At 55.3% G+C, this 249,055-nt stretch overlaps 18 protein-coding genes, 2 long non-coding RNA genes, 1 other non-coding gene and 1 pseudogene across 97 annotated transcripts; 9 read left to right on the top strand and 13 right to left on the bottom strand.

Annotated features, from left to right (window-relative positions):
- The first annotated feature begins 13,641 nt into the window (after positions 1–13,641).
- On the top strand, positions 13,642–24,155 carry ZSCAN10 (zinc finger and SCAN domain containing 10). Of its 2 annotated transcripts, XM_016929268.4 has the most exons (6): positions 13,642–13,852; positions 20,033–20,495; positions 20,721–20,988; positions 21,209–21,273; positions 21,440–21,497; positions 22,385–24,154. In XM_016929268.4, the coding sequence occupies exons 2-6, from the start codon at positions 20,100–20,102 to the stop codon at positions 23,938–23,940; spliced, it is 2,343 nt and encodes a 780-aa protein (XP_016784757.2). In that variant the 5' UTR covers positions 13,642–13,852; positions 20,033–20,099; the 3' UTR covers positions 23,941–24,154. The 2 variants fall into 2 exon arrangements, with proteins under 2 accessions (XP_016784757.2, XP_054524723.1); XM_054668748.2 differs by lacking the exons at positions 13,642–13,852; positions 20,721–20,988 and having other exon boundaries at positions 20,419–20,495; positions 22,385–24,155.
- Positions 24,156–30,112: 5,957 nt separating this feature from the next.
- Positions 30,113–46,017, top strand: LOC107972294 (uncharacterized). The gene is given in 6 exon segments (XM_063797646.1): positions 30,113–40,087; positions 41,114–41,547; positions 41,549–41,714; positions 41,717–41,964; positions 41,966–42,581; positions 44,167–46,017. Coding segments are annotated over 4 exon segments (915 nt in total). The 5' UTR covers positions 30,113–40,087; positions 41,114–41,295; the 3' UTR covers positions 42,215–42,581; positions 44,167–46,017.
- An 87-nt stretch (positions 46,018–46,104) lies between these two features.
- On the bottom strand, positions 46,105–50,143 carry IL32 (interleukin 32). Of its 17 annotated transcripts, none has more exons than XM_003314946.6 (7): positions 49,983–50,143; positions 49,667–49,709; positions 48,246–48,284; positions 48,048–48,107; positions 47,651–47,677; positions 47,422–47,481; positions 46,105–46,673 (listed from the first exon to the last, which is right to left on the bottom strand). In XM_003314946.6, exons 2-7 carry the CDS (start codon positions 49,679–49,681, stop codon positions 46,308–46,310), a joined length of 567 nt encoding a protein of 188 aa, XP_003314994.1. In that variant the 5' UTR covers positions 49,682–49,709; positions 49,983–50,143; the 3' UTR covers positions 46,105–46,307. The 17 variants fall into 17 exon arrangements, with proteins under 17 accessions (XP_003314994.1, XP_009428428.1, XP_016802137.1 ...); XM_009430153.5 differs by having other exon boundaries at positions 49,667–49,712; positions 49,983–50,137; XM_016946648.4 differs by having other exon boundaries at positions 49,667–49,712; positions 49,802–50,054.
- A 4,639-nt stretch (positions 50,144–54,782) lies between these two features.
- On the bottom strand, positions 54,783–68,426 carry MMP25 (matrix metallopeptidase 25). Its single transcript, XM_001165615.6, has 10 exons — positions 68,328–68,426; positions 67,797–67,929; positions 65,187–65,322; positions 64,785–65,077; positions 58,307–58,483; positions 58,125–58,209; positions 57,907–57,989; positions 57,187–57,339; positions 56,851–57,108; positions 54,783–56,693 (listed from the first exon to the last, which is right to left on the bottom strand). Exons 1-10 carry the CDS (start codon positions 68,424–68,426, stop codon positions 56,422–56,424), a joined length of 1,689 nt encoding a protein of 562 aa, XP_001165615.3. The 3' UTR covers positions 54,783–56,421.
- Positions 58,476–64,234, top strand: LOC134806967 (uncharacterized). The gene is made up of 3 exons (XR_010152548.1): positions 58,476–59,800; positions 60,504–61,903; positions 62,018–64,234. It is a non-coding gene; the product is annotated as an uncharacterized LOC134806967 (long non-coding RNA).
- Positions 68,427–73,599: 5,173 nt separating the features above from the next.
- Positions 73,600–79,809, bottom strand: LOC107966398 (putative uncharacterized protein FLJ46214). The gene has a single exon (XM_009430140.5). The coding sequence runs from the start codon at positions 79,181–79,183 to the stop codon at positions 78,542–78,544; it is 642 nt and encodes a 213-aa protein (XP_009428415.1). The 5' UTR covers positions 79,184–79,809; the 3' UTR covers positions 73,600–78,541.
- Positions 78,318–87,409, top strand: BICDL2 (BICD family like cargo adaptor 2). Of its 2 annotated transcripts, none has more exons than XM_054668761.2 (10): positions 78,318–78,398; positions 79,784–80,095; positions 84,120–84,335; positions 84,458–84,574; positions 84,675–84,821; positions 85,525–85,719; positions 85,835–85,984; positions 86,449–86,579; positions 86,811–86,931; positions 87,006–87,409. In XM_054668761.2, exons 2-10 carry the CDS (start codon positions 79,814–79,816, stop codon positions 87,171–87,173), a joined length of 1,527 nt encoding a protein of 508 aa, XP_054524736.1. In that variant the 5' UTR covers positions 78,318–78,398; positions 79,784–79,813; the 3' UTR covers positions 87,174–87,409. The 2 variants fall into 2 exon arrangements, with proteins under 2 accessions (XP_054524736.1, XP_054524726.1); XM_054668751.2 differs by having other exon boundaries at positions 78,337–78,398; positions 79,800–80,095.
- Positions 87,410–87,528: 119 nt separating this feature from the next.
- THOC6 (THO complex subunit 6) lies at positions 87,529–91,245 on the bottom strand. Of its 5 annotated transcripts, XM_016929231.4 has the most exons (13): positions 90,915–91,245; positions 89,458–89,573; positions 89,293–89,357; positions 89,115–89,218; positions 88,993–89,030; positions 88,868–88,916; positions 88,694–88,765; positions 88,500–88,602; positions 88,365–88,414; positions 88,208–88,270; positions 88,001–88,111; positions 87,781–87,915; positions 87,529–87,704 (listed from the first exon to the last, which is right to left on the bottom strand). In XM_016929231.4, exons 1-13 carry the CDS (start codon positions 90,951–90,953, stop codon positions 87,624–87,626), a joined length of 1,026 nt encoding a protein of 341 aa, XP_016784720.1. In that variant the 5' UTR covers positions 90,954–91,245; the 3' UTR covers positions 87,529–87,623. The 5 variants fall into 5 exon arrangements, with proteins under 5 accessions (XP_016784720.1, XP_054524737.1, XP_016784718.1 ...); XM_054668762.2 differs by having other exon boundaries at positions 88,001–88,270; positions 89,458–89,569; positions 91,012–91,152; XM_016929229.4 differs by having other exon boundaries at positions 88,001–88,270; positions 90,915–91,051.
- A 55-nt stretch (positions 91,246–91,300) lies between these two features.
- Positions 91,301–92,655, top strand: HCFC1R1 (host cell factor C1 regulator 1). Of its 4 annotated transcripts, XM_009430149.4 has the most exons (4): positions 91,302–91,433; positions 91,750–91,806; positions 91,919–92,047; positions 92,282–92,655. In XM_009430149.4, exons 1-4 carry the CDS (start codon positions 91,339–91,341, stop codon positions 92,415–92,417), a joined length of 417 nt encoding a protein of 138 aa, XP_009428424.1. In that variant the 5' UTR covers positions 91,302–91,338; the 3' UTR covers positions 92,418–92,655. The 4 variants fall into 4 exon arrangements, with proteins under 4 accessions (XP_009428425.1, XP_009428424.1, XP_063653718.1 ...); XM_009430150.3 differs by lacking the exon at positions 91,750–91,806 and having other exon boundaries at positions 91,301–91,433; XM_063797648.1 differs by lacking the exon at positions 91,750–91,806 and having other exon boundaries at positions 91,314–91,433; positions 91,868–92,047.
- A 241-nt stretch (positions 92,656–92,896) lies between these two features.
- On the bottom strand, positions 92,897–94,954 carry TNFRSF12A (TNF receptor superfamily member 12A). The gene is made up of 4 exons (XM_001165479.6): positions 94,787–94,954; positions 93,961–94,065; positions 93,591–93,725; positions 92,897–93,509 (listed from the first exon to the last, which is right to left on the bottom strand). The coding sequence occupies exons 1-4, from the start codon at positions 94,878–94,880 to the stop codon at positions 93,454–93,456; spliced, it is 390 nt and encodes a 129-aa protein (XP_001165479.1). The 5' UTR covers positions 94,881–94,954; the 3' UTR covers positions 92,897–93,453.
- Positions 94,955–97,015: 2,061 nt separating this feature from the next.
- On the top strand, positions 97,016–100,574 carry CLDN6 (claudin 6). The gene is made up of 2 exons (XM_523276.6): positions 97,016–97,107; positions 99,244–100,574. Exon 2 carries the CDS (start codon positions 99,265–99,267, stop codon positions 99,925–99,927), a length of 663 nt encoding a protein of 220 aa, XP_523276.1. The 5' UTR covers positions 97,016–97,107; positions 99,244–99,264; the 3' UTR covers positions 99,928–100,574.
- A 206-nt stretch (positions 100,575–100,780) lies between these two features.
- On the bottom strand, positions 100,781–104,654 carry CLDN9 (claudin 9). Its single transcript, XM_003314941.6, has one exon. It carries the CDS (start codon positions 101,914–101,916, stop codon positions 101,263–101,265), a length of 654 nt encoding a protein of 217 aa, XP_003314989.2. The 5' UTR covers positions 101,917–104,654; the 3' UTR covers positions 100,781–101,262.
- A 3,285-nt stretch (positions 104,655–107,939) lies between these two features.
- Positions 107,940–112,189, bottom strand: LOC112205864 (uncharacterized). The gene is made up of 3 exons (XM_054669684.1): positions 112,125–112,189; positions 110,444–111,181; positions 107,940–109,108 (listed from the first exon to the last, which is right to left on the bottom strand). Exons 1-2 carry the CDS (start codon positions 112,187–112,189, stop codon positions 110,464–110,466), a joined length of 783 nt encoding a protein of 260 aa, XP_054525659.1. The 3' UTR covers positions 107,940–109,108; positions 110,444–110,463.
- Positions 112,190–114,166: 1,977 nt separating this feature from the next.
- GREP1 (glycine rich extracellular protein 1) lies at positions 114,167–127,967 on the bottom strand. Its single transcript, XM_054668135.1, has 27 exons — positions 126,971–127,967; positions 126,689–126,721; positions 125,769–125,798; positions 125,315–125,347; positions 125,201–125,236; positions 124,736–124,771; positions 124,207–124,275; positions 123,886–123,945; positions 122,886–122,921; positions 122,521–122,550; positions 122,392–122,424; positions 120,620–120,649; positions 120,509–120,541; positions 120,385–120,420; positions 120,032–120,064; positions 119,694–119,729; positions 119,577–119,609; positions 118,821–118,856; positions 118,647–118,679; positions 118,267–118,299; positions 117,516–117,548; positions 116,963–116,995; positions 116,828–116,857; positions 116,372–116,503; positions 115,414–115,455; positions 115,239–115,271; positions 114,167–114,644 (listed from the first exon to the last, which is right to left on the bottom strand). Exons 1-27 carry the CDS (start codon positions 127,032–127,034, stop codon positions 114,511–114,513), a joined length of 1,200 nt encoding a protein of 399 aa, XP_054524110.1. The 5' UTR covers positions 127,035–127,967; the 3' UTR covers positions 114,167–114,510.
- Positions 127,968–134,730: 6,763 nt separating this feature from the next.
- Positions 134,731–142,493, top strand: PKMYT1 (protein kinase, membrane associated tyrosine/threonine 1). Of its 4 annotated transcripts, none has more exons than XR_010152164.1 (9): positions 134,731–134,997; positions 135,371–135,635; positions 138,252–138,619; positions 139,471–139,964; positions 140,627–140,733; positions 140,866–141,038; positions 141,126–141,283; positions 141,839–142,146; positions 142,220–142,465. XR_010152164.1 is itself a non-coding variant. In XM_063796218.1 (9 exons), exons 2-9 carry the CDS (start codon positions 135,626–135,628, stop codon positions 142,329–142,331), a joined length of 1,500 nt encoding a protein of 499 aa, XP_063652288.1. In that variant the 5' UTR covers positions 134,776–134,997; positions 135,347–135,625; the 3' UTR covers positions 142,332–142,465.
- On the bottom strand, positions 141,800–146,061 carry PAQR4 (progestin and adipoQ receptor family member 4). The gene is made up of 3 exons (XM_001173337.7): positions 145,442–146,061; positions 143,906–144,127; positions 141,800–143,769 (listed from the first exon to the last, which is right to left on the bottom strand). Exons 1-3 carry the CDS (start codon positions 145,605–145,607, stop codon positions 143,336–143,338), a joined length of 822 nt encoding a protein of 273 aa, XP_001173337.2. The 5' UTR covers positions 145,608–146,061; the 3' UTR covers positions 141,800–143,335.
- An 826-nt stretch (positions 146,062–146,887) lies between these two features.
- On the bottom strand, positions 146,888–151,172 carry KREMEN2 (kringle containing transmembrane protein 2). Of its 2 annotated transcripts, XM_016929224.4 has the most exons (9): positions 150,659–151,172; positions 150,240–150,414; positions 149,039–149,130; positions 148,821–148,945; positions 148,475–148,628; positions 148,028–148,360; positions 147,825–147,950; positions 147,666–147,744; positions 146,888–147,460 (listed from the first exon to the last, which is right to left on the bottom strand). In XM_016929224.4, the coding sequence occupies exons 1-9, from the start codon at positions 150,750–150,752 to the stop codon at positions 147,250–147,252; spliced, it is 1,389 nt and encodes a 462-aa protein (XP_016784713.1). In that variant the 5' UTR covers positions 150,753–151,172; the 3' UTR covers positions 146,888–147,249. The 2 variants fall into 2 exon arrangements, with proteins under 2 accessions (XP_016784713.1, XP_016784714.1); XM_016929225.4 differs by lacking the exon at positions 147,666–147,744.
- A 14,471-nt stretch (positions 151,173–165,643) lies between these two features.
- FLYWCH1 (FLYWCH-type zinc finger 1) lies at positions 165,644–231,830 on the bottom strand. 44 transcript variants are annotated; one of them, XR_010152544.1, is made up of 12 exons: positions 203,036–203,365; positions 201,941–202,185; positions 201,409–201,468; positions 200,902–201,015; positions 185,359–185,756; positions 184,480–184,959; positions 181,373–181,825; positions 180,974–181,237; positions 177,615–177,878; positions 176,543–176,815; positions 175,069–175,199; positions 165,644–166,769 (listed from the first exon to the last, which is right to left on the bottom strand). XR_010152544.1 is itself a non-coding variant. In XM_063797633.1 (12 exons), the coding sequence occupies exons 6-12, from the start codon at positions 185,681–185,683 to the stop codon at positions 166,705–166,707; spliced, it is 2,121 nt and encodes a 706-aa protein (XP_063653703.1). In that variant the 5' UTR covers positions 185,684–185,756; positions 186,452–186,545; positions 199,713–200,024; positions 200,902–201,015; positions 201,941–202,185; positions 203,036–203,375; the 3' UTR covers positions 165,644–166,704. The 44 variants fall into 44 exon arrangements, 39 of the variants coding, with proteins under 39 accessions (XP_063653703.1, XP_063653706.1, XP_063653705.1 ...); XR_010152547.1 differs by lacking the exon at positions 201,409–201,468 and adding an exon at positions 186,452–186,545 and having other exon boundaries at positions 184,480–184,956; XM_063797633.1 differs by lacking the exons at positions 175,069–175,199; positions 201,409–201,468 and adding exons at positions 186,452–186,545; positions 199,713–200,024 and having other exon boundaries at positions 184,480–184,956; positions 203,036–203,375.
- Positions 187,636–187,708, bottom strand: TRNAK-CUU (transfer RNA lysine (anticodon CUU)). The gene has a single exon. It is a non-coding gene; the product is annotated as a tRNA-Lys (tRNA).
- On the top strand, positions 192,091–192,750 carry LOC112205863 (large ribosomal subunit protein uL23-like; annotated as a pseudogene).
- FLYWCH2 (FLYWCH family member 2) lies at positions 215,817–231,915 on the bottom strand. 5 transcript variants are annotated; one of them, XM_063797641.1, is made up of 5 exons: positions 231,777–231,905; positions 220,523–220,934; positions 219,846–219,946; positions 218,395–218,814; positions 215,817–216,128 (listed from the first exon to the last, which is right to left on the bottom strand). In XM_063797641.1, exons 4-5 carry the CDS (start codon positions 218,714–218,716, stop codon positions 216,028–216,030), a joined length of 423 nt encoding a protein of 140 aa, XP_063653711.1. In that variant the 5' UTR covers positions 218,717–218,814; positions 219,846–219,946; positions 220,523–220,934; positions 231,777–231,905; the 3' UTR covers positions 215,817–216,027. The 5 variants fall into 5 exon arrangements, with proteins under 5 accessions (XP_063653711.1, XP_054524107.1, XP_510757.6 ...); XM_054668132.1 differs by lacking the exon at positions 220,523–220,934 and adding an exon at positions 231,408–231,582 and having other exon boundaries at positions 231,777–231,866; XM_510757.9 differs by lacking the exon at positions 220,523–220,934 and having other exon boundaries at positions 231,777–231,915.
- Positions 231,916–246,846: 14,931 nt separating this feature from the next.
- Positions 246,847–248,794, top strand: LOC134808781 (uncharacterized). The gene is made up of 3 exons (XR_010152519.1): positions 246,847–247,049; positions 247,616–247,684; positions 248,287–248,794. It is a non-coding gene; the product is annotated as an uncharacterized LOC134808781 (long non-coding RNA).
- The last annotated feature ends 261 nt before the right edge of the window (positions 248,795–249,055 follow it).

Raw genomic sequence — 249,055 nt, 5'->3', positions numbered from 1 at the left:
TTGGAATCGCTATTTCCTGTCATCAGGAGCAGAAAGTTCTGCAGAGATCCTGCAAAACAGGTGCTGGTGGGGCCCCGCCCGTCAAGGCCAGGGTAATCCAGGACCTGCTGTCCCCCGACCCCAGGACATACACCCTGTGTCGCTACCTGACTCCCAGCCCCACCAGGAATTCAGAAATCAACCTGCCCGCTCCCAGCAGCCCCCCTGCAGCTGCAACCACCCGCCCCAGGCCTGGGATGCCCATCCTGCTCTCGGTCCTGGCAGACAATGTCCTTCTCCTTCCCAAACCCGGTCCTGGCCCCCTTCTCTCCTGCCAGCTTGAAGCCTTCCACCTTTGACCCCATCCCCTCCTGCAAGCTGATCATCTGCGCCGGTCTCGGGATCCAGATGCCCTCCCCAGCACCCCCTTCTCACCGGGGTGGGGGCAGAGGGGGCACCTGCGGCAGTGGGGGCCCCCTCCCCCGGAAAGGGAGTCTCCACAGCCTGCACGGGGCGGGCGGGGGAGTTGGGTGGAGACTGGGATTAGGGAAGACAGGAAGTCCCTCCCAGATCCCATTCCCCATGCAGCCGCAGCCCTACAGCGTTCCCGGTTTTGAGGGTTCCGGGTGTGGAGTCTCGAGCCTGGGTTGCACCTGCTCTTGGCCGGGAGGTGACTCCCAGAGCCGCAATGCCAGCTCATGAGGATGGCTTTACCCAGGACGCGTTCATGATGCCAGCAAGGCAGAGCCACCAAAACAGAAAAATGGAAGATGCATTTTGTGGAAAGATTGTGTTATTTGAAATTTCAAAGCGAGCACTGCAGTTGTCCTCACAGGTAGAAAGACGGGCATTTTGCAGGGTGGAGAGGGCAGGACCATTTATTTTAGCACTCGGGGTTTCTGAAGGTTATTGTCTCCTGAGGGACCCTGAATTCATTTAGGGACTCCTAGTCAAGGGCCCTCTGGGTCCCCCCAAGACTGGCACAGAACTCTCTCCCTAAGAGTGAACTTGGGAAACAGGCTGGGAACTCCCCCCAATCCGGATGCCCCACACCTTGGGAAGAAGTTGGTTAATCTGATTCTTCCAGGCCCATTTCAGCTTGGGGATAGAGGGTGTGATCCAGCTATAAATGGGGTTCTAAGTTCTCAAACACGCCTGGCAGCTGCAGATTCTGCCTCTCAGGCACCATTTCCCTTTAGACCCTGAGAAGTAAGGCCTCAAATGGAGAGGACAGAGACTGTGCTTTACTTTCTGGGGGAAGGAACCATTTCTCCTGGGCAGGCATGGGGGCTGGGTGTCAGGAAAAGGGCCAGGGGCCCAGTCCTGGAATCAGATTCCAGGAAGTTTCCCTAGGAAACGTCCCCATGCCGCTGTCTTTGGCTCACCAGAATCCCCTGAGGTGCACAGCTTCACATAGTAAGACGGGCGCAGCTGCCTCTGTACCAGCTCGTGCTATGTTGTGTGGGCTTTTAAGGGTTTGTTTGTTTGTTTATTTATTTATTTGAGACAGGGTCTTGCTCTGTTACCCAGGCTGAAGTGCAGTGGCACGATCATAGCTCACTGTACCCTCAACCTCCTGGACTCAAGCAATTCACCTCAACCTCCCAAGTAGCTGGGGCCACAGGCGCATGCCACCATGCCTGGCTAATTTTTTTAATTTTTTTGTAGAGATGGGGGTCTTGCTTTGTTACCCAGGATGGTTTTGAACTCCTGATCTCAAGCAATCCTCCCACCTCCCAAAGTGCTGGGATTACAGGTGTGAGCCATCATGCCCAGAGAGTTTAATTTTTTTTTTTTTTAAATGAAGTCTTACTCTGTGGCCCAGACTGGAGTGCAATGGCGTGATCTTGGCTCACTGCAACCTCCACCTCCCTGGTTCAAGTGATTCTCCTGCCTCAGCTTCCCAAGTATTTGAGATTACAGGTGCCCATCACCATGCCGGGCTAATTTTTGTATTTTCAGTAGAGACGGGGTTTCACCGTGTTGGCTAGTCTGGTCTCAAACTCCTGACCTTGAGTGATCCACCTGCCTCGGCCTCCCAAAGTGCTGGGATTACAGGCGTGAGCCACCGCGCCCAGCTAATTTTGTTTTTTTTTAACTTAGTTTCTAACATTAAAAAATTGACACTCATAAAACTGATTCTTTTATTTTTTTAGACGGAGTTTCGCTCTTCTTGCCCATGCTGGAGTGCAATGGCGCAATCTCAGCTCACCCCAACCTCCGCCTCCTGGGTTCGAGCGATTCTCCTGCCTCAGCCTCCTGATTACCTGGGATTACAGGCATGTGCCACCACACCTGGCTAATTTTGTGTTTTTAGTAGAGACGGGGTTTCTCCATGTTGGTCAGGCTGGTCTGGAACTCCTGACCTCAGGTGATCCGCCCACCTCAGCCTCCTAAAATGCTGGGATTACAGGCGTGAGCCACCGCGCCCAGCCTATAAAATTGATTCTTTAAAAAAAATTAGAACATTTACCGATGCTGGACCCACCTTCCCCACCTTCAGGGTCCACTTTCTAGGTGGCCACAGTGCCTGCTTGGCCCCTGTAGCATTTGAGTTTGCAACTCTGCTTTTGGAGTTAAACATGTTTTAGGAGTCCTGGGATTCTGATTGATGCTATTGTCAATTTGATGAAAGAGAAATTACTCCTGGGATTTGTGTCTGGTGTTTTCCAGGTGTTCTGGTTTTGGGATTTTGTTGTTGTTTTGTTTTGTTTTTGTTTTTCTGAGACAGAGTCTCGCTCTGTCATCCAGGCTGAAGTGCAATGGCACCATTTCGGCTCATTCCAACCCCCACCTCCTGGGTTCAAACAATTCTTCTGTCTCAGCCTCCCAGGTAGCTGGGATTACAGGAGTGTGCCACCGCGGCCTGCTAATTTTTGTATTTTTAGTAGAGACAGGGTTTCATCATGTTGGCCAGGCTGGTCTCGAACTCCTGGGTTCAAGCAATCCACCCACCTCTGCCCCCCCAAAGTGCTGGGATTATAGGCTGAGCCACTGTGCCTGGCCAGGTGTTCTGTTTTTGTTTTTGATTTTTTAGAGATGTGGTCTCGCTATATCACCCAGGCTGGTCCGGACTCCTGGCTTCAAGCAATTCTCCCGCCTCAGCCGTGTTTTAAGCCTCAAGGCGAAGAGAGACATGCAACTTAACAAGTCAGTACTGTTTTCAAGCCAGAGTGAGCGATGAACTGAAAGCTGAAGTGGGGAGGGGTTCTGGAAATCATGACACTCTTCACTCTGCCAACCAGGAGGAGAGTTGAGTGTCCAGGGTCAGGGAATTCACTCCTGAAAGGGACCCTTTCACCCCACACAGTCCCAGGAGTGCACCAAGCCCCCCAAAAGTGGATGTGTCGAGATGTCCCGACTCTTGGGCAAAAGTTTCTCTACCAGCAAAAGGGGCCACTTCAGGGATACTGGGGGAGTCCAAAGGTTTGGATCCCTCCATAGGATCACCTAAATTAGGTCAAATGAAGTCTGAGCATCTATTTAATTGTTCAAAGAAGATTTATTGGACATCTACTATAAGGCAGACATTAACTTCTTCTTGAGAATGAGAGGTATTCCTTCCAGCGCTGGCTTTTGGATCTAGGCAGGTCTAGGAGAGAGGGTTACCACAGTTGCCATGTGGCAATAGCAACCCCTAAAGAGCTCCGAAAGGCGTCAGGGCAGGGTGAGTCAGTAAGTAGAGCAGACATTAAAAACTTAAACGGGGCTGCGTGCAGTGCCTCGTGCCTGTAATCCCAGCACTTTGGGAGGCCAAGGTGAGCTGATGGCTTGAGCCCAGGAGTTCCAGACCAGCCTCAGCAACATAATGAGACCCCAACTCTATTTATTTATTTATTTGTTTTGAGACGGAGTCTTGCTCTGTCGCCCAGGCTGGAGTGCAGTGGCACAATCTCAGCTCACTGCAAGCTCCGCCTCCCGGATTCACGCCATTCTCCTGGCTCAGCCTCCTGAGTAGCTGGGACTACAGGCGCCCGCCACAACGCCCAGCTAATTTTTGTATTTTTAGTAGAGATGGAGTTTCACTGTGTTGGCCAGGCTGGTCTCAAACTCCTGGTCTCGATCTCTTGACCTTGTGATCCACCCGCCTCGGCCTCCCAAAGTGCTGGGATTACAGGCTTGAGCCACTGCGCCCGGCCCCCAACTCTATTTAAAAACAAAAAACTTAAATGCCTCCAGCCACCAGCTTACACACGGGACCAATGGCTTGGGAGTAAGACGGGAGGGAGAAGGGACTTCAGAGGCCTTTGAGAAATCCTTGAAGAGAAGCCAAAAAACAATTCAATTCCTCTGTGACCTCCTGACTTTTAAATTGATGACAAAGTTTTAAAATTTAAGAATTCCAGCCGGGCGCGGTGGCTCACGCCTGTAATCCCAGCACTTTGGGAGGCGGAGACGGGCGGATCACGAGGTGAGGAGATAGAGACCATCTTGGCTAACACTGTGAAACCCCGTCTCTACTAAAAATACAAAAAAAATTAGCCGGGCGTGGTGGCGGGCGCCTGTAGTCCCAGCTACTCCAGAGGATGAGGCAGGAGAATGGCGTGAACCCGGGAAGGGGAGCTTGCAGTGAGCCGAGATACCGTCACTGCACTCCAGCCTGGGGGACAGAGCCAGACTCCGCCTCAAAAAAAAAAAAAAAAAAAAGAATTCCATACAAGTCAGCAGAACACACCTGCTGTCTGCATTCAACTCACAGGTCATCTGTGTAGGGACGTACTTACCTCTCAATAACTGACTATAGGCCGGGCGCGGTGGCTCATGCCTGTAATCCCAGCACTTTGGGAGGTCAAGGCTGGCGGATCACCTGAGGTAGGGAATTCGAGACCAGCCTGACCAACATGGAGAAACCCCATCTCTACTAAAAATACAAAATTAGCCGGGCGTGGTGTCACATGCCTGTAATCCCAGCTACTAGGGAGGCTGAGGCAGGAGAATCGCTTGAACCTGGGAGGCAGAGGTTGCGGTGAGCCGAGATCACGCCATTGCACTCTAGCCTGGGCAACAAGAGTGAAACTCCATCTCAAAAAAAAAAAAAAAAAAAAGAATTGACTATAATTGGGGCCAGGCACAGTGGCTCACGCCTGTAATCCCAGCACTTTGGGAGGCCGAGGCGGGCGGATCACCTGAGGTCAGGAGTTTGAGACCAGCCTGACCAAAATGGAGAAACCGCGTCTCTACTAAAAATGCAAAAATTAGCCGGGCATGGTGGTGCATGCCTGTAATCCCAGTTACTCGGGAGGCTGAGGCAGGAGAATTGCTTGAACCCAGGAGACGGAGGTTGTGGTGAGCCGAGATGGTGCCATTCATTGCACTCCAGCCTGAACAACAAGAGCTAAACTCCGTCTCAAAAAAAAAGGAAGGAAAGAAAGAATTGACTATAATGCACAAAGCCGCTTAGCAGAGCTTCGAGCATGGTAAATACTCAATAAATGCCAACTCCTGTAGCTGGCGGCTTCACTGACCCTGAGTAAGGAGAGGACTCCTCCTTTAGTAAATAAATCATGATCTGCTCTCAGAGATCGACCTGACAGTTAAGTCAAGACTTAAAGAATAATAAAAACTAGGGAAAAAAAGACCCATCTGAAGTAAGAACAAAATAATTGGTGCTAATTAAGGTGGCTAAGCCAGGTTGGAGACAAGGAGATGTAGCCAGCCTTAGGAAGGAAGGAAGGAGACGACTACAGGGGAAAACAAGGGAACTGAGCAAGGTAAAGAAAAATAAGAATAATAAAGAACAGAGCAGGTCGGCGCGGTGGCTCACACCTGTAATCCCAGCACTTTGGGAGGCCGCGGCGGGCGGATCACGAGGTCAGGAGTTTGAGACCAGCCTGGTCAACACAGTGAAACTCCATCTCTACTAAAAATACAAAAATTAGCTGGGCGTTCTGGCGGGCGCCTGCAATCCTAGCTACTTGGGAGGCTGAGGCAGGAGAATCGCTTGAACCCGGGAGGCGGAGGTTGCAGTGAGCCGAGATCGCGCCACCGCACTCCAGCCAGGGCGACAGTGTGAGACTCCGTCTCAAACAAACAAACAACAAAAAAGAGCAGAGCAAATATTGAACTCTAAAAGAGAAGAAAAAGAAACCAGCACAAGTGTTAGATAGGTAGGACCCAAGGAATACACATTGTTAAAAGAAAAGAATTCCCAGGGCCACCGGACACCAGTGCGTGAGAATCCGGAGGCGGGGAGGCGACCCGGTTCCCGAAACCTACGCGGCTGCGGGAGGCCCAGGAGCCCCACGCGAACCTGTACGCACAGCCCAGCGGCTCGGTTCACAGAACGCAGACGCTGGAGCCTGTCGCCCAAGCAACGGCCCCGCCCCGCCCACGGGAGGCGCCGGTGATTGGCCGCAGCCCCCGTGGCACCGCCCCCGCCCAGCCCCGCCCCGCCGCCCTCACCTGCGCGCTCCCGTTCGCGTCCCCGATCGGCAGCTTACCCTAGCTTGGCCGACCCCGGCCGGTGTCCCCGCGTTTTGCGTCCGGCTGCCCCATTGCAACTTCCGGCTTGCCGGGCCTTTTCGCGGCGCCCCACCTGTCCAGCCCAGGGCGCGGGGGCAATCGCCGTGAGGAGCAGGCGGGGCGAGGGCACCCCACCCTCGAGTCGGCTTTCGCCCGTGGGGAAACTGAGGCTGCCTGGTCGAGGGCCTCCACGGGGAAGCGCCGAGGCCTCCTCCGTGCCTGGGACCCGGGGGTCTTAATGAAGGGAGAGTCCACCCTCCCGGGCGAGGATCCCGATCCATGAGGCGCCAACCCCCGCCCGGGCGCCCGGGTCCAGCCTCCCCGGCCGAGGGTCGGCCTCACACTCCCCTGCTTTGGGTGTTTGGTTTTGTTTAAAAAATGGGACTATACTATATGGTCTACCTGGGTCTTGCCCCCTCTGTGTGGGTGACATATATCTTAGAGATTGTTCAAAATAAAAAACATAGAGAAAAGGAGAAAAGTAGAAAAAAAAATGAAGCGTTGCCTTGCTCTTTTTTTTTTTTTTTTTTAACTAGGTAGCATTCTCTTGTATGGGTCTGTTACAATTTCCTTAACCAGGCTTCTGCTCACCACCCACGTCTTGACACCCTTGCCTTGCAGTAACAGGAACCACCCCAACAGCTACTACCATGGAGCCTTGGTGGCTTTCTAGTGAATGAACAGACATCTGAGCTTGCAAATAGGGCGGGAAGGGAGGCTATCCTCACGCTCCCGCAGGAGTGTCCTCAGCCCCAGGCTCCTGGCCTAAACCTGGCTCACAAATCTCAGCCTGGGCAGCCTGCCTCTCACAGTTGGGAAAAACAGCCTATTCCCGTCTTGAACAAACCCCGGGAGGACAGGAAGAGCATCCCTAGGCAACAACACCAGGTGCTTCTTTTGTTTTGTTTTCTTTTGTTTTGGAGACGGAGTCTTGGTCTGTCGCCCAGGCTGGAGTGTAGTGCCCAATCTTGGCTCACTGCAGCCTCCGCCTCCCGGGTTCAAGCGATTCTCCTGCCTCAGCCTCTTGAGTAGCTGGGACTACAGGCACGCGCCACCACACCCGGATAATTTTTGTATTTTTAGAAGAGATGTGATTTCACCATGTTGGCCAGGATTGTCTCGATCTCCTGACCTCGTGATCTGGCCGCCTTGGCCTCCCAAAATGCTGGGATTACAAGCATGAGCCACCACGTCCGGCCTGTTTGTTTGTTTTGAGACAGGCTGAAGTGCAGTGGCATGATCACAGCTCATGGCAGCCTTGACCTCCCAGGCTCAGGTGATCCTTCTGCCTAAGCCCACCAGTAGCTGGGACTACAGGCAAATGCCAACACGCCTGCTAATTTTTGTATTAGTAGAGATGGGTATTTGTTTGTTTGTTTGTTTTGAGACAGAGTCTCACTCTGTCGCCCAGGCTGGAGAGCAGTGGTGCGAGCTTGGCCTACTGCAACCTCTGCCTCCTGGTTTCAAGTGATTCTTGAGCCTTGGCCTCCCCAGTAGCTGGAACTACAGATGCATGCCTGCAGTTACAGGCGTGAGCCACCACGCCTGGCCTCTCCATTCTTTCCCACGAATCTCTATCACATTCTTCTCACTCTATTGGGTGTGAAAAATGTAGAACTTCCATGCTTCCATCTCGTTCTTTTAAAAATTGTGTTTTTGTGGCCGGGCACGGTGGCTCATGCCTGTAATCCCAGCACTTTGGGAGGCCAAGGCGGGCAGATCATCTAAGTTTAGGAGTTTGAGACCAGCCTGACCAACATGGAGAAACCCCATCTCTACTAAAAAAAAAAAATACAAAATTAGCCAGGCGTCGTGGCGCATGCCTGTAATCCCAGCCACTCCGGAGGATGAGGCAGGAGAATCGCTTGAATCCGGGAGGCAGAGGTTGCAGTGAGCCAAGATCACGCCATTGCACTCCAGCCTGGGCAACAAGAGCAAAACTCCGTCTCTAAATAAATAAAATTCTGTTTTTGTAAACGCTTTATACTTTTTTTTTTTAAGGAAACCAATTAAGGATGAGAACCAGGGCTCCTTCGATAAATGGCCAATTCTAGGACTCTGGTAAGAAATGTGAGAGATGAGCCTGGAGAATCTAGTAGTGCCAGGAAGGACAGGAATGCTGAACAAAACAAAAAAAAAGTTAATGATGGGGCATGTTTTCATTTATTTATTTTTATTTATTTATTTTATTCTTCTTATTATTATTTTGAAATGGAGTCTCACTCTGTCACCCAGGCTGGAGTGCAGTAGTGCAATCTCGGCTCACTGCAACCTCCCAGGTTCAAGTGATTCTACTGCCTCAGCCCCCCAAGTAGCTGGGATTACAGGCACGCACCACCACGCCCAGCTAATTTTTGTATTTTTAGTAGAGATGGGGTTTCACCAGGTTGGCCAGGCTGGTCTTGAACTCCTGACCTCAGGTGATCCACCCGCCTTGGCCTCCCAAACTGCTGGGATTACAGGCGTGAGCCACCGCGCCCGGCCACCCAGCTAATCTTTCAAAAATTTCTGTAGTGACAAGGTCTCACTATGTTGCCCAGGCTGGTCTCAAACTCCTGGGCTCAAGCGATTTTTCCGCCTCTCCAAGTGCTGGGATTACAGGTGTGGGCCACTGTACCCAGCCCTACTTCCTTCTTAATAGTATATTTCTAAGTAATAGCAGAATTGCCCAAATGAGCATCCTACAAGCAGTTGGCGCTGTGGAAACTTTATTATGTCTTGGGGGTGCCCAGTGCCCTGGCTTTCCCTGCAGTACACGATTCTGCACTTGCAAAGGGGAATGCCCCAAACAGGGAACTCTCTGCAGGTCTTGCTGGAATCAATAATATGTAAATACTAAAAACTGATGTATTGCCACTCTTTAAGCAATCACCTTGAAGATTGCTACTGGCAATAGAGCTTTCAGAGAGAATCACAAAGCAGAAAGTTCAAGGTCCTTTGAGAAGGAACTGACCTGCAAATATTTTATGTTGTATGTTTGTTTTTTCTTTTTAGAAACAGAGTCTTGATATGTTGCTCAGTCTGGCCTCCAACTCCTGGGCTCAAGTGAGCCAATGGCTCAGCCTCCCATGGAGCTGGGACTACAGATGTGAGCCATTGCACCTGGCTTATGCTGGGAGTTATTCAGAATCACATGCTTTGGCACCACCTTGCAGTAAGAAAACTAAGATGCATAACCAATTAGAAGGGCCTCACTCCTTATAGGGGTCTCAGAGCAGGGCCAAGACAGTCCTGAACAAGCCATGCTGGGACCACCCCCAGGACAAACGATGGATGTAGGTTCAACACTCTCTCTTTTTTTGTGGCCTGTATAGGGACCAAAATACTTTCCTAGCACTGTTCAGTCTTTGCAGCTGGAACATGGTTCTTTTTTTTGTTTGTTTGTGTGTGTGTGTGTGTGTGTGTGTGTGTGTGTGTGTGTGTGTGTGTTTGAGACAGGGTCTGGCTCTGTCTTCCAGACTGGAGTGCAGTGGTGGGATCATGGCTCACTGCAGCCTCAACCACCTGTGCTCAAGTGATCCTCCTGACTCAGCCTCCTGAGTAGCTGGGACTACAGGCACGCACCACCATGTCCAGCTAATTTTAAAATTTTTTGTAGAGACGGGATCTCACTGTGTTGCTCAGGCTGGTCTCAAACTCCTAGGCTCAAGAGATCTTTCCACCTCAGCCTCCCAAAGTGCTGGGATTAGAGGTGTGAGCCACTGCACTGGCCTGGACTGTGGTTCTAAGTGCTCACCCTCCCAAATCCCAAATCAACAAAAATTCTGCTGACTGGGAGTGACCTACCTTCTGGGCAGATCTTTTTTTTTTTTTTTTTTTTTTGAGACGGAGTCTCGCTCTGTCACCAGGCTGGAGCGCAGTGGTGCGATCTCAGCTCACTGTAATCTCCGCCACCTGCGTTCAAGCAATTCTCCTGCCTCAGCCTCCCGAGTAGCTGAGACTACAGGCGCCCGCAACCACGCCCAGCTAATTTTTGTATTTTTAGTAGAGACAGGGGTTTCACCAAGTTGGCCAGGCTGGTCTTGAACTCCTGGCCTCTGGTCATCCGCCTGCCTTGGCCTCTCAAAGTGCTGGGATTACAAGAGTGAGCCACGGTGCCTGACCTTGCCGGGCCTTTAAAATCATAAATTTGCTGCAAATCAAGCTGCCCCGGCTCCATTTACTCACTTCCCCGGTGTCCCCCGGGGCTCCTTCCTCAGTTCCCATCTCCCCTTCTTCCCTGCAGAGGTTTTAGGCTCCTAATCATTTCAGGAAGCAGCTGTGTTCTCCAGGGGAAAGGCGAGGTCCTAAGGCACCCCAGTGCCCTGCACTCCGCCTATTGTTATTCTTCCTCCGCCCTCCAGCAGCCACAATAGTCTTTCCCCGCAGGAAACACCACAACTCTGAGGTCCCAGAACCGCCCCCAAAGCCACAAAAGGCTATTGAGTGCTTTAAATGGGGCGAGTCGGAGCTCAGACGTGCTCTCGCTGTAAAATGCACACTGGATTTTGAAGACTTTTATGAGAAAAAAGAATGTGCAGCCTCTCATTAGCAATTTTCTGTATTTGTTGAAATAATATTTTGGATATAACGAGTTAACTAAATCGTATTATTAAAATTAATCGCTGGCCGGGCGCGGTGGCTCATGCCTGTAATCCCGGCGCTTTGGGAGGCCGAGGCGGGCGGATCAACTGAGGTTGGGAGTTCGCGACCAGCCTGACCAACATGAAGAAACCCCTTCTCTACTAAAAATACAAAATTAGCTGGGTGTGGTAGTGCACGCCTGTAATCCCAGCTACTCGGGAGGCTGAGGTAGAATTGTTTGAACCCAGGAGGTGGAGGTTGTGGTGAGCCGAGATCGGGCCATTGCACTCCAGCCTGGGCAACAAGAGCGAAACTCCGTCTCAAAAAAAAAAAAAAAAAAAAAAGTTAATCGCATCTGTTTTCTTTTACCTCTTTAATGGTGGCCACCAGAAAATTTTAAATTGCGGCCGTGGGTGGCACCACACTTCTCTTGAAGGACACTACTCCAAAGGTTCCCCGTCCCGCTCCGCACAGTTGACCCCAACCCAGTAGGGAACCACACTCTCTTTAGCGCCCCCTAGCGTCAGGTACGGATTCATACACGTTTATGATCTTTAAGGTCTCAGTGCTTTTGCAAACCTTCTCTTCTACAACCCTCTCCCGCAATACATCTGGGAGGTGGGATCATCGTTCACGCATTACAGAGGAGGCAGTGATGGTTTTCAAATGAAAAGTGACTTCGCCAAGGACACATGCAGCTGGGCTGTGGAGGGCCTAGTCTGTCTCCTTTTTCCATCCCTCGTTTATTTCCAGAGCTGTTCCTACACCTGAAAAGCGCCCCTCCCCCTGCACACCCTGGCAGACAACCGGATTCGATGTCCCTGGCAGCCCGAACGCCAACAAACACCCAGCATCTTTCTGAAGCGACCATAAGCCATTCGAGGAAACACGCACGGGGTCCTGCTTGTCCTGGCCTTGTCCCCATTGCCCAGGGCAGTGAGAGCAGCTCTGCACGGAGGCCAGTCCCTGAGGCTCCCTCGGTGGCCTCAGACCTCGGAGTACACACATGCAGTCCTTACCTCCCAAAGATAAACCTAACCTCCCACTCTGCTCTTCACCTACTTCAGACTGCTGTCCCATATATGGTCACCAGAGACATATGAGAACCACTAGAGATAGCCCCAAACTGAAAACTGCCCACTGGCTACCCATAGCAGAATGAATAACTGATGTAATGAAGAAAATCTTTCAGCAACGAGAGGGAAAGAACGCTCGATGGCATGGAGTCCCAGCTGTAGTCCCAGCTCCTTGGTAGACCGAGGTGGGAGGATCACTTTAACCCAGGAGTTTGAGTCCAGCCTGGGAGATATAGCAAGACCTTGTCTCTAATAAAATGAAATAAGTGGAATTGGGAGAATTACAATTTTAAAAGAAACAAAAATTTTTAGTAGAGATGGGGTTTCACCATGTTGTCCAGGCTAGTCTTGAACTCCTGACCTCAGGTGATTAAAGAGGCTGAGTGCGGTGGCTCATGCCTGTAATCCCAGCACTTTGGGAGGCCAAGGCAGGTGGATCACCTGAGTTCAGGAGTTCAAGACTAGCCTGGCCAAAATGATGAAACCCCATCTCTACAAAAAAAAAAAAAAAAAAAAAAAATGAACCGGGCATGATGAGAGAGGCTCCACGCCTCTCGCTTCCGAGACTGTAATGGCTGCCTGGTCCCGCCAAGGCCACACCCGCTCCGGCGCTACAGCACCCCGCCCCGCCCCGGACACGCCCCCTCCGTCCCTACAGAGCCCCGCCCCGCCCCTTGGCCTTCAGGCCCACTTCCCTGGGGGCGGGGTTTTCTGGCCACGCCTCTGAACAAACTGTGGAGTGGGAGGAGCCTGCGACTGGGAGAGCGAGGCGCGGGACGCGGGGTATGCAGAGCAGACCAAGGAGAAAGACCGTCGTACGAAGGGAGCACTAGACAACTGAAATAGGAACAGGATGAGCTCAGGTGTTAAGTGCAGGAAAACAAAGACCCGTCAGATGAGCCAGTCAGGCGGGTCCTGGCCCCAACGGACCGACGGGTCTAGGCCGGGGGAACGGCCAACACCTGAGAGGTGGTCCTGGCTCCCCGGGGGCTCAGAACGCTCGGGAAGGCACCAGCTGCAGCCAAGGGCACAACCCAAGAAGGCACCTTAAGCACAGGGATGGAATTAGTTTGGGCCCAAACGCTGTTGGTGAGGTCACTTCCCTCCCGGGGAGCCCTTGCTTCGTCATCGGTAAAGTTGGGACAAAAGCCACCTGGCAGGACTTGGGAGGACTTTAGGTGACCGTGTAGATGGAGCAAACTCTGCCCCATCACATCCTCCTCTTCCATTTTTTCCTAGCACCGTCGCTGCTCCTTTGCCCTAGAATGTAAGCCCCTGAGAGCAGGGCCTCATTCCTTCAGTTTCTCTCTGTGTCCTTAGCCCCTGCTTTGTAACCGTGCCTGGTACACAGGAGGCCATTGCAAAGAGTAGTCACGTGAATGAAAAGCCTAGCAAAGAAGTCAGCACACTGTGGGCATTTAAAAATGGCAGCTCTTAGCCCAAAAGAAAGACGGGCAGACCTGCAAGGGGCACCAGGCCAGTCTTGATTTGGGAGGTGGTTACACTCTCACACAGGCTGGGATTGAAATCTGGATTTCTCACTTTGTCTTCATGTCACTGGCCCCGCCCTCTTCCCATCCTGCTCCCAAACTGGGAGCTTAAGGGTTAACTCTAGGAAGCCCCTCATCACCTGGATGGGATGGGACTGGGGCAAGGAACTTCCTGTTCCATTTTCCCAGAGCCCTTCCCCAGGCTGGCGGAGGCTGGCTTTGGCCCTGGAGTCCTCAGAAAACCCCCCAGCATCTCTGCCTGTGTAGTGGGGACTCCGAGTGGTGAGTTGGAGGGAGGTCGGGGTGCAGGCTGCCAGGACGGGTGCTAGGAGCTCGCAGCAGCTTGGAGAGAGCAGGGGAGGCTCCAGGCCTTGGCGCTGGGGTGGGGGCTGGAAGAGTCTTGGGAGGATGTAGAGGGTCTGCTGGGGAGCCTCGTGCCAGCCAGCTTGGTGGACCTGTTGCGATGGGGGCGTTGGGGACAAGGGAGATTGCAGAACTTCCTGTGACATTGAAGAAGGCTGGCTTCACGTGCTCCCAGGTGGACTGATGGGCCTTGTCCACTCAGCCCAGCACGCGCAGGGAGGCCCCTCCAACAAACAACAAATCAGGCAGCTGCCAACTGTGTCCAGGGAGAAAGGGAGTGTTCCCGGCCGAGGACCCCACCTTTGCCGCCTTCCCCAACTCTGGGCTCTCAGGTGACCTGGGTGGGTCTCGTGGCAGCACCTCCACCCCGGGCTCCAAATTAAGCTGGTCAAATGTTGGATGGTGGCGGTAGAGCCTCTGCCTGCCTCCCTACCCAGCCCACCCCCAACAGAGGTGCATATTAACAGAGCTTTTGTCCTGGAGATCTGGGGGGAGGGAGAGATTCTCTGAAGCCAACTTGTCTCGAATTCCACCTCTTTGAAACCTTTTGGAGAGATCTCACCTGGAGATTCCGGCCTCCCTGTGTGGCTCGCCCTGAGAGCTGAAATTTGGAATCCTCATTTTTTTTCTGTTTCATGCTGTGATATTTCGGCTAAGGCTAGGAAAATGGCACAGAGCAGGATGGAGATCAGTTCCTTTTCTGTTTCAGAGCTTTGGCACTGTGTTCTAGACCTACACTCTCAGCCTAAAGCAAATCTTGGCTCCACCTGGTGTGACCCTGAGCACGTCACCAAGTGCAAAGCTTGGTCTTTGCACTTGGCAAAGGGAGAAATGATTGTTTCATGCATGGGCTGGACCGGGATGAAATGAGCCTAATCGCCAGACATTCAGTACCTGCCCGCTGCTCCTGCAGGGCAATGGATGAGCAGTGATAAGTTTTCTTGTTATTTTGTGCATGCTACTAAAAACCAGTGAAACGCAATCCCATTTTCTCCCCCCTCCCCCACCCTTTTTTTTTCTTTTCTTTTCTTTCTTTTTTTTTTTGAGACAGGGTCTTCGCCTTTTATCCAGGCTGGTGTGCAGTGGCGCGAACATGGCTCAATGCAGCTTTGACCCCCCGGGTTCAAGCAATCATTCTGCCTTGGCCACCCAAAATGCTGGGATTATAAGCATGAGCCACTGCATCTGGCCTCACAACACCATTTTTCTGATCATTTATCACAGACTTTTTCTGCCCTAGACGTTGTTACATGCTTTCCTTCGAGATGGCCAGAATCACTGCCATTTCCTAATTTCTGCTAACAGACACTGAAGCAACTTCAAGTGCTGGATGAACACTCATTGAACTAGACACAGCTCCTACTCCCAGGCCAGGCAGAGAAATACACTCATCTGTGATTGAGGCATTACATCGCCCTAGTGGGGAGAGATGGGGTGGGAGGATGGGGGCTGCCTGGAGTGGATGCCAGAGGGCAGGAAAGCGTAGTTCCGGCTCGGGGGTGGTTACACTCTCACACATGCAGGGGTTGAAATCTGGATTTCTCACTTTGTCTTCGCTTATCTGGCCCCACCCTGTCCCCATCCACCTCCCAAACTGGGAGCTTGAGGGTTAACGCTAGGAAGCCCCTCAACACCTGGATGGGATGGGACTGGGGCAGGGAACTTCCCGTTCCATTTTCTCAGAGTCCTTCCCCAGGTGGCTGAGGTTGGGAGATGCAGGGGAGCTGGGGTGGGGGTGAGGGGCTTGGAAGATACTGTGTGTTGCGGGGAGGTTGGGAGAGATGGGTCATGTTCTAGAATCACCTCCCCCTCCTTCTCAGCGGCTAAGCTTAAAATCCCCCATTCTGTACCACAACACCACCCCACCTGAGGAGGTTCAGAGAACCCTCAGGCTCATATTAAGGGGGTACAGCAAACTGTCCAAGGCTCTCAACTAGGCCATCATTACCAGGGAGAGGCTGCCCAAGGCTGAGTTACTTTTTTTTTTTTTTTGAGACAGATTCTCATTCTGTTGCCCAGGCTGGAGTGTAGTGATGCAATCTCAGCTCACTGCAACCTCTGCCTCCTGGGTTCAAGAGATTCTCCTGCCTCAGTCTCCTAAACAGCTGGGACCACACATGCATGCCACCATGCCCGGAATTTTTTTTTTTTTTTTTTTGAGGCAGAGTCTCACTGTGTCGCCCAGGCTGGAGTGCAGTGGCGCGATCTCGTCTCACTGCAACCTCCACCTCCCAGGTTCAAGCAATTCTCCTCTCTCAGCCTCCTGAGTAGCTGGGACTACAGGCGCATGCCACCACGTCCGGCTAATTTTTGTAATTTTAGTAGAGACAAGGGTTTCACCATATTGGTCAGGCTGGTCTTGAACTCCTGACCTCAGGTGATCCACCCACCTCGGCCACCCACAGTGCTGGGATTACAGGCCTGAGCCACTGCACTCGGCCACTGGGTTACCTTTTTGCAGAGTCTTAGTGTCCTCGGCTGTAGAATGGGTCAGTGATGGGCCCAACAGAACTGTGAGTCACTGTTTGCTGCGGTGCTTGGTGTTGTAATCAGCAGCAATGAGAACAGTAATAGCTCGTGCTCATGGATGCCTACTGTGTGCCAGCCACTGCATGCTGGACAGTGCCCTGTGCCATTCAGGTGGGTGGAGTGGTGCTTCAGGCTTTCTTCACATCCCCCTACCTGGGGTGCCAACTGGGAGTGGAGGGTGGGAGGCTCTAGGAGAGGTTCACTTGTAGCCCTGAGGCTAGAGAACAGGAAGAGCAGAAAGCAGAGGGCAGGAGCCTGGATTTCCATGTCTATAAAATGACCCCTGCCTGAAATAAAATGTAAAAGAGCCTCAGAGATCTAACAAAAATATGAGCCTGCTCTGCTCAGAAAAGCTTAAATCATCCAGCCTCAATTAGTTGAGCAGGGCTGAACTGAGTCCCCTGTGGGTGGGGCCGAAATTTTGGAGGTTCCTCATGGGTAGTACTGGGCTACCAGACCAGGAAGGAGAAGCCCCACAGCCCTAGATTGGGAGGAGGTTGGGGGAGGTTGTCAGTGCCCCCTGGTGGCTATAGATGACTTATTTTATATTTTTTATTTTTTGAGACAGGCTGGCACTGTCGCCTAGGCTAGAGTGCAATGTTGCAGTCACAGCTCACTGCACTGCAGCCTCAACCTCCTGGGATCAAGCAATCTTCCCACCTCAGCCTCCCAGGTAGCTAGCACCACAGGTATACACAACCATGACTGGCTAAATTTTTTTTTTTTTTTTTTTTTTGAGATGGAGTCTGGCTCTGTCGCCCAGGCTGGAGTGCAGTGGCGCGATCTTGGCTCATTGCAAGCTCTACCTCCCGGTTTCACGCCATTCTCCTGCCTCAGCCTCCTGAGTAGCTGGGACCACAGGCACCCGCCACTGCGCCCGGCTGATTTTTTGTATTTTTATTAGAGACGGGGTTTCACCGTGTTAACCAGGATGGTCTCGATCTCCTGACCTGGTGATCCACCCTCGGCCTCCCAAAGTGCTGGGATTACAGGCGTGAGCCACTCAGTGCGCCCGGCAACTGGCTAAATTTTTTATTTTTATTTTTATTTTTTTTTTTTTTGAGACGGAGTCTCGCTGTCGCCCAGGCTGGAGTGCAGTGGCATGATCTCGGCTCACTGCAAGCTCCACCTCCGGGGTTCACGCCACTCTCCTGCCTCAGCCTTCCGAGTAGCTGGGACTACAGGTGCCCGCCACCACCCGTGGCTAATTTTTTGTATTTTTAGTAGAGACGGGGCTTCACCATGTTAGCCAGGATGGTCTTGATCTCCTGACCTTGTGATCTGCCTGCGTTGGCCTCCCAAAGTGCTGGGATTACAGGCGTGAGCCACCACACCCTGCCCTACATTTTTAATTTTTTTAGAGACGGGGGTCGTGCCATGTTGCCCAGGGCTGGTCTTGAACTCCTGAGGCTCAAGTGATCCTCCTGCCTCAGCCTCCCAAAGTGCTGGGATAACAGGCGTGAGCCAGCCCCGCTAACCTTTCATTTTGAAAATTTGAAAACATCCAGAGAACTTGAAAGAGCAGTGAAATGAACATTCATATATGTATCTCATATATCAGGCCCCTTCTCCAAACTCTTCAGCGTCTTCTAAGAACGCAGCCATTTCCTATATATTACAAGACTAGACTTTCATCTCAGAAATGGGTAGTCATACTGTTATCATCTAGTATCCCCACCATACTCACCATTTTCCGACTGGCCCCAGGATGTCTTTTAAAGCCTTTAAGAAAAATGAATGAGGATCCAATCTAGGTTCACCCACTTAGTTGTGAGGACTCTTTGGGCTCCTGTCCATCAGCGCCTCCTACAGGCACTTACTTTTTATGACACTGAGTAACTCAGGCCAATTTCTTTGAGAGAGATGGTCTGACTTGTTCCATATTCCCTGCAAGGCCCTAAACATTGGAAGTTGGATCTAAAGGCCACCATTAGGTCGGGCGGGGTGGTTCATGCCTGTAATCCCAGTACTTTGGGAGACCAAAGCGGGCGGATCACCTGAGGTCAAGAGTTCGAGAGCAGCCTGGCCAACATGGTGAAACCCCGTCTCTACTAAAAATACAAAATTAGCGGGATGTGGTGGCGCGTGCTTGTAATCCCAGCTACTCAGGAAGCTGACGGACGAGAATCACTGGAACCCGGAGGCGGAGGTTGCAGTGAGCCGAGATCTTGCCATTGCACTCCATGCTGGGCAACAAGAGTGAAACTCCATCTCAAATAAATAAATAAATAAAGGCCAGTTGGATTGAGATTAGGCATTTTTGGGCTAGGCACAGTGGCTCACGCCTGTAATCCCAGCACTTTGAGAGGCTGAGGCAGGTGGATCACTTGAGCCCAGGAGTTTGAGACCAGCCTGGGCAACATAATGAGACCTCGTCTCTACAAAAAATAAATAAAATTAACCCAGCATGGTGATATGTACCTGTAGTCCCAGCTACTCGGGAGGCTGAGGCAGGAGGATCACTTGAGCCCAGCAGATCAAGGCTGCAGTGAGCCGTGATTGCGCCACTGCACTGCAGCCTGCATGACAGAGTGAGACCCTGTCTCAAAAAAATAAATAAATTACTTAATTAAATTAAAATTTTAAAAAACACGCTTGGTGCAGTGGTTCACGCCTTAATCTCAGCACTTTGGGAGACTGAGGTGGGCTGATCACTTGAGGTCAGGAGTTCAAGACCAGCCCAGCCAACATGGTGAAACTCTCGTGTCTACTAAAAATGCAAAAATTAGCTGGGTGTGCTGCCACAGGCCTGTAATCCCAGCTACTGTAAACCCAGGCTGAGGAATGAGAATCGCTTGAACCTGGGAGGTGGAGGCTGCAGAGAGCTGAGATCATGCCACTGCACTCCAGTCTGGGTGATATAGCAAGACTCCATCTCAAAAAAAAAAAAAAAAAAAAAAGCTTTAAAAAACAAATTTTTGGCCAGGATCCATCTTGATGGTGCCACGTGCTCCCAGTGGCTACATCAGGAAGAAGGGAAGGGCAGGGTGTTTCTCTTTCAGGGATGGTCACTTTAATCACTTGGGAAAAGTGATGCAAATTTCTTTTTTTTTTTTTTTTGATCTGAGTCTCGCTCTGTCACCCAGGCTGGAGTGCAGTGGCGCGATCTCGGCTCACTGCAAGCTCCGCCTCCCAGGTTCACGCCATTCTCATGCCTCAGCCTCCCCAGCAGCTGGGACTAAATTAGCCTGGCTAATTGTTTTGTATTTTTAGTAGAGATGGGGTTTCACCGTGTTAGCCAGGATGGTCTCGATATCCTGACCTCGTGATCCACCCGCCTCGGCCTCCCAAAGTGCTGGGATTACAGGCGTGAGCCACTGCGCCTGGCCAAGTGATGTAAATCTCTAAATGCTTTAAGGAGGGATGATAATACAGAACTGTCCGTTTTCTCTGGCCTTTGCTTTGTTGGTAACCCTGAGACCGGGGGCTGTCCTGCCCTCGTGAGCCATTACCCAGTGAGAAAAGCAATTCCCCTGGGTCTGCGTATTGGGTGTCTTTTAACATGGATGACCCAGGTATGGGGCCAGCTTCCTTGCAGCAGATCCTAACCCAGGGTGTTCACCTTCGCAGGTGTGGGAAGAGAGGAGAGAGACCCAAGAGCGCGGCCAGCGGTAGGGAGGCATCCCCGCAGTGAAGGATGCTTGAAGAATCAGTCCCAGCTGCCCTGGAGCAGGAGCAGCTGGGGGAAGTCAAGCTGGAGGAGGAGGAGGCTGTCAGCCCAGAGGACCCCAGGCGGCCAGAGTCCAGGCTGAGGCCCGAGGTGGCTCACCAGCTGTTCAGATGCTTCCAGTATCAGGAGGACATGGGGCCACGGGCGTCCCTGAGCCGGCTCCGGGAGCTCTGCGGCCACTGGCTGCGGCCAGCTCTGCACACCAAGAAACAGATCCTGGAGCTGCTGGTGCTGGAGCAGTTCCTGAGTGTGCTGCCTCCGCACCTCCTGGGCCGCCTGCAGGGGCAGCCGCTCAGGGACGGGGAGGAGGTGGTGCTGCTGCTTGAGGGCATCCACCGGGAGCCCAGCCACGCGGGGCCGCTGGTGAGAGGGTGGGGCAGCGGGCTGAGCAGCATGCAGATGATGGGGACTTGATCCCCCCAGTGAGGAATCTCTGGAAACTCCACTTTCCCCCACCTGACCATTCCTTCTTCACCTCCTAACTCCTCCCCTGGCTGACTCTAACCTCGTTTCTGTCCCATGTCCCCTCGGAGTCAGGACACAGGTTGCCACCCCGAGAGTCACTTAACTTGAATGTGTTTTGAACAGGATTTTAGTTGTAATGCTGGCAAGAGTTGTCCCCGTGCAGACGTCACCTTGCAGGAAAAGGGGTGTGCTTCCCAGGTCCCCAGCCACAGCCCCAAGAAGGAATTGCCTGCAGAAGAACCTTCAGTGCTGGGCCCATCGGATGAGCCTCCCCGACCCCAGCCAAGGCCTGCCAAGCCTGCTGAGCTGGGACAGTGGAGACTTCCCCCAAGTTCAAAGCAGCCACTGAGCCCGGGACCCCAGAAGACATTCCAGGCCCTGCAAGAAAGCAGTGAGGAGCTTGTGCCCTAGGAGGCCAAGGACTGGGTGTCGGGGAGGGGCCTGGATGTCTGGGGTGGAGTGAGAAGTGGGGCCTCCCCAGGTGACCAGGACAGGAGAGCGCCAAGGTGTCTTCACAGGGCCCGGATGATGCGGTGTGTGTCCTTGCAGCCACATGGCAGGCAGGGCTGCCTTCTAACTGCACTTCCTCCCCTCTTCCCCAATGCCGTCAGGTCCCCAGGGCCCCTCACCATGGCCAGAGGAGAGTTCCCGAGATCAGGAGCTGGCGGCTGTGCTGGTGAGCTGGGCCGCACCCCAGGGTGTCCTCAAGCCCCAGGAACTTCTCTACCCTGTAGTTTTAGCAAATCCATACCTTCCCTGATTCAGTCCTGGGAAGCATTTCATTCCCCACAGGTTCCTAAGGCATGTTCCTCACTCACCAAGGGTTTCTGCTCTTGATACAGGAGTGCCTGACGTTTGAGGATGTGCCAGAGAATAAGGCGTGGCCTGCACACCCCCTGGGTAAGCAACCCTTCCCTGGAGAAGTGACCACTGATGCCTCTTTCTTTTCTTGTCTTTTTTAAAGAGATGGAGTCTCGCTATGTTGCCCAGGCTAGTCTCCACTCCTGGGCTCAAGTGATCCTCCCACCTCAGCCTCCCAAAGTACTAGGATTACAGGCATGAGCCACCGTGACCGGCCAACACCTCTTTCTTTGCCTGAAGCTCCAGACCCTACCTGACTTTTTGGCCTTTTTGTTTTTTGAAACAGGATGTTACTCGCCCAGACTGTGGCACAATCATGGCTCACTGCAGCCGGGACCTCCTGGGCTCAGGTAATCCTCCCACCTCAGCCTCCCGAGTAGCTGGGACTATAGGTGTGTGCCACCACACCCAGCTAACTTTTTGTAGAGAGGTCAAGTAAAGGGGCACCCTTGTTTGACCTCCACCCTCTCTACCCACCTACCAGATTTTTTTGTTTGTTTGTTTGTTTTCAGACAGAGTCTCACTGTGTTGCCTAGGCTGGAGTGCAGTGGAACCATCTCCGCTCACTGCAACCTCCACCTCCAGGGTTCAATCGATTCTCCTGCCTCATCCTCCCGAGTAGCTGGGACCACAGGCACGCGCCACTACACCCAGCTAATTTTTTTTTTTTTTTTTTTTTTTTTTAGAGACGGGGCTTCACCATGTTGGCCAGGGTGGTCTCGAACTCACTCCTGACTTCAAGTGATCCGCCCGCCTTGGGCTCCCAAAGTGCTGAAATTACAGGCGTGAACCACTGTGCCCGGCCTTTTACCTAACAGCTTTGCAGGATCCTGGGTTTCTTTCCACTTCCAGGCCAATCAGGTTCTGGTGATTGATAGGGGCCCTGGGAATAGGCCTGACCGTCCCTGTTTTGTCTTGTTTCCCAGGATTCGGAAGCAGAACCCCAGACAAGGAGGAATTTAAACAGGAAGAGCCCAAAGGGGCTGCCTGGCCCACTCCCATCTTAGCAGAGTCCCAGGCAGATAGTCCTGGGGTGCCGGGAGAGCCTTGCGCCCAGTCGCTCGGACGGGGCGCTGCGGCTGGCGGCCCTGGTGAAGATGGGTCCCTTCTTGGCGGCAGTGAAATTTTGGAGGTCAAAGTGGCTGAGGGCGTCCCCGAGCCCAATCCGGAGTTGCAGTTCATCTGCGCGGACTGCGGGGTGAGCTTCCCGCAGCTGTCTCGCCTGAAGGCGCACCAGCTGCGCTCGCACCCGGCTGGGCGCTCCTTCCTGTGCCTTTGCTGCGGGAAGAGCTTCGGCCGCAGCTCCATTCTCAAGCTGCACATGCGCACTCACACGGACGAGCGGCCGCACGCCTGCCACCTGTGCGGCCACCGCTTCCGCCAGAGCTCGCACCTGAGCAAGCACCTGCTGACCCACTCCTCCGAACCCGCCTTCCTGTGCGCAGAGTGCGGCCGCGGCTTCCAGCGCCGCGCCAGCCTTGTGCAGCACCTGCTGGCGCATGCCCAGGACCAGAAGCCGCCCTGCGCTCCTGAGAGTAAGGCCGAAGCGCCGCCACTGACCGATGTCCTGTGCTCCCACTGCGGCCAGAGCTTCCAGCGCCGCTCCAGCCTCAAGCGCCACCTGCGGATCCACGCCAGGGACAAGGACCGCCGGTCCTCCGAAGGCTCCGGCAGCCGCCGCCGGGACTCGGACCGGAGGCCCTTCGTGTGCAGCGACTGCGGCAAGGCCTTCCGGCGCAGCGAGCACCTGGTGGCCCACCGGAGGGTGCACACGGGCGAGCGGCCCTTCTCCTGCCAGGCTTGCGGCCGCAGCTTCACGCAGAGCTCGCAGCTGGTCAGCCACCAACGGGTGCACACGGGCGAGAAGCCCTACGCCTGTCCGCAGTGCGGGAAGCGCTTTGTGCGCCGGGCCAGCCTTGCCCGCCACCTGCTGACCCACGGTGGCCCTCGGCCCCACCACTGCACCCAGTGCGGGAAGAGTTTCGGCCAGACCCAGGATCTGGCCCGCCACCAGCGCAGCCACACGGGCGAGAAGCCCTGCCGCTGCAGCGAGTGCGGTGAGGGCTTCAGCCAGAGCGCCCACCTGGCGCGCCACCAGCGCATCCACACAGGGGAGAAGCCCCACGCCTGCGACACCTGCGGCCACCGTTTCCGCAATAGCTCCAACCTGGCCCGCCATCGCCGCAGCCACACGGGCGAGCGGCCCTACAGCTGTCAGACGTGCGGTCGCAGCTTCCGGCGCAACGCGCATCTGCGGCGGCACCTGGCTACCCATGCGGAGCCCGGGCAGGAGCAGGCCGAGCCCCCGCAGGAGTGCGTGGAGTGCGGGAAGAGCTTCAGCCGCAGCTGCAATCTGCTGCGACACCTGCTGGTGCACACGGGCGCCAGGCCCTACTCCTGCACGCAATGTGGCCGCAGCTTCAGCCGCAACTCCCACCTGCTGCGCCACCTGCGCACCCACGCCCGCGAGACGCTGTACTAGCTAGGCCCGCCTTCCGCCAGCCGCGCCCTGCGCCACCTACCCGGGGTCCTCCACAGCGGAGGCCTGCAGGAATGTCCCTTCCCACCACACCCCACTTCCCTCTCCTTGCACTTTCACGGCTGTCCTTCCCTGGCCGAGGCATTGCTTTCTGGCCTCAGCTATGTAATTAAAACGCCCGAAGTAAAATGGCCTTCTCCAAAATGGCCCCTCTTTATTTCTTTACAAGCCCACCAAAATTCGAACTGTCAGCTTTCCCTCTGGGGCACAGGGACACAGCTGCACCTTCTGGAGCAGGCTGACTGGGAGCAGGTGGGGGGAGAGTGTCGCCACCCAGAATGAGGGAGAAGGGGGAGATGTCAGCCTTCACAGCCAGCTGTGGGGAGAGCCAAGGAATCTGACCCTGGAATGTTTTCTCCTCTGGAGTCTACCCTTGATCTGTGCTGTGCGGTAAGTACTCACTTGTCACATAAGACTCCTTAAGTTGTCTGGGCATGGTGCCCATGCTCCCAGCACTTTGAGAGGCCTAGGCGGGTGGATCACCTGAGGTCAGGAGTTCAAGACCAGCCTGACCGACATGGTGAAACCCCTGTCTCTACAAAAAATACAAAAATTAGCCGGGCGTGGTGGTGTCTGCCTGTAGTCCCAGCATCCTGGGAGACTGAGACAGGAGAATTGCTTGAACACGGGAGGCAGAGGTTGCAGTGAGCCTAGATCATGCCATTGCACTCCAGCCTGGGCAACAGAGCGAGACTATGTCACCAGATGTTGCAGGAGAAATTCCTCTTGTGGACCCCAGGAAAGGACATTTCAAGGAGGAGGGATCAGTCAACTGAGAGATGGAGGGTGAGGAGTTGGGAGAGGCCACATTTGAAGCACGGGAAGCCCTCCTGATGTATTGAGTGCCTACTGTGTGCCAGGGAAGGTGCTGGGTTATTGAGGGGAATAAGGGGAAGGTGGCCTGGGAAGGATGTGGGAGGGGCGGCCCTGGCAGAGGGAGTATCAGGAAGCCGGGCCTGGGGAAGGGAGGAGCCCCATATGCAGCTGGACAGCATCTGTCCCGGAGGGGGACACAACAGCTCCCAATGACTGGGGTCTGACATGCCAGCCCTGGGCTCATGTGCAGTGGGAGACCTGCAGAGGGCTCAGGCAGGGAGGGATTTCTTTTCTAGTAATAAAATCACTTCAGCTTTGGCTACTGCATGGAAATGGATTGAGAGAGGCAAGGCCAGGGACACCAGCTAGGAGGCGGAGACTGCTGTCCAGGCTGGGGGTGACAGCCCCTGGGGACAGAGTGAAACTCTGTCTCAGAAAAACAAAACAAAACAAAACAAAGAACTTGAGCAGTGGCAGAGGGTAGATCCCAGCATGTGGCCCGGGGTAAGGAGAGGCGGGACCAGGGTCGAGCCATGGGCGGCCCCTCAGAGCTGGGGTCTCAGGCCAGAGACAGTCCTTCCAGGATAAAGGGACATCAGAGGTTTCTGCAGGATGCGAAGGAGGAAAGCCTGTGGGGCTCTTTGAGGCTCTGCAGAGAGAAGTCCGGATCCAGCTGCCTCCTTCCTCAGGAAGGCTGGGGGCAGCAGGGCCCAGAGAGCCTGGCGACACCATTCCTTCCCACTGGTCACCTCCCTCAGTCCTGCAGGAGCTGCTGGGACAGGGGCTGGAAGCAAGCAGGGCCCCTCAGGGTGACCAGGGCCACCAAAGGTGACTGTCAGGGTCGCTGTCCAGCTGCTTCCCCTGCTGGACACTAGGCTGCGCCAAGGAGTGCGTGCTCCAAAACTCAAGAGTGCATCCAATGCTCCAAAAGGGCAGACCAGGGAGGGGCATACTGACCCCCAGCAATATTCCTGGTCCCCAAGCCCCCCACACCCTCGAGCACACCCCAGTGTCCCTCCCAGACCGTGGGCTCAGCCCTAGGAGAGCTGCTCAGGGAGCCTCCCCTGTGGGTGTTTGCTCCTTCCCAGGCCGTGGCCCATTTCCCCTTCCTCCTTCCTGCTCAGCCCAAAGGCAGGAGTCATGGAACCCCAGGAAAAGACGGAACAGAACAGGACAGGGCCCCCAGCCCCATCTTTATCTCACCGGCTGCTGCTGGCTGCCAAGCCTCCCCTGAATGGGGGAGGGTGGTCTGTGTGAGTCAGCGGAGGCATGAAGTGGAGGAAGACGGGAGCCTCTGCCGGGCCCGTTGAGCGTGGCCTCAGAAATGGTGAGAAGTGCCCTCCCAGCTGTTCCTCCTGGCTGCCCTAGGCTCTGCAACTGCAGGGTGCTGAGGCCTCAGGCCCAGAGATTTGACCTCTGCCTTCTTGCCTCTCCCCTGAAACCAGGGCCTAGTGGGGGACTCCTGAGTCCGCTCTGCCCCAGCCCCTGGGGCCCTTGATCTTGGGAGAAAACCAAGGAGATTTTGTGGCCCCAGCCCTGCCCGGGGGATGAGAACAGAAGAGGGAGTCATGACAAGAAAGATGCAGGGCCAAAGTCCCCTCAGGCCGGGGGCCCAGGGGTGGCGATCAGGGAGCGATTCTGTGCTTCGGGTTCTGTAATCAAGGACACACCAGGCTAAAATCCTGTAGTCCTCAACCAACCCACCAGGGCATGGAGACCCATGCACATTATCAATAAGAAAGTCAGGGGCCTGGCCTTGCTCTTCCACATCTGGAATGTGGGTAGGTCCATCAGAGCCACGGTCTCTGCTGTCACTATTGGGCCCCCCGCCTCCCTGTTCCCGCCTGTCAGAGAAGCCTGGAGACAGGCACCTGATTCTATTTAAGCAACTTTTATTTTATTTTATTGTTTTCAGGGGAAAGTATGAATGCAGTCCCCCACTACCATAAATTATGCAGGCGAGTGTCCCACACTTGGGGAAATCACAGGGGTCAGCACATCCGGGGTGCAATTGAGACGGTTTGGCTCTGTTCCACTCAAATCTCATCTGGAATTGTAATCCCCACATGTCAAGGGAAGGACCTGGTAGGAAGTGATTGGATCATGGGGGTGGTTTCCACCATGCTGTTCTGGTGAAACTGAGTGAGTTCTCACGAGATCTGATGTTTTTCTTGTTTGTTTGTTTTGTTTTGTTTTTTTGAGACGGAGTTTCATTCTTGTTGCCCAAGCTAGAGAGCAGTCGCGCAATCTCTGCTCACCACAACCTCCGCCTCCTGGATTCAAGCAATTCCTGCCTCAGCCCCTCTAGTAGCGGGGATTACAGGTGCACGCCACCATGCCCGGTTAATTTTTGTATTTTTAGTAGAGACGGGGCCTCACCATGTTGGCCAAGCTGGTCTCGAACTCCTGACCTCAGGTGTTCCACCCACCTCTGCAGTGGGATAATTAAGGAATCAGAGAGACCGAGGGGTTAAGGTGGAATTATTTAATTATTTAGGTGCACTGACCCAGTGGGATTCACATCCAAAGGACTGAGGCTTGAACAAAGAGTCCGGTTACCTTTTAAGCATTTTGTGGGGTGGGGGGAGATTTGTGCTGGGGGAAGCATATTACAGAAGCGAGAAACAAAGATAATTATTCAGTCAAGACTTGCATTACATTATTTCTTACTTTTTAAGGAGCAACTTGTGTTATGACTTGAGATTATCTGTTTAGTGACCTTGCAGCTGCACAGCTAGAGAAACAGGGTCTTCACGATGCCTGGGAAAGGGAGAGATAAGGCTCACTAGCCACAGAAAAACAGGCAGTCAATTTTTAAAGGACTTTAGCTCTTTTTCTTCCTCAGGGGGAATTGGTTTTTTCTTACATACAACTGAGTTTTTGCTTACACATCTTTAAATTTCTTTTAATTCCTGTGCTACCTTGGCCTCCCAAAGTGCTGGGATTATAGGTGTGAGCCACCACACCCAGCCTGAGATCTAATGTTTTAAAAGTGTTTGGCAGTTCCCTGCTTTCTTTCTCTCTCCCTCTCTCTCTCCCCTGCCGCCATGTAAGACGTGCCTTGCTTTCCCTTCGCCTTTCACCAAGATTGTAAATTTCCTGAGGCCTCCCCAGTTTTTTGGAACTGTGAGTCAATTAATCCTTTTTTCTTTATAAATTACCCAGTCTCAGGTATTTTTTTACAGCAGTGTGAAAACGGACTAATAGAGAAAATTAGTATCAGGCGTGGGGCACTGCTATAAAGATAACCTGAAAATGTGGAAGCAACCTTGGAACTGGGTAACAGGAAGAGGGTAGAACAGTTTGGAGGACTCAGAAGAAGATAGGAAGATATGGGAAAGTCTGGAACTTCCTAGAGACTTGTTGAATGGCTTTCACCAAAATGCTGATAGTGATATGCATAATCAAGTCCAGGCTGAGGTGGTCTCAGATGGAGATAAGAAACTTGCTAGGAATTGGAGTAAAGGAGACCCTTGCTATGCTTTAGCAAAGAGACTGAAGGAATTTTGCCCCTGCCCTGTGGAACTTTGAACTTGAGAGAGATGACTTAGCATGTCCTGCAGTAGAAATTTCTTTTCTTTTTTTTTTTTTTTTTTTGAGAGGGTGTCTCTCTGTGTCACCAGGATGGAGTGAAGTGGCATGATCTTGATTTCGGCTAACTGCAACCTCTGACTCCCTGGTTCAAGTGATTCTCTTGCCTCAGCCTCCTAAGTAGCTGGGATTATAGGACACGCCACCATACCCAGCTAATTTTTATATTTTTAGTAGAGACGGGGTTTCACCATGTTGGCCAGGATGATCTCAATCTCCTGACCTCGTGATCTGACCGCCTCAGCCTCCTAAAGTGCTGGGATTACAGGTGTAAGCCACTGCACCAGGCCAGCAGTAGAAATTTCTAAGCAGCAAAGCATTCAACAGGTGACCTGTCTTTTCCTAAAAGCGTATGGTTATATGCACTCACAAAGAAATGGTTTGAAATTAGAACTTACATTTAAAAGGGAAGCAGAGCATAAAAGATTGGAAAATTTGCAGCCTGACCACGTGGTAGAAAGAAAAATTTTTTTCTGGGGAGAAATTCAAGCTAGGCCCAGGGCCCTGCTGCTCTGTGCAGCCTTGGGACATGGCGCCCTGTGCCCCAGCCACTCCAGCTCCAGCTGTGGCTAAAGAAGGCCGAGGTACAGCTCAGGCCGTCGCTTCCGAAGGTGCAAGTCCCAAGCCTTGGCAGCTTCCACGTGGTATTGGGCCTGCAGGTCTGCAGAAGACAAGAGCTGGGCTTTGGGGGCCTCCGCCTAGATTTCAGGGGATGGATGGAAATGCCTGGATGACCACGCACAGGTCGCCATGGAGAACGGCTACTGGGGCAATGCAGAGAGGAAATGTGGGCTTGGAGCCCCCACACAGACTCTCTACTGGGGCACTGCCTAGTGGAGCTGTGAGAAGAAGACCACTCTCCTCCAGACCCCAGAATGGTAGATCCACCAAGAGTTTGTACGCTGTGCCTGGAAAAGCCGCAGGCACTCAGCACCAGCCCATGAAAGCAGCTGCGGGGGCTGCACCCTGCAGAGCCACAGGGGCGGAGCTGCCCGAGGCCCTGGGAACCCACCCCTTGCATCAGCTAGCCCTGGACGTGAGACATGGAGCCAAAGAGATCACTTGGGAGCTTTAAGATTTAACGACTGCCCTGGTGGATTTGGGTCTTGCCTGAGGCCTGTAGCCCCCTTTTTTGGCCAATTTCTCCATTTTGGAAAGGGAACATTTACCCAATGCCTGTGCCCCCAATGTGTCTTGGAAGTAACTAACTTGCTTTTGAATTTACAGGCTTATAGGCAGAAGAGACTTGCCTTGTCTCAGGTGAGACTTTGGATTGGCCTTTTGGGTTGATGTTGGAATGAGTTTAGACTTTGGGGGACTGTTGGGAAGGCATGATTGAGTTTTGAAATGTGAGAAGGACATGAGGTTTGGGAGGGTCCAGGGGCAGAATGAGGTGGTTTTCTCTGTGTCCTCACCCAAATCATCTCAAACTCTAATCCCCACATGTCAAGGGAGGGGCCCGGTTGGAGGTGACTGGATCATGGGGGCAGTTTCCCCCATGCACTTCTGGTGTGAGTGAGTTCTCACAAGATCTGATGGTTTAAAAGTGTTTGGCAGCCGGGTGTGGTGGTTCATGCCTGTAATCCCAGCACTTTGGGAGGCCGAGGTGGGCGGATCACCTGAGGTCAGGAGTTCAAGACCAGCCTGGCCAACATGGTGAAACCCCATCTGTACTAAAAACACAAAATTAGCCTGGCATGGTGGTGCATGCCTGTAATCTCAGCTACTCAGCAGGCTGAGGCAGGAGAATTGCTTGAACCAGGGAGGCAGAAGTTGCAGTGAGCCAAGATCACTCCATTACACTCCAGCCTGGGCGACAAAAGCACAACTCCATCTCAAAAAAAAAAAAAAAAAAAAAAAAGATGTATAGCAGTTCCCCCAACCTTGCTTCTCCTGCTGCCATGTAGGACGTGCCTTGTTTCTCTTTAGCCTTCCCCCATGATTGCAAGTTTCCTCAGGCCTCCCCAGCCATGTGGAACTTTGAGTCAATTAAATTTCTTTTGTTTATAAATTACCCAGTCTCAGGCAGTCTTTGTTTTTGTTTTTTTGTTTTTTTTTTGATGGAGTCTTGCTGTCTCCCAGGCTGGAGTGCAGTGGCACGATCTCGGCTCACTGCAAGCTCCGCCTCCTGGGTTCACGCCATTCTCCTGCCTCAGCCTCCGGAGTAGCTGGGACTACAGGCTCCCACCACCACGCCCGGCTAATTTTTTGTATTTTTAGTAGAGACAGGGCTTCACCTGTTAGCCAGGATGGTCTCGATCTCCTGACCTCGTAATCCTCCCGCCTTGGCCTCCCAAAGTGCTGGGATCACAAGCGTGAGCCACTGTGCCCAGCCCTTAGGTATTCTTTATAGCTGTGTGAAAATGGACTAATACAGCAACAGATCAGCCTTGCCCTGGGAAACCCACCTCTGCGATCATGGTATTTCCCCTGCCAGGGAAGTATAAGCAGGTTTTATTAAGATGCCAGGGCGACAGCGCCAGGTCAGAGCTGCGGCAGGAACGCCAGGCAGGGGGACTGAGTGTGCGGGAGGGGGGCGGGGCACAGGACAGCTGAGGGAGGGGTCAGGGTGGGTGCACGGTGACGGGGAGGGCAAAGGTGGTGTCAGTATCTTCATTTTGAGGATTGGGGTTCAGAGCACTTCTGGGGTGTCAGCTCCTCCTTGCCCCCCGTGTGGCTCCGTAGGACTGGAAAGAGGACATGAAGAGCTCTGATGAAGAGCTCTGACAAAGAGCAGCAGAAACTCTGGAACTGTTTCCAGAGGGCCTGCACTTCATGGACCAGGGCCACCACCTTCTCCTTCACCCAGGCCAGAACCCTGTGCCACCAGGTCTGCAGCCGCTGCAGCATGGCCTGGAACCATCTCATGACCTCGTCACAAAAGCTCTCCCCAGGCTCCTCGGTTGCGGGATCCTCAACATCCAGGACAGGGGATCTGTTGCCTCGGCACCGTAATCCATCCCTTTCTTTTTCAAGTAGAGGAGTGAGCTCCTGTGGAATGGGAGCACCATTCAGTGTCTGTAGGTGAGGGTGTCAGCCCCAGGCCCTGGCCACACCCCGGCCTGTCAGCCTTTTCCTGAGCCTGGGAGACGAGGCCCACAGGTGTTGGTTTCCTGGCTATAAACAAAGTCTCTGCAGCACAGTGACACGTTCATGATGGCCATGACGCCCACACTGGAAGGTTGTGGGTTTACCGGAATGAGGGCAAGGAACACCTGGCCTACCCAGAATGGAAAACCGCTTAAAGGCGTTCTTAAACCACAAACAATAGCCTGAGCGATCTGTGCCTTAAGGACATGCTCCTGCTGCAGTTCACTAGCCAGACCCACCCCTTTATTTCCACCCGTCCCTTCGCTTCACATAAGGGATACTTTTAGTTAATGGAATATCTATAGAAACAATGCTAATGACTGACTTGCTGTTAATAAATATGTGGGTAAACCTCTGTTGGGGCTCTCAGCTCTGAAGGCTGTGAGACCCCTGATTTCCCACTTCACACCTCTGTACTTCTGTGTGTGTGTCTTTAATTCCTCTAGCGCCGCTGGGTTAGGGTCTCCCCGACCGAGGCTCGAATCCAGGTCGAAGGGTCGCCGGAGCGATGGTTGGAGAACGTGGAAGGAGCTGGAGGACACCCGAGTATTCTTAAAGCAATCCCCATGGTGAGTAAGAAGGGGAGCTCGGAAGCATCAGGGTAACAATGGGATTGGTTTGGGGTCTGGTTCCTTCCACCTTGGAACCTTTTCAAGCTAATGAGGAGGGAGGAGAGTATAACGAAGTAACAGAAGAGGTTACAGAGCAGGTTTATTTGCCAGCTGAAGCTAAAGCGGCAAAGGAGGGAGACGTTCATCCCTACCCTTCTGCACCCCCTACTTATTATTTTGAAGAAAAAGAGCGGCCTGACCCTCCAGATCTTTCTTTTCCGGAGGATACTGGGCGAAAAGTAGTTGCTCCAGTGACTGAGCAGCACCTCGAGCGACCTCTCTTAGTTCTATTCAGGCAGGAACTCAGCAAGCTAGACGAGAGGGTGATTTAGAGGCTTGGCAGTTCACTGTTAGGATACACCCCCCAGATCAACAGGGAAATATTATAGCTACATTTGAGCCTTTCCCTTTTAAATTACTCAAAGAATTTAAACAAGATATTCATACTAAAAAAGAATGTAGAAAATATCAAGGAGTCAGGCCACGAGATAGGGGAAAAAAGAAAACTGCTGAGCCTGAAATATGTCCAAAATGTAAAAAAGGAAAACATTGGGCTAATCAGTGTCACTCTAAGTTTGATAAAGCTGGAAACCCGATTTCGGGAAATGCCATGAGGTGCCCGTCCCGGGCCCGGTTCTAAATCAGGGCATTTCCAGCTCAGGCCTTTCCCTCACCCCCGTACAATGTCTGTCCCCCGCCACAGCCGATAGTGCCGCAGTAGATTTATGCTGCACGAAAGCCGTGAGCTTTCTGCCAGGGGAACACCCGCAAAAGGTCTCAACAGGAGTCTGTGGACCCTTGCCAGCGGGGCAATAGGATTACTTTTAGGAAGGTCTAATTTAAGTTTAAAAGGGGTACAAATACATACAGGAGTCATTGATTCAGATCACAATGGGGAAATTCAAATTGTTATATCTACTTCTGTTCCCTGGAAAGCAGAGCCAGGAGAATATGTATCACAGCTCCTGATTGTGCCGTATGTGGGAATGGGGAAAAGTGGAACTAAACGAACAGGAGGATTTGGAAGCACAAATAAACAAGGCAAAGTGGCTTATTGGGTAAATCAAATTGCTGATAAACGTCCTACCTGTGAAATAACTATTCAGGGAAAGAAATGTAAAGGTTTGGTAGATACAGGAGCAGACATTTCAATCATTTCTCTACAGCACTGGCCATCCGCATGGCCAAGTCAACCCGCTCAATTTAACATAGTTGGAGTTGGTAAAGCCCCTGAAGTATATCAAAGTAGTTATATTCTGCATTGTGAGGGGCCCGATGGACAACCTGGGAATATTCAACCAATTATAACTTCTGTGCCTGTAAATTTATGGAGAAGAGATTTATTACAACAATGGGGAGCACAAGTTCTAATTCCAGAACAATTATATAGCCCTCAAAGTCAACATATCATGCATGAAATGGGGTATGTCCCTGGTACGGGACTAGAAAAAAAATTTGCAAGGTTTGAAAAAACCGCTTCAATTGGAAAGACAAAGTTCCCGCCAAGGTTTAGGATATCATTTTTGATGGCGGCCATTGTTAAGCCTCCAGAACCTACACCTTTAAAACAGTTAACAGAAAAGCCAATTTGGATAGAAAAATGGCCGCTAAGTAAATAGAAACTGGAGGCTTTAGAGAAATTAGTTACTGAACAATTAGAAAATGGGCACATAGCGCCAACATTTTCCCCTTGGAATTCTCCAGTTTTCATAATTAAAAAAAAAATCAGGTAAATGGAGAATGTTAACCGACTTAAGAGCCATTAATTCAGTTACACAACCTATGGGAGCATGACAGCCAGGACTGCCTTCTCCTGCTATAATTCCAAAAAATTGGCCTTTAATAGTCATAGATTTAAAAGACTGTTTCTTTACTATCCCCTTAGCTAAGCAAGACTGTGAATGGTTTGCATTTACAATTCCTGCAGTCAACAACCTGCAGCCTGCTAAGTGTTTTCATTGTTTTACAGATGGGTCTAGTAATGGTAAAGCTTCTTATTCTGGCTCAAAAAGTAGTTTTCCAGATGCCTTATAAAAAGCAAAGTTTGGGATCTTCAGAGAAGGACTGTGTGGTAGATAGAGCTCCCTCTCCCCTCTCCCCTCTCCCCTCTCCCCTCCCCCCTTTCCCCTCTCCCCTCTCCCCTCTTTCCACGGTCTCCCTCTGATGCCGAGCCGAAGCTGGACTGTACTGCTGCCATCTCAGCTCACTGCAACCTCCCTGCCCGATTCTCCTGCCTCAGCCTGCCGAGTGCCTGCGATTGCAGGCGTGCGCCGCCACGCCTGACTGGTTTTCGTATTTTTTTGGTGGAGACGGGGTTTCGATGTGTCGGCTGGGCTGGTCTCCAGCTCCTAACCGCGAGTGATCCGCCAGCCTCGGCCTCCGGAGGTGCCGGGATTGCAGACGGAGTCTCGTTAACTCAGTGCTCAATGGCGCCCAGGCTGGAGTGCAGTGGCGTGATCTCGGCTCGCTACAACCACCTCCCAGCCGCCTGCCTTGGCCTCCCTAAGTGCCGAGATTGCAGCCTCTGCCTGGCAGCCACCCCGTCTGGGAAGTGAGGAGCGTCTCCGCCTGACTGCCCATCGTCTGGGATGTGAGGAGCCCCTCTGCCTGGCTGCCCAGTCTGGAAAGTGAGGAGCGTCTCTGCCCGGCCGCCATCCCATCTAGGAAGTGAGGAGCGCCTCTTCCCGGCCGCCATCACATCTGGGAAGTGAGGAGCGTCTCTGCCCGGCCGCCCATCGTCTGAGATGTGGGGAGCACCTCTGCCCTGCCGCCCCGTCCGGGATGTGAGGAGTGTCTCTGCCCGGCCGCCCTGTCTGAGAAGTGAGGAGACCCTCTGCCTGGCAACCGCCCCGTCTGAGAAGTGAGGAGCCCCTCCGCCCGACAGCCACCCCGTCTGAGAAGTGAGGAGTGTCCTCCCTCCTCGTCTGGAAGGGAGGTGGGGGGGTCAGCCCCCCGCCCGGCCAGCCGCCCCGTCCGGGAGGCGAGGGGTGCCTCTGCCCGGCCGCCCCTACCGGGAAGTGAGGAGCCCCTCTGCCCGGCCAGCCGCCCCATCCGGGAGGGAGGTGGGGGGGTCAGCCCCCCGCCCGGCCAGCCGCCCCGTCCGGGAGGGAGGTGGGGGGATCAGCCCCCCGCCTGGCCAGCCGCCCCATCCGGGAGGGAGGTGGGGGGATCAGCCCCCCGCCTGGCCAGCCGCCCCGTCCGGGAGGGAGGTGGGGGGATCAGCCCCCTGCCCGGCCAGCCGCCCTGTCCAGGAGGTGGGGGGGGGCGCCTCTGCCCGGCCGCCCCTACTGGGAAGTGAGGAGCCCCTCTGCCCGGCCAGCCGCTCTGTCTGGGAGGGAGGTGGGGGGGTCAGCCCCCGGCCCGGCCAGCTGCCCCGTCCGGGAGGGAGGTGGGGGGGTTAGCCCCCCGCCTGGCCAGCCGCCCCATCCGGGAGGTGAGGGGCGCCTCTGCCCGGCCGCCCCTTCTGGGAAGTGAGGAGCCCCTCTGCCCGGCCAGCCGCCCCGTCCGGGAGGGAGGTGGGGGGGGTCAGCCCCCCGCCCGGCCAGCCGCCCCGTCCGGGAGGGAGGTGGGGGGTCAGCCCCCCGCCCGGCCAGCCGCCCCGTCCGGGAGGGAGGTGGGGGGGTCAGCCCCCCGCCCGGCCAGCCGCCCCGTCCTGGAGGGAGGTGGGGGGGTCAGCCCCCTGCCCGGCCAGCCGCCCTGTCCGGGAGGTGAGGGGCGCCTCTGCCCGGCCGCCCCTACCGGGAAGTGAGGAGCCCCTCTGCCCGGCCAGCCGCCCCCTCCGGGAGGGAGGTGGGGGGGTCAGCCCCCCGCCAGGCCAGCCGCCCCGTCGGGGAAGTGAGGGGCACCTCTGCCCGGCCGCCCCTACTGGGAAGTGAGGAGCCCCTCTGCCCGGCCAGCCGCCCTGTCCGGGAGGGAGGTGGGGGGTCAGCCCCCCGCCCGGCCAGCCGCCCCGTCCGGGAGGGAGGTAGGGGGGGTCAGCCCCCCGCCCGGCCAGCCGCCCCATCCGGGAGGTGAGGGGCGCTTCTGCCCGGCCGCCCCTACTGGGAAGTGAGGAGCTCCTCTGCCCGGCCACCACCCCATCTGGGAGGTGTACTCAACAGCTCACTGAGAACGGGCCATGAAGACAATGGCGGTTTTGTGGAATAGAAAGGGGGGAAAGGTGGGGAAAAGATTGAGAAATCGGATGGTTGCTGTGTCTGTGTAGAAAGAGGTAGACATGGGAGACTTTTCATTTTGTTCTGTACTAAGAAAAATTCTTCTGCCTTGGGATCCTGTTGATCTGTGACCTTACCCCCAACCCTGTGCTCTCTGAAACATGTGCTGTATCCACTCAGGGTTGAATGGATTAAGGGCGGTGCAAGATGTGCTTTGTTAAACAGATGCTTGAAGGCGGCATGCTCGTTAAGAGTCATCACCACTCCTTAATCTCAAGTACCCAGGGACACAAACACTGCGGAAGGCCGCAGGGTCCTCTGCCTAGGAAAACCAGAGAACTTTGTTCACTTGTTTATCTGCTGACCTTCCCTCCACTATTGTCCTGTGACCCTGCCAAATCCCCCTCTGCGAGAAACACCCAAGAATGATCAATAAAAAAGAAAAAAAAAAAGACTAAATAAAAAAAAAAAAAGCAAAGTTTGTAGCTGTAATTGAGGTATTGACTGCTTTTGATAGCCTATTAATGTGATTTCTGATTCTTCATATGTGGCTCATTCCACACAGTTAATTAAAAATGCTCAGTTACTATTTCATACAGATAAACAACTGATGACAAAAACAAAAAAGGGGGAGAGATAGGGATTATGGGACAGTCCATACACAATTGAATCTAGCATTATTAACTTTAAATTTTTTGAACCTGCCCAAAGGCCAGATGTCATCAGCAGCTGAACAGCATCTCCAGAAACCAGCTGCAAAGACGGAAGCAGAACAACTGGTTTGGTGGAGAGATCTGATAACAAAAAGTTGGGAAACAGGTAAAATAATAACTTGGGGTAGAAGTTATGCTTGTGTTTCTCCAGGCCAAAATCAACAGCTGGTTTGGATACCATCAAGACACCTGAAATCTTATCATGAGTCAGATGCTGAGGAAGAGACTCCGGGAGGATCCCGAGGACGCCCCAGTTGCAGCCATGTTGAGACTGACACTGAGGAGGACCCCAACTGTCACGAGCAACACCTGTCGAACACAGCCACCCACCTGGGGACAGATCAAGAAGCTGTCACAGATGGCAGAAGAAAACCTGAGGAAAGCGGGACAACCAGTCACAATGAGTAATTTCATGGTAGCTATGATAGCAGTTATCACCAGTGCTGTGAGTATTCCTTCAATAAGGGCTGACACAGAGAACAATTATACTTATTGGGCATATTTATCAACCTTGGCTGGCAATAATGCCTAGATGTAATCACTCTATGACACAGTTACACATGCTTTCTGATCTCAGTATTTACCATAATCTGCTCCTATAATTGAGGCATACCGCCCTTAAAAACCTATTTGTAAACAAAATTGAACCTGGCCAGAAAAAATGAACGTACTTGTTTAGGAAGACTGCATTGCAGAACAGGCAGAGGTGCTGTGCAGAGATTCCTATGGAATAATTATTGACTGGTCCCCTAAGGGGATGTTTAGCTTAAATTGCACCTCTCAGTCTGCGTGCCACGGCCACACTATGTGCAGCTGGTCTGAACAAAATGGTCAGATGGTAGAAACGATAAGAAGTATGGCAAAAGTTCCTGTTATCTGGAACCATGGTGGTATAGTGGCACCTCAACCTCAAATGATATGGCCTGCTCTAGGAGCTAAACATTAAGGATTTGTAGAAACCATTAATAGCTCTTAATAAGATCAAAATTGGGGAAAGAATAAAGCATCTAGAAGGACACTCTACAAGCTTTTTGGATACAGTAAAATTAAAAGAAAAAATATTTAAAGCATCCCAGGCACACCTGACCTTAATACCAGCAACTGGAGTGCTTAAAGGAACTGCAGACAGATTTGCAGCTAGTAACCCATTAAAATGGATAAAAATACTTGGAAGCTCTGTAATTTCAATGATGTTTGTGCTTTTAATCTGTGTTGTTTGTCTTTGTATAGTCTGCAGATGTGGATCCTAACTCCTGCGAGAAGTAACTCACAGTGACAAAGCTACCTTTGCTTTTATTGAGTTGCAAATCAAAGAAGGGGGGACATGTTGGGAACAGGCCCCCCAAGATCTGGCCATAAACTGGCCCCAAAACTGGCTATAAACGAAATCTCTGCAGCACTGTGACACGTTCATGATGGCCGTGACACCCACGCTGGAAGGTTGTGGGTTTACCGGAATGAGGGCAAGGGACACCTGGCCCACCCAGGGCGGAAAACCGCTTAAAGGCGCTCTTAAACCACAAACAATAGCCTGAGTGATCTGTGCCTTAAAGACACACTCCTGCTGCAGGTAACTAACCAGACCCACCCCTTTACTTCGGCCCATCCCTTCATTTCCCATAATGGATAGTTTTAGTTAATCTATTATCTATAGAAACAATGCTAATGACTGACGTACTATTAATAAATCTGTGGGTAAACCTCTGTTCCGGGCTCTCAGCTCTGAAGGCTGTCAGACCCCTGATTTCCCACTTCACACCTCTGTATTTCTGTGTGTGTGTCTTTTAATTCCTCTAGCGCCCCTGGTTTAGGATCTCCCTGACCGAGCTGGTCTTGGCAAGCGGAGGTTGCCCCTGCACCAGGAAAGGGGGGCACAGGAAGGCCCTGCAAGTGCAGGTGCAGCCAACAGGAACAGCAGGACACCTTCCAGAGGTGACCCCAGCCGCCTCTGCCCAGCACCCCCCTGCCCCAATCCTCCATGATCCCTGTCTCCAGTCACCCACTCAGCATGGCTGTGCTGGACACTGGGCCACAGGGCTGAAGCGACCCAGAGAACACATAGAGGAAGGGGCCACCTTACACACAGATGGGGACCCTCCTCTGGGAAGGGAGCACTTTTTGCACAGAAGTTTGAGGGGAAGGAGCTGGGTGTGGTGGCTCACTCCTGTAATCCTAGCACTTTGGGAGGCTCAGGTGGGAGTTTCACTTGAGCCCAGGAGCTCAAGACCAGCCTGGGCAACATAAGGAGAACCCCCTTCTCTACAAAAAAATTAAAAAATAGCCAGGAATGGTGGTGCACGCCTGTGGTCCCAGCTACTCAGGTTCCAAGCTGAGGCAGGGAGGCAGGAGGCTTGCTTGAGCTGGGGAGGTCGAGGCTGCAGTGACGCATGACCATGTCACTGAACTCCAGCCTGGACAACAGAACAAGGCCCCGTCTCAAAAAAAGAAAGAAAAGAAAAAGAAACTTGAACTTGAGGGTGCAGTGGGGCAGGGGCAGGAGCCTATAAGGTGCGTGCCATTCTCTGCTGGCAGCCCCAGCCCCGGCAGCATACCCTTCTCCCAGCTCCAGTCTATGGTCAGCAACCCTCACCCATCTCCCCCATCTGCTGGGGATGTAGGTCCATGTCCTTGACCCAAGACCCTCCCTCATTCCTGCCCCCATCCCTCCTCAAGCCATATCCCTTACATCCCTTGAGTCCTCCATCCCCCCTTCCCCATCTCCCTGTCCACAGCCTCTGCCCCTCCTCTCCCTACCCTGTACCACCCCCACCCCAGGTCTTCCTCCATCTCCTTGGGAACACAGAGCTCCTCTAGCAGGCACTCTCAGAACACAGCCTGCCGGCCCCAGCGCCAGGCCTGGCTCCCAGCCTCTTCCCACCACAGCAGCCTCTTCCCTCCGGATTCAGCTCAGGCGCCAGGACCAGCAGGACCGAGACGCTTCCCACGTCAGCCCTGGCCAAAGCCCAGCTCCTTATCCATCGGTGAGCTGCCTGCCAGCTCCTGCTCCAGCTGCTGAGAGGCCTGAAGAAACCAAGACAGAGACATAGCCCTGCAGCACCACAGGGAGGCCCCAATTACCCCATGCGGATGAGTTTCATGGCCATCTCTAACTAAGGTCAGCACTGTTCAGGGCAGGTTCATAGGTAACGACCTGGTGAACTGAAAAGCAAATTTCTCTCGGTCCCTAAAGCCACTCGCTGAGCGTCTTAAGCATGAATCGTGAGTCCTAAGAGGGGTAGCAAACATGTTTTCATTCACTTCTCACCAAACCTGTCCCCTATGTCCATTTTACAGAGGAGGAAACTGAGGCACAGAGACTTCAAGGTAGATGGCCAGGTACCCTGGCTCTGCCAGCCTGCCTTTCAGCAGGCGCTTCAGTGGTCTTGCTCAAATCACATGTGCGCTGATGAATGTCCTTGTTGACTGTAGGTTCTCTTGTTGCTCTGAGTCCTTTTTCTGAGAAACTGAAAACGTTTGGTGTTTTGATCAGGGCCATATCATTCATCTCTCACCTTCTATCCTGCCTTGCATCTCTTTAACCACACTGAGCTTCCGGGCCCTGCACCCCTTCCTGCACCCTTGTCACACCATGCATCTGGGGGAAGTTACACAACCACAACTGTGCAGACCCAGCCTCACGAGATTCTCAGAGGGCAGTCCACAGGGGCCCCAGCACCTCCTATCATCCTTGCCCCAGGCTTTGGCAGGCAGCTCCTGCACACTCCCCTCAGCCCCATGCCAGGCCCACAGCCCCTCAAGCTTCCATCCAGCCCCAGCCCCCAACTTTCTTTTCTCTTTTTTTTTTTTTTGGAGACGGTGTCTTCCTCTGTCACCCAGGCTGGAGTGCAATGGCATGATCTCAGCTCACTGCAACCTCTGCCTCCTGGGTTCAAGTGATTCTCCTGCCTCAGCCTCCTGAGTAGCTGGGATTACAGGCGCCCTCCCAACACACCCAGCTAATTTTTGTATTTTTAGTAGAGACGGGGTTTCACCATGTTGGCCAGGCTGGTCTCAAACTCCTGACCTCAGGTGATCCCCCCCCGCCTCAGCCTCCCAAAGTGCTGGGATTACAGGTGTCAGCCACCGCGCCCGGCCCTCAGCCCCAACTTTCAAATGACAATTGTGTTTCCTGTTTCATCAGGACAGGACATCGATGTCATCTGTAACTTCCAGTGCACTGGGACACACAGCTGTATCTCCCCATGCTCTCCTCCTGCCCCTCCCGGTGTGAGGACTTAGCCTGGATCACCTCCTCCAGGACAAGAACGACCTACCAGCATCTATCCATCCAATCTCCCCACCCATCCATCACTGCCTCTGTGCATGCATCCTTCCAACCATTCATACACGCCTCTGTGCATGCATCTGTCTGTCTGTCCCTGCCTCTGTGCCTGCATCTGTCCATCCATCCCTGCCTCTGTGCCTGTATCTGTCCATCTATCCCTGCCTATGTGTATGCATCTGTCTGTCCATCCATCCCTGCCTCTATGCCTGCATCTGTCCCTCCGTCCATCCCTGCCTCTGTGCATGCATCCTTCTGTACATCCCTGCCTCTGTGCATTCATCTATCCGTCTATCCATCCCTGCCTCTGTGCATGCATCTACCCATCCATTCATCCTTGCCTCTGCACATGCATCCGTCCATACATCCCTGCCTCTGTGCATGCATCTGTCCATTCATCCATCCCTGCCCCTGTGCATCCATCTATCCATTCATCCCTGCCTCTGTGTAGGCATCTGTCCATCCATCCCTACCTGTTTGCATTCATCTGTCTCTCCATTCCTGCCTCTGTGCATGCATCTGTCCATCCATCCATCCCTGCCTCTATGCATGCATCTGTCCATCTATCCATCCCTCTCTCTGTGCATGCCTCTGTCCATCTATCCATCCCTGCCTCTGTGCATGCATCTGTCATGCTATCCAACCCTGCCTCTGTGCATGCATCTGTCAGTCTATCCATCCTCCATCCCTTTCTTTGTATCAGCTTATCCTGTACTGAGTGCTCACAACTCCTTCATCCTAAGACGCTCATTGGACCTATTCCCTCCCCCGACTCCACGCCGCTCTCTGCCCTCCCTTCCTGGTCAAGTTCTCCAGCCAGTGGTCTCAACTCAATCTTCACTTCCTCCGCTCCTCTCATGCCTAAGCCCACTGCCGCCTAAATTCTTCCGCAACCCACTGGGCCTACAGGCAATAAAAAGGTCACCTTGTCCCTGGAGGACCAAACATAGGCCCATGTAACTTACTGGGCTTGTTTTTGCCCCAGCCGCGGCTGACCACCTCCTCGTTCACTCTTTTTCTTGATCACCTTTGGGCTCAGTCTTTCCCCATCTCTGTTGAGTTCTTCTCCCCTGCCACCTACTCCTTCATGCTGGGGTTCTCTGTAGCTCTGTACCTGACAGTCACGTTCCACCCTTTCCTCCCAGAAGCTCGCCAACCCCCGTGGACTGCTGGCTCTCAAGGCGACCGCTAGCCCAGCTCCGACAGCAGCTGACAATGCACAGTATGCGGCCCGGGGCAGGCCCTGTGCTGAGAGGCATGGGTGAATCGCTCATTTCATCGGCAAGCCCACGCCACCAGCAGGCGCCGTTCTCCTCGCATTTCTCAGGTGAGGAACCTGAGACAATGAGGTTAAGGAAGTTGTTCATTACAAGTGGAAGAACCCTGACTTACTTGAATTCAACTTTGAAGCCCACATTCTCTTTTTGTGTGTGTGTGACAGGGTCTCACTTTGTCACCCAGGCCGCAGTGCAGTGGTGTGAACACAGCTCATTGCAGTCTCAACCTCCCTGACTCAAGCAATCCTCCTGCCTTAGCCTCCTGAGTAGCTGGGACTACAAGCATGTGCCACCACGCCCAGCCGAAGCCCATATGTGAATGTTGAGGCACACAGCCTCCCCAGCCTCTGCCTCACCAAGCCCTCCGCAGGGCCTAGGCACCCTCCCTGGCTGCCCCCTTCCCCCGTCACTCAGGCTCCCCAGCAGCCAATGTAGTTAACATGGGGCTACAAAGAGCTGGGCCTGGCCTCAGGCGGGACCGCCTCCCCGGCATTGCCATCCCTGCTGCAGAGCTCCCATGCGATCAGCCTCCTCTCCAGCTGAGACCACATCCTCACTCAGCTTCTAGGCTGTTCCTGCTCCCCATTCCCCTCAGCACATGGCCCCTGAGAAACTGCTTGCACAAGAGTTTCCCTCTGGAGCCCCACCTCTGGGGAACGTGACCTCAGACAGAGGAGACCAAGCTCTAGGGCAGGATCCTCCACCTCCCTTGCCCCACCCGTGTGGCCAGCCCGGAGCGCTGCAGACTCCCGCCCAGATCTGCACTTGTGCCTGCCTTCTGCCAGCCTGCTCCTCCTCCTCCCACTCTCACACCTGCATTAACAGCACCAGGACGCCATCCTCCAAGGGCCCCAGCCTCATCTCCCCTGTCACCAGGATCCAGCCAGATCTCAATCCTTGCCCATCCTAACTGAACCTCCCTCAGATCCATCCACTTCCCCCTTCCCCGGGACCACACTCCACCATCTCTTGCCTGGACCCTGCGAGAACTTCCTGCCTCCCTGCCTCTATCCTACCCTCTGTCCCCTGCTGAAGCTGATGATAGTTCCGGAATGCAAAACGCCTTAATGATTCCCCCATTGAACAAAGTCTTCCACATGCTTTCAAGGCCCTTGGTGATCCGGGACCTGCCGCCTTCTGCAGTCTCCCTACTGATGCCATAGTTTTGGCTTCTGGCCTCAGATGTCCCGGGTCATTTCTCTGCTCAGTGTCTCCTCGTACCCCTGACTCAGCTGGCTCACTGCTTTCCCATTGGATCTCAAACCTGTGTACCCGGGGAGAGCAGAACCCTGTATGTCTTGTCTTGTGCTAGTAGGCGCTCAGCGTGTTTGTGCATGCATCTGTCCATCCATCCCTGCCTCTGTGCACGCATCTGTCCATCCATCCATAGCAGTGACCTATGATTGCACCACTGCACTGCAGCCTCAGCAACATAGCAAGAACCTGTCCCTTGTTTTTTTTTTTGTTTGTTTGAGATGGAGTCTTGGTCCTTCACCAGGCTGGAGTACAGTGGCGCAATCTTGGCCCACTGTAACCTTGGACTCCCTGGTTGAAGTGGTTCTCCTGCCTCAACCTCCCAAGTAGCTGGGATTACAGGCGTGTGCCACCATGCCTAGCTAATTTTTGCATTTTTAGTCCAGATAGCGTTTCACCATGTTGGCCGGGATGGTCTCGACATCCTGACTTCGTGATCTGCCGGCCTCGGCCTCCCAAAGTGCTGGGATTACAGACATGAGCCACTGCACTCCGCCAGCAGTAGAAATTTCTAAGCACCAAAGCATTCAACAGGTGACCTGTCTATTCTTGAAAGCATACGGTTACATGCACTCACAAAGAGATGCTTTGGAATTAGAACTTATACTTAAAGGGAAGCAGAGCATAAAAGATGGAAAATTTGCAGCCTGACCATGTGGTAGAAAAGAAAACCCATTTCCTGGGGATTAATTCAAGCTAGGCCTAGGGCCCCGCTACTCTGTGCAGCCTCGGGACGTGGCGCCCTGTGCCCCAGCCACTCCAGCTCCAGCTGTGGCTAAAGAAGGCCAAGGTACAGCTCAGGCCGTCGCTTCCGAAGGTGCAAGTCCCAAGCCTTGGCAGCTTCCACGTGGTGTTGGGCCTGCAGGTCTGCAGAAGACAAGAGCTGGGCTTTGGGGGCCTCCGCCTAGATTTCAGGGGATGGATGGAAATGCCTGGATGACCACGCACAGGTCGCCATGGAGAACGGCTACTGGGGCAATGCAGAGAGGAAATGTGGGCTTGGAGCCCCCACACAGACTCTCTACTGGGGCACTGCCTAGTGGAGCTGTGAGAAGAAGACCACTCTCCTCCAGACCCCAGAATGGTAGATCCACCAAGAGTTTGTACGCTGTGCCTGGAAAAGCCGCAGGCACTCAGCACCAGCCCATGAAAGCAGCTGCGGGGGCTGCACCCTGCAGAGCCACAGGGGCGGAGCTGCCCGAGGCCCTGGGAACCCACCCCTTGCATCAGCGAGCCCTGGACGTGAGACATGGAGCCAAAGAGATCACTTGGGAGCTTTAAGATTTAACGACTGCCCTGGTGGATTTGGGTCTTGCCTGAGGCCTGTAGCCCCCTTTTTTGGCCAATTTCTCCAATTTGGAAAGGGAACATTTACCCAATGCCTGTGCCCCCAATGTGTCTTGGAAGTAACTAACTTGCTTTTGAATTTACAGGCTTATAGGCAGAAGGGACTTGCCTTGTCTCAGGTGAGACTTTGGATTGGCCTTTTGGGTTGATGTTGGAATGAGTTTAGACTTTGGGGGACTGTTGGGAAGGCATGATTGAGTTTTGAAATGTGAGAAGGACATGAGGTTTGGGAGGGTCCAGGGGCAGAATGAGATGGTTTTCTCTGTGTCCTTACCCCAATCATCTCAAACTGTAATCCCCACATGTCGAGGGAGGGGCCGGGCTGGAGATGATTGCATCATGGGGGCGGTTTCCCCCATGCACTTCTGGTGTAAGTGAGTGAGTTCTCACAAGATCTGGTGGGTTAAAAGTGTTTGGCAGCCGGGCGCGGTGGCTCATGCCTGTAATCCCAGCACTTTGGGAGGCCGAGGTGGGCAGATCACCTGAGGTCAGGAGTTCAAGACCAGCCTGGCCAACATGGTGAAGCCCCATCTGTACTAAAAATACAAAATTAGCCTGGTATGGTGGCGCATGCCTCTAACCCCAGCTACTCAGCAGGCTGAGGCAGGAGAATCACTTGAACCAGAGAGACAGAGGTTGCAGTGAGCCGAGATCACCCCATTGCACTCCAGCCTGGGCGACGAGAGCGAAACTCCATCTCAAATAAAAAAAACACACAAACACGCAGACAAAAGTGTTTGGTAGTTCCCCCCACCCTGCTTCTCCTGCTGCCATGTAGGACGTGCCTTGCTTCTCTTCCGCCTTCCCCCATGACTGTAAGCTTCCTCAGGCTTCCCCAGCCATGTGGAACTGTGAGTCAGTTAAACTTCTTTTCTTTATACATTACCCAGTCTCAGGCATTCTTTATAGCTGTGTGAAAACGGACTAATACGGCAACAGATCAGCCTTGCCCTGGGAAACCCACCTCCGCGATCATGGTATCTCCCCTGCCAGGGAAGTATAAGCAGGTTTTATTAAGATGCCAGGGCGACAGCGCCACATCAGAGCTGCAGCAGGAACGCCAGGCAGGGGGACTGAGTGTGCGGGGGGGGGGGGGGGGCGGGGCACAGGACAGCTGAGGGAGGGGTCAGGGTGGGTGGGCGGTGACGCGGAGAGCAAAGGTGGTGTCAGTATCTTCATTTTGAGGATTGGGGTTCAGAGCACTTCTGGGGTGTCAGCTCCTCCTTGCCCCCCTGTGGGGCTCCGTAGGACTGGAAAGAGGACTTGAAGAGCTCTGACAGAGAGCAGCAGAAACTCTGGAACTTTTTCCAGAGGGCCTGCACTTCATGGACCAGGGCCACCACCTTCTCCTTCACCCAGGCCAGAACCCCCTGCCACCAGGTCTGCAGCCGCTGCAGCATGGCCTGGAACCATCTCATGACCTTGTCACAAAAGCTCTCCCCAGGCTCCTCGGTTGCGGGATCCTCAATATCCGGGACAGGGGATCTGTTGCCTCGGCACCGTAATCCATCTCTTTCTTTTTCAAGTAGAGGAGTGAGCTCCTGTGGAATGGGAGCACCATTCAGGGTCTGTAGGTGGGGGGTCAGCCCCAGGCCCTGGCCACACCCAGGCCTGTCAGCCTTTTCCTGAGCCTGGGAGACGGAGGCCCACAGGTGTTGGTTCCCCGACCACAGCCCCATGGACAAGAGGGACTTTTCCCAGAGTCCCCCTCCTCTGCATTCACCTCCATGGCAGTGACAGGATGGGTGTGTCTGCTTGGTCACCAGGTCAGGGCCCTCATCGTGCCTTGAGGGCTGTGCCACTGTGTGAGGAGTGAGGCCGTGGGCAGGTCCCAGCTAGGCTGTCACTCCCAGCCCTCCACCCCAAGCTCAGGGGCTGGGCACACCCTGCCCACACCACATCAAGACAGGGCAGGGGTTGGCTGGGCCCGGTGGCTCACGCCTGTCATCCCAGCACTTTGGGAGGCCAAGGCAGACGGAACACAAGGTTAGGAGTTCAAGACCAGCCTGGCAAACATGGTGAAACCTGGTCTCTACTAAAAATACAAAAAAAAAAATCAGCTTGGAGTGGTGGCGGGTGCCTGTAGTCCCAACTACTTGTCAGGCTGAGGCAGGAGAATCACTTAAACCCGAGATTTGGAGGTTGCAGTGAGCCAAGATCATGCCACTGCACTCCAGCCTGGGCGACAGAGCGAGACTCTGTCTCAAAAAAACAAAAAGAAAGAAAGAAAGAAAAGACAGGGCAGAGGTGAAGGAAGGCAAGGTGCCCAGATGGCTGTGTCATACTCACTGGGTGCTGCTCCTCATAATAAGCCGCCACTGTCTCCAGGTAGCCCTCTTTGAAGTCGTCCTGGGGAGAGGAGGGCACAGGGGGTTCATGCTGCTCCTGCCTGCCCCCTTCCCACTGTGGCTCCCACTGGTCCAGGTGATTCCCAAGGGGACCCAGAGCCCAGACCCAGTGTCCTGTGGAGCCTAAGACCCAGGGAGTAAGCTTGATGGAGGGGGAGGCCACGGCTCACCTCCAGCTCTGCCAGGCTCGACATCTCCTGTTAGGAACAAAGCACTCGGTTCCAGGCCCCAGCCTCCTCTGCACTCCACATCAGTCAGTCCTCAAGCCCAGTGAGTCCTCAGCTCCCACACACCCCGAACTAGGTCCAGCCAGGGGCCCGGGCCACGTCTGGCACCCCTGTTGTTTCCTCAAGGAGCCCTGGGGCTTGGATGCCTCCCTCAGTCTCCCCGGGCATCGAGATCCCCCACCCACCGACTCACTGCCACCCAGGTGCAAGCATTTGCCCACGGTAAGGGATGAGGGAGCCTGTGGGTCCCTCTTCATCCTTCTCACCCTGAGCCCCACACAGGGTGGAGCGCCTGGGGGCGGGGACATGTGACCTGGTGCCTGAGGGGAAATCCACCCACCTGTCCACGTCCTGATTCTGCATTTTGCATTTTATCATAAAATCTTTCTATGGCCTGGTGCTGTGAAGAGAGGCAGAGTTGGCACCAAAGGGCCGGATCCTTGTCCCTCCAGGGTCCCAGGTGTCCCACAGTGTCCTCACTGTCACACGCTGAGACCCAGGCCCCCAACCCCTGAGCAGAAGTAGGGAGGAGCATTACCATTCGGGCCTTCAGCTTCTTCATGTCATCAGAGAGGACCTACGGAAATAACGGTGACACTCAGTCTCCATGTGTCACCTTAACCTTTCCCCCAGGATAATTTATACACACACACACACACACACACACACACACACAGACACATGGCAGAGGTACAGGATAAGAGGAGACAGCAGTCCCAGCAGCCCCTCACAGCCTGGAAAGACCGGCCAGGGCTGTCCCGGAAACGACTCAGAAAGCGCTTCTCTCAGGAGCCGGCTCAGCTGGGCAGGCCCAAGAGCAGGGCCAACATGGGCCTAGGTGACCCCTCCTCACAAGAGCAGGGCCTGCGTGGGCCGGGGTGTCCTCCCTGCACACGCACACACACCCATGTACACACACGGGAGGATGGACAGTGTCCTGGAGCAGGCTGGCTCAGCTGGGTTTCCCACAACCACTATGGTCCCAGGTGAGAGTTGGCCAAGGAAAAAATGTTTAGGGACATGACAATTGAGAAGGTAACAGCAGCCATTCCTCTCTGATGAGCTGATTAATATTCGGGGTGCCAGCTAGGTCCACCCTACAACCTGCCACTATTCCCGACTGCCAACATGCAGGCCCACAGGGCCCGGGCCATTCCTGCCTGCAGACACGTGGCTGCATCCACAGAGGCCAGAGGCACCCCACAGAATCCCCGCTGAGCCCCCACGTCAAGGGCCTAGTCTCGGGGGTGACATGCCTGGTTTCCCCCACTATAGAGTGGTGACAGTCACCCACAGAGTGCGCAGGGCCTGGGGACATATTCTGGGCAGGGCAGCTGTCTGCACACTTTCAGGCAGCGATGGTCCCATCCCGCTAGCCTGATTTCCCAGGAACCAGGGTGAAAGCAGCACCTTGCCGACATGCGGGAGCCATGTGTCCTCCAGGTCACTGTCCTGAACCTGGGCCAGGCCACATCATGGAAACCCCTATTGTCACAGGCCGAAGAGCTCCCTGGAGGGTGTGGTGGGCCTCGCATTTGCGGTGGGGCAGTGGTAGAGGATGGGAGGTCAGAGGGAACCCAGGAAAGGAGGAAGAGACACCCGGACGCACACAGGCCCTGCTCTTGGGCCCACCCAGCTGAGCCGGCCTCTGAGAGAAGCATTCTCCGAGTGGTTTCCAGCAGAGCCCTGCCCCACCCCTGCCCCGGGCTTTCCGGGCTGTGAAGGGCTCCTGGGACAGGTGCTCCCTCTCATCCACACCCCTGCTGTTCTCCAGGGCCCCCGATACATATGACCTCCAGCGCCTCCACTGACACTCTCACCCCATCACTATCCTCCTGCCGCTGGGTGCCCCTGACTGAGCCCTGACACACAGGCACCTCGGGAAATACTGAGGGCACCCGCTCCCTTACAGTCTGTTTTCAGACATGCCCACAAAAGCACACGCAGCCTCTCACTCACCTTCGGGAAGCGCATGGTGGCCAAAAGTTCAAGGAGCCAAGGCCTGCTGGCGAGGAACAGGTGTGAGGAAAAGTGTCTCAGAGAAGCACCCTCCTCCCCAGAGGGTCCTCACCTTCGGGGACCCCAACTCCCCACCTGAGATGACCCAGCTCCACTGAGACAGTCACCTTCTGCACCCAGTCTTCCTGGCACAAAGACTCAGCTGGTTTTATGGGGAAAGTGGGGGGTAGTGGGCGGAGCCTCTCTCAGGGCAGGAGGCCTTGCTGAGTGCGTGAAAAACAGACAGAGACAGAGACAGACAGAGATGGAGACTTACCCGAGAGAGACAGAGGTCTGGGGTCCCTGGGAGGAATGAGGGTCCGTCCCTGGCTGGGCCCCTGCTCCCTCTGAGCTGGGGTGGGAGTCTCTGAGCCCAGGAATGGGCTGCTTTCCCCACCCCACCAGCCTGAGAGTGGGGAGGGGCAGAGGGAAAGTCCAGACTCGGGACAGCAGGCTGGGGAAACTCCCTGAGTACAGGAAGGTGACGTCAGCCAAGTGGGATCCAAGGACAAAGGAATTTGGACCCTGTCCTTGCATGAGGTGTGCCCCGGCTCCAGAGGCCAGAGAAACTTCTGGATCAGAAGGAGGCAGGAACTGCCGGACCTAAGAGGGGCGCCATGAGGGCAGGGGCCTGTGCACGTTGGAGGGGTGGCTAGTGGTGATGTAGATCTACCTGTGGGACAAGATAGGACCCTCTGCAGGGTGGAAGGCATCCTGCCGGCTGTCTGAGCTTGGCTGACCAGGTCCTTCTGACCCTTCTGGGCCAAGGCAAGGCCATCTGGGGCCGAAGGTCACTGGTCTCAGCAATCTTGGGGCTCCCCTACGGGCTTTTCTAGCTCCACGGGTTCTGACCCTCCAGCCTGGCTGGGCCTCCCACCTCCTCCTCATGGCCCCCCGCCCCCTTCCCCCAGCTGAGCACAACCACGCCCTTGCCTTTGGGATGGTTTCCTGGGGCCAAACTAAGGAAGTACCACGACAAGGGGCCCTAAGTCGAAGACGTCTCTTCCCTCACGATCTGCAGGCTGGAGGTCCAAGGTCAATGTGGGCAGCGTGGGGTCCTTCTGAGGGCCCAGAGCTGGGATTCTGTTCAGATTTCTCCTGCCCTTGTAGATGGCCATCTTCATCTTCATCACGTTCTGCCTGGGTGTGACTGTCCCCCTTTCCCCTTTCCAAAGGACACCAGTCATATTGAAATAGGGTCCACCCTAGGCCGGGCGCAGTGGGTCACGCCTGTAATCCCAACACTTTGGGAGGCTGAGGCGGGCAGATCACCTAAGGTCAGGAGTTCTAGACCAGCCTGGCCAACATGGTGAAACCTTGTCTCTACTAAAAATACAAAAATTAGCCTTGCGTGGTGGCCGGCACCTGTATTCCCAGCTACTCGGGAGGCTGAGGCAGGAGAATCACTTGAACCCGGGAGGCAAATGTTGCAGTGAGCTGAGATGGTGCCACTGCACTCCAGTCTGGGGGACAACAATGAAAATTCCCCTCGGGGAAAAAAAAAAAAAGAAGAAGTAGGATCCACCCCAGTGACCTCATTGTACCTTAATTACCTCCATAAAGACCCTGTTTCCAAATCAGGGCATATTCTGACGTCCTGGGGCTTAGGAATTCAGCAGGGATGCAATGTATCCCATTATATTCTCAAAGGGGACTCGGAGAGACAGAACCTATAAAACACGCCCCATGGTGAAAGCTTCCCTTGGGTGAAGTAGACAACGGTTGTCACCTGCCTGCCACTTAGGAGTCCATTCCACTGTGCGCAACCGCCTTTCCACATACAGGATGTCCAGATCTTTCCCTGAGTATCCTCTGAATTGTAGTGGGAGACAGAAGGAAGCCACTCCTGCACCAGCTAAAAGTCATGCTCTAGGCTTCAGCTCCAAGAGACTGTCTCTCTACCCCACCAACCCTAGCCCCTCATGACTCTCAAAGGCCACCATCTGAAGACATCTTGGGATCCACCCAGACTGTACCCTGTTTTTATAGCTTTATGGTGATGCAATTTACAGGCAATGCAATTCACTCATTGAGCTGTACAATTCAAAGCACAGAACTGTGCAGCTATCACCACAACCCATTGTAGAACATTTTTATCACCTCTAAGAGAAATTCTGCCCTTCTGAGACATCACTTCCAGTCCTCATTTCCCTGGATAACCACTCATCTACTTTCTCTTTCTTTTTCTTTTTTTTTTCTTAGAGTCTCGCTCTGTTGTCTAGGCTGAAGGGCAGTGGCACGATCTCGGCTCACTGAAACCTCTGCCTCCTGGGTTCAAGCAATTCTCCTGACTCAGCCTCCCGAGTAGCTGGGATTACAGGCACGTGCCACCATACCCAGCTAATTTTTGTATTTTTAGTAGAGACGGGGTTTCACCATGTTGATGAAGGAGTCTCGAACTCCTGACCTCGTGATCTGCCCGCCTTATCCTCCCAAAGTGCTGGGATTACAGGCATGAGCCACTGTGTCTGGCCTCATCTACTTTCTCTCTCAATGGATGCATCTCTCCCAGACATTTCCTATAAGTAGAATTATACACTAGGTGATCTTCTGTGTCTAGCTTCTTTCACTGAACATGCTATTCTTGAGGTTCATCTGTGTTGTAACACGCATCAGTCCTTCATTCCTTTTTCTGGCTGAATAATATTCTACTGTGTGGATAGAACACATTTGGTTTCTCCATTCACCCCTCGAAGGACATTTGGGTTCTTTCCACTTTTTGGCTAATTCCGAATAATGCTGCTATGAACATTCACGTACAAGTTTCTGTGCAGACGTATGTTTTCACTTCATATGTATGAAGCAGAAGAATAGCTGGGTTACATGGTAAATGTGTTTTTATCCTTTTGAGGAACAGCCAGACTATTTTTCAAAATGTCTGTCATTTTACATTCCCAGCAGCAGTGTGCGAGGGTTCCCGTGTCTCTACAACCTCAGCAATACTTGTTATTCTCTGTGTCTTTTCAATTCCAGCCATCCCAATGGGCTGAAATGGTATCACGTGACAATTTTTTTTTTTTTTTTTTTTTTTTTTTTGAGGTGGAGTCTTGTTCTGCCACTCAGCCTGGCCTAATTTCTGTATTTTTAGGAGAGATGGGATTTCACCATGTTGGCCAAGGAGTCTCGAACTCCTGACCTCAAGTGATCTGCCCGCCTTGGCCTCCCAAAATGCTGGGATTACAGGCATGAGCCACTGCGTCTGGGCTCATCTACTTTCTCTCTCAATGGATGCATCTCTCCCAGAGATTTCTTATAAGTAGAATTATACACTATGTGATCTTCTGTGTCTAGCTTCTTTCACGGAACATGCTGTTCTTGAGGTTCATCTGTGTTGTAACACGGATCAGTCCTTCATTCCTTCTTCTGGCTGAATGATATTCTACTATGTGGATAGACCACATTTGGTTTCTCCATTCACCCCTCAAAGGAAGTTGGGGTTCTTTCCCCTTTTTTGCTATTCTGAATAACGCTGCTGTGAACATTCACGCAAAAGTTTCTGTGCAGACTTATGTTTTCACTTCTCTTGGGTACGTATGAAGGAGAAGAATAGCTGGGTTACATGGCAAATGTGTTTTTATCCTTCTGAGGAACAGCCAGACTATGTTTCAAAATGTCTCTCATTTTACATTCCCAGCAGCAGTGCCCGGGGGTTCCTGTTTCTCCACATCCCCAGATACATTTGTTATGCTCTGTGTCTTTTTAATTCTAGCCATCTTAGTGCGCTGAAATGGTACTGTGTGACAATTTTTGTGTTTCTTTTTTTTTTTTTTTTTTTTGATGCAATCTCGCTTGGTCTCCCAGGCTGGTGTGCAGAGGCACGATCTCGGCTCACTGCAACCTCCGACTTCCGGGTTCAAGCGATTTTCCTGTCTCAGCCTCTCAAGTAGCTGGGATTACAGGCGTGCGCCACCATGCCTGGCTAATTTTTGTATTTTTAGTAGAGACAGGGTTTCACCATGTTGGCCAGTTGGTCTAAAACTCTCGACCTCAAGTGACATCTGCCTCTCAAACATCTGCATCAGCCTCCCGAAATGCAGGATTACAGGCATAAGCAACCGTGCCCAGCCAATTTTATTTTTATTTTTATTTTTTTGAGACACACCTGTTGCCCAGGGTGGAGTGCAGTGGCGTGATCACGGCTCATTGTTGCCAAGACTTCCCGGCTTCAGGTGATTCTTTCCTCTTCGCCTTCCAAGTAGCTGGGAATACAGACACGGGTTGCCACCATGCCCGGCAAATTTTTTGATTATTTTGTAGAGACAAGGTCTCACTATGTTGCCCAGGCTGGTCTTGAAACCCTGGGATCAAGCCATCCTCCCACTTTGGCCTCCCAAACTATTCGGATTATAGGCGTGAGCCACTGTGCCCAGCCTCTTTCCAACTTTCTGGATGATGTCCTTTGAAGCACAAAAGTTTTACATTTTGATTATGAGACCATGCCATTTTTAAACGATACCGCTTAAAAAATAAAAATAATCACTTTGACATGACATTTTTGTGTAGCAGTCATAAAATTTTAAAGGCTCTGGAAGTCTACATGGAGCCATGAGGCAGTCTCAATTCCACAGTGGCCGTCCGTCCTCCGGGTGCCCCATAACCAACTTTTCGGTTCCTCTCCGCTTCGTCCCCCCACTTTTCTTTCTTCTTATTATTATTATTTTTATTTTTATTTTTGAGACGGAGTCTTGCTCTTTTGGCCAGGCTGGAGTGCAATCGTGAGATCTTGACTCACTGCAACCTCCCTCTCCCGGGTTCAAGTGATTATCCTGTCCCAGCCTCCTTAGCAGCTGGGATAACAGACATGCACCACCATGCCTGGCTAATCTTTTTTCTATTTTTAGTGGAGATGGGATTTCAGTGTTGGCCAGGCTGGTCTCAAATTCCTGACCTCAAATGATCCGTCTGCCTGGGCCTCCCAAAATGCTGGGATTAAGGCATGAGCCACCACGCCCGGGCCCACTCTTCCTTCTTAGATTCCCCATCAACCATGGATTCCTTCTGCAAAGCAGGGAGATTCAGGTCAGTCCAGTTCCTGCCACCACACTTCTCCCCAGGTCCATCAATGCTCAGAAGAATGGAAGGGCTTTTTGTCCATTCATTTTTATTGTCCTGAGTGGGATGAATAAGTTTCTAATATACAAATTTCCCCCTCCTCATACATGGAAAAGAAACTGACAGAGGCCCAAATCGTTTCCTGGCAGCCCAGAATTCCCAGGTAACTGACCAAAGTCTCCTGCCCTCTGTCCTCATGCTGATCTGTTTGTATAAGCAATTGGGGCAACCCCTCTCCTGGTTGCTGGGACAGCCGCCCACAGCCTCAGCTCCAGGAAGCACTAGGGGGTCACTGAGGCTGGACAGCAACTTAGGAAGTGGCCCCTAAGTGACTCTACCCATGGGGTTCAGGCCATCGGTGTGGCCTGAACATATTGGTCCTGGGGTGGAGGAACACTGCAGAGCCACAGAAATGCCACGAAACAGCCAGCTACTGCCCCCCACAATCCCTGCGACTAGTTAAAATGCAGATTCCTGACCCCACCCTGAGTGAGGATTCAGGGTGAGTGTGGGATCTGCAAACTTAAATTTCCCAGTGATTCTGATGTGGGATAGTCTAGAAGAATAGTTCCAGAGGCAATCATTTAGATCCTAAAACTGTGGGGAGTGGGGACAGGGTCAACGAGGTGCCCCCAGGTTCCACCCACCCCTCACTCTAGAGCTAGGGCCTCCCAGGAGGGAGTGCTGAGGAGGCAATGACCAGGCCTGAGCCAGGGTTCGGTCCCTGTCTTTCCACCAGCGTTGAGTTGATGGGAGTCAAGCTGTTCTCTCCAGGGTGCAAGCAGGGAAGGGGTTCTTGGGGATAGAAGGGTTCCCCATTGAATGGAAGGCAGTTCTGGGCCCAGGGAGGTGCCCAAGTTGGGTGGCCCGGGGAGGAGGAGGTGGGTGGCGGGGGAGCAACGGAAAAGGTTAACAGTCTGGAGAGCAAGGGTCGTCCCTCCAGCCACTGATTCCACCACCCAGGACGTGGCGCATGGGTCCTCAGGGGTGATATCTGGGCTGGTTCCGGGTCTGGGTCCCAGGTCCCCACCAGTGTGGCAGTGACTGTAGGGGGGCCTTGTGGGAGCATGCTGAACGGGGTGAAAAACTGCGGGTGGGAGAGGGGCAAGGCACAGCTTCGCAGTCAGGCCTGTCGTCTAACGACCCAGGAATGCCAGACGCAGTGGCCAGGCGGGGCGGGGCTGCGGAGAGTCCCAGGACTGCGCTCCGAGAAAAGCTGGCTCTTCCTGGAAAAGGACGGTCCTGCGGGGGCAGCGCGCGACCGGGGCTGCTGTCCCTCCGGGTGAGGCCGCAGGCCCGCCCCTTGTCCTCCCCGCCCCTCCCCGGGCTCGGGAGGCAGGGTCCGACCGCCCCCTGGCGGCCGCCGGGAGGGAACGACGGGGGCGACGACCGACGCATGGTCCAAGCGCGCGTGCGCCCCTGAAGGCGGGTTCCGGTGGCAGCGCCGGGGTCTCAGACCCTGAGGAGACTGAGCCCAGCGCCAGGCGACCGGTACCCGCCGCCGCCGCCCCTGCGCGGGAGATCCACCCTGCTTAGTCCGCGCCCGAGCCCCCGTCCGTGGGAACAGACAAGGGGCCTCCGCAGCGCCTCACAACCCCCGACCAGGTCCAGCGGCGGGGGACTCGGCCGTGGAGGGCGCTGTTCGGTCTGCATGGCTCCCCCCATCAGCGGGAGGCTACACCCCCCACCAGCAGGGGCAAGAGGAGCAGCGGGATGGGAGCAGGCCAACGTCCTGCGGCCTGGTTGAGCTCGCACTGACAATCGCAGGTTTCGGACCCGGGGGTCGCTTTGGGGAGCCTGGGGGCGCGGGGACCAGAGCTTGGGGCGGGGCAGTCCAGCCAGTTGGGCCCCATGGGCTGGGGGGCGTCCGGCTCGGTCTTGATGCTGTTCTTGGGGAAGCGCCAGTAGTGGGCGCCCTTGAAGAAGTAGGTGTCACCTGGAGGAGCAGAGCTTGAGTCCCGGTCCCGCCCCGCCCTGCCGCTCCCTGATGCCCAAGGATCCCCATCCCCGCAGGGTGGCCTCCATGTCCCCATTCCCCACATCCCTCTCCCCACCCCCAGGCCCAGTAACCCGCAGGTCACCGCGCTCCCCACCTGCGTTGCTGACGGTGACATCGTCAGGGGAGGGGGGCGCGCCTTCCCAGAGGCTCAGGTCGCGAGGGTAGCCGGGGTCCGGGCGCGCCGCCGCCTCGTCGTAGCGCCAGTACTGCCGGCCGCGGACCAGGTAGGTCTTCCCGTTCTGTGGCCACGAGAACACGGCGTCCACCTCCTCTCCCGGGGGCAGCCCCAGCTCCGTGAGCGGCCGCGCCCCGCCCTCCAGCTGCCGGTCCTGGAACACCCAGAACTGGGGCCCTGCAGGGCGGAGGCCGGGAGGTCAGGGGTGGGCTCCCCGCGCCGGCCCCAGCGCGCCCCGCCGCCGGCCCCACTCACCGCTAAAGAGGAGGATTCGGCCGTCTCGGTGCCGAGCATAGGCGGCCTGCACCACCCTCACCTGGGCGGGCAGCCCCTCCCAGAAGCGGTGCAGCCGTGCGGGCCGCGGGGACACCAGCTGTCCGGAGGGCTGGAGGCGCCAGAACCAGGGGCCTGCAGGGGACAAAGGGGTTCGCAGGAAGGCATGAGACAGCAGGAGGTCTCCTCCCCCAGGGTGTGTGGCTGGGTGGGGAGGGGTCCCATCTGGAAATCAAGGGCGCAATGGATCTAGGGTGACCAGCCCATCCTGGCCCGCCTGAGACTTTTCCCTTTTTAGCACTAAAAGTGCCAGGGCCTTGCCTGGTGGCTCAGACCTGTAATGCCAGCACATTGGGAGGCTGACACCGGAGAATCACCTGAGCCAGGAGATTGAGCCCAGCCTGGGCAATATAGTGAGACTCCATCTCTACGAAATAATAAAATGAATTACTAGCAAGGCGTGGTGGCATGTGCCTGTGGTCCCAGCTACCAGGGAGGCTGAGGTGGGAGGATCGCTTGAGCCCAGTATTTTGAGGCTGCAGTGAGCCATGATCACACCACTGCACTGCGGCCCAGGCAACAGAGCAAGACCCTGTCTCAAAGAAGAAAAAAGTTCCACTTCCAGGGTAAGCCCACAGCCCCAGTGGGTCACTGGAAGTGGGCAGGAAACCAACATATATGAGGCCAAGTGAAATGACTCACCTTTGAAGAAGAAAGTTTCCCCTCGGATGTTGGCGATGGCGTCAAAATTGCCCTCACATCGATCAGGGATGGGGAAGGATGGGCTGGGAGGAAAGGAGAGGTGAGTAGAGAGGGGGGTTTGTTTTCTCCAAGGCAGGGACCCCCACCATCCCCATCTCAGAGGACACTGAGGCTGGGCAGCTGGTCACCCAAGGTCACCGAGTTGGTGGGGGACTCACCTGTGTGTGGGCGAGGCCGGGGGCTGGGGCGGAGGAGCCAGGGGTTTCCTTGTGGGCTTGTCATATGGGGTTTGGGGCGCCTTCCCTGTGAGGAAAGAGGCAGGTGTGCGTCCCCTGGCCCTGCTGCAGAGGACGCTGGATGGGGCAATGACGGTTTCGCCGGCAGGTCCCTCTCCCCCTACCATAGAGTTGCTGCAGGCCATCGCGGTCATCCTGAGACAGGCGGTACTTGTCAGGGTCGCCCACCGGACCCTGGTAGAAGGGCCTCATAATGGAGTTGGGGGCTGAGGAGTGGCCCAGGCCCAGGGCGTGGCCAAACTCATGGACAGCCACGGCAAACAGGTCGGTCCCCTCGCCGTCTGCAGGAGAGAGTGGGTGAGAGCTGCGGCCGCCCCTGCATGGGGAAAGGGGCCACAGGAAGGCCCTGCGAGTGCAGCTGGGGCCAACAGGAACAGCAGGACACCCTCCAGAGGTGGCCCCAGCCTCCTCTGCCCAGCCCTTGCTGAACTCTCCATCATCCCTGTCTCCAGTCACCCAGTCAGCATGGCTGTGATGGACACTGGACCACAGGGCTGAAAAGATCCAGAGAACACACAGAGGAATAGGCCACCTTACACACAGATGGGGCCCCTCCTCTGGGAAGGGAGCACTTTGTGCACAGAAGTTTGAGGGGGAGGAGCTGGGTGTGGTGGCTCATGCCTGTAAACTCAGCACTTTTGGAGTCCCAGGTGGGAGGATCGCTTGAGCCCAAGAGTTCAAGACTGGCCTGGACAACATAAGGAGATCCCCATCTCTACAAAAAAATTTTAAAAATTGGCCAGGAGTGGTGGCGCATGCCTGTGGTCCCAGCTACTCAGGTCCCAGGCTGAGGCAGGGAGGCAGGAGAATCGCTGGAGCCCGGGAGGTGGAGGCTGCAGTGATGCATGACCATGTCACTGCACTCCAGCCTGGAGGACAGAACAAGGCCCCGTCTCAAAAAAAGTAAAAAGAAAAAAAAAAGAAAAAGAAAATAAAAGAAACTTAAGAGGGCGGTGGGGTGAGGGCAGGAGCCTACAAGGTGCGTGCCATTCTCTTCAGGCAGCCCCAGCCCTGGGAGCATCCCCTCCTCCCAGCTACAGTCTATAGTCAGCGACCCCCACCCGTCTCCCCCTTGCCACCCCCATCTGCTGGGGATGTAGGTCCATGTCCTTGACCCAAGACCTTCCCTCATTCCTGCGCCCATCCCTCCTCAAGCCATATCCCTTATATCCCTTGAGTCCTCCATCCCCCCTCCCCCATCTCCCTGTCCACAGCCTCTGCCCCTCCTCTCCCTACCCTGTACCACCCCAACCCCAGGTCTTCCTCCATCTCCTTGGGAACACAGAGCTCCTCTAGCAGGCACTCTCAGAACACAGCCTGCCAGCCCCAGCACCCGGCCTTGCTCCCAGCCTCTTCCCACCACAGCAGCCTCTTCCCTCTGTATTCAGCTCAGGCGCTCAGGACTGCCAGGACCCAGAGGATTCACACGACAGCCCCGGCTGAAGCCCAGCTCCTCATCAACCGGTGAGCCGCCTGCCAGCTCCTGCTCCAGCTGCTGAGAAGCCTGAAGAGACCAAGACAGAGACACAGCCCCGCAGCACCACAGGGAGGCCCCAGTTACCCCATGCGGATGAGTTTCATGGCCATCTCTAACTAAGGTCAGCACTGTTCAGGGCAGGTTCATAGGTAACGACCTGGTGAACTGAAAAGCAAATTTCTCTCGGTCCCTAAAGCCACTCGCTGAGCGTCTAAGCATGAAACGTGAGACCTAAGAGGGGTGGCAAACACGTTTTCATTCACTTCTCACCAAACCTGTCTCCTATGCCCATTTTACAGAGGAGGAAACTGAGGCACAGAGACTTCAAGGTAGATGGCCAGGTACCCTGGCTCTGCCAGCCTGCCTTTCAGCAGGGGCTTCAATGGTCTTGCTCAAATCACATCCGCACTGACGAATTTCCCTGTCGACTGTAGGTTCTCTTGTTGCTCTGAGTCCTTTTTCTGAGAAACTGGGGGTAGTTTGGTGTTTCAATCAGGGCAATATCTTTCATCTCTCACCTTCTTCCCTGCCTTGTCTCTCCTTGGCCATACTGGGCTTCCGGGCCCTGCACCCCTTCCTGCACCCTTGTCACGCCATGCATCTGGGGGAAGTTACACAACCACAGCTGTGCAGACCCAGCCACACAAGATTCCCAGAGGGCAGTCCACAGGGGCCCCGGCAACTCCTATCATCCTTGCTCCAGGCTTTGGCAGGCAGCTCCTGCACGCTCCTCTCAGCCCCATTCCAGGCCCACAGCCCCTCAAGCTTCCACCCAGCCCCAGCCACTAACTCTCAAATGACAAATGTGTTTCCTGTTTCATCAGGACAGGACATCGATGTCATCTGTAACTTCCAGTGCACTGGGGCACACAGCTGCATCTCCCCATGCTCACCTCCTGCCTCTTGCTCTGCCCAGTGTGAGGACTCAGCCTGGATCACCTCCTCCAGGACAAGAACAACCTACCATCATCTGTCCGTCCAATCTACCCACCCATCCATCTCTGCCTCTGGGCATGCATCCGTCCGTCCATCCATCCCCGCCTCTGTGCATGCATCTGTCCATCCATCCCCGCCTCTGTGCATGCATCTGTCCATTCATCCCCGCCTCTGTGCATGCATCTGTCCATTCATCCCCGCCTCTGTGCATGCATCTGTCCATTCATCCCCACCTCTGTGCATGCATCTGTCCGTCCATCCATCCCTGCCTCTGTGCATGCATCTGTCCATCCATCCCCGCCTCTGTGCATGCATCTGTCCATCCATCCATCCCTGCCTCTGTGCATGCATCTGTCCATCCATCCATCCCTGCCTCTGTGCATGCATCTGTCCATTCATCCCTGCCTCTGTGCATGCATCTCTCCATCCATCCATCCCTGCCTCTGTGCATGCATCTGTCCGTCCATCCATCCCTGCCTCTGTGCATGCATCTGTCCGTCCATTCATCCCTGCCTCTGTGCATGCATCTGTCCATTCATCCATCCCTGACTCTGTGCATGCATCTGTCCATCCATCCATCCTTGCCTCTATGCATGCATCTGTCCGTGCATCCATACCTGCCTCTGTGCATGCATCTGTCAGTCTATCAATCCCCGATCCCTTCTTTGTAATGGTGTTGAGTGCTCACAACTCCCTCATCCTAAGACGCTCGTTGGATCCATTCCCTCCCGTCACCCCATGCTGCTCTCTGCCCTCCCTTCCCGGTCAAGTTCTCCAGCCAGTGGTCTCAACTCAATCTTCACTTCCCCCGCTCCTCTCACACCTATCCCCACTGCATTCTAAATTCTTCCCCAACGCGCTGGGCCTACAGGCACTAAAAAGGTCACTTTGTCCCTGGATGACCAAACACAGGCCAATGTAACTTACTGGGCTTGTTTTGCCCCAGCCACAGCTGACCACTTCCTCCTTCACTCTTGTTGTTGATCACCTTTGGGCTTAGTCTTTCTCCATCTCTGTTGAGTCCTTCTCCCCTGCCACCTACTCCTTCATGCTGGGGTTCTCTGTAGCTCTGTACCTGACAGTCACGTTCCACCCTTTCCTCCCAGAAGCTCGCCAACCCCCGTGGACTGCTGGCTCTCAAGGCGACCGCTAGCCCAGCTCCGACAGCAGCTGACAATGCACAGTATGCGGCCCGGGACAGGCCCTGTGCTGAGAGGCATGGGTGAATCGCTCATTTCATCGGCAAGCCCACGCCACCAGCAGGCGCCGTTCTCCTCGCATTTCTCAGGTGAGGAACCTGAGACAATGAGGTTAAGGAAGTTGTTCATTACAAGTGGAAGAACCCTGACTTACTTGAATTCAACTTTGAAGCCCACATTCTCTTTTTGTGTGTGTGTGACAGGGTCTCACTTTGTCACCCAGGCCGCAGTGCAGTGGTGTGAACACAGCTCATTGCAGTCTCAACCTCCCTGACTCAAGCAATCCTCCTGCCTTAGCCTCCTGAGTAGCTGGGACTACAAGCATGTGCCACCACGCCCAGCCGAAGCCCATATGTGAATGTTGAGGCACACAGCCTCCCCAGCCTCTGCCTCACCAAGCCCTCCGCAGGGCCTAGGCACCCTCCCTGGCTGCCCCCTTCCCCTGTCACTCAGGCTCCCCAGCAGCCAATGTAGTTAACATGGGGCTACAAAGAGCTGGGCCTGGCCTCAGGTGGGACCGCCTCCCCGGCATTGCCATCCCTGCTGCAGAGCTCCCATGCGATCAGCCTCCTCTCCAGCTGAGACCACATCCTCACTCAGCTTCTAGGCTGTTCCTGCTCCCCATTCCCCTCAGCACATGGCCCCTGAGAAACTCCTTGCACAAGAATTTCCCTCTGGAGCCCCACCTCTGGGGAACCTGACCTCAGACAGAGGAGACCAAGCTCTAGGGCAGGATCCTCCACCTCCCTTGCCCCACCCGTGTGGCCAGCCCGGAGCGCTGCAGACTCCCGCCCAGATCTGCACTTGTGCCTGCCTTCTGCCAGCCTGCTCCTCCTCCTCCCACTCTCACACCTGCATTAACAGCACCAGGACGCCATCCTCCAAGGGCCCCAGCCTCATCTCCCCTGTCACCAGGATCCAGCCAGATCTCAATCCTAACTGAACCTCCCTCAGATCCGTCCACTTCCCCCTTCCCCAGGACCACACTCCATCATCTCTTGCCTGGACCCTGCGAGAACTTCCTGCCTCCCTGCCTCTATCCTACCCCCTGCCCCCCGCTGAAGCTGATGATAGTTCCGGAATGCAAAACCCCTTAATGATTCCCCCATTGATCAAAGTCTTCCACATGCTTTCAAGGTCCTTGGTGATCCGGGACCTGCCGCCTTCTGCAGTCTCCCTACTGATGCCATAGTTTTGGCTTCTGGCCTCATATGTCCTGGGTCATTTCTCTGGTCACTGGCTCCTCGTTCCCCTGACTCAGCTGGCTCACTGCTTTCCCATTGGATCTCAAACCCTGTGTACCTGGGGAGAGCGGAACTCTGTATGTCTTGTCTTGTGCTAGTAGGCACTCAGTGTGTATGTGTGGATATTCATATATATATATATTTGAGATGGAGTTTTGCTCTTGTTGCCCAGGCTGGAGTGCAGTGGCACGATCTCGGCTCACTGCAACCTCTGCCTCCAGGATTCAATTGATTCTCCTGCCTCAGCCTCTCCAGTAGCTGGGATTACAGGCGTGCACCACCACACCCGGCTAATTTTTTGTATTTTTAGTAGAGACGGGGTTTCAACATGTTGGTCAGGCTGGTCTCAAACTCCTGACCTCAGGTGATCCACCCACCTGTGCTTCCCGAAGTGCTAGGATTACAGATGAAAGCAATCACGCCCGGCCTATATTCATATATATATTGAGGGAATGAAGTCACCTCTTCTAGGAAGCCTCCCCTTGCCCAAGAGCTTTGGGCCAACATCTCTGAGCCCCTGCAGGCTTGAGGACTTCCTCTGCTGGGATTCTGTGGAGCTGTGTCACCGTGGGTGTTGTCATTGCCAGTCACTCTTCTGACTCAGCTGCCAGGTAAAGATTTGTTTTCGTCTCTGCAAGCCCCCAGCTCTGGCTTGGAGCTAGGCACCTGCTAGGCCTCTGTGATGGTTCATTGTGTGTGTCAGTTTGGCCCGGCTGTCGTACCCAGCTGGTTGGTGAAACACCAGTCTAGATGCCATGGTGAAGGTCTTTGTAGATGCAATTAACATCTACAATCAGTTGACCTTAAGTCAAGTAGATCATGCTCCATAGTGTGGCTGGGGGTGGGGTGGGGGCAGAGCCAATCAGTTCAAGGCCTTGAGAGCTAAAGCTAAGGTTTCCTGGAGAGGAAGGAATTCTGCCTCCAGACTGTCACTGAAATCCTGAGTTGCCAGCCTGCCGTACAAATTTTGGACTTGCTAGCCCCTACAATCCCGTGAGCCAATTCCTTAAAATAAATCTCTTTACACACACGCACACACACACCCCCCCACACACACACCCCCCCCCACACATCCCACACACATGTGCACACACACACACACATCCTGTTGGTTTTGTTTCTCTGGAGACCTCCCAGCTGATAAAGCCTCCGTCAATAAATATACTTTAAACCTAATTATTGGCCAGGAGTGGTGGCTCATGCTTATAATCCCAATGGTTTGAGAGACCAAGATGGGAGGATCACTTGAGCCCAGGAGTTCAAGACCAGCCCTGGTGACATAGTGAAGCCCCATCTCTACAAAAAGTTTTAAAACTAGCCAGGTGTGGTGGTGCACATCTGTGGTCCTGGCTACGTGGTGGCCGAGGAGGCAGGATCACTTGAGCCCAGGAGGTGAAGGCTGCAGTGAGCTGTGATCGTGCAACTGCACTCCAGCCTGAGCAAGATAATGAGACCCTGTTTCTACAAAAAGTAAAAAAAACAAACAAAAAAAAATAGCCAGGTATGGTGGTGTGCACCAGTGATCCCAACTACTCTGGAGTCTGAGATGGGAGGATTGCTTGAGCCAGAAGTTCATGGTTGCAGTTAGCTGTGATTGCACCACTGCACTCTAGCCTGAGCAACAGAGTGAGACCTTGTTTCTTACACAAAACAAAACACACAACAGAAAACTTATTCTTAAGACCAGACCTGGCAAGAGGATCTCTCATAAGAGAGGAGATTTTACCTTTTGACCCAAAAGTCCAGGTCTCCTCATCGTCAAAGTGAGTGTCCCCGGAGATGGGGTGCTCCCCAGGGAAGAAGGCATGGGCTAGGGTGCCCCCCAACCCGTCGAAGGGGTAGCTGTCCTGGTGGAAGGCGCGGGCAAAGTCGATGAGGATGTCGGGCTCCTGGCCCTGGGGGGAATCCACCTCATGAAATGTGAGGCCTGACTCCATGCCCCAGGCCATCAGGGCATAGCTCATGAGGACCCGCACGGTCTCCTGGCTCAGCTGGGAGCTCTGGGGGAAGGAACGTACCCTGGGGAGAGGGGAGTGAGGTGTAAGGGTGGCCGTGGAGGGAGCAGGCAGCCATTCAAAGCCGGAGCCCAGCAGGCAGGGCCAGGGTGCGGGTGGGCCCCAGGACATACCTCCATGTCAGGGTTCGCTTCTTCCACATGCTGCCGCTCAGAGCGTACCGGCGACGCCGCCTGACCAGACCCGCCACCCCCAGCACGTCAGGCAGGGAGCAGCGGGGCTTACGCATGGTGGCCACTGTCCCTGGGTCTGCGGGAGACATTTGGCGGTGGGGGCGTGGGTCCACAATAGGAGAGCCTGCCTTAATCATAGCACCAGTCAACTTTCTACATGGGAAAACTGAGGCTCAGAGGGCTCAAGAAATGTGCCCTCGAAGGCCCCACAGCCCAGATTTGAACCCAGGCAGTCTGTCTCTGGAAGCCAGCTCCTACCAAGCCATTCCTACTGCCCTTTGGAGTGGCGTCACCTGGCCTGGGACAAACTGGCTGCATGCAGGTGATGCTCAGAGGCTCAGGCCAGGATTTTGCATCCAGCTTCCCTGGGCCCTGGTGGGCGGACTCTGGAGAAAGGAGCCCTGGGTATGCAGTGAGGACCCTTTGAGGCTGGAACCCCCTGGGAGCTGTGCAGGCCTCACACCATCACTGCCAAGTTCTCCTCAAACCCAGATTAGGTCCAAAGTGCCCAGGCCGGCTGGGTCTGTGGCCTCCTGTGGCAAGCCACCCCCTCCTGGGTTAGGTCTCTCTGGGGTCCCCTTTCCCAGCTGGGCTCCATCCCCAGTAGCCTCATCTCCAAATTAAGGTCAAACTGCGCCTCATTTGTTGAGGCGGCAAATAGTGATGAAGGACATATAGATGCCAGACACTGTTCTAGGCTGTTTGTGAGTCACCAGGACAGACACAGGGCCTACCTTTCCTTGTAGTGAGCCAGATCCTTCAAATTCCCTCTTCCTGCCCACTTAACCCCACAGAAGAGTTCCTCGGCCCTGCCTCCAAAATATACACCCCGAATCCAACTACTTCTGGCCACATATGCCACCCATCCTTCTGCCACCATCCCTCGTGTGGACTCCGCAGCCGTCTTCTGCCTGGTCTCAGGGCTCCTGCCTTCCATTCTCCATCAGGACCCAGAGGAAGCTTAAAACTGCAAGTCAAAGCCGGGCACGGTGGCTCATGCCTGTAATCCCAGCACTGTGGGAGGCCAAGGTGGGCTGATCGCTTGAGGCTAAGAGTTCGAGACCTGCTTGGCCAACATGGCAAAACCCTGTCTCTACTAAACATACAAAAAAATTAGCTGGGCATGGTGGCGGATGCCTGTAGTCCCAGCTACTCAGGAGGCTGAGGCAGGAGAATCACTTGAACCCGGGAGGCAGAGATTGCAATGAGCCGAGATTGCGCCACTGTACTGCAGCCTGGGCCACAGAGTGAGACTCTGTCTAAAAAAAAAAAAAAAAAAAAAAAAAATTGCAAGTCATACCAAGTTCTGAGTTGCTTCCCTTCTGAGAACACTTAGGTGGTTGCTAATCACCCTTGGAATCAACCCTAATCACCTTTCAGGGCCCTTGGCTGAGGCCTCTCGCCGGAGCTCTTCAGTGCTCCTTTTGCTCCAGGCACACAAGCTTCTGCGTGCCGTGGGGTCTGTGCACTTGCCCGGGACACTTTTCTTCCACATCTTCCCATGGCTGGTTCCTCCTCTTTGTGGTCTCAGCTCATATGACACTTTTCAGAGGGACCTGCCCTAACCAGACCAGCCCCTCAATGCCAATGGCATTTTATTTTTTTCTAAACACTCACCGCCATCTGAAATTATCTTTCATATTTATGTTCTTGATCTGTCTCTCTCTCTCTCCCTCGAGAAAGTTAGCTCCATGACAGCAGGAACCTTACCTACTTTATTTATCACTATACCATTGGAGCTGAAAGGGTGTGGCATCTAAGAGATGCTCAAAGTATATTTGGTTAGAGACTGGGTCTCCATCTGTTGCCCAGGTTGGAGTGCAACGGTGCAATCATAGCTCACTGCAGCCTTGAACTTCTGGGCTTAAGCAATTTTCCCATCTCAGCGTTCGGAGTAGCTGGGACCACCGGCCTATGCCACTACACTCAGCTAAGTTTAAAAAAATCCTTAGAGGACTGGGCACGGTGGCTCACACCTGTAATCCCAGGACTTTGGGAGGCCAAGGCCGGCGGGTTACCTGAGGCCAGGAGTTCGAAACCAGCCTGATCAGCATGGAGAAACCCCGTCTCTACTCAAAATACAAAATTAGCCTGGTGTGGTGGTGCGTGCCTGTAATCCCAGCTACTCAGGAGGCTGAGGCAGGAGAATCACTTGAACCTGGGAGGCAGAGGTTGCGGTGAGCCGAGATGGTACCATTGCACTCCAGCCTGGGCAAAAAGAGGGATACTCCGTCTCAAAAAAAAAAAAAAAAAAAAAAATCCTTGGAGAGTGGGGGGGTCTCACTTTGTTGGCCAAGCTGGTCTCAAACTCCTGGCCTGAAGCAATCCTTGAGTCTCCGCCTCCCAAAACCCTGGGATTACCGGCATGAGCCACCAGGTTCTTGATAAATGCTTATGGAAAGATGAACGCCTGAGGCCCTCTGGGTTTGGGGCCTGAGATCAGCATCTTCACAGCTCCGTGTTCCAGGAGCACACTGAGGTCTAAAGGCTGTTGGGCAGTGGTCAGGCTGGGTGCAGAGGTAGGGCTGGGGAGGGGTGGGGGCCACCTACCCATGCGGCCGGTCTCCGGCAGCCCCGCGAACCTCTGCATGACTTTGATGGCATCGCGCAACTTCTCAGGGCTCTGCAGCTGGGCCTGGGCAGGGTGGGGTGGCGGCAGGTAACCATAGCGAGTCAGCCAGTCCTAGGGCATCGGAGGGGACAGGTGAAGCGGGCTGGGTGAAAAGTATGGGCTCTCTCTGCCCACCACCATCCTGGCAGCCCTGCCCCTCCCAGACACCCAGAGCCCAGGGCCCCAGTCCCGGATGCCTGCCTGCTCCCCTCCATAGGTCCCCGCTTCAGTCCCGGGTTTGCCAGTCTTGTCTGGACTTCAGCTCCGCACCTCAGCTCCTTTCCAGAGCTCCAAATCCCAGCCCCAAACTTCCCGACAGACCCAAGAAGCCGGGAGCACAGACCCCATCCTCAGTCACTCTTTGGATATTGGAATCTGGCCCCTGCCTCCTCCGGACCCAGGAGTCCGGGCCCGGCTTCCCTCTCCCAATCTCTCTGCCGACCCCAGGAGCCTGCGGATCCTGCGCTCACCACGCCCAGGCTCACGTCCTGCGCCGAGGGCTTCGGGGCGCGCGCGGGCGGTGGCAGCAGCAGAAGCAGCAGCGCCAGAAGCCGGAGCCGCAGCCGCATGGTGCGCCCCAGCCCGGGCCGCCGGCGGGGTTCGAAGGGGGCCTGGCTGGGGCCGCCCCGGGGACCTGGGGGAGGAGATCCGGGCCTGGAGAGGGCCGGGGGCACCCGGCACCGAGTAGGGAGGGATCGGCCGGAGGGCTGGGATGTGTGTGGGGGTCCCGGGAAGTGCGCGGTGGAGTCAGCGGAGGGTCCCGGAGGGCCAGGGTCGCGCCGCTGGGTCGGGTGGGCCCGGGAATCCCAGGATGGTTGAGAGGGTGCGGGAGCGGCGGAGGTCTGATGTGCCGCGGCGGCCTCTCGGGGTCCCGGGGCGCTGCGCCAGCGGCCCCTCCTCTCCGGGCGCGAGCGGAGGACTGGGTGGGGCGGGCCGGGCCGGGCGCACCCCGATATGCGGTAAGGGCGCGGCAAGGGAAATGGCCCAATCTTCGGACGTCCAGCGACAAGGGGCGGGCCAAGAGGTGGCCCCTGCCCGACCCAGAGACCCTCCTCCGACGCAGGACGCCCGGGCGGGGGCCGGGGGTCCACGGCTCTAACTCCCTCGTCCGCAAGTTTCTCTTCCCAGATCCCCGCTCCTGTGGGACTCCCCGGGGCAGGGCTCGCTTCTGCTTTCTCGAAGCCGCGCGGCCTGGGGGAGGGCGGCCCGGGCCTTCGGCTCAGCCAGCCCTCCCCATCCCTGTATCCCGCCCCTCTCCTTCCCCCCAGGACCCCGTGGGGCAGGTTGTCTGAGAGCCGGGGGGATTTCCGGGCAGCAGGAGGCTGGGAAGGAAGCCTCCTTCCCCGCGGGGTCTCGGCCCGCCCTCCGCCCCGCCAGCTCCGGCTGTGCGCGGTTGCAGCTGCCCGAGGGCCAATACTCAGTCCCTCAGCCCACGTGGGCTGCGCGCGGGGCTCGGCCTGGGCACGCGGGGGTTTGGGCCCCTCTAGATGCCGGGAGCAGCGGCTGCTCCGCGACTGCACCCCTCTCCCTAAGTGCCGGACATTTAAATGCAGCAGGCACTGCGCGGAAGCCACAGCGCCTGCCAGTGCCGGGAGCCGGGGACCGGGGAGTGAGTAGGCGGGGGAGATCCGGGAAGCCGAGACCTGGGGGTCTGCGAGCCGCCCCCTCCCGCGCCGAGAGCACCGGGCTAGGAGGCCGGACAGGTGGGGAAGGAACTGGAGGAAGCGGGCGGGAGGCTTCCTGGGGAGGGCGGCTGGGCGAGTGTGAGTTAAACTGCTCAGTCTCGGAGCAGTTCAGGGGCAGCCGCCGGAGCTGCTCACAAAATAAACAGCGAGCAGGATGCGGAGCTGGAGATGCAAAGGCAAACACTGCGATCCCGCGCCCGCTCGCTGGGGCCGCCAGAACAAAACACCAAGGACTGGGAGGCTCAACCAGAAGTTTACGTTCTCACAGTTCTGGAAACTGGAAGGCCAAGATCAAGGTGCCTGAGGGGCTAGTTTCTCCTGATGCCTCCTCCTGGGCAGGCAGATGGGCGTCCTCTTGCTGTTTCCCGACACGGTCGTCCCCCTGCGCCTGCACACCCCAGAAGTATCGTCCTCTTTTGTTTTGTTTTGTTTTTTGTTTTTTGAGACGAAGTCTCGCTCTGTCGCCCAGGCTGGAGTGCAGTGGCGCGATCTCGGCTCACTGCAAACTCCGCCTCCCTGGTTCACGCCATTCTCCTGCCTCAGCCTCCCGAGTAGCTGGGACTACAGGCGCCCGCCACCACGCCCGGCTAATTTTTTTGTATTTTAGTAGAGACGGGGTTTCACCGTGTTAGCCAGGATGGTCTCCATCTCCTGACCTCGTGATCTGCCGGCCTCGGCCTCCCAAAGTTCTGGGATTACAGGCGTGAGCCACCGCGCCTGGTCATTGACCTCTTGTAAGAAGTCAATCATCGGGGCCACCCTAAAAGCCTCATTTTAAGTTAGTCACTTTTTTGTCAGCTCTATCTCCAACTATAATCACATTCTGAGGTACTGGGGGTTAGGGCTTTAACATACAAATTCTTCTTCTCTCTCTGGTTTGTTTTTTTGTTTGGTTGGTTGGTTTTGGTTTTTTTGTTTGTTTGTTTGTTTTGAGCCAGGGTCTCGCTCTGTCTCCCAGGCTGGAGTGCAGCAGTAGCATGATCATAGCTCACCGCAGCCTGGAACTCCTAGGCTCAAGCAATCCTCCTGTCTCAGCCTGTCGAGTAGCTGGGACAACTGGCCCAAGCCACCATGCCCATGTTTTTTCTTTTTTTTCTTTTTCTTTTCTTTTGGTAGAGACGGGGCCTCCCTGTGTTGCTCAGGGCTTTCTTGAACTCCTAGGCTCAACCATTTCTCCTGCCTCAGGCTCCCAAAGTGCTAGGATTACAGGCGTGAGCCACCATTCCTGTAATGGTCAACATAAGAATATTGACAGGGCACAATTTACTCCATAACAGATCCCATGTTTGTCATCAGATTGGCAAAATTTTAAAGTCTGACAATGCCAAGTATTGGCCAGGTGTGACCCAGATGAAATTCGTGCTCTAGCCAGGTGTGTGGTGACTCACACCTGTAATCCCAGCACTTTGGGAGGCCAAGGCAGGAGGATCCTTTGAGGCCTGGAATTTGAGGGAGACCCAGCCTGGGCAACATACTGAGACCGCATTTCTACCAAAAACGGAAAGAAAGAAATGGATGCTCTGCAGGGGAGGCAGCATTTGTTCATATAGAAATAAAATAAATAAATAAAAAGAAATTCACCCTCTGCAGATAGAAACATGTTTTGTGATTTACCCTATGTGCCAAATTTGGTTCATATTAGAGACCAATAAGGCCACGAACACACCAAGAGAATAAGAAGAGTTTGATTACTCAACGATAGGCTTTCTGGGAGAGCAGAGTGGGCTCCCAGGCAGCTCTGAGAGTGGTTTAAGAGAGCAAGGAGGGTTTTGTTGTTGTTGTTGTTGTTGTTGTTTTGTGTGTGTGTGTGTGTGTTTAATGGAGTCTCACTCTGTCGCCCAGGCTGGAGTGCAGTGGCACAATCTGGGCTCACTGCAACCTCCACCTCCCGTGTTCAAGTAATTCAAGGAGGGACTTTTATTATGGTTAGGGGATAAAGTGGGATGAGGGTCCCTTCCAACCAGCCAGGACTTTCCTAATTTAAATTTCTCTATAGAGTGAGGGAGAGGGCACCAGGGCCTTCAGATCAGCTTGCCCACATGTGGGCACAAGGAGAAGAGGTAGGCACGGGGCTTTAAAGCTGTCAGCTGTAAAACATCAAAAAGGGAGTCAGGCACTTTATTACCTAGTATAAATTAAAGCCTACGCTTTAGGCCAGGCGTGGTGGTTCATGCCTGTAATCCCAGCACTTTGGGAGGCCAACACAGGCAGATCACTTGAGCCCAGGCGTTCGAAACCAACCTGGACAATATAGTGAGACCCTGTCTCTACAAAAAATACACAAATTAGCTGGGAGTGGTGGTGCACACCTATAGTGCCAGCTACTTGGTAGGCTGAGGCGGGAGGATCACCTGTGCCCGGGACAGTGAGGCAGCAGTGAGCTGGTACTGCACCACTGCATTCCAGCCAAGTGACAGTGTGAGACCCTGTCTTAAAAATACATAAGCTGGCCGGGCGCAGTGGCTCACGCCTGTAATCCCAGCACTTTGGGAGGCCGAGGCGGGCAGATCACGAGGTCAGGAGATCGAGACCAGTCTGGCAAACATGGTGAAACCCCATCTGTACTAAAAATACAAAAATTAGCTGGATGTGGTGGCTCGCACCTGTGGTCCCGGCTACTTGGGAAGCTGAGGCAGGAGAATTGCTTGAACCCGGGAGGCAGAGGTTACTGTGAGCTGAGATCGTGCCACTGCCCTCCAGCCTGGGCGACAGAGCGAGACTCTGTCTCAAAGAAAGAAAAGAAAAAAGAAAAATGGGTCTTTGCAGACATAAGCTAAAGATCTCAAGATGAGATCATCCTAGATTTAGGGTGGGCCCTAAATTCAATGGCTGGCATCTTTATAAAAGAGGGAAATTTCAGTCTTAGACTAAGAAGACCTAGAGGGGCAGGTCACGTGAAAGCAGAGGCAGCGACTGGACTGATGTGGCCACAAGGCACAGAACACCAAGGAGCATCTATAGTCACCATGGCCCAGGGAGAGGCATGGAGTAGATTCACCCTCAGAGCCTCCAGAAGGAACCAACCCTCACTTCAGGCTTCTGGCCTCCAGAACTGTAATACAATAATTTTTCTGTTGTGTAAACCCACTTTGTGGTTTTTTTGGTTCTCTTTTTTTGTTTGAGACAGGGTCTCGCTCTCTCATCCAGGCTGGAGTGCAGTGATGCAATTATGGCTCACTGCAGCCTTGACCTCCTGGGCTCAAGGGATCCTCCCACCTCAGCCTCCCAAGCAGCCGGGACTGCAGGCATGTGCCACTAATTATTCTTTATGTTTGTAGAGATGGGGTCTTGCTCTGTTTCCCGTGCTGGTGGATGTTTTGTTACATACATCAGCCCTAGGAAGCTAATACCTACCTCAATAAAGCTGAATTATTTTTTTTTTTGAGATAGGGCCTTGCTCTGTCACCCAGGCTGGAGTACAGTGGCACAATCTCAGCTCACTGCAGCCTCCACTTCCTGGACTAAAGTGATCCTCCTGCCTTAGCCCTGTGAGTAGCTGGGACTATAGGCACACGCCACTATGGCCTGCTAATTTTTGTATTGTTTGTAGAAACGGGGTTTTGCCATGTTACCCAGGCTGGTCTCAAACTTCTGGCCTCAAGTTATCTGCCCGTCTCAGCCTCCCAAAGTGTTGGGATTACAGGTGTGAGCCACTGTGCTCAGCCAAAGCTGATTTTTTTTTTTTTTCTGAGACAGACTCTTGTTCTGTCACCCAGGCTGGAGTGCAGTGGCACATTCTCAGCACACTGCAACCTCTGTCTCCCAGGTTCAAGCGATTCTCCTGACTCAGCCTCCCAAGTAGCTGGGATTACAGGCATCTGCCACCACGCCCAGCTAATTTTTTGTATTTTTAGTAGAGAGGGCGTTTCACCATCTTGGCCAGGCTGGTCTTGAACTCCTGACCCCATGATCCACCCACCTCCTCGGCCTCCCAAAGTGCTGGGATTACAGGCATGAGCCACCGTGCCTGCCCTGATTTTTTTTTTTTTTTAATAAGTGGGAGAAAACACTTGGAAACATAAGCATACATCAAAAAAACAAGTTGCAGAACAATGAATTCAGTGTGAAATATTTTATATAAAGGTTTTAAATGCTCCAAACAATACTACCTACTGTTCATGGACTTAGCATGCGTCATAAAAGCCTGGAGGCACCTGGGTCTGGACCCAAGTTATTTCTACCAGACTGCTTCTGGGGAAGGGCAAGAGGAGAGTGGGGTTCTGCTGGCCTCTGGATGCCTAGCATAGACTCCCACGGCATTGTGAGATCTGACGAGGCTTCCCCAGGGATGAGACCCCTCCTCAACTCCCAACCAAGACTCAGAACCCCCCAGGGCTCAGCGGGTGGATGGAAAGGCGGGGAGGGCATACCAAACTAAGCACCCTGGAAGCTGGCTTGTTTGGGCTGGAGAGCAGGTGAGGCTGGGTGATCATCCTTCCCTTCTTTTTTTTCTTTTTTGAAATGGAGTCTTGCTCTGTCACCCAGGTTGGAGTGCAGTGGTGCGATCTCAGCTCACTTCAACCTCTGCTGCCCGGGTTCAACTGATTCTCCTGCCTCAGCTTCTCAAGTAGTTGTGATTACAGGCGCGTGCCACCACGCCCGGCTAATTTTTGTATTTTGTTTTGTTTTGTCTTTTGTTTTTGTTTTTGTTTTGAGATGGAGTCTCACTCTGTCTCCCAGGCTGGAGTGCAATGGTGCGGTCTTGGCTCACTGCAACCTCCGTCTCCCAGGTTCAAGCGATTCTCATGCCTCAGCCTCCTGAGTAGCTGGGACTACAGGCGCCCGCCACCACACACGGCTAATTTTTTGTATTTTTAGTAGAGACGGGGTTTCACCATGTTAGCCAGGATGGTCTCAATCTCCTGACCTCGTGATCCACCTGCCTCGGTCTCCCAAAGTGCTGGGATTACAGGCATGAGCCACTGCGCCCAGCCAATTTTTGTATTTTTAGTAGAGATGGGGTTTCAGCATTTTGTCCAGGCTGGTCTTGAGCTCCTGACCTCGTGATCCACCCACCTCGGCCTCCCAAAGTGCTGGGATTACAGGCATGAACCACCGTGCCCGGCCGATCCCTTCCTTCTTAACCAGACATGTCCCAGCCTCCCCGGGCCTTCCCTGAGGTCACTCTGTCCCTCCTATTCATTTTTCTCCTGGGATCAGCAGGGAGCCTGGGGGTGAGGGGAGGGCTGAGGTCCCCTGCACGCTGGGTGGCCAGGACTCTTAGACCCAACAGGGAGATGGAGGCCAGGACTCCTGGTTCCAGAGGAGACTGAGGACCAGATTCAAATATTCAAAGCCAGGCACACTGGCTCATGCCTCAGATCCCAGCGCTTTGGGAGGCCAAGGCAGGAGGATTGCTTGAGGCCAGAAGTCGAGACCAGCCTAGGCAACATAGCAAGACCGCATCTCTACAAAAAATAAAAAAGTTAGGCTGGGCGTGGTGGCTCACGCCTGTAATCCCAGCACTTTGGGAGGCCGAGGCGGGCAGATCATGAGGTTGGGAGATCGAGACCATCCTGCCTAACACGATGAAACCCCATCTCTACTAAAAATACAAAAAATTGGCCGGGCGTGGTGGCAGGCACCTGTAGTCCCAGCTACACGGGAGGCTGAGGCAGGAAAATGGCATGAACCCGGGAGGCGGAGCTTGCAGTGAGCCAAGATCGTGCCACTGCACTCCAGCCTGGACGACAGAGCGAGACTCTGTCTCAAAAAAACAAACAAACAAACAAAAAATAAAAAAGTTAGCAGGGCATGATGGCATCTGCCTGTTGTCCCAGTCACTCAGGAGGCTGAGGCAGGAGGATCGCTTGAGCCCAAGAGTTCGAGGCTGCTGTAAGCTATGATCATGCCACTGTACTTCAACCTGGGTGACAGAGTGAGACCCTATCTCCGAAAAAAACAAAAACAACACAAATTTCCCAAGAGTGATTGAGGCTGAGAGCTAGGCAAGCTGGGATGAAGGCTCTGCTATGTACCCACAGACAAATGACTTAGCCTCTCTGAGCTGGGCTCCTCACCTGTGAATGGCGTGACCTCATAGGGTTGCTCTGAGGATGAAATAGAGTGTGACATGCAGGTGAGTCATCTCTGGTGGCCACGCGGAGATCACCAGCAAGGACTAAGTGCTGGCACTTCACACTCATTTAATCCTCACACCTGGCCAGGCACGGTGGCTCACACCCGTAATCCCAGCACTCTGGGAGGCTGAGGCGGGCAGATCACCTGAGGTCAGTTGAAGACCATCCTGGGCAACACAGTGAAACCCTGTCTCTACTAAAAATACGAAAATTAGCCAGGTGTGGTGGCACACGCCTGTAATCCCAGCTACTTAGGAGGCTGAGGCAGGAGAATCACTTGAAACCGGGAGGCAGAGGTTGCAGTGAGGCGAGATCTCACCAACGCACTCCAGCTTGGGGGAGAGAGCGAGACTCCATCTCAAAAAAAATCCTCACATCCCTATAAGCTAGGAACTATCATCCCCATTTTACAGATGGGGAAACTGAGGGCCGCAGAGGTTAATCAGCTGAAGGGCACAGGCACCCACATCTGGTATGTGGCCAACTGGATCCTGTACCGAAGCCATGTGATGCCAGCACCCATGGGCCAAGCACTTTGCTGTATCGTTTTATTTGTTCATTTCTGGTTTATAGGTCTACGCTCCCTCCCATGGCCCAGGTGGACTGTGAACCTTCTGGGAGTAGGGCTGTAATCACTTCATCCTGGGATGAGCTCAGCCTGGCAGGAGGCGCTCAAGATGTGCTACGTGTGGGTGTGAGTGGGGCCCAGGGTGACTGGCATTTGGAGGGGACATTGAGCTTCTATTTCCAGAGGGTCACATAGCAGCACCCAGGGGAGGCTGGGATGTCTTCAGTCCTCCAGTGGCTACCAGGCTGCTCCCACAGGTGCAGTGGGAGAAAGTGTCAGGCTTGCTGGGCAATGTGGCTGTAAGACAAATCTCTGGCTCCCCTACTCTCTGCTGGCAGAAAACCCTGTCCCAGCCCCAGGACCCAGGAGTCCCAGTTCCTAAGTCACCTCTCCAAGGAGTCCTTGCTCCCCTTTTCCCACAAGCCAGGAGTCCCAGCCCCCACCCTCCTCCTATTTTTCTAGAACCCAAGTAAGTAGCCCCCAGACCCCCAAGACTCAGGAGTCCTGACCCCCAGCCAGAGGTGCACAGACCCAGCTGACACCGGCCAGCCAGAGCTGATGTGCACAGCCCCTTCTACCTCTGCACTCCGTGACGCCAGGTGAGTAGCTGGAAGTCAGCCGAGGAGCGGGTATTGCATCATGGATATTGGCAAATGCAACGAGCGAGGGCTTTTGTTTTAGCCAGGGAGCCTGTTGCTAAACGCTTACCAGCACGCCGCTGCTCCCAGCCTTCCATCTGTCCTGCTCTCCAGGCCAGGAGCCCCTGTCACGAGGCCCAGGGAGCCCTGGAGTCTGGAGATAAATCGTGACAAGACACAAGGCCATGGATGGGGCATCACTGCTGCCCAAGCCACCCTGGGTCCCCAGCCCCGGACCTTCCCATCTCCACACCAAGGCCCCTGTCCCAGACAAGAGCACGGTCCCCAGCTCTGCATAACTCAGGAACTGAGAACCCCAGGTGTGGAGCCACACGGACTTGGGCATGGCTCTGGGCAAGTCACTGTCACTGCCTGGGCTACAGTGTCCTTGTCTGCGGCATGGGAATCAGTAAAGAGCATGACCCTAAAGCCACACTTGTGCTGTTCACCTTCCAGTTCTGACCAGGGGACCCCAAACAAGGTGGAGGACCCCCCTCCGCCCCCGAGCCTCAGCTTCCTCATCTGTAAGATGGGGATGACAGCAGTTCCTCGTCATCAGGTCATCATGAAAGTCAACAAGTTGAGCCGGGGAGGTGGCTCACTCTGTAATCCCAGCACTTTGGGAGGCTGAGGTGGGCGGATCATGAGGTCAGGAGTTTGAGACCAGCCTGGCCAACACATTGAAACACCATTTCTACTAAAAATACAAAATTAGCTGGATGTAGTGGTGCATGCCTATAGTACCCGCTACTCACCAGGCTGAGACAGGAGAATCCCTTGAACCCGGGAGCAGAGGCTGCTGTGAGCTGAGATGGCACCACTGTACTCCAGCCTGGGCAAGAAGAGTAAAATTCCATCTCAAAAAAAAAAAAAAAAAGGTCAACAAGTTATGCCTATAAAAGAGTTTACTTGACCAGAAGCAGAGGCTCATGCCTGTAATCCCAGCACTTTGGGAGGCCGAAGCGGGAGGATTGCTTGAATCCAGAAGTTTGAGACCAGCCTGGGCAACATGGTGAAACCCCACCCCTACAAAAAGTACAAAAATTAGCTGGGCATGGTGGCATGTACCTGCAGTCCCAGCTGCTGGGGAGGCTGTAGTGGGAGGATCGCTTGAGCCTGGGAGGACGAGACTGCAGTGATGGTGCCACTGCACTCCAGCCTGCGTGACAGAGCAAAATCCCATCTCTAAAAAATAAAAAAGAGTTTACTTAGCAGAATGCTTAAGATGTCAGATTCGGTGGTGTTGTCATTGCTAATAATTTCCTACCCCACAGGGCAAGGCAGTCGTGACGGGAAAGGAGCGGCGGCTACCTCAATGTAGGATCTGCAAACAGTAGATGCTCAGTTAACTGGCCGGGCCATTTGCAACCACAGCAGGTTGGGCCAGTGCCCCCCACCCAGGTGGAAGCGACTCTCCCTCGACCCCGCCCGGCCATTCAGGCAGCCAGGGAGCGCCCCGGCCCCTCCCGCGGCCCCGCCCCTTCACCTGTGTTGGCCGCACACCTGGAGCCGCCTCCGGAAGAGGGGACCGGAGACCGCGGGGACCTCGGAGGGAGCCCGGCGGCTTCGGGTGAGAACCTGGGGGACGCCGAGGGCCGGGCCCCTCGAGCCTGGGGAGGGCCTGGTCCGGCCGCGTCGGCGGAGAAGGTGGGGGAGCCGGGGCGGGGGCAGGGGAACCGGGATCGCCGGGGAACCGGGGGCGCCGGCAGGAGCTCAGCCGTCGGGGGTGAGCCCAGCCGCTTCTCTGGGCTTCCGACGCCTGGGGCTGGGGGTCGGGGGGCTGGAGGCCCCAACACCTGGGCAGCTAGGTGCGAAAGGGGAGGGGGAGCGGTCTCCAGGTCCCTGTCTCTCGCGTGGAGGGGGGCGGGGGAGCGGGGCCCGCGAGGGCCAAGTCAGGGAGATCCCCGGGAGCGGCCTGGGGGCGGCTGGGCTGGGACCACCGTGACACTCACGTCCTGCGAGCAGGGCTGCCCATGGACACCGGGCGAGAGGAGGAGGGAGAGCACGGGTGTGTGTGCCTAGTGGGTGGTGACCCCCCGGAGGGCTGGGGCTGGTAAAGCTGTTGTGTCGGGCCCTCTGACCCGAGCCCCTGAACCCCAGCCCCTGAGCAGCCCTAGGGGAGCCCAGGGCTCCCGTCCCCAGGGGCGGACCGGGAAGTAAACAGAAACTCCGAACCGCGCTGCGGCCGGGCGGCCGGCACAACCTGTTACCTCGCCCTGTCCTGGGCCCCACGCCAGGGCCCTGGGAAACTGGGGGGCTGAGGGTCAGGGCTCCTGAGTCCGGAGGGGTGGGGGCATGAATGCCTGAGTCCCGTGGAAAATGGGGACTGGGGTGGGAATCCTTGATGGGGGACATTGGAGGTGGGGACCTCTGAGTCTGGAGGGTGGAGTCAAAGCACCTGCTCAGGAGGTAACAGGAGAATGAGGGCGAGAGACCCGGGAGGTCAGGGGCTGGGATCTGGGCTTCTGGCAGGGGAAGGAGCTGGATTCCTGGGGGCGAAGATACCTCAGTTCCCAAGCCTTAGGGTCCTGCATTCCTGAGAGGAGAAGAGGCTGGGCTCAACTCCAACTGCTGAGTCCCTGAGAACCTGGGTTCTGGGAACTGTCTCAGATGGCGAGGGGCTACAAGCCAAACTGCTGGGTTCTGGGAAGAGAGGGGACAGGGAGCAGAGGTGGCCTGTGGCCCTGGAGCACTGGAATGAGCTTTCCTGGGGACAGAGATTGTCTGGCAGAGGCCAAAGGCTGGGCAGGTCATTTCCTTCTGCTTCCTGCCTCAGTTTACCCCAGGGACATTAACGGAACTGGGTAGCCAAAACACAGGTCATTAACCCTTTGTGGCCCAGGAAGCCCTGGCTGCAGGACCGGGCCGGCTGGCAGCAGGTGGAGATTTCCTGGAGGGTCAGGTGTTGGGCGGAGGGTGAGCCCCTGTCAGGCTGCAGAGTAGAGTGTCCCGCAGCCACCTGTCCCCGCAGATGCTGCAGGTGACATGAGCTCTCCAGATGGGCCCAGCTTCCCGTCCGGGCCGCTCTCAGGGGGCGCCTCTCCCAGCGGCGACGAGGGCTTCTTCCCCTTTGTGCTGGAGCGGCGGGACTCATTCCTGGGAGGGGGCCCAGGGCCTGAGGAGCCCGAGGACCTAGCCTTGCAGCTGCAGCAGAAGGAGAAAGACCTGCTGTTGGCCGCGGAGCTCGGCAAGATGCTTCTGGAGCGAAATGAAGAGCTGCGGCGGCAGCTGGAGACGCTGAGCGCCCAGCACTTGGAGCGTGAGGAAGTGAGCTAGCACTGGACGGGGTGGGTGGGTGGGTGGGCAGGGGAGGACGGGTGGGCCTGGAGAGGACAAGGGAAGGGAGTCAGGCAACGGAAGGAGAGAGGAGCTGGGGAGGACAGCCGGGCGAGGGGGGGACTTTGGAACAGGTCAGAGCTGGGCCCAGTCCCCCTGGCAGTGTTGCCCAGTGGCAAAGAACATGAACTCTGGGTGCCGGGCACAGTACCTCACACCTGTAATCCCAGCACTTTGGGAGGCCAAGGCAGGAAGATCACTAGCCCAGTGTTCGAGAACAGCCTGGGCAACGTAGTGAGACTCTGTCTCTACAAAAAATAAGAAAATTAGCTGGATGTGGTGGTGGCACCTGTAGTCTCAGCTACTCAGGAGGCCGAGGCAGGGGGTTCAATTGAGCCCAGGAATTTTAGAGTTTGAGGCTGCAGTAAGCTATGATTCTATGATCCACTGCACTACAGCTTGGGCAACAGAGTGAGATCCTGAAAAAAAAAAAAAAAGGAAGGAAGGAAGGAAGGAGAGAGAAAGAAAAGAAAAAAAGGAAAGGAAAGGAAAGAAAAAAAGGCATGAACTCTGAGGATTAAGACCTGGATTCAGGCCAGGCATGGTGGCTCACACCTGTAATCCCAGCACTTTGGGAGGCTGAGGTGGCTGGATCACTTGAGGTCGGGACTTCAAGACCAGCCTGGCCAACATGGTGAAACCCCGTCTCTACTAAAAATACAAAAAAAATTAGCCAGGCATGATGGGGTGTGCCTGTAGTCCCAGCTAATTGGGAGACTGAGGCAAGAGAATCACTTGAACCTGGGAGGCAGAGGTTGCTATGAGCCAAGATCATGCCACTGCTCTCCAGCCTGGGTGACAGAGCGAGACTGCATCTCAAAAAACAAAAACAAACTGGGTTCAGACCCTTGTCCAGCTGTGTGACCCTGGGTCAGCTGCTGGCCCTCTCTGGATCTTGTGTCCAGCTCCTCAGCAGTATAGCGGAACACCAGGCAACAGTCATGGGTGTCCACTCCTTGCCTGGCACTGGGCTGAGTGCTTTCCATGACTCTCCATTGATTCTTGCCCAGCCCAATGAGGTAGGAACAGTTCCCTCTGCCCAGGTTCTATTTTTGGCCCAATTCTTGCTCTGGGGCTCACATCTGGTCTCCTGAACACCCTCCTTTATCTGCTGCGTCGGCCCCAACCACTGCCCTGAGCCTGACCTGGGTAGCTAACCCTCTCCACCAGGGCACCTAGTGGGCATCTCAACACAAGTGGCACTTGATTCCACGCACTCGATTCCATGCCCCCATCTCCTGCTGTCCCCATCCTCGCCTTCCCAACCTTGAGGACCAGAGCCTGTGCACCTCCTTGGACTCTTTCTCTATTTTTTTTTTTTCTTTTTTTGGAGACCGGGTCTCCCTCTGTCACCCAGGCTATAGTGTGCAGTGGTGCAATCATAGCTCACTGGAACCTCAACTTCACTAGCTCAAGCAATCCTCCCATCTCAGCTTCCTGAGTAGTTGGGACTACAGGCACACATGCACCACCATACCTGGCTAATTTTTGCATTTTTTGTAGAGATGGGGTCTCACCATGTTGCCCAGGCTGGTCTCAAACTCCTGGGCTCAACCAAACTGCCTGCCTTAGCCTCCCAAAGTGTTGGGATTACAGGTGTGAGTCAATGCGCTCAGCCAACCTTTCTTGAGTGAACAAATTCCCCCCAATATCCGCAAGCCCTTTTGATTCTTCTAAACTCCAACCACCCACTGGTCGGCTCTGCAGCCTCCAAGCTGATCACAGATCACAGCCTCCGTCACTTCTGCCCCAGACACTCCAGCCACCTTCTCCTGAGTCCCCAGCTTCCACTCTTTTATTATTGTTGTTATTTAGATGGAGTCTCGCTCTGTCGCCCAGGCTGGAGTGCAGTGGTGCGATCTTGGCTCACTGCAACCTCTGCTTCCTGGGTTCAAGTGATTCTCTCACCTCAGCCTCCCGAGTAGCTGGGATTCCAGGTGTGCGCCACCAAGCCCAGCTAATTTTTGTATTTTTAGTAGAGACGGGGTTTCACCATATTGGCCAGGCTGGTCTTGACCTCCTGACCTCAGGCGATCCACTTGCCTCAGCCTCCCAAAGTGCTGGGATTATAGGTGTGAGCCACCGCGCCCAGCCCCCAGCTTCCACCTTTGACCCCTGGAGCCCGTTCTCTAAGGGACAGCCCAGGATTTTCAAAAACTGCAAATCCACTCCTCAACCAGAATCTCCCCCTCACACTTAGAATGAAACCAAAACCCTTCCCCAGGGCCTAAAAGTCCCGGAGAACTGGGCTCCTCCCCAACCTCATCACAGCGGCACCACCCCTTTCTCCCCTCCTCCAAGAAGGGCAGCCGAACCACCCTCTCCCCGACAATGAGGGCTCTTTTCGGTTCCTCCAAGAACTCACGCTTGTTCCCTCAGGAACTTTGCACTTGCTGTTCCTTAATGCCTAGCCTTCTTTCTGGTGGCTCTTCTTGTCCTGCAGAAGTCGACTCAAACATGATGCCCTCCTTGAAGGACCCTCCACCCCCACCCCACTCCTTACTCTCTATCATTTCCCGGGTCTCTTTACAGCCCTTACTGTCTCCCTGAAACTACCTGGCTCCGGCATGTGTCCATGCCCTCTGGACTCTAAGCTGCTTGAAGCAGTGAACTTGGTGGTCTCACGTGCCGCTGACAGCAGACCCCAGAACAAGTGGAGCTCAGGAAATGTGGGAGGATTGATAGCAGTGTGGGTGGATAGACTTAGAGATATTGTGTCCAGGCCACAAGGCATCAGCAGAGCCGAGCATCAGCCAGGACAATCTGACCTTGAACCTGACAGCTTAATCCTGAAGCTGTGTTGCCTCTGCAGTATTCGGTTAAGAGTTCTGCTGCCTGAGTTGGCATCCCTGCTTTGTGAAGTTATTGTGTGTCGGCTGGGCACGGTGTCTCATGCCTGTAATCCCAGCACTTTGGGAGGCCGAGGAGGGTGGATCGCTTAAGGCCAGGAGTTCAGGACCAGCCTGGCCAACATGGTGAAACCCCGTCTCTCCTAAGAAAACAAAAAAATTTGCCGGGCAGGGTGGCGCACGCCAGTAATCTTAGCTACATGGGAGGCTGAGGCAGGAGAATCTCTTGAACTTGGGAGGCGGACATTGCCGTGAGCTGAGATAGTGCCACTGCGCTCTAGCCTGGGCCAAAGAGTAAAGATCTGTCTCAAAATAAATAAATAAATAAAAAATAAAAACAACAATAAATGACTGTGTGTCCTTAGGCAAGGCACTTAGCAACTCTTGAGCTTGTTCCATCTGTAAACCCAGGACGTTAGTGATTCTCCCTCTAGTGGATGAAATGAAGCAATGCAGATAGAGCCCTAATGCAGGGTACCTGCCAGTCGCTGCAGCAGCTGTGGCAATTGTCACCTTCATCCAGGCCCATCCCGCTTTGAGGGCCTAGAGAGAGTGGGCCAGAGGTTAACCCCCGACTCATCTGCCTCCCCACGCTGGGCATCTGGGTGTGCCAGGGCGTTCCCCCGCTGGTCAGACAGGTTTTTGGGCCAGGGCGGGGCTGACCAGGGTTAATTAGAGGGAACTGGCTAGGAGGAGCTGGGGAGGGGGCTGGGCAGAGTCCAGGCCTCCAGAGCCCCTGGGACACAGCAGGTGTGTGCTGCCATGGGCCGGGGCTTGAACTCTGCCAGACTCAGGCGCCAAAAACGGCGCTTGCGACCTCAGGTCCAGAAGCCCCGGCAGCAGCTGGAGGTGAGTGGTCATCAGAGATCCCCACCCCCACCCTTGCCCCGGGCCCACGCGTCCTGTCTGCTCGGAACCTTCCCTCTAAATCTCTGGGTCTTGCTCACGCTTCCTCCCTCACTCTCCCTTGCTTTTGTGTCTGTCTTGGACACAAGGCCCCCTTAGGCTTTCTCCCTAGGTGTCTGTCCCTCCATCGCCATCTCTCTGTGCCTGCCCAGTCTAATCGGTGCCTCTCTGCCTCTGTCCCTCTGCCCTGGCCCCCACAGCGGCTCCAGCAGGAGAACCATGAGCTCCGACGAGGCCTGGCAGCCCGAGGAGCCGAGTGGGAGGCCCGGGCCGTGGAGCTGGAGGGGGACGTGGAGGCCCTGCGGGCCCAGCTTGGGGAGCAGCGCTCGGAGCAGCAGGACAGTGGGCGAGAACGGGCACGGGCCCTCAGCGAGCTCAGCGAGCAGAACCTCCGGCTCAGCCAGCAGCTGGCTCAGGTGGGATGGCCCTGACCCCAGGGCCCTGGACAAGGTGGGGGAGGATGCCTGGGTCCCCAGTGGGGAGTGGGTGCATTGGGCTTGGTGCTGAGGCTCCTCTGTCCGTCTTTCCACCTCCCCAGGCCTCCCAGACTGAGCAGGAACTTCAGAGGGAACTGGACGCCCTTCGGGGACAGTGCCAGGCTCAGGCACTGGCTGGGGCAGAGCTGAGGACGCGGCTGGAGAGTCTGCAGGGGGAAGTGAGTGTCAGTTGGGGCTGGGGGATTATCTGAGCCAGAAAAGCCGGGCTGAGGGCTGGGAGGGGCTGCCCCTGTCCCCAGCTCTCAGGCCTTTCCCCAGAACCAGATGCTGCAGAGCCGCCGGCAGGACCTGGAGGCCCAGATCCGAGGCCTGCGTGAGGAGGTGGAGAAGGGTCAGGGCAGACTGCAGACCACCCACGAGGAGTTGCTGCTGCTGAGGCGGGAGCGGCGGGAGCACAGCCTGGAGGTGACCTGCAGGGCTGGGGGACTACAACTGCCTGGACCCTTAGCAATGGCTTCAGGGCTTTCTGGGAGATGAGGCCGGAGCTGGATCACTGGGAGGCCCAGAGGCTGGCCCACAAGAGCATGGGCATTAGCCCATGGGCAAGTGGGAGCCACGGAAGGCTGTTGAGCAGGGGAGGCATGCTCTTAGAGTGCATCAGAGCCTGGCAGCTGGAACAGCAGGGAGGGGGCTGATGCCAGAGTTCAGGCCAGGAATGACAGCCCCTAGACCATGGCTGGGCAATGGAGATGGAGAAAAAGAAATGAAAAGAGGATGCAGGCTCTGATGTTAGAGATCAAAGGAGTCTGCACTTTGGGGTGAGCTTGCCTTCCTTCGCATCCCGGTGCCCCTTCTTACTACTGTGGGACAAGCAGCCTCAGTAGCACCAATAAATGCTGCATGAAACAATTACTGAATGAGGAGGTAGACTGGGCAGGGGAGGAGATGGGGCTCTTCGAGGTGCGGCCCTGCTCTATAGGCGAGGAAACTGTATATCTGCTGAGGGAGGTGCACGGCCCAAGGCGCCCAGCGATCCAGGAACGGGAACAGCCTGGGCCGCTGGGGTGCGGGGCTCTCCGCGGCACCCCCGTGTGGACCTGCCGCGGGATGTCGGCGTTGGGTGCGTCCCGCTGACCGCCCGCGCTTCCGTCTGCGGGACCGTCCACAGCTGGAACGCGCACGGTCAGAGGCTGGGGAGGCGCTGAGTGCGCTGCGGAGGCTGCAGCGGCGTGTCTCCGAGCTGGAGGAGGAGTCACGCCTCCAGGACGCCGACGTGTCGGGTGCCTCGTTGCAGTCAGAACTGGCCCACAGCCTCGACGACGGCGACCAGGGCCAGGGCGCCGACGCACCCGGAGACACCCCGGTGAGCTCGTGGGGCCCCAGCCCCCTTACCTGTGCCATCGAGAGGGTTGCAGGCTCCGCCTTTCCTCCTTTCCCCAATAAACTCCACACCACTAACCCATTTCTTTGGCCCACAGACCACCCGGTCCCCAAAGACCCGAAAGGCGTCCAGCCCCCAGCCTTCACCCCCGGAAGAGATCTTAGAGCCCCCCAAGAAGCGAGCATCCCTCAGTCCAGCGGAGATACTGGAGGAGAAGGAGGTGGAAGTGGCCAAGCTGCAAGATGAGGTGGGGGAGAGGGCACGGTGCTGGATGCACGGCCCCTCCAGCTGTCAGTTTCTGTCTCCCATGTCCACCTCCCAGCCTTTGCCCACTAAGCTCCCTATACCTGGATCGGCTTTCATCTCAACAAACTTACTTCAAGAGCCAGCCTGTATGCCACCTCCTCCAGGAAGACTTCCTGGACAGCACCTCTCCCCTTAGTTCCACTCCCAATGCTTCTCCCTGCATCCCTCCTGCAGGGTTATACCACTCCAACTAACCCTGCTCCACTCCACCCCGCACCAGCCTGAGGGGCTCAGAGGGCTCATATAGGAGTCTCCAGCACAGGGCCACAGCTGCCTGGGCCACAGCTGCCTGGGGTGTCTGTCGCAGGCAGAGGAGGGGTGGGGAGAGCCAGAGTCGGGGCTGCTGGGAGAAGCAGGGAGGCCCATTGGCCCATCTACCGCACGGTCCCCCTCCTCTGCTCACAGATCTCGCTGCAGCAGGCAGAGCTGCAGTCCCTGCGGGAAGAGCTGCAGAGGCAGAAGGAGCTGCGGGCGCAGGAAGACCCTGGGGAGGCCCTGCACAGTGCCCTCTCAGACCGGGACGAGGCCGTGAACAAGTAAGCCTCAAGCCATTGACCACCGCCCCAGCGCCCTCTGGGCCCTCCTGGGCTCCTGATTCCTCTTCTGATACGGGTTATAATGATCCCCACTCCCACCCAGGGGCCCACTGACCTCCTTGATCTAGGTGTTGGCAGCCCTCCTCCCGCCCGGGTCCAGAAGTCCCCCGCCACCCCGGCTCCCTGAGGCCCTAGCGCCCTCAAACGCGTCTTCTGCCCCTCCCCGCCTAGGGCCCTGGAGCTGTCCCTGGAGCTCAACCGCGTCTCGCTGGAGCGAGACTCCCTGTCTCGGGAGCTGCTGCGCGCCATCCGCCAGAAGGTGGCGCTCACGCAGGAGCTGGAGGCCTGGCAGGTGAGGGGCGGGGCCCGTGTGCGGGGCGGGGCAGGGGGCGGGACCGGCGCTGAGCCGACCACGGCCTCCCGCAGGACGACATGCAGGTGGTGATCGGGCAGCAGCTGCGCTCACAGCGCCAGAAGGAGCTGAGCGCCGCCGCGTCGTCGTCGACCCCGCGCCGTGCCGCGCCCCGCTTCTCGCTGCGCCTGGGCCCCGGGCCCGCCGGTGGCTTTCTCAGTAACCTCTTCCGAAGGACCTGACGGCTGGGCCCAGAGGGCTGCCCTTGCCCACTTAGGGGCTCACTTTCCTCTTCAGGCCAATGGAGCGACAGGGCCCAGATTGTCTTCCAAAAGAAGCTGATGCCCTCCCCGCCCCAGGATGCTGGGCAAGGGCTCATCGGGAGCAGGGGCTCATCCGGAGCAGGGGCCAGCTTTGTGGGGGCAGGAGCTCCAGGTGGGTGGCAGGGGCAGGTGAACAGAGCTACTTTCCGAATTAATATAGGTCTATCTTTTCTAGGGCAGGGATGGGGCTGGGTATTTATGTATCAAGATCGGACAGAGTAATATATAAATCACTCCACCGATTTGGCCCCCATTCATAGAAAGAAAGAGCATGGTAAAAAAGCCTGAAACTTTATTGTAAAAAAAAAAAAAAGAAAGAAAATGAAAAACACTCTAAAACCCTGAGCTGGCTGGGGGTGTCGTCGGAGATCAGAAGGACAGGGAGAAGGCTCGGTAACCCAGGTTGGTGAAGACATCCACCCGACAGCTGTTGCCTGCAGCTGTCAGGACCTGGAGGAAAGAGGGGCATGACTGGCCTGCCCACACCCCTGCCTCCCAGCCGCTCCGTGGCCCCTGCCGGACCCACCTTGCACTCAGGCGCGGCAGGCTGCTGGTTGAGGCTGAGGCTGAGCAGCCCTGGGGAGGAGCCAGGCACCTGGGCCTTCAGCTCCCCGCTCAGCTGCCACTGGTTGACGCAGCGGCCCTGGCCAGCTGACAGAATCTGCAGAGGACAGGGAAGGTGCTCAGGGGTCAGGACTGAAGGGAAGAGTCAGTGGGGGTGGCAGAAGTGAGACACAGGGCCTCACCAGGTCCTGGTAGAAGGTGACGTGCTTCTGTGGCGCCCGGATGGGGAAGATGGTGGTGGGTGTGGAGGATCGGAGGTGCCAGAGGGTGAGGGCTGGGCCCCCTCCACAGACCTGGACAGAAAGGTGGGAGTCCCCAGCTGTGAACCACAGGCCCACAGCTGACAGGGCCCGGAGCTGCCATCCCATCCAACAGTCTGCCCAGCTCACCATCCAGTCGGAATCAGTTGCCAAACATCCAATCCAGCGCCCATTGTGGGGCCTTGAGCACTCCTGGGATGGGGAGGGGAGGAGGGAAAGAGGTGGAGACCTGGAGAATTCAAGGAGTTGAGGGAGAAGAGGACAATGGCCACGGTCACACCCTCACCTCGTGCTTATAGACCTCGATCGTCTGGACCTCCTTGGCTGTGCGCAGGTCTGCGGGGAAAGAACTGTGAGTGGTGCCCCACTTGCCTCAGCCTCCTTCACTGCCATCTTGCCCTCCAACCAGCCACCTGCTTACCCCAAAGTCGAACAGCTCCATCCTCGCCACCTGACAGCACCTCTGGGCTCCTTTCCCGCAGTGCCAGGCAATGGATGTAGTCTGTGTGGCCCCGGAGGACCCTCTGCATGTAGAGGGGCGATGTCAGGAGGAGACCTAGGAAGAGTGCCTCTCCCTGACCTAGACCTGCTCTAGGGCTCCAGGACCCTGCTCACCGTGAAAGTCCCAGTTTCAAGGTCCATAGTGTGCAACTGACAGTCTCCCCCAGCCAGGATGAGGGAATTCTCCTGTGGAGGAGCAGGGTGAGGCAGAAAGTCAATGTCAAATCAGGATAGGCAGAGGGTGAAGGATCAAAGTTTGGACCAAGAACAGTCACATGGGGCTCAGACCTTGGGGACCAGCAGCAAAGCGTTGATCTCAGGCACTTCCAGGCTGGTCCTGGGGAAGGAAAGGCAAGGTCAGTGAGGAAGTGGCTTCACCCTGATGCACCCTCTATCCACGTGGCCCTGCTCACCTGTATGGAGGCTGACGACGCCACAGCTCCTTACAGCCCTTCAAAAGAGAAAATACCAGGTGACCTCAAAGGCTCTCTCCGGGTCCAGGCACCCCAGCCCTTTCCCAAGCTCGACTCCTTACCTTCTTGAGCATCTCCGCCCAAAGCCAGGCCTTCACCTCCCCATCCCCAGCACTAAGCAGATGTCGATCGGTGGAAACCATGCTATAGACGGGCCCATCATGGGCTAAAGAGAAATGCAGAACTGAGTGAGTCAATCCCACCCAAAGTCCCGAAGCCAGACTCCACAGCTATACCCACCTTGGAAAGTCACCACCGGCTTCTTACTTTCCTCTTTGGCTTCTGAGCTCAAAGCAGCGGACAAGCTGCAGGGACAGCGGAGGGGACCCAGGAGTCAGAAACAGGGGCATCCGTCCCATGAGGGCCAAGTGCCAGGGCTAATGGGTGGACAGCGGCAGAGGGTACCTGAAGATGGCAATCTGCCCGTAATTGTTGCCAGCCGCCAGAAACTTCCCACATGGTGAGACGCTCTGGGAGAAGATGGTCATATGGAGCCGCTGCAAGGCCTGGAACACCTCTGTCTGCAGGGAAAGACTGGATGAGGCCTGCCTGGGACTTATGAAACCTCCCATCCACAGAGTCCTCCCTGCTTCCCCCAAAACCTGCCAGGTCTCCCACTGTCCTGACTTCTCAGCCTTCTTTTGAGGCGGCCCCGCCCCAAGCCAGCACCTGCCCATGCAGTCCCATGGGTGGCTCCAAGAAGACACTGAAGAAGGGGAGAGTTGAAGTGATGCCTCAGGGACCTCTGAGCAAGCACCCAGGCCTCTCCTGCCAGCTTCCTCAACTGACAAATGGAGCTCACAGAAGATTCCATCACAATTAGATGAGCTAGTGTATAGACAAGAGCTTTACGTGGGGCTGTCACTCAGTGCTTAAGCCGGGTGTGGTGGTTCATGCCTGTAATCCAGCGCTCTGGGAGGCCAGGAGTTTGAGAGCAGCCTGGGCAACATAGTGAGACTCTGTCTCAACAAAAAATTTAAAAATGTGGGGCCGGGCGCAGTGGCTCACGCCTGTAATCCCAGCACTTTGGCAGGCCAAGGCAGGTGGACCACCTGAGGTCAGGAGTTCAAGACCAGCCTGACCAACATGGAGAAACCCTGTCTCTACTAAAAATGCAAAATTAGCTGGGAGTGGTGGCGCATGCCTGTAATCTCAGCTACTCAGGAGGCTTAGGCAGGAGAATTGCTTGAATCTGGGAGGCGGAGGTTGCGGTGAACCGAGATGGAGCCACTGCACTCCAGCTTGGGCAACAAGAGTGAAATTCCATCTCAAAAAAAAAAAAAAAAAAAAATTTGGCCGGGCGTGGTGGCTCACACCTGTAATCCTAGCACTTTGGGAAGCCAAGGCAGGCAGATTACCTGAGGTCAGGAGTTCGAGACCAGCCTGGTCAACATGGTGAAACCCTGTCTCTACTAAAAACACGAAAATTAGCTGGGCATGGTGGCACACGCCTATAGTCCCAGCTACTTGGAGGGCTGAGGCAGGAGAATCGCTTGAACCTGGAAGGCGGAGGTTGCAGTGAGCTGAGATCGCGCCACTGCACTCTAGCCTAGGTGACAGAGTGAGACTCTGTCTCAAAAAAAAAAAAAAAGTGCTTTGCAAGAACTAGAAAATTAAAAAAAAAAAAAAGTACCTCTACTACCCCAACATAGAAAAACGTACTGATTTATAATTCCTACTCTCTGACTTGCGTTAAGCCCCTGAAGCACTTCTGGGTTACTATCCCGCCCCCCTGGTCAGAGTCTGAGTTCCACAAATAGCCCAGGCAAAACAGGGCTCAGGGCACGATTCCCTGCTCGCCCCGTCCCAGCCATGCGTGAACTACAAACCCCAGAAGGCAACGCGCACCACGTGCGTCTCACCTGACCCAGAGGCACCGCGAGCGGCACAGCTCGCTCCATCTCCAGAACTACAAGTCCCAGAGTGCTCCGCGCGCGACGCAACCTCACGAGGCCTTACGTGCCTAGAGCGGTTCCTCTCCGTGGCGCCCTACCGCCTTCGGCGCGAAGGTGGCTGGTGCGTACCGTCCCGAACCCTAGGAGCCGAGGTGAGCGCCGCGAAGACCCCCGACATTAAGAAGTGGCGTCCACCGCAGCCCCCTTAAGCCGGATACCCTCCCCCACCCCGAGGAGCAAGCCTGCCTTCCGCCACGCGCCGCCCGTCTTCCGCGCCCGCGCAGAACCTCGCCGCTGTGCCCGCCTAAAGCCACGCCCATCCTCGCTTGGCCACGCCCTCAGAGCCTCCTCCCCTGTCGCCCAGATCCCACCCGCAGGACCCCAAAACCCAATGATCCTGCAGCAGCCCTTGCAGCGAGGCCCCCAGGGAGGGGCCCAGCGCCTCCCGCGGGCCGCCTTGGGGGTGACTTGGGGCCTGGACGCCAGGTGCGTGTAGGGGACCAGGGTGGGCCTGACCAAGGGCCGTAGGAGCTTTGGCTGGGTGCTCAGGACTGGTCTGTAGGATGAACACGGGGTGGGGCGAATCGGCGGGGCTTAGGCGTGAGCTGAGATGGGACTGGGGCTGCGGCTCAGGGTCGAGACTTCCGAGGTACCCTGCTGGATGGTCCAGGAGAGCGGGGACCGGCACCAGCTGAGACAGGAATGGGCTTGGGGCTCCTGGCTGATGCTGCAGGCTTGGGCGGGCAGATCCTTGGGAAGGGGCCAAGAGGGTGGGGTGCACCAGGCTCTCTTTTTTTCCCAGCTCCCCTCTCCGAGGAGCTGTGCCCATGAGCACCAAGCGGCGCCTGGAGGAGGAGCAGTGAGTTTGGGGGCAGGGAGGAACTCCCAACAAGATCTCTGTCACCTCTGGTCCCCAACAGGCTGCCTCCTGTGTCAGTATCCCAGCCTGCCTCTCTCCCATCTCTCCCCAGGGAGCCTCTGCGCAAGCAGTTTCTGTCTGAGGAGAACATGGCCACCCACTTCTCTCAACTCAGCCTGCACAATGACCACCCCTACTGCAGCCCCCCCATGACCTTCTCCCCAGCCCTGCCCCCACTCAGGTAGGTTCCTCCACTGGCCAGGCCTTCTGCAGAATCACAGGCGGTCCTCACAGCTGACCTCAGGCCCTGCCTCATCGTGCCATTTTTAGCTCTAGCTGACCTCTGGGTTGTTTCCCATCTTGGCTCTTTGGAAAGTGCTGGGAACCCAGGAGCCCCTGGGGACCTGGACCTGGTGGGAGGTGCTCAGCTAGGCCAGCCTCAGCCCCATGCCCTGACAGTCATTTCCTCTTCTAGGAGCCCTTGCTCTGAGCTGCTTCTCTGGCGCTATCCTGGCAGCCTCATCCCTGAGGCCCTCCGTCTGCTGAGGCTGGGGGACACCCCCAGTCCCCCCTACCCTGCAACCCCAGCTGGGGACATAATGGAGCTCTGAGTGCTGGTGGACAGTGCCCCTCCCACCTTCCTTCTTCCCCACAACAGAAGAGACCAGCGACTCCCGCAAAGGGACAAGGTTCCTCCCTCTCCTGCAGAGTAGGCATCTGGGCACCAAGACCTTCCCTCAACAGAGGACACTGAGCCCAACGGAGTTCTGGGATGGGAGGGGTGGGAGCATGGGAAGGGAGGCATCCCACCCCCAAGAAGAACTGAATAAAGATTGCTGAGCAAAGGAAGGCTTCAGTCTGGAACCTGGGGCTTTTGGGGATGGTGGAGAGGGCAGAGGCGCGGGATGCTGGGGTTTCTCCTCAAGATCTTCCCTGGAAAACTGTTAGGGCCAGCCAGGTCCTTGCCGGCTGAGTTCCAGGCATTGAGAATGTGTGAGTCAGAGCCTCACCCCCGCCCCCGCGGCTGGCTGACTCACTCCCTCCCTCCAGCTCAGGGGAGTCAGTCGGGGATCACTGCCTCTCCAAACCATTTAAAGTTAAAGATTCTTTTATTAATAAATTCTCCCTCCCCTCCAAACTCTCCCCAAAATAAATATCTCCTCCCCGCTTTGGGGAGTTGGGGGGGTCTGTATCTTAGGGCCAGCCCTCCTAGTGGGCCAGCCCCCTAGTGTTAAAAATAGGTCCCTAACCCCCCAGGGTGACCCCCGTGGTGGAATTTCAGGACATCTGAGTGAGTGGGGCCTAGTGTCAAGTCTGCCCCCCAAGTCAGCCTGGCCCCCAGGGCCTCTAGGAAGGAGGGCACCCCCCTCCCCTGTGCAAATGCTGCAGTTCCTTAGTCAGTGTCAGCTGTTTTGTGTGAGCCAGCGTGAGGCTCCCTTTCTGTTCTGGAGCCAGAGGCAGGGCAACCAGACACCTTGGAAGGTTCCCCTGAACCCTGGGCCCAGGCCTCAGAGGTGATTCACCGCCCCCCACCCCCCTTGTGGTTGGAGGAGCTTGGCTCCCGCCGCGTCTGGGAGGCAGAGACTGGCTCTAGAATGGATGAATGAATGATGAGTGGGCGAGCCCCGGCTGGCAGGGGGCACATTGTCACTGGATCAGCGCCACAGCTGGGCAGCCCTCTCCGCCGGTCTCCTCTATGGGGGCTGCAAGATAAGAGGTGGGGTCGTCAGCAGCAGAGAAAAGGTCGAGTGCTGACAGGGCTGGGCAGGCCAGGGCACACTTACTGGTGAACTTCTCTCTCCTGCGGCATCGTCTCCAGACCAAAAAGCCAGAAAGCAGCCCCAGCACGAAGGTCAGGCTCAGAGCGCCCCCAAGGATGGGCCAAAGCAGCCGGAAGGGGGCAGGAGGTGCTGCAGCGCCTGGGGGCGGGACTCGGAGTCAGACCTCGCCCCTCTCCAGGCCAGCCCCGCCCCCTAAGACTGAGCCTTCTGCCTTCTCCCAAACGTGGCCTCCTCCCTGACCGGAGCCCCCTCCCAGCTCCCACCTCCTCCCGATTGATTTCCCAGATGCAAAGCTCTCGGCCCTGCTCTGCGCACCAGCCACCCTCCCTCCCAGTCTGGGGTCCGCTGGCCACTGGCCCTGCCCCCCACTCACAGCCCAGGCAGAAGTCGCTGTGCGGTCGCGCCCTGCAAGACGCGCAGTCCATGCACTTGTCCAGGTCCGCGCTCCAGGAGCTGCCGCGGGAGCAGGGGGCGGTGCCTGGGGAGGGGGCCTCGGGTCAGAGGCTGGGGGCGGGACTCGGCTATTCTGGGGTCTGAGGTCAGGGTCGGCCGGCTCGAATAACGTGAGTCACTGGCGCCCTCCCCGCGCATTCCTCACAGGTGACCGCACGGCCCGACCGGGACACGGCAGCTCCGGGAGGGAGGGCGTAGCGCGGGACGCTGGGGGTGGGGGGGTCAGGTCCCCACAACCCCCCTGCCGCCGGCGGGTGACTCACTCCTGGGCACCGGGCCCGACCCCAGTCCCTCCCCCCGCATAGCTGGGCACTGAAGTCACCGGATGGAAGGGGGCACCCCACATGGTATAGAGGGCACAGACCCTAGTGCCTCTCGACGGCCTCCCCAACTCATCGATCACTGGGGCTAGTTAGACCCTGTACGGACCAGGCTGGGGGCGTGCCCCTTCCTAGACTAAACATCCCGCCCTCACTCACTTTCTCTCTGCATTCGAAGTACTTCGGACTTTTGGAACTGAAGACCCCTCCAACCCCAATTGGACGGTGGGAGAAACTGAGGCCCGGATTGTGAATGAAGCTTGGAGAGTGATGGAACTTCCCACAGCCGGGAGCGAGCTGTTTGAAGGCCACCTGACCCCAGATCCCCACATCCGCCTGTTCCCCCAGTTCGGCGCTGTTCTCCAGACACCCAGTCCGGCTCCCGAGCCCCGGCCCGGGGTTCCCCGACCCCGGAGTCCCGCGTACCTGGCGCTTGCTCCCCGGCCACGGAGCGCAGCAACGCCAGCCAGAGCCCCAGCACGAGGAGCCGCAGCAACCGGCGCAGCGAGCCCCGAGCCATAGTGCACGTCCTGCGCCCGCCGCTGTCTGCGCCCGCCGCCGGCCGGCAGGGACCCACGGCCGCCGCCCCGCCCCCGCCCCCGCCTTCCGGGGCGGAGCTCTCGCCTCCGCCCGCCTTGAGGTCCGCTTCGGGACGCCCCGCCCCGCGGCGCCCGCTCAGTTCAGTCATTCATTCAACAAAGTCCTGGCGCGGGAGCTGCCAGGACCCCGCAGGGACGCAGACCCCCTTCCTTGCCCAGCCGGTGATCTAGTCCAGCGTGCGTGGTGTGGGGAAATCAAAAATTAGACACGAGTGCTCGCTTCGGCAGCACGTGTAGAAATCAGACACGAACGGCCGGACGCGGTGGCTCACGCCTTTAATCCCATCAGTTTGGGAGTCTGAGGCAGGCGGATTACGAGGTCAGGAGTTCGAGAGCAGCCTGACCAACGTGGTGAAACGCCGTCTCTACTCGAAATACAAAAATTAGCCGGGCGTGGTGGCGCGCGCCTGTAATCCGAGATACTCAGGAGGCTGAGGCAGGAGAATCTCTTGAACCCGGGAGGCAGAAGTTGCAGTGAGCCGAGATCGCGCCACTACACTCCAGCCTGGGCGACAGAGTGAGAGTCCGTCTCAAATAAATAAATAAATAAACAAACAAACAATAAAAAGAAATCAGACACACGACCAATCCATGCAGAGATCACTGCAGCTTCCTTCCCCCCCCCCCCCCCCCCTTGAGATTGCGTCTCACTCTTGCTCAGCCTGGAGTGCAGTGGTACGAACACGGCTCTCTGGGCTCAGGTGAGCCTCCCACCTCAGCCTCCCAAGTAGCTGGGACCACAGGCCCTGCCCCACCACGTCCGGCTAATTTTTGTATTTTTTGTAGAGACCAGGGTCTTACTATGTTGCCCAGGTTAGCCTGGCCACTACAGCTTTGTTAAGGGCCCGGGGGGTATAAGAATTAAACCTGAGGTCAGGAGCTCGAGACCAGCCTGGCCAACATGGTGAACCCCCGTCTTTACTAAAAATAAAAAAAAGAAGTTAGCCGGGCGTGGTAGTGGGCGCCTGTAATCTCAGCTACTCGGGAGACTGAGGCAGGAGAATTTCTGGAACCTGGGAGACGGAGGTTGCAGTCAGTCGAGATAGCGCCATTGCACTCCAGACTGGGCGACAGAGAGGGCCTCCATCTCAAAAAAACAAAACAGGCCGGGCGCGGTGGCTCACGCCTGTAATCCCAGCACATTGGGAGGCCGAGGCGGGCGGAACACAAGGTCAGGAAATCGAGGCCATCCTGGCTAACACGGTGAAACCCCGTCTCTACTAAAAATACAAAAAAATTAGTCGGGGGTGGTGGCGGGCACCTGTAGTAGTAGTCCCAGCTACTCTGGAGGCTGAGGCAGGTGAATGGCGTGAACCCGGAAGGCGGAGCTTGCAGTGAGCCAAGATCGCGCCACCACACTCCAGCCTTGGCGAGAGAGCGAGACTCCATCTCAAAAACAAACAACAACAAAAAACCAGCAACATAAAAATAATATTATCTGGCCGGGCGCGGTGGCTTAAGCCGGTAATCCCAGCGCAGTGCGAGGCCAAGGCGGGCGGATCGCTTGAGTCCCGGAGTTCGAGACGCCTGGGCAGTATAACAAGACCTTGTCTATACAAAACAAAACATAAATTAGCTGGGCACGGTGGCGTGTGCTGCCTGTAGTCCCAGCTACTCAGGAGGCTGAGGCGGGAGGATCGCTTGAGCCCAGAAGGTCGAGACTGCAGTGAGCCGTGATCGCACCACTGCACTCCAGCCTGGGTGACACAGTGAAAATATTTCTCTAAAATAATACCAATAGTATGCCCTTTAATTTGTACCTTAGGACGTAGTTACATAATAAAATGCAGACTTGTTATCTCCATTGTGCAGAGTAGGAAACGAAGGCTCGGGAAGGTTAGGTGAGTTCCCCATGTCACCGCGCTGCTTAAGTGGTGAAGCGGAGTCTCAAGCTCTGTTCTACCCTAAGCCTGGCGCCCTCACCCTGGGTGAGTCTGGACGTCTGCCAGCCCGAGGCGGGCGCAGCGACCCCAGCCTCCAGCGCCCCCCTCTGACAAGCCTGGGATTCGCACGCCCGCTGCCGTCAGGGACAGGGTCTCTGCCCCTCCTCCGGGGCGGTGGTCCAGTGACGTCACCGCTTCTTTAAGACCCCCGCCTCCGCCCCTGTCCCGACACTCGGCCTAGGAATTTCCCTTATCTTCTTCGCAGGTGAGTCCGGGGCTAGTGTGCGTGTTGGAGAGACGCCTCTTGGGGCCGGGTGCAGGGTGGTGGCGGCGTGGGTAGGGGTGCGTGCGAACTCGGGCTGCGGCCGCCTGGATGGGCGAGTCCCTGAGGGGGTCGGCCGGTCCGCGCCCAAGCCTCCGAGGTGATAGGTCCTTCGGGGCTCCCAAGGGTTAAACGCCCTCCCCCCTCCCCAGGGACAAAGACTCCGAAACCCCTGGCGCCCCTCCCCCACCTGCCTTGCCTCTCGGGGCGGGGCGCCCCTCCCCCCTCCTCCTCACCTGGGGGAGCGGACCTTGCGGCCACTGCAGCTATAGAACCCCTCCAGGGCGCGCGGCTCCCAGGTTGGGGTGGTCGGGTGGGCCGGGGCGCCCTCGGACAGAGTCGGGTGGGCCGGGGCGCCCTCGGACAGAGTCTTTTTCATGCAGTGCATGAAAAAGAAAGGGGCAGGGGCACACTCAGAGGGGAGAGGCCTGGGCGCCTAGACCAGCGTGGCCCCGACCCTAACTCGGCCAGAGGCCTAAGGGCCGGACCTGAGCGCTGGAGCACCGTGCCCCAGCCAGTCTCCCCAAGGTGGCCTGCTCCGCCCAGGCCTGGGGCCCCCGGCTAATGAGTAGAGCCTGCCCTCCGACCGCTGCCGGCCGGGAAAAGTTTAGGTCCAAGCCGTACAATGAAAGAACTCTGGGCGGTGGGAGGCCACAGCCCGGCCCTAGTCAGAAGTGATTCCCTCCACGACCTCCAACACTGAGGGGACACAGGTGCAGGCCAGGTGGCGGTGGGAGAACTGGTGTTGAGGGGAGTCTAGCACGGCATTTACGTCTAGAATTCATAGGAAAAGGCCCTCAGCCTTGAGGCTATGCTCTCCAGCGCCTAGGGGAGGTCAGAAGGGTGGGGCCAGGGAGTTATCCAGTGGCTTTGGGGAAGGAACTGCTTTTAGGTGGGGGATTAATGATGCTTTTCTTCATCTCTCCTGGTCCTGGTGTCTGCCAGCCTGGGGTGTGGAACCAAGTTGTAAGGGACATTGGGTGGTGGGAGGAAGCTTAGGATCTCCAATCTTAGTGTTGAAATTAACAAGTTTTGGTTGGGCACGGTGGCTCACACCTGTAATCCCAGCACTTTGGGAGGCTTGAGGCGGGCAGATCACCTGAGGTCAGGAGTTCGAGACCCGCCTGGCCAACTTGATGAAACCCTGTTTCTACTAAAAATACAAAAATTAAGACCAGGTGTGGTGGCTCATGCCTGTAATCCCAGCACTTTGGGAGCCTGAGGCGGGAGGATCACGAAGTCAGGAGATCGAGACCATCCTGGCTAACACAGTGAAACCCTGTCTCTACTAAAAATACGAAAAAATTAGCCGGGCGTGGTGGTGAGCGCCTGTAGTCCCAGCTACTCGGGAGGCTGAGGCAGGAGAATGGCGTGAACCCGGGAGGCAGAACTTGCAGTGAGCCGAGATCCCGCCACTGCACTCCAGGCTGGGCGACAGAGCGAGACTCCGTCTTAAACAAACAAACAAAAAAAATTAGCCGGGCGTGGTGGTGTGCACCTGTAATCCCAGCTACTTGGGAGGCTGAGGCAGGAGAATCGCTTGAACCTGGGAGGCAGAGGTTGCAGTGAGTGGAGATGGCACCACTGCACTCTAGCCTGGGCCACAGAGCGAGACTCCTCGTCTCAAACAAACAAACAAAAGAAATGGACAAGTTTTGAGCCTTAAACTCAGGGCTAGAATTGAACCATTCTACATGGAAACTGCTTGGAAATCGCACCGTCCTCTCATCCTGCTTTTTGCCGCCTTGCAGCCTGATCACTGGCTCTGGCCTTGGACTGTCATTGTATAGGTTTCATCCTGTTATCTTTCATTTGCACTCAGGATAGCCAGGGCAGGGCTGCTTGCACATTCACTGTCATCAGCCAGTGCCTGTCACATAACTAGAAAGAATAATAAATGCTAAAGCATTAAGTGTCCATTTTGCCCACGAGAAGTGAGGCTCAGGGAGCACGTCTTGACTGAGTTCCAGGATGTGATGACCACTTTCCAGGGTGCATGCCCCTAGAGTCCTGTCCACATGTGGCCTGAGGTCTGGGCCTGCCAGGCCTCACCTTGTTGTGCTTCTGTCCCAAACACAGTGCAGCTCCTTCAACCTCGCCATGGCCTCTGCCGGAATGCAGATCCTGGGAGTCGTCCTGACACTGCTGGGCTGGGTGAATGGCCTGGTCTCCTGCGCCCTGCCCATGTGGAAGGTGACCGCTTTCATCGGCAACAGCATCGTGGTGGCCCAGGTGGTGTGGGAGGGCCTGTGGATGTCCTGCGTGGTGCAGAGCACCGGCCAGATGCAGTGCAAGGTGTACGACTCACTGCTGGCGCTGCCGCAGGACCTGCAAGCTGCACGTGCCCTCTGTGTCATCGCCCTCCTTGTGGCCCTGTTCGGCTTGCTGGTCTACCTTGCTGGGGCCAAGTGTACCACCTGTGTGGAGGAGAAGGATTCCAAGGCCCGCCTGGTGCTCACCTCTGGGATTGTCTTTGTCATCTCAGGGGTCCTGACGCTAATCCCCGTGTGCTGGACGGCGCATGCCATCATCCGGGACTTCTATAACCCCCTGGTGGCTGAGGCCCAAAAGCGGGAGCTGGGGACCTCCCTCTACTTGGGCTGGGCGGCCTCAGGCCTTTTGTTGCTGGGTGGGGGGCTGCTGTGCTGCACTTGCCCCTCGGGGGGGTCCCAGGGCCCCAGCCATTACATGGCCCGCTACTCAACATCTGCCCCTGCCATCTCTCGGGGGCCCTCTGAGTACCCTACCAAGAATTACGTCTGACGTGGAGGGGAATGGGGGCTCCACTGGCGCTAGAGCCATCCAGAAGTGGCAGTGCCCAACAGCTTTGGGATGGGTTCGTACCTTTTGTTTCTGCCTCCTGCTATTTTTCTTTTGACTGAGGATATTTAAAATTCATTTGAAAACTGAGCCAAGGTGTTGACTCAGACTCCCACTTAGGCTCTGCTGTTTCTCACCCTTGGATGATGGAGCCAAAGAGGGGATGCTTTGAGATTCTGGATCTTGACATGCCCATCTTAGAAGCCAGTCAAGCTATGGAACTAATGCGGAGGCTGCTTGCTGTGCTGGCTTTGCAACAAGACAGACTGTCCCCAAGAGTTCCTGCTGCTGCTGGGGGCTGGGCTTCCCTAGATGTCACTGGACAGCTGCCCCCCATCCTACTCAGGTCTCTGGAGCTCCTCTCTTCACCCCTGGAAAAGCAAGTGATCTGTTAACAAAGGACTGCCCACCTCCGGAACTTGTGACCTCTGTTTCCTCCGTCCTGATAAGACGTCCACCCCCCAGGGCCAGGTCCCAGCTATGTAGACCCCCGCCCCCACCTACAACACTGCACCCTTCTGCCCTGCCCGCCCCGCCTCACCCCCTTTACACTCACATTTTTACCAAATAAAGCATGTTTTGTTAGTGCATTTGGTGTTGCAGCGGGTTACTGAGTGCCCACCCTGGCTAGGGGAGGAGATGGGCATAAGTGAGTCACGATCCCCTCTCCCCGTGGCTTGAGTGAGCATACCCACCAGGCAGAACCTAGAGCCAGACCTTGGCCTGACAGCCACCAAGGGAGGCCACCTGGCTGTGCCTGCCCAGCCCCAGCGGCGGCGCACAGATTAGAGGGAGCCCAGTTACAAATGCTCTTTATTTCCAACTCGAGGGTGGGGATGTTGGGGAGAGGGAGGTGATGGGCAGGCCCTCCCTGACAACTCCAGGGTTGGGAGGGCATGATCTGCTCCCTGGTTTTGGAGCCAATGAGCTGCTGCTGTTTTGGTGAGGCCAGGGTTCCTGGGGCAGGGGAGGGCACAGAAGAGAAGGAAGGCCAGCCAGGGCAACGGAAGGAAACAATTACTGGGGAGGCGGGGGCAGGCCAGGGTTCCCAACACCTCTAGGCTGCCCAACTTGGGGGAGAACATCAAAGGGGACCCCACTGAGAAGAGCTCAGCCAGGCCAGCTGACCCAGCCCTGCAGCCAGGTGTAGCTTGGGCTTTTGGAAAGTGGGTTTTCCTGGGGAAGGAGGTTGTGATGGAGCAGGGCATCTGGTCATCAGGCCAAGGTCGAAAGGGTGGAGCAGTGGGGAGCAGTGGGATCCCAGGGGAAACCTCCGCCTCACACGTAGTCCCTCTTGTCCAGTCCAGATGCACCCGAGCGGGAGGGGATGGAGTAGCCCAGCCTAGGTCCGCGGGGCCGCTCGACCTGGGGCGGGGGGCACGTGCAGCAGAGGAGCCCCCCGCCCAGCATAAGCAGTGCAGCCGCCGCCCAGCCCAGGTAGAGGGAGGCCCCCAGCTCCCGCTTGAGGGCCTCAGCCACCAGGGGGTTGTAGAAGTCCTGGATGACGGCGTGCGCCGTCCAGCACACAGGGATGAGCACCAGGATGCCGGCGAGGAGGAGGATGACCCCCGCGGTGAGCACGATACGGGCCTTGGCACCTTCGTCCTCCACACACGTGGTACACTGGGCACCTGTGATGGCCACCAGGAGGCCAAGCAGGGCCAGCAGGAGGGCGATGACACAGAGGGCACGTGCGGCCTGCAGGTCCTGCGGCAGAGCCAGCAGTGAGTCGTACACCTTGCACTGCATCTGGCCCGTGCTCTGCACCACACAGGACATCCACAGGCCCTCCCACACCACCTGGGCCACCACGATGCTGTTGCCGATGAAAGCGGTCACCTTCCACAGGGGCAGGGCGCAGGACACCAGGGTCCCCAGCCAGCCCAGCACAGCCAGGGTCATGCCCAGCAGTTCTAAGCCGGTCGAAGCCATCTGGCCCCTCGGTTAGGTCTTCTCAGCCCCAGGCGGCCTAGGTGACTCAGAGGATGTGTCTGGTGTGCTGGGTGGGTGTCTCTGTGTCCAGCAGGAGGGGGAAGGCTTGTTGGTGTCCCCAAGCCAGGCCAGTCCTCAGTTCCGTGAAAGGCGCCTCTTGAAAGGCGCCTCCTCTCCGTGCCTCTTGCAGGTGTTTCTGGTCCTCGCGGAGCACAAAGCAGACTCGTAGTCCCGCTCGGCTGAGTGGTGGGTGTCACCTCGAGGGGCCTCCGCCCATCGGATGCCCTGAGGGTGCTGCTGCTCTTACCACCCCGCTGTCACACCTGGGCTGAGCTCGCACAGGCCCTCCAGACGCACTGCCAGGCTGAGGACAGCCACGTCTCCTGCTGGCTGGCGCAGGTTCCCACTGAACGACTCTGACAGTGCCACCTGGGGACTCTGCGGGCTCTTGGCTGCAGGCGGGGTTTTAAGGCCCAGGCAGGGGAGGAGCAGAGTGAAGTGCAGGGAGGCCGGGATAGGGGAGACCTGAGCCACGGGGAGGGTGCGGGGCTGGGGGTTCGTGGGCAGCAGATGGATGAGGGGCCTGGGGGCCAGCGGGGGATGCTGCGGCTGAGTGGGGACAGGGGAGGAAAAGCGTCCGTAGCATCTGTGCATGTGGGAACCAAGGGTAAAGGAGGGGAAGATGGAGGACAAGCTGAGGAAGAAGAGACGGATCGGGGGTCAAAAAAGTAACAGGCTCAGGACAGAAACACACACAGGGGGCGTCGGCTTGCCTTCCTGAGCCTCCTCCTTCCGCAGACCCTCCCCAGCCGCCTCTGCTCTCCCCCAGCCGAGTTTCGTGATGCAAACATGCCCCAGCTCCCCGAGTATCGCACACTCCCGCCCGCCTGGGACTCTCTGGAATCTGATCCATCCCCCGTCTCAGCCCAGTGGCCCCGCTAGCTCCCGGGGGAAGGGCCCCGCCCGCACTGTTCCCCAGACGACAGGTGCCTGGCGCCCAGCTCAGGTGGCATCGCCCTGGCAACGGCCTAGAAAACTACCCCCCACTTCAACCTCAGCTCAGGTGCGCTCTTGCCACCCCTGCTGCTGAAACCGAGGCTGAGCTGAGCTGCCTAAGATCTTCAGAGGCCAGAGGATGAGGGGCCTGTTGTGGAGATTGGGGGGCACTCAGGAAGGGGGATGGAGGCGGGACGGGCTGGGGCTGGAACCCAGGGTGGGGCAGAGCCCAGGACCCAGTTATGTTCCATGGGTGGGTGAGTGAGTGGCCAGTCAGGCCTCCCGGGCCAAAACACCCCAGAGGTGGGCACGGGGGTTAAGTCCAGGGACTCAAGTGTCCCCAAGACCTGCCTTCCAGTTTGCAGGAAAGCCTTACCTCCGGAAAAACCCCCTCAGAGCCTGTGATTCCACTCATGGGGACAGCCTGGGAGTCCCACTGACCAAAGCTCAAATCCTGACCCCTACCTGGGACAGGTCATGGAAGGTCGAGGTCCTTAACCTCCTTTGGTCAAAGACCCACTTGAGAAACCCCGTGGGACTCACAGAACATGCACCCACAAACATGTGCCCCTCATTTGTGGGGGAGGGTTCATGAACTCCCTCAAGCCCCTGCCTGGGTGCTAAGAACCTCTGAGGATTGTTGTCTGAAAAAGGGGTGTGACGGCCAGGTGCAGTGGCTCACGCCTGTAATCCCAACACTTTGGGAGGCCAAGGTGGGCGAATCACGAGGTCAGGAATTCGAGACCAGCCTGGCCAACATGGTGAAACCCCGTCTCTACTAAAAATACAAAAAATTAGATATCCCAGCACTTTGGGAGGCCGAAGCAGGTAAATCGGAAGGTTAAGAGATCGAGACCATCCTGGCCAACATGGTGAAACCCCGTCTCTACTAAAAATACAAAAATTAGCTGGGCATGGTGGCACAAGCCTCTAGTCCCAGCCACTCGCCACTCTGGAGGCTGAGGCAAGAGAATCACTTGAAACCGGGAGGTAGAGGTTGCAGCGAACCAAGATCGTACCACTCCACTCCACTCCAGCCTGGCGACAGAGAGACACTCCTCAAAAAAAAAAAAAAAAAAAAATTAGCTGGGCGTGGTGGCGGGTGCCTGTAATCCCAGCTACTTGGGAGGCTGAGGCAGAAGAATCGCTTGAACCGGAGGCAGAGGTTGCAGTGAGCCGAGATCGCACCACTGCATTCCAGCCTGGGTGACAGTGGGAGACTCTGTCTCAAAAAAAAAAAAAAGGAAAAGGAAAAGGGATGTGAGGAACATTGTCTCCATTCATACACTTTCCAGGGAGGTACAGAGGATCCTCAGAGTGGGCCCTCACCTGGGACTGCCTCTCACCTGCCTGGTGCTGGGAGGGCTGGGGTGTGCTGGAGCCCACTGGCCAGTGCGGGCAGGGCTGGAGGTGCCCACCACACACATCTGGTGGCTGCACCACTTCACGGCACTGCCTTCGGGGAGCCAGTGGCCAGGCACACCCCTGCTCAGTGCCCCTCACCTAGTGGGTGGGACATTGTGTATAAAGGGCTCTAACCTCAAGGAGTGGTCAGGGTTCAAACCTAGGGGTATGAGCATCGCTTCTGTGAAAGGGTTTTAGCATCTTTTGGGTCCGGGCACTGAGGCTCACGCCTGTAATCCCAGCGCTTAAGAGGCCAAGGTGGGAGGATTGCTTAAGGCCAGGAGCTTGAGACCCACCTGGGCAACATAGTGAGACCCCATTTCTAAAATTAAAAAATATATATATATATATTATATATATATATATATATATATATATATATATATATATATATACACAAAAATTAGCTGAGTTAGGTGGATCCTGTCTGTAGTCCCAGCTACTCGGGAGGCTGACGTGGGAGGATCTCTTGAGCCTAGGAGTTGGAGTCTGCAGTGAGCTATGATTATGCCACCGCACTCCATCCTAGGTGAGACCCTGTCTCTTAAAAAAAAAATGATACTTTTGGAAGAGAGATTTATACTTTCCTTCAGATTTGCAAAGGGGCCTTGACCCAAAACAACTTAAGATCCTCCCCTGCAAACACAGAGACAGGCCAGCACCAATCAGCTGGTCTGTAAGGTAAACAGAAGCCTGGCCTCCTCTTCACCACCCCCTGGGCCTCTCCAATGAGGGGGGCTCCTCCGGTACGAGGGGGGCTGACCTGGTGGCCCCACAGAGTCTGGAAGATGGGGGGTGATACAGAGGCTGGAAAATGGCCATCAGTGGACTCAGGGAATCTTGTGGCAGGTTTGTCCAGCTCACCCAGCCCCTGGGGCTCAGATTTCACAGGGTTGGGGTGGGGAGAGCAGAGATTGCAGACGGAGGCAAGCTGGTCAGTGGGCTCCCTCGCAGCCTTCCAGGGGCCTCCAGGAATCCAGCCGCACAGGTTTGGGCAGCTGTCAGGAGGCAGCAGCAAGCCTGCCTCCCTGGAAGTCCCCCCACCCAGCAGCCCCAACCCAGGGGCTATTATCTTCCCTGGGCCGGAACAAGTCCTCCTCGTCCTAGGGCCTAAGGTGATCGGCTCATCCCACTTTTTTGAGGGACATTCCCAGTTTGAATATTGGGTCCTCCAGGGAAACCGGGACGGCTGGTCCGCTTGCCGTCGGGCCCTGCCTCGGTGACTCACCGGTTCCACATTCAGCTCTAAACCCCTATGTTGTAGCCCAGTGGCGGGCTGCACACATCCAGTGAGCGTTGTGCCCGGAAAGGGCATAAGAGGACCCCAGGGGTTTTTTTGTTTGTTTTTTGAGACGGAGTTTTGCGCTTGTTGCCCAGGCTGGAGTGCAATGGCACAATCTCGGCTTACTGCAACCTCTGCCTCCTGGGTTCAAGCTGTACTCCTGCCTCAGCCTCTCAAGTAGCTGAGATTACAGGCATGCGCCACCACACCCGGCTATTTTTTTTCTTTTTTTGTATTTAGTAGAGACGGGGTTTCACCATGTTGGTCTGGCTGGTCTGCGAACTCCTGATCTCAGGTGATCCGCCTGCCTCAGCCTTCCAAAGTGCTGGGATTACAGGCAAGCGCCACCGCACTTGCTCGGGGACCCCAGGTTTGTGTTTTGTTTTGTTTTGTTTTGTTTTGTTTTGTTTTTTTGAGACGGAATCTCGCTCTGTCGCCCAGGCTGGAGTGCAGTGATGTGATCTCGGCTCACTGCGACCTCTGCCTGCTGGATTCAAGCGATTCTCCTGCCTCAGCCTCCCGAGTAGCTGGAACTACAGACATGTGCCAACACACGCGGCTAATTTTTGTATTTTTATTAGAGACGGGGTTTCACCATATTGGCCAGGCTGGTCTCGAACTCCTGATCTCGTGATCTGCCTGCCTCGGCCTCCCAAACTGCTAGGATTAGAGGTGTGAGCCACCGCATCCAGCCGACCCCAGGTTTTTAAGACCCCAATTCCTCTTTGGCCCAACATCTCCACACCGGAGCAAGAAGGAAAGCAAGTCCACACTCCAGGGACTAGCCAGCAGCGTGGGTGGCGGCTGCTCAGCAAATGCGCACACCCCCACCTCAGTGACCAACCCACTGGACTTGCCTTCACAGTGGCCCTGTGCGGCTTCAGGCTCCTCCCACCCCAAGTCTCTAAGATAAAACACAGTATCTCCCCAAGCCCCTTGGGGAGAGTAAAAGTGGAGAAACATCTTGGAGCCTAGGAGAGGCTGAAAGAGGGTGGTTGGGGAGCTGCCCACGGTGGGAGGATTCCCAGGACACAGGGGTAGCAATTAGCCTGTTGTCCTCAGCCCTCACTAGACCTAGGTTGGGAGGTCCTAGACCCTCTCCTAGGCCCCCGTGCACCTGGATTCAGTTGGATCTTGGGAACGGAAGGGTTAAGGTTGGGGCCTAATCAGGGACTGGAATGCCATTGATATGGAAAAGTGGGGGCCCCTTGGTGTGGTTACCATCTCAATGGCACTTTAACACCTCCAGCGAAGTCCCCTCCCCCATCCACCACGTCTGGGAAAAGAGGTGGGGGAGGGGAACCTTCCCCACTGTACTACCCTGGGAGGAAAGGAAGCCGGCTCTCCACCAGTCCCTTCCTGGAGTGACAAAATGGACCTCGTTTTTGTTCCGTCTAGGAGGAAAGAGGGGCGGGGAGGCTCAGGTGGGCAGAAGAAACCAGAGATCAGCTTAGATAGGGTCGAAGTGGGTTAACCCGCGCCTCTTAGAGGGGGAAGTGTGGCCTGACCACAAAGGAAAGGAAGGAAGTTACCAGGAGCTACCATGCGCCAGGAACAGTGCGGGGGTGGGTGTGGGGGCAGCACACTAAGAACCCCAAGGGCAGAGTCACCCACTGCGCCCGGAGGAGCCAAGACCCAGATCTTACAGGTAGAGAAGCTGGTCCCCTAGCTCCCAAACCAAAAGGTGCAGCTAAATCTCGGTGGTGCAGCCGTCACCCTCACGGGCTCACTGCCCACCTTCACAGACAGGAACAAGCTCAGGGAGCTGAGCGAACCTGACCAAGTGCACAGCGGGAAGCAGGACACACCTGACACCAACCCAGACCCTGACTTTGGAGCTAGCCCCCCTAGGTGGGCTAAGAGAGCCTCCTGAACCTCTTTCCCGACAGGGCAGCGGGGCAGGGCCTCTCCTTCTTCTGGGCCTCCCAAGCACCATCCCGTTCCTCCTTGTCCCAAATTCTTCGAGGCTCCCAGTACAGGGAAACCTCTGCAGAAAACTGCATTTGGATCTGATTACGGAAGAGGCCCCCTCCACCAGCTGGCTCACTCTCATTGCCATGTCCCTGGCAAGGGAAGTGCCCTTTGCTCCCCACTTGCAGGGGGCAGCGGGCTGGACTCCCAGAACCTCATGTGAGCCCCACCCCAGGGCTCCCTGGGCAAGTCACAGCTGCCCAAACCTCAGGTGCTCCTGGCTATAAAGCAGAGAGGAGACAGCTCTGCTTCAACCCTGGCATATCCCTGGACTGGCGCCTTGGGGATCGAGGTGGGTATTGACTCAAGACAAGCATATTTTGTCAAAAGCATAATGGAGGTTTCACTTGTACACCTGGGCAGACTCCACTGACTGGGTAACAATTAACTTTATTATCAGTAGTAATTGTCAGTTTCAACCAGCAGCAGTTATCGCTCCCACCCTTTGAGGGTGGGGGCCCAGTGGCTAATGCTGTCTTTAAGAATACACATCTGTGTACTTCCTGTTTCTTAGCTGAGAGAGGAGGCCTCAACAATATAAAGCACAGGGAGCTGGGGAGCGGCAAGGCAGTGGGAATGGGCACCTGGCCATTAGTCAGAGAAGGGGAAGGAGAGTTACTTTATTCTCTTCTGGTGCCAGTAAGAACTTTATCAAGGTACTAGTGCCATCAGCTCCTGCCCAAGGGCACCCAGGGCCCCAGGTCAGCATGACGGATTTAAGACACATTACGTTCTGGGAAGACGGCTAGGAAGGTAGGTCAGCCCCACAGGGGAGAGGACACTGCATGTCTGGATGGGGGCACGCAAAATGATACCTCCACCCTCTAAGCCCTGGAATCTGTGAATGTGACCTCACTTGATAAAAGGGCCTTTGCACATGTAATTAAACTAAGGATATCAAAATGAGATTACCCTAGGTTTCAGGCGGGTCCTACCTTCAACGACAATCCAACCTCTTACAACATAAAAACAGGGAGATTGGAGACAGACATGGGGAGAAGGCCATGTGAAGACGGAGGCAGGAACTCCTGTGATGCAGCCACAAGCCACAGAGGGCCTGGAGCCACCAGGAGCTGGAAGAGGCAGGAGGGATCCTCCCCTAGCACCTGTGAAGGGAACAGGGTCCTGCCCACACCTTTATTTTTGACTTTTGGCCTCCAGAATTGTAACGAATAAATTTCTGTTGTTTGAAGCCACGCAGTGTGTATAAATTTGCTACTGCGGTCAGGCCGGGCGCGGTGGCTCACGCCTGTAATCCCAGCACTTTGGGAGGCCGAGGCGGGAAGATCACGAGGTCAGGAGATCGAGACCATCCTGGCTAACATGGTGAAACCGCATCTCTACCAAAAATAAAAAAAATTTAAAAATAAAATTGTTACTGCAGTCACAAAGAACTAGTACACTGCCCTTCTTGGTGGTGGGTCCCGGGCTCTCCGAGGTCCCCCAGGGTCAAGGTTGGCTTTCTGATACCAGTCCTAGGCTGCTGGAGAAGAGCCCACTGAGATAGAATTTTCGCCTGATTACCTGAGCTCAGGCCACCTAGGGAACAAAGAGAACTTTATTAAGTTGTAGAGGCTGCACAGAAACTGGCGGGTGGGGTGCAGGCAAAGCTGGAGAGAACAGGAGCTTCCTCTCAGGGCCCAGCCCGGGTGGGGGTGGGGGTGGGGGAAGCTCTCCTGTCCCATGGGGATGACTTCACAGCCCTTGCATGTGACCCTTGGGTCCAGTATCGATCCCCACCGCTGCTTCCCTGGTGCGCACAGCCAGCCCGACCCCTGGATCTGTTTCAGTTGAAAATTTGACTTCTGAAGACTTTTGAAAGGCCGGGCGCAGTGGCGTATGCCTGTAATCCCAGCAGTTTGGGAGACGGGCGGATCACCTGAGGTCTGGAGTTTGAGACCAGCCTGACCAACATGGAGAAACCCCGTCTCTACTAAAAATAGAAAATTAGCTGGGCGTGGTGGCGCATGCCTGTAAACTCAGCTACTCAGGAGGCTGAGGCAGGAGAATCGCTTGAACCCGGGAGGCGGAGGCTGTGGTGAGCCGAGATTATGCCATTGCACTCCAGCCTGGGCAACAAGAACGAAACTCCGTCTCAAAAAAAAAAAAGACTTTTGCGGCAGGATCAGAATTTTCAAGAGCCATACACTGAGGATGGCCTTAGCCATGGCATCCAGACCCTTTATTTATAAGAGAAATGAAATATTTGGATATACTTAAAGCACTTTAAACTTTTTTTTTTTTTTTGAGACGGAGTTTAGCTCTTGTTGCCCAGGCTGGAGTGCAATGGCACGATCTCGGCTCACCGCAACCTCCGCCTCCCGGGTTCAAGCGATTCTCCTGCCTCAGCCTCCCGAGTAGCTGGGATTACAGGCATGTGCCACCACGCCCGGCTAATTTTGTATTTTTAGTAGAGACAGGGTTTCTCCATGTTGGTCAGGCTGGTCTCAAACTCCTGACCTCAGGTAATCCGCCAGCCTCAGCCTCCCAAAGTCCTGGGATTATAGGCGGGAGCCACCGCGCCCGGCCCAGCACTTTTAAACTTTCGTTTTCATACCCTTGATCCCCATTTCCTTGGACATGTGCTGTGGGCCCCGCCCGCTGCCCTGATCACTAGCCAGGTTATCAGCCCAGGGGATGGGTTACATTCTCAAATAACCTAGCAAGAGGCCTGCTGGAGGGCAGCAGGGGAAAATGGAAGACCCGAATCTTTAGACAAGTCTATTTTCAGACTCGCTCCTTTCTCTACCAAACCTGGGCTGCTTCCGATTCCCCTTCTCTCTTCCCCAAACTGGGCTCTAACCCCCGTCCTCTGAATCCATGCCCGGGGAAGGTGGCTACGGGCACTGGCCCTGTCGGGGGCTGCCTACTCACCCGCCGCGGGAGGGGCCAGGTCAGCAAGGCGGCGACAGGAAGAAATGCGGGGGCGGGGGCAGGGGCGGGGGCGGGGGAAAGGCGGACAGCGGCCATGGGTCGCGGGTCTCGGGGGCCGCCAGCAGGCTGAAGGGAGAAGGTCGCGCGGGCAGCGGCGGCAGCGGATGCGGGGGCGGCTCGGAGACCAGGGGCGGGCGGCCGCGCGCGCCCACGGGCCCGGGGGCTGCGGCGACGGCGGCCTCGGGCAGCGGAGGCAGCGGCAGGTGCGCGGGCGGCGGCGCGGGCGCGGGCAGGCGCGGCAGGTCCTGCAGTGCGAGCACGGCGGCGGGGAGCGCGGGTGAGCAGGCTTCGGGTGGCAGCTCGGGCAGTGCCAGATGCGCGCCGGGGCCCCAGGGCGCCAGCGGCTCGGGCCGCAGCGGGAGCGCGGGCAGCGGCGGCAGCTCGGCCAGGGCGAGAGCGGAGGGCGGCGGCGGCCCGGGGCTCAGGCCGGGCGGCAGGCCGGGCAACGGCGGGTGCGGCAGGGACGGCGGGGGCAGCGGGGTGGGCGGCAGCGTCGAGCGGGCCCGGCCCAATCGCGAGTGGGCGCGGGCGCGGGCGAGCCGCGGGTGCGAGCTGGAGCGGGGCAGCCGCGCCGCCAGCTTGGCTGCGGCCGCCACCCCGGTTGCGGCCGCCACCCCAGGGCCCCAGAGCGCGCCGCCCGCCGTGACCTCGTACCTCGGGAGGTGGCCAAGCGCCGCCCTCCGACCGGGCCAGCCAATCGCAGATGCCCGCCGCCGCACCCCAACCAATCAGGGGCCAGTGCGCTCGCGGTCTACGGGTCCCACCCGGCAGCTGTCAAGGGCTACCCTTGGCAGCCAATCAGAGATATCAGCGCACTCCGCCAAGTTCTTCTTCCCGCCCTCTCCTGGTCCCAGCCAATCGCTGTGTCCCAGGTGCCGCAGCTGCTCCCCGCCCTCAACTAGCCTGGATATCAGGCGCTGCACACGCGCAGTGGGCGCCCCCACCTGGCTTGAGAATCTGCGGATTCGCTGCGACACCGAGGCGCGCCGCCTCACCAATTTTTTTTTGTTTGTTTTTTAGGTGGCTTTTTTGGGGACTGAGCCCCTCACTCTGGCGCCCAGGCTACATTGCAGTGGCGCGGTCTTGGCTCAGTGAAGCCTCGACCTGCCGGACTAAAGCAGTTCTCCCGCCTCAGCCTCCCCAAGTAGCCGGGACTACAGGTGCACGCCACCACACCCGGCTAATTATTATGGTCTTTAAATTTAAAAAAAAAATTTTTTTTAGACGGAGTCTCGCTCTATCCCCCAGGCTGGAGTGCATTGGCGCAGTCTCAGCTGCAACCTCCGCCTCCTGGTTCAAACAAGTCTCCTGCCTCAGCCTCCTGAGTAGATGGGATTACGGGCGCCCGCCACCACGCCCGGCTAATTTTTGTGTTTTTAGTAGAGACGGGGTTTCGCCATGTTGGCCAGGCTGGTCTCGAACTCATGACCTCATGATGCACCCGCCTCGGCGTCCCAAAGTGCTGGGATTACAGGCGTGAGCTACCGCGCCCGGCCTAATTATTATATTTTGTGTAGAGATGAAGTCTCACCATGTTGCCCAGGCTGGTCTCGAACTCCTGGGCTCAAGCGATCCGCCGGCCTCAGTCTTCCAAAGTGCTGGGATTCCAGGCATGACCCACCGCGCCCGCCCCCCGACGCCACCGATGTGGAGTGTGAGATTGTCCTCTCGTTGCTGTTTACCCATTGCAACTCAGGTATGAGGATCCTGTGTGGATGGGTCAAGGTGCACAGATTTCCATTCAGTTATCTTATAAGAAAGATAAAATGATATCACAATTCAAAAGTAAAGTTTGGTGATAATATAGTTAGCATTTGTGTTAAAGTTCCTAAGAACAATTGTAAATGACAGATGGGTGAGAATCTGGTAGCTCAGAACAAAAAGGATAAAATGGTCAATCTATTCAAAATTGGAATATAGAAACTTTTTTTTTTTTTTTTTTTTGAGACAGGATCTTGCTCTTTCGCCCATGCTGGAGTGCAGTAGTGCCATCATGGCTCACTGCAGCCTCGATCTCCTCGGCTCAAGTAATCCTCTCACCTCAGCCTCCCAAGTAGTTGAGACTACAGGCATGCGCCACCCTGCCAGGCTAAGTTTTTTATTTGTGGAGATGGGAGTCGCCGGGCGCGGTGGCTAACGCCTGTAATCACAGCACTTTGGGAGGCCGAGGCGGGCGGATCACGAGGTCAGGAGGAGATCCAGACCATCCTGGCTAACATGGTGAAACCCCGACTCTACTAAAAATACAAAAACTTAGCTGGGCAGGCGCCTGTAGTCCCAGCTACTTGGGAGGCTGAGGAAGGAGAATGGCATGAACCCGGGAGGCGGAGCTTGCAGTGAGCCGAGATTGCGCCACTGCACTCTAGCCTGGGCGACAGAGCGAGACTCTGTCTCAAAAAAAAAAAAAAAAAAAAGAGAGAGAGAATCAAGAGAGTCAGGTCGATTATGTTTCTAATTGTTGTTTGAGATGTCTAAGGCTATTTCGTTAATCAGGCATTTAAGGCACGCAAAATATTTAGGGAAAAGTCGAGTTGTGAAATTCATATTTGTTTTTATTTACTTATTTATTTTTTATAGAGATGGGGGTCTCACTATATTGCCCAGGCTGGTCTTTAAATTGTAGGCTCAAGCAATCCTCCTGCCTTGGCCTCCCAAAATACTGGGATTACAGGCGTGACCCACCATGCCTGGCCAAGCTGTGAAATTTATAAACTAATTAAGCATTCATCAAAGAATGTGAAAGTGAGTTTTACATCCAAATTATTAGTCAATACAATCTGGAAGGCCACTATAAAGGCTTAAGGAAAATGAGATTTTTATCTAACAACTTTAATAAATAGATTATAAATGAAAACACAAAGAATGAAGTGTTCTTTTCCATGCACAAGGCCCCTAACTTGGATGTGGTTCCCCCGCTAGGCGGTGACCAAGTGATGCCCTCCCTGAGGGCAGGCGTTGATCGAGTCTGTTTTCTTCTCATGGTTTCTCCTGTTGGGAACATGGTCCCTGGCACATGGCCTCATTGATGTTTGCCAAATGAATGAATGAGGTGCTGGGTGGTGGCTGCAGGCCCATGCCACTCCCACCCTGGTCAGCAAGCCCCTTGCATGGCACGCGGAGGCAAGCAGGGAAGCACGTTTGTGGTTCTAGCATGGAGGAGACCCCTGGCCAGGCAGCACCAGAGGCCAAGCCCAAGGGTCTGTCTTCCTTGCTGGGCAGGCGAGGGTGTGAGGCAGAGGCCCTCGGGACTCGCAGGGGCATTGCAGTGCTCAGCATTTCCCCAGAGGGCAGCGGCCTGGGAAGACATAGAGCTGGGCGAGGGAGGGGTGGGGCCCTGGTGAGGCCTTGCCCCCTCCTCCCCTCCCAGGGACCTGAGCTTCTGGGGTCAGTCACTCAGCAGCCACCTACAGGTGGCAGAACCTGCTATCCTTCCCAAGGGCTGGGTGTCCCCCAGTATGGCTGGAGGGGTGACCACGGGGGGCCTTTGGCAGGCGGCTCGGCCATTGCGCCTCCCTCTCACCTTCGTAGCCATTCCCCAGCTGGCCATTGCTGCCTCTCTTCACGTCGGGGCCCCCTATGGCACAGACAGACAGACCAGGAGCACTCGGGTCACCAGAGAGCTTCCGTCCACCCCAGCTTCAACCCAGGCTGTGGGAGACACCCCCTCCCCGGAGGGCCCAGGGCTCAGCTCTGCCTCAGTTTCTCAGAGGACCCGGGGGAGAGGGACAGAGTGTGGAGAACTGAGTCCATGATGGCCCTCGTTCCCAACTCCATCACCTCCCCATCTTGGTCCAGTGTCTGGGCTGGCTCTCAGGGTCCCGGGCTCTTCTGGCCTCTCCTCCAGCTCCATTCCTTCCTGCTCCTTCCTGCCTATGCCCTCCTGGCCTCTTCTCACTCACTCCATCCCCTCCGCCAAGAGGGCTGTACCTTCCATCTCTGTGGGGCTGTGGGTAGACCTGGGCCCAGGGCCCAGTTCCCTGAAGCCACCTCTAATGGCCCCAACACACTCATCCAGGCATCCCGTTACCTGGCTGGCTCCTGGCCTCAGCATATTCATCTCCAGCCTGATATCCAGGCTTGAAGCCGGCTCCCCAGGCCTGGAGGGTGGGCCAGCGAGAGTTCCACAGCACCCCGGCCTGCCCTGTGGGGAGGAGAGCTGGAAGGGGTACCCTTGCCCACAGGAGCTGGGACCCCTGGCCCCTGTTGGGCTTGGCTCTGCTCCCAGAAGGCTCATTTCTTACCATTTCCTTCAGGGGCTGGAGCTGCTGCTTTGGGGTACACCAGAGCTTCCACCCCATCCCCTGCAAGAGACTCTGGTCATTCCCGCCTAGCTCCTGTGCTGTTGTCTCCCCCACTCCACTGCACTTTGTCCCCTGGGTCTGACTCACTATTCCTAAAACCATTGGCCGCATGGAACCCTGGAGGAGGAAAGAGGGTGTCAGAGGCCGGGCAGGGGCCCTGAGCCCAACTCTCCCACCCCGACCCCTGCTCCCCAGGCACCTGGCTGTGGGTGGGCCTCTGGGAGACCCTGGCTCCCAGGACACCATTCCCATAACCTAAACCTGCAGGACAGAGATTGGAGAGGAGCTAGGGACAGGCTAGTGGAACAGGGACAGCATCAGGAGGGCCAGGTGACCAGCTCATAGACAGGGGGATGCGGACAGACAGACTGACTCAGGCATGAGGGAGATGCCAGCTTCCGCTCAACATGGGTGGGGGGCCCAGGAGGACTCACCAATTTTCTGTGGCTCGAGGCCACCATTAAAACCTGGGGGAGAGAAAACTGTGACTCAGAGATGGGGGTCAGCGAGAGCCACAGCCCTGGCCTCCCCTCTTCCTGGGATGGCAGAAGGAAGAGGAGGGAAGAGGAGGGGAAGGGAGGGGAGGAACTCCAGGAAGGGCCTCCTCACCTGGTTCTGCTCCCGGTCCATAGCCATTTGGAGGCTGGTGCCCTGTGAGGAGAAAAGAAGTCAGTGCGGGGGACCCAGGTCTCCCCTGACTCCTTGGAGGCCAAAGATCGACCTTAGGGACTCTGAAGGGGAAGCAAAGACTTTTCCTGTCCACAGGGAATGGAACCAGAAGAAACTTAGGAGCAGCAAGAGACTGGGCGCAGTGGCTCACGCCTGTAATCCCAGCACTTTGGGAGGCTGAGGTGGGCTGATCACTTGAAGCCAGGAGTTCGAGACCAGCCTGTCCAATGTGACAAAACCCCGTCTCTACAAAAATACAAAGATTAGCCAGGTATGGTGGTGCGTGCCTGTAATGCCAACTACTTGGGAGGCGTATTTTGCAGTGAGCCAAAATTGCACCACTGCATTCCAGCCTGGGCGACAGAGCGAGACTGTCTCAAAAAAAAAAAAAAAAAAAAGAGCAAGAGGGTAGACTCGGGGAGGGACTTCCTGGCCTTCGGGTGCCTGAATAGCTGAGGCAGCCTAGGGAAAAAGGGTGATGGAGGGGTGACCCTGATCTGGGGTGGTGACAGAGGATAGACCTAGCTGAGAGTTTGTCCCTCTGGGATGTGGGGCCTGGGGGCAGACAGACTCACACCTGCTTTCTGAGGTTTCAGTCCCCACTGGATGGCTGGCATTGGTGCTAGGAGGAAGGTTAGGGGCAGGAGTGAGCCCAGCCCAGGGCTTGAGAGACTGCAGATGCCATGGGGCAGGGATGGAAAGGACTCCCATACTGGGGACCACATGGGGTCCCAGGGCCAGAGTTCAGGCTTCTCCTCAGCAGATCACTGTGTGACAAGTCACTGCCCTCTCTGAGCCTTGGCATCCGAGGACAGAGTGGGATATGGCAGCCAGGCCCTGACCCCCATAGGGCCAGGTGCTTCCCAGTGCCCCCCAGGCACCCCCACTCCACACTGACCTGGTAACTTGCCATTCTGCACTGCGGAAGGGGGCTGGGATTTCAGGCCCCAGCCACCCTCTTTGTCCGAAGGGACCCCTGGAGTGGGAAGCCTGGGGAGGAGCATCGGAGCGACCCTTGCATTGCAGGGACCTACGATGGGAAGGAAGGGAGGGGTGGGGCTATGCTCCAGGCCAGTCCTCACCGACGCCACCCAGGAGGCCTTGGCCTGGCCAAGCCACCGGCCTGTAGTGGCTTCTAGGGCAGACCCAGCACCTTAGGGGGACATTAGCCAGGCTGGAAAAAGCCCAGCTCCCTTGGGCCACACTCTCCTGGGGGGACCTGGGGATCCAGGCAGGGGATAGAGGGACGTAGGGATCTGGCAGGGATGGGGCTCCTGATGGAGGCCCCTCCGTCTTCCAGCAGCCTCCCTCTGCCTTCCTCCTGGGCCCCCACCCCTGGTCCCAGTGGCCTCACCTGGCCAGGGCCCATTTTCATGGCCGTGTCCTGGAGAGGGAAAGCAGAGATGAGTGTGGCAACACTGGGGGCGGAGGCTAGAAGAGCTGAGAGGCAGAAGGAGGTGTGGGGCAGAGCCAGGGGTCCCCCACTCGCCTGACTTCTGAGGCTTCAAGGTCCCTCGCAGGCCTGGGGAGAGACAGAAAGAGGCCAGTTCAGACATCAGCCCACCCGAGGAGTGTAGTGAACCCCTCTCTCTCCTGCTGATCCCCCTAGCCCCGCCTTTTCACCTGGCAGGAGCCCCAGCCAGGTCCCTGGTGTGTATCCTGGGAGGGAGAGCAGGGCATGAGGGCGGGGTTGGAGTGGGGGACCTTGGAGAAGGCAGGAAGAGGGGCAGAGAGCAACTCGGCTTTGGAGGTTTCTGGCTCTCTCCCAGGCCAGAGACCCATGGAGAATAATGGACAGGCCCACCCCACCCCACCCCTTCCCCCACTGAGACCCAACTCTGTCCGTTGGAGCCTGTCCTCCTTCCCCTCTGCTCCAGGTCCCACCCACCTCCCTCACCTGGCTGGGCTCCTTCCCACAGGAAGGCTCCAGCTCCAGCCCGTTCTTGCACCCTGGGGAGAGAGGGTACAGCTTGGGAGGGGAAAAGGGTGGAGGGGTAGGCAGTTTCTGCAGGTAGGGAGAGTGAGGAGTGGGAAGGGCTTACCTGGCTTCTGAGGTTTCATGCCCTCTCCAGCACCTGGAGAGATGCGAGTAGGTGAGGGACCCATGGCCCACTCCTCACTGAGGGGTCTCTTCCAGACCTGGCATCTGTCCCCCACCTGGTGCCCATGCCAACCTCCCCTTCCTGGTCCATGACCAGTGGGAACTGCAGGGTCTGTGGGGGCGGCACGGGGAGAGGCTGGGGTACAGAAGGGGGCTGGAGCCTGGCCCCCCTTTCCTCCCAATTTAGGAACTGGAGCTCCCAGCACCTCCCTCCACCTTGTGCCGCTTCCTCTCCAGACTCTACCCCGTCTAAGGCTGCAGGAGCCCCCAAGAAAACCCTCAGTACAGGGTCAGGGGAGAGCCAGGCCCCCACCTCTTTCCTCCTTTCTGCACTCCCAGCAACTCCAGCCCCCCAGTACCTGCTCTGTAGCCATTCTGGGCTGAGGGGCCTGTGGGGAGGGAGGGGTGAGCAGGGGGTTTGGGATTCTAGCTAAGGAGAGGGCGAAGGGCCTTTGGATCCCCTTTCAGAGCCAAGTCAGAAACCAGGGATCCTGGCGCCACCTCTCCTCCCTCATTTTGGTGTCCACCTGCCCTGGAGGCCTGGGAGGGAGACAGGGACAGCAGCCCGACACCCCCTCACTGGCTCGGCTCCCAGCCCCCTCCTGAATGCCGATGGAGCTGAGGTGGGGTATGAATGAGGGAGGGAGCTCAGGGTTTGGGGGAGGCAGAGGGACAGGCGGTGCAGGGCTCACCTGGCTTCTGGGCCTTCATAACCCCCAAATAGCCTGGTGAAGAGAAAGGGAGCAAGTGAGGGACCCAAGGCCTCCGCTCTGGACCTCCTGGAACCCCAGCCCTGCCCCTTCCTGGTCCATAGCCGTTTGGAGCTCCCAGGCCTGTGGGGCAAAAAAGGGAACATGGTAAGGCTGAGCCACTGGGGGACAGGGAGGCAGGGGCCAGGAAGGGGGCTCTCAGTCTCTCCCCAACCTCCTCTCCCCTCGGTCCTCGGTGCTCCTACAGACCTCCCCTCACTCATGAGGCAGGGGTCACCCCTCCCCTGGGAGTCCCACGCAGACCCAGCTAGAATACCAGGATCTAGGGGAGGTGGGGCCACAGACACAGGCAGTCCCCTCACCTGGCATCTGAGGCTTCATCCCCGCTCCTAGGCCTGGGAGAGACAGAGAGGCTGACATCAACTCCAGCCAGTGCTGCTGATCCCCAGACCCCAGCTCTCTGTCCCTGTGGCCTCAGCTTTTCTCTTCCCGTCCCACCTCCCGACCCCTCGCGAGCCAGGCCCAGCTGCCCTCACCTGGCTGGACTCCCGGTCCATTTCCATGGCCATATTCTAGGGGGAGGGACGGGGAGGGTGTGAGACGGCGGCATTCGGAGGGGGTGTCAGGAGGACGCAGCCCTGGAGACAGGGCGGGGGCCCAGGGCCCTGGGAGGGGGCCTGGCTCCCCCTCCCAGGCCTACAGAGAGACACAGAGGCAGAGCCACATCCGGCCAGCCAGTGGCACTTAATTCCCCAGGATTCAGACCCACACTCTGCCCTCCCGGCCCCCTGGCCCGATCTTTGTCTTCCCCCTTCCCTCTAAGAAGCCTGGGCTCAGCCCGGTGCGGTGGCTCACGCCTGTCATCCCAGCACTTTGGGAAGCCAAGGCAGGTGGATCATCTGAGGTCAGGAGTTCGAGACCAGCCTGAGCAACATGGTGAAGTCCTGTCTCTACCAAAAATACAAAAATTAGCCAGGTGCGGTGGTGGGTGTCTGTAATCCCAGCTACTCGGGAGGCAGAGGCAGGAGAATTGTTTGAACCCAGGAGGCGGAGGTTGCAGGGAACCGAGATCGCGCCACTGCACTCCAGCCTGGGCGACAGAGCAAGACTCCATCTCAAAAAAAAAAAGCCTGGGCTCCTACCCCAGGTGTCCTCACCTGGCTGGGTTCCAGCCCCAGGGAAGGCCCCTGCTCTCAGCCTTTTCCCATATCCTGGAGAGGGAGGGAGCATGAGTAGAGTGCTTATGGCTTCAGGGGTTCGTGCATAGAGAGGCAGACCAGGGCGGGGCTCACCTGGCTTCAGAGGCTTCACATTCCCTCCAAGGCCTGGAGGAGATATAGGGGGGCTGGTGAGTGACTCAGGGGCCCCACCCACATTCTCCCCCAGCCCCTCCCCACCCCTGCTCCTACCTGCTCCAAATCCAAATCCGTTCTGGGCTGTCAAGACTATGGGGAGAGGAGGGTGGGGTGGGGATTTGGGGTTTGGTTGAGGTGGAGGTAAGGGAATCCTGGAGGCTTCCTCCCAGCAGCCCTTCAGTTATTCACCAGCTCAGCCCCCCATGAGACTGGGAAGGGAGGCAGGGAGAGGACGCCCCAGGGGTAGAACCCCAGACCCCATCTGTCTCACCTGGCTGAGCACCCAGCCCATTCCCATTCCCTAATCCTGGGGGACAGATGGAGGTAGGGGTGAGAGGGGGAAGGGGGCTCTGAACGTTGGGGAGACAGAAGCCCGGGAGAGTCAGGCTTACCTGGCTCCTGTGCCTTCATGTCCCCTCTAAAGCCTTTGGGAAAATGGGGAGCAGATGAGGTACCCAGGAGCCCCCAACTCAGATCCACCCCAGAACCCCAGCATCTGGACCCCAGCTCCTCCCATCCCCTCAGGACCTGCTCCAGGGCCATTCTGAGGTGGGGGGCTTGTCAGGGTGGGAGGGCTGAGCTAAGCTGGGGACACAGCGCCTATGGTTCCCCTTCAGGGCCAAGCCAGAAGCCAAGGATCTTGGAGACGCCCCATCACCCCTCTCCATCATTCACCAATCCCGCCCCTGGGAGGAAGAGGCCGCCCAGATGCAGACCCTGGAACCCCAGACTGTACCCCCTTCACCTGGCTGGGCTCCCAGCCCAATTCTGTACTGGAATCCTGGGGGAATAGATCAAGGCGGGGTATGAAAGAGGGGAGGGAGCTCAGGGTTTAGGGAGGCAGAGGGACAGGCCGGGGCAGGGCTCACCTGGCTTCTGGGGTTTGACGGCCCCCACATAGCCTGGTGGAGAGACAGGGAGCAGGTGAGGAACCTGGGGCCCCAGCTCTGGGCCTCCCCAAACCCCAGCCCCGCCCCTACCTGGTCTATAGCCATTTTGAGTGGTGGGGCCTGTGGAGGAGAGAAAGGGTTAAGGCCCTCCGGAGCCCTGGATGCCATCTCCAGCCACCTCGGGCAGGGGTGTCCCCACCCCCAACTTCAACGAGCCAGAAAGGCAGGTTCCTTTCCTTAGCAGCCTCCAACTGTCAAGCTCCAGCTCCTGCCACATCTTGGGTCTGAGCTCTTTTTTTTATTTTCTTGAGATGGAGTCTCGCTCTTGTTGCCCAGGCTGGAGAGCAATGGCGTGATCTTGGTTCACTGCAACCTCCGCCTCCCGGGTTCAAGCGATTCTCCTGCCTCAGGCTCCTGAGTAGCTGGGATTACAGGTGCCCGCCACCATGCCTGGCTAATTTTTAGTATTTTTAGTAGAGACGGAGTTTCACCATGTTGGCCAGGCTGGTCTCGAACTCCTGACCTCAAGTGATCCGCCCGCCTAGGCCTCCCAAAGTGCTGGGATTACAGGCGTGAGCCACTGCGCCTGGCCAGGTCTGAGATCTTGCTGGAGCCTCTACCTTCTTTGTTCAAAACTCTCTTTTTGGTTCAGTTTCTCAGAGGGTTGGGCCACTCTCTCCTCCCTGGCCTCCACTGCCTCCTAAGAACTCCCAGAGCCCAGCTCTGGGGCAGCCTCAGCCCATACTGTATGCCCCAGCGTGGCCCTGGTTGGGGAGGGCCTGTCCCCAGCACCTAGTTGGCTCAGAACAGGCATGGTCCACGGATTACTTTGGTTGTTTGTTGTTTGTTTGTTTGTTTGTTTTTGAGACGGAGTCTTGCTTTGTCACCCAGGCTGGAGTGCAGTGGCACGATCTCGGCTCACTGCAAGCTCTGCCTCCTGCGTTCATGCCAGTCTCCTGCCTCAGCCCCCCGAGTAGCTGGGATTACAGGTGCCCACTACCACGCCCGACTGATTTTTTTGTATTTTCAGTAGAGACGGTGTTTCACTGTGTTAGCCGGGATGGTCTTGATCTCCTGACCTTGTGATCCACCCGCCTCAGCCTCCCAAAGTGCTGGGATTACAGGCGTGAGCCACTGAGCCCGGCCTGTCTGTTTTTTAAACAGGATCTCTCTCTGTCACCCAGGTTGGAGTACAGTGGCAAGATCTCCACTCACTACTACCTCGACTTCCTGGGCTCAAATGATCCTCACCTCTCAGCCTCCAGAGTAGCTGGGACTACAGGCACGTGCCACCACAACTGGCTAGGTTTTTTTTTTTTTTGTAGATGGATTGCTTGAGCCCAAGAGTTCAAGACCAGTTTGGGAATGTTGCCCAGGCTGGTCTTGAACTCTTGGGCTCAATTGATCCACCTAACTCTGCCTCCCGAACTGTTGGGATTACAGGTGTTAGCCACTGCTCCAGGCCTGGATTGGTTTGTCGAATGAGGTTTGTTGTGTGAGACCAAGTTGGGAGGCTAGAGATTGGGGCTCGCCTGCTCTCTGAGGCTTTAGTCCCCCTCCCAGGCCTGGGAAGAGAAGGGGAAGGACTTCCTGTGAGTCCACCCATCTCTTCCTCTCTGCTCAGGACCAGGGCCAGGCCCCTACATCAGTAACCCCCACCCCCTAAGACCTCCATGCTCCCAGAACTCCAGGGCCTCACCTGCCTGGGTTCCAGCTCCCAGGAAGGCCCCGACTCCCCACCCATTCCTATTCCCAAATCCCAGGGGACAGAGCCAAAGAGAATGGGGAGATCAGGGACTCTAGGGAAGCAGCGGCGGATGCATAGGAAATGGGCAGGGAGACAGGGACAGGGAGTGGCTCGCCTGGCTTCTGGGGTTTTCCACCCCCTCCAAAGCCTGGGGGGAAGATGAGAGGGTGAGGGATCCTTTCCTCTGGGCCTGTGCCCAGAATCGCAGCCCCAGGCTCCCCGCTTCCGTCCCCACCCTCTTTACCTGGTCCAAAGCCATTTTGAGCGGCAGGACCTGTTTGAGGGCAGACACAGGAGTGTGGATGGTGGTGCAGTGGGGATGAGCTGGGGCCTGGAGCCCTGCCCTCTCCCTTTCTGTCTTGTGTGAACTCCCTCCCAGGCCTGACTGCAGTCAAAGTTGGATTTGGTTCTTGGCCCGGGAGTCCAGACCGTGGCCACCCTTGACCAGCTTGGGTGTCCTCCATGGCCAGCCGAGGCCTGGCTTGGGACGGGTGCTCAGGGGAGATTGGGTGAATGAATGAACCCCCAAGAGCCCATCTGTTGGGACCCAGAGTGTGGCCCTGGGCCCCTGACCTCTCCCCCAGCCACCCCAGCCCCTTCGGCCCCGACCTGGCTGGGTTCCCGGTCCGTTTCCATTGTTGTATCCTGGGAGGAGAAGCAGTGTGTGAGGGGTGGATCTGGGGAGGGTTTGAGGGTGGGACAAGGCCACAGATGCAGGGGAAACAGTCAAGATGGGGGAGAGGAGAGCAGGGGCTCACGGACCCCACCCATCCCCTGTCCTCCCCCAGAAATAAACTTTCTGCCTTCTGGACCTCTGATATCCCCTCGTTCTTCCTGTGTCTCCTAGAATCCCAGTGTGGTCCAGCTGCCCTCACCTGGCTGGGCTCCAGCTCCTAGGAAGGCCCCAGTTCCCATCCCATTCCCATCACCAGATCTTGGGAGACCGAGTAGAAGGAGGAAGCAGAGGCAGGGCCGGATGTGTTTATGTGGGGAGTGGAGGACAGGGACACAGGAAAGGGCAGGCACACCTGTCTTCAGAGGTTTCACCCCCCGCCCCATGCCAGGAATAGAGAGAGAGACCAGGTAAAGGAGGCTGCAGCTCCCTGGAGCCCCCAGACCCAAGCCCAGGCCCTCAGCAACACCCTACCCTCCCTGACCTGGTTTTGGGCCTGTGGGGTGAGGGAGGCAGAGGCTGGAGCTAGGCCATGTGGAGTGCGGGTCCGTGGTCCAAACACCACCCAGGGCCACTGTGCCCCACACCCTGACAGTTCACTAAGGGCGCATGCCCAGGAAGCAGCTCAGAGGCCTCCACAGGAGTCCCCACCCACAGGAATGGCATTGGCAGGCCACAGAGGGACGAGTGCCTGGGGAGGGTAACACAGACCGAGAGGGGGACAGAGAGGGACAGGACATGGTGAGTGTGGCATGGAGGTGGCACACGGGCGGGGTCCTCCCTTCATCCGCTTCTGAGGTTCCCTCTTCCCCAGGCCTGGGGAGAGCTAGAAAGAGGCTGACATTGACCCTAAGAGCTCCTTCCCTAAGAATGAGGGTTGGGACCCTAAACCCTCCTGCCCGCCCCTCCCTGCGGCCCCTGCCCAGCCACCCTCACCTGGTGGGGTTCCTGCCCCTGGAAGAGTGCCAGCGCCCAAACCACTTCTGCTCCCCAATCCTGGGGAGACATTGGTGAGGGCCGTGAGCGGTGGGGTGGGCAGGCTTGAGGGACCCAGAGGCGCCTGGATATAAGTGGGCAAGGCGGGGCAGGGCTCTGCCTCACCTGGCTTCGGAGGTTTCACGCCCACTCCCAGGCCTGGGAAGGGACAGAGTGGCTGAGCCCTGCCCTCCCTCCAGAGCCCAGCTCTCCCAGCTCCTGGTGCCCTGACTCTGCTCTGCCCCTTCCCCCTCCCTCCTGGAAGCCCAGGTCCTGCCACACCCGACGTTTCCTCCCCTGACTGGGCTCCGGCCACTGGGAAGGCCGCTGCTCCCAGCCCGTTTCCATATCCTGGGGAGACAGAGCCAGAGGGACATGAGGAGGGGGAATGGGGCGTCAAGCAGAGACAGAGACAGAGGGTGGGAAGTGGACACTGGGACAGGTGTGGGGCGGCCTCGCCTCTGGCTTCTGGGGTTTCACAGCCCCTCCAAAGCCTGGGAAGAGAGATGGGCAGGTGAAGGGGCCCCACCTCCCCGCCCTGGGCTCCCTGCTCCACAGCCACACCAAGCTGAGGCAGGGGTGAGGCCCAGGTGCCCCTGTCCCCTTACCAAGCCAGACATCAGAACTCCTCACCGTCCCCTCCTGCCCACCTCCCGTGAGACACCCACCTGTTCTGCCCTCTCTGAGGCCTGGGAGCCTGGAGAAGACCCTGGAAACACCGATCTGGCTGCATTCCCTCCCCTACAGTATCAGGCAAAGATTAGGCACCCCCAAGCCCCTCCCATTCCTTACCTGCTTCCCCCAGCCTCACCTGGCTGGGCTGCAGCACCTGCGAAGGTCCTGAACCCTGGGGCGAGAAGGCAGGAGGGAGTCAGGAGGAGGGAGGCAGGCAGGGGCTGGGCGAGCCTCACCTAGGTTTTGGGGTTTCATGCCCCCTTCAGTGTCTGGGAAAGAGAGGGGGATCAGATGAGGGGCTCAGGAATCCCCATCCCAGGGATACCCCTAGAATCCTGGCTTCCAGCTCCCCCACTCCCATCTCTACCTGCTCCATAGCCATTCTGAGTGGAAGGGCTCGTGGGAGAGAGAGAGGTGAGCTGAGGAGGTTTGGGGTCCCAGCTGAGGTGGGGGTACAAGACCCTTGAACCCCCCCTTGGACTAAACCAGACACCAGCAAACCTGAGAGGCTCTCTGCGCCTCCCCCCAACAATCTCTCCAATCCTGCCTCTTCCGTCTGAGGCCTGGGAGGGAGGGAAGGAGGGGACCCCACGGCTCTCACCTGGCTGGGTTCCCAGCCCATGCCTGACCACGAATCCTGGAGAGACAGATGAGGTGAGGTGAGGAGTGAGAGAAAGAGGGGGAGACAAAGAGCTGGGGCCGGGGCAGGGCTCACCTGGCTTCTGTGGCTTCACGCCCCCATCATAGCCTGGAGAGACAGGGAGGTGAGGGACACCCCTCCCCCAGGATCTCCCCAGAACCCCACACCTGGCCGACAGCCTATCCAAGCAGTGGCCCTGTGGGAACTCAGTACCTTCCCATGAAGGGGGAGGGCTGTGGGGCACAGGTGGGTGCTATCAGCCTCCTTCCCTCCCTCCTTCCCTCTCTCCTTCCTTTCTCCTCTCTTTCCTTTCTTCCCTCCCCGCTCCATTTCTTTCTGCCTGCCTTCCCCTCTCCCCAGCCAGGGTGCCTGGGGGACACTCTGGGGCTATGCTCTGTCCCCACGTATTTCTGAGACGACTGCTTCCCCCTTTACCTGCCCCCCGCCCAGCTTTCCCTGCTCCTGCCCTGCCTCCCCCCTGCCCCGTGCCCTGCCCTCAGACGCCTCCCTTCCCTATGCCAGGCCTCACCTGCTCCCAGGCCACTGTGGGGGCCATAGACTGTGGGAGAAGTGAGATGTTGAGCCCGGGGTGCTGGAGCAGCTGGGAGCCGGTGTGCCACCCTCCCCAAGCACCCCGCCACCAGCTTTACCAGATCTGTAGCCATTTGGGCTCCCTAAGCCTGTGGGGTTCAGGGGGAAGCAGGGGAACTTACAAGGGGACAAAGGGGCCCAAATCTGGATGCCACCTCCCTCTCCAGGTCTCAGTTTCCCTGCTGTCACAGGAGGGTAGAGGGCAGAGGAGGTGAGCAGTCTGGGGCTAGGGCAGTGGAGGCTAGAGGGCCCCTGGGCCTGGAGGAAGGTGTCTGAGCCAGGGCTCTGGGGGACTGTGGGGCAGAGCCCACTCCACCCTCTTCCTCTCCTCTCCCATCCATTCTCAGTACTGGGCTCCTCTCCCTTCATGGAAATCTCCTCCTCTTCTTCTCACCACCTCTGCCCCCCATCTTTCTCTCCTGAAGCTCATATGCATCAGGGCTCAGGGGCAGCCCCTCCTCCTACCCTTAGGACCCCCCAGGTCCCTGAAGTAAAGACCCTTCCATGACACTCCACCTCCTGCCCCTCAGCAGGCTCAGTTCTCCTTGTCCCCTCCCTCCTCTCCCCCTTTGGCCTGCCGGTGGGTCCGCCCCTCCTGTCACACCTGCCCATCCTTCTCAGCCTGCCCAGGCCCCTCCTCAGGGCTGCATGTTCTGCCCCGGGGGACTCTTCTGAGAGTGCAGGGTGTCTGTGCTCCCCACCCTTGAGTGGACACTTGATGAGACTCCCTGCCCGGAAGACAGCAAGGGCCCTGAGCTCTCCTGGGCCCCCCATCGGGAGTCCCAGAGAGCTCCCACACCCCTAGGGCAGGAGAGATGGGAGACTCTTCCTGACCCCAGTGCCAGAGGGGCCACCTACCTTTCCCCAGGCCAGGAGGCAGAAGGGGCAGCCCTGGGGAAGCAAGACAGTGCTGACTCAAGGCTGGGGACCCCAGAGGCTGAGATGGGGCAGGGCCCAGGCATCTATCCTCCAGCCCCCAAAAACCCTCACTGTCTGAATTCTCTGCCCAGACCAGGCTTTCCACACCCCAGCCCTCCTTGTCTCCAGAACCCCAGCATCTGGCCAGGGCCCCACTTGGACCCCCAGCCCCAGTCACAGATGCCCATTCTCCAACCCCCAGCCCCAAGCTGCCCTCACCACCTTGCAGGCTATCGGAAGTCAGGCAGAGAAGGAAAAGGGCTGTGGGGAAGGCCCAGGCGCCCATGACTCTAGGGAGAGTGGGAGGGCCCACGCCCTTTGGGCCTTTAAACACCCCTGGCTGGGTGGGGACCCTCGCCCAGGCCCCCCAGCTGTGAGAGGCAGAGGCTCTGCCTGCAGACCCTGGGGGGTCACCCCCACCTCCCCCTGTGGCAGGAGTCTAGCTCTGGCCCCTCATCCATCATGGGCGCTGACAGCAGGACAGGCCCCCTAGACTTCTCCGCCCCTGTCAGCGACTCAGGCCCTGGCGCCAGGCCCAGAGGGCTCAGATGTCCCCCCAGCAAGGGGCAGGCAGGCACCCTAGGCCCAGCCCAACACAGCTGGGGAGAGGGCGGGAACCAGGGCTTTGGAGTGTTGCAGACAGCAGGGGTGGGGGTGACAGCATCTCAGACCCTGTCTGACAGGCGGGTGGTGTTCCCAACAAAAGCCAGGTGTCATCCCGTCTAGTCCTGAGACCACACCGACCCCACCAGGGGGCCCTTTGTCCTCATGGAGGCTCGGCCTGCCAGAGTGGGCCAGAGCCCCCAACTTCAGAGCCACCCCTTCCTCCTCCCTCCTCCTTCCATGAGGGGCAGGGACACAGGAGGATGGGCCAGCTGTCCCCAGCCTCTCTGAGAGTCCCCGGAGGCCTTCCAGCTCTGCCTCGTCTCCTGCCCCAGCAGTGACTCTAACTTTGGGTCACAGACTAGGGGAGCCACCACACAGTGTTGGGGGGCAGGACCGCAGGAGAGGCTGAGGAGAGGACGTGGGGGGCTGCGAGTAGCTCTCCATGCCTGGGGCTGGGTGGATGGACTTGGAGCTGGGGCCCTGTGCTGGGGGCCTGGCAGGGAGGCACTGGGCATGGGGGTCTGGACAACAGGCATCACGCCCCAATGAGCCTGCAGACCCCACCAGGCTGGCTGGGGACAGCAGTGACTCAACCCCTAGCCCCTGCACCCTGGTCCAGAAGGCCCCACACCCTGTCTGTCTGCTGGCCTGTCCCTGGCCCAGCCGGCACCTCTGGCTAAGGAGTCCAGCCTGCCAAGCCAGTTAGCCCAGCTAGGCTGGGGGTCTGGAGAAGGGCTATAATGAGGAAGGGGCAGCAGGGGCTTCTCCGAGAGAGGCTACTGAGCCCACACCTCTGCGGCCAGATCCAGCCGCCAATAGACTACAGGGTTAATTACCACCAGGTACCCTCACTCATAGGCCAGCCCAGCACTGAGTTCCCTGTGCCCCCTCCCTCTCTGCCTCCCCTCTCACCCACATCGTAGGCTGTGCCCCACTGCTGCTCTCCCCACACGTGAAGCCACCCCCAGGGCTCACACCCACAGGCACACCACGATGCCTGCGGTGCCCACCTCCCAACCACAGACCCACCTGTGCACGAGGACTGTCTGCTCACGGCAGGCCCCCTCAGCCCAGCGCCTCAGAACAGTGCCCTGAACGCCCCCCCTCCTGTCCTGCCTGGCAGACAGCCATGAGTTGGGGTCCCAGAGGCTGGACCTTCATGGGCTGCTGACAGGGGCTCAGGGATGCTCCCTGGCCCCATCCATCCTATGAGTGCCCAGGGTAGCTGGGACGGTCCATTCAGACTCCTGGAGAGGGCTTTCCTGCCAGGCCACCTGCCCCACCCATGGCAGCAGGCGCATGTCCCCCGTGTATTCATGGAGGGCAGCCGAGTAGCCCCGGGGCTAGCAGCTGGGTGCTGGATTCACACAGGGTGCAAACACCCACTCCATCTGGCTCGGGGCCTTCCCGAGTGTGTTCACTCTCCCCTAAAATGACAAGAAGAGCAACTCTGTGTTGGGGCTACTGGGAGGAACTGCTGCTTATCCTCGTTTGCAGATGGGGAAACAAAGGCAAGGGGAAGGGACTTGGCTCAGATTGTGCAACTCTGGAGCAGTGGGGCTGAGATCTGAACCCCAGCAGTCTGGCAGTCCCCACGTCTGCTGTCCCTGCTCTCAAGCACCTTACATGCTTACAGGCGGGCAGTAGGCCCAGTTATGCCAGATGCGACGAGGTGTCTGCTTCAGACCTGGGCTGGCTGAGAGCTCCTACACAGACACATGGCTTGCCCTGCAGGGCGCTGGGAAAGCGTAGCCCAAGAGGAGGCAGGCGGGAAACCAGGAGACGCCCTGTGGGAGGTAATGGATGGGCGCCTGCTTGGCCACTGCCAGAGGGAACACCAGTGCCCACTACCACTGCCAGGCTGCCTGGTGCTGGCATGGCCTTGGAAAATGCCAGCCAGCCCAGGGCCTCGGGCCAGCCTGACAGCCACTCAGGACCAGGCTGGACCCAGTCGGGTGTCCCAGCCCCTGCAATGCCGCCACTCCAACTCCCAGCACAGCCAGTCCTCTCTGCTCACCCCCAGACCCACCCAGGCAGGGCCTGCCTGACAGCACAGAGACTATGTGTGGGCTGGGAGAGCCCCTGATGGAGTCTTGACCTGGGCTACCCTTTGCTCCCAGGCACCCTGGCCTGAGGGGACACAGCACAGCCTCTGAACAGAGCAGCAGCTATGAGGGGCTAGGGCTGAGGGCCAAGGGCAGGGTGAGAGCAGGGGTGTTGGAAGTGCAGGACCCAGGCCCAGGAAGTGCATTGCCTAAAATGGCAAGAGACTCCCTGCCAGCTGCTTGACACCAGCGGCACCCGTGAGGGCAGGAATTTGGGGAGGACAGCTGGAGCGGTGGCCAGGCGCCAGCCGGGCGGACACCTTCTGCACTCGCAGCTGTGCTGAGCGTCCTGCAGGCCACTCTGTTTGGGCAGCTCTTCAGCCCAATCCCAAGCATCGGAGCCTCCCGTATACCTTCCTAGGCATCCCAAGGCAACTCACACCAGCAAAGCTGACCTCTACAAACTCCTTCTCCCCACCCATCTGCCAGTTTATTAAAACCTTATGCAGGCCTGGTGCAGTGGCTCATGCCTGTAATCCCAGCACTTTGGGAGGCCGAGGTGGGGTGATCGCCTGAGGCCGGTAGTTCAAGACCTGCCTGACCACATGGAGAAACCCTGTCTCTACTAAAAATACAAAATTAGCCGGGCGTGGTGGCACATGCCTGTAATCCCAGCTACTCTGGAGGCTGAGGCAGGATAATTGCTTGAACCCGGGAGGTGGAGGTTGCGGTGAGCCGAGATCGCACCACTGCACTCCAGCCTGGGCAACAGGAGTGAAACTCCGTCTTAAAACAAAACAAAACAAAACAAAACCTTATGCAATTAGTTTGGTGTAGTGTCAGAAAAATAAAAGCCTTATGCAAGTGTGGCCAGGCACAGTGCTCATGCCTATAATTCCAGTACTTCAGGAGGCCGAGGCAGGAGGATTGTTTGAGCCCAGGAGCTCGAGACCAGCCTGGGCAACATAATGAGACTCCCGTCTCTACAAGAAATTAAAAATTAGCCAGGGTTGGGTGGTGCACCCCCGTGGTTCCAGCTACTTGGGAGGCTGAGATGGGAGAATCACTTGAGCTTGGGAGGTTGAGGCTGCAGTGAATCGTGATCATACTATTGCCTGGGCGACAGAGTGAGACCCTGTCTCAAAAATAATCAAAACACAGGCTGGGCGCGGTGGCTCACGCCTGTAATCCCAGCACTTTGGGAGGCCGAGGCGGGCGGATTACCAGGTCAAGAGATTGAGACCATCCTGGCCAACGTGGTGAAACTCTGTCTCTACTAAAAATAAAAAAATCAGCTGGGCATGGTGGTGTGCGCCTGTAATCCCAGCTACTCGGGAGGCTGAGGCCGGAGAATCGCTTAACCCGGGAGGTGGAGGTTGCAGTGAGCCGAGATCGCGCCACTGTACTCCAGCCTGGCAACAGAGCAAGGCTCCGTCTGAAAATAAATAAATAAATAAATAAAATAAAAAACCTTATTCAAGTGTGAAACATAGCATGCAAAGATTAGCACACATGAGATGTGAATGTGCCGTGCAGCTATCGTACTTATGAGACAAACCCCTATGCACCCAGCACCTGGGTCAAGAAGTAGAACATAGCCAGTTCCGCAGAAGCACCCATCACAGTCCCCTTCCTCCCATTAGGATAGCCACGTTTGCACTTGTGGTCGTCATTCCCTCGCTTTTTTTCTTTTGAGACGGAGTCTTGCTCTTGCCGCCCAGGCTGGAGTGCAGTCGCGCCATCTCGGCTCACTGCAACCTCCGCCTCCCGGGTTCAAGCGATTCCCCTGCCTCAGCCTCCTGTGTAACTGGGATTACAGGCGCCCGACACCACGCCTGGCTAATTTTTGTGTTTTTAGTAGAATCGGCGTTTCACCATGTTAGCCAGGCTGGTCTCAAACTCCTGACCTCAGGTGATCCGCCCGTCTCGGCCACCCAAAGTGCTAGGATTACAGGCGTGAGCCACCGCGCCCGGCCTCGCCTTTCCTTTTGTGGCCGAAACCGCATGAGTGAGTCTTCCTTGGAGAGTCTGGGCGGAGCCGCGGGTGCTGTGGCGGCGACGGGACACACGGGGGCGCGCGCGGCCCGCGCCTGGTCGCGCGGGTGGGACTCGCGGGAACCGGGTGCCTGGGCGGCGGCTGGGAGGATTCGTCCTGGAAGGAGGTCGGCAAAGCGCTTTGGTCCGGAACCCTGTGGGCCCGTGCCTCGGTCCCTGTGACCCCAAGGTGGTTAGAGGAGTCCGGGCTTCTTTCCTCCTGGGGCCTCTTTTTGGCCCAGACTGCAGCGTTGAAAACTGCAACAGACTGTACAGATGAGGGGGTCTGTTTTATTATTATTATTATTAATTTGAGACCGAGTCTCGCTCTGTCGCCCAGGCTGGAGTGCAGTGGCGCCATCTCGGCTCACCGCAACCTCCACCTCCTGGGCTCAAGCGATCCTCCCACCTCACCCTCTTGACTAGCTGGGAGCACAGGTATACACCACCATGCCCAGCTAATTTTTGAATGTTTTGTAGAGACAGGGTTTTGCCATATTGCCCAGGCTGGTCTCTAACTTCTGAGCTCAAGTGACCTGCCCGCCTCAGCCTGCCAAATTGCTGGGATTACAGGCGTGAGCCACCTCGCCCAGCCTGTTATTCTGAAACAATGAGTAAGCCCCTACTGTGTGTCCGGCTCTGTGCTAAGCACTTCACAGGCATTTTCTCATGTGGTGCTCATACTCCCCGAGGAAGGAGGAACTACTATTATTATCACTTTATATTTTTTACAGGGTCTCACTCTGTTGCCCAGGCTCACTGCAGCCTTTTTTTTTTTTTTTTTTTTTTTTTGAGACAGAGTCTCGCTCTTGTCACCCAGGTTGGAGTGCAGTGGTGCGATGTGGGCTCACTACAACCTCTGCCTCCCAGGTTCAAGCAATTCTGCCTCAGTCTCCCGAGTAGCTGGGATTACAGGCGCCTGCCATCACACCCAGCTAATTTTTGTATTTTTAGTAGAGAAGGGGTTTCACCATATTGGCCAGCCTGGTCTCGAACTCCTGAGCTCAAGTGATCCACCTGCCTCAGCCTCCCAAACTGCTGGGGTTACCAGCATGAGCCACTGCACCCGGCCCTCACTGCGGCCTTTAACTCCAGGGATCAAGTGATCCTCCTACTCCAGCCTCCTGAGGAGCTGGGACTCCAGGTGTGTACCACTGTGCCTCACTCCTTTATTTCTTCTTTCTTTTCTTTTTTTCTCTCCCTTTCTTTCCTTCCTTCCTTTCCTTTCCTTTCTTTCTCTTTTTCTTTCCCTTTCTTCCCTTCCTTTCCTTTTTCTTTCTTGAGACAGGGCCTTGCTATGTTGCCTAAGCTAGAAAACTATTATTTTTATCCCCATTTTACACATGCAGAAACTGGGGCAGGCAGGATCACAGCCCTAGTTTCCCTCACACCACGCACTTATCTGCTCCATCTACTTATTTCCATTTACATATATTTATATTACAGCCTTTCCTCACACAGTGAAATTTACATCGGAAGCATGTGTTTCCATGGTTTTTTTTTTTTTTTTTTTTAATTATCATTGTGAATCAGACTTTAAAAAATGGGCGGTTGGAAGGGGACCTGTTGGGGAGATGGGGCTGGCAGAGGTAGCCCTAGGCAGCTGGGGAGGGGCCTGTGTGTGCCCCAGGCCTCCTGGGGGCCAGTCTGGAGTCACCAACAAGGATCCTGCCTGAGTCACTGGGGCACAGCTGCCAGAGATGCGAAGGACAAGGAAAGGTGCAGGCAGGTGGGCTGCCGCCCCCAGCCAGGATCCCAGCCTCTCCTCCCCCACACTGCTGCTCCATGCACAGAACGTTTACAGAGGGTGCAGGCACTGAATGGGTGGGAAGCTTTGCAGTCCATGACCTGTCAGAGACTTGTGGGGGAGGATGGAGGGTTTGGGGGACTGGTTCTGGAGGCCAGGGCTAGAAGGAGCAGGTAGTCAACAAGTAAACTCACAAACAAAAGATAGAACATCGGACAGAGATCAGGGCAATAGCAAAAATAAGGCGGAAGGAGAGGTGAGAGTGAGAAGGCCAGCGTTTGGGGGAGGGATGGCCGGAAGCGTACTCCTCCCACCCAGTTAAACAGATAAAGAGCCCCTCGGTGAGGGAAGGAACAATCCCTAGCCCGACTTGCTCCGCGAGGGCCCCTGCTAATCACTTTAGGGGATCATCCCAGCGTCCTCAGCTGTTTTTTTTTTTTTTTTTTTTTTAAGAGAGGAGACTAATCCGAAGCTCAGAAAGGCTCAGTGCATTCCCAAGGTCGTTCAGCCAGGAGAGCGCTGAAGGGATCTGAGCTGAAAGCAAGTCTCAAACTCAGAGAATGGAGGAGCTGCCCCGGAAGTGGCTGCTCGAGGCTGCAGTGAACTATGATCCTGCGGCCAATCGCGGTGGCTCACGCCTGTAATCCCAGCCCTCTGGGAGGCCGAGGCGGGCGGATCGCTTGAGGTCAGAAGTTCGACACTAGCCTGGCCAACGTGGTAAAACACCCTCTCTACAAAAAAATGCAAAAATCAGTTGGGTGTGGTGGCGCGCGCCTGTGGTCCCAGCTACTCAGGAGGCTGAGGTGGGAGGAACGCTTGAGCCTGGGAGGCGGAAGTTACAGTGAGTCGAGATCGCCCCACTGCACTCCAGCCTGGACAAGAGAATGAGACCCTGCCTAAAAATAAAATACATGAGCCGAGTGCGGTGGCGCGCGCCTGTGATCTCACATACTCGGCAGGCTGAGGTGGGAGAACCGCCTGAACCTGGGGACTGCACCACTGCATTCCAGCCTTGGTGACAGTGAGACCCTGTCTAAAAAAAAAAAAAAAAAAAAAAAAAGTATCTGAGGCCTGTTGGCAGGGAAGCTGCAGGCAGGCGAGGTCAGGCCAAGCAGAGTCCTGCCTATCTGGAGAGCTTCCTGGAAGAGGCGGCTTTTTCTGGCTCCCGAAGCCGTACGCTAGGGGTTGGGGGTCGTGCGTATGGCCTCCCACCGCGACCCTGGTTCAGAACACGGCCGGAGTGAGAAGGGGGGTGCCGGGACCCAGGAGGCCGTAGGGACTTCCTGGTCCTAGCCGGAGTAACCCTGGGGCTACGCCTGCTCCGAGCACCGGGATGGCCGTCCCTTTTATGGACCCAAACACTACGCCAGCCCAGCGAGGGCGGTGGGTGTCGGGTGCGAGGCCTGGAGGGCAGTGGGCGTCCCAGGGACTGGGCGGCTGAAGCCCCGCGCAGCGACTCAGAACCAGGCCGCCGCCCACGCCTCGGGCCAGCGCGGAGAATCCTGTGCGCCTGCGCAGTGAGCTGCGGGGCGGCTCGGCGGCGCGCACGCAGCACGAGGGGCGGAGCCTCGGAGCCCGGGCACCCCTGACGGGCTGCACTGGGGAGGGGGAGGAGCCTCGAGGCCGGTTTGGAATTTTTGGCGCGAGCAGCTCCGCGCGCGTTCACGGGCCGTTCCCCCTCACGGGAGTTCTCCGCCCGGGCGTCCGGAACAGTCGACGGCAGACTCCGGCCCGCTGAGCCACCCGAGGGGTCCCGTGGCCTCCGCGGACCCGGAATCTGGGCCCTCGCGGACCCGCGCCCCGCCCAGTCGCCCCAGGTGAGCCCAGACCCCGCCGTGAGGGGCCTCGGCGTGGCCACCTCGCCGCTCCCCTCCGCCTCGCCAGGTCTGCGTTACCCCTGCCCCTCAGGCCTCCCCGGCGGCCCGCTCGCGTCCCCTCAGGCCCGCCCCCGCGAGCCCCTGCCTCCCGCCCTCCCCAATTCCTGGTTCCCTTGCCTCGAGCCCCTTCCCAGCGGCGGCCCCGCCCTACTCGCCCCTCCCGGAGACCCCGCCTGCTGTCCATCAACCCCGCGCCACCGCCCTCCCCGTGACAGTCCTTCCTCCGTGACAGCCCCTCCCCCGGGACAGCCTCTCTTCTTCTGCAACAGCCCCTCTTCCCTCGTGACAGCCCGTCCACTGCTCTGTTCGCCAGGGTTTCCCCACACCCACGGAGTGAACTCAGCCGCGGCCCAGCCTGGGAGGAACTTACCGTCTACTGGGAAAGGTGGCCAGCAGATGTGTCGGGCCTGGTGAGAGGGTGAGGCGAGACGGCCCGATCGCCCAGGGCCCCGGAAGCTGCGGAGGTCACCCCCGCCTGGCCTTAGCTCAGGGACACCCTGGATTCACGTGGGAGCCCCTGCTCCTGCCTCCCCCATCCCACCACTGAGGCTGTTGGGCCAGGCCAGTCATGCTAGAACGTAAGTCGTAGGGCAGGGACGGTGGGAGAACTGGGTTAAGATGCACAGGCCCAGGTCCCCGAGTGTGCCAGGGTTGGGCCTGGAGGCTGTGCTTGTGACCAGTGACCTCGAGGATCCCAACACCCTGGCTCCTGACTTGGAGAAACCCTGGGCTGGGACTCTGGGGTAATTAGAGTCAGAGGAAGAGTCTCCACAAGATGGAGGGCAGCCTGCCAGCCAGGCCCAGGTAGCATCGCTCCCCTCACCCCTCTACTCCCTCAGGTACTGGAGACTGCTCTTTTTAATTTTTTATTTATTATTATATATTTTTTTTGAGATGGAGTTTTGCTCTTGTCGCCCAGTTGGAGTGCAGTGCCGCAATCTCGGCTCACCGCAACCTCCACCTCCTGGGTTCAAGCATTTCTCCTGCCTCAGCCTCTGAGTAGCTGGGACTACAGGCATGCGCCAGCACGCCCGGCTAATTTTTGTATTTTTAGTAGAGATGGGGTTTCACCATGTTGGCCAGGCTGGTCTCGAAGTCTTGACCTCAAGTGATCCACCCACCTTGCCTCCCGAAGTGCTGGGATTACAGCCGTGAGCCACCACACCCAGCCGCTCTATCGTTTTTTATAATACTTTGGTGCACCAGCCTCACCAACATGGTGAAACCACATCTCTACTAAAAATATAAAAATTATTCTAGTGTGTTGGCACACGCCTGTAATCCCAGCTACTCAGGAGGCTGAGGCAAGAGAATTACTTGAACCTGGGAGTCGGAGGCTGCAGTGAGCCGAGATCATACCACTGCACTCCAGCCTGGGCAACAGAGTGAGACCCTGTCTCAAAAACAAACAAACAAACAATACCTTGGGGCATAAAGTGTTCCACGGTCCAATCCAATTAAATTTTTTTTTTTTTTTTGAGACAGAGTCTCGCTCTGTTGCCCAGGCTGGAGTGCAGTGGCATAATCTTGGCTCACTGTAATCTCTGCCTACCAGGTTCAAGCAGTTCCCCTGCCTCAGCCTCCCGAGTAGCTGGGACTACAGGCATGCACCACCACGCCCAGCTAATTTTTGTATTTTTAGTAGAGATGGGGTTTCACCATGTTGGCCAGGCTGGACTCAAACTCCTCACCTCAGGTGATTTACTCACCTCAGCCTCCTAAAATGCTGGGATTACAGGCATGAGCCACTGTGCCTGGCCAGATCCAATTAATTTTGAGCTCCTTTGACAGGGTGGCTTTTGAGGTCAGTGAGGTTTGTTCTGACTGCAGGCAGGCTCTTCCTAGCTAGCTCTTTCTCCACTTCTCTGTGGTAAACTAGCTGGCCTATGGTTCAGCTGGTTGCCCTAATGCGGGTACCAGTCTCTTCTTAATGGCTCACCACCAAAACTTCCACTGATTTTGACAGCCCCTTTAAACTTGAACTTCCCTACGCACTGTTTCAAACCAAGCCAATTTTCAGGGGGTTGGTGGGTGGGGAGAGCTCTATTTATGACCTACGTCTACCCCTAGGCTAAATATCTGTCTGAGCCATGCTGTGGAACTGGGGGCAGGACAGCGGGGCACCTCTCTGAGTGCTGCTATTGGTTTAGGAGCAGGTCGCTGGGTCGGGCAGGAGCCTCTGGCCTTCTTGGTTGCCCTCTCCCAGTGTGGAGCCTCCTTCCTACAAATGAGCTGGGGCTCCATGTTCCCAGCCTGCCGGGCCTGAGATATAGCCTCTATTCTATGCTTGGGGGCAGGTGGAAGAAAGGAGCCCCTGGCCTGTCTGCCACACTCAGCTGGAATTTAGCCTCTGCCATGTGGAGCTGGGAGGGTTGAGAAGTGCTGAGAACCTGGCCCTCCTGGGCAAACACCCTAACCCTTGACGGGGAGCTGGGGGAGAGGGAGCCCTTCTTCTTGGCCACACCTGCCCCCAGTGCTAGGCGGGGGGAGAGGGGTGCTGGAGGTGGGAGGGCAGGAGTGTCATGGCTTAGGTGCCAACAGGCTTGCCATTATTCCCAGGCCTTGGCAGGTTTTCTTGTGTAAACCTTTGTTTGCTGTGTGCCCTGGGCACCATGCCCAGAGGCTTTCAGTGCTTGCTTTTGAATAATCGTCACCAGTTGTGCTGTTTCACTGGGGCAGGGGTCCACGGAGCTGCACACACTGCCATTCTAGAAGTGGACACCACTAACTGGGTTTTGGCACGACAGTTATGAAAAAGAAAGACACTTGAGGGATTCCGGGTTTTCACTTTGGAATTGGAGATAAGGGATCGTGGGCTCGTGTAGTCTCGGAAGAGGTTGTGTAGTTTAGGATCAAAGAGCTGGCCGTGATGAGGGCAGGGATGCAGGCGCAGCCCGTCTGACTCCAAACTGCCTTGCTCTTAACCCGACTGCAAGACCCTCAAGAACACGGGCCCCATGGTTTTCCTCTTATGTTTCTATCATCTCTAAAATACAACAGCCTGGTGGGCAGGTGAGTATGAATCTGTCCTCTGCCTTTTCTTCGTAGGTGCTTATTTCTCCCATTGCCGTTTAAAGTAGAATAAGTGTGTGGTATAGACATAGCTCTCTTCTGTGGCCTCTTTGGGGCCACAGGGCCAGGTGGTATCAGAGTGGACATGCTGCCCTGTACTCAGCCTCTGTCTCTGCCCCCAGGGCCTCCTGCACTGGCCATGCCCGTGCCCACGGAGGGCACCCCGCCACCTCTGAGTGGCACCCCCATCCCAGTCCCGGCCTACTTCCGCCACGCAGAACCTGGATTCTCCCTCAAGAGGCCCAGGGGGCTCAGCCGGAGCCTCCCACCTCCGCCCCCTGCCAAGGGCAGCATTCCTATCAGCCGCCTCTTCCCTCCTCGGACCCCAGGCTGGCACCAGCTGCAGCCCCGGCGGGTGTCATTCCGGGGCGAGGCCTCAGAGACTCTGCAGAGCCCTGGGTATGACCCAAGCCGGCCAGAGTCCTTCTTCCAGCAGAGCTTCCAGAGGCTCAGCCGCCTGGGCCATGGCTCCTACGGAGAGGTCTTCAAGGTGAGTGAGGGGACGGCTTCTAGGCCCATCTGGGGGACCTCCTTTGTGTTTCTGCACCTCCCTTGGCAGGACAGTGTCCTGGGCAGCCTGATCCCCTTCCGTTCCCTACAGCCTCTCCCTGCTGGGCTCACAGGCTCCCTCCACATTTGACTTGGCTGCTCCCATCATCCCCAATGCAGGCCCCTCCAGGGGTTGCTCTGTGCATACTGGCCCCTTGTCCAGAGTCTGGCACGCCCTGCAGCAGCCCCTGTGCCATCTCCTCCGGCCCTGGCGCCAGCTGTGCAGCGTCCTTGGCGAGTCGGCCCAGCCTCTGGCACTGGCCCTGAGTGCAGTGCCTGGCCAGCCCTCCCCAGGCTGGCAGGCTTTGAGCTACCCCCTGCCTGCCACCTTGCTTTTCTTAAACACAGTTTCCAGTCATTTATATTTTCTTTTAGAGAGGAGTTTTCCCTTGTATGAGTCCTATATGAAGACAATTTTGTTAAAAAGTACAAACAACATTGGCCCCCAGGTCAGCTTTCTCACAGGGGAGCCCGCTTTTCACACCACAGCCTGGGCTGCCTGTGTTGCTCTGCAGCTGCTTTTTCCACCTCGTGACACATCCAAGAGGTCCCCTGGGGTCAGTGCAGGTTGGCCCTGGCTCCTCCGTCGCTGGGTCTCCACAGACCCAGCCCCAGGGATGGAAGTTTGTCTGGTTTTGTTATTACCCTGGGCAGGGGTCTGAGACAGATGCCAGCTACACCACCGTGCCCCGTGTGTGAACCCTTAATGGGGTCTGCCAGGTTGTCCCCCTATGTGATTGTGCCACTTGTGGCTCACCCTCACTCTGTGCGTGGGTACCACCTCCCTTCCAGGTGCGCTCCAAGGAGGACGGCCGGCTCTATGCGGTAAAGCGTTCCATGTCACCATTCCGGGGCCCCAAGGACCGGGCCCGCAAGTTGGCCGAGGTGGGCAGCCACGAGAAGGTGGGGCAGCACCCATGCTGCGTGCGGCTGGAGCAGGCCTGGGAGGAGGGCGGCATCCTGTACCTGCAGACGGAGCTGTGCGGGCCCAGCCTGCAGCAACACTGTGAGGCCTGGGGTGCCAGCCTGCCTGAGGCCCAGGTCTGGGGCTACCTGCGGGACACGCTGCTTGCCCTGGCCCATCTGCATGGCCAGGGCCTGGTGCACCTTGATGTCAAGCCTGCCAACATCTTCCTGGGGCCCCGGGGCCGCTGCAAGCTGGGTGACTTCGGACTGCTGGTGGAGCTGGGTACAGCAGGAGCTGGTGAGGTCCAGGAGGGAGACCCCCGCTACATGGCCCCCGAGCTGCTGCAGGGCTCCTATGGGACAGCAGCGGATGTGTTCAGGTGGGGACCGGGGCACGCCAGGTGTTTGGCAGGCTGTGGGAGGCCCTTCCTGGGACGGAAGCTCCATTCCCCAGGAGGGAAGCTCCACCCTAGCCCAGGACACCCGGCCTCAGAGCCACAAGGCTGAGACGCCATCCCTGCCCTCCAGTGGAGAGCGTCTCTGGTCAGGCTGCCTGTGAGCCTCGAACCCTCCAGAGCCACTTTGTGTAACCTGCCTCCTCACAGCTCCACAGGAGAAACAATTGTCACTCCATTTACAGCCAGATTAAGGGCCTTGCCGGAGCCCACTGCTAGCAAGTGGCATAGCTGAGACTGGCCCTAGGTGCTGGGTTCCAGGGTCCACACTGGTAACCACTGCCCTGATCATCAGGATAGTAATACCTGCCAGCAGTAACTGTGGTGCCTGTCCATCAGGGCACTGGGAGGACTCACCACTGTGGCTTGTGGGCTCCCTGGGCACAGAGCCCATATTCCATGATGTCCCCATCCTGCCCAGGGTTCATGATCAGGCCTGTTGGGGTCTCCCTTCCCCCTGCTTCCGCCCCTCCCTGACTGATGAAGACAGCAGCCCTCTCCCACCCACCTCCAAGAGGCAGCCTTGGACTGGGTCTGTGTCCCAGGGCCAACCCTGCCCCCTTCTGTCCCCATCCCGTCCCTGCCAGTCTGGGCCTCACCATCCTGGAAGTGGCATGCAACATGGAGCTGCCCCACGGTGGGGAGGGCTGGCAGCAGCTGCGCCAGGGCTACCTGCCCCCTGAGTTCACTGCCGGTGAGTGGGTGAGGGCGGGAGGGGGTGCTGCCACGGGCTCCTGGGGAGATAGTGCCTGGCCATGGAGGCACTGCTGGGCTCAGGGTGCAGTCGGTGTTCTGGGACCCCGATGTGGCCCTTCCTCACGGGCAGGTCTGTCTTCCGAGCTGCGTTCTGTCCTTGTCATGATGCTGGAGCCAGACCCCAAGCTGCGGGCCACGGCCGAGGCCCTGCTGGCACTGCCTGTGTTGAGGCAGCCGCGGGCCTGGGGTGTGCTGTGGTGCATGGCAGCGGAGGCCCTGAGCCGAGGGTGGGCCCTGTGGCAGGTAAGCTCCCGACAGTGGCGGCTGCCTGCCCTGCTCCCCAGCCCCGGGGGTCCGCCTGCCCACATCCTGAGCTCCTCTCCCCCACAGGCCCTGCTTGCCCTGCTCTGCTGGCTCTGGCATGGGCTGGCTCACCCTGCCAGCTGGCTACAGCCCCTGGGCCCGCCAGCCACCCCGCCTGGCTCACCACCCTGCAGTTTGCTCCTGGACAGCAGCCTCTCCAGCAACTGGGATGACGACAGCCTAGGGTGGGTTCAAGTGCAGGGTATGGGGGGCTAGGGGGAAGGTGGGGGATATCACCGGGGCTCCATGGAGATTTGTGGTGAATGGGGACCACTCCCACAAACCTGGCCCCCATCACATCCTGGGGAAGGGAACCAAGACTGGGGGGGTGTGGCCTGGCCAGGCTTAATGCAGCTGGGCATGTGGACTGGCCGTTCAGGGCATGGCTTCACACTTAGGGCACCAGCACCCCAGGGAGTGGCTGGCCGTGCAGCCCCGACCCCAGTGGAGGCTGCCAGTGCCCAGGGATAAAACATTGTCCCTTCTCTGGGAAGAGAAAGCCTCTGGAGTCTGGGGAGCCCTGCCCTGGGAACAAGTCCTTGGTCCCTGGGGCCTGGTGTCTTGAGTGAGAGGCTGTAATTAGGAAACCACACGCTCAGGGCAGACAGCTCTTGGGGACTCTGCCGTTAGCCCCTTCCTTACAAACACATCACCTCATCCCTCGGGGGCACTTGATAGCAGACAAGAAGTTCCAGAAAGGCTTACATTTACTAAAAGTTTATTTCAAATCTGCCTCAAAGTCCATGTGTTCTGAAAAGGACAGAGGGGGCCTTGGAGTGCAGCCAGATGGAAGGACTTTGAAGGCTGTCCAAGTGCTGCTTTCAGAGTGCACCAAGTTTTTATTGTCCCTGACTGTGGCTCCCTGCCTGTTTGTCAGGCGGGAGCCTGGAGCCTGCACAGGGACAGAGCTGGTTTCATCCGGCACTCCCTAGCCCTGGACACCCTCCTTGTCTCGCCTGCCCTCCTGCAGGCCCTCACTCTCCCCTGAGGCTGTCCTGGCCCGGACTGTGGGGAGCACCTCCACCCCCCGGAGCAGGTGCACACCCAGGTAAGCAGGTCCAGGGGCTGGGGTGGGCAGGGCTAGCTTTTGGATCCTGAGTGTCACTACTCTCTCCTCCCAGGGATGCCCTGGACCTAAGTGACATCAACTCAGAGCCTCCTCGGGGCTCCTTCCCCTCCTTTGAGCCTCGGAACCTCCTCAGCCTGTTTGAGGACACCCTAGACCCAACCTGAGCCCCAGACTCTGCCTCTGCACTTTTAACCTTTTATCCTGTGTCTCTCCCGTCGCCCTTGAAAGCTGGGGCCCCTCGGGAACTCCCATGGTCTTCTCTGCCTGGCCGTGTCTAATAAAAAGTATTTGAACCTTGGGAGCACCCAAGCTTGCTCATGTGGCAACATGGCCCTTCCTATCCCTTTATTGATGTCATCCAGGGTCTTAACGCCCCTGAGGCTGAGCCCTGCTGCAGAACCCAGCACTCCTGGCCTTGGGCCAGCAGCTGAAGCCCCATGCTGTGTGGAGCAAAGAGGTTTCCTGAGCAGGCACATCCCCCGGTGGGTACCTGGAGCTGTTGGGAGTATGGCACTCAAGGTGGAGGGCAGGCACGGCCCAGGGGTCCCAGGATCTGAGGCCGCTAAGCTCCCTGTGTCAGTTTCCTGGAAGAAGCAGCTGCAGCCCTTGTGCCTGTGGCCAGCTGGTACAAGAAGGGTCCATGCCCCCTTGGTCCTTTTGTCCTGAATGCCTTACTCCATAGTCTCTGGGCAGAGGGAGCCAGGGCGGGCAAGCTTGTGGCTGCTGGGAGGGCTGGTATGCAGGGCAGAAAGATGGAGATCAGGAAGACTGGCCAGAGGCCTGGTGGGAGGAACAGAATAGGGTGAGGAGGCTCTGGGCTGGCGGCCTGGCAGGACTTGAACTCTCAGAGCAAGACATGACCCCAGAGTCCCTCTCTGGTCTAACCCCACAGGTCACAGAGGGTAAAGAGGTCCCAAGAGGGAAAGGTTTCCTTCCAGCTGACACAGTAAAATAGGAGCTTGGAGGGAAAAGGCAGGGAAGGAAGTTGGAGCGCCATGGCATGGGTGGAAGAGGTCAGTCCACAGGGAAGAACGGGTGAACAGGGCTCCTGCTAAGACATCTCATGAGCTGGAAGCATCCAAGGAGCCAGCCCCTTGCAGACGAGTTGGGAGGAACACCTGGTGTTGCTAACTCTAGGAGGCTGCTGTGGGCAGGCTGGCATGGCAGCTCAGTCCCGGGGACAGGCGTGGTGGGCAGCCCAGAGCAGGTCGGGCACGACGCCGGCGTGCAGCTGCAGGATGGAGCCCACGCTCAGCAGGTGCATGATCTGGTGGGAGTTGCCCCAGTAGTCAAAGCGGCCGGGTCCCCAGCGCTCGGGCAGACGGGCTACATTTACCAGTCCCCCAAGCAGCGCCAGTGCGTCCATGCGCAGGTAGCAGGGCAGGGAGCCTGGAGCCCCTGAACCCAGACCCACTCCCCGGGCCCCGAATACCAGTAGGCGGGCAGCAGCCTGCCATCCAAATGCCCGGAGCCGAGCACTGGTGGAGGGGGCGGTGAGGGCACGCCAGCCGGCCACACCTGACAACACAGTGTAGCCCACCAGGGCAGCCGGGCGCAGCCAGGGCCTGCAGGCCAGGGTGCAGTGGATGATGGGCAGGGCCCCTGCACAAGAGGAGAGAACAGGAGAGGGCATGTCATTGTGAGGGTCCACCCGCCCTTCCCTACCCATGGCTTGTATGCGTGCCCCATGCCTCTCCCGCCGGTGGCTCCAGCTCCCATCCCTTGGGCCCTGACTCACCAAGGGTGTTGACAAGGCAGACCCCACACATGTCCAGGGCGAGGAGCCGGGCGTACACAGCGCTGCCCCCTTGGTGGCACATGAAGAGGTGATAGAGCACGGAGCCTGCAGGGGGTGCAAGGCAGGCCACGCAGTGTGTGCCTCCCAGCCAGCCATCCTTGCCCAGCTGACCCCAGGGCATGGTCATTGGCACCAGCACCAGGAAGCCCAGCAGGGCCAGCCCTAGGGAGGGAGACAGTCATCTACCAGATAGTTTCAGTCACGTCCTCAAGGGGACCACGGTTCAGACACAACACAGGACAGAGCAAGACAGGTCCAGGTAATGCTGTCATCCAGCTGGCGGCCTGGCCTTGGCCAGAGACAGGCCCTGGGCAAAAGGCTTTTGGCACTGGTTACTTATCATGGCTCAGGATGGTCTGGGAAGTAGAGACCATGATCCCCACTTTGCAGGTGAGGAAACAGACTTGGAGGGGCTGAGTGACCGGCCCCGGGTGAGCCCAGCAGGTAAGCAATGGCAGACGACAGGCCTAGGCCATCCCACTCCCACACTGCTCTCCCCACACAAGCAGGTCACAGGAGAAGCCTAAGGCAGCGAAACCTCAAGTTGAGTTGTGAAGAGGACACATGAGCAGTGATGCCAGCCCGGGGCCACTTGGCTTGCTCTTCCCAACCCAAGTCCTCCCCTCTCTATAAGTGTCCAGACAAATGGAGGCACTGGGCCTTTTTATCTTCTATAAAGGGGTGAGGCCAGGTGGGGGAAGACAAGTCCAGAATGAAGGGAAGGGGGCTTCGAGGGGCTTGTCCCATCTCCCCAGACCTCTCCCTGGGGAGTGTGATTCCAGCCTAGCCCTTTCTGGGAGGTCTCCACCCCTCCCTGCCGGCCTCTAGTACTGGCCTCCCAGGGGCCAAACGGGGCTCCGAAGGCTGCCCACCCTTGTGGGAATGTGGCCTGGCAAAAGCTTGGGAAAGGCACCCAGGCTGGGCCAGGCCGCTCAGGGCCCCTTGCCCGCCTGGGGCAGCTCAAGGACGGGCAGGGCTGTGTCAGCAGAGCTCCGCGGGGCGCGGAGGAGGGGCCGGACGCCTGTTGGGGGAAGAAGGAGCCGCCACCAGGCGGAGCCCCAAGACAGAGCGGCTTGGGGCGGGGGCGTCAGGACGGCGGCGCTGGGAGGCTCCTCCCGGGCCCTCCTCATCGCAGTCAACACCATCTCCTGGCTGGGTGCTGGCAGGAGAGGGTTCCCAGGGCGCTGGGATTACAGAGGCCGGACACCATGCTCCCTACCTCTGGGGCTCAGAGGGATTAAGCAGGCTCAGACCCTACTCTGCTCCCCTCCTGACCCGGCCCCCACCCGCCGGGAAAGCGGAAGCTGGCAGCGCGGCCCGGGACAATGGCAGCTTTGTCACCGCGGCTACTGGCGGTGCCAGGGCCGGGGCAGCCCAGGACTTGGGCGCTGGGGCCCTCCTCGGCCTCAGTGCCCCCGGCCCAACGCGGGCAGGGCGGCCGGGGGTGTGGGAAGCGCGTTGCGGGACGCGGCTCACCGTGCGTGTAGATGTTGCCCAGTTCGTTGTGCAGGTAGAAGAGGCTGCGCAGGCAGCCCGAGCCGCTGCTGGCGGGCCGGTACCCGGTCAGCACGAACTTATTGAACTGCAGGTGCGGCGGCGAGCTGGCCCAGTCCAGCAGGCGCGGCCCGGCCAGGAACGCCATGGTCCGCACCGCGCGGGCAGCCCGTGCTCCTACTGTCCCCGAGCCTCCTCCTCAGTGGGGCCGCAGCGCGGGAAGGCCCATCACTGCCTGGCGCCGGGCGCCCGGCGCCCACCCATCGCCCTGCGCTCGATCGGCGCACGCGCTGGCTAGGGGGTCCCAGCCCGCGCCCCTCCGGCGCTGCGCACGCGCGAGTCCGTCGCCCCCGCGCCGGGGCGGAGGCTGGGGACGCACCGGACGCCTGAGCGCACTGCGGTCGGCTCCGCCGAGGCAGACGCGCCGCAGGGACAGCTCGCGGCGGCGGCGGCGGCGGTGGCCGGTAGTCTCTCTGCAGCCGGGAGGACGGGCGCGGCCGGACGCGGGAGGGGACGCCAGGCTCCGCCCAGGCTCCTAGTTCCCGCCGGCCGGCCAGCGTTTCGCGCGCCGGGCTCCTGACGTCGGCGCAGCAAGAGCCAATGGGCGTGGCCGGCGGGGAGGCTCCGCCCCGAGGCCGCCCAGGCCTCGCCTCCTAGCATAGTGTGCGCGATCCCAGCCTCATTTGCATGGGGTGGCTGTGGGCTTGCGACCCAACGTTCTGGGTCCTGCGGGCTCCGCTAGAGTGACCCTGGCACCTCGCGTCCCTCAGAACTGTGCATCCGGATTTTCCGCGTGACACCCAGGTCTCCGTACCTTTGGGCACCCACCCTCGGGGGCACAGTCCTGCCACCCAGACCGGGCTCTGTCCAAGGTGCTGCCGGACGGGCCCGGCCTACATCCGGTACGCCCCCGCTCCAAAATGATCTTTCCGCCGGCTGGACTCCCGAGTGCAGCAAGGCGCTCCACGGTACCCAGGCCTCTGAAGGCGTGCCTCACGCGCCCGCAGCCGTCGGGAGAGGCCCTATCCTTCGCGCTAGGCCTCTCGGAGCGTGGGCCCGGCCCAACTTGCTCCCAGTTATCGCCCACAAGGCGCACCCTTGCGGGGCCCTACCAAGGATAGACAGGAAACAGATTGGAGGCCAGGGGAGCAAAGTCGACCTCCGCCCCGTCCACCCTGAGCAGGGACCGGGAAGGCACCCCTTCTTCAGCATAACGCTGCCCACGATCCTCCTCCCCTTCCACCCCCGCCTTCTACAGGACTCCACCCACCCACCCATCTGTCTGTGTTCTCGGTCCTTCTCTGCATTCCAGGCAGCTCCACCAAAGTCTGCGTGCAACGCCCTTCATTTGCATGGACACACGCAACCCTCGGCGCCTGTATGGTCATTAACATGCTCCTCCCACCACGGAAGAACTTTCGAGGCCCGTACCAAAGTAGATCCTTTATTCAAAATCTGTGGGGGTCTTTTTGACTGTTTTTGTTGACCTGTGACCTCTCACTGAGGACGGCAGTCCAGGACCACCCCCAGAGGGGTTCAAAGACCTCCGAAACCAGAGACCACCCCCACATAAAAGGTCCATGGAGAGGGCCTGGACCATCTGGACCCCCACGGTCAGGCCAAGTCCCAGATAATAGCACCAGATGTTTCCTGTCCGACTTTTGGTCTCCCCAAGACGACCAGAGGCCGAGCTGCCCCTACACAGGCGCAAGGCCGAGGCAGGGCGCAGCACAGCATCTCAGGTGTCCATCTCGCCGGCGGCGGGCCCAGCGGACCCTCGGGGCCCAGAGTCAGAGAGCGGAGATGAGCGAGCGCAGGGAGCTCTGGCTGGAGGCACTCAGAGGCCGGTAGCCCGCGGCAGAACCCTCAGCCTGGGGGTCCCCGGGGGAGCAGGGCAAGGCCACCCCTCGGGGCTGTCGGTACCACACAGCCCAGCTTCTCCTGGGGCCCCTGGAAGGCCCCAGCGCCGGGGGCCCTTTTCCCGGAGCCAGCAGACAGCTCCTAGAGAGGGAGCAGACATCAGCCGAGCCCGTCCAATGCCGCTGCAGCGTCCTGCTCTACCTGCGATCCCGCGCGCGATCCTGTGCGTGGACCCAAAGCCTCGCTCCCTTAAGAACCCAGGAGTTCCTTCCTAGCTCTGTTCCCTTCTGGGGCTCCAGCTCCCCACCACCGGTCCGCCCTCAGGCCTTGCCCCAGCGCCCCGCACCGTCGGCGCAGCGGACGCAGCAGCCCCAGGAGCAGCAGCAGCAGCACCGAGACAGCCGTCACCGTCGAGAAGACCCGGGCTGCGGGCACACGGCTGCGGTGAGGATGGGCGCGAGGGGGCGGCTCCCTGACTCACTCCCGTCCTGCGCGCCCGCCTCACCCCCAATAGCGGCCGGCGGAGCCCCAGGCCTGGGGCTGCAGCTCACGTTGGCCCCGTCGAGGGGCGCCGCGGGGGTCTGGGCCGAGCCCTCGGGGGCCTCTGGGTCCTCAGCGACGTCCTGCAGCCCTGCGGAGAGGGGCGTGAGGCGGGGTGGGGAGAGCGGGGTGGGAACAGCGGGCAGGGCGCGCCGAGCTGAGGCTCACCGCGGTAGGTGAGCGCGAAGCCTTGCGCGTGGCCGCGCGCGTCGCTTCGGAAGGTGAGCAGCAGCGCGGCAGTGCCCAGGCGCAGCGGCCCGGACGGCGGTGGGCGGGCGCCATCGAAGGCGCGGAGCAGGCTGCCCGAAGCCGCGTCGCGCAGCTCCAGCCGGTCGCGCGGGTCGGCCAGCTCGAAGAGGCGGAAGGTGAGCTCCAGCGCGGCGCCTGGCGGGCCCAGGGCCCAGCTGCAGTTCCGGTCCGGCCCGTACTCGTCCGGGAAGTCCGGGGAGTAGATGACGCCCTGAGGCGCTGTCCAGTTCCCCTGGCAGGAGCCCACCGACACTGCGGGCGGGGCCGGCAGTCAGGACTCTGAGGACCAGAACACGGCGGCTCCCCTGCCCGGCCAGGCCCCACCTCGAGGCCCGCCCAGGCCCCTGGTCCCCGCCCACTCCTCACCTTCATAGACGCCCAGACGCCCATCGCCGCCACACAGCTGTCCAGGGTGGCCGAAACAGATCTGGTCACAGTCGGTGGCGGGGGCCAGGCGTCCCCGGGCCAGGTCGCTTTCAGAGCCACAGAAGCAGGCGTAACCGGCCTCCACGCCCGCCAGCTGGGAGTACAGACTGGGTGACCCCAGGGCAGGGGCTGGGGTAGGGGTGAAGTGGTGGGGGCCTGGGGTCGGGGTGGGAATCGGGCTGGAGGTTCAGAAACCGGTGTCTGGGTTTGGCAACCGAGTGTTGGGAGTTGAGTGTGGTCTTTAGGTCCAGGTCAGGGGTCACTGGTCTGGGCCCGTGAGCAGTACCTGGTACCCCTTCATGCGGCAGAAGCGTAGGCACACCTGGACCGTGAGCTTCGTGGAGGTGCCGCTGGGGCCGCTGAGGGCTGGGGGTGCCCCTGAGTCCACAAAGCATCCCAGGTAGCCTGGCACTGAGGGGGCAGAGTCAGACTTCCGTGACTCTGAAAACAACCCTCCTCCCAGATGCAGCAGCGTTCCCACCTCTGTCCAGCCGCGCTACTCACTGTGACAGGAGGGGATGTCGCAGTAGCGCCAGTAGATGCCCTCCTCTGTCTCAGCCACGTAGCACCACGGCTGCACGTCACCGTCTGGGTTACTGCGGGTGGGAGGGAGGTGGTGGGGGTCCCACCACCCCAAGAATAGCAAACCCAGGCCCGGCCCCGCAGTCTATGCTCAAAGTGGCCTTCAAGGCTCTGTGCCTGTGAGCGGCTGTGCTGCCTGCTGTACACCCACAAATTCCAGTTTTGTCTACGCAGAGCTCTGCCTGATGAAGGAACTGGACGTCGACTTCCGAGTGGACAGCGGGAAGTCATTAAAGGGGACTTGAGAGCTGTTTTTAGGCTTCAGCTGTTGCTAGACTTGACTCCATATATGAGGACTTTGAGGCCATCTGTATTCTTCACCCCCACCTGGCATGGGCCTCAGCCACTTCCGTCCCTCAAACCCCACTTTTTTTTTTTTTTTTTTTGAGACGAGTCTCGCTCTGTCACCCAGGCTAGAGTGCAGTGGCGCGATCTCTGCTCACTGCAAGCTCCGCCTCCCGGGTTCAAGCGATTCTCCTGCCTCAGCCTCCTGAGTAGCTGGGATTACAGGCGCCCGCCACCATGCCCCGCTAATTTTTTTGTATTTTTAGTAGAAATGGGGTTTCACCATGGTAGCCAGGCTGGTCTCGAACTCCTGACCTCAGATGATCCGCCTGCCTTGGCCTCCCAAAGTGCTGAGATTACAGGCTGAGCCACCGCGCCTGGCCTCCAACCCCACTTAAAAGCAGAAGTGAGCTCCTGAGCTTTGCGGCTCTCCTCCCGCTGGGTCCATCCTGCCTCAGACCGTAGCTGTGGCTCTGAACCCCAAAATAAGTTGTATGACAAGAGCCCCACTCTGACAAGGCCCCGCCCATTCGGCCCCCCCTCTGACCAGGCCCCGCCCATACGGGTCCTTTGAGTGCCCAGGTCCGTTTCTCTCCTGGCCCTGAACTGAGGCTCTGCAGAAATTGTGCACCTGAGGAGGATCCCTTTTGCGCCAGGGTTCCGCGCGCCCCGCCCCGCCCCGCCCCGCCCCTCATTCTGGCCCCGCCCCCAGGTTCTCCAGGAGGCTGGGCTGCCAGTCCACGGCAGACCTCCACCCCGCCCGCACAGACGCCCCGCTTCGGGCCATCCCTGCAATGGTGAGCCCAGCCTCGCCCCCAGCGCAGGCCCCGCCCCTCACCGGCAGAAGTTGTGCGCGCCCAGCCCCCAGCGGCCCTGGGGGTCGCTGGCGCTGCTGTAGCTGTGTTGCTGCGTCTGGTCCCAGAAGAGGCACGGGCGGCCCGCCCCGCGCGGGCCAGTGCGGTTCTGGTGGCCGCGGTAGTCAGCCCCATTCACCTGGAAGCATTCGGACAAGCCTGCACGGCAAAGGCGGGGCCTGGGGAGGTCCGGACCCACGCCGGGCATCCTCGCGCCCCTACGCCACCTCCCGCCTGGGTCCCCAGCCAGCGACCCCGCACCCGCCCCTGCAGGAGCCCTCGGGCTGCTCAGCTGCTCCGGCCACCTGCTCTGTCCCCCTCCCCAGCCTTGGGGGCCTGGCCCTGGGGGCGGAGGCCGAGGAAGGGGTGGTGAACACGGCCCGACAGCCGTGCGGGGACTTACCTGGACTGTGCAGGCTCCCAGCCGAGGCCCCACGCGGCTGCAGCAGCGGGAGGAAGAGGAGAAAGAGGAAGCCCTGCAGGGCTTGTGTCCCCATCGCTCTCAACCAAGGATAGGTCACCCTCGCCCGGACACGGCCCGGGCTGCCCCCGGGGTCGCTTCGGGGTCTCCCAGGAGACCTAGGGGGCGTTGTCCTCTGACAGTCTGCCCTCGTCCGACTCTGAGCCGCGCTTTCCGTCTGGGGTGGGTAAATCTCTCCTGGGGGTCTTTGCCTCCCAGGGCCTCTGCCCCTAGAGGCGTCTCTCTGTCCCTGTCCCTACCCGGGTCTCTCCGGGGGGAATCTGGCCGGGGGCGTTCTCAGTCTCTGTCTCAGCGAGCTCTGGGCGGTGCCTCAGCCTCTACGCCCGCCCCCTCCCACTGAGCCTAGCTCTCGGCGTCTCCCTCGCCCAGGTCTCCAACGGGCTGACTCCTGCCCCCCTCGCATCCCTCCGTGGGTCCCTCCCCCTGGGTCTCTCCCTCCCCCCATGGGAGGCCGGGAAGCCCCGCCCAGCACTGGAGCGGAGGCAGCAGGTCCAGACGCCTCCCACGCCCGCTCCCCCGACCCCGGGCGTCCAGCGCTTCCCGGCCCCCTCTCCCTCTGGTCGGTGCCGGTTCAAGTGGGAAGGTGTGGAGGGGGACAGGCGGGGCAAGCGGACGGAAGGCCCTTAAAATGGGAGATACAGAACCCCCTCCCGTGGTCGCACGCGCCCCAGGACACCCGGAATGTCCGAGTTACAAGCGCCCTCCTCCCAGTGCACGCACGCGCTCGCACTCTCTCCCATTCATTGCCAGGCGCTCACGCGCACACTTTCTTCGGATCCGCACGCCCCTCCCGCCCCTGGTCCAGATGCCGCTGGCCTGACGGAGGAAGCTCCACTCCCTGCCCCCGCGCCCACGAGACAGGCGGGAGTCGTGGACGCTCAGTCCGGGACAGGCAGGGGCAGCTGGTGTCTGGGGAGAAAGGCAGCTGCGCCCCAGGTCCCAGTCTGTCCCCTCCTCCTCCCCCTGCCCCGCCCTTCCCTGGGACCCCCAGCCCAGACTCTCCCGAGCCTTCACACTGCAGTGGAATTCCCCCAGCCGTGCCCCCCACCTGGCGGGGGAGGGGGAGGGGAGCAGGCCCAGGCAGGCGTGGGGGGAAATTCCCCGCCCCCTCCCCCTGGGCCCGACTCCTCCGAGTCCTCTGATCTCCCAGCGCCACCCGCCCGCTGCCCCCAGGGCTTGGGGGGAGGCCAGCGCAGGTGCGTGGGAGGGCGGAGGCGGGGGCCGGGGGAAGGAACTGGTGGGGGCCGGGCGCCCAGAGCGGCCCCGCCCCGCCCAGACCTCTTTGCCCCTCAGTCCAGCCTGCCCAGCCCGCACCAGGCCCTCGCCAAGCTGTCGAGCCCAGGCCGACCAGTCCCCGCCCTGCAGCCCCCACACCGTCTCTGCCCCGGTGTCGATGGAGAAGAAAGATGGGGTTCAGGGAGGTTCTGTCAGGCCCAGGCACCCACTGCGGTGCTGGGACCCGCGAGGATCTTCCGGCTGGCGCCTCACGCGAGTGTGCTCTGGAGGAGGGGCGTGGAGCCGAGGTGGGGGCATTTGAAGGAGATGGACTTGCTGAGACTCTAGGCCAGGGTCCTGGTCGCCTCCTCCGGGAGCCCTCTCAGAGGCCAGGCTGGCCCGGCTCACTGAGCCCTGAGCTGGGGCCTCCAGCACCCACGGGCTCCCTGGAACTCAATTGCGCTTCCCGACGAGGGAGCATCCGGGACCACCTGTCTGCCCGGTTTCTCTTGGCGGGGGCTCAGTGAAGTCCTCCCGGGCTCCAGTCCACAGAGGATGTCCTAGGGGCAGGCCTGCGCAATGGCGGTGCGTGGGGAGCTTCACCCCCACAGCCACAGCCATCTGAGGATGAGGCAAGGTGGCGACAGGGACAATTAAGGACTCTATGTGCGGAAAGGGGGCCGGGTTGGGACGCTGGTGGAGGAATCAGCCCCTTCCCTTGAGAGAGTGGGGTCTGAAATAACCGTCCCTCTGTCCCTGGCACTGTGACACCCGGTTCGGTTGGCCCAGGCCTGTCTCCTCCAGAGGGGGCAGGGGGTGAGAGGAAGTGGGTGCTCAGTGCTGAGGCTGGGGCACTGAGATGGAGTGGGGTGGAGTATCCCTGCGGCAAACTTCAGTCTCAGGTCACTCACGGAAACTTCCAGAACTAAGAAGCCCACCCCCCACCACTTCCCCAGCATTTGGCACTAAGGGCTCTGCAAGCAGCGGCATGTCTGCCCTCCTGACGCCCTGCGAGAGGGGACAGGCTCATCTCCCCATTCTGCAGATGGGGCGCAGAGGTGGTAACTGGGTGACTCGTGGGCGTCACCAGCTATTAAGCGTTGGAACTGGGCTTCAAACTCCGCTTGGTCTGATCCAGGGGCTGGGCGCTGATTCATGCCTCCATGTCGCTTCCAGGGTCTCTGATTCTTCAGGGACCTCTGGATACACAGAGATACTCTCTCACATGCTCTGAGGGGCTCCTCACCCCTCGAATGTCGTTGCCGCCAGCTGACACTTTGGAAGCAGGATCTCCAGCAGCCCATTTCACAGACAGGTAGACTGAGGCCAGACTGGGGCAGGGGTCGGCCTGGGGTCCCTAGGGCCTGACAGGCTTGGCATGTCATCTCTGAGGGAAGCAGATGCACAGGTGCAGATTGGCCACATGGGGGCGGCAGAGAGAAAGGAGCCAAAGAGGTAGGTGCAGAAGCAACCCAGGGGCCAGCCTGGCATTTCTCTCCTATGGGACATGGAACACAGGATTTGCCCTGCCCAAGTAGGGAGAAGGTGAGAAGTTGGGGGACCTGGGCAAGAGGAGGGACCAGGCCACTTTGCCCCAGTCAGCCCCCCAGGAAGGGGAGGAGCAGGCTCAGCCCTGCCCTTCTTAAGGCGGTGCAGGGTGGCCGTGTTTGAGCCCAGCCCTTTCCTGCCGGGAGCTCTGGGTCAGGGCCAGACCCGGTGCAGTCAGGACGCCCGGGTTCCACCTGGGGCTGCTCAGCTGCCCTTGGTCTTCTTGCTTTTTTTTTTTTTTTTTTTTTGAGACGGAGTCTTTCTCTGTCACCCAGGCTGGAATGCAGTGGCGCGATCTTGGCTCACTGCAACCTCTGCTTCCTGGGTTCAAGTGATTCTCCTGCCTTAGCCTCCCGAATAGCTGGGATTGCAGGTGGGTGCCACCACACCTGGTTAATTTTGGTATTTTTAGTAGAGACGGGGTTTTGCCATGTTGGCCAGGCTGGTCTCGAACTCATGACCTCAGGTGATCCGCCCCCCCACTCGGCCTACGAAAGTGCTAGGATTACAGGTGGGCGCCGCCACGCCTGGCTAATTTTTGAATTTTTAGTAGAGACTTTTTTTTTTCTTTTTTTAGACAGAGTCGCTGTCTTGTCGCCCCGGCTGGCGTGCATTGGCGCCATCTCGGCTCACTGCAATCTTGAGATGGGGTTTTGCCATGTTGGCCAGGTTGGTCTGGAACTCCTGACCTCAGGTGATCTGCCTCCCTCGGACTCCCATAGTGCTGGGATTACAAGCGTGAGCCACCTTGCCCGGCCCTTCCTTCCTTTTTCTCATCTCTCTGGTGGGGACAGTGTTCCACCTGGGGCCCACTCCTCATGGCAGAGGCACATCAGGGCCACCAAGGCAAAAGGAAGCCCCAGAAATCTGTGGGCAGGGGGTCCCCCTGGAGGCCGCTGGGGAGGCCCTGGGAGAGATGAACCAGGCCAGGCCTCACCTCCACACTCTGTCTTCAGGAGGGCAGTGGGTCAGTGGACCACCTCTCCTGGGTGACAGCTGGATGAGGAATGGGTGGGGTAGGGGTTCGTGGGCCCCTCTGAGACCCTGAGAGCAGCCCTGGGGGATCTTTCAGGGCCTTCCCAGGAGTTCAGAAAGAGGCCCCTGCTGAGGGGCTGCAAGTCCCAGTTGTGACCTCACCCATCCTCAGCAGCAATGATACTTTGTCCTGTCCCCCTTCCTGGGACAGCTGTGTTCCTCCTGCCTGCTTCCTAGCTGCACTCCCTACCTGTGTTTACTGATCCCAGTTCCTCCAGCTCCTGCACAAACACTAGACTCATTTCCCCACTTCCCCTACATGAGGTGTGGCTAGCAGGGGAATAGCAGGAGTGACACCTCTCAGTACTCAAAGTTCGGACCCTGGACCAGCGCCATTATTACCGGGGAGGTTGTTAGAAATGTGGCTCTTGGGCCGGGCACGGCGGCTCACGCCTGTAATCCCAGCACTTTGGGAGGCTGAGGCAGGCGGATCACCTAAGGTTGGGAGTTCAAGACCAGCCTGACCAACATGGAGAAACCGCATCTCTACTGAAAATACAAAATTAGCCAGACGTGGGGGCTCATGCCTGTAATCCCAGCTACTTAAGAGGCTGAGGCATGAGAATCGCTTGAACCCAGGAGGCAGAGGTTGCGGTGAGCCGAGATCGTGCCATTGCACTCCAGCCTGGGCAACAAGAGCGAAACTCCGTCTCAAAGATGGAAGGAAGGAAGGAAGGAAGGAAGGAAGGAAGGAAGGAAGGAAGGAAGGTAGGTTGGTTCATTCTTGGTTGGGTGCAGTGGCTCACACCTGTAATCCCAGCACTTTGGGAGGCCGAGGTGGGCAGATCATGAGGTCAGGAGTTTGAGACCAGCCTGGCCAACATGGTGAAACCCCGTCTCTACTAAAAATACAAACAGCTGGGTATGGTGGTGCATGCCTGTAATCCCAGCTACTCGGGAGGCTGAGGCAGGAGAATCTTTTGAACCCGGCAGGCAGAGGTTGCAGTGAGCCGAGATGGCACCATTGCATTCTAACCTGGGTGACGAGGGAAACTCCATGTCAAAAAAACAAAAATAAAAATAAACAAACAAATAAATAAATAGAGACAGAGTCTACCGATGTTGCCCAGGATGGTCTGGAACTCCTGAGCTCGAATGATCCACCACCTTGGCCTCCCAAAGTGCTAGGATGACAGGTGTGAGCCACACCATATCGGGCTAGAACACTTTCACAGGATCCCTGGAAAGTCCCTGCCAGGTCTGGCCTGCCACAGCCTCAGCTTCTCTCTTCTCCATTCACCAACTGAGCGGAGGGGATACCTAGGGGAGGGTGGAGGGAGCTGGATCCCCGAGTGACCTGGTGGAAGGTGCCTGCCAACCGGAAGTCTCGGCACAAATCTCTGAATGACTGAAAAACAAACATCTGTGGGTTAAGTCACCAAGACCGCGGGCTTGGCGGGTACGGCACCTGGCCCAGTCCCTCCTCCCTTGCCCATCCCACTCTTTTCTTCTGTGTTGCCTTCCTTGGTTGTGGAAGCCTCACTCTCACTGCCTTCATCTTCACACGGTGTTCTTCATGTGTGCAGCTCTGTGTCCAAAGTCCACCCCTGCCCTGTCACCTTTTATTTCTTTTCTTTTCTTTTTATTTTGAGATAGGGTCTTGCTCTGTTGCCCAGGCTGGAATGCAGTGGTGTGATCATGGCTCACTGCAGCCTCAGTCTCCTGGCCTCAAGCGATTCTCTCACCTCAGCCTTCCAAGTAGCCAGGACCACAGGGGCGTGCTGCCACATTCAGCTAATTTTTTTTTTTTTTTTTTTTTTTGAGATGTAGAATCGCTCTGTCGCCCAGGCTGGAATGCAGTGGCATGATCTCGGCTCACTGCGACCTCCGCCTCCCAGGTTCAAACACTTCTCTGCCTCAGCCTCCCGAGTAGCTGGGATTACAGACATGTGCCACCACACCCGGCTAATTTTTGTATATTTAGTAGGAACAGGGTTTCACCATCTTGGCCAGGCTGGTCTTGAACTCCTGACCTCGTGATCCACCTGCCTCGGCCTCCCAAAGTGCTGGGATTACAGGTGTGAGCCACCGCGCCCGGCCAGCTTATTTATTTATTTTTGAGACGCAGTTTCGCTCTTGTTGGCCAGTCTGGAGTGCAATGGCATGATCTCCGCTCACTGCAACCTCTACCTCTTGGGTTCAAGAGATTCTCCTGCCTCAGCCTCCTGAGTAGCTGGAATTATAGGCGTCTACCACCACGCCCGGCTACTTTTCTGTATTTTTAGTAGAGATAGGGTTTTACCATATTGGCCAGGCCGATCTCGAACTCCTGACCTCAGGTGATCCACCCACCTCGGCCTCCCAGAGTGCTGGGATTACAGGCATGAGCCACCCCACGCCTGGCCTTATTTTTTTATTTTATTCAATTAATTAATTTATTTTTGAGACGGAGTCTTGCACTATGGCCCAGGCTGGAGCGCAGTGGTGTGATCTGGGCTCACTGCAACCTCCGCCTCCCGGGTTCAAGCGGTTATCCTGCCTCAGCCTCCAAAGTTTCTGGGATTACAGGCATCTACCACCACGCCCAGCTAATTTTTTGTAGTTTTAGTAGAGATGGTATTTCACTATGTTGGGCAGGCTGGTCTCAAGCTCCTGACCTTGTGATCCACCCACCTCGTCCTCCCAAAGTGCTGGGATTACAGGCTTGAGCCACTGTGCCCGGCCCCTATTTTTTTATTTTAAATGGGGTTTCGCTATGTTGCCCAGGCTGGTCTTAAACTGCTGGGCTCAAGCGATCCGCCTGCCTCAGCCTCCCAAAGTGCTGGGATTACAGGCGTGAGCCACCACGCCTGGCCTCCACATGTGAATTTTATTTATTTATTTTTACGTATATATATATTTTTGAGACAGATTCTCGCTCTGTCACCCGGGCTGAAGGGCAATGGTGCCATCTGGGCTCACTACAACCTCTGCCTCCTGGGTTCAAGTGATTCTCCTGCCTCAGCCTCCCGAGAAGGTGGGATCACAGGTACCTGCCACCACATCCGGCTAGTTTTTGTATTTTTAGTAGAGACGGGGTTTCGCCATGTTGGCCAGGCTGGTCTCGAACTCCCAACCTCAGGTCATCCACTTGCCTTGGCCTCCCAAAGTGCTGGCATTACAGGCGTGAGCCACTGCACCTGGCCTCAACATGTAAATTTTAGAGGACACAACTTAACGTGTAACATCTCTGGTCTCTTTTACACCCTGGCTGGAACCTCCTGCTCTTGCCTGGACAACTGCTCACCCGATTGACGTCTAACTCCTCACACTCACCCTTTGCCATCCTTGCCAGCAACCAGTCTTTTCTCTGGTAATTAAACACTGAACTATCAGATACATGACTGGAGAGTCATTAAACATTAAATCAGATTGTGTCTCTGGTCCGATAAGAATTCTCTGGAAACTGGCCAGGCTCAGTGGCTCACGCCTGTAACCCCAGCACTTTGGGAGGCCGAGGTGGGTGGATCACTTGAGGTCAGGAGTTCGAGACCAGCCTGGCCAACATGGTGAAACACCATCTCTACTAAAAATGCTAAAATTAGCTGGACATGGTGACACACGCCTGTAATCCCATCTACTTAAGAGGCTGAGGCAAAAGAATCCCTTGACCCTGGGAGGCGGAGGTTGCAGTGAGCCAAGATAGCGCCACTGCACTCCAGGCTGGGTGAGGGAGCAGGGGAAAAAAAAAAAAGAACGCTCTGGAAGCTCTCAGAACACTTCAAGGTGCTGCCTGGGCTGGCTCATGCCTCCCTCCCTGACCTCACCCCCACCACATCCCCCACACCCCAGCATGATCTCCTCCTGGTTCTCCAGGTCTGGTCCTTTCTCCGCTCTGGGCTGCTGTACTGCGGTTCCCTCGGCCTGATGTGCTTCTCCCTACATCTTCACTTAATAAATTCGTGCTGCGGAGCTCAGAGCTGCCTCCTCTGAGAAGCATTCCTTGATCTCTACCCCTCCAGCCTGCTGTCTGCCCCGCCCGCCATTGCCTCCTGAGCTGCCTGGTTCCTCTGCGCCTCCCCCACCACCTGAGGAATGGGTGACAGTGGGACACAGCAGGGGGCGAGATGACCAAAGCCAGGCTTATTTCGGTGGGATGGGGTGACTTGCTGCCAGCTTGTCCTAGATGCTCTGATCACCAGCGTGGGCAGAGCCAGGGAGGGGCCCTGATTTGGAAACCCAGAGTTCAACTCAGCCCTTGAGCTCCTGGGTGGATTTGAAGGGGTTTTCCCATGGGGATGCTGGATGACTGGCTGTCACCCCAGTGGCTTGGCCTGCAGGACCCGCCCTTCTCAGATGAGGACCCCAAGGCTGGCAGGGCCCGGGAGTGCCCAGGGCTGGCTGGCTTCATTTGGGCCCCAGGCCAGTCGGCTCAGAATGGCTGCTGGGGCGCTAGCGGCCTTGGCCTCCAAAATGTCTGCAAGAGTTGCTGGAAGCTGCCCTGCCCTGGCTGGGCTGGGGCTCTGTCTGAATGCAGGAGTCTGTCTGTCTGTCTGTCTGCCTGTCTGTCCGAACAGCTCACTGTGTTGTTGCACAGGGGCAGGAAGGGGCCCACACGGGCAGCTCCAGGGGCTGGGGGTGGGTGAGCCAAGCCCTTTCTTCCTGTTCCTCCCGCTCAGGTTGAGGCTTCACTTTCCATGGAGAGAGGCCCCTTCCTGCACCGTGGGGAGGGAGGCTGTCCACAGGTAGGGCCAGGCCTGGTCAGTGGTGCACGGCCTGAGTAGGGTGTGGGGGCACGGGACCCCTGGAAGGTGAGAGACCAAGAGCCTTAGCTGGTCTGGGGGCTGGTGTGGGGGCGAGCAGAGCCAGTCCCGCCCTTCCCAACAAGTGAGGATGACCATGACCTGGTTCCTGGAAGGCGGAACAAGGAGGTGAGCCACCTGCCCGACCCCGCCCACCCCCTCCTCCACTGGCCCCTCCCCCAGCACCATGGCAGATGCGGGGCTTCGCATGTCCCGGGGACCCTCATTGCCCTCAGAGTCCTGGCCACCCTCACCCTCCTGACTTTGACCTGCTGCTGTCTAAAAAGCAGTGCCCACCCCCCGGACTTTCAGCGGCTCCCCCCGCTCCCCAGCTCCCCCTGCCTCAGGCCTGCAGGCCCAGTGAGGGCTCACTCGCTGGCAGGGCTGGGGGTGTCCTGTCCCCAGGAAGGCCGCAGCTGGTCTCCACTCAGTCTGAATGAGGGGTGACTGGAAGCCCCCCTCAGCGGGGCCCAGTCCCTCCTAGCTGCCTACCCCGCCATCCCCACCTCGAGGGCTTGACGGGCACTAGAAGGGCCCTCAGCTTTGGATAGAAGGAGGACCCCCACCCCACATTGCTTCATAGAAGAGGGGAGTATTTGCCTCGAACATGACAAGTGCTCAGAACAACTGTTCCTGTTGCCTGAGTGACAGGGAATCCAGGAGGGGAGGGTGGTGTAGACACAGGTGGGGCTCCTGCACTGGCCCCACAGGTGTCAGGCGTGGAGGAGGGAGGGACTGGGCAGAAGCGGCCCCTCCCCCGCCTGGGGCTTGGGATCTTTCCGGGAGACACCGAGGGAGACAGCAGAGGCCGCTCCTCCCTGCTGCGCGGCACCCCCACCCCCCCGCAGGGGTGGATGGGCACCTCAGAGGCAAGCCAGGGGCTGGTGGGGGCCGGAACAGGTGAGGAGAGGGCTGGGCAGCACCGAGCAGGTGGGGGCCTCTGGGTCCTGGCATCCCATGCTGTCCTCGGGCCTCCCGGGGGACACGGCTTGGTCCCTGGCCTGCCCCCCGGGGGCCTTCCCACGACCCCCGCCTCCCCAGCAGATCTGTGAGGTCCAGGCAGGCCTCTTCTCAGGACCCCAGGAAGGGCCATTTGGGCACCCCACACAGCCCCCGAGGCTTCCTGCCTTAGACTGGGCAGTACAGGGGAGGGTGGGGCCCACAGGGACTTGTCTGGAACCACACGGCTGGCAGGGGCACAGCCCAGTGGGGTCCCTCCGAGCCAAGGCACTTCCACAGGCGGGCCCCCACCACCGCCTCCCAGGTCAGGGAGGGAGTTTGGTGATTAGTGAGGGGTGGGCTGGGAGCTGTGGCCGGCGGGATTCTGAGGTGGCCCCAGGATCCCCCCTCGGTGTCTCTGTGCTCCATGACCCCCTCCCTGGAGTATGGGCCACCTCTCCTGTGATTGGATTGTTCTGTGGCACCGGTGGAAGGACTTTTTACTTTTTTTCTTTCTACTTGTCCTGTGGTGTTGCCGTGGCGGGATTTCTGCAGGTGTGACTGGGGTTTCTAATCAGGTGACTTGGCGTTCATCAGAAGGGAGGTTGATCTGGCCGAGCCTGGCTGGCTCAGGTGCACCCTTTAAGAGGTTGGAAGCCACAGAGCCGCCCCCTCCTGATGCCAAAGAAGCATGTGGCCATCGGCTCCACAGCTGCGAGGAAGATTCTGCACACAACGGCATGCGCTCAGGAGGGGACCTCGCGCCTCGGTTGAGATCCCAGCCCTGGCTGACACCTTGAGTGCAGCCTGTGAGACCCTGAGCAGAGGGTCAGCAGTCCCCTCCCCGGACTCCTGCCACACAGAAGCCATGAGGTAAGTGGGTGTTGTTTCGAGATGATAAATTTCTAGTGATTTGTTCTGCAGCAATTGTGTGCTGGAGCGCAGAGGGGCTGGCAGGATGGGGGGTGGTGAGGGGCGAGGCTCATTAGGCAGGTTGTGGACCCCCAAAGGCTGCAATGACAGCCCGCTCAGGCCCAACACCCTCCTCGTCAGTGGGGGCCTGGTAGGCCCTGTGCACAAAGTGGCCCCGGCTATGGTTAAGTGCCTCCAGCTGGGCCTATTCCTCTGGGGCTTCAGAATGGGGACGGGGGTGGTTGGTCTCCTTCCTGGGCAGCCGGATGTGTTCTGTTGGCCACGCAGGCCGGGAAGCAGAGCAGGTGGCTGGAGGGCCGGTGGAACGGGTATCTGGAGGCAACCGTGGCTGGTGCTAGCAGCCTGAGGCCAGGGACTCTCATACCCTCGGTCTCCTGAGAACCCCCTTGGGTACATCTGGCTTCTGGTCCTTGAACCAGGTAGTCGCACCTGATGCGAAAAACAGGGCGAGTACACCTGGGGCAGGTGTTGTGCGCTTCGATTTCCATTTTCAGAGCCAGGAGCGGTGGCTCACACCTGTAATCCCACCACTTTGGGAGGCTGAGGCGGTGGATCTTTTGAGCTCAGGAGTTTGAAACCAGCCTGGGCAACATACTCTGTCTCCACAAAAAATTAAAAAATTAGGCCATGGCTCATACCTGTTATCCCAGCACTTTGTGAGGTCAAGGCGGGCGGATCACCTAAGGTCAGGAGTTCGAGACCAGCCTGACCAACATGGTGAAACCCTGTCTCTATTAAAAAAAAAAAAAAAACAAACTACAAAATTAGTCGGGGGTGGTGGCAGCACATGCCTGTAATCCCATCTACTTGGAAGGCTGAGGCAGGAGAATTGCTTGAACCTGGGAGGTGGAGGTTGCAGTGAGCCGAGATCACACCACCACACTCTAGCCTGGGCCGCAAGAGTGAAACTCTGTTTCAAAAAAAAAAAAAAAATTAAAAAACTAGCCGGGTGTGCTGGTGCACACCTGTGGTCCCAGCTATTTGGGAAGCTGAGGTGGGAGGATTGCTTGAGCTCAGGAGTTAAAGGCTGCAGTGAGCCAAGGTGGCATCACTGCACTCCAGCCTCGGTGACAGAGTGAGACTGTTTCAAAAAGGAGGCTGGGGAAAGTGTGCCTGGGCAGGTGTGTGAGCTGGCGTGTGCACTGAGCTCATCCTGTTCTCGCTGAGCTGTGATGGGGCCGGGTTTTGCAGAGGAGCAATGCAGGCGGGAGACAGGCTTGGAGACTGCTGTGCACACCTGCCAGTGGCTGCGCCCTGCGTGAGTGCCGGGCTGAGGGATGACAGGCTTGGAGACTGCTGTGCACGCCTGCCAGTGGCTGCGCCCTGCGTGAGTGACGGCTGAGGGATGACAGGCTTGGAGACTGCTGTGGTCACACCTGCCAGTGGGCATGCCCTGCATGTGTGAGGGGCTGAGGGATGACAGGCTTGGAGACTGATGTGGCCACACCTGCCAGTGGCGGTGCCCTGCGTGAGTGAGGGGCTGAGGGATGACAGGGTTGGAGACTGCTGTGGTCACACCTGCCAGTGGCCGTGCCCTGTGTGAGTGAGGGGCTGAGGGATGACAGGGTTGGAGACTGCTGTGGTCACACCTGCCAGTGGCCGTGCCCTGTGTGAGTGAGGGGCTGAGGGATGGGAATGTTTATGAATACGGGGACCCAGGAAAGGGTCTCCTTTGCTGTCCTAGTGCCTTCCCCGGATTCTCCAGATCCTCTCAGCATTACACTCTAGAGAAAGGGGCCCCATCAGCCCCTTAGCACTCGAGGGAAGGAGACAGACAGAGGGGCTGGCCATGGTGGCTCACACCTGTCATCCCAGCACTTTGGGAGGTTGAGGGGGGCAGTTTGCTTGAGCCCAGGAGTTGAAGACTAGCCTGGCCAAGATTTTGAAACCCTTCGTCTACTAAAAGTTAAAAAATTAGCTGGGTGTGGTAGTACACACCTGTAATCCCAGCTATTCAGTAGGCTGAGGCAAGATAATTGCTTGAACCCAGGAAGTGGAGGTTGCAGTGAGCCAAGATCACACCACTCAACTCCAACTTGGGCAGCAGAGTGAGACTGCCTCAAAAAAAATAAAACTAAAAAAAATAAAGGAAAACAGGCAGAGGAGAGGAAATGCTAATGGGGAAGGGGCTGCCTTTCAGGGTGATGATAATGTTCTGGAATGAGATAGTTGTGATGGATGCACAACCCTATGAACTTATTAAAAGCCATTGATGGTCCGGGCTCTGTTGCTTACACCTGTCATCCCAGCACTTTGGGAGGCTGAGGCGGGTGGATTACGAGGTCAAGAGATCAAGACCATCCTGGCCAACACAGTGAAACCCCGTCTCTACTAAGAATACAAAAATTAGCTGGACATGGTGGCGTGCGCCTGTAGTCCCAGCTACTCGGGAGGCTGAGGCAGGTGAATCGCTTGAACCAGGGAGGTGGAGGTTGCAGTGAGCTGAGATCATGCCATCGCATTCCAGCCTGGGTGACACAGCGAGACTCCATCTTTAAAAAAAAAAAAAAAAAAAAAAAGGACAAAGCAGGCAGGTGGCAGGCCCTGATGACTGATGGGACACAGGACAGGCAGGGCAGCGAGGATGACTGTCTCACTCATTCATGGTCTCCTCCCTCAGACAAGAGGATGGAGGACAATCCCCTCCGCCACCTGTGCTGCATGGTGCTCATGGGAGATGCCGGGCAGGGCCCGGGAGGCAGCTGGACATGACGTCCAGGTCTCATTTGCAGAAGGGAGGGCTGACAAACTGTGAACCCCAAACGTGGCAGAGCAGAAGAGGGCTGAGGTCCAGCCCCCAAATCACCAACCCCCACTCCAAGGTTGGGCTGGATCAAGTCGCTCACGAAGGGGGCTGGGAGGGGAAGCCAGAGGAGCTGGCACTGGAGGGGACCTGGGAGGGCGGTCAGTGCCCACGGCCAGCTCAGAGACACACCTGCTGGCCTGAGCAACAGGGGTCCTGTGCCACTCTGTCTTGGCAGAGGAGGTGGGACAGGAGGCTAGGCTGGGACCACTGGGGAATGGGGCCCACCTTATGACTGTGGGTCAGGTCCCGGGGGGCCAGGGGCGCCCAGAACTGGCCACTGCCCCACCCCCATTTTCAAACTTAGAGTTCTTAGTTGATACCTTTCTGATGCCTTGGGGATTTATTTTAAATTTCATGAGATGTTGGCACTGTCATGTCAAAGGGCACGGACACACACCATGTGGTGCAAATGTCATACAGCAGGGTTTGTGGGCGAAGCACCAGCAGAGGCAGGGCTGGAAGCAGGAGCTGCCCTGCTGAGCTGCTGCTGGGCTGCACACTCCGCGGCCAGCGTTCACCCGCACGCTTTAACTCTGTGACAGTGACTGGGCAGGCGACATCTGATGGCCCTGGAACTTTGCAAGGGGAAGGCTCTGAAGCTCACTTAGTGGCTGTCAGGCCCTTGTCATGGCTGAGTGGCCACCAGGGTGCGGGTTGGTGGCCATGAAGCCACCCAAGGCAACAGCATCATCCAAATTCACGTCCATTGGAGAATCTCAGCCCAGCAACGCGAGCTGCCGTCTGTCTTCTAAGGTCAAAGCAGGCGTGAGGCAGAGGAAGAGTGGGCCAGTCCCGGTCAATGACGCAAATGTCCAAAAGGGAAGAGAAGCCGATATTCTTCCTCTGATTCGCCTCATACCCGCTTAGGGGTGCCCAGAGCAGGGCATGGCATCATGTGACCATGGCGGGAAGTTGCTGGCCGTGGAGGCCCCATCACAGAGGCAAGGAGCCCACAGGTGGAGGGCGCAGGCTTGGCAGGTAGCAGAGGCTGCAGTGACTCAGGCTGCTGTGACCCGGGCGTTTCTCTCGTATCTTGAGCACGTGAGGAGCTTCCCCTTCTGCAGGGGGCCTGATCAGAGGTCCAGCTGGTGGCGGCATGAACTGGACCATCTTTCAGCAAGTACCTTCCCCGGGCATGGCTGCCTCCTGTGAGTGTGCACATTTGGACCACACAGTGGGAGTCGGGATAGGAGTACTGGGTCTGTAGCCTTGGCCATGAGTCCAGCTGGGGGCAGTTCGGTCAGCCTCAGGGCAGGATGCTTCAGGGCCAAAAACACTGCCGAAAGCGCAGCCACTGTGTTGTGTGTCCTCTGCCATAGGCAAAGGATGGACGGGTGGGCAAGTCTGCCCTTGGCCCAGGGGTGCCACTTGCCCAGGCTTATGCAGATGAGTCTAGGCGTAACGCAGGCTAATGGCGAGAACAGAGCATCCTGCCTCTTCCAGCAACACGACGCAAATGTCCTGCCATATCCGGGCCTGGGAGAGGCCACAGGCTGCAGCTGGCCCCTCAGCAGCCCTTCCAGAGGCCCCAACCCCAGGTGTCTCCGTCCACTCTTGGTCCAGGTTACGTCTGGGCCAGGTGACTGTAACAGCCCAGGCATGGGGAGGGGTCTCCCCCTGGGCACTGGCATGGAGATGTGACGGAGTGTGGTTTCACGGTGGCCAACTGTTGCTGCAAGAGGGATGTGAACAAGTACCAGCTCCACATGGTGAGATGGAAAATAGGATTTATTGGGGGAACCATACAAGCAGAGGAGAAGCAGGGGTGCCCAGGCTGTCACAGCCTTGCAGTGCATGGTGGGTTCCGTGGCCAACTTGCCAGGGGACAGGCCTGTTGCTGGCACTCTCCCCACAATTACAGGGTGGGAGTGAAGGACCTCGCGGCTGCGGACAGGTCCTTATTAGTAAGCAGGAGGCTCTGCAGTCCCGGTGGGGTCATCTTGCCTCTCCGGACTGCTCCCTCTGACTGGTGAAGCCACACTCTGTGAAGCTGTCTGACAGAAGGGGACACGCCTTTGCTGCCCAGGATGGACCTGGGCCACCCAGGATGCCGCTGGCCTCAGCCAGGGCACGTGTGCCCAGCGCTGGCTCCTGCTGACCCCTGGACTGGCTCCCGTCTCGGGGAATGACGCCTGCCGTGGGAATCGTGGAGAGGGGGTTTAATTTAACTTGGAAGGAGCACAGAAAGCAAAGTGTGGAGCGCAGAGCGAGGCCTCTGGTTTGGCCGGCTCCGGTTGCTGGGGATGGCCACACCCTGGCAGCAGGCGGCCAGAGACCAGGAAGGCCTACCCAGCAGCTGTCCAGAAAAGATTGGTGTGGGTTGACCTGGCCTATGCGGGGCAGCTCAGTTTGAAGCAGGAACTTCCCCAAACGTGCCCAGGCTCCAAGACAGCGGCATTCACTTTGCACCGTGCTGAGCAGAGCGGGGCCTCGCCAGGTGGAAAGCCCTAGGAAGGCTGCGTGCTCTGCAAACCCAGGGGTGCTGTGGCCGTACAGCAGGGGCGTCCGTGTCCAGGCAGCTTTGTCATGTCTTCCAAAGGTCAGGAAGGCGCCACCGCCCTGCCCCATGACAGCTGCGTCTGCAAGCGCCAGCTCTGAGCACTGTTCTCCGCCGACACGAGGACACCATCCAAGAATTCCTCCTGGGAGACCTCCTGAGGAGACGCGAAGACCATCGATGCTTTGGAAGAATGAAAAGAAGTTTCTGCTAAGCCAAACCTAAGTGGATGGGAAGTGCCTGTGTGGATGTGAAGCCACCTTGGGTGGGCGGCTCAGAGCTCCTCTGCCCACATCGCCTCACTGGGACTCGCCATCCAGTCTGACGTCTTTGATGTCCCTAATTACAAAGAGACACATGTTCATTGCACACATCAAAACATGGTGGAAATAGATGACACAGAAAGTTCAGGATTCCTGGAATCCTTTTTCCTGGGGATGCCACAGTCTAGAACATTTATTTTTGGGACGGACTCTTGCTCTGTCACCCAGGCTGGAGTGCAGTGGCATGATCTCGGCTCACTGCAACCTCAGCCTCCCAGGTTCAAGCAATTCTCCCACCTCGGCCTCCCAGGTAGCTGGGATTACAGGCACCTACCATCAAACCCAGCTAATTTTTTGTATTTTTAGTAGAGACAGGGTCCTGCCATGTTAGTAAGGCTGGTCTCGAACTCCTGACCTCAAGTGATGCACCCACCTTGGCCTCCAAAAGTGCTGGGATTACAGGCATGAGCCACCACGCCCGGCCAGCTAATTTTTCTTTTTTTCTTTTTTTTTTTTTTGAGATGGAGTCTTACTCTGTCGCCAGGCTGGAGTGCAGTGGTGCGATCTCAGCTCACTGCACCCCCCGCCTCCTGGGTTCAACTGATTCTCCCACCTCAGCCTCCTGAGTAGCTGGGACTACAGGTGCATGCCATCATGCTCAGCTAATTTTTTTTTTTGTATTTTATTAGAGACGGGGTTTCACCATGTTGGCCAGGATGGTCTCGATCTCCTGACCTCAGGTGATCCACCCACCTCCGCCTACCAAAGTGCTGGGATTACAGGCATGAGCCACCTCACCTGGCTGATCATTTTTACACACACATCCATCCATCCGTATCGATTCCTTTACAACATGAGGTTGCTTCGTGACACACACTTGGGGAATTCCCTGCTTCCCACACCAGCACGTTTGGGGGAGAACCACCCAACACTTCCAAAAAGTTTCAATTCCTGCCCTAGAAGCCATAGGCCATCACACCCAAGCCTCAAGGTTCTTCATCAAGAAACACAAAGTTCTCCTTTAATTAATTTTCTTTTTTGAGATATGGTGTCACTCTGTCACCCAGGCTGGAGTGCAGTGGTGCCATCAGAGCTCACTGCAGCCTCGACCTCCTGGGCTCCAGTGATCCTCCCACCTCAGCCTCCCAAGTAGCTGGGACCACAGGTGCACACCACCACGTCTGGCTAATTAAAAAAAAAATTTTTTTTTTGTAGAGATGGGGTTCTCCCTGTGTTGCTCAAGCTGGTCTCGAACTCCTGAACTCATGTGATCAGGTTCTGTTTTAGTACTGTAAGGGATTTTTTTTTTTTTTTTTTTTTTTTGAGATAGAGTTTTGCTCTTGTTGCCCAAGCTGGAGTGCAATGGCGCAATCTCTGCTCACTGCAACCTCTACCTCCCAGGTTCAAGCGATTCTCCTGCCTCAGCCTCATGAGTAGCTGGGATTATAGGTGTGTGCCACCATGCCCAGCTAATTTTTTGTATTTTTAGTAGAGATGGGGTTTCACCATGTTGGCCAGGCTGGTCTCAAACTCCTGAACTCAGGTGATCCACCTTCCTCAGCCTCCCAAAGTGCTGGCATGACAGGCGTGAGCCACTGTACCTGGCTGGGATTTTTGCTTTTTAAGAGCTCTACTGAGCTATAATTCACATCCCGTAAAATCCGTTGTTAAGTGTACAATTCAGAGTTGTACAACCATCACTGCAATCACATTTAGAACATTTCACCTCCCACCGAAAGAAACCCCAAATCCTTAGTGTCACTCCTCAGCTTCCCTTGCCCCAGGCAGCCACTAATCTTTCTGTCTCTCTAAATGTGCCTATTCTGGGCATTTCATAAGAACAGAATTACATACACTGTGTGTGCTTTGTGACTGGCTTCTTTAAGATGGTGTTTTCAAGGTGCATCCTCATTGTAGCATGCGTCAGTACTTCGTTCCTTTTTATGGACAATATTTCATCGTATAAATAGACTGTATTTCATTCATTGATGGACATTTTGGGCTTTCAATTTTTGCCTATTAGGAATAATGTTGATATGAACATTTGTGTATACTTTTGTGTGGACATGTGTTTTCAATTCTCCTGGGTACATACCTAGGAGTGGAATTGCTGGGTCATAGGGTACCTCTATGTTGAACATTAAGAACTCCCAGAGTGTTTTCCAAAGTGGCTGCGCCATTTTGCATCGTCGCCAAGAGAGTATGAGGGTTCCAGTTTCTCTGTGTCCTCACCAACACTTGTTAGCTGTCTTTTTAAATAGCCATCCCAGTGGGTGTGAAGTGGTCTGTCACAGTGGTCTTGATTTGCATTTCCCTGAGACTGATGAAGTTGAGAATCTATCCCTATTGGCCATTTGTATATCTTTGAATTCATTGCAGAAATCAAATCTTCTGTGGGAAACTATATATTCAGGTCCTTTGGCCATTTGTTAATTGGGTTGTCTTTTCATTGTTGTAAGAATTCTGGGCCAGGCACAGTGGCTCACTCCTATAATCCCAGCACTTTGGGAGGCTGAGGCAGGTGGATCACCTGAGGTCAAGAGTTCGAGACCAGCCTGGCCAACATGGTGAAACCCCCATCTCTACTAAAAATACAAAAAATTAGCCAGGTGTGCTGACACACTCCTGTAATCCGAGCTACTCAGGGGGCTGAGGCAGGAGAATCGCTTGAACCCGGGAGGCGGAGGTTGCAGTGAGCCGAGATCTCGCCACTGCAGTCCAGCTTGGGGGACAGAGCGAGACTCCATCTCAAAAAAAAAAAAAAAAAAAAAAAAAAAGGGCAGCCCACCTATACGGGCATGAATTATGAATGGAGCTTGCAGGGTCGGAAGCTGCTGTGGGTGGGTGAGTGAACGTGGAGGCCTAAAGCATTAGTGTATGTCCTGCACACTTAGTGTACAACACTCAACACTCAGGCTACACTCATTTTTCAACACTTTCTTCAGTAATAAATTAACCTAAGCTTACTGTAACTTGATGTTTAAACTTTTTGCTTCTTTTTAAAATTACACTCAGTTTAAAACACAAATACATTGTACAGCTGTACAAAAATATTTTCTTTAGAACCTCATTCTACAAGCTTTTATTTATTTATTTTTTGACATGGAGTCTCGCTCTGTTGTCCAGGCTGGAGTGCAGTGGTGCCATCTCGGCTCACTGCAAGCTCTGCCTCCCGGGTTCACGCCATTCTCCTGCCTCAGCCTCCCGCGTAACTGGTACTACAGGCACCTGCCACCACACTTGGCTAACTTTTTGTATTTTTAGTAGAGATGGGATTTCACCATGTTAGCCAGGATGGTCTTGATCTCCTGATCTTATGATCTGCCCACCTCGGCCTCCCAAAGTGCTGGGATAACAGGCATGAGCCACCGCGCCCGGCCTCTATAAGCTTTTATTTTTAAGGATTTTAAAATTTTTAAGTTGGACTTTAATTTTTTGAGACAGTATTTATTTATTTATTTATTTTTTGAGATGTAGTCTTCCAGGCTGGAGTGCACTGCCACGATCTCAGTGCACTGCAGCCTCAGCTTCCCGAGTAGCTGGGATTACAGGTGTGTGCCACCATGCCTGGCTAATTTTTTTTTTTTTTTTGAGATGGAGTCTCACTCTGCCACCAGGCTGGAATGCAGTGGCATGAATGTCAGCTCACTGCAACCTCCAACTCCCTGGTTCAAGCGATTCTCCTACCCCAGCCTCCTGAGTAGCTGGGATTACAGGCACACGCCACCACGCCCAGCTGATTTTTGTATTTTTAGTAGAGATAGGATTTCGCCATGTTGGCCAGGATGGTCTCGATCTCCTGACCTCGTGATCCACCTGCCTCGGCCTCCCAAAGTGCTGGGATTACAGGCGTGAGTCACTGTACCCAGCTAATTTTTGTATTTTTAGTAGTAGAGATGGAGTTTCTTCACGTTGGCCAGGCTGGTTTTGAACTCCTGACCTCAAGTGATCCACCCACCTCAGCCTCCCAAAGTGCTGGGATTACAGGTGTGAGCCACCATGCCCGGCCAAGGATTTGAATTTTTTGCTTAAAAACTAAGACACACACTATCCTAGGCCTGCACAGGGTCAGGGCCATCCATGTCACCATCTTCCACCTCCATATCTTGTCCCACTGGAAGGTCTTCAGGGGCAATAATACACTTAGAGCTGTCATCTCCTATGACGACAGTGCCTTCTTTTGGATACCTCCAAAAAGTCTTGAAGGACCTGCCTGAGGCCGTTTTACAGTTAACTTTTTTTTTTTTTTTTTTGAGACAGAGTCTCACTCTGTTGCCCAGGCTGGAGGGCAGTGGCACCATCTCAGCTCACTGCAACCTCCACCTCCCAGGTTAAGCGATTCTCACGCCTCAGCCTCCCAAGTAGCTGGGCATGTACCACCACACACAGCTAATTTTAAAATTTTTTTGTAGAGACGGGATCTCACTATGTTGCCCAGGCTGGAGTGCAATGTCGTGATCTTGGCTCACTGCAACCTCCACCTCCCGGGTTCAAGTGATTCTCCTGCCTCAGCCTTCCAAGTAGCTGGGATTACAGGTGCTCGCCACCACGCCTGGCTAATTTTTTGTATTTTGAGTAGAGACAGAGTTTCACTATGTTGGCCAGGCTGGTCTCGAACGCCTGACCTCAGGTGATCCGCCCACCTCGGCCTCCCAAAGTACTGGGATTACAGGCGTGAACCCCCACGCCTGGCCTGCTTGTGGGGGTTTTCACGGATGCTCTTGATCAGGTTGAAGAAGCTCCTTTTATTCCTAGTTTGTTGAATGTTTTTATCATGAAAGCATGTTGGACGTTGTCAAATGTTTTGTGTCTATTCAGTGATCACACGGTTTTTGTCCTTTTGTCTACTGATCTGGTATGCAGGCATCCCCATCACACACTAGGCTTGGTGACTGCACTTGAGGGACTCACAGGACTTAGCCTACCATCATACTAGTGGCTGAGATTTACTATGGTGACAAGATGCGACGCAGAATTAGTAACAGGAAAATGCATTTGGGGTGAGAGCCGGAGGAAACCAGGTACAAGCCCCCAGAGTCCCCTCCCCTGGGGTCCCCTCCCGCAGAATGTGCTGAATCCTCCAGCCTCGAGCTGTGACACGTGCAAAGTGTTCCCTACCATGGAAGCCTGCCTGAGCCCAGGAGTCCAGGGTTTTCATTGGGGGTTGCTCATGTAGGTACGTTGTGCCTGCGTGACTGAATATGGTCACCGAAATGCCAGGCTCAGAAGAAAAGCAAGTGTTCAGCAAATATCACATGATTTGTACAGAAAAGAGTGAGCAGTTGTTATTTGGGGATAGTATTGTATCCACATAGGAGCTCTTTACCAGTCAAGTTCCCAGATGCCAGCTGGGCGTGGTGGCTCATGCCTGTAATCTCAGCACTTTAGGAGTCCGAGGCGGGTGGGTCACTTGAGGTCAGGAGTTCGTGACCAGCCTAGCCAACATAGCGAAACCCCGTCTCCACTAAAAATACAAAAATTAGCTGGGCGTGGTGGTGCGCACTTGTAATCCCAGCTACCCGGGAGGCTGATCACTCACAGTGATCTTGCAGTGAGCCAAGATCACACCACTGCACTCCAGCCTGGGCGACAGAGTGAGACTCCGTCTCAAAAAAAAAAAAAAAAAAAAAAAAAAAAAAAGTGCCCAGATGCCAGCCAAGGGTGAACCTTGCACACAGGCTCTTCTTAGGGCAGCAGTCTCAGGCCTGCCGTGTTAAGGCTGATCTGTACAGATGCTGTGTTACATTAATTGGTTTTGCATGTTAATGCATTCCTGGGATAAATCTTACTTGGTCATGGTATATAATCCTTTTTTATGTTGCTGGATTCTGTTTGCTGGTATTCTATGTTCCTAAGAAATACTGGTCTGTAGTTTTCTCTTTGTGATTCCTTTGCTTGGTTTTGATATCAGGGTGATACTGGTCTTAAGAGAATGAGCTGGGGCCAGGCATTGTGGCTGATGCTTGTAATTCCAGCACTTTGGGAGGCCAAGGCAGGTGGATTGATTGAGCCCAGGAGTTGGAGACCAGCCTGGACAACATGGGAAAACCCCGTTTCTACTAAAAATAGAAAAATTAGCCAGGCGTGGTGGTGCGTGCGTGTAGTCCCAGCTACTCAGGAGGGTGAGGTTCAAGTGAGCTGAGAAGGCGCCACTGCACTCCAGCCTGGGTGTCAGAATGAGACTCTGCCAGAATGAGGTCCATAGTAAGGTCTCATCTTTATTCCTGATTTTAGTATTTTCAGTATTCTTGCTTTTCAATTTTTTTGATCTTTAGGTAGAGCTAAATATTTGTCAATTTTATTTATCCTTATACAGAACCAACTTTTGGTTTCATTTATTATTTATTTCCTTCCTTCTGCTTCAGTTTTTTTTTTTTTTTTTTTTTTTTTTTTTGAGATGAGTCTTGCTCTGTTGCCCAGGCTGGAGTGCAGTGGCACAATTTCGACTCACTGCAACCTCCACCTCCTGGGTTCAAGCAATTCTCCTGCTACAGGCTCCCACCACCACGCCTGGCTAATTTTTCTATTTTTAGTAGAGATGGGGTTTTACCATGTTGGTCAGGCTGGTCTTGAACCCGTGGTCTCGTGATCTACCTCCCTCGGTCTCCTAGTGTGCTGGGATTACAGGTGTGAGCCACCACGCCCAGCCTTTTAGTTCTTTTTTTTTTAGTTTTTCTATTTTTTGTGGAGATGAGGTCTTGCCCATGCTAGTATGGAACTCCTGGGCTCAAGCGATCCTCCCACCCTAGCCACCCAAAATGCTAGGATTACAGGTGTGAGCCACCATGCTTGGCTCTGTTTATTCATTTAGAGATGGGATCTTGCTCTGTCTCCCAGGCTGGAGTGCAGTGGTACAATCATGTTCACTGCAGCCTCGATCTCCCAGGTTCAAGTGATACTACCAGCACATGCTACCATGTCTGGCTGAGTTTTTGGTAGAGACGAGGTCTCACCATGTTGCCCAGGCTTCTTCCTTTTTAATAGAAGTGTTTTTAGCTATAGATTTCCCTCTAAGCACGGCTTTCAGTGCATCCCATAAGTTTTATTTCGAAGTATTTTATAATTATCTTCTTTGGCTCATTGTTTGTTTTAAATTACGCACAGGGTCATGCTCTGTTGCCCCAACTGGTTTCAAACTCCTGGGCTCAAGTGATCCTCCTGCCTCTGCCTCCCAGAGTGTTGAGATTACAGGCGTGAGCCACCGTGCCCAGTCTGACTCACTGGTTTCTTATAAGTGTGTTCTTTAATTTCTATGTATTTCTGAGTTTCCCAAATTTCTCTGTTTTTAATTTGGCTTTTGTTTGTCACCTAGGCTGGAGTGCAGTGGCACAATCTTGGCTCACTGCAACCTCTGCCTCCCGAATAGCTGGGATTACGTGCATGTACCACCATGCCTGGCTAATTTTTGTATTTTTAGTAGAGATGGGGTTTCACCATGTTGGCCAGGCTGGTCTCGAACTCCTGACCTCAAATGATCTGCCTGCCTTGGCCTCCCAAAGTGCTGGAATTACAGGTATGAGCCACTGTATCCAGCCCTGAAAGGACTGAAATCATACAAAGTATGTTCTTTGACCATACTGGGATGTAATTACAAACCAATAACAAGGCTGGGCACAGTGGCTCTTGCCTGTAATCCCAGCACTCGGGAGACCCGAGACAGGAGGATCATTTGAGGTCAGGAGTTTGAGACTCAGCCTGGCCGCCATGATAAAACCCTATCTCTACTGCAAATACAAAAATCAGCTGGGCGTGGTGGTACATGCCTGTAATCCCAGCTACTCAGGGGGCTAAGGCAGGAGAATTGCTTCAACCCAGAGGGTAGAGTTTGCAGTGAGCTGAGATCACGCTGCTGTACTCCAGCCTGGGCCACACAGAGACTCCATCTCAAAAGATAAAAAAATGGACTCTTGCTTTATGGCCTGGCTGTGGTTGAGAAGAACCTGAATTCTGCTGCTGGCAGCTTCCCTCTTGTTCTCTCTCTGTCCCATGGCTGTCATGTGAAGGATGCTCAAGTGGGCCCAAGGAGGGGTCGCTATGGTGAGGAGCAGGGCCTCCAGCCTCACTTGGGCCTTCAGATGACTGCCGCCCTGGCTGACAAATTCTCTTCAACCTCAGGAGTCAGAACCACCCAGCCCAACCACTCCCATAATGTTGACCCATAAAAGCTGAGACAGCAAATATTTGTTGTTTTAAGCCCACTACGTTTTGTGGTGATTGGTCATGCACCATTAGATAACAATACAAATACCCATAAATCTGCTGGCTTTCAGGAGAACATGTCTTGAAGCACAGCTGAACTTGAATCTTTTCTGAGGAAAAATAATTGAATTAATAATTCTTCTCTTGTTGAAGCTGACAGAACCAAGGACACACACCTTGTTGACGACGCCCTCAAGGCTGTGAGGAGAAAGACAACCGGGTGAAGCAACGCTGGGAATTCAACGCATCAATGACCTTCCCAGGTAACAGCAGCTTACTTGAGCTCCTAAGAGTCGACCTTCAGCTGCTGTCATGGAAAATACTGGGGGTCAACTAGACACCAAAGATGAAAGGCCAGGCCTCCAGCACAACTTTCTCTGTAAGCTAAATAGTGGCTTTCTCAAAGACATCCTTTTCTCAAAAAAATTTCTTGTAAAGACAGGGTCTTGTTCTGTCACCCAGGCTGGACTGCAGTGCATGGCTCACTGCAGCCTCAAACTCCCGGGCTCGAGTGATCCTTCCCTTTTCTGAGGAGCTCAGACCACAAGCGTGCACCACTGCGCCCAGCTGATTTATAAACTTTTTTTTAGAGACAAGGTTTCACCATGTTGGCCAGGCTGTTTTCTTTTCTTCTCTTTTTTTGAGATGGAGTTTCACTCTTTTTGCCCAGGCTGGAGGGCAGTGGCACGATCTTGGCTCACTGCAACCGCCACCTCCCAGGTTCAAGTGATTCTCCTGCCTCCCAAGCAGCTGGGATTACAGCGCAGCTGGGATTACAGGCATGCATCACCATGTCCACCTAATTTTGTATTTTTAGTAGAGACGGGGTTTCTCCATGTTGATCAGGATGGTCTCGAACTCCTGACCTCAGGTGATCTGCCTGCCTCAGCCTCCCAAAGTGCTGGGATTACAGGCGTGAGCCACTGTGCCTGGCCAACTTGGATTTGTTACTGTTATACAGGACATGGCCCTTAATATTGACATGAATGACAGACACACAATGCTTTCTAAAGATTGGTTTTGGCCGGGTGTGGTGGTGCACACCTGTAATCCCAGTTACTCGGGAGGCTGAGGCAGGAGAATCACTTGAACCCAGAAGGCAGAGGCTGCAGTGAGCCAAGATCGCTCCATTGCACTCCAGCCGGGGCAACAAGAGCAAAACTCTGACTCCAGAAAAAAAAAAAAAAAAAAAAGGTTGGGCACAGTGACTCACGCCTGTAATCCCAGCACTTTGGGAGGCCAAGACGGGTGGATCACAAGGTCAGAAGATCAAGACCATCCTGGCTAACATGGTGAAACCCTGTCTCCACTAAAAATACAAAAAATTAGCCGGGCTTCGTGGCGGGCACCTGTAGTCCCAGCTACTCGGGAGGCTGAGGCAGGAGAATGGTGTGAACCTGGGAGGCGGAGCTTGCAGTGAGCCGAGATCACGCCACTGCACTCCAGCCTGGGCGACAGAGAGAGACTCAGTCTCATAAAAAAAAAAAAAAAAAAAAAAAAAGACTGGTTTTACATTCTGTTTATATGAATAATTTGTGTGTGCACAAAAGCACAGTCTGCTCAGTGGGTGCCTGACCTGGGGCATCAGTTCTGAGCTGGAAGAGATGAGGATGCCCACAGCCCTGCCTCTGCCCCACACCCTGCCTGTACCTGGGTCCTCCTGCTGGGCCGTGGTAGGGAGCCGCTCCCGTTGCCTCAAGGCCTCCAGGCCTGCCAGGTCAGGCTGGTGGCAGTGGCTGCGCATGACCATGATGCGGTGGCCCTCGGTTATGGCGCGGCTGCGGCAGCCCAGCCGAGCCTGGTCCCGGCACATCCAGTACACCTTCTCCCCAGCCGCCTTCTCCTTCCTGTACAGGAAGGACTCGTGCACCAGGAACCTGCCCCCCAGGGAAGTCCTCAGGAACTCCAGGGGCCGGAGAGGATCTGAAAGGGAAAGTGACACTGTGAGTGGGGCCACAGGGGCCTGGGTGTCAGGGTTGGGGGTCTGATTTGTACCCCCCAGCCAGGCCCCACCAGGAATCTGCGATCCCCTATCAGGCTGCATGGTGGTCCCTGCCCTCCTCCCCTCTGGGCCCTGCAGCCCCGACTCCCACGCTGGCTGGCCCTTTCCAAGGGCTCTGGGGATGCCTGGGCAGGTGGCCTGGCAAGCAGTGGACCCTGAATGCTCCTGAAGGACTCTCCCAACCCCTCAGACCTCATGCTTGCAGGTGCATCCCCCAGGGCAGGGGCTGAGCGGTTCTGGGCTGGGCACCAGGGCCTCCTGGCTCCCTGTCCACCTACCCCTCAGCCAGCTGGCAGCTGACTTTTAACAGGCTGAACTAAAAGGTCACATGATGTTGGGGTGGCCAGAGAGAACCCCGTGAGACTAGAAGCAATGTGGGTGGCGTGGGGGTAGACCAAGAGTGTCCAGGATCCACCGTACGGCCCGTCAGCAGATGCCAAGCACTCTCTGTGGCTGCCAGTGCCACCCCTGGCCGCCACCCTCTTCCTCTAGAGAGCTGAGTGGGTTTCTACCTCCAACAGCCAGTCCCCACTACCCAGAGGACCAGCTGCAGGAGCTCGGAGCCCGCAGATGGAGCCTCCTGCCCTTGGGGAGTTTATGGCCCAGGCTGTCAGACCACCATGCACAACACGCAACATCCCACGGGCAGCCTCCAGCCAGCGTGTGGGGCACAGGTCCTGGGAGACCAGGCAGACCCAGCCCAGCACCCTCCACACGCACCTGGGCTGTCCCACTGCGCCAGGTTGGGGAAGTGCTCCCGCTGCCGCAGGGCCTCCAGGCCGCCCAGGTCCGGTGGGTGGCAGTGCCTGCGCATGACCATGACCCGCCGGCCCTGGGTGATGGCGCGGCTGCGGCAGCCCATGCGGGCCTGGTCCCGGCAGGTCCAATACACCTTCTCCCCGGCCGCCTTCTCCCGCCGGTAGAGGAAGGACTCGTACACCAGGAAGCTGCCCCCCAGGGGCGTCTTCAGGAACTCGGGGCCTCCTGTTGAGAAATGGGAGGGGAGGAGCAGCGGACACTGGCTCTCAGAGCCCAGATCAGCGTGGCCCCGGAGCCCAGGACACAGATGCCACCATCCCCCCAACTCTGCTGGGGCTCCAGCTGCTGGGGTCCCCCTCCTGAAGCTGGGGACTGGTCAGGTAAGGCCCCTGCAGGTGGAGGCCAAGCGTCCCACCTTGCCATGCCTTCAGGGAGGCAGTGTCTGCTGCGTCACTCGTCCATCCCCAGCACCCGCCCAGGCTTGCATGCAGGGTGCGCCGTGCCTGGTTGGTCAGAGGAATGACCCGGGGCCCTCTGGGGACAAAGCTGCTCAGGAGCTGGATGGGGCTGAGAGGGGTGACCCCAGGACTGTGAGGAAGAGGCAGGGAGCAGCGTCCACTGTCCTGGATGTGGTGAGAGGGAGGACCTGGCGGGTGGCTGTGCCTTGCCCAGAGGATACCCTTTCCTCCGTGCAGGCTCAGGGGCCACAGAGGTGGGGAGGCGGCCTGGGGCATCGTGGACACATCAGGTGGCAGTGGAAGCAGGGGATGGGGGTGGGTAGCAAGCCCTAGAGGAGAGGCCAGCAGGGGGCGGGAGGGTGTCTGGCTGTGGAACTACCTTCAAGAGGGATGGAGAGGGCTGGGCAGGGGCCATGTGGAGCAGGGAGGCTCGGGAGGCAGGAGGACCCTGAGGGGCACAGCAGCACAGGAGCCTGGGGACCGTGAGACAGAAGAGGTCAGGAGGAAGGTGGGGACCCCAGGCCACGGGAGGGGGTGGTGTGACCATGGGGCACGCTTTATCCCCTTCCACACGGATGAAAACATCCAGCAAGGGGCTGCGCACGGTGGCTCACGCCTGTAATCCCAGCACTTTGGGAGGCCGAGGCGGGCGGATCACGAGGTCAGGAATTCAAGACCAGCCTGGCCAACATGGTGAAACCCCGTCTCTACTAAAAAAATACAAAAAATTAGCTGGGCGTGGTGGTGTGCACCTGTAATCCCAGCTACTCAGAAGGCTGAGACAGGAAAATCACTTGAACCTGGGAGACAGAGGTTGCAGTGAGCCAAGACCACGCCACTACACTCCAGCCTGGGCAACAAGAGTGAAACTGTCTCAAAAAAAAAAAAAAAAAAAAAAAAAGCCGCCCTCATCTGGGAGGATCAACATCTGATTAACAGGAGCAACAGAAAGGGATGATGATGGGGAAGTTAACAAAGAGCACGAGAGGATGACCCCACGATGAAGGACACAAGCCCAAAGCCTAAAAAGGCCCCCAGCACAGCCAGGTACAGCTGGGAGGGAGCAAAGACCCTAAAACCTCAAGCAAAGCTGACGGCACACAGAGGATCAGTCACGCAAAAGCTGCAGGGACGTTCAGGGGCAGGCTCTGCACCTGTGACACCACGGAGGCCAGGCTGCCCCTCCGGCGGAGGGAAGCGACAGACATTTCAGACATGAAAGGCCTCAACGTGCTACCTCCCGGGACTGGCCCAGGAAACGACGGGAGGCAGGACTTCTCCAAACCACAAAATTATAAAGAAAACCAAGAAAGAGAAAGGCAGGCCCAGAAGCAGGGAGTCAGCACAGCGAACCCCGAGGGACAGCGGGGCCGGCCTCTGCCCCCAGGCCAGGCTGCACTGGGAGGTTCCAGCAACCTACGGTGGTGGATGATCGGATCCAGGTGGGGTCGACCTGGACACACAAAAGCAGGCAAACAAACGCAGCAGCTGCCACCCCACAGAGAAGACAGAGCTGTGTTAGGAAGATGGGACCACAGAGCACCCCCCAGTCAGCCGCGAGCAGGTTTCTAGGCTAAAGTAAAACCAAACGTGGCCGGGTATGGTGGCTCACGCCTGTAATCCCAGCACTTTGGGAGGCCGAGGCGGGCAGATCACCTGAGGTTGGGAGTTTGAGACCAGCCTGGCCAACATGGTAAAACTCTGTCTCTGCTAAATATACAAAAATAGCTGGGCGAGGTGGCAGGCGCCTGTAATCCCAGCTACTCAGGAGGCTGAGACAGGAGAATTGCTTGAACCCGGGAGGCGGAGGTTGCAGTGAGCCAAGATCACGCCACTGCACTCCAGCCTGGGTGATAAAGCAAGACTCCATCTCAAAAAAAAAAAAAGCCTGTGCAAGAAGTGCACTGAGTAGCTGACAAGGAAATGGAAAAACCAATTAATAGTAGTGGAGGCACATTTTAGGAAACAGGGCAGCCAAGACCCTAAGAAACAATTGCTTAGTTACTTGTGGGGTCAGCAGCGGGGGTGAGGACGAGGCGGGGACCGCTGCATACCTCGCAGCACTGTCTCTCTGGAGATGGAACAAAAAGAGAAAGACAATCACAGCTCTCAAGTCCGAGAGAACTTTACGGCCATGAGGCAACTCACATGACCCAAAAGCTGCAGGATCCGGAAGAGCCACTGGAAAGAGAGGCCAGCGCCTCGGGGCGTGAAGCAAGAGCAGGTGAGTGGAGGAGGCCACGATGAAATGGCTCCTCAGCCAGACGGTATGGGGACATTTACGCAACTGTGGTTGTGAAGTCAAAACACCAGGCACTGCGGGGGGCCGACCGTGTGGATAAAGATGGAGACAGCCGTGACCCTCCTTGGGCCAGCGTTTCAGGACATTATGGGTGTCTATGGAACAGCGGGCCGAGAGGAGAAACCGGCTGCATGTAAATATCACCTCCTCGATCCTTAACCACTCAGACGTTAAGACAGCCTTCCACCATAGCAACGAGACTGACCATGTGCAGTCAACACCCTCTATTACTACTATGAACTCTTAAGACAAACGTTTGTCCTCCGTTTGTCTTAAGAGTTCATAGTAGTAAGAGGAGGGCAGGGAGGTCTATCCCTGCTGCTGCTACTGTGGGGCAGGTCAGGCTGGAAGGGTGAGGCTGGGCTGAGCAGTAAGGTGAGACCCATTGAAAGCGGCATCAGGGGGCCAAGGAGTAGGAGGCCAGGGCCATAGTTCCTTCTAGGATGTTCAAAGAAGGGAAGAGGACGTTTGCCAGGGGGACCCGCAGCGTGGAGAGGGAAAGGCAGTGTGGGGCTCCTGCCTGCTTCCTGGGGCCCAGCTCCCAGCCCACCCCCAGGTACCTGGGCTCCCCCGCTGCGCCGTGTTGGGGCGTTTCTCCCGCTGCCTCAGGGCCTCCAGGCCTCCCAGGTCGGGCGGGTGGCAGTGACCACGCATGACAGTCACCCGTCGGCCCTGGGTGATGGCGCGGCTGCGGCAGCCCATGCGGGCCTGGTCCCGGCAGGTCCAATACACCTTCTCCCCAGCCGCCTTCTCCCGCCGGTAGAGGAAGGACTCGTACACCAGGAAGCTGCCCCCCAGGGGCGTCTTCAGGAACTCAGGGCCTCCTGGGGAGGTTCAAGAGGCAGTCAGGGGAGGGGGCAGGGGCTGGGTAGGCCTGATCGCACCCCCTTCCCTCCCTGGACCTCTGGAGGCAAGAGTCAAGGCAGTGGGCCGGTGAGCCCCAAAGGAAGGCAGCTCACCAGGGTCTGCGTCCATGTCCTGGTGCTCGTCTGGGGCCTCGGGCTGGGCTGGCAGCTCCTGGTCTTCGACCTTTGCTCGCTTTCTGGGCCGAGACCTGCTGAGAGTCAGGGGACCCGGACCCCTGCGGTAGAGCAAACTATCCACGCCTCGGAGCAGTGTGTCCACTTGGCTCCCAGGGCCGTCCTGCCCCGCCTGCAGCGTCTCCACGGCCTTCTCCTGCTGCCGCCGGGCTTCCAGGCCCTCCACATCGGGCTGGTGGCAGTGCCCACGCATCACAGTCACCCGCTGTCCCTGGGTGATGGCCCGGCTCCGGCAGCCATGCAGTGCCTGGTCCCGGCAGGTCCAATACACCTTGTCCCCGACAGCCTTCTCCCGCTTGTAGAGGAACGACTCGTGTACCAGGAAGCTGCCCCCGTAGCACGTCCTCAGGAACTCGAGGGGCCGGGCCTGTCCTAGAGGAGGGACCCAAGTGGTCACATCACCAGGGGTGGAGAGGAGCCCAGGAGGGACAGCCCCTGCAGACTCTGGGGGCTGACAAGAGCCTTTCTCCTTTAAGGCTGAAATTTACCCTGGCTTCCTGAGCCAGGTATGTCAGAGGCCCCAAACCCATTCCCACTGAACCCCTACCACCAAGCGACGCGGAGGAGAGTCTCATTCCTCTCCTAGCGGTCAGTGAGGCCACCCCAGCTCACCCCTACCACCGAGTGACCCAGAGGAGAGTCTCATTCCTCTCCTAGCGGTCAGTGAGGTCACCCCAGCTCAGGCCTGCTCAATGTTGCATCAGGGTTACACTGGGAGGGGCCAACCTGGACTCGGACGCAGTGGTCTCTGTTTTCTGTCACTCCTGCTCATATTTTTTTTAGGGTTTAAGAAATCTACCCATTTTTGAATAAAACACACAAGGTATAATACATTCAAATGGTTCGAAAAGATCACAGTGAAAAATAATTCTCCCTGTTCCCTGCCCCTCCCTTCCCACCCCAGGTGCCCAGGGCAGGGGCCACCTCAGATCCTTAAGGCTGGGTCAGGAGGCACGTGGCCTCCTCGAACCCAAGCCTGTCTCCCAATTACTGGTAATAAAACAGCCAGAACTCCCATCTGCCACTTGCCAAGCCCCAAATGTGCAATTTACACAACAATCCAGGTTATCACAGCCACCTTAGGATAAAGCTCCTGAAACTCCAGAAATGAAGCCAATTTTCTGAGGCTACAGAGCTACCATCAGGGAGGGCTGAAATTTGAACCTAGGACCCAAAACCCAAGACTCTCTCACCAGCCATCTTTTTTTTTTTTTTGAGACAGGGTCCTGCCACGTCGCCCAGGCTGGAGTACAATGGCTCGATCTTGGCTCACTGCAACCTCCGCCTCCAAGCAATTCTGCCTCAGCCTCCCGAGTAACTGCGATTGCAGGCGCCACCACGCCCAGCTAATTTTTTTTTTTTTTTTTTTTTTTTTTGAGATAGAGTCTTACTCTTTTGCCCAGGCTGGAGTGCAGTGGCACGATCTTGGCCCACGGCAAGCTCCGCCTCCCAGGTTCACGCCATTGTCCTGCCTCAGCCTCCCGAGTAGCTGGGACTACAGGCACCTGCCACCACGCCTGGCTAAATTTTTTTTGTATTTTTTTAGTAGAGACAGGGTTTCACTGTGTTAGCCAGGATGGTCTCGATCTCCTGACCTCGTGATCCGCCCACCTCGACCTCCCAAAGTGCTGGGATTACAGGCGTGAGCCAACGCGCCCAGCCTCTCCTGGCTAGTTTTTTGTATCTTTAGTAGAGACAGGGTTTCACTATGTTGGCCAGGCTGGTCTTGAACTTCTGACCTCATGATCCGCCCACCTCAGCCTCCGAAAGTGCTGAGATTACAGGCATGAGCCACTGCACCCGGCCTAGGTGTCTTTCCTGAACTTAATGGACACCAGAATTGCCTGGGAACCAGATAAAATTCTGATTTTTTTTTTTTTTTTGAGACAGGGTCCAGGTCTCTTGTCCAGGCTGGAGGGCAGTGGCGTGATCCCGGCTCACTGCAGCCTCAATCTCCCTAGCTTAAGTGATCCTCCCACCTCAGTCTCCCAAGTGGCTGAGACCACAGGCGCACACCACAACAGCTGGCTGATTTTTTGTAGATATGGGGTCTCATTGTATTGGCCAGGCTGGTCTTGAACTCCTCGGCTCAAGCGATCCTCCTGCCCCAGCCTCCCAAAGTGCTAGGATTATAGGCATGACCACTGTGCCCAGCCCACATTTATGTATTTTTTTTTTTTTTTTTACTGAGACAGAGTCTTGCTCTGTTGCCCAGTCTGGAGTGCAATGGTGCAATGGTGCAATCTTGGCTCACTGCAACCTCTGCCTCCTGGGTCCAACCGATTCTCTTGCCTCAGCATCCCGAATAGCTGGGATTACAGGCATCTGCCACCATGCCCAGCTAATTTTTTATTTTTAGTAGAGATGGGGTTTCACCATGTTGGTCAGGCTGGTCTCGAACTCCTGACCTCAGGTGATGCACCTGCCTTGGCCTCCCAAAGTGCTGGGATTACAGGCGTGAGCCACTATATATATATATATGTGTGTGTGTGTGTATATATATGTATGTATATATGTATGTATATATGTATACATATATACACACGTATATATATATACACACACACGTATGTATATATAAAATTGTTTTTTTTTTTTTTTTTTTGAGATGGAGTCTCGCTCTGTCACCAGGCTGGAATACAGTGGAGCGATCTGGGCTTACTGCAACCTCTGCCTCCTGGGTTCAAGCGATTCTCCTGCCTCAGCCTCCTGAGTAGCTGGGATTACAGGTGCGCACCAGCATGCCTGGCTAAGTTTTGTATTTTTAGTAGAGACAGGGTTTCACCATGTTGATCAGGCTGATCTCGAACTCCTGACCTCATAATCCGTCCGCCTTGGCCTCCCAAAGTGCTGGGATTACAGGCATGAGCTACTGTGCCCGGCCACATTTATATTTTTAAAAGTCATTTTAGCTTTGAGTACATTTTAAAAGACCCTGTGGGACCCCACATTTCTATTTGGGCTCAGGAAGGGCCCTCGGGTCCCCTGCCCCGAGTGGACGCAGCAGGGGAGTGGATTGTACTCACCCAGCCCCAGGATCGAGCGCTTCTTGGGCGGCAGGCTCAGCAGTGACAGGGCTCGGGGTGCCGCCTCCTCCTCCAGGGCCGGCTTGCTCAGCACCAGCCCAGGAGTGGGCTCGGGCTCCTCAGGGCACTGCCACGGGCCCACCCCCTCCAGGGGCTCCTCCACTCGGCCTCCAGGGCCCTCAGGGCCCTCAGGACCCTGGGGCTCTCCCAAGCCCTCTGGCAGGGCCAGGCTGGGCAGTTTCTCCCTCTGGCGCCGGGCCTCCAGGCCTTGCTCATCGGGCGTGTGGCAGTGGCCCCGCATCACTGTGGCCCGCAGGCCTCGGGTGATGGCCCGGCCCCGGCAGCCCAGCTCAGCATGCTGGCGGCACTTCCAGTACACCTTGTCCCCCACTGCCTTCTCCTGCTTGTACAGGAAGGACTCCAGCACCAGGAGGCGGCCCCCGAATGGTGTCCTCAGGAACTCCAGGGACTGAGGGGCTGCTGGGGGAAGGGGAAGGCTAGGTTAGCTAAGCTAGAGCAAAGCTCAAGGTCGCAGGCACAGAGAGCCAGGGAGGGCGTGGGGGTCCTGAGTGTGGCAGGTGCCTTCTCCTCCTGCTCCCAAGCAAGAAGCCCAGACTCTCAGGGCTGGTTTTTATTTTGGGGGTGGTAGTGGATGTTTGTAGGGAGCTGAAGGAATTCTGCACGTCACTGCAACTCCCATGAGCTCCTGGTACCTGACTGTGATCATCACACCAGCCTGGGACACGCTCAGGATCAGAGACCAAGAGGCTCAGCTTGGAGCAAGGACAAGACACTATGCTTGAAGCAGGGTGTACAGGGCCTGCTGGGAGCGCTGGAACCCACGGGGTGGCTGGGCAGGGGCGGGAAGCCACACCTCACCTGCATCCAGCTTGCTGCACTTCTGTTCAGGCATCTCTAGGGCTGGCTGGACCACCCCTCCCTGCTCCTCAACCGGCAGGATCTGCAAGGTGCTGGCGAGGGTGGCGGGGCCAGCCATCTCCAGGGACAGGACGCAGTGCACTTCCTGGGGCTTGGATCCCACCCCATCCTCATCTTGGTTGGAGGCTGTGAGCAGGACCAGTTTGGAGAACTCCCTGGGCTTCCTGGGGGCTGCCGGGATGACGTCCGTGCCTGGCTTGGGGGATGGCTCCTGGCCGGCCTTCACACTCTCGCCCTCCTGCTCGCTGGGCTCGGGCAGGGGCATCCCGGGACCCAGGGCCTGTCCCTCAGGCCACGCTCAGTACCCAGCAAGGAACCTGGAGTGCAGTGGTTCCGTCCTAAGGAAGGAAGCAAAATCCTGTCAGTGGTGGAAGCCCTTGGGGGACTCTAGACGTGGATCTGGGAGGGAGGTGGGGCAGATGGAGCTGCCTCACTGCTCGCTGGGGCCAAGACTGGCAGGGGGCCTGATGGAACTAGGCTTCTGCTCTGCCAGTTCCTCTCCTGGCATCCTTAGGTACGTCAGCCCCATCCAACCCCACTTTCCCCATCTGGAAAATGTGCACAATAAACACCCTCCACAAGGGGCCATCAGAGTGACTAATGGATTAAGAGCTCAGCCACATGCTGAGCACGGACGAAGGGTTTCCACCCGCGTTTCCAGTCCCCCCTCCAGTCCCTACGTTATGACGGCAGAACATTCTTATTGACCCAGTTATAGACGAGGATAGTGAGGCACAGACACCTGTGATACACTTGAGGCTGAAGAGGCGGGAAGCTGAGACCCGTTTCTGCTCAGATGCCCAGGGACTTGTCAGGACCTTTTTGGAAACCATGTGCTTCATCAGGACGCCAGGCACCTGTCTCAGGCATGTGGGCCTGGTGCGCAGAGCCCTTTCCAGAGGACAGCACCACATCACGGCCTGGGAGGCAGAAAGCCCTTTCTGGGCTCAGGCAGGCCCAGTCCCTATCCTAGCCTGGAGGCCCCAGGCCACCCCCACTTCAGGAGATACCAGGGCCCCACAGTGGCAGCCACCTTGTGCCGGAGCTGTTGCTGTTGCTGCCTCGGCTGGTCGGGGACGGGGCTGTGGTGGTGTGTGGAGAATTCTGAGGTCACCACGGGTTCCAGCCTGGAGAGGCAGAAAGGTCAGATAATGGGGAACCAGCACAGGGCTGGGGTGGGGGCCTGGGGGCAGTCAGTGGCAGTCATGGTGTAGGGTGGGGCTTTTTGTGTGGGGAAAAGAGAGAGAGATCAGATTGTTACTGTGTCTATGTAGGAAAGGAAGACATAAGAAACTCCATTTTGATCTGTACGAAGAAAAATTGGTCTGCTTTGTGATGCCGTTAATCTGTAACTTTAACCCCAACCCTGTGCTCACAGAAACATGTGCTGTACTGAATCAAGGTTTAATGGATTTAAGGCTGTGCAGGATGTGCCTTGTTAACAATATGTTTGCAGACAGTATGCCTGGTAAAAGTCACCGCCATTTGCCATTAACCAGGGACACAATGCACTGTGGAAAGCCACAGGGAGCTCCGCCCAAGAAAGCCTAGGTATTGTCCAAGGTTTCCCCCGACTGAGACAGCCTGAGATATGGCCTCATGGGAAAGGAAAGACCTTACCATCCCCCAGCCTGACACCTGTGAAGGGTCTGTGCTGAGGAGGAGGAGTGAAAGAGGGAAACCTCTTTGCAGTTAAGGTAAGAGGAAGGTTTCTGTCCCCTGCTCGTCCCTGGGAATGGCATGTCTCGGTGTAAAGCCGACCATTCGTTCTATTCTGAGATAGGAGAAAACCACCCTGTGGCTGGAGGCAAGATACGCTGGCAGCAATACTGCTGTGTTACTCTTTGCTACACTGAGATGTTTGTGTGAAGTGAAACACAAATCTGGCCTACATGCACATCCAGACACAGTACCGTTCCTTGAACTTCTTCATGATACAGATTCCTTTGCTCACATGTTTCCCTGCTGACCTTCTCCCCACCATCACCCTGTTGCCCTGCCACACTCCCCTTGCCCAGATAGTAAAAATAGTCATCAGTAAATACTGAGGGAACTCAGAGACCAGCGCCAGTGCGGGTCCTCGCACATTGAGTGCCCATCTCCTGGGCCCACTGTTTTCTATATACTTTGTCTCTGTGTCTTATTTCTTTTCTCAGTCTCATCTCCACCTGACAAGAAATACCCATAGGTGTGGAGGGGCAGGCCTCCTTCACCTGGCGCCCAGTGTGGGGCGTGAACCCACGACCCTGAGATTAAGAGTCTCATGATCTACTGACTGAGCTAGCCGGGCAATTCTTTTTTAGATGACCAATTTGGCCACAATTATAACATTTTCCCCCAAATGTTCTAACTTGTCCTCCTAAAGCAACCCCAGTCATTGCTTGAGCCATTAGGATAGCTTTATGCATGGCTCCTCCAATCCCATTACAAGCCTTCACATATTCTGTAACGACATCAACTCCTGCTGGAGCAATGGAATCTAATAATGTTCTCATAGAAGGTGAGTTTGGTCCATATTGTTTAACTCCTTCCTTCATGTCTTTTAACATTTTCATGGTGAAGCGTTCATATCTAGCATTAGCCACCGCAGGTGCTCCTGCTGGAGCCCCTTCCCTGGCCGGTACCGGTTGTAAAATTACCAGGAACTGCCCCGCCTCAAGATCTCCCTGTTTTCTAGCTTCATCAATGACCGCGTGCAGTGTGCTACCTTGTCCACTAGGTGGTGCTGTTGGATTAAGTCTCATAGTGGGCGGCTGAGGACACAGCGCCGCGCCCTGTGGTGCCGATGCATTAAACACCACCGCCATGGGTTGCTTGTACGATGCCGTGCAATTTGGCACGGGACACACCACTTGAGGTCTGTATTGGACCTCTGGAGGCAGCCAATACTGAAGCTCGGCTGGCAGCCAGTATTGATAAGCTAACGGCGGTTGGGTTTTATTTTCTACTGGCTGATATTGTGGATACTGTATCTGGATTGGCATTGCCGAGATAGAGACTATCCTTTTCTATTTGATATTCTCTTGGGGTTTGTACTTGTCTAACCTGCGTTTGAGGTTGTAATGTTACAGGTATCTGAACCACGGGAGGAGGAGTTGGCCACTGTGGTTTAGACTCTGATGGCCCCAGTAATTCTGGAGCTTTTCCCCCCAATTTTGATGATTCAGGATATATTACGTCCTGTAATTGATTGTAGTCAACATGGCTTTACGGCCAATTGACATTCTGGATTTGTCTTTTCATAGGCCATTAATTCTACAATAACCTTTTGGGTGTTATCATCTGTAATAGATTTTGGAGCGGCACCGTGCAATCTTGCCACAAAGTCAGGGTAGGGCTCTTTAGAGCCTTGTGTAATTGAATTAAAAGACGGGCAGGTGGTTCCTGGGTCCATGAATTTTTTTCCCAGGCCCTGAGGCAAATAACCCTTACTTGTTTAAGTCAACATTTTGCATTGACCGAGCGATTACAGACTCTGCTACATATTTACAATGTGAACTTTCCGTTCCTTTCTGGAATTCTGTCCCTACGTCTTCTTCACAATCTATTACACAGCTTTCAGGGGCATCAGAAACTGAAACGCTATCTTCTCCTGTTTGAAACGGTTCTAAAGCTGCTTTATTAATGGCCCAATCATTCCATACTGTAAGTGGGATGATTTTACCTTCCCTATTTGCTTGTTTTAATTCTTTGCCAATTTTTTCCCAATCCTTTAGATCTAAAGTTCCTTGTTCTGGAAACCATGGGCAGAATTGTTCTATTGTTTGAAATAGCATAATTAGATTTTCTGTACAGGCTCTAACTCAATCCCGTGGTCACCACGGGTTCCAGCCTGGAGAGGCAGAAAGGGCAGATAATGGGGAACTGGGCAGGGCCGGGGCAGGGACCTGGGGGCAGTCAGTGGCAGTCATGGTGTGGGGTGGGGCTTTTTTGGGGCAACTGAGTGTGGGCAGATGGTGGGGTCTTTCCCACCTCTCAGCCTGGAATCGAGACTGCAGTCCCTGACATTTTTAGCGTCCTCACCCCCACCTCACATGCTGCAGCTCCAGTTCCCACTGGTCTCCCACTTTGATCCAAAGTTCCCTGGCCTGGGGCCCCACATTCCACTCCCGAAGGCCTGGTCGGCTCCGGAGACAACGCAGAGAGGAGCGGCTCCTTAACTCCATTAAGGCCCGGTCCCCAGGAAATCACAGGTACCAGGAGGGCCAGTCCCACCACACCTCCCCCAGCCCCGGCCCAGCCTGTTCCTCCATGCCGTCCTTCTGGGCCTACTCATGCCGCCCCACAGGGTGACACCAGGTGCAGGGGCAACCCCAGCTGACTTCGCAGGCGCCTCCCGAGCAGAGCGGCTCCAGGCAGGAAAACGTTACGGCGGGACGCCCCGTACCCCCCTCCCCCCGCAACTCCCCCTACCCCGCGCGCGCTGATTGGCCTGGGCACAAGTCCTTCTACCGGCAGCCCGCCCCTCCCGCTCCCTCGCTCTGAGCTCCAGGGATGAATGGGGATGAGTGGGACTGAGTGGGACTGAATGGGACTGGGTGGGACCAGGTGGGACCGGGTGAGGCTAAACCCGGAAGGATGAGGATGAGGGTGAGGGCAGGACGAGGCAGGACAGGATGAACGGGGATGTATGGGAATGGATGGACGATGGACGTGGCAGTTCCCTGACCCTGCACCCTCCCCAGGTCCCCCCAGCCCAGGTCCCGCGAGACCCCCGCCCTCTGGAGAAAGTCCCCTTTGTTCCTGGGGAGGTCAGTCACCTCCCTGAGAACTGCCGTGATTCCCGGCCTCCCTCCCAGCCAGGACGAGGCATGGGGATGCCAGGTTGCTCCTGACAGAGGCCTCCCAGACTATGCAGGCTGGCACAGTGACTGGCACACTGTTCACCCCGCCAGCTGGTCCTGCAGGACACAGCTGCGCCATGGGAGTGCAGGCGGGCAGGGGCCTGTCCCAGGCCGCCAGAGTGAAGGTGGGGACTGCGTCAAGCTTGGCCTGACAAGGAAAGCCCCACATTCCCATGGAGCTGTACCCGAGTCACAGGAAGTGACAGGAGAGAGCGCAGTCCTCTGGCGACCACTTCCCACTTCTGTTTAAAGGGCTTCCAAGACACATGTGCTTCAACAGATCTGGAAAAAGTTCCAATACAAGAAAAGGCCCTGACCGCCGGCTTGTGGAAGGCTGAGGACCCGTTCCAACCCTTGCCCGTTTAGGCTCTTGGATGGTAGATGCTGACCCACCACCACTCCGCCCGTTAAAGTCCACAGGCCCCTCAGCAACCGGGCTTTGTCTCCACCTGCCTGAACCTTGACTAGCCTGGGGGGGCTGCGTGACCAACAGCGTGGCAGGAGCACAGGGTACACGTTCCCACGCCTCACGGGCCAGGGCCCTGAGTCTGCAGGGAAGGCAGCTGTAGGAGAGGCCATGTGCAGAGCACTGCCACATTCAGGGAAACCACCTTGTACCCTCCAGCCCAGCAGTCTCTTAGATGCCTGCAGACATGAAGGAGCCTGGGGACCCCACAGAACCCTGATCACTGGGGCACTCCTATTATTTTAAGCCAGTAAGATCGTGGGTCGTATGCTACACAACAACAGCTGATACGCTCGGCAAGTAAGTGACTCCAGTGGGTTCTGGCTTTTTACTTTTTTTTTTTTTTTGAGATGGAGTCTCGCTCTGTCACCCAGGCTAAAGTGCAGTGCTCGGATCTCGGCTCACTGCAAGCTCCGCCTCCCGTGTTTACGCCATTCTCCTGCCTCAGCCTCCCGAGGAGCTGGGACTACAGGCGCCCGCCACCACGCCCGGCTAATTTTTTGTATTTTTAGTAGAGACGGGGTTTCACCGTGTTAGCCAGGATGGTCTTGATCTCCTGACCTCGTGATCCGCCTGCCTCGGCCTCCCAAAGTACTGGGATTACAGGCATGAGTCACCGTGCCGGCCAGCTTTTTACCTTTTTGAGACAGGGTCTCTCTGTTGCCCAGGCTAAGTGCAGTGGCACGATCTCAGCTCACTGCAACCTCCACCTCCTGAGTTTCAAGCTATTCTCCTGCCTTAGACTCCCAAGTAGCTGCGATTACAGGTGCCCGCCAACATGCCTGGCTAATTTTTGTATTTTTTGGTAGAGATGGGGTTTCACCATGTTGGTCAGGCTGGTCTCGAACTCGTGACCTCAAGTGATCCACCCGCCTCAGCCTTCCAAAGTGCGGGGATTATAGGTGTGAGCCACTACGCCGGGCCGATTCTGGCTTTTTAATAGATGGAATAATGCAAACGGTTATGAAATATCTGACATAAAACTATGTGTGAGCTCCAGAGTGCCATATGCTGCGCTACACAAACACCACATCCCCCAGATGGGTGCATACAAACGGCTTGTAACGAGGGAAACAAAAATATGAAGTAGAAGGGACAGCAAAGGAGAATTACGCATTTTAAAACATCTGCACTGCCCGGGCGCTGTGGCTCACGCCTGTCATCCCAGCACTTTGGGAGGCCGAGGCGGGCGGATCACCTGAGGTCAGGAGTTCGAGACCAGCCTGGCCAACATAGGTAAGCCCGTCTCTACTAAAAATACAAAAATTAGCCGGGCGTGGTGGCGGACACCTCTAATCCCAACTACTCGAGAGGCTGAGGCAGGAGAATCGCTTGAACCAGAAGGCGGAGGTTGCAGTGTGCAGAGATTGCACCACTGCACTCCAGCCTGGGCGACAGAGCGAGACTCCATCTCAAAAATAAAAATAAACATAAACAGCCTCTTCACAAGATGGCGCCGAAAGCGAAGAAGGGAGCTCCTGCTCCTTGTAAAGCTGAAGCCAAAGCAAAGGCTTTAAAGGCCACGAAGGCAGTGTTGAAAGGCGTCCACAGCCACACAAAAAAAGAACCTCACAACAGCCACACACACACAAAAAAACTATAAAAAAAATAGATCCGCACAACAGCCACAAAAAAAAAAAAAAAAAAAAGATCCGCACAACAGCCCCCCCCCCAGAAAAAGATCCGCGCGTCACCCGCCTTCTGGCAGCCCAAGACACTGCGACTCCGGAGGCAGCTCAAATATCCTCGGAAGAGCGCCCCCAGGAGAAACAAGCTTGACCACTATGCGATCATCAATTTTCCACTGACCACTGAGTCTGCCATGAAGAAGACAGAAGACAACACACTTGTGTTCACTGTGGATGTTAAAGCCAACAAGCACCAGATCAAACAGGCTGTGATGTGGCCCAGGTCAATACCCTGATTGGGCCCGATGGAGAGAAGAAGGCACATGTTCCACCAGCTCCTGATCACGATGCTTTGGGTGTTGCCAACAAAATGGAGATCATGTAAACCGAGTCCGGCTGGCTAATTCTAAATATATGTATATCTTTTCACCATAAAAAAATCTGCAACATACGACATGCCAGGCACAAGGGGACAAACACTATCTGATTCCACTTGTATGAGGTCCCCAGGGCAGTCAAACTTATGGGGACAGAAAGTAGAATGGGGGTGCCAGGGGCTGGAGGATGAGGAGCGAGTGTTTCACGGGCACAGAGCAGCCGTTGGGGAAGATGAAAAGGTTATGGAGATGGACGGTGGTGACGGATGAACAATGAATGTGAACCGCTGACCTGGACACTTCAACATGGAGGCTCAGGGAGAGCAGCTGCTCACAAAGACCAAGGTTGTAGGATGCAATTTACATGAATGACCAATATTTACACGACAATTTTACGTCATGTGTATTTAACCACACGCACACACACACGAGCCATCTGTAACAAACTATACACAAAACGCCCCATTTCCCTAACATTATCAGTGAATAAGCTTCTCCCTACAAGGTAGATTTTCTAGTAACTAAAGTTATCCCGCCACGATTCAGAATATGATTTTTATCTGATTCAAAATGTACCCATTTAAGATGGATTTTTTTTTTTTTAACTCTGTCACCCAGTTGCCCAGGCAGGAGTGCAGTGGCACGACCTCAGTTCATTGCAACCTCTGCCTCCCGGGTTCAAGTGATTCTCCCGCCTCAGCCTCCTGAGTATCTGGGACTACAGGCGCGCGCCACCACACCCAGCAAATATTTGTATTTTTTAGTAGAGATGGGGTTTCACCATATTGGCCAGGATGGTCTCGAACTTCTGACCTCATGATCTGCCTGTCTTGGCCTCCCAAAGTGCTGGGATTACAGGTGTGAGCCACCACGCCCAGCCAGAATGAATAGCTTTTATTTTTTATTTTAGTGGCAGGATTTCACTACAGCCTAAACCGGAGTGTGGTGGCGTGATCGCTACAGCCTCTGCCTCCAAGGCTCAAGCCATCTTCCCACCTCAGCCTCCAGAGTAGCTGGGACCACAGGCGCACACTACCATGCCCGGCTAATTTCTGTATTCTTTGTAGAGACGGGGTTTTGCCAGGTTGCCCAGCCTGGTTTTTTAATTAAATTAAAAAAAAATATTTTGGTAATGACAGGGTCTTGCTATATTTCCAGGTTGGTTTTGAACTCCTGGGATCAAGCGATCCTCCCATCTCAGCCTCCCAAGCACCGGATGGATGCCTCTATAAGCTCTTCTCACCCGCTTCCCTGTCCAGAGAAAGGGAGCAACCATCCTCCCTCTGGCTTTAGAAGCAAAAAAAAAAAAAAAGTCCTAAAATTGATGGTGGTGATACTTGGACAGCTTTCTGAATATATTAAAAGCAATGAATTGTAGACTTTAGATGGAGAAATCATATGGTATTATGTAAACTATATCTCAGGAAAGTTACTGAAAAACAATCCCTGTCTGGGCACGGTGGCTCACGCCTGTAATCCCAGCACTTTGGGAGGCCGAGGCGGGCGGATCACGACGTCAGCAGATCAAGACCATCCGGGCTAACACAGTGAAACCCTGTCTCTACTAAAAACACAAAAAATTAGCTGGGCGTGGTGGCAGGAGCCTGTAGTCCCAGCTACTCGGAAGGCTGAGGCAGAAGAATCGCTTGAACCCGGGAGGCAGAGGTTGTAGTGAGCTGAGATCGCGCCACTGCACTCCAGCCTGGGCGACAGAGTGAGACTGTCTCAAAAAAAAAAAAAAAAAAAAAAAAGCCAGGCGCTGTGGCTCACACCTGTAATCCTAGCACTTTGGGAGGCCAAGGCGGGCAGATCACCTGAGGTGGGGAGTTTGAGACGAGCCCGACCAACATGGAGAAACCCCGTCTCCACTAAAAATACAAAAATAGCTGGGCATGGTGCCATATGCCTGCAATCCCAGCTACTCGCGAGGCTGAGGCAGAAGCTCACGCTATTGCACTCCAGCCTGGGCAACAAGAGCAAAACTCCATCTCAAAAAAACAAAAAAACAAAACCAAACAAACAATGGTCAGAATGACTCAGATTCCAAGGGTCTCTTGGTGAAAAAGTGTTTTTTTTTGTTTTTTTTAAGACAGAGTCTCACTGCCACCCAGGCTGGAGTGCAATGGCGTGATCTTAGCTCACTGCAACCTCCGCCTCCTGGGTCAAGCGATTCTCAGGCCTCAGCCTCCTGAGTAGCTGGGATTATAGGCACCCGAAACCACACATGGCTAAATTTTGTTTTGTATTTTTAGTAGAGATGGAGTTTCACCATTTTGGCCAGGCTGGTCTCGAACTCCTGGCCTCTAGTTACCTACCCGCCTCCTGAAGTGCTGGGATTACAGGTGCTCTACTAAACATCAGAAGCTTCTTGTTCTTGGGTTTGGTTTACTCATCAGAGAAGGGGTGGCATGCATTATATGTTGTGAAATTTTCTAAGTTCTAATATCATATTCTAAAAATATATAGAAACTATTTCAGAATGTTAAGACTATAATACTAAAATGACCCCTAATCCTGCCACTCAAATGCACAACTACTTCCATTGTTGAACTAATGCCTTTAAGGCGCTTGCTTTTCTGTAGCACACACTGCGTTCAATCATGTCTGCTACTGTATCCCTCTCGAGAGCAGGAAGCCCCCACCAGAGGCCACCTGGAGTCTTTCCAAAGGACCATTACATAAGGCAGGACCACCCGTGACGGGGGAAGCGCAAATTTAAATCCTCAGCAGCAATACTCCATATGGCCACAAGATGGTGGTGTTGCTCCTGAAATGTTCCTATTGCCTTGGTAAAATTACACGGGTGGCAATGTTTTCAAACAAGAATTTGGAAATTTTTCCAAGTTGGAAAAAAAATTCAAGAGGATTTCCAAAATGTTATATTTACAAAAAGTAGTACTTAGAGCTGGGCATGGTGGTGCGTATGTGTAGTCCCAGCCACTTGGGAGGTTGTGGCAGGAAAATGGCTTGAGCCCAGGAGTTTGAAGCCAATCTGGGCAACATCACAAGACCCCATTTCAAAAAACAAAAAATAGGCCGGGCGCGGTGGCTCACGCCTGTAATCCCAGCACTTCGGCAGGCCAAGGCAGGCGGATCACGAGGTCAAGAGATCGAAACCATCCTGGCAAACATGGTGAAACCCCGTCTCTACTAAAAATACAAAAATTAGCTGGGTGTGGTGGCGCATGCCTGTAATCCCAGCTACTCGGGAGGCTGAGGCAGGAGAATCGCTTGAACCCAGGGGGCAGAGGTTGCAGTGAGCCGAGACCATACCACTGTACTCCAGCCTGGGAGACAGAGCAAGACTCCGTCTCAAAAAAAAAAAAAAAGAAACAAAAAATTAAAACAAATGAATAAATATACACGCATATATCAGAGAGCGGCTGGGTGTGGTGGCTCATGCCTGTAATCCCAGCACTTTGGGAGGCTGAGGTGGGTGGATCACAACGTCAGATCGAGACCACCCTGGATAACATCTACTAAAACACAAAAGATTAATCAGGAGTGGTGGTGAGCACCTGTAATCCCAGCTACTTGGGAGGTGGAGGCAGAAAAATTGCTTTGGAGGTTGCAGTGAGCCGAGATCATGCCACTGCACTCCAGCCTGGGCAAAAGAGGGAGACTCTGCCTCAAAAAAGAAAAAAAAAGAAAGCAAAATCCAATTAACAAATTCAGTAAAGACTATCTCTCTAAACAAGTTTTTGTTTCCAAAAAAGACCAAAATATTACTTGGACAAGACACTACGTTCTAGCCCTCAATCCACTGGTCTTTCCTACTGTTTCCTTTCTATTCTGGTCATATTTGTTATTCATTGGCGAATTTTATTTTACATGTTTATAACTTAAAAACATTTAAGGCCAGGCACGGTGGCTCACGCCTCTAATCCCAGCACTTTGGGAGGCCGAGGCAGGCGGATCACCTGAGGTCGGGAGTTTGAGACCAGCCTGACTAAAATGGAGAAACCCCGTCTCTACTGAAAATACAAAAATTAGATGGTCATGGTGGTGCATGCCTATAATCCCAGCTATTCAGGAGGCTGAGGCAGAAGAATCACTCGAAACCGGGAGGTGGAGGTTGCAGTGAGCCAAGATCCTGCCATTGCACTCCAGCCTGGGCAACAAGAGCAAAACTCCCTCTCAAAAAAAAAAGCCTGGCGCGGTGGCGGCCGCCTGTAGTCCCAGCTACTCGGGAGGCTGAGGCAGGAGAATGGTGTGAGCCTGGGAGGTGGAGCTTGCAGTGAGCCGAGATTGCCCCACTGCACTCCAGCCTGGGCGACAGAGCTAGACTCTGTCTCAAAAAAAAAAAAAAAAAAAAGGAATCCAAGGCCAGGCACGGTGGCACACACCTCTAATTCCAGCACTTTGGGAGGCCGAGGTGGGTGGATCACTTGAGATCAGGAGTTCAAGACAAGCCCGGCCAACATGGCAAAACCCCATCTCTTCTAAAAAATACAAAAATTACCTGGGCATGGTGGCGGGCGCCTGTAATCCCAGCTACTCAGGAGGCTGAGGCAGGGAGAATTGCTTGAACCCAGGAAGTGGAGGTTGCACAGTGAGCCAAGATCGTGCCACTGTACTCCAGCCTGGGCAACAGTGAGACTCCATCTCGGGGGGGAAGAAAAGACTCCAGATTTTGGGGGGTGGAGAGAGGATCGGGGGAGGGGAAGAGGGAGGCCAAAGGAAGAGGGAGGAACAAGAATCTAGATTTTTCACAAATCCTCCTGATACTGATAGACTGTGAACTAGACTTTGACAAACACTAGAATAGATGCCCTTGGGAAACAGAAGACTGCAGCTAAGCGACGAACCTAAGCAACACCTGAGGTTTGCTTTGTGCTGGGCACTAAAATACCTCAAGTATTTTATCTACATCATCTCAGTTACTCTTTAATATCATACAGGTTTCCTCATTAATGTCACATAAAATCATTAACGGCCGGGCGTGGTGGCTCACACCTGTAATCCCAGCACTTTGGGAGGCTGAGATGGGCGGATCACCTGAGGTCAGGAGTTCGAAACCAGCCTGACCAACATGGCAAAACCCCGTCTCTACTAAAAATACAAAATTAGCCGGGCGTCGTGGTGGGCGCCTGTAATCCCAGCTACTCGGGAGGCTGAGGCAGGAGAATCGCTTGTACCCGGGAGGTGGAAGTTGCAGTGAGCAGAGATCCCACCATTGCACTCCAGCCTGGGTGACAAGAGCAAAACTCCATCTCAAAAAAAAAAAAAAATTATTAACAAGCTTACTTTGTATTATTGGGAAAGTCATGGCTTTTTAAAAATTTTTTTTACTTTTTTTTATTTTTGAGACAGAGTTTCGCTCTTTCACCCAGGCTGGAGTGCAGTGGCATGATCTCGGCTCACTGCAACTTCTGCCTTCTGGTTTCAAGCGATTCTCCTGCCTCAGCCTCCCAACTAGCTGGGATTACAGGTGTGCGCTACCACGCCTGGCTAATTTTTGTTATTATTATTTTTTTTTTTACTAGAGATGGGGTTTCACCATGTTGTCCAGGCTGATCTCGAACTCCTGACCTCATGATCCACCCCCCTCGGCCTCCCAAAGAGCTGGGATTACAGGAGTGAGCCACCATGCCCGGCCGATTTCCTCGTTTTTGAAAGTATTAGCAATTTAACAAGTTTCAGGAACCTTAGGGGTATTTTGGGGAACCTCAAGAAGAGAGGAATTTGCCCAAATTTTAAGTACTACAGGTAAAATCTGATGGAGAAGACATCCTGGACTTGCCTTCTGTGTCTCAGGATATCAAACAACGCATTTTTTAATTTCTTTTTTCTTTTTTTTGTTTTTTGTTTTGTTTTTTTGAGATGGAGTCTCTCTCTGTTACCCAGGCTGGAGTGCAGTGGTGCGATCTCGGCTCTCTGCAAGCTCTGTCTCCTGGGTTCACGCCATTCTCCGGCCTCAGCCTCCCGAGTAGCTGAGACTACAGGCACCTGCCACCAGGCCTGGATAATTTTTTGTATTTTGTTAGTAGAGACGGGGTTTCACCACGTTAGCCAGGATGGTCTCTATCTCCTGACTTCGTGATCCGCCTGCCTCAGCCTCCCAAAGTGCTGGGATTACAGGCATGAGCCACCACACCTGGCCTGTATTTTTGTTTTGAGATGGAGTCCCACTCTGTTGCCCAGGCTGGAGTACAGTGGCATGATCTCAGCTCACTGCAACTTCTGCCTCCTAGGTTAATTATCCTGACTCAGCTTCCTGAGTAGCTAGGATTACAGGCGCGCACCAACACGCCCAGCTAACTTTTGTTTTTAGTAGAGATGAGGTTTCATCATGTTGGCCAGGCTGGTCTCGAACTTCTGACCTCAAGTGATCAGCCCGTCTTTGCCTCCCAAAATGCTGGGATTACAGGTGTGAGCCACGGCACCTGGCCGAAACAACAGACTTTAAAAAGTCTAAGTTTCCTTATGGAGACTTCCAGGCAGACAAACTCAGGTAGGCTTATCTGGTGAATCAGTACTATTGCTGCACTACATAATCAGGCCAAATATGATGAAATCAGCCTTATAATCAAAAATATGTTTCCTTGGCCACTGTAGAAGAGGCCAGTTTTGCCTCCATTTGCACATTCATTTCAATATTCCTGATCTAGAATCTTCTAGATTCTTCTTTGGATTCTCTCTCTTTTTTTTTTTCTCTCGACACAGAGTCTTGCTCTGTCTCCCAGGTTGGGGAGCAGTGGCTAGATCTCAGCTCACTGCAACCTCCGATTCCCAGGCTCAAGCCATTCTGGTGCCTCTGCCTCCCGTGATCCGCCCACCTTGGCCTCTCAAAGTGCTGGGATTACAGGCGTGAACCACTGCGACCAGCCCATGTAATTTTAAAAATTGCTGACTGGAACCTAATGATTTTAGGACCAATGACTAAGCAGTTTCAAAAACAGTGCCCTAGACCAAAACAAACGAAATACAATTCTTTTATACTCATATAAAGCAAACACATGTTAAAGATTTTACTTACCGTTAGCCAGTAAGGTGGAGCTCAGGAGTTTGAGACCGGCCTGGCCAACATGGTGAAACCCTGTCTCTACTAAAAATACAACAATTAGCTGGGCTTGGTAGCACAGGCCTGTAATCCCAGTTTGCCGCCTGGCCAACACGGTAAAACCCTGTCTCTACTAAAAATACAAAAAAATTAGTCGGGCGTGGTGCATGCTTGTAATCCCAGCTGCTCAGGAGGCTGAGGCAGAACTGACGGAACCTACCGGGGAGATGGAAGTTGCAGTGAGCCAAGATCACACCAATGCACTCCAGCCTAGGCAACAAAATGAGACTGTCTCAGGGAAAAAAAAAAAAAAAATTTCAGTGCATGTAATAAAAATGAGTATATTTTAATACATTTATATTATTTAATAAATTTAATAAATATCTCATTTAATAAAAATGAGAAACTTTTGTTACTCTAGTTTAAGTGCATTTTTTTTTTAACAGTAGATACCCATTGTTTTACAGTAGATACAGGGGCCCTAATGTGTTTCTTTTGTAATGTTCAATCTTCATTCAGTACAAATTTCTTTTTTTTTTTTTTTTTTGAGACAGAGTCTCACTCTGTCGCCCGGGCTGGAGTGCAGTGGCTCGATCCTGGCTCACTGCAACCTCTGCTGAATCCTTGAACCAGGTTCAAGGATTCTGCTCCTCAGGCTCCTGAGTAGCTGGGATTACAGGTGTGCGCCACCACGCCCAGCTAAATTTTTTGTATTTTTAGTAGAGACAGGGTTTCACCATGTTAGCCAGGCTGGTCTCAAACTCCTGACCTCTGGTGATCTGCCCACCTCAGCCTCCCAAAGTGCTGGGATTACAGACGTGAACCACCATGCCTGGCTGCACTCAGTACAGATTTCTTAAGTGAATGGAGCACAGGCCGGCAGATTTGCATGGAAAGCTCCAAAGTCTCAGTTCATGGTGCATCACTCTCCTGTCCTCTCTCCCCTTCTCCCAGAATTGAGGGTGCGGAGCAATTTGAGTGCAATGCCAGATGGCCTGCTGGGACACTGCGGTCCTGCTAGTGACCACAAGGGCTCAGCGTAGACCTACGGGTCACATGTTAGCAACTGTCAGGTGTCTCTCAGACACCAAGGGGTCCAAACTCTAATCAGTAAGGCTCGAAAACCAGGCGGCTCTGTCGGCAGCTGATGGAGCCACAGAATTACCTTCACACGTGAGTGAGAAGCGTCACCATCATCCCCCACACCTGGGTCACGGCCCTGGCTTGCTGGGCAGGAGACCCGGGGGCAAATCCCGTAACTTCTCTGGGCTGGTTTCACCTGTCAAGAAAGTAAAGTGGCAAATGAAATACTGCAAGTGAAATTATTCCATGAACTGTCGACCATTAGACAAGAACAAGGTGTTCAGCATCCAGGTGCAGTAGGGGTCCTGAGTGATAGGAGCGAGAGGAGGGAAGGCCTTCTGTTTAAAAAGCTTCTGAATGGGCCGGTGGCACGGTGGTTCACACCTGTCATCTCAGCAGTTTGGGAGGCTCAGGTGAGAGAATTGAGCCCAGGAGTTCGAGACCAGCCTGGGCAACATAGTGAGACCTGCCCCCCGCCCCCACCATTTCTACTAAAAAAAATTTTTTTTTAAAGCTCCTGGATGACTCCAGTGTCTACCCACCTCCCACCTACCCGCAACTGAACCATGAGCATTGGAGGTGCACTTGCCTCAGACGTGAACCACTATGGTGACATCACAGGCTCAGTGGGTGCACACAGACATTCCTCCTGAAGAGGTTGAAGGTGGCAGAGATGCCCAGATAATTAAAATTTACTCTAAAAATGAACTTCACAATCTCAGCACCGTTGGCATTTTGGGCCGGATGATTCTGCTGTGGGCGGCTGTCCTGTTCAGCGTGGGGTGTTCAGCAGCAACCCCGGTCTCTACCTGCCAGATCCCACTGTCATGCCCTACCACACGTTGTGACCACCAACACTGCAGAACGTTCCCTGGGGTGCAGAATTGCCCAAGAGCCACAGCTCCAAAGCAACTTAGAAATTAGAGCGCACAGAAAGGGAGAGCTTGGCCAATGAGACCCCCCCCTCCCAGCCCGGTATTCCCCAGTCACCCTCCATCGTAATATAAGTTTATTTACTCCTTCCCACAGCCTAATGCATCCTCAAATCTCTCCCTTTATGCCTGATATACCCATCTTCCCTCTCCTTCCCACTCCCACCAACTCAGGACATCATCCCTTACCACGACCTCTTTAGCCCAAGCCAAAGCCTCGGAACGATCTTGCCAGCTTTGGCAAGCAGCCACTCCAATTCTCCACATAGGGTGCTGACAGGTCACTCTTCCTAAGGCTTAACTTTCAGCATGTCTCTCCCCAATTAAATCATCTCCATCTCCAGCCTTAGTGCATCATCAGCTGGGCGTCATAAACACTCCGCAATCTAGCCCCAACCTCAGCCTTGTTCCTTCCACACGTCCCGCCAGTAGCACTTGGGAAAGGAACAAGAGAAACATGATATAATCACACGAGAAAATCTAGATCAAGCCCTGGAAATCATATTGGCCCTGGAAAGCAGAAATATGAAAATAAAAATAAGCCATATCGTTGGAATTGGAGTTTGCACATGATTATCTGACTATGGGAGTTCAGCTTCCAGTACAAGGAATAAAGGAACAACAGGCAGGGTTTAGAGCGAGGGTTTCAACTACGTCAGACCCGTTATGTGCAGGCTCCATGGGTTAGCAGCAGCCTTTTGGAACGGGGTGGAAGAGAATGGAACGGAATTTAATCCGAACAGATCCAGCTGCGTCATGTGAGCTTAAACAAGCGTCTCCCTTTAAACTGGTGCTTCAGTCATCCAGACCCACAGGCACAGAGTACACGCGTAAAAGGCATTTCTCAGTGTCGGCTGTGGGTCAACAAAGTTCGAAAGCCGTCACCGGAGATCTATAGGGTCAGAAGCGGGAGCGGGGTGCGTCCCGACCCGCAAAAGTGCAAGGTCACTGGGACCGCCCGAGCTGCAACCGTGGGACGGGGCTGATGCTGCGGGTCCAGGAAGGCAGCGCTGGGCGGGGCAGACACCGCCAGGAAACGGCGGACGAGTGCGGGGATCCTTGATGTGGGGGTGTCGGGCTTAGGCCAGGGGACGGGGGGGTGGGGATAGAGGGGCGAAGAGCAAGGAGGGAATCGCGGGAGACCCCACAGGAGGCGGCCTGAGCGCCGGGACGCAGACCCCTCCCCAGCACCCGCAACCCTCGGGACCCCCGGGAGAGCCGGGCTGGGGGCGCGTCCACGCCGGGGACGCGGGACTTTCCCCGCCCGCAGGGGCCTGTCCTCACCGACGACAGCGGGGCCCTCCCTCTCCGGCGACAGCGCCGCGGCGGATCCTTCAGCCTCTGCCGCTGCAGCAGCGGGCGTCGACCTCGCGGCCCAGGACGCCGCCGCCACCCGGACCCCGGCGCCAGCTCCCAGCCCCGACCTGCCCCTCGGGAGCGAGCCCCGTGACCGAACACCGTGACCACGCGCGCGACCCCGCCGGGGAGCCGGCCTTGCGGAACGCTCAGGGGCGCTACTTCAGAGCATGCGCAGCAAGACCGCGCGGCCCATTCCTTAGGTAAATCCGCTGCTCCGGGTCTTCCCTGCGCGGCGCCCAGCCGCAGACCTGGCCTGTCAGCGCATGGGGGCGGGGACGTAACTCACGGAAAAGGCGGGGCCATCCCGAGATTGGACGGCGGCGTCCAGGGGCGGAGCTAGGATGGGGGAGCTGAACAGGACGCTCTTGGCGTAAAGGGGCTGGAGTAGGGGGCGCTTAATTGAGACCCCAGGACGGTCCCCAGTATCTGAGGCTGCCCGCAGGAAGCGGAGCGTTTGCTGAGATGCACTCTTGGGCCTGTCAGTTTCCTGACCCCGTGGGAAGGCGATTCTCATGCATGTCATTGACGCCCCCAGTGACCCTACCCCAGAGCGGAACCAGTGTGAGATTCAAATAAACAGCGATAGCAACGGATTATAACCTTGACTACGATACGAGTCCAAACTGAAGGAAATAAGTCAACGGGGGAGAAGGGACAGTTCTTTCTCACATCAGAAAGCCAACGACAACAAAAAAATACCTGGGCCGGGCGCGGTGGCTCACGCCTGTAATCCCAGCACTTTGGGAGGCCGAGGCGGGTGGATCACCTGAGGTCAGGAGTTCGAGAACAGCGTGGCCAACATGGTGAAACCCCGTTTCTACTAAAAATACGAACATTAGTCGGGCGTGGTAGTGGGCGCCTGTAATCCCAGCTACTCGGGAGGCTGAGGCAGGAGAATAACTTGAACCCGGGAGGCGGAGGTTGCAGTGAGCTGAGACGGCGCCACTGCACTCCAGCCTGGGCAACAGAGTGAGACTGTATCTAAAAAAAAAAAAAAAGCAGAAATATTACATAGTATTACAAAGTCTGCATGACGTGTGATGTAACACATTGAATGTAGAAGCAGTTATGAGAGCCAGTAGTCTTCTTTTAAGCCAGCAACAAAGATATTTGCAAAAATGTATAACTATGTCACTCTTCTCACTAAATTTCTTTGGGAAAATATTGTACTTTTTCATAAAACTATGTTAACACAATCAGTTTACTATTTTTTGGTAAGATCTTTATTGAAATATAATTCACATACCATGCATGTCTCCCATTTAAAGTGTACAATTAAATGATATGTAGTATAGTCAGAGAGTTGTGCAAACAGCACCATAGTCAGTTTTAAAACCTTTCATCACTCCAAGAAGAAACCTTTAGCCACCACCCTCCAATTTGCTAATCACCCCAGCCCTAAGTAATATCTATTTTCTGTCTTTATAGATTTGCGTATTCTGCATATTTCATATAAATGAAATCATGCAACAAATATGTGGTCTCTTGTGACTGACTTCTTTCGCCTAGCCTTAGCATAGCCCTTTCGAAGTTCATCCATGTTGGCCGGGTACAGTGACTCTTGCTTGTAATCCCAGCACTTTGGGAGGCTGAGACAGGAGCATCGTTTGAGCCCAGGAGTTTGAGATCAGCCTAGGCAACATAGTGAGACTCTTTCTCTACAGAAAAAAAGGAAAGAGGAACAAGAAAAAATTAGCTGGATGTGGTGATGCGCTGTAGTCCTAGCTACTCAGGAGGCTGAGGTGGAAGGATCACTTGAGCTTGGGAGCTGGAGGCTGCAGTGAGCTGCGCTCATGCCACTGCACTCCAGGCTGGGCGACAGAGCAAGACCCTGTTCAAAAAAAAAATAGTAGCAGAACTTAATTACTTTTTTTTTTCTTGAGATGGAGTCTTGCTCTGTCGCCCAGGCTGGAGTGCAGTGGCACGATCTCAGCTCACTGCAACCTCCACCTCCCGGATTCAAGTGATTCTCCTGCCTCAGCCTCCTGAGCAGCTGGGATTACAGACACTTGCCACCACGCCCGGCTTTTTTTTTTTTTTTTTTTTTTGAGACAGAGTCTCGCTCTGTCGCCCAGGCTGGAGTGCAGTGGCGTCATCTCGGCTCACTGCAAGCTCCGCCTTTCGGGTTCACGCCATTCTCCTGCCTCAGCCTCCCGAGTAGCTGGGACTACAGGCGCCCGCCACTGCGCCCAGCTAATTTTTTGTATTTTTAGTAGAGATGGGGTTTCACCGTGGTCTCGATCTCCTGACCTTGTGATCCGCCCGCCTCGGCCTCCCAAAGTGCTGGGATTACGGGCGTGAGCCACCGCGCCCAGCCCCTCCAGCTTTTTTTGAGAGGAGTCTGACTGCGATGCCCAGGCTGGAGTGCAATGGCGCTATCTTGGCTCACTGCAACCTTTGCTTTCCGGTTCAAGAGATTGTACGCCTCAGCTTCCCCAATAGCTAGGACTACATGCGTGCGCCACCATGCCCGGCTGATTTTTGTATTTTTAGGAGAGACGGGGTTTCACCACGTTGTCCAGGCTGATTTCAAACTCCTGACCTCAGGTGATCTGCCCGACTTGGCCTTCCAAAGTGCTGGGATTACAGGCATGAGCCACCATGCCCGGCCAGGATGCTGTTTTTGTTTCTTCGTTTGTTTTGTTTAGTTTTTGAGACGGAATCTCCCTCAGTCGTCCAGGTTGGAGTGCAGTGGTGAGATCACAGTTCACTGCAACCTCAATCAAACTCTTGGGTTCCATTGATCCTCTTGCCTCAGCCTCCCAAGTAGCTGGCACTACAGGTGCATACCACCGCACCCGGCTAATTTTTTTGTGTGTGTGTGGAAACGGGGTTTCCCTATCCTGCCCAGGCTTGTCTTACATTCCTAGGCTCAAGTTATTCACCCGCCGCAGCCTCCCAAAGTGCTAACAACCACGCCCTACCTTTGGCACCCTTGTTGACAACCAATTGATCATAAATGTGGTTTGTTTCTGGATTCTTGATTCTATTCCATTGATGTATCTATTACTTATTTATTTATTTAGAAACGGAGTCTTGCTCTTCTTGCCCAGGCTAGAGTGCAGTGGTGCGATCTTAGCTCACTGCCATCTCTACCTCCTGGGCTCAAGTGATTCTCCTGCCCCAGGGTCCCAAGTAGCTGGGATTACAGGCACCCACCACCACGTCCGGCTAAATTTTTGTATTTTTAGTAGAGACAGGGTTTCACCATGTTGGCGAGGCTGGTCTCGAACTCCTGACCTCAGGTGATCTGCCCTCTTGGCCTCCCAAAGTGCTAGGATTACAGGCATGAACCACTGCGTCCTGCCTGTTATTCCTTTTCAATATTCTTTTGCCTACTCTGGGTCTTTTGAGTTTCCAGTTGTCATCTTTCTTGTCAATCTTTGTGAAAATGAATCACTACCTTTAGTTTTACATCGTTGAGACCACCGCAATTTTTTTTTTTTTTTTTTTGAGACGGAGTGCAGTGGTGTGATCTCGGCTCACTGCAATCTCCATCTCCCGGGTTCACGCCATTCTCCTGCCTCAGCCTCCCGAGTAGCTGGGACTACAGGCGGCCGCCACCAAGTCCGGCTAATTTTTTGTATTTTTAGTAGAGACAGGGTTTCACCGTGTTAGCCAGGTTGGTCTCAATCTCCTGACCTTGTGATCTGCCTGCCTTGGCCTCCCAAAGTTCTGGGATTACAGTCGTGAGCCACCACGCCCAGCCGCAATTATTATTATTATAATTATTTTGAGGCGGACTCTTGCTCTGTTGCCCAGGCTGGAGTGCAATGGTGCTATCTCGGCTCACTGCAAATCTGCCTCCGGGTTCAAGCGATTCTTCCGCCTTAGGCTCCCGAGTAGCTGGGATTACAGGTGCGCATCACCACCCCGGCTAATTTTTTAATTTTTAAAATTTTATTTATTTATTTTTTTGAGACGGAGTTTCGCTCTTCTTGCCTAGGCTGGAGTGCAATGGCGCGATGTCAGCTCACTGCAACTTCTGCTGTGGGCGGCAAGCCACCCCGGCGCCGAGGCAAGAGACTGAGGACACAAGCTATTCCAGTATAATAAAATATAAAACAAGAATAGTTATACCAGATATAGATCTTAGACATGATTATATATGAATATCATTAATCATTAGTTTGTAGTAATTACTCTTTATCCCAATATTATAATAATCCCCGCTCTATAATCATAACCTAGGAAAAACCAGGCCATACAGAGATAGTGTAGCAGGACGAGTTGCAGACAAAACGCCTCAGACACCGGATTAAAGAAGGAAGAGGTTTTTTTATTCAGTCAGGAGCGTCAGCAGACTCGTGTCTTAAGAGCTGAGCTCCCTGAAAAAGAAATTCCTAGCCCTTTTAAGGGCTTACAACTCTAAGGGGTCTACGTGAAAAAGTCGTAATAGATCAAGTAAGCGTGAGGAACGTGACTGGGGGCTACAAACATCAGTTAACAGAACAAAAAGTTTTATAGTGCTTTCTCATACAATGTCTGCAGTTTACAGATAACACCAGTAGTTTTGGTCAGGGGTTAATAATATTATTATTTTAGCCACCAGGGCCAGGTGGTGGCGCCAAGGTCGTCTAGCTATTTATCTTACTTCTGTTTCTTTCCAACTTTTTGCTTTCTCTCTTTTCTCCTGTCTTATAAACTAGGGAAAAGGGGAGGTTGGGGAGAAACTGGGAAGGACAACAGGAGAAGTGGTGTCCTCATACCATAATAGGAGCTGAGGGGACATAGTGAGGTGTGACCAGAAGACAAGAGTGCGAGCCTTCTGTTATGCCCGGACAGGGCCACCAGAGGGCTCCTTGGTCTAGCGGTGATGTCAGCGTCTGGGAAGACGCCCGTTGCCAGGGGGACCGTGGTCTAGCTGTAGCGAAAAGTGTCAAGGAACAACACCCGCTACTTAGCCGACCGGGAAAGGGAGTCTCCTTTTCCCGGGGGGAGTTTACAGAAGACTCTGCTCCTCCACCTCTTGTGGAGGGCCTGACATCAGTCAGGCTCGCCCACAGTTATCCAGAGACCTAACCGTCTCCCTGTGATGCTGTGCTTCAGTGGTCACGCTCCTAGTCCGCCTTCATGTTCCATCCTGTACACCTGGCTCTGCCTTCTAGATAGCAGTAGAAAATTAGTGAAAGTACTAAAAGTCTCTGATATGCAGAAATAATGGTGTAATCTGTCTTTCTCTTTGTCTCCTCTCTCTCTCTGCCTCGGCTGCCAGGCAGGGAAGGGCCCCCTGTCCAGTGGACACGTGACCCACGTGACCTTACCTATCATTGGAGATGACTCACACTCTTTACCCTGCCCCTTTTGCTTGCATCCAGTAAATAACAGCGCAGCCAGACATTCGGGGCCACTACCGGTCTCCGCACATTGGTGGTAGTGGTCCCCTGGGCCCAGCTGTCTTTTCTTTTATCTCTTTGTCTTGTGTCTTTATTTCTACCCTCTCTCATCGCCGCACACGGGGAGAGACCCACCGACCCTGTGGGGCTGGTCCCTGCACTCTGCCTCCCGGATTCAAGCGATTCTCCTGCCTCAGCCTCCCGAGTAGCTGGGATTACAGGCATGCGCCACCACGCCCGGCTAGTTTTGGATTTTTAGTAGAGACTGAGTTTCTCCATGTTGGTCAGGCTGTTCTCTAACTTCCGACCTCAGGTGATCTACCCACCTTGGCCTCCGAAAGTGCTGAGATTACAGACGTAAGCCACCCCTCCCGGTCTTAATTTTAATTTTTACTAAAGACGTGGTCTCCCTATGTTCCCCAGGCTGGTCTCAAACTCCTGAGCTCAAGCGATTCTCTCTCCTTGGCCTCCCAAAGCATTGGGAAACAGACGTGAGCCACCCTAGTCAGCCTCCTTTTGGGATTCTTGCAACTTTTCTGTAGGTGAGAAATTATGTCAAAGTAGAAGCTAGATAAAGGAATACTCCCTTCATCCCCTGAGCATTCCACGAGGTGAAATCCTCCTTTTCCCATTGGTCCAGCCACCGCCCAGCCCGTGGCCATTGGTCCAGCCCTCGCCCATTGGTCCAGGCCCGGCCCATCCCTCGTCCATTGGTCCAGCCCTTGCCATTGGTCCAACCCATCCATTGGTTCAGCCCCGCCCATTGGTACCGCCCCCTTCCATTGGCTCAGACCCCGTCCTTTGGCCCCGCCCTGCCCATTGGCCCGTCGCTCGCCCATTGGTCTAGCCACGCCCATTGGCCCAGCCCATCCCTCGCCCATTGGTCCATCCCCGCCCTTTTGTTCCACCCCTTCCGTTGGCTTAGTCCCCGCCCTTTGCCCCGCCCCACCCATTGGTCCAGCCCCGGCCCAGCCCTAGCCCATTGGTCCAGCCCCGCCCATTGGTTCAGCCCCACCCATTGGTTCCGCTCCCTTCTATTGGCTCAGCTCCGCCCCTTGACCCCACCCCGCCCATTAGTTCAGCCCCCATTCATTGATGTCCAGCACTCGCCCATTGGTCCAGGCCTTGCCCATTGGTTTAGCCCTCGACCATTGGCTCACCGCTCGCGAATTGATTCTGTCCCCGCCCACTGGTCCCTCTCCTGCCCACGGGCCCCCCCTTCCCGCTGTCCCTCACCTGGCTTAGCGCGCGCCAAGGACACATTCTCCAGCAACGCGGTACGGTACCGGGCTGACTCCAAGCGCCAGGAGCCGCGGGGTCCTGGTTGCTGTTTTCCTGTGACGCTTGGCGGCGGCGGCCAGAGCGGCCCCAGCACCGTGCCCTGGGTTCACCGCGGCTCTCCTATCACCCAGGGGTCGCCCCGGTCCGCCCGCACCCTTCTCTCCGCCCGACCCCCTTCTCTCCGCCCGACCCCCTTCTCTCCGCCCGACCCCCTTCTCTCCGCCCGACCCCCTTCTCTCCGCCCGACCCCCCTCTGGCTGCGCGTCCTCGGCTGGCTCGGGGAGGGCGCCACTCCTCCCTGGGAGACCCCAGGGAGACCCGCCTCACGGCCTGCCCACCTCCCCTCGCTCTAAAGCGGCCGCTGGAGGAGCCACAGGTCTGGCGAGTCCATGTCGAGGTGCCCTGGGCTCCCGCACGACCCACGGCCTCCTGCGTCCCGCACCTCTTGTGTCCTGCAGCCGCCGGCGTCCTCTCTGGGACCCCTTCCTTCCGAGTCCGTCCACATCCCCTGCGGTTCCTCTGAAATCCGCACCCCCCAACCCTGGAACCTCGGCTCTTCCGCGCGCTCCTCGTCCCCGCATCCTCAGTCCCCAGATGTCCTCCGCGTTCTGTATCCCCCTGCACCACACCGCTCCCTCTCTCCCTGCCCTTCGCACTAGGACCCTCAGGGACCAAAATCGTCCAAGATGCCTTCCCTGGTGTTGAGTTTATGTTAAGGGGTTGGGTGAAGAGACCAAAAAGCAGTGGATGTGGTAACCACAGGGGCGCCGTGTGTCCGAGTCGGGCGCCTGTCGGAGGAAGCGAGACGAGAGGAGAGGCTGCGGCTCGCGCCCTGGGCAGCGACAGTGTGGACCCCATTGCAATTTCCCAACGGCTGCCACCCGCAGGATCAACGCACAGGCCCCCTCCACCACTCCCAGTCGCCCACCTCCCATCCGTGCAGAAGCCACCTTAGAGCCGGTGTCTGGGCCGTAAGAAGCCCGGGTGGGGGTCAGGCGGGTGGGCGGAGCGGGACTGAGGCTGCGGGGCGGAACCGCACTCCTGGGTGCCAGCACTGCCTGGGTCCTGGAGAGGCTGCTGGGCCGCCGTTGAGTCCGCGCGCGCCCTCTCCCGGCCGTCAGGAGCACCGGCCAGAACGTCTCCAGATTCCGGCCCTGAACCCGGATGAGGCCCTGCCCAGCGCTCGGTGCTGTCCAAGGAAAATGAGACCTCGAGGTGAAAAGCGCAGAGGCTGTGCACGCTAAGGCCAAGCGGAGGATGCGTTATTACTGTTTTCTTCTTGATGATAAAACCAGGTGTTGACAAATGCCGGAGAGATCGGCATTCGCAGGACGTGGGTTGAATGTAACTTGCATTCTTCCAGTTCGGCAATCTCACTTCTAGAACTCTGTCCTAGGAACATACGAGGCTATTTCAGGATTGCTTACAACCTGGAAGCAACCGGGATGTGTCTGGCCACTGGAGCTAGTGGATTTCACGCATCCCTGCAGTGGGCATCAAGCAGCAAAAAGAATGTTGTGCAGCATTCATAAGAGGGAAGACATTTGTAACACATTATGAAAAAACATATGTGGGCCAGGCACGGTGGCTCATGCCTGTAATCCCAGTACTTTAGGAGGCCGAGGCGGGAGGATGACTTGAGGTGAGGAGTTCAAGACCAGCCTGGCCAACATGGCGAAACCCCGTCTCTACTAAAAATACAAAAATTAGCCAGGCACGCTGGCGCGCGCCTGTAGTCTCAGGTACTCGGGAGGCTGAGGCAGGAGAATCACTTGAACCCGGGAGGCGGAGGTTGCAGTGAGCCAAGATCTCCCCACTGCACTCCAGCCTGGACGGCAGAGCGAGACTCTGTCTCAACAACAAATGTGTGGCATCACCTTGATTTTCTGAAAATAAAAAAATTTTAAAAATATATATATTTTGGCCGGACGCGGTGGCTCACGCCTGTAATCGTAGCACTTTGGGAGTCTGAGGCGGGTGGATCACCTGAGGTCGGGAATTCGAGACCAGCCTGACCAACATGGAGAAACCCTGTCTCTATTAAAAATAAAAAATTAGCCAGGTGTGGTGGTGCATGCATGTAATCCCAGCTACTGGAGAGACTGAGGCAGGAGAATCACTTGGACCCAGGAGGCAGAGTTTGTAGTGAGCCAAGATCGCACCATTGCACTCCAGCCTGGGCAACAAGAGTGAAACTCTGGCTAAATATATATATATAGCCAGAGTTTATATATATAAATATATATATGTAAATATATATATAAATATAAATATATAAATAAATATATAAATATAAATATATATAAATATATAAATATATATAAAAATATATATATAGCCAGAGTATATATATTATATACACACACACACATATATTTTTTAAAATTTACCTCTAAGTAGTGGAATTACTGGAGGTAATTTGTAATTCTTGTCTCCTTTTCAAAATTAAAATTAATGACATCTACACTCAGCAACCACACATATGGGCGGGGGGCACCGTTCTTGGAGCTACTGCAATACCAGGTCGATGCATGGAGTGAACTAAGTAAGCTGCTATTGCAACCCCCTCCTCCAAAAATCCACTTTATATACATTTTTTAAGACAGTGTCTCATCATGTCACCCACGCTGGAGCTCAGTGGTGCCATCATGGCTCACTGCAGCCTTGACTTCCTGGGCTCAGGCAATCCTCCAGCCTCAGCCTCTTGAGTAGCTGGACTATAGGTGAGCTCAGGTGATCCTCCTGGCTCAGCTTCCCCAGTAGCTGGGACTACAGGCACGCACCACCACACCTACCTAATTTTTGTATTTTTTTGTAGACTCAGGGTCTCACTATGTTGCCCAGGCTGGCCCCCACTGGGTTGGCCTCTGTTATACACCCTGCGGCACCCAGACTCCTCGGTGGCCCTTAGCCTCAGGTTCATAGACTCATCAGTCAGGGATTTCTATGTTTCCTCTGTGGCTCTGCGTGGGATGGGTTGTGACCTGTTTTCCACTAGATCCCGGGAACCCTGCTTGGGCCTGTACATCAAAGTCCCCAAGAAGTGAAGGAGCAAGAAAGTGGCAGAATTTTTAAAATTTTCAATTTAATTTAAAAAATTAATGTTTTAAAATTTGTGTTTGGATTTAAAATGTGAACGGATATCCACAATTGCATTTTTTTTTTTTTGAGATGGGGTCTCGCTCTGTCGCCCAGGCTGGAGTGCAATGGCACGATCTCGGCTTACTGCAACCTCCACCTCCTGGGTTCAAGTGATTCTCCTGCCTCAGCCTCCCGAGTAGATGAGATTACAGATGCCCACTGCCACGCCTGGCCAATTTTTTGTATTTTTTAGTAGAGACAGGGTTTCAACATGTTGGCTAGGCTTGTCTCCAACTCCTCACCTCAGGTGATTCACCTGCCTCAGCCTCCCAAAGTACTGGGATTACAGGCGTGACCATGCCCAGCCATAATTGCAATTTTTTAAATAGTTATTTGTTTTTTGAGATGGAGACTCACTCTGTCACTCAAAATGGAGTGCAGTGGTGTGATCTCAGCTCACTGCAACCTCCACCTCCCGGGTTCAAGCCATTCTCCTGCCTCAGTCTCCCGAGTAGCTGGGACTAGAGGCACCCACCACCACACCTGGCTAATTTTTGTATTTTTTTTTAGTAAAGACGGGGTTTCGCCATGTTGGCCAGGCTGGTCTTGAAATCCTGACCTCAGCTGGTCCGCCCGCCTCAGCCTCCCGAAGGCTGGGATTACCGGCATGAGCCACTGCACCTGGCCTATTATTTCAATTTTAATATCAAATTGCTAACACTAGGCTGGGCACGGTGGCTTATACCTGTAATCCCAGCACTTTGGGAGGCTGAGATGGGAAGATCGCTTGAGCCCAAGAGTTTGAGACCAGCCTGGGCAACACAGCGAGACCCCATCTCCTCAAAAACTCAAAAAAGTAGCCTGCCTGTAGTCTCAGCTGCTCAGGAGGCTGAGGTGGGAGGATGATTGCTTGAGCCTGGAAGGTCTGCTGCACTACAGCCTGGGCAACAGAGCAGGACCCTGTCCCTGTCTTGAAAAAAAATAAAAATAAAAGTAAAAATAAAAAATAAAGAACAGGAGAGGGGCTCCGGGATATGGGTGGCAAAAAAAGGCAACATGGGGTCCTAACCTGGCCATTTTTGTCCTCACTGCTCACTGGGATGTGGTGTGGATGATGCTGGGTGATATCACGGAACCAGCGGCGATCCTCTCAGGCACACTCGCATTAACATGGCTATGACTGGGAAGGGTGTGCTCAGAGGTGGAGGCAGAATGGTTTTGGAGTCTGCTGCCTGCATTTGGATGGTTTGGCAAAAGAGAAGTGTGTGGAGGAGAGACAGAGGGAGGGAGAGAGAAAAAAGAGGAGAGAGAGGGAAGGAGAGCCGGGGAACCCAGGCCACGGCTATACAGTATGCACTGCGTGCTCCTGCAACTTTTATGCTCCAAATGTTTCAAAATAAAACCAGAGGGTGAGGAAAACAGTGATGTGGCCAGGCCCAGTGTGCAGGCTCCAGCTCCCCAGTATGCGTCTCCCTCCCGGCCGACTGCCAGCGCCACTGAAAGACTCAGGCCCAGGGGCACCTTTGTTGTTCCCCCAACTCCACTAAAAGGTGGCACCAAAAATGCTCCCCCGCTCCCGGCCCTGCTGCTCCACAGCCACCCCTCACTGCTGGGTAAGGCTTCCCAGGCAACAGCAGGAGGGGCCCGATGGTGCCACACTGAGTACAGGGCAGACGCACCCCACAGTGACCCTGCCCTCTGACCCACCCCAGCCTCCTCTTCCTCACTCCCACTTCTTGAGGTTGCACCCGAAACGTCCTGCCCTGACATGCTCAGGTGTCCTTAACATCTGACAAGAACAGCCAGCCAAGGGTACTTGGGAACAGGCCTGGAGCAGTGGCTCACACCTGTAATCCCAGCACTTTGGGAGGCCGAGGCAGGCAGATCACCTGAGGTCCAGAGTTCCAGACCAACCTGGCCAACATGGTGAAACCCCATCTCTACTAAAAATACAAAAACAGCCAGGCATGGTGGTGCGCACCTGTAATCCCAGCTACTTGGGAGGCTGAAGCAGGAGAATCGCTTGAACCTGGGAGGCGGCAGTTGCAGTGAGCTGAGATCACACCACTGCACTCCAGCCTGGGCTACAGAGTGAGACCCCATCTCAAAAAACAAAACAAAACAAACAAACAAAAAAAACACTTGGGAAAGGAGAAAGCATGGTGGAGAACACAGAAGCCATCTGAATATAAAATCAGGGCCAGGCATGGTGGCTCATGCCTGTAATCCCAGCACTTTGGGAGGCTGAGGCAGGCAGATTACCTGAGGTCAGGAGTTCAAGACCAGCTTGGCCAACGTGGTGAAACCCCATCTCTACTAAATATATAAAAATTAGCCGGGCGTGGTGGCTGGCGCCTGTAATCCCAGCTACTCAGGAGGCTGAGTCAAGAGAATCGCTTGAACCTGGGAGGTGGTGGTTGCAGTGAGTCTAGAGCGTGCCACTGCACTCCAGCCTGTGCGACGAGTGAAACTCCGCCTCAAAACAAACAAACAAACAAAACCCTAACATTGCCTTGAGCCCAGAGGCAGTTGTCAAAGAATGAGGACTCATGGGAAGCCTCCTGGAGGCTCGCTGACTTGGGAGCTCAAGTAGGGTAGCTGTGCTTCCTTCATCTCCCCTCCAGCAGGGGTGGCACCCAGGGGGCCAGGGCAGGAACTCAGGTTTCCTCAGCCCACAAATCCCCTGGAAAGAACATGACAGGCAGGCCGCATGTGCTTTTGTCAGGTTCCTCCCTGAACCCACCCATGAGCTGCAGGCCTACCTCTCCCTCAGCAGAATCCTGGAGCTACCATTCTCAGCAAGCCTGAGCTCCCTTAGTGCCTGGGAGCTGTCAGTCTGGGAGGCTTCATGGAGGAAGCGAGACTTGGGTCAGGGAGGGCAGTGACTAAGGGACACTTTGGAAGGGCCCAGTAAGGGCTGGGGTGCGGAGACCCAGGGGTGGTGGCATCAGAGCTGAGCCTCAAAGGACCCAGAAGCCTGGGATGTTTAAAACCTGCCCATTATGGGGTCTAGCGAACAGCTTCTTTTATTCTTGTTTGAAAGTATTTTTCTGCTTACAAAAGTAACTTATACTTATCTAAAAAAAAAAAAAAAAAGAAAAGAAAGAAATTACACAATGTTGAAAGCAAAGATTCACCCATTTGGCCCCAGAAGCCCTGCGGACAGAGAAGAGCCTATGGCTGGGTTGGTGGCCTGGGAGGATGCGCCTGTTGTCAAGGTTACAGGGACTTGCCGGGTGCCACAGAGCAGGGGGCAGAGTTCTCCCCAGCAGCCTCAGGAGGCCCCGCTGCTAATCCACTGTCTTCTGTTCTGTCTGTGCCTGCGAGAGAAGAGGGTGGATCAGGCTGGTGTCAATGGAGATGGGAGGGCTCAGCTTAGCTGTTGGGGGTCTACCAGGCCTCACTCTCACCCCAACCAGTGGATGCTCCAGGGCCAGAAGCCTCTGCCTGACTGAGAAGTGACTGCCACTCAGGGACGCTGCTCCCAAGGCCACCAGGCCAGGGCCACAAAAGCTGCTAAAGTCATTTCCAGGAAACTTGAGGCCAAGTTTGTGCTGAGCACTGGGAAGCCGCAGCCATCGCCTCTGCTGGACCTGGGGTGGGGATGGAAGGATGGAGGAGTTGGCAGGTGGGGGTGGTCGATGCCTGAGGGTGATTGCCTGCGGGACCCCTGGTGCCTGATGGAGCCCTGCTCTGCCTTTCATCTGGCGAAGATGGCTGTGCTCCAATTCTCACAAAGGCACCACGGCCCCAGGCCTAGATGGATCCCAGCAGTGAGCAGGAGTCTCAAAGGGGCTGGGAGGACCTTGAGATGGTCTCATTCCACAGAGCTCAGGTGTAACAGACCCTGAGCCAGACTCCAACCCCCTCTGCCCTCTGCAGGGACCTCCTGGTGGCCTCAGAGTGGCGACTTCGCTCCTCTGAGCCCTGCCTCCCACAGGCCATGGGGACTGCATCCTCTGCCCAAGGTTGGCAGGAGAAGCCAGGGGGACAGGCAGAGGCTCTCAGAGCAGGACTGGATGGTGGGGGCTTCGCAGTGAGAGCCAGGCACTCCCACCGGCTCTGGGAGGACGGGGTCCCTCTGAGGCCCAGAGCACTGCTCACACCAGGCCTGAGACTCCCGCAGAGGGATGGAGGCCGAGGGGTCCATTAGGTTCCTTGAAAGCTCCAAGCCTGTGGCTGCGGACACCACCATCTCAGGCATTCTGGGGTCTCAGCCCCAGGGAGGCTGTGGGGCTGTGACCCTCTGTGACCTCAGGCCACTCACCCCTCAATTTCCATCAGTGAGGCAGGGTCCCTGCACGGCCAGCAAACTGAAGGAACCCTAAGAGCACCCCCTTTTCTCACAATGGGCTGCCAGGCTAAGTACCCTGGCTGACCCCAGGGGCCACCTGTTCAGAGGTCACAAGCCAAGGCCACCTGCTACGACTTTTCTTCTTCTCAGGGCATGGCAGAGCCCACTCCCAGTTGGGAAGAAACCCCAACTCATCTTCTTCCCACCCACTGGGCAGCCCCCTGCCCCATCTCCCTGGAACTTCCAGTTCAAAAGGTGTACCCAGCCCATTTCCTCTGCTGCCTAGGGCCCTGCCCCCACTGCTGCCTGCCCTGGTAGAGCCCAGAGGCAGGACCTGCTGTGGGGCCAGGAGGGGACCTGTCCTCCTGCAGGGGACAGCAGGGCATGGCCTGGGCCACCTCAGGGAGAGCTGGGTGCAGGGAAAGGGGCAGCCCTGCTCTCATCCCATCTCTGCTACCATGGCCCACCTGACTATGTTCCCCAAGTCTAGCTGAAAGGTCTAGTACACAGCAGGGGCAGAGCCAAGGGCCCTGGGGAGTGGGAGCAGGGACTGAAGATGCTCAGTGCCTCCATCCATCCCATCACTCCCACAGCAAAGCACAGGGAATGAACCTGCCCCATCACCTCCAGCCAGCCCGCAGCAGCTAGGGCCACACCCCCAGCCCCACTCTCCCATGGGATCTGTCAGCCCTGAGCTGTATCTCCCCGGAGGCTTGGTGGGGGGTGATTGTGCAGAGGAGGTAGGGAGAGCAGGGGCAGTCCCGGAGAGCCGGGCTGAGGTCACTGCCTTAGTCTGCTGGGAGTCTCATCCTGCGTGCCTCGAGTCTCCAGAGCCCAGCCTGCACACAGCTGCTGTTCAGTGGATGTTACTAAGTGACTGAACGGTGAGCGAGACAAAAGAAGCTTTCTAGAACATATGGAAAGGTGACCCATCAAGCCCCTGGTCTTAGAGACCCTCATCGAGCAGCTGCGAGCCAAGACCTTGAAGCTGACGGCAGCTGCCTGTGGGCCCCGCCGCACCCTCAGACCCTCCCTTGTGAAGGAGCCAGTGGGCAGCACATTCCAGAGTGGGGAACAGACGCAGAGAGGCAAGGCCGCTCAGAGGCAGGGTTGGAGGTCGGCGGATGCCCAGGCCTGTGCCCTAACCCCTGTGCCACTGCTCTCCACACGTGGTCAAAGTCAGGGAACGAGGACCCGCACGCCAGGGAGAAGCGCCTGATGGAGCCAGTGCGGCTGTGGGGGCCACCCTGGGAGGTGCCGAGCTGTCCTGGGGGGCCGCGGTGGAGCCTCACCTGGGTCCTGCCTGCTCCGTTTCTGCTCAGGCTCCTGAGGGGCTGCCTCAATGGCCCGCTGGGCCTCGGGGTGGGTCTGGAGGAGGGCCTTGGCAAGGGTGGCGGGGCCGGGCACCCCCAGGGACATGACACAGTGCACACCCTTGCGCTTGGCCCCCGCCACCTTGGTGCTGTCTTTGGAGGCTGTGAGCAGGACCAGTTTGGAGAACTTTCTGGGCTTCCTGGGGGCTGCCAGGATGACTTCTGTGCCTGGCTTGGGGGATGGCTCCTGGCTGGCCTTCACACTCTCACCCTCCTGCTCGCTGGGCTCGGGCAGGGGCATCCCGGGACCCAGGGCCTGTCCCTCAGGCCACACTCAGCCCCCAGCAGGTGGATTTCTCCTACTCCCAGGCAAGGAACCTGGAGTCCAGCGGTTCCGTCCTAAGGAAGGAAGCAAAATCCCGTCAGTGGTGGAAGCCCCTGGGGGGCTCTAGACATGGATCTGGGAGGGAGGTGGGGCAGATGGGGCTGCCTCACTGCTCGCTGGGGCCAAGACTGGCAGGGGGCCTGATGGAACTAGGCTTCTGCTCTGCCAGTTCCTCTCCTGGCAGCCTTGGGTACGTCAGCCCCATCCAACCCCACTTTCCCCATCTGGAAAAGGTGCACAATAAACACCCTCCACAAGGGGCCATCAGAGTGACTAATGGACTAAGAACTCAGCCACTGCCAATGGGCCTCTCACATGCTGAGCACGGACGAAGGGTTTCCATCCTGAGGACTGTTTCCAGTCCCACCTCCCACCCCTGTTATGACAGCAGGCTGTTCTTATGGACCCAGTCACAGTTGAGGACACTGAGACATGCCAGGGTGATCCACACAGCCACAGAGTGGCAGAGATGGAGTGGACACAGAGCCCATGACCACACAGCATCTGGTGTACTTTGTCCATGTTAACAGACATCAGTGTCCCTGGGCACCAAGCATCAGAGCTAAACACTCTGGGGACATTAGCTCAGTTTGTGTTGTCACAGGGAGCATGGGCCAGGCACCTGCCAGCACTTTGCAGACCACAGCACTGCAGCTGGCCCTGGCAGGTGGGACAACCAGATCCAGCCACATCCCCGTCTGAAGGCCCACATGCTCCTCTGCTCGTTGGTTCTTTTTGTTTGTTTGTTTTGGAGACGGAGTCTCGCTCTGTCTCCCAGGCTGGAGTGCAGTGGCACGATCTTGGCTCACTGCAAGCTCCGCCTCCCGGGTTCACGCCATTCTCCTGCCTCAACCTCTCTGAGTAGCTGGGACTACAGGCGCCTGCCACCACGCCCGGCTAATTTTTTGTATTTTTAGTAGAGACGGGGTTTCACCGTGGTCTCGATCTCCTGACCTCGTGATCTGCCCGCCTCGGCCTCCCAAAGTGCTGGGATTACAAGCGTGAGCCACCGCGCCTGGCCACGCCCACTGGTTCTCACACCAACCTTGCGTCTGAGCTAGTGCTGGCGCTGCCCTGGCTGGGTGGGGACAGCGATGTGGAGATGTTGTGGATCCCACGGTCACTGAGGACTCCTTGGCTTCTGGCCTGGGGAAGCAGAAAGGATGGGTTGTAACCCTGTAGGGGCAAGTGCCAGGCCACCCCACACTGGTGCTGCAGCACCTCAGGACTGGGGCTCCAGGCCAGTGTGGGGTGGCCTTTCTGTCTTTTGGGGGGGCGACTGGGTGGTGGGCAGACGATGGGGTCTTTCCCAGCTTACAGTTTTAGCCTAGACACAAGACTGCAGCTTGGGCAGCCACATAGCCCCCTGTCCAGGACCCAGGCAGGACAAGGCCCAGAGACACCCACTTTCCCCTCGGGCCGATTCCCCAACCTGGGCTTGAGGTTCTCATGGTTTCCTTGGACCCCTCCCAATGCGTCTGTCCTGAGGGGTCCATGCCCAGCACCCTGGCGCTTTTTCTAAGACCCTATTGTCCATGAGAGGGGCCTAAGGATGCAGGGCTGGAGTACAGGGTTGGGGGCCTTGTCCTGAGAGCTTCCCTCTGTAGTCCTCTGACCACTAAACAAAAGCAGATGTGAAGCCCCCACCCCAGGGGCACCTTCTCGAGGGGGTGGGCACTTGAAGAAATGCGCCAGGCGGCGAGTCACATGACTGCAGAGTACCTCAGGGATCGGGGTCGCGTTATCCGTCCGCCTCCGGACAAGCCAACCCCTGTTCCTCCCGTGCGGCCCTTCCGGCTCTGCTCATCTGCCTCACAGGGCGATGTGGGGATGCCGGGGACCTGGGGGCCACTCGGGGGCGGTAAAGAGTTACGGGAGGCCCCAACCACATAGCGCCCTGCTTCACACGCTGATTGGCTACGGCGCACGTCCCTCTGGCGGCCGATCTCCCCACGCCTCCCACACTCCGCAGCATGAGTGGGCGGTCCGGGCAGGAATAAATGCCAGGTTCCCTGACCCGACGTCCGAGTCCACCCCGGGTCCTCTAGCGCCTCCCGCCGTGTTGGTTCTGCCACTGCAGCGCTCCCAGACTCCAAAAAAGATGCAGCCTCTTGCATACCCAGCGTGCAAATTCCTGCAAGATACAGCAGTTGGTCCCCACAAGGCTGGCAGGGACCCAGACCTAGCAGCCTCCTCCAGGCCAGCGGCCATTCTCCGAGACCTCCACACTCACTCTGACCCCCAGACTGCACGCCTCCTTATATTAGGTTAGTGCAAAAGTAATTGCGGTTTTGCCATTGCTTTCAATGACAAAACCGCAATTAATTTTCACCAACCTAATATTTGGCACCTGAGGCACCTCCTTGCCATTCCATAGTCCCAGCCCTGCAGCCAGGCCAACTCTGAACTGTACAAAAGGGCCCCAAAGGGGCCGGGCGCGGTGGCTCACGCTTGTAATCCCAGCACTTTGGGAGGCCGAGGCGGGCGGATCACAAGGTCAGGAGATCGAGACCATCCTGGCTAACAGGTTGAAACCCCGTCTCTACTAAAAAATACAAAAAATTAGCCCGGCGTGGTGGCGGGCGCCTGTAATCCCAGCTACTCGGGAGGCTGAGGCAGGAGAATGGCGTGAACCTGGGAGGCGGAGCTTGCAGTGAGCCGAGATCGCGCCACTGCACTCTAGCCTGGGTGACAGAGCGAGACTCTGTTTCAAAAAAAAAAAAAGAAGAAGAAGAAAAGAAAAGGGCCCCAAAGTGACGTCAGCCCCATCTCAAATTCAAACCCCATAGTAAACGAACAAGACAGACCTAAACTATTGACTAATTCTCCAAAGCGAAAAGTCAGGAAAATAAAAAAATCTCGTTAAGCTGTAACAAGAAGGGAATCGTGAAATACGTAAATTGGGCTCTTTCATATTGTGAAATATATATTTGGTGTTTGACCCTCTCTCCCAGTACATAATTCCTAAAATTCCTGGAATCTCCAAAATGATGTCTTTTTGTATGCTTAGGCACTGACTGATGGCTGGCAGCCCCTGGGCTGCTTCAGTGGGGCTGGTCACCAGAAAGACCAAGGCAGGGTTAGACGGTTGGGACTTTAAGCCCCACCTCCAAACTCCAGGAAAGGGAGAGGGCCTGAAGGTTAAGTTGATCACCAATGGCCTATGGTTCAATCAATCATGCCTATGTAATGAAGCCTCCATAAAAACCCAAAAGCAGAGGGTTCTGAGAGCTTCCAGGAACACATGGAGTCCTTGGAGGGGTGTGTGGGAGTTGGGAGTGGGGTGGGAATGGAAACTGAGCCCCTCCCATACGTGCTGCTGCATTTATATGTGTGTGTGTATATATATAAATAAAATATATGTATATATGTGACATATATAATATATTATATACGATATATGACATATACATATATGGTATATATATGACATATATATTATATGACATATAATATATACGTTATATATTATATATATTTAAAATATATATAAATTTTAGTTATTTTTTGAGACAGAATCTGGTTCTGTCACCAGGCTGGAGTGCAGTGGCGTGATCTCGGATCACTGCAACCTCCACCTCCTGGGTTCAAGTGATCCTCCTGCCTCAGCCTCCCACATAGCTGGGACTACAGGCACGCGCCACCATGCCCTCCTAATTTTTATATTTTTAGTAGATACGCGGTTTCACCATGTTGGCCAGGATGGTCTCGATCTGTTGACCTCGTGATCCACCCGCCTCAGCCTCCCAAAGTGCTGGGATTACAGGCATGAGCCACTGTGCCCGGCTGCATTTATATTTTCATCTGTCTCCTTTATAATAAAATGGTAAATGTAGATAAATTGTGTTTTTTTTTTGAGATGGAGTCTCGCTCTGTCTCCCAGGCTGGAGTGCAGTGGTGTGATCTTGGCTCACTGCAACTTCTGCCTCCTGGGTTCAAGATATTCTCCTGTCTCAGCCTCACAAGTAGCTGGGATTACTGGTGTGCACCACCATGCCCGGCTAATTTTTTGTATTTTTAGTAGAGATGGGGTTTCACCATGTTGGCCAAGCTGGTCTCGAACTCCTGACCTCAGGTGATCCACCCGCCTCAGCCTCCCAAAGTGCTGGGATTACAGGCATGAGCTACCACACCTGGCCTGTAAATAGTTTGTTTTTTTGAGATGAAGTCTCGCTCTTGCCACCCAGGCTGGAGTGCGATGTCGCAATCTCAGCTCACTGCAACCTCCACCTCCCAGGTTCAAGCAATTCTCCTGCCTCAGCCTCCCGAGTAGCTGGGATTACAAGCGCCGGCCACTACTCCCAGCTAATCTTTGTATTTTCAGTTGAGACAGGGTTTCACCATGTTGGCAAGGCTGGTCTCGAACTCCCAACCTCAAGTGATCCACCCGCCTCAGCCTCCCAAAGTGCTGGGATTACAGGCATGAGCCACCGTGCCTGGCATTGTTTCCTTGAGTTCTTTGGGCCGCTCTAGGAAATGATTTAACCCAAGGAAGGGGTCATAGCAACCTGAGATTGCAGCTGGCTGGTCAGAAGCATGAGCAAGGCGGGAGGATCACTTAAGCCCAGGAGTTCGAGACCAGCCTGGGCAACATAGTGAGACCTCATCACTATAAAAAATAAATTAATTAATTAAATAAAATAAGAGGGGCCAGGCGCGGTGGCTCACGCCTATAATCCCAGCACTTTGGGAGGCAAGGCGGGTGGATCACGAGGTCAGGAGATCAAGACCATCCTGGCTAACACAGTGAAACCCCATCTCTACTAAAAATACAAAAAAATTAGCCGGGCGTGGTGGCGGGCGCCTGTAGTCCCGGCTACTCCGGAGGCTGAGGCAAGAGAATGGCGTGAACCCTGGAGGCGGAGCTTGCAGTGAGCCGAGATCGCGCCACCGCACTCCAGCCTGGGCGATAGGGCGAGACTCCATCTCAAAAAAAAATAAACAAAATAAAAATAAAATAAAAGAGAGAGAGAGAGAACCCTGCCACTCTGGTCCTCCTGCCTGTGCCTGGCATAGAAGTGATCTGCCCAGAGCCACGTCCTTGGTCCTTGACCTGGGACCTGAGTCAGGAAAAAAAGTCCTATTATGTCAACCATGACCTCTATTACTGCTACCCAACAACCTCCCTTCCCAGTGTCCCCATCACTCCACTCTGTCCCTGGGGAGGTGGAGGCCTGGTCCAGAGCCAATGGCCTTGGGCAGCAGATGCTTGAAGTCAGAAATGCCAGTTACAAAGAAAACTGATCCTCAGAGCTGAGGTCCTGCCTTGGAAGCCAGTGGTCGGGATTATAACCCAGATAACAAAATAAATATCCAGGAGTCCAAGCTGATACAAATAACTGAATACATAAATGTTGGAGAAGGGACAAATCTTCCTTAAGAGGAATTCTAAACAGTATGTGCGGACACTTCCCCCTCCAGGAAATGGAGCTTAAGTCCCCTCCCTTGATTGTTGGCTGGGCTTAGTGCATTTCCAGAGATGACAATCTGGGCTGGGCGAGGTGGCTGACGTTTGTAATTCCAGAACTCTGGGGGGTTGAGGTGGGTGGATTACTTGAGGTCAAGAGGTCAAGATCAGCCTGGCTAACATGGCTAAACTCCGTCTCCAGTAAAAATATAAAAATTAGTCAGGCGTGGCTGGGCGCAGTGGCTCATGCCTGTAATCCCAGCACTTTGGGAAGCTGAGGCGGGTGGATCACAAGGTCAGGAGTTCGAGACAACCTGGCCAACATGGTAAAACCTCGTCTCTACTAAAAATACAAAAAAAAAAAAAAAATTGGCCGGGCGTGGTGGCAGGCGCCTGTAATCCCAGCTACTCAGGAGGCTGAGGCAGGAGAATCGCTTGAAATCAGAAGGTGGAGATTGCGGTGAGCCAAGATTGCGCCACTGCACTCCAGCCTGGGCAACAAGAGCAAAACATTGTCTCAAAAAAAAAAAAAAATTAGTCAGGCATGGTGCTGCGCACCTAGTAATCCCAGCTACTCAGGAGGCAGACACAGAAGAACTGCTTTAACATGGGAGGCAGAGGTTGCAGTGAGCCAAGATCTCACCACTGCACTCCAGCCTGGGCAACAGAGCGAGACTCCAACTCAAAAAAACCAAAAAACAACAAAAACAAAAAAAAACAAAAACAAAAAAACACACACACGCACACAAAAATGAATGTGGGATCAGATCCCAGATTACACCTCCGAACACAAAAAGGGCATTAGTGAAAACACTGATGAAATCCAAATAAAGTCTATAGGTTAGTTTTCTTTTTTCTTTTTTTGAGAGACATGGTCTTGGTATATTGCTTGGAGTGCAGTGATACAACCATGGCTCACTGTAACCTCACACTCATGGGCTCAAAGTGATCCTCCCACCTCAGCATCCCAAGTAGCTGAGACTACAGACACGCACCACTACGCCTGGCTAATTATCGTATTTTTAATAGAGACAGGGTTTCACCATGTCGTCCAGACTGGTCTCGAACTCCAGACCTCAAGAGATTTGCTTGCCTTGGCCTCCCAAAGTTTTTGATTACAGGTGTGAGCCACTGTGCCCAGTTCTGTAGTCTTGTACCAACAATAATTTATTATATGAGATGTTAACATGAGGGGAAGCTGGGGGTGGGGAGGATCTATAGGGACTCTGTACTGCCTCTGGGACTTTTCTATAAAGCTAAAATAATTCCAAAATAAAAAGTTTTTTTTAAAGGTAAGTAGCTAGCTGCATTAATATGACCCAAAACATTAACTATTTTATCACAGAAAACCCAGCATAAGCAACTTTGCTCTTTTTCAGGTTGTTGTTTTTTTTTAATGTAGTCTTTTCTAGTGCTTTTTCTTTAAAAGTAAAGGTTGGCCGGGCGCAGTGGCTCACGCCTCTAATCCCAGCACTTTGGGAGGCTGAGGCGGGTGGATCACAGGGTCAGGAGATCGAGACCATCCTGGCTAACACGGTGAAACCCCATCTCTACTAAAAATACAAAAAATTAGCCGGGCGTGGTGGCAGGCGCCTGTAGTCCCAGCTACTCGGGAGGCTGAGGCAGGAGAATGGTGTGAACCTGGGAGGCAGAGCTTGCAGTGAGCCGAGATCGGGCCACTGTATTCCAAGCTGTGTGACAGAGCGAGACTCCGTCTCAAAAAAAAAAAAAAAAAAAAAAAAGTAAAGGTTAGAACAGATTGAAAAATGACTGTATACACATGTATACACACACACAAACAACAACAACAACAAAAAAAAACACCAAAATTTGAGCAAAATGGCCCTGACAAAGGTTGCCTGGTAGGAACTGTGTTTTATGAATCATTTTCATGCGTTCTGGAAAAACACAAGTGATACTTTTCTGAATATCAAATTTCAGTTAATCATAGTGTTTAATACCTCATTTTCAAAAATGACAAATATTTCTTTTCTACAATTAGTCCCATGCACACCTCCTAAGTAGTGCAATAGTAAATTTGCTTCCATGACTTTTTAACTTAAAAAGTTACTTCTGCTCTTAAAAACCATGATATTTGCTCTAGCTCATGAAGCTGAAGAGAAATAGTTCCACAGAATCTCAGAGAAGTGAAGGTTATGAAGATCTCCTCATATTCTCCATTTGGAGGACAAGGTAGCCAAGAAGCCAGTCCTGGGACTTCCTCCAGGATAAGAGGCTTAGCTGGTCAAGCTGGTCAGCCCACAGGACTGGAGCACCTACTGGGCTTCAGGTTCCCCAAGAAGACCATGACATTGTTGAAAGAAATTAAAGAAGCCCTAAACAAATGGAAAGACATCCCATGTTCATGGATTGGAAGACTTGATATTGTTAAGATGACAACACTTCTGACATTGATCTATAGATTCTTAATTCCAGCTGGCTTTTTTTTTGGAGAAACTGACAAGCTGGTCCTAAAATTCATATGACAATTCAAGGAACCCAGAATAGCAAAAACAATCTTGAAAAAAAAAACAAACTTGCAGGACTGACACATCTCTATCTCAAAATATATTATCACAAAGCTACAGTAATCAATACAATGTGGTACTGGCATAAAGACTGACACAGGCTGGGCACAGTGGGTCATGCCTGTAATCCCAGCACTTTGGGAGGCCAAGGTGGGTGGATTGCCTGAACTCAGGAGTTTGAGACCAGCATGAGCAACATGGTGAAACCCCGTCTCTACTAAAAATACAAAAAATTAGCTGAGTGTGGCGGCATGCAACTATAGTCACAGCTACTCGGAAGGCTGAGGCAGGAGAATTGCTAGAACCCGGGAGGCGGAGGTTGCAGTGAGCCGAGATCGCGCCACTACACTCCAGCCTGGGCAACAGAGCGAGACTCCACCTCTTAACAAACAAACAAACAAACAAAACACAGACACAGAGACCAACAGAATAGAACTGAGAGTCCAGAAATACACTCTTACATATATGGTGAACTGATTTTCAGCAAAGGTGGCAAGACAGTTCTGTGGAGGGAAAATAGTCTTAACGACAAATGTTGGGCCAGGCGTGGTGGCTCATGCTTGTAATTCCAGTACTTTGGGAGGGTGATGTAGGAGGATCGCTTGAGCCCAGGAGTTCCAGACCAGCCTAGGCAACATAGTGAGATCTCATCTCTAAAAAAAATATTATTAACCAGGGTGGTGGGGCACATATGTAGTTCCAGCAACTTGGGAGGCTGAGGTGGGAGCGTTGCTTGAGCCTGGGAGGTCAAGGCTGCAGTAAGCTGTGATTGTGCTGCTGTACCTCAGCCTGGGTGACAGAGCAAGACTCTGTCTCAAAAAAAAAATAATAATAATAATAAAAACAAACATTAAATGCTAGGACCACTGAATATCCAATACAAAAGAATGAAGTTGTATGCTTTCCTCACAGCATATACAAAAATTAACTCTAAATAAATTATATGGCTAGGCATGGTGGCTCATGCCTATAAACCTAGCACTTTGGGAGGCTGAGGTGGGCAGATCTCTTCAGCTCAGGAGTTCAGGTCTAGCCTGGGCAACATGGCGAGACCTCATCTCTACTAAAAATACAAAAAAAAAAAAAAAAAAAGCTGGGCATGGTGGTGTGCACCTGTGGTCCCAGCTACTTGGGAAGCTGAGGTGGAAGGATTGCTTAAGCCAGTGGGGCGGAGGTTGCAGTGAGCCGAGATTGCACCACTGCACTCCAGCTTGGGTAACAGAGTGAGATCCTGTCTCAAAACAACAAAAAAACAAAAAATTATAGTTTATTACAAGAGCTACAGTAATAAAACTTTTTTTTAAAAGAAAAACTAAATTCTCATAACCTTAGATTAGGCAAAGCTTTCTTCAATATAATGAAAGGCACAAACAACCAATGAAGAAATAAACTGGACTTCAACTAAGTTTAAGAGTTTTGTGTTTTAGCCATAAAACTTTTGAAAGTTAAGAGATAACCCATAGAATGGGAAAAAATGTTTGCAAATCATATATCTGATAAGGGACTTGTATCTGGAATTTATAAAGAACTCTGACAACTCTGTAATAAACAAGCAAACAAACAAACAATTTAAAAATGGGCGGCTGGGCATGGTGGCTCACACCTGTAATCCCAGCACTTTGGGAGGCCGAGGCAGGTGGATCACCTGAGGTCGGGAGTTCGAGACCAGCCTGACCAACATGGAGAAACCCTGTCTCTACTAAAAATACAAAATTAGCCAAGCTTAGTGGCACATGCCTGTAATCCCAGCTACTCAGGAGGCTGAGACAGGAGAATTGCTTGAACCCAGGAGGCGGAGGTTGCAGTAAGCTGAGATTGCACCATTGCACTCCAGCCGGGACAACAAGAGCAAAATCCGCCTCAAAAAAAAAAAAAAAAAAAAAAAAAAGGACAAAGGGGCAGGGCGTGGTGGCTCATGCCTGTAATCCCAGCACTTAGGGAGGCTGAGGCAGGAGGATCACCTGAGGTCAGGAGTTCGAGATCAGCCTAGACAACATAGTGAAACCCTGTCTCTACTAAAAATACAAAAATTATTTTCTTTTTTGGATTGGTGGCATGGTGGCACATGCCTGTAATCCCAGCTACTCAGGAGGCTGCGCAGCATGAGAATTGCTTGAACCCGGGAGGTGGAGGTTTCAGTGAGCCGAGGTGGCGCCACTACACTGCACTGCACTGCAGCCTGGGCAACAAAGTGGTACTCCGTCTAAAAAAAAATAATAATAACAATAATAATAATAATGGGCAAAGGCTCCAAACAGGCTTTTCTCTAAAGAAGATATACAAATGGCTAATATATGAGAAGATGCTCAACATCATTAGTCACCAGGGAAATGCAAATCAAAACCACAATGAGATATCACTTCACACCACCAGGATGGACATAATAAAACAAACAAAAAACAGATAATAGCAAATGCTGGTGAGGATGAGGAGAAACTGGAACCCTCATACACTGCTGAGGGGAATGTAAAATGGTGCAGCCATTTTTGGAAACCAGCCGGGCAGTTCCTCAAAAGGTTAAATGTAGAGTTACCCTATGACCCAGCAATTCCACTACTAGCTATATGCCTGGAAGAAAGGAAAACACATGTCCACATAAAAATGTGTACATGAATGTTACAGTTGCATTATTCATGAAAGCCAAAACGTTTCGATGGATATTCAAAACAGCCCAAATATCCATCAATGGATGAATGAATAAGTACAATGTGGTGCATGTATAAAATGGAATATTATTTGGCAGTAAAAAAAATCTATGCTACAACATGAATGAACCTTGAAGAAATTATGCTCGGTGAAAGAAGCCAGACCCAAAAGACCACATATTATATGATTCCATTTACATGAAATTACTTAGAGTCTAGAGAATCTACAGAGTAGGAAAATCTATGGAGACAGAACGTAGATTTGTGGTTATCTCGGGATTGGGGTGGGGAAGGGGAGAATGAGAATTGACTACTAGTGGGTATGTGCTTTATGGGGTGATGAAAATGTCCTAAAAGGAATTTTCATGAGGGTTGCACAACTTTGTGATCACACTAAAGCCACTGAACTGTATATTTTTTTTTTTGTTTTTTTTTTGTTTTTTTTTTGAGACGGAGTCTCGCTCTGTTGCCCAGGCTGGAGTGCAGTGGCGTGATCTCACTGCAAGCTCCGCCTCCTGGGTTCACGCCATTCTCCTGCCTCGGCCTCCGGAGTAGCTGGGACTACAGGCGCCTGCCACCACGCCTGGCTAATTTTTTTGTATTTTTAGTAGAGACGGGGTTTCACCGTGTTAACCAGGATGGTCTCGATCTCCTGACCTCGTGATCCGCCCTCCTTGGCCTCCCAAAGTGCTGGGATAACAGGCGTGAGCCACCGCACCCGGCCGAAATGTACACTTTAAATGGGTAAATTGCACGGTATGTGAATTATCTCAATAAAGTTGTTAAATATTCAGAAAAAGGTAAATTGAGTCTATGAACATATGAACAGCGGTTCCCCAATGTCACTATCCCTAAGAATCACCCGGAGTTTTGTTTTTGTTTTTTAGACGGAGTATCGCTCTTGTCGCCCAGGCTGGAGTGCAGTGGCGCGACCTTGGCTCACTGCAACCTCTGCCTCCCGGGTTCAAGCCTTTCTCCTGTCTCAGCCTCCCAAGTAGCTGGGATTACAGGCGTGCACCACCACACCCGGCTAATTTTGTATTTTTAGTTGAGACGGGGTTTCTCCATGTTGGTCAGGCTGGTCTCGAACTCCCGACCTCAGGTGATCCACCCTCCTTGGCCTCCCAAAGTGCTGGGATTACAGGCGTGAGCCACCGCGCTGGCCCCGACTAATTTTTGTTTTTTTTTTTTTTTTTTTTTTTTTAGTAGAGACGGGGTTTCACCGTGTTAGTCAGAACGGTCTCTATCTCCTGACCTTGTGATCTGCCTGCCTCGGCCTCCCAAAGTGCTAGGATTACAGGCGTGAGCCACCGCGCCCGGCCTGTGTTGCTTTAAGCCACCTTATTTGTTAGGACAGCAACAGGAAACTAATACAAGGTTCAATCCCTCACTGACGATGTTCTGGACGACAGGACCCCTGCCTGGTGCCTCATGGTGGACCCACAGAATCATCTTCATACGCACGGGAGAGAAACATCACTAATGTCCACCAGCACCGGCATCCTCAGCCGCGAGGACAAATCCCTTACCCTCCCAGCAGGTTTCATTTGCGTAACGGAAATAGTGGTGAATTTATCAGGGGATGTTAATAGATGACAGGCAAGGGTGAAGTCATCGCAAAAGTTCCCAGACGATATGGACAGCTGCTCCCCAATAATTACTGCTCCACGCAGTCCACAGCGGGGCTGTTATTGACCCCGACAGGATGACGGGACACTAAGGTGTGCAGTACACGTCCTCACAGGGAGATTTAAAAAACCGGCAGTGACCCCTGCCCCAAGAAGGCCAAGAACTGCTACTCTAAGGTGTGCAGCGCGGAGCTTCCCCACCATGGCAATTTCAGTCATGGCAGCTCCTTCCCCTAATCACCAGGGCTCAGAATCTTTATTTCACTCCTTTACCCAATGCAATTGGCATCAAACGCGGGCTGGGCTGCGCCCAAATGGTCCCAGCTCCCCGGCTCTCTCCTCTCCCAAGAATACCCACACCCTGAGGCCCCGAGTGTCTCCCCCGCCCCAGTATCTCACGCCTCCAACTCGCTGCCGTCCCTGCAGGGACCTCCCGAGCTGCAACCGTGGGACGAGGCCGGCGGGGGTTGGGGGGTGCCGGGAAGGCAGCGCTGGGCGCGGCGGACACGGCCAGGGACCGGCGGGCGAGTGCGGAGTTCCTTCATGTGGGGGTGTTGAGGCTCTGGACAAGGGACTGGAGGGGGTGGGGAAGGAGGGGCGAGAGGCAAAGAGGGAATCGCGGGAGACCCCACAGGAGGCGGCCTGAGCACCAGGACGCGGACCCCCCCTCAGCACCCGCAGCCCTCGGGACCCCCGAGAGAGCCGGGCCGGGGACTCGTCCATGCCGAGGACGCAGGACCCTCCCCGCCCGCCAGGGCCCGTCCTCACCGACGACAGCGGTGCCCTCCCTCTCCGGCGACAGCGCCGCGGCGGGTCCCTCAGCCTCCGCGCCAAGGGCCCCAGCCTCAGCTCGCGCTGTTACCTCAAGCCGGGGTCACAGCGCGAGCATGCGCAGCAAGGCCGCGGGTGCCCTGTCTTCTGGCTGGGGCCGCTCCTCCGCGTCTTGCCCGTGCGGCGTAGAGCTGGCGTCCGGCCAATCGGAGGGCGGAGGCGGGGCCAAAATTCAGTAAGGGGGCGGGGACACCCGGGATTGAGTGTCGCCGTCAGGGGCGGAGCCTCGGGGGACCTGCGGCCTGGATCCGGGTCGCGGGCGAGGTTTTCCCAGCACCAGTGGGTTGGGCTTCACTGCGACCCCCGGGCTTCCTCACGGATTTGACTCCGGCTCTCTGCGGGGAAAACTGGAGCATTTGTTTAAAGGTTTTGCTCTCCCCCGTCGCGATACCGAGCGTGCGGAGGGAAGGTGTTTAGGCTCATGGAAGCCACTGCCTTGCTTTAAGCTCTGCATCCTTGACGACGCAGCAGCCTCATCCGCGCCATTGGTCCAGCCCTCGTCTATTAGTTTAGCCCCTGCCCATTGGTCCAGCCCTCGCCCATTAGTCCCGCCCTCGCTCTGTAGTTCAGCCCCTGTCCATTCATCCTTTCTCGTTATTGGTCCAGCCCTGGCCCATTGGGCCCACCCGTGCCCACGGGCCCCGCCCTCTCCGTGCCCAACCACGTTCACCCGGCCCAAGGGGTGCCCGGGACACTCGCCATCCTCCAGCCACCCACTGCAGTGGGACTGGGCTGGGTCCGGGCACAGGGAGCTGTGGGGCCCTGGGCGCTGCTTTCCTGGGACACTTGGCTGCAGCGTCCAGAGCGGCCCCGGCACAGCCCCCTAGGCTCACCGCGGCTCTCCCAGCCCCGCGGGGTCGCCCCCACTACCCCCGCCACCTTGGTCCCCCTAAGCCTGGCTCCGCGCCCCGCCCCCCTCGCTCTAAAGCGGCCGCTGAATGTGCCACCGCCCCAGGGCTCCAGGGTCCAGGTGGAGATCCTCTGGGGCCTCCCGCACCTTCCGCCTTCTCACGTCCGAATGCCAGCGTCGCTGCACGCCCTTCCTCTGCCCTGCCCCTCCCGGCCCTGGCTCTGCAGGTCTCTGAATCCCACCGTGGACTCCGCTACCAAGGCTCCCGCTGCCCCCATCCCACTATCCTATCTCCCCGGGCATTGTCTGGTGTCATTCAAGGCCTTTGTGCTTTTTTTTTTTTTTTTTTTTAGAAACGAGAATTGCGCTCTCTCGCTCAGGCTGGAGTGCAGTGGCGTGATCTCGGCTCGCTGCAAGCTCTGCCTCCCGGGTTCAAGCAATTCTCATGCCTCAGCCTACTGAGTAGCCGGGATTATGGGCGCCCGCCACCACGCCCGGCTAATTTTTGTACTTTTAGTAGAGACGGGTTTCACCATGTTGGCCAGGCTGGTATTGAACTTCTGACCTCAGGTGATCCACCCGCCTCGGCTTCCTAAAGTGCTGGGATTACAAGAGTGAGCCACCGCGCCCAGCTACCTTTGCGCATTTATTTGCTGTTATCTATTAATCATTCACAGACTACTGGTTGTTTTTAACTTGATGATGTTATAAATATCTTTGTATATGAATCTCTGATGTCAAAGATTTTTTTTTTTTTTTTTTTTTTGAGATGGAGTCTCGCTCTGTCGCCCAGGCTGGAGTGCAGTGGCGTGATCTCTGCTTATTGCAACCTCCGCCTCCCGGGTTCAAGCGATTTTCCCGCCTCAGCCTCCCAAGTAGCTGAGATTACAGGCACCGGTAATCATGCTTAATTTTTATATTTTTGTAGAGATGGGATTTCACCATGTTGGCCAGGCTGGTATCAAACCGGAGTTACCTCCGGTGATCCGCCCACCTCGGCCTCCAAAAGTGCTGGGATTAAACATGTGAGCCACCTTGCCTGTCGAGATATTAAAGATTTTTTTTTTTGAGACAGAGTCTCACTCTGTTGCCAAGACCGGAGTGCAGTAGCACGATCTCAGCTCACTGCAACCTCCGCCTCCTGGGTTCAAGTAGTTCTCCTGCCTCAGCCTCCCAAGTAGCTGGGATTACAGGCGCCTGCCACCGCACCCAGCTAATTTTTTTGTATTTTTAGTAGAGACAGAGTTTCACCATCTTGGCCGGGCTGGTCTTGAACTCCTGACCTCGTGATCCACCCGCCTCAGCCTCCCAAAGTGCTGGGATTACAGGTGTGAGCCACCGCACCCAGCCAAAGATTTCTTGAAAGTCTTAAAAGAAGTCAAAGGAGGCAAATATTTTTAAAAGCTTTTTAAACATGTAGCCAAATTGTCCCCAAGGAAGTGCACAAGCTTGGGGTTAGATGCTTGGGTTCAAGTCCCTGCTGTGTCAATTGCCAGCTGTGTGAATGAGCAATTACATCCCCTCTCTGTGCCTCAGTGTCTTCACCTGATAAATGGGGGTGATAACGCACCCACCTCCTACAGCCATTGTGATAATTCACAGAGTATTGTCATGTGGACTGATAAGAGTCTTGGTTGTTTTCTGTTTCTTTTTGTTTTTGTTTGAAACAGAGTTTCACTCTTGTTGCCCAGGCTGGAGTGCAGTGGTGTGATCTCGGCTCACTGCAACCTCCACCTCCTGGGTTCAAGTGATTCTCCTGCCTCAGCCTCCCAAGTAGCTGGGATTACAGGTGCCCACCACTAAGCCCGGCTAATTTTTTTTGTGTTTTTAGCAGAGACGGGGTTTCACTATGTTGTCCAGGCTGGTCTTGAACACCTGACCTTGTGATCCACCCATCTCAGCCTCCCAAAGTGTTGGGATTACAGGCATGAGCCACCATGCCTGGTGAGTCTTGGTTTTAAAATTTATATTCCTTAGTCCAGCAATTCTCAAACTTTCTGGTCTCAGAAGCACTTATGACACAGGATTTTTCAGTGCCACTTAGTCAGCCAGAGACCTCCATGGCCAGCAGCACCCCTGCTCAGGCCTCCCTTGGCCTGGACTCGGTGCAGGAGACACCCCACCCATTCCGCCATTTGTGTCATGTTACAGCTCTTTGAATCCCACTGCCCCCCTTGGGTCCTCAGCTTCAGGGCTGGCCCAGCCCACTGCTATTTCCTCTTGCCTGGGCAGGTTCTGGGGGTGGGTGGAGGGCTACAGTGTTACAGCCTTTTTCCTACCAGTGGTACACCCTCCAGAGTTCTTTTCCCACATCCAAGAAGAATGAGGTTATGCTGACAGCCAGTGGGTGAGCAGGGTGAAGAGTTTTATTGAGCTAACAAACAGCTCTCAGCGAAGAGGGGACCCTCTCAAAGTCGGGTAGTTCCCCCCGCCATGGTGTGTAGACCCCAAGTGTGGCTGAGTCCGAGGTTTTTATTGGCTCAGAATGGGGGAGTGCATGCTGATTGGTTTCTGAGTATGCAAAAAAGGCTTAAAAGGCACTCAAAATTGGGCATGACAGTGTAAACAACCAGTTAGGGAAGGGTAGGTGTATGTAAAATAGGTGAAGTGTGGGGATCAGTCAGAGGAAAGTGGGCCACACGGGAAGAGAGGTTCTCAGTATGTTCCATGAATTTATCAGAGACTTGTAGCTTGGTTTTCAGGCTTTAAAATCTCTTTGGTTTGAAGGCCAGTTTCACCAGGGATGGGATCTGTCTCTGTCTGCCTGGGGATTTGTCTGCCTCCTGCCGCCATCATTTACACTGTTAGTTATTGAGAAGCTCAGAGAGATTTTAGTTATGTGGGTTACATCTATCAATATTTACTATATAGAAATTTAGGCTGGGTGCAGTGGCTCATGCCTGTAATCCCATCACTTTGAGAGGCCAAGGCAGGTGGATCACCTGAGGTCAGGAGTTTGAGACCAGCCTGGCCAACATGGTGAAACCCAGTCTCTACTAAAAATACAAAAATTAGCAGGGCGTGGTCATCGTGGGCGACTGTAATCCCAGCTACGTGGGAGGCTTGAACCCGGGAGGCAGAGGTTGCAGTGAGACAAAACAAGGCCACTGCACTCCAGCCTGGGCAACAGAGTGAGGAAAAAAAACAAGACAGCTGGGTGCAGTGGCTCACGCCTGTAATCCCAGCAGTTTGTGAGGCTGAAGCAGGCAGATCATGAGGTCAGGAGTTCGAGACTAGCCTGGCCAACATGGTGAAACCCCATCTCTACTAGAAATACAAAAAAATTAGCCATGTGTGGTGGCATATGCCTGTAATCCCAGCTACTCCAGAGGCTGAGGCAGAATTGCTTAAACCAGAGCCGCGGGTGGCGGTGGCAGGTTACAGTAAGCCAATATCATGCTACTGCACTTCAGCCTGGGTGACAGAGCAAGACTCCGTCTTGGAAAAAAGGAACTTAAACTGATAAATTTAAAAACAGATTTATTAAAAACAGTGGTAATTAACCCACTGTATAACTCTATCTTCAAACCAAAGGAATCAGTGAATGGCAGTGTTTACACTTTTAAAAATCACTTTAGTGGCTGGGCGCGGTGGCTCACGCCTGTAATCCAAACATTTTAGGAGGCCGAGGCAGATGGAGCACCTGAGGTCAGGAGTTTGAGACCAGCCTGGCCACCATGGTGAAACCCTGTCTCTATCAAAAATACAAAAATTAGCTGGACGTGGTGGCATGCACCTGTAATCCCAGCTACCTGGAAAGCTGAGGCATAAGAATTGCTTGAACCCAGGAGGCGGAGGTTGCGGTGAGCTAAGATCACGCCACTGCACTCCAGCCTAGGTGACAGAGCAAGACTCCGTCTCAAATAAATAAATAAATAATAAAAATCACTGGCCCAGCGCGGTGGCTCACACCTGTAATCCCAGCACTTTGGGAGGCTGAGGTGGGCAGATCACGAGGTCAGGAGTTCAAGACCAGCCTGGCCAACACGGTGAAACCCCATCTCTACTAAAAATACAAAAATTAGCTGGGCTTAATGGCGCGAGTCTGTAATCCCAGCTACTCACGGGGCTGAGGCAGGAGAATCGCTTGAACGCGGGGGGCAGAGGTTGCAGTGAGCTGAGATCGCGCCACTGCACTCCAGCCTGGGGGACAGGACAAGACCCTGTCTCAAAAAATAGATCACTTTAGTGTCTGGCTTAAGAGACTACAGCTGCATTGTCACAACTGCCTCTGCATTCACTCTTCTGTGATGTGTTGTTTGCATTGAAGCACGCAAAGAAAATCCAGCCCACACCGATAAATATTTGGAAAAGGGAGAAATATTTTAACAGCCTTTTCAGATAATTGTGGATATTCTTCCTTGATACTACATCAAAACTCATGTGGTGGTTCTTAAAGGTTAGTTGCAGTGTAGAATCTGAAGTGGCATCAGTACAATTTTTGTATTCAATTACATCAGAATCCCTTGGTCAGCCAGGCGACGTGGCTTATGCGTGTAATCCCAGTACTTTGGGAGGTTGAGGAGGGTGGATTTCTTGAGTCCAGGAGTTTGAGACCAGCCTGGACAACATGGCGAAAACCCATCTCTACAAAATATTTAAAAATTAGTTGGGTGTGGTCGGATGCCGTGTCTCACACCTGTAATCCCAGCACTTGGGAGGCTGAGGTGGGCGGATCACAAGGTCAGGAGTTCGAGACCAGCCTGACCAACATGGTGAAACCCCATTTCTACTAAAAATACAAAAACTAGCCAGGCGTGGTGGCACGTGCCTGTAATCCCAGCTACTCAGGAGGCTGAGGCAGGAGAATCACTTCAACCCGGAAGGCAGAGTTTGCAGTGAGCCAAGATCATGCCATTGCATTCCAGCCTGGGCCACAGAACGACACTCCGTCTCAAAAAAAAAAAAAAAAATATTAGTCAGCTGTGGTGGTGCACGCCTATAGTCTCAACTACTTAGGAGGCTGAGGTGGGAGGTTCCTTCAAGCGCAGGAGCTTGAGGCAGCAGTGAGCCGAGATTGCGCCCTGCACTCCAGCCTGGGTGACAAAGTGAGACCCTGTCTCAAAATAATAATAATAATCCACTGGTCTTTTAGCATTTTGGAGGGATCTTGTACCCATGTGTGGTCTCATAACACCATGCATTGGCTTTTTAGAAAGTATTGGTTCATTGAATAATGCACATCTTATGAAATGTTGACATATTTTATTATATAATATAAATGAATGGTGTCAAATACAAGTTTTCTAACTTTTTTTTTTTTTTTTTTTGAGACAGAATCTCACTCTGTTGCCCAGGCTGGAATGCAATGGTGTGATCTCGGCTCACTGCAACCTCCACTTCCCGGGTTCAAGCAATTCTCCTGCCTCAGCCTCTTGAGTAGCTGGGATTACAGGTGTCCACCACCATGCCTGGCTAATTTTTTGTATTTTTAATAGAGATGTGGTTTCGCCATGTTGGCCAGGCTGGTCTTGAACTCCTGACCTCAGGTGATCTACCCGCCTCGGCCTCCCAAAGTGCTGGGATTACAGGCGTGAGCCACCGTGTCTGGCCCCAACATTTTAATTTTTGCTTGAAAGTTAGAATTTTTTTTTTGGAGATGGAGTCTTGCTCTGTTGCCCAGGCTGGAGAGCAGCGGCACGATCTCGGCTCACTGCAACCTCTGCTTCCCGCGTTCAAGCAATTCTCCTGTCTCAGCCTCCCGAGCAGGTGGGACTACAGGGGCACACCACTACGCTTGGCTAATTTTTGTATTTTTAGTAGAGACGGGGTTTCACCATATTGGTCAAGCTGGTCTTGAACTCTTGACCTCAGGTGACCCACCCACCTTGGCCTCCCAAAGTGCTGGGATTACAGGCGTGAGCCACTGTGCCCAGCCAAAAGTTAGAATTTTAAATTTTATCCTTGGCAACAAATACTGTCAGTTATTTTCCTTCAAGTGACAGACTCACTTCTCACTTTTCTCTTTTTTTTTTTTTTCCAGACAGAGTTTCACTCCATCACCCAGGCTGGAGTGCAGTGGCGTGATCTCAGCTCACTGCAACCTTCGCCTCCTGGGTTCAAGTGATTCTTGTGCCTTAGCCTTCTGTGTAGCTGGAATTACAAGCATGTGCCACCACACCCAGCTAATTTTTGTATTTTTAGTAGAGCTAGGGTTTCGACATATTGGCTAGGCTGGTCTCGAACTCCTAGACTCAAGTGATCTACCCACCTCATCTTCTCAAAGTGCTGGGATTACATGCATGAGCCACTGCACCTGGCCCTCACTTTTCTCACTTTTGAGAAGATGGCTGCCAAATACCCACATCTGAATAACCACAGTTTGTCAGTGGTTCTATCAAATAAAAAGTGTTCCACAAAAAAATAGCTAATAGCACAATTCAAATAGTTACACATATCGTTCTGCTAGAGACAACTGTATGCCCAGAGGTGCTGTATGTGTATTTCCTCTTTTCCATTTCAACTAACAAAATACTAAAAAGACGTGTACTCAATGGCTAAGAATTAATAAAATGAATGATTGTGTTGCTTCATCAAGGACTTTTTTCTTTCCCTCCCTTCCTTCCTCCCTCCCTCCCTCCCTTCCTTCCTTTCTTTTTTTGATTTTCGCTCTTGTTGCCCAGGCTGGAGTGCAATGGTGAAATCTCGGCTCACTGCAACCTCCACCTCCCAGGTTCAAGCGATTCTCCTGCGTTAGCCTCCTGAGTAGCTGGGGCTACAGGTGCCCACCACCACGCCTGGCTAATTTTTTTTTTTTTTTTTTTTAAATTAAGACAGAGTCTCGCTCTGTCGCCCTTTTAATTGAGACGGAGTCTCTCTCTGTCGCCCAGGCTGGAGTGCAATGATGCGATCTTGGCTCACTGCAACCTCTGCCTCCTGGATTCAAGCGATTGTCCTGCCTCAGGCACCCGAGTGGCTGGGATTACAGGCACCCGCCACCATGCCCAGCTAATTTTTGTATTTTTAGTAGAGACTGGGTTTCACCATGTTGGGCAGGCTGGTCTCGAACTCCTGACCTCACGTGATCCACACGCCTTGGCCTCCCAAAGTGTTGGGATTACAGGCGTGAGCCACCGCGCCTGGCCTAATTTTTGTAGTTTTGGTAGACACGGGGTTTCACCATGTTGGCCAGGCTGGTCTTGAACTCCTGACCTCAAGTTATCCGCTGGCCTCCACGACACCCCGTCTCAAAAAAAAAAAAAAGTTTCAATACATGAATATTGGGGGACACAGATCATCATAAATGCGTTTGTTTATACTGTTGATAATGGTCTTTTGTGTTAAAAAAAAAAAAAAAAAAAAAAAAAAAAAAAACATTATCAGCAAGTTCTCCCCATCCTGAGAAGGGACTGAGGCTGCGGGGCAGAACCGCCCTCCTGGCGGCCGGCACGGCCTAGGTCCTGGTGAGGCAGTCGGGCGGCCGCTGAGTCCGCGCGCGCCCTCTCCTGGCCGCCAAGAGTATCGGCCAGAATGTCCCCAGGTTCCGGCTCTGACCCGGATGAGGCCCTGCCCAGCGCTCTGTGCAGCTCAAGGAAAAGTGCAGAGATTGCATGCACGAGAGAAGAGCCTTTTCTTCGTCTGTACACCCCTCTCCTTTTTTTCTTTTCTTTTCTTTTTTTTTTCCAGATGGAGTCCCTGTCGCCCAGGCTGGAATGCAGTGGCGTGATCTCGGCTCACTGCAACCTCTACCTCCTGGGTTCAAGCGATTCTCCTGCCTCAGCCTCCTGAGTAGCCTCCCGATTACTGGTGTGTACCATCCCGTCCCGCTGATTTTTTTGGATTTTTAGCAGAGATGGGATTTCAGCATGTTGGCCAGGCTGTTTTCGAACTCCTGACCTCAAAGAGTCCGCCCTCTTCGGCCTCCCAAAGTGCTGGGATTACAGGCGTGAGACACCACGCCCTGCCCCTCCCCCCTTTCTTAATCCAAACACCTCAGCTTTGCCGGGGTGCAGGCTGCTGAAGGCACCCACGCGGTGGGCGGGGGTCCTGTTGATCCCTTCAACTTGGTGGTTTCATGGCAATTTGACTGCTTTGGACTGTCCACAAGTGACAGGGATTTAGCCACACGGATTTTTGAATTATTTATGACAGTGAAACAAATATGAAGTGATACAGATGTCCATTTAATCATTTAAATGATTAACAATTAAATGAAACGTGGTCTATCCCTGCAATGGAAATACAATACATGCCACGACGGGCATGAACCTTGAAACATGATGCCAAGTGAGAGAAGCCACACACGAGAGGCTACATGAGTTCATTTATGTGAAATGTCTGGAACAGGCAAATTCAGAGACAGAAGGTGGACTACTGGTTGCCAGGGGCTTGGGGGAGTGACTGCTACTGGGCACTAGTTTTCTTTTTGGGGGTGATGAAACATTTTTGGAATGAATGATTATCGATGCACAACTTTGTGAACAGACCAAAAGCCATGGAATTGTACACTTTCAAATGGTCAATTTTCTGGCCGGGCTCAGTGGCCCATGCCTGTAATCCCAGCACTTTGAAAGGCTTGAGGTAGGAGGATCACTTGAGATCAGGAGTTTGAGACTCTCCTGGGCAACATAGGGAGACCTCATCTCTACTAAAAACAGAGTGGGTGTGGTGGTGTGCGCCTGTGGTCCCAGCTACTCAGGAGACTGAGGCAGGAGGATCGCTTGAGCCAGAGAGGTCGAGGCTGCAGTGAGCTGAGATCGCACCATTGCGCTCCAGCCTGGGTAACAGAATGAGACCCTATCTCAAAATAAAATAAAATGGTCAATTTTATGGCATGTGAATTAAATCTCAATTTAAAAAGAAGAAAGGAATGGTCAAGAAAGTGGCAGATCTATTAAAATTGCCCCTCAAAAATGGTTTGAACATCAGTAATTTCACTTTTTCCACATAATTCATCTTAAATACCAGAAAGTAAAACTAAAATGTCTTTTTTTTTTTTGAGATGGAGTCTCACTCTGTCACCTAGACTGGAGTGCAGTGGTGTGACCTCAGCTCACTGTAACCTCCACCTCCCGGGGTTCAAGTGATTCTCCTGCCTCAGCCTCTGGAGTAGCTGGGATTACGGTCATGTCCCACCACGCCTGGCTAATTTTTGTATTTTTAGTAGAGACAGGGTTTCACCATGACCTCAGGTGATCCACCCGCCTTGGCCTCCCAAAGTGCTGGGATTACAAGTATGAGCCACAGCGCCTGGCCTTAAAATATCTTTTGCTTCTTGACTTTAGACGTGTATTTTCTGCATATTTTCATAACCTTTTTACACTAAAATTACTACTTGTTTATACTGCATGTCAATTGTTAAGCTAATTGTTACATTGTTGAAAACATTCACTGATATATTTTATATTGATACTTTCCTCATTCTGTGGTTCCATTGTCTTTTTTCAATCAGATGTTTTAAGTGTTGAAAAAAATCCTGGCCTTTATGGGTGAGGAAGGAATGTTTATTTCAGTAGATGTCAGCTCAGAATCAAATTACCAATGCGCAAAGCCTAGGCACACACATTCCTAAAGTATTTGGTTTCAATCGTGGGATAAATATAGCTTGAACCTAACCTTCCTTCCCCTTCCCCTTCCCTCCCCTTCTTTCCTTCCTTTTTTTTTTTTTTTTTGAGAAGACCTAAGAATCATGAGTTTGTATGCACCCAACATCATAACCTCAAAGATATAAAGAAAAAATGGGCACATTACAAATAAAAATTGACAAAGTAACCCCTATAATCATAGCGGGAGATGTAACAACTCTATAACAATTTTTTTGTTTGTTTGTTTTGTTTTTTAGACAGAGTCTCGCCCTGTTGCCCAGGCTGGAGTGCAGTGGTGCGATCTCGGCTCACTGCAAGCTCCACCTCCTGGGTTCACCCCGTTCTCCTGCCTCAGCCTCCTGAGTAGTTGGGACTACAGGCGCCTGCCACCACGCCCGGCTAATTTTTTGTATTTTTAGTAGAGACGGGGTTTCACCATGTTAGCCAGGATGGTCTCCATCTCCTGACCTTGTGATCCGCCCACCTCAGCCTCCCAAAGTGCTGGGATTACAGGCATGAGCCACCGCGCCCAGCGAACAAATTTTAATACTTTTTTATTATTTATAAAATAATATGAGCCACTGCACCTGGCCCCAGCTTGGTTTTGATGAGAATTGGCCTGGAATATCTTTTCAGAATTCCCTTCCATGTTATGATGACTGGCCTTAAGAGAAGTTTGTGCAAGATCAGAAGGTTTAAGTGAAGCATCAGCCATGCAGCTCTGGGGTCAGCGTGGGGAGTGGGGATGAGTCCCCATCGTAGATCACTGTGCTGCCCGCTTTGGGCAGTAGCCAGGCCCTCGGCTCCCTCAGCTCCCACCACGTCTCCTCCATTGGCTGCTCAGAGTCTGAGCCAGGCGTGTGCAGAGTTGAGGTAGCAGGCAGCAGCTTATTCTGTTTGATATTGAGGCTGTAGGCAGTGAGAGACAGACGTGGCTCCATCTTCTCACACTCCCTGCTTCACACATAATTTTTTCCTATTAGCGCTCCTTGCTACAACCAGCTTCAGCCAATGTAGGTGCAGAAGTCAACTGGAGGCAGCTCCCTGGGCTTGCTCCTATAGTCACGGAAAATCCAATCCCTATACTTACTTTATTAATTTAATTTTATTTATTTTGGAGACAGGGCCTCACTCCATTATCCAGGCTGGATTTCAGTGTTGCCATCACGGCTCACTGCAGCCTCTATCTCCCAGGCTCAACTGATCCTCCTGCCTCCGCCTCCCAAATTGCTGGGATTACATGCGTGAGCCACTGAGCCTGGCCTAATTCTTTTTTTTTTTTTTTTTTTTGAAACAGAGTCTTGCTCTGTCACCCAGGCTGGAGTGCAGTGGCACAATCACTGCAACCTCTACCTCCTGGGTTCAAGCGATTCTCCTGCCTCTGTCTCCCGAGTAGCTGGGATTACAGGCATGTGCCACCATGCCAGCTAATTTCTGTATTTTTAGTAGCGACGGGGTTTCACTATGTTGGCCAGGCTGATCTTGAACTCCTGATCTCAAGGGATCCACCCACCTCAGCCTCCCAAAGTGCTGTGATTACAGGCGTGAGCCACTGTGCCCTGCTGTAATTATGTTACGTCGCTCCTTGAGGGTTCTGCTTCCTCGATCACACAAATGAATTTTACCCTAACAGATATATACAGATATATCTTACGTTGATGTCATTTTAAATCGTTGGGGAATGAAAAGATGATTGATTCAATAAACATTGCTGAAAAAAATTAGTTAACATATTTGGAAAATAGTATATCTTTGTATTGTTCATAAAAATGTTTTTAAAACCTCAAACTATAAACATATTGGGAAAAGTAGAATATGCTTGCAACCCTGGAATACAGAAACAAAATGCAAACATCATAAGGATCGAAACGTAAATATATCAAAATTATAAGTTATTTAGAGGCGGTTTTTCAGGTTTGACCTATAGATTGTTAAAATAAAAATTCTTGGTAGCCAGGCTCAGTGGTATGAGCCTGTGTTCCCAGCTACTCGGGAGGCTGAGGCAAGAGGATGGCTTGATCCCTGGAGTTCAAGGCTGTGGTGCACTATGGTCACGTCTGTGAATAACCACTGCACTTCAGCATGGATAATATAATGATACCCTGCCTCAAAAAAAATCTCAGGGATTCACTGTGAGTCAAGGCATCCAGCTATATGCTAAAGTTGGGCAAATTTTACAAAATGCTGAGAGAGAAAAGAGAGAAAAGGATAGACAGACAGACATGCTTGAATGGAGCTTTGGGGATAAAGGACATTGTGGGCCAGATATACAGCCACCAACCTTCGGCCACGCTGCAGAATCAGGATTCCTTCTTGGCTAGATTGCAGAGACAGGGCAGGAGACACAGCTGAAGAGGTGGTTCGCTGGAGACAGAGAGCTCAAGCCTGGAGAACAGTAAAGAACCTCCCCTGCCAGGCGCAGTGGCTGACACCTGTAATCCCAGCACTTTGGGAGGCCGAGGAGGGCGGATCACGAGGTCAGGAGATCGAGACCATCCTGGCTAACACAGTGAAACCCTGTCTCTACTAAAAATACAAAAAATTAGCTGGGCGTGGTAGCATGTGCCTGTAGTCCCAATTACTCAGCAGGCTGAGGCAGGAGAAGTGCTTGAACCCGGGAGGCTGAGATCGCACCACTGCACTCCAGCCTGGGTGACAGAGCGAGACCCCGTCTCAAAAATGCTCAGTCTGCAGTGAGAAACTCTAACCCTTTCCAGCTTCATCTCCCATCAATCTCCTGCGGTTTTTCCTTTCCAGGCTTTGCCTAGGCAGTTTTCACATGCTGTCATCTCCTGTCTTCCCTTTTTTGACAGCGTCCCTCTGACTGTAAGCCCTACGAGTCCTGGGTTGGCTCACTGCTTCCTTGCCTCCTTCAGGCAGAGTGAGTTGCTCTCCGGGACTTCAACCTGCCTTCTCCCCCAGTGTGTACATCACAGTCACAGTGATTGTCTATTTACTATCTCCTGCCTCAGAAGACTGAGCTCCTGGAGCCATGGATCACGGCTTAAGCTCACCCCTGCAGCCCCATCTCTCTCTACACAGGCCTAACACACGGTCAGTGTGGAACAAAGTCTTGGTCTCCCTGCTGCTGGTTGTTCCTCTCCTCAACCTGTTCCACACACAGATGGCTGATCCTCATCCTAAAGCAAAGTTGATTTTATCACCCCCAACTCAAAATCCTTCCCTGGCTGACTTTCGCTTTTGAAACGCTTTCAATTGTTAGCATTCAGGCCTTGCACGTGGTGCACCAAGGGCTGTTAGGATAATTGGAGAGAAAAGGTTGAGGTAAGAGTCCCGGTGAGGGTCAAGGTTAGGCAAACTGATAAGTAAATTGAGAGCCCAGCGAAGCACATAATTTCCTCTCTCCTGCTCTTCCTCAAACACTCATGGAGCACCATGTGCCAGTTTCTGCGCTGAGTCTTAATAAAGCAGAAAATGATTATGTTCCTATGCTGACCCCAAAAAGACACGGACCTTGTTCTGTCTCTCCACGTTGGCTATTGTCTGACTCCAGTGGTATGCTGCTGAATGTTTAACAACTGACTTTCTGGGAAGAAAAAAAAAAGCCCTGATTTCTACAGTTTACCAATTTCTATGGTGTAAATATTCCCACCATAGCCGATTTCAAGTCTCCAATATGATGTCATTGAACATAGAGTTGGAAAGAAACGTGCAATAGCACACTATTATATAGTATTCCCACCATACAGATAAGATGGATGTAAATCACTCCAAGAACACAGATAGTAGTAAAACAGTAAAACAATTAACCAGTGATACATTTTGAGTGTTTTCTTTCTTCATTTGTTTATTTATTATTTTTTGGACAGTAAGTCGTTCTGTCTCCCAGGCTGGAGTGCAGTGGCATGATCTCAGATCACTGCAACCTCCACCTCCAGGTTCAAGCGATTCTCCTGCCTCAGCCTCCCAAGTAGCTGGGATTACAGGTGCGCGCCACCACGCCCAGATAATTTTTGTATTTTTAGTGGAGATGGGGTTTCACCATGTTGCCCAGGTTGGTCTTGAACTCCTGACCTCAGGTGATCCACCCGCCTCGGCCTCCCAAAGTGCTGGGATTACAGGCGTGAGCCACCGCGCAGGCGTCTACCTTTGTTTTTAATATAATGTATTTAATTGTAGGCTCATAAAATTTATTTTTTAACAATGACGTCAAAAAATGTATTTAACATCCAGCTTGCAAAACGTCTGAAAACTTAACCATGCGCTCATGCGCACTGTCTTCAGATGCGGTTTTTGACGGTGCCCATTTTACTTCGTCATGTTTGGGGCTTTTAGTGGTCGGGACACGCAAAGCCAGGAAGAGAAACGAGGCCAACGGGAGGAGCAAAGCCGGGCTCCAGTCCCTCACGCGGCCACCGGGGGGCGACAGACACAGGCCAATGCGCAGCTGGGGATCTGAGGCCCCCGGGCTCGGCCGCTGGGTCTCTTCTCCGCCCACAAGGAGGACTGAGACGCTTTTCCTGATATTTTGGGCGTGGCCCGTCACCGGCACGGTGGCAGGGGTCTGGGGCGCCGAGGGGCCGCTCCCCACCCGGACTTAGGTCCCTGGTATTGAAAACCAGCGCTGTCCATCCGCAGTGCCCCAAGTGTCCCCGGACACCAAGCTGGCTCACTCTGGCGGCCGCCATAACCCCTGCCCGGCAGCCTCTGCGGCCGGAAGTTGGCTCGGCCGGTGTTCGGGGCATCCCTCGGGCAGTTAACCGCACTTCCGCTGGCTGGGTATCCGCGGCAAGTTCAGATCATTAGTTGGCTGGAGTTAATTAATCACCAGACAATTAGCTTATATTTTTCCCGATCCTAAGACCAGCTGGATTGGTGAAGAGGAACTAGAGACAACAGCTTCCTTCTGAGTCACCCTGAGGCAGCAGCCCCTGGGGAAATGCAGGGAAGGAGACTACCCAGGCTTCCTGGAGGGGTTGGCCCCAGGGCATGCCCTGCTTGGGCGGAAAAGCCTGGAGTTTAGATGAGGAAGCCTGAATTCTCCTGTAGACCTCCTGCCAACTCTTTGCCTGACCTTGGGCAAAACATTTAACTCTCTTCTGGGCCTTGGTTTCTTTAGCAAACACTGATGCCTGCTTCTCCGGCTCGCCCCCGCGCCCCCCTACCCCCACCGCTTTTAAAATGTTTATTTATTATTTTTTTAATCATGGTTTTATTAGGTTGGTGCAAAAGTAACTGCGGTTTTTATCATTACTTTCAATGGCATAATAGAATGGGACTCTATTTGCTGCCAGATTGGGAATTCTAAGGGTATAAATATGTATTAATAAATATTATGACCTTTAAAATTTTAAAACAAATGCAAAACCTGCAGCATTTTTCGGGAATTGATTCTCTGTACATAAAAATGAGATTAGTCAATCCTTTTGGTGTCTGTTTAGCATACAATGAGTACATCCAGATAGTTAAGACCCTTGGAATCAAGATTAAGAGAACCATCAATTAAGGAGGTATGGTTGGTTAATTCTATACTTATTTTGAAAATAAGTTAGTTGGCCGGGCGCGGTGGCTCACGCCTGTAATCCCAGCACTTTGGGAGGCCAAGGTGGGTGGATCATGAGGTCAGGAGATCGAGACCATCCTGGCTAACACAGTGAAACCCCGTCTTTACTAAAAATACAAAAAATTAGCTGGGCGTGGTGGCGGGCGCCTGTAGTCCCAGCTACTAGGGAGGCTGAGGCAGGAGAATGGCGTGAACCTGGGAGGCGGAGCTTGCAGTGAGCGGAGATCGCGCCACTGCACTCCAGCCTGGGCGACAGAGCGAGACACTGTCTCAGAAAAATAATAATAATAATAAGTATGGTTAATTCTATACTTACTTTGGAAAACACCAGCTATTCAGCACGAATAGCAAAGACACCATGACTACGTTCTACTACTGTGGGACTGTAGTGGAACACTGACGCCTGCTTCTCCGGTACCCCCTCCGCCCCCCCTCCCCCGCCTTTTTAATGTTTTATTATTATTATTTTTTGAGAGTCTCACTCTGACGCCCAGGCTGGAGTGCAGTGGGGCGATCTCAGCTCACTGCTTTCCCCTTTCTCGTTGGCAGGCAGTGCCCACCTCTCCAGGGAAATTTACTTCAGTGCTTTATCCTACCTGATTGGACACAGCCGACCGTGTTGGTCCTGGTTCCCTTGTCAAATGCTGGCTCCTGGAAATAGCATCAAAGCAAGCAGCTGATAAGACAAACTAGGTTGTTACTTATGCTAAGGGGAAGCACCACCTTGAAAGAGTCATTGTAGAGTGGAAGTGGGGAGGGCAAAGTTGAGATACTGAGGTTTTGGGGTTTGGTTTAAGGCAGGTCCTTTGATGTCGGACTTAATCAGGGCTGGGTAAGGATCATGTTATAATAGTTTAGGATTGTTGGTCACAGTTTTGTATTGGTGGTCACGGTGAAGTGAGGGCTTCAAAGACTCTTTGAGCTTTCTTTGATGCTCCCTGTTGAAGAGCTGTGTGGTTTTATTAATGGATTTTCCTGAACTCAAGGAGTAAGGTTATTTGCAACTTTTGTCTTTCTGGGCAAGCATTTCCTGGAATAATAAAGTCACAATAATAGAGTCATGTTATTTTGCTTCAGCAATTGTGAGTCGGAGTACTCTGCTATTTGTATCCAGAGGCACCCTGTTATGGTTTCCTTGTGTGTAAAATGGGGATTATACTGCAGAGAGAAGGGGAGGAGCTGGGCATGCTTTGAGAAGACCAAAGTTTCAACGTATTGTAGGCTTTTGGTATTACAGCAATGTAGGGCTTACAAAAATGTCTGAGTCCTGGAAAATTATCCTTACTCTGAAATAGGAAATGGAGTTGCCAAATTGAAT

Source organism: Pan troglodytes, chromosome 18, assembly GCF_028858775.2.
Source record: "Pan troglodytes isolate AG18354 chromosome 18, NHGRI_mPanTro3-v2.0_pri, whole genome shotgun sequence".
Lineage (NCBI taxonomy): Eukaryota > Metazoa > Chordata > Mammalia > Primates > Hominidae > Pan > Pan troglodytes.
Note: the sequence above shows the minus strand (reverse complement) of the source record. Positions and strands in the feature narration are given on the sequence as shown.

Excerpts from the sequence above, each read along its gene's own strand:
- LOC107966398 (XM_009430140.5), bottom strand. The coding sequence starts at position 79,183 with ATGTCCCCCATCAAGGATTCCCACCCCAGTCCCCATTTTCCACGGGAC.
- FLYWCH1 (XM_063797609.1), bottom strand. The coding sequence starts at position 185,683 with ATGCCCCTGCCCGAGCCCAGCGAGCAGGAGGGCGAGAGTGTGAAGGCC. Across the intron at positions 181,238-181,372 it reads GGACATGGACGCAGACCCTG|GAGGCCCTGAGTTCCTGAAG; the intron begins GTGAGCTGCCTT and ends GAACCTCCCCAG. Across the intron at positions 177,879-180,973 it reads GGCGCAGCGGGGGAGCCCAG|GAGGCCCCGAGTTCCTGAAG; the intron begins GTACCTGGGGGT and ends ATTTCTCAACAG.
- PAQR4 (XM_001173337.7), bottom strand. The coding sequence starts at position 145,607 with ATGGCGTTCCTGGCCGGGCCGCGCCTGCTGGACTGGGCCAGCTCGCCG. Across the intron at positions 144,128-145,441 it reads GGGCAACATCTACACGCACG|GGCTGGCCCTGCTGGGCTTC; the intron begins GTGAGCCGCGTC and ends CTCCCTCCCTAG. Across the intron at positions 143,770-143,905 it reads CTGCCTTGTCAACACCCTTG|GGGCCCTGCCCATCATCCAC; the intron begins GTGAGTCAGGGC and ends CCTCTTGTGCAG.
- BICDL2 (XM_054668761.2), top strand. The coding sequence starts at position 79,814 with ATGAGCTCTCCAGATGGGCCCAGCTTCCCGTCCGGGCCGCTCTCAGGG. Across the intron at positions 84,336-84,457 it reads TCAGCCAGCAGCTGGCTCAG|GCCTCCCAGACTGAGCAGGA; the intron begins GTGGGATGGCCC and ends CCACCTCCCCAG. Across the intron at positions 86,932-87,005 it reads AGGAGCTGGAGGCCTGGCAG|GACGACATGCAGGTGGTGAT; the intron begins GTGAGGGGCGGG and ends GGCCTCCCGCAG.
- GREP1 (XM_054668135.1), bottom strand. The coding sequence starts at position 127,034 with ATGGGCGCCTGGGCCTTCCCCACAGCCCTTTTCCTTCTCTGCCTGACT. Across the intron at positions 125,799-126,688 it reads GCCTCCTGGCCTGGGGAAAG|TCTATGGCCCCCACAGTGGC; the intron begins GTAGGTGGCCCC and ends CTTCTCCCACAG. Across the intron at positions 125,348-125,768 it reads CCACAGTGGCCTGGGAGCAG|GCTATGATGGGGGCGTGAAG; the intron begins GTGAGGCCTGGC and ends CTGTCTCTCCAG.
- ZSCAN10 (XM_016929268.4), top strand. The coding sequence starts at position 20,100 with ATGCTTGAAGAATCAGTCCCAGCTGCCCTGGAGCAGGAGCAGCTGGGG. Across the intron at positions 20,989-21,208 it reads CCAGGCCCTGCAAGAAAGCA|GTCCCCAGGGCCCCTCACCA; the intron begins GTGAGGAGCTTG and ends CAATGCCGTCAG. Across the intron at positions 21,274-21,439 it reads AGGAGCTGGCGGCTGTGCTG|GAGTGCCTGACGTTTGAGGA; the intron begins GTGAGCTGGGCC and ends CTCTTGATACAG.
- CLDN6 (XM_523276.6), top strand. The coding sequence starts at position 99,265 with ATGGCCTCTGCCGGAATGCAGATCCTGGGAGTCGTCCTGACACTGCTG.
- LOC112205864 (XM_054669684.1), bottom strand. The coding sequence starts at position 112,189 with ATGGGTAAACAGCAACGAGAGGACAATCTCACACTCCACATCGGTGGC. Across the intron at positions 111,182-112,124 it reads GGCGTCGGGGGGCGGGCGCG|GGCGGCGCTTGGCCACCTCC; the intron begins GTGGGTCATGCC and ends GCCCGGTCGGAG.
- IL32 (XM_009430152.5), bottom strand. Across the intron at positions 47,678-48,047 it reads CAGAATCAGGACGTGGACAG|GAGATGTCGAGCCTGGCAGA; the intron begins GTGGGTGGATTT and ends TGTTCCTAACAG. Across the intron at positions 46,674-47,421 it reads ATTATGAGGAGCAGCACCCA|GAGCTCACTCCTCTACTTGA; the intron begins GTGAGTATGACA and ends CCCATTCCACAG.
- FLYWCH2 (XM_510757.9), bottom strand. The coding sequence starts at position 218,716 with ATGCCCCTGCCCGAGCCCAGCGAGCAGGAGGGTGAGAGTGTGAAGGCC. Across the intron at positions 216,129-218,394 it reads ACGGAGCAGGCAGGACCCAG|GCACAGACAGAACAGAAGAC; the intron begins GTGAGGCTCCAC and ends CTTCTCTCGCAG.
- MMP25 (XM_001165615.6), bottom strand. The coding sequence starts at position 68,426 with ATGCGGCTGCGGCTCCGGCTTCTGGCGCTGCTGCTTCTGCTGCTGCCA. Across the intron at positions 57,990-58,124 it reads CCGGCCTCGCCCACACACAG|CCCATCCTTCCCCATCCCTG; the intron begins GTGAGTCCCCCA and ends CTTTCCTCCCAG. Across the intron at positions 57,340-57,906 it reads GGAAACTTTCTTCTTCAAAG|GCCCCTGGTTCTGGCGCCTC; the intron begins GTGAGTCATTTC and ends TGTCCCCTGCAG.
- HCFC1R1 (XM_063797647.1), top strand. The coding sequence starts at position 91,558 with ATGGGACTGGGGCTGCGGCTCAGGGTCGAGACTTCCGAGGTACCCTGC.
- THOC6 (XM_016929227.3), bottom strand. The coding sequence starts at position 89,729 with ATGGGCAGGTGCTGGCTTGGGGCGGGGCCGCCTCAAAAGAAGGCTGAG. Across the intron at positions 88,603-88,693 it reads TTGAAACTGGGACTTTCACG|AGGGTCCTCCGGGGCCACAC; the intron begins GTGAGCAGGGTC and ends CTCTACATGCAG. Across the intron at positions 88,271-88,364 it reads TCGAGGTCTATAAGCACGAG|GAGTGCTCAAGGCCCCACAA; the intron begins GTGAGGGTGTGA and ends TCCCCATCCCAG.
- KREMEN2 (XM_016929224.4), bottom strand. The coding sequence starts at position 150,752 with ATGGGGACACAAGCCCTGCAGGGCTTCCTCTTTCTCCTCTTCCTCCCG. Across the intron at positions 149,131-150,239 it reads GGCGCGCACAACTTCTGCCG|TAACCCAGACGGTGACGTGC; the intron begins GTGAGGGGCGGG and ends TCCCACCCGCAG. Across the intron at positions 147,745-147,824 it reads TCCGCCGGCCGCTATTGGGG|CCCGGGTCTTCTCGACGGTG; the intron begins GTGAGGCGGGCG and ends GTGTGCCCGCAG.
- TNFRSF12A (XM_001165479.6), bottom strand. The coding sequence starts at position 94,880 with ATGGCTCGGGGCTCGCTGCGCCGGTTGCTGCGGCTCCTCGTGCTGGGG. Across the intron at positions 94,066-94,786 it reads GGCCGGGGAGCAAGCGCCAG|GCACCGCCCCCTGCTCCCGC; the intron begins GTACGCGGGACT and ends CCCCCTCCCCAG. Across the intron at positions 93,510-93,590 it reads CAGGAGAGAGAAGTTCACCA|CCCCCATAGAGGAGACCGGC; the intron begins GTAAGTGTGCCC and ends CTTATCTTGCAG.
- PKMYT1 (XM_063796218.1), top strand. Across the intron at positions 140,734-140,865 it reads GCCCCCTGAGTTCACTGCCG|GTCTGTCTTCCGAGCTGCGT; the intron begins GTGAGTGGGTGA and ends CCTCACGGGCAG. Across the intron at positions 141,039-141,125 it reads GAGGGTGGGCCCTGTGGCAG|GCCCTGCTTGCCCTGCTCTG; the intron begins GTAAGCTCCCGA and ends TCTCCCCCACAG.
- CLDN9 (XM_003314941.6), bottom strand. The coding sequence starts at position 101,916 with ATGGCTTCGACCGGCTTAGAACTGCTGGGCATGACCCTGGCTGTGCTG.